Genomic DNA, 205,486 nt, shown 5'->3' on the forward strand with positions numbered 1-205,486 from the left:
TATGTTCGGGTTTGTTTCTGAAATCATTCATAACAGCATGCAAATAAAAATCCTGTAAGTGTAGAAAAATAGCAATTTTCATTTATGGACATCATACTATTGTGCTTTTTACCTTTTACACTTTTATAAAATTATGTCTTTATATCATGTACTGTATTAAAAATCAATATATTAATAGCAAGTGATTAATGTGTGACAACAATCAGCATATTTGAAGCATCAGTGAGCACAATGTACCTTGCTCTTAATTTCCTAAGAGATGATTTGTCAAGAGTAATAAATGTGTCAGACGAATAGATGGTCAGAGTTTGAGGTGGTTTCCGTATTAGAAAGTCATGAACAGGCTTAAGTCTGGACCATGAATAAATCACATGTTAAAAAATAGAGATACATGTTTTTTTTTTCCCACCATTATTCTTTTAAATGAAAAATAATTTAGTAATGAAAAGTTGCATAAATGGTATATAAAGGTTGTGTTTTTGAGTCCTTCCATGGAACTTTCTTTCAGGTGAATATGCTTCTTGGTCTTTGACACAACATCCTTGGATCCATAGTTTGTTTCTTTTTCGCTTAGCATTTTATAAAATGTATTACTTTTAATATTAATTGGCCACGACAATACCTGCATATAATAATATACTGTACACATAGACTAATTTCTGTGAACCTCAAGGTATTGCTGCACTTTTATATATATGAATAAACTGTCAGTGGTAATAACTAAAGAACTATTAAATATATAAAAATCATTCATCAGTCATCAATCATCCTTTTTCAACAAGACAGAAATTCTTACACTAGGACAACATGCAGCTAAAATTAAACTGTTTGATTGCATAATATCTCTGGACAGCTGTGGTTTGATTATTGACTTTTTCATTTAATACTTATGTAATAGTGCTAGAAAGGCCTCTTTCACCACTGCAACCACAAGAAAATAAATAATAATAAATAACGTCACTACACAATACAGAAAAATTACTTCAGGCTATTTGTTGGTACCTAAATTGGAGAAGACTACAGCATGAAGAAGAGCTTTCTCTTACAGAGCCCTAAAGTTATAAAATATCTTTTTGAATTAGTGTTAGGAGTTATTTCAGGAGTCTCACACACACACAGTCTCAGAATTCTAATCAAAGTTTTCATATTTTTAGTCAAGCATTTCGTAAATAGTTTTTTTTAATTTTTTATAAAGGAACAGACCTAGAAAGTTCATGGCATGGGTTTTGATTGCTGTCAGATGCCTACTATCATAGCTTCAGTTCTAAAAATTGATTTGTTACAAGTAGGAACAATAGGCAAGTACAAGGGTCTAAATGACATTGCCAAATTTAAATGACTAGACATCTGATCTAATTTTGATTGCTGGCAACAGCAAAATATCTTCCCAATATGCTGTGTTTAAGACCTACCTAAGGTGGTCCAAGCAAGGACAATCAGAGAACAAGTGACAGGGTAGTGGGCACCAATGGCTCATTAATGTGCATGGGAATTAAAGACCTCCTGTAGCACAAATTGCTGAAAGATTTGGTGGATATGATAAAAAAAGGTATCAGAACATAGTGCATCAACCCTCTGCTGCGTATGGGGCTGTGTAGCCTCAAGCTGGTCAGAGTGCCTATGCTGACCCTTGTCCACTGCTGAAATCACCTACAAAGGGCATGTGAACATAAAAATCTAGACCATAGAGCAACGGAAGAAGGTGACATAATCAGATGAAGTGTGTATCACATACTTGGAGAAGACTATATTAATGAAAATAAATGTTAATGAGCAGAAAGTCAGCATCCTCTGCACATGCATGAGGGTCCAAAAAAGAAATCTGCATTTCCCAAACCATTCAAATCCAGGTGAAAGGTTTTAGTTTAAATCACACAACATTGACACGCCTTTCCTAAAAAATTGTTAATAAGTCACATAAAGATCATCTTTAATTGTTAATTTTGAAATATATATTTCCACTATAGTGTTTTTCTGTCTACACTAAAACTATTGCAAATTATTATTGCTTCTAAATATGATTTATTATATTATGTAGCCTTTCATAAATAAAACCATTAAATATAATTCAATCATATTCCAGTGATGTACATTACAGCCCTGTAATACTTTTTATACATTGTCATTCGAACCACAAAACAAATGTGAATGAAGCAGAATTGATTGGTGCCTGGGTCGTTTTTCATTGGTTCAGCCAGATGGTATGAGAGTGACACCGATATGATGTTATCAGTAAACACTGCCCACTGTTTTGATCTTCCCTCTAAGCTAGTTTTATATAATGTTATCCTCAATTGGACTTGCCAATCACTTCAGCTTTTGTTACTATTTAAGAGATTGCAAATAAATCTATAGTTTTCAATAAACAATAATGATTTTACAATTTATGTATTTCTAATGCATTTGTATATTGAAACTCCCCTAATGCCTACTATCCCTGTTATAACTTTCATTTGTAGAATTGCTATAAAATGCAAATGTTAATGACAAAATCAATGTCTTAAAAGTGACTGCATCACATAAAAATGAATGAAATTGTGTAAAATGTCATTGGTACAAGGTCTGCAAATGAACATGCAGCTTGGCAGAGAGGATGATTGTGTGCATGACCTCATAAGGTGCTAATAGTTCAATCCCTTTCATTTTATTCACTGATAACAGAGCTCAGGTCAGTTTACCACAAGCTGCTCTTCGTACTGCTAAACTTTAACAAGCTGTACTGTCATCCCAGGAATTATTTACTGGTTATAGTACTTGTTGGTACTTGCTGTTTAACTTGTAAAAACATTGCAGTTAATTGTCTACAGTGCTTTGTTTGTATCTGTTTTTTTTTGTTTTGTTTTGTTTTGTTGCATTAATGCATTGACTTAACTTCCAGTGTGTAATGGTATCTATTCTAAAAATGTAGAAGACAGTTTATTTTTTATTTTTCAAGATTATTTCATTACAACTGTCAAAAGAAAATGGCTTAATTATGCAGCAAGTGAAAAGTCAGTTCTCAATTTTGATATGTTGGAAGCAGGGAAAATTAGTACATGTGGATCTTATTAATCTTATTGGCTTTAGCAGAAACCACATTTTGATTGCTAGAGGACTAAGTCATGGTATCTCCAAAACAACAGGTCTCGTAGGGTGTTCCCAGTATGCAATAGGTGGACAAAAGATAGGGTTATGAATGCCTGAGGTTCACTGAACCCAGAGAAGAACTCAGTGGCAGGCCATGCATTTCACACCTAGGCCTTCAGAGGTGTCCTACCTTAATCAATCCTCCTCTTAACACCATCATTATTCTATAGAAACCATCAATATTATACAACCCCAATTCCAAAAAAGTTTGGATGCTGTGCAAAATTTAAATGCACAGGGCTATGTTTACCACTGTGTAGCATCACATCTTCTGTTTGTATACATCTGAGAACTGAGAAGGCCAGTTGCTGAATTTTTGTGAGAGGAATGTTGTCCCATATATGTATGATACAGGATTCTAATTGCTTATCAGTTCTGGGTGCCCTTTGTTGTAATTTACATTTCATGATGTGCCAAAAGTTTTCAAATGGTGAAAGGTCTAGATTGAAGACCAGTTCAGCACCCAGACTCTTCTAATACAAAGTCATGTTATTGTAATACATGCAGTATGCAGTATGCAGTTAGCGTTGTCTTGCTCAAAAATGCAAAAAAGTCTTTTTCTGGATGGAAACATTTGTTGCTTTAAAACCTGCATATACAGTACCATTCAGCATTGATGGAGCCTTTCAAATGTGTAAGCCGCCCATTCCACAGGCACTATGCACACCGATACCATCAGAGATGCGTTTTTTTTTTTTTTTTTTTACTGAATTCTGATATAAAGTCAGATGATCCCTTTCATATTTAGGTGGTATCAATGGTTTTCAAAAATAAATAAAAATGTAGATTTTGTCTTACCACTGAAATGTTTTCCACACGGCTTCAATAGATTTTAAATAAGCTATGGCCTAGAGAGGATAGCAGTGTTTCTGGATCATGTTCACATATGGCTTCTTCTTTGAATCTTAGCGCTTTAACCTGTATTTGTAGATGTCATAGCAAACTGTGTTCACAGACAATCATTTCTGAAGTTGTTAATAAGCCCATTCTGAAAAATTCCAATACAGAATCAGGACTGTTTTAAATGCAGTGACACCTGAGTGCCTAAAGATCACGGGCAACTAATATTGATTTTTACCCTTGTCCCTTGTGCACAGAGATGTCTTCAGATTCTTTGAAATTGTTATGATTATGCACTGTAAATAGTGAGATGGGACATTCAACTGTTTTCAAATGTTATTAAATCTGTCAAAAAGATGGTATATATTATGCAGCAAGTGAAAAGTCAAGTCTGAAAGTTGACATGTTGGAAGCAGGAAAATAGAGCAAGCGTGGTTCTTATGTATCTTAGTGGCTTTAGTAGAAAACTAATTTTGTTCACTAGAGGACTGAGTCACAGAAAAACATCACCAAAACAGCAGGTCTCATATTTCCAGTATCCACTATACAGTAAGTAAAATAAGTGAACAAAAGACAGGGTTATAGGTGCCCAAGGCTTACTGAACCCACAAAAGAACTCAATGGCAACCCATACATTTCACACCTAGGCATTCAGTGGTGTCCTACCTGAGTAAATCCACATCTTAATACCATTATTATGGCAACATATCTATAAAAACCATCGATATTTTACAACCCCATTTGCAAAAAAACTTAAACGCTGGACAAAATGTAAAAAAATAACAATTCTATGAATTTCAAATCTCATAAATTTACATTTTATTCCCCCCAAAAAAACTCACATATCAAATGTTTAAACTTATATATACCATTTTAAGAAAAAGTAAGGTAATTCTGAATTTGATAGCAGCAACATGTCTCAAAAAAGTTGGGAAAAGGCCATGTTTACCACTGTTTAGCATAGCGTCTTCTGTCTGTATACATCTGGGAACTGATAAGACCAGTAGCTAAAGTTTTGTGAGAGGAATGTTGTCTGGCATTGGTGTTTTATACAGGATATCTAGCTGCTTAACAGTTCTGGGTGTCCTTTTATTTTTTATTTAATGATTTGCCAAATGTTTTTAAATGGTGAAAGGTCTAGACTCCAGGCAGGCCAGTTCACCACCCAGACTCTTTTAAATGATCAAGGCCTTCCCTAAAAAAGACGTTTTATGGATGAAAGCGTTTGTTGCTCTGAAACCTGTATATACAATGTTCATCATTGATGGAGCCTTTCCGAATGTGCAAGCTGCACATTTCACAGGCACTAATGGACTCCTATGCCATCAAAGATTTGGCTTTTTTCGAGTGCTAATAACAAGCCAGATGGTCCCTCTCCTCTTTGGTGTTGATGGTACACTTTACACAAGCTTTCTTGCAGTGAGGTTGGCAGTGTTTCTGAATCATGTTTACGGATCATGTGCCGCCTTCTTTGCATGATAAACATTTAACCTGCATTTTTGGATGAGATCGCAAAATATATTCACAATCAATGATCCAATGCAGTGACTTTAACTAGAGAATCATAACTGTTTTAAATGCAGCACCAACTGAGACCCCAAATATCACATCTTGTCCCTTGTGCACAGATTTTCTTTAAAATTTTAATTACAGTATGTACTGTAAATGATGAGATATTCAACTGTTTTGCTGAGGAACATTATTCTGAAATGTTCCACAATTTATAGACACAGTCTTTCACAGATTGGTGAATCTCTGCACATCTTTTACTCAATTTTAATCAATTTCTTCTTTTCTGTAAGCCACTGTGAAATGTTAAAAACAGCTATTAAATCCAAACAAATATATTTGAACCTGTGCAGTTTGCTACAGATGCAGTTTGCAAGCTCTGACTAGTGCACTCTCTGACCATCCAATTGAACGACTGTAAATGTTATTATATGCCTGCTAGATGACCAGAGTTGATAACTCAAAATCTGTATGGTTAAAGCAACAGCTTCAAGCAACATAGAGTTTACCCTATAAGAACCCGCAGTGCTGACTGTGAAGGGTTTACTGCAGATACCCTGGCAACATGTGATGTGATGGCTGAAATCTGATTGGATAGAAACTCTAACCAAACATAGTAAGGAAGTTAGGAATTTTTCCAAAAAGTTAGGAATTAGAGCAAGAGAGAGAAATGCTATGAAATGAGGAGAATAGGCTATTTGAATTTTAAGCCAGGAAAGAAGGCCCGTGTTCCTTCATCGGGCATGTGAGCATCAAAATGGTCGATGCAGAAATTAAAGATGGTGGCCTGGTCTAATTAATCACATTAAATGGTATGACTTGTGGATGACTGGGTACATGCGCATCACTTAGTTTGCAAAAAAGATGGCACCATACAGGATGCAATATGGTGAGATCGCAAGCTAGCAAAGGCAGTGTTTTGCTATGGACAATGTTCTGTTGCTTTCTGTTCTGAAATCCAGGGGTCTGGCTTTCATGTGGATGTGCCTTTGGCACGTACCACCTACCTAACATTGTTGCAGACCAAGTATATTCTCTTTCAACAGGATGACATACCCTGCAACACTGCCAAATATGTTCAGGAATGATATGACTAACATTACAAAGAGCAGAAGGGGGTTGATTTGACCTAGGTTTCAATCCGATTGAGCATCTGTGGGATGTGTTGGACAGACAAGTCCTAACTATTGAAACCCCACCTCACAACTTACAGGAAAGAAACACCTTCTTGTTTGGTCTATTTTTCAACAGTCAAAGCAAATTTGCTGCCATAAGGAGAACCTACACAATATTTGGCAGGTTTTTTTTAAAGCTTTAGTCTGATAATACATTTATTGTCAAACCTTGCAACTAAAAAATAATTTCCCTTAAATGGAAACTAATTTATTTAATTATGTCCACCTACGATTTTATTTTCCACTGTATGATGTTCAATGAGCTTGTTGTGTTGATCGCCAGCAGAGGGTGTGCACTCTCCACCAGTTAACAAACAAATTAATCCATTTATTTAGTGGGCCTGGTACCTTTTATCAATAAGCATGACCAAGGACCTGCTGCTTTCACAGAATGGGTTTTTTTGACTGATATGGGACATGGCTTACTACAGAAAATCTATCAGTCTGTCTTTATTATTATTATAATTGTTATGTTATTATTGTTATTATTATTATTATTATTATTATAATTAGCGCCTACTTTTATACCAAAGACTGTTGAAAGAACATTTACTTATAATCTTATACTTCGGTGCTCATGTTAGTTCTCACTCTCCAGTGTTCTGTATTGTTGAAAGATTTATGATCAAACTCTTGATGTCACCCAAATGAGGATGGGTTCCCCTTTTGAGTCTGGTTCCTCTCAAGGTTTCTTCCTCATTACATCTAAGGGAGTTTTTCCTTGCCACAGTCGCCATGGCTGCTCATCAGGGATAAATACACACCATTCACCTTGACTGTTGATTTCTGTAAAGCTGCTTTGAGACAATGTCTGTTGTGAAAAGCGCTATACAAATAAACTTGACTTGACTTATAATTAGTAGTAGTAGTAGTAGTAGTAGTAGTAGTAGTAGTAGTAGTAGTAGTAATTAAACAACTAGATAGCTAAATGGTTTGGGGACTTTTTTGTGTTGTTATGTAATTATAAACCATGAAATTAGATGGGATTTATAAAGTAAAGACTATGTAGTTTACCAAGTTTACAACTACAAGAAACAAGAAATTATTGAAATTGAACTTCAAAGGACATGACAGTTATCATTTCTATTTATCTATATAAAGATATATAAGATATAAAATCATGTGAAAATTAAAGTACACCATCTATTTAAATTATATGGTCCGGACATATAAATCATCTGGGCCGCTGCATGTCAAGAATTAGTTAAACACTACCTCAGATGAACAATAACACATGACAAAATAACATAATTTCATTATTCAGCTTACAAAAATAAAGCCAAATTGGAAAAGCCATGTGTGAAAAACTAAATACACTTTTACTGCTTCCATAGGATTTAAGAGGTTTATTAAAGGCCAGGTAATGCTAATCCAGCATTTTTATTTACGGACCTACATACAAGAGTAGTAATGATGTCCATGTCCTATTGAATTAATTATTAGGAGAGGTGCTAATATGGGTGTTGATAAAAAAAAAAAGAAATCAACTGGAATAGAGTAAACTAAAGTCGCTCCAGTCAGATAAGGATGCCGGTGTATGCAAATGGATTAATTAAAACTGGGTGGCTGTAGAAAGTGTGTGAGTTTGAGAAAGTGTTTCCCATAACATCTAGGTTTATTCTGGAAATTGGAAGTTTGTGGTTTTGCTTTGATATGGCAGTATTAAACTTGTGTGTAAAGGTAGAAAAATTCTAATGTAAATGGATATTAAAGGGGTATATTTTTTATTTATATTTTATTTTTATATCCTTCTTTTTAAAAATCGAAACAGTTTGTTTTACGAAAGTTTTATGTATGTTCTATTTTTTGTTCACGTTTGGACTTTTGCTTTAATGTTTGTTGTTTTCTTGTTTTGTGACTCCTTATGAATTGTATTCATTTATCATTTCATTATTTATAATAGTGTGTGTGTGTGTGTGTGTGTGTGTGTGTGTGTGTGTGTGTGTGTGTGTGTGTGTGTGTGTGTGAGTGTGTGTGTCTTTTTCAGTCTGTATATCTCGGTTTTTTATTTCTGTGTGTGCGTATCTATTAATGTCTCTCACTTTTTTGTCTATGTCTCTCACTCGCTATCTTTCTCTGTGTATATAGTCTCTCTCTCTCTCTTTCTCTCTCTTTGTGTGTATGCATCTCTCTCTCTCTCTCTCTCTCCCTCCCTCCCGCTCTCTCTCTCTCTTTCTCACTCTCTCTCTCTCCTTGTGTGTATGCATCTCTCTCTCTCTCTCTCTCTCTCTCTCTCTCTCTCTCTCTCTCTCTCTCTCTCTCTCTCTCTCTCTCTCAGAAAGAGCCTATCCCACAAACTCCAGCTAACGCAACGTGACTGTAGTAGGCAGATACACACACTTCAACTTGAACAGTAGTACAGACACACACTCTCCATCTCACACCGGCGACGACTTACTTTTTTCTTTTCTATTTTTAAACCTGTACACTGTACAACTGACTTCAAAGTTTCACCGAAGAGCAAATTTGCGGAAACAAAACTCGGACGGAGGATTCGGCGTTTCCATGCGGATTGTATGTGCTTATACGATTGTACGGCAGTCAGTGACCAGGTGTGTGTGATCCTCAGGCGGAAGACTCACTCGGTCCCGTCCAGCCAGGAGGAGGAGCTGCACCTCCGGCTCCAGCATACGGGAAGGTATTTGTCTGTAAGAGACTGAAAGCTGACCAAAAGTTTGTTGGCTTGGATGCAGTTGATGTCGCTCAATTCTGGGAGAAAAAAACAACAAACCTGAATTTCTTTGAGAGTTACATCTGTGTCAAGATTACACTCTTTGATTACACAGACTATATATATTTCTACTCTTTTTACTACTATCACTATTACTACCAGTATTATTACTATTACTACTACTACTTCAAGTATTATTACAATTACTACTACAATTATTATTATAACCACTACCAATATTAGTATTATTATACTTTTTTTAATGCATAGAATGGGAGTCTACAGTAAGAGGGTACTTGTGGGTGTGTGGCCTTGCTGTCCTGCATCAGATTTCAGGTAGCTCCCAGCCAACACACCATGCAACCCCGCATAGCATGTGTCTGTGCCAGGGGAAGTCTGCTGAGTAAAGCACGCAGAGAGAGGGCAAAACATCCAGAGAGACTTCCACACACACCCCTGACTCGTCCTGAAGCACACACACACACTTGCATACTCCCACTGACTGAGAAATACTTCCATACACGCTGACCCACAAAATAGGGCATGGGAAACTCCTCTCAGAAGGCAGGGGAGGAGGAAAAGGGAAAAGAAAAAGAAAAGGAAAAAGAGAGTGACCGCGAGGAGGACATTGAGGAAGAGGAAAAAGCAAGATTAAAAGAACAGGAAGGGCCACAGAAGCTGCCCGCGTGTTTTAATGACTTGATCTCAAGCAGTGATCCCGTGCTGGATCTGAGCCATTTTAGTTTGCGATACCTCCCGAAGCAAGTCGTGAGCCTGGAGCACTTGGAGAAACTGTACGTGTCTGCGAATCGTTTCCGCAATTTGCCTGACAGCATTGCTCAGCTGCAAGGCCTGCGCACTCTTGCACTCGACTTAAACAAACTGGACGACGTCCCGCTGGGTGTGTGCCAGCTGACCAACCTCACCCGCCTATACCTTGGCAGCAATCGACTCATGAGCCTGCCACCAGATTTCAGAAACCTGCAAAACCTACGTTGTCTCTGGATGGATGGTAACTACTTTCAGCACTTTCCCAAGGAGCTGTATGAGCTTCCTAACCTGCGCTCACTGCAGATGGGTGACAACAAACTGAAAAAGCTGCCTTCCGATTTTTGCCGCATGGAAGCTCTGCGCACCCTCTGGCTCTATGGCAACCGCTTCAACGAGTTCCCACGTGTTCTTCTGAAGATGGAGCACTTGGAGGTTCTGGATTTGGATTTGAATCGCATCGCAGAGTTCCCTAGTCTTCTGCAGCTCCCATCACTTCGACTTTTTTCCTATGACCACAATCCTGTGAAGTTTCCTCCACCTTTTGGAGAGGATGTTTTGGTTGTTGGGGAAGGGGCTGCAGATGCCTTGGAGGTAAGGCAGTTAAAAAAAGAAAAAAAGGAGCAAAAACAAAGAGAAGCTGAGGCGGCAGCCGCAGCTGCGGCCGCACCCGTAGAGACAAAGCCAACCAAACAAGGAATACTAAAGAAACTCAGAATGAGCAAGTCTTTTACAGAAAGTGATGTAGCAGCATCAGCTGAAGGGGATGTGACATTACAGGGCAATGAAGAAGAGGTGGCGTCTATAAGACACACTGTGGTATTTGAACAGGGGGAGCTTGAACATGAGGGTGAGGGGTATGATGATCATGGAAGAGTTAGAGTATGAGCAAGCCGACGTACGCTACGAGTACAAAGTGTAGGTAGCCTGAGCAAGGAAGACGAGGGTAATAATTGATAGATTTCTCTCCTTTAGCCACAACTAGCATCTTACAATGCTAGAATACTCTAGCATTTTACAACATAATGTCCATTTACAATATTAGAAACCTATGCAAATTTCCCTGTACTGAGATAAGAGTTGAGAACCAATACTGGAAACTTGAGAGTTTTAAGAGCAGTTGCTATTTTTTCTCAATAAACCTTTAAAATATGCAATTACTGCACTTTTAATACCCACTTATCCCCATAAACAAACACAGTAAACCATTGTTCCATTCCTGCTGGCGCTTCTTCTTCAAAATGTTCATATTAAGATATTATAAACATCGCTAAATCTCTAACTCTGCAGTTACAAATTGAATGGAGGGGTTTGTCTGGAGTAATTTATTTATATAATGTTTGTGTTTTATTATATAAGATCATATAACACCCACCTGCTTGCCAGTGTATTTTGCAGTTCTATTTCCCAAATCTTAAAACAGTCAGTGTCATGTAGTAAACCATGCATTTTTTTGCCATTGAGATCTCAGATGTAAGCAACAAAACCCCCCAAAACATCCTATTTTTAATGGCCATTAAATCACAAAACAAGGGGTAATTAAAAGCTTACTTGTGTATTTTACATATTGTAACTATATGCATCATATGTTACTATCTAGCTTGCAAAGATGTATCGCCGAATGACAAACTTTATGTCAACAGATTATTTTCACAATCAAACGTTTTGTTAAACTGTTGTTTAACAGCGGTTAGATAATAAACCGGTGCAAAAAGAGTAAAACATAAATTTCTCAGTGAGCCTTGATAGGCAGTATGGTATTAAGCTCACAATTCTTCTAAGACCTGCAGAGGCAAATACAAGGTGTTTCTTTGACTATAGTCGATATGAAAAACAAATAACACCAAGCTATTCTGCTATGGTCAGCTCTGCTGATGGTGTTGAGTCCTCAGTATCAAGTATAATCTATGCAACAGCAGTCCACTGGGAGCTACACAAAAGACAGACAAATTATAAAGTCGGAGGCAATAGCAAAGGCTCAGGCCTAGAGCAGATTCTCTGGCCTAACAATAAGGATGTGAGGGACCTGAAAGAAATTGGTGTAGTTTTATACAATCGCTGGAGCAATACAGTCACTAATAATTCATGACATTCGCCTTTGTCTAAGACTTTCCACATGTACGCGCAATCAGGGCAACTAACATAAACGTTCCCATAAAAAAGGCGAGTCACCGTCTGAAAAGATGAATTGCACAGATTTTGTGGTGAGCTGAATATTTCCAAATACATTCGAGTGCAGAATTCTTGAACTTCTACCAAAAAAATGCTTTAGCAGATAATCTAAAAGCCTTTAGACCAACGTTTCAAATAAAATGGGTTTCTGTTATCTCAGTACAAGGACAAATTAAAAGTCTACAGGATGTGGTAAATAGAGATTAAATGAGTTAAAAAAAAAAAAAAAAAAAAAAAGGAAAGCTTCTGTGAGAAAAAAAAAGTGAAACAATTGCAATACAGGACTCTCAAATTAAGATTTTGCAATTAATTTATTATCATATCATTATCATAACCTGTGAAGTCCAATGTACACAGTGCAGATGTAATAAACCGAGGCTACGTCCACATTGGATTGATTTGAAAACGCATCTTTTTTCCCTGTATGTTTAGTTTTTACATTTCTTACTGAAACTTTTTTTTTTGTCTAGCAAAGATGGAGCATTTTTTTTATAATGCTCTCCCAACTGGATATTCAATAACAATGAAGTATGTTTTTTTAGTCAAGACAAACAAGAGGGTGGACAATGTTGTGTAGTTGTTGTTGTGCCTGCTATTAATTCTAATAGCATTTAAGTTTAATGTCAAATTGTACAACCTTCAGATTGCATTTTTTGTAAAGAAAATGGAAAATTAATTTAAAGAGACGTAAAGTAAAAAGATGGCTGAAGGAAATGCTGCTGGCCAAAGCTTCTTTACATGTATGTCCATGCCTGGTGTAGGGATGTAAGCTTTTTTTTTTTTTTTTTTTTTTTTTTAGACATTTTGTTGTGGATAAGCAGTATTTAGAAAACGTTTGAAGACGTGTAGATGGTGAGCTTTTGACAACCAAAATGCACTTTTCAGATCTATCTGGATTCATGTGGACATAGCCCTGAAACTGCAGCTTTATACATAATAAAGACCAATGTGTGTGTGTGTGTGTGTGTGTGTGAGTGTGTACCTGCGTTTGTGTTTGTGGCGTGTGTGTGCAAATGAGTGGGTTAACGAGAGAGGGTGTAATTCTACTCTTAACCGGGTGTACTGTATCTGGAATTGGATATTGCGATTGCTGTGATGTCTGTTGCTGAAACGAAATCTCTCATTAAATAATCATTGGGAAAATGTTTTTGAATCATTTATGCACGGCTGGGAGAAAGACCTGGCATTTGAATAGACTTATAATACACACACAATTCAAGCAAAGGCAAGTGCTGCTTTTTAAAATAAAACTGAAGCTGTAGAGCTTCAAGAAGATCACAGAGAATAATGGACAGGTGCTGGCCAAACAAATGCAATTGTTGCTAAACTTTGTGGCAGCAGCCAGAGTTTCGGTGAGGATGACGTGTGAAAACCAGAAAAGGTTGTGAAGGGGATGAGAGAAGGGTGAAGAATACAGGGGGACACTTCTCCTTAAAAGGTCAGAGTTAGAAGCAAATTTTTAAACATAAGGACGAGATGGGGAGGGGAGCAATCAAACGAGAAATATAGAGGTCAGCTGTCATTAGGGGTGTCCTCTAGTTCTCATTTTCTTCAGATGTCTTCATTCTTTTCTTTCCCTACTTGTCAAGTTACACTCCTTTACAACCCTTCCTTCGACCTCCTTCTGTTTAACTTGGTGGAAAAGTGGGGCAGGTTAGTGTGGGCTAAAAAGATATTAAATTTTATTTCCCTCTCTCCCTTTGTAAAATGAAGTTCAGTTTTTTATATTTTTTGAAAAAATAAAAACAGGCAAATCTCACTTATTGTTTCCCGTCACACACAAGGATTTTTTTTCCCGCAAATGTACTAAAAAAGGGTTTAAAACGAAAAGAAGACACTGAGAAGAATACTGATACGGATGACTATAAGAAATATACAAGCAATATGTTCATATAGGGATCAAAGGTTTTGCTACAGTAAGTTCTTCGATTTTTCTTTTTTCATGAAAACTAAATCTTAAAACGTGCTTGAATACACAGTAGCATTGTAAAGCAAGCTTTTGCTACATATTATGCTGTTCAATTTATGCAAACTCCACTTATGTGCTACTTTTACGTGTTACACTTTGAGCTGAAGTGTGCTTAATTGTGCTTAATTGTGGTTAAGTGCTCTACTGTATGTGCTACTGCTTCTCGATTGCCTTATTTCACTCTCTTGTTCTCTGACCAAATGTAAGAGGAACCATCTGTTAAAGCATTTTGGTGATTTCTGAGTCATAATAATTATTGCATGAGGTATTTCGAGCTGAAGGTTTTTTTCTTGTTCCAGTTCAAAAGCGAAACCTGCTAGCCAGTGGTGGACAGTAATAAATGGAAGTATTATTAGTTTCTGTACTTTAGTAGCTTTTCCGCATATTTGTACTTCGAAGTATTTCCATTTGGGAAGATTACTTTAATTTTACTACATTTCAAAGTCAAATATCATACTTTTTACTTAACTATATTTTCTGAAATATGTTCCTTTGTATTTAGGAGTGGGAAAAAACACCAATCAGGGTAGAGCACCAACTCAGTTTTCAACAAGTTTTGATTGCCGCTTGGTGGTATCGACTTAGCATGAACACACAGTTCAGTGTCAGTTCAACAGCAAGCAGAACATTTTGCAAATAATAAATGATGGAAGAAACTCCTGACTCTAACTTGCTACAACGCTCGTGGCCTTATTTACGTAATGTTTTTGAAGTAGTAGTAAAAGAGGTTTTGGGCTCATAATAATTTTAATAGATATCAACCAGTGTTTGACTCATTAATACTGTATCATTCTATTAATAGATTGTTGTGCTTTAATCTTTTTACACTGAGTTGATGAAGCAAGAGTCTTGTGACAAAAATGATAATAGGACATTATAACCATAATAAATCATAGTACTTTGGATACTTAAGTACAGTTAAAGGCAAATACTTTTGTACTTTTATTCAAGTAAAAGCTTAAAGGGAGCACTTCTACTTTTACTGAAGTAATATTTTGCCTAGTGCATCTAGGCAAAAAGGTTGTGAAATTCATCCACCACTGCTAATACCTGTGTCTTTGTTAAAAAGTTCATTATCATACATTTTAAAATGCTTTATACTTTTCACATTTACATTACAGTGAAATTTTTTGTCATATATCACTGGGAAGTGGCAGCTTGGCAATACTGGGGCTTAAATCTTCAACCTTCGAATCAGTATCCCACAGCTTCAACCACTGAGCTAGCACTTCCCTAGTAGCTTGTTTGCTAATAATATAAGCTAAGCTCAGTAGCTCATAAAGGACTTCGTTAGCAAGAATCTGACGCTGCTCTATACCAGTTTAGTTACAAAGTGGTAAGTTTCAATGCCGTAAAATTCTCTGATCTTTGCAAATACTGATTGGCCAGAAGTAAGCATCATACCCACTCCAAAATTATGTCCACTAGGTTTCATATCCAACCTTTATGAAGCTTTCTTTTTGCTAAATGGTATTGTTATGCTGGAATAGATGTGGGGCCTTTGAGTTTTATTAAGGGGAAATTGACAGCAAAACATGACATTCTATACAAATGTGTGCTTTAAACATTGTGGGGAGGAACCACTCATGGATGTGAAGTTCAGGTGTGGCTGTATAATATAGTGTAGCTATAGAAAGGATGAACTGTGGTGCAAAAAGACTAACAAAAGAGTATATTTAAAATACACAATACAATACAATACAAAGACACTGTGTCTGAAATACACTAAGGACTTCATGGTGACGTCCACCTCTTTGACAACCTTTTTCCACTGAGAGAATTTGGCATATAGCTCTGGCTATGTTGGACTGTTTTAAATGTAGGTTTGCAGAGTTGTTGCAAGCTATGACATAAAGCAGGCATGCACTGTGCACTAAGCTTCTGCACTGAATCATGTAGAATACTAGACCCTAGTTTATACTACCTTCATTCTCTTTGGGTTAGAGACATACCTTTCTAACGTGAGCAACAGATTTGAATGTACACCACATACTGTAAAGCATTCCCATTTCTGCTTTTATAGAAGTGTTATGACAGTATATATATAATTTTTATTTTTGTTTCCTACAGTATTTGTGCAAATATTTTGTGGCACTCTAGGACTATATATGGTCCATTCCCAAGGGTAGGTCTTGGTTAGCAAACATGGCTTCTCTGTGCATTTCAACATTCTCACAAGATTTTCTTTGTTTTGAAAAACATTGGTTGTAGTTTATTTGTTCTGAAGATGATGGAATTTGTACAATGTTGCAGGACGGTTTTCCGTGATCCTTTACCAACTTGGAGTGATTGATTTAATGCTGGGATATTTTGCTTTATTAGACTAAGCTACACTAGGATTCCATCTTTGTATGTCAGAAAGATTAGAAAGAAAGTGGAATGCTCTTGTTAACTCTTTGCTGTTCTCCATATTTAGCAAGGTCAGTAAATATGTTTGGATTCCCTGGATGTGTGGAGCATCTCAAACGCTATTGGCTGCTTGTAGAAGTCCATCAGGGTGTGTAAGCACTTCAACATACAGTAACATAATTCTGATTTTCTGTTTCAGTGGAAAATGCGTCCACATGCAGAGTTTAAATTGCATTTATGGGCCCGGGCTGTAACTATATCACAGATAGAATTTAAATTAAAAAGATTACACACAGTTAAGTAATTCTACGCCTCAGTCTATCCATAAATATTATCTTTTATTTTTATTTTTTGCCTTTTTCCTGCTTTCATAGAAAGAAAGAAAGAAAGAAAGAAAGAAAGAAAGAAAGAAAGAAAGAAAGAAAGAAAGAAAGAAAGAAAGAAAGAAAGAAAGAAGAAAATCAGACACACACACACTCTCTCTCGCACACACACACACCCACACATTTTTAAATGCAGTATTAGTCTTCTCAGCCAGTGTGGTGGTGTGGTTGCCAAAACTATGAAGAGAATTGTGAACGAGACAATATTTCATTTGAGTGATTAGCTCTCCATTTATTGTTTGGATGATTAAATATCCACAAAGATTAAACCTGTGAGGAAATGAAGAAGAAAAAGAAAAGTTAAACTACAATTAAAATGTTTTAAATCGATATTTAAATTTTTATCCATAGAAAAATGCAATGTGAGTGGATGAAAAACGGAAAACGGACATTATGACTCTTCCTTAACACCAAGCCTTGAGCAACCCCTATATATATATATATATATATATATATATATATATATATATATATATATATATATATATATATATATATATATATATATATATATATTCTTTTTTTTTTTCTCCAAACTGTTACCACAATGTTGGAGGCACACAATTGTATAGGATGTCTTTGGATGTGATAGCATTGCATTTTCCCCTTCACTTTAACTAGGAGACCCAAACCTGTTTGAGCATGTTAATACCCCTGTGCACAAAGCCAGCTTCATGAAGATATGCTTTACAAAAGCATTCTAATACATCCCAAAGGTGTTTCAAAATGCTGACTGCAACCCAGGCCTCCTCACCTCAGTGTTGTGCTAGTTACTAAAAAAATAGTAACTAGTTACAGTTACTTTCTACTTCATTCATAAAGTAACTCAATTACTTTGTTGATTACTTACACCAAAAAGTAATGCGTTACTGTTAAAAGTAACTTTTTAATTACTTTTTTAAAAGAACCTTCTTTAATGTTCCCATTAATGCCCTTTTATGCGTTATGGTCTATACAAACACAAAATTGACTTAAACACAAAGTAATTTTTAAACACTATTTTATTGAAGTCAGACCTGCACAAACTGAATATATCACAAGGATTTCTGAAATAAATAACAAAACAAGCTGAATAATATATTTACAATCAAAAACTAAAGTGGCTTCTGCATCATAAAAGCTGTTGTGTTGAGCTCTTAAAATGTTCCTTTCACAGCTTACGTATGAAAACTATCAACAATGTACAACAGAACACCGGGTTAGCTTCTATAGCTTCTAGCTTCGTCGAGGCATGAAGTTTCCGGAGGTGCTGCTATCGCAGTAGATACGACCTTCAAACCAGGAAGACACAGCTTACATTTGACTAAAATGTTTTTGTATTTACACTCAACTAAAGTGAAATAATGAGCATATTTCCACTTTGAGAAACTCGTCTTGCTCTCGCCTTGACTCGCCATTACTGCCGCACAGACCTGAATAAACGGAAACACGCCCAAAGTGCGTCTTCGTGTGTACAGTGGTTCATCCACCAATCCTACAATGCGTCTCTGCTGTAAACAGGTTAGACTGTAGGCTACACTTCAGCCAAAATTAATTTATTCAAAAAAGTAACGGGTAAAGCACAATACGGTAACGGAGTTACTTTATTTAAAAAGTAACGCGTTACAGTATTAGTTACTGTCAAAAGTAACTTTGTTACAGTAACGCCCAACACTGCCTACATCAGTACCTGACTTTAACCAAAACCGTTTTTGAAAACCCAAAGTAAAAAAAAACAAACAAACAGAGAGTGGAGGTTTCTTTAACAGTCAATGGGGACTAAATGTGGAATGGGATGTTAAAAACTCTTATATCAATCTTATGGTCAGGTTTCCACAAACATTTTTTCATATATTCTATGTGGTTCAAATTCAAACAAATTTGAGATCCACTTGTGACTGACTTGTGGGGGTTTGAGCACAATTTTGGGGAAACCCTATGCTTGTTGCTGCTCTGGGAAATCTGTTGATTAGTTGTGACAGTAAAAAAAAAAAGTTTCAGATTCAAAGAAGCCATTTATGTAATCCACTGCACAACTCTAAGTGGGGTTTTAAACAGATAGTAATAATAATAATAATAATAATAATAAAAAGAAGATAAAAATAAACACAAAGCCTCTTTTGTATAAAGAAAACAGTCAGATTAAAATCTCCGGACCGTTAAGCTTATTTCTATACATATTTGGCAGTTTAATTAAATGTTTTTTTTTTTTTTTTTAATATGTAGTTGAAATATGTGAAATTATTTGTGAATAGAATACGATTTATTTTTCTTATTTCAAGCCTGAAAGTACTGAAAGTAGAACATAAAGAAAATTAAACATTAGTTTAATAGTAGTAGTCGTGCAACCCCTTATGCTTGTGTGTGTGTGTGTGTGTGTGTGTGTGTGTGTGTGTGTGTGTGTGTGTGTGTGTGTGTGCGTGCGTACATGCATACAGTTTCCTAAAAAATTTACTTCATATGACATGGATTATTATTATTAACAAACTTTTGAGCGCTACAGTATGAACGATATTGATGTGTGGGTGTTTGTAGGATTGATACCTGTCTGTTTCTCGCCCACTGTCTCTGCGTTTGTGGATCCTTTGTCTATTTTAGCTGGCTTTATTCACATTGAAACCTTACTGGTTGCAAATCCTGCATGTAGACCATCAAGCTCATATTCTATACACCACAAGTCTACTCATGTCTAAAATAGTTTGCACAAATATTTATATAATATCTATAAACGCTAGAATAAACAGACAAGTTTGTTTAAAGTTGAAAATGCAGAGATTTTGACAGGGCACACACAGTGCAGACTCACTTGGTGGGGTAGTCTAATAGGAACTGCAGCACGTCATATGGTGCATCTGACATGGTCTTGAGAATGGGGGTGTTGAGGATAAAAAGTGAGCCTTCCTGAAAGAGAACAGAGCTCACTGGCCTACACTGCCCAGCATCGATAACAAATTTTAACTGCACCATGTCTCCACAGAGACTGCTCCTCTCTAACATAGGGTCATGTCTGCCATTGCTAATTGCTATGCTATAACTTAGTCACTGCCTACAATGTGATTACAGCAGATTGGATTCAAGTGGCTGAAAAATCATGGCCTGCTAAAAAGAAACCAGATTTTGATGATGACTTTCAGCACTCTCACTTATCATAAAAAACATAAGTCTCTCATGCAATACTGCAGAGTTTAAGCCAAAGTCAAAGCATTCTTGGATTTTTAACAATGTCATAGTCCACAAAAACTTGTCTAATTAATTTAAAGAAATTTTAACAAAGACCATTTCCTGAAAAATTCTAATCAGCAAAAACCTAAAACAATTAACCAGGCAACTCAAAGCTGGACATACAGGTAACAGTCTCCTATAAGAGCCTTTGTATTGCATCTTTGTCCAATCAGCACGTCAAACAGTCAATCAACTACAACAATCCAGCACATACTGTATAAACATATATAAAATGTGCTGTAACTCTTCAAACAATTAACTTGGATGCATGTAAGGACTCTTGAGCTTTTTTTTTTATTATTAGTATTGACTCTAATACACTTTGGTAGACAATAGGTACAACTATAATTTGCCAACATCCAAATATTCGTAGACCTGATTGTATGAGTCCAGAACTTAAACATTATAGAGATGGTAAACATGTAGTGCAATGTATATCCAACAAGAATTGCTCTGCATGGAATATGAATGCAGAAAGCATTCTAGCAAGAATCAAATCTGTAAGAAAGATTTGGATGCTGTGAGAAGGCGAGGTTAGAAGGTACTGATTGACAAGCATCCACTTTTACAGTTATTAACAAAATAACTGCTTATTGTGCATTAAAACTGGCAGATAAACTGTATATTTGGTGTGCCGTTTGTTGATGTTAATATTGTTGAATTAATACTGCATTAATATTAAATAAGAAAAACAACACAGCATATGATTTAGCCAGGTGTGTCCAGATTTCTGAAAATTACTCTAACAATAAATAGGTCCCCTGGTGGTCTAGTGGTTAAGATGCAGCGCTCCCACCGCTGCGACCCGGGTTCGATTCCCGGTCAGGGAACCATCCCCAGCCACTCTTAGTGCCGGTCCCAAGCCCGGATAAATTGGGGAGGGTTGCGTTAGGAAGGGCATCCAGCGTAAAACATGTGCCAAATCAAACGTGCGGAGGATCCGCTGTGGCGACCCCTAACGGGAGAAGCCGAAAAGAAACTTTTACTCTAACAAATAAATAATAGAATATACTAAAGCAGTCTCTGTATTTGTCATTTAAATGTATTTATTTATTAATCACAAATTTATTGTAACCACACCATTATATGAGCCATAAAGCACCATAAAGGAATATGACTTGGTTTTAGGAACAGTCTTATTGCCCAGGTTGAACTAAACCTTCACACTCTCGATCTTTATAACGGGTGCATGATACTAGAGACTGGATCATCTGGATCATCTTACCTCTAGCATCTACAGGTAGTAATTCAAAGCTAATGGCCTTAGGATATCATTTGGAAGATGTTTTCCACTGCTGAATTGAATAAAAAAAGGCCCTTGGAAACGTCTGGATGATTATGCATGCCTCGTCATCTTGACCTACTAACATTTGACACGATAATCTCAATGCCAGTCAAACCTTCCTTCCAGTAGCTTTCTCAGCAGTCTTGCCTGTCTGAGGCTGTGAGGACACACAGATAATCCTGTGGACAGAAAACAGCTTTCAATTGCAGACTAACCTCATTACCAATCCCTTAATGGAGTAAAGGAGGATAAATTTAGGAGGGAAATTTGACTTATTGGGAAAGCAATGAGATGGGATGAATATAGATAAGTGTTGCTCTCACGGGGCATGCCAGTGGTTCCTGAAAGTCTCTGGTAAATACAGTCTCTCAAGGAGCATGAGTGACCAGTTTTGGCAACACTCTATTGCCTTGTTACACAAACACACATGGCGCCTGAACAGGCAATTTACACTGTGCAATTATTATATAGTATTTTAAGTCTAAGTAATAAATTAGGCAAAGAAAATGTAGGGCTGAAGTCCATTCTTGTCACGTTGCTCTGCATCTGCCGAGCTTCTCCCTTACATACAGAAAAAGGTAAGTAGGTATGTAACATGACATGACAAGAGCATGGCACAGCCAGATACAATGCAGTTTGAAAGGAACTCAACAGTGAGGTGTTTGTTGCTCTGACTCTGCAACACTTTGATCCGACACAATGATGCTAACATGCAGCTTTTATGTATTTTTTTATTGACAAAAAACATTGGATTCAGACACCTGGAAGTTAACTGGATAGTTGGATTCTGTTAAGTAATTCTTGTACAGCTGTGCATCACAAATAGAGTACAATAAATGTGGATTTCGGAAAACTAGAAAAAGTTTAATATAAGCATGATGTCTATTAAATGATTTTTGTTTCATCCAATTATCTATCACTATCTGAAAGAAGAATCATAAAAATCTACAGAATACTGTTACTGTATCATGTAAAAATACAATATGTGGGGTACAGAACAGGAACAACTCTTTTATTTAACACTATTGCCACAGCTACACCTGACTGTCATTTCTGAGACACCTCCTAAAATGAAAAGCAGTAAGAATGAAATTATAGTGAATTGTAGTCTTTAGGCAGAAGTTTTTTTTTTCCAGTTTATTTCCCTCAGAAAATCCACTATCCACTTTTGTGTTCACAATCTGATGCTTATGGCACACTGCTGGCACAAAAACTTGACAGTCATGATATAGCATTCATTACATTTTTTATTTATTCATTCATCCATCCACTCATTTATTCATTTAATGTAAGTACATTCTCCTTGTCGGAGTTGCAGTGGATCTGAGAAGAAATCCTGGATATGTAGCTGGGCATGATTACCAGCGATTTTACAGCACCATGCAAACATATTACTCACCCAAGGGGCAACTTAGAGTCACCAATTCACCTCATGGCACGAGGACATGCGAAGCATCACATAGGCTGTAACCTGATCTCAGGATCCAAATGAGTATCATATGTCTTTATTTTTCTATGTTCAATAGATCAACCTAAGTCTTTATTTTACCTGAGTGTGTGAGCCTCTAAGGGACATAACTACAACTATACTCTGTCTAGAATTATTTGAATCTCTATATGAAAGAAAAAGAAAGAAAATTATAGACAAAGTAAATGTGAGCTGTATTACCAGTGATCCAGTTGGCCAGGTAGAGATTCGAGACTTGATTCTCCTGATTCTTCACTGAGGTCATTGAGGTCTTCATGGAGTGTGTGTGAAGCTGCAGTTAGTGATATGTTATATATATATGTGCTATACAGCCATAGTGATGACCAAAGTGATGTCCTTCTTTACCTGACAGAAAGAGAAACATTTGAAAAAATCAAGGTGTTCCAGACAAATGAGGGAATTACAATCAGTTTACATATAGGCAGAAATTATTAGAAAATATTGCAATAAAAATGCCATCCAATAATTCTAAACTAAAAAATAATGTATTAAAAGCACTGTGTGTCTTATCCTTATAAAGAAAATGAAAAAAAAAAAAGAAAAAAAAAAAGGAAATCTGAATGTGGACAAAAAAAGATGAAAGGTGTGGAAGGTTTTGCTTCTCCTATCTCCATAGTCCTGTTGGTAGCAGGTGTAGAAACAATATCTATAAAACAATAAGCCTGCAATACATAACACAATACACTCACACACGTAACACAAACACACTCATAACCAGGGCTGGACATTGCAAGTGTCTTTTTACACTATTACTATGATTTTATTTGGTGTATTTATTCAATTTAATATTTTTTTTTTTGTATAGCACTTTTAACAATGAACATTGTCTCAAAGCAGCTTTACACAGATAATGTGGTGATAAAAATGAATAAGATGTTCTTAATAAGTGTAAGTTTGTACCTGATGAGCAAGCAAGTGGCGACTGTGTCAAAAACAAACTCCCTGAGATGGCATAAGGAAGAAACCTTGAGGCTAACCAGACTCAAGAGGGAGCCCATCCTCATCTGTGTTGCACCAAATGTCCATTTATTACAGATAAACAATGTTGCAGGGCGCAGTGATTGTGATCAGAAGCAAACTGTACTCCTAAGTCAGTGTAGCGGACTGTTGACATCAACAACAGTCCATATTTATCCTCAAAGCTCCCGTTCTTACTCCGTAATTTCATGGATCCCCAGGGCATTGATGAGAAACCGTCCCCAGCTGCACAGAGTGGCCCCCAATCGAAGAGAACACTATCCAGAGGCAGGCCAGGATGAAGTGGGCAGATCTTAAGAGGGAAGAGGGGCACGAACAGTGGTTACTGGAACCTCAGGAGCATGTTTAACTTGACAAAGAAAGAGAGAGAGAGAGAGAGAGAGAGAGAGAGAGAGAGAGAGGAGGGGTGACAGGAAGAAAAGGATATGGATTATTATGTGTATTTTCTTATTTCATATATCCAATGACTGTACACTATACATTAATCAAATTTGCTCAGATAATTGTCCAGTCATTTCAGTTTAGCTCTCAAATTAAATCTTTCAAAATTATCAAAAATTGAGCCAAATCTACACACTGCTATCTGAGTGCTCTATATATGGATGTATTGAATGTAGAAAATCCCCAAGACTGCAGTGGCCCTGCCTCATTAAAATATATTAATATTCTAAAACAGTGGTCCCCAACCCCCGGGCCACGGACCGGGTCAATTGGTACCGGGCCACAGAGAAAGAATACATTAACTTACATTATTTCCGTTTTATTTATGATCTGATTCTGAACAATGTTTTATTTTGGAAATTTATCGGATTCTTTCCGCCACATCTGTCTATGACTCACTCTTGATGCATGTCAAGATGCTTGCCTTGGTCACAGGTCTTACCTCCATCCGCTACCTTCTTAAAGGGGCTGCTCCGGCTGCTAACACATATTACATTACCGCTAAATTGAAACCCCCAAGCTAGCAAAATGTACAAAAACAACACAGTGGATTCACATTAATTATTATACCGTATTTTTCGGACTATAAGCACCTATTTTTTTCCCACATTTTAAACCCCGCGGCTTAAACAACGTAGCGGCTTATTTATGAACGGAAACGAAAAAAACACACCTCACCTGTGTTCTGAGCTGCACGGCTTTGGAATAAAAAACTTCCATCGGGTGATTTTTAAATGCAGGACGAGCCCAAAAGATAAACTCGAGAGAAAAAGTTGTGAAATGAAGGAGGAAGACAGTAAACAATGACTTACTTGGTCGGCTACTGATTAGATACAAGCCGTTGTAACGCGTTGAGTCTGGGTCATGGGATAGCCGAACTCCAGTTGCAACAGAAAACTCGTGTTTTGTTTTTTTTCTTGGCAACAGCGTTACGGTTTAGTCAAAGAAACTTAGAAATCAGCATCAGAAAATAATAAGGACATAATCCTCAGTCTTACACACACGCTGTAATACCGGAAGAAAGCAGTGGCATGCTATTCCCAAAATACCGCTGTGCTCCTAATGGAAGCGCAACATATTTCACCCGTTACACCGTGTGTAACGTGTCTTTCGTTAAATCCTGTTTGTAAATCCATATTTGTAAAATTCAGTGTAAAATACCAGTTTTTATGCCGGTGGTATAATTTAATTTTGTTGTATTTATCCACCACACCTTAAAGGCTGGTCCGTCAAAAAAATATTGTCTGACATTAAACCGGTCCATGGCGCAAAAAAGGTTGGGGACCGCTGTCCTAAAAAAAACCAGCAAAGAATGAAGAATGAAACTCATGACTTTATATTGAAAACGAGATATGTTTAGCTAAAATGCTAAGCAAAGCTAACATGAACTAGTTATAATTAACTTATATATCATGTTTTGCCAACATATAAAGCCTACATGACTAGCAAGTCAAATGCTAAAGAATGGTAAATATTGTTATCTTACATATAGCCTCAATGACTAGCAGGTCAAATGCTAAAGAATGGTAAATATTGTAATCATATATTGAACAATGTTTTCAGAGAAAATTATGTACAATCCAAATTCCCAAAGTTGGGACATTGAATAAAATGTAAATAAAAACAGAATGCAATGATGAAACTGAGGAAATTTACCGTTTTATGAAAAAGTAAGGCAATTCTGGATTTGATCGCTGCAACAGGTCTGAAAAATTTGGAAGAGGGCTATTGTTTACAAATGTGTAGCATCCTCTATTCCTTTAACAGTCTGTTAACATCTAGTGAACTGAGGAAACCGGTTGCTGTAACGTTGGGGTGGAAAGTTGGAAGTTACAGGATTTTTGTTGCCCAACAGTCCTGTGACTTCTTTGTCTTTTTTTGTTTCATGATGCGGCAAATGTTTTCCATTGATGAAAAGTCTGGACTGCTGGCATGCCAGCTCCTGACTTTTCTGCTGTAAAGCCATTTCGTTTTTTTATTTATTTATGCATATACTAAACAGGCATAACCAATTATAACATTATGACTGTTATGACCGAGTGAATAACACTGAATATCTTTTCATCATGGCACCTGTTAGTATATGTTGCTCTGAAGTATATGTTGCTTTAAAACCTGTATATACCTTTTAGCATTTATGGTGCCTTTTCAGATGTGCAAGCTCTCCAATCCATAGGCATTAATGCAACCCCATGCCATTAGAAATGCAGTCTTTTGAACTAAGCATTGATAATAAGCCGAATGCTCCCTCTCCTCTTTAGTCCAGAGGATGCAGTGTTCTTCGGCATCCATCCGTCTTTGAGAGACGATGGTGTAGCTTCCAGTTTGGGTGTCCTATCTGCACCTTCGCGAGTGGCTGAAAAGTCCGATCCTGGAGTGACAGTCTCTGATGCACTTGCTGCAGGTGAATGCCAATGCTTGTTTAGGCTGTTGTTGGTTTGCCTTCCTCCTGGCTCTCTTTGCGGCGAGGTTTGTGTTTCTCACCTCCTCGGCTTTTTGAGCGCCCTGTCTGACAGCAAGACGCCAGGCGGGGTGGTCGTCAGCACAGCTCTCCCAGTTGTTAACATTGATGTTGGCCGTCTTCATGTCCTTTTTGCAGACATCTTTGTATCGCAGATGTGGCCATCCGGTCAGTCGTGCACCTTCTGCTAGCTCACCGTACAGTAGGTCCTTGGGTATGCGGCCTGGGTCCATTCTCCTAACATCGCCGAGCCAGCGAAGGCGCCTCTCGCTAAGAATGGAGAACATGCTGTTCATGCCGGTGCGTTCCAGAACCTCTGTGTTGGGTACTTTGTCCTGCCACTGGATACCCAGAATGCGCTGCAGGCATCTCAGGTGGAAGCTGTTGAGTTTCCTCTCGTGACTCGCATAGGCGGTCCATGCTTCGCTGCTGTAGAGGAGTGTGCTGAGCACGCAGGCCTGGTAGACGCGCAGTTTGGTCTTCTCAGTGAGGTTATGGTTGTTCCAAACCCTCTGCTTCAGTCTGGCCATAACTGCTGATGCTTTGGCAATCTGGCCATTCACATCAGTATCAACGGAGAGCGAGTTAGAGATGGTGGACCCAAGGTATGTGTAGTTCTCAACTACTTCCAAGTTGTACCCCTCGATGGCAACGGTGGGAGGGGAGTCTGCATCCTGCACCATTACGTTAGTCTTCTTCAGACTGATGGTCAGTCAAACTCCTTGCAGGCGTGGGAGAGGCGACATACCAGTTTCTGCAGTCCATCTTCCATGTGTGATGTCAAGGTTCCATCGTCGGCGAAGAGGAATTCACGGATGAGGACCTCTGTGACTTTGGTCTTAGCACGGAGACGGGCGATGTTGAACAGCTTGCCGTCAGTCCTGGTGTGGATGTACATGCCCTCGCTGTAGTCCTTGAAGGCTTACTGGGGGAGCATGGAGAAGAAGATGGCAAAACGTGTTGGCGCAAGGACACAGCCTTGCTTCACTCCGCTGCTGACTGGGAAGGCCTCCGATGTTGCGCTGTTGAAGCACACTGTGCTGTGCATGTTCTCGTGGAATGATCTTATGATAGCCAGCAGTCGTGGGGGGCAGCCGATCTTATGCAGGAGCCTGAAGAGTCCACAACGGCTGACCAGGTCAAACGCCTTGGTCAGGTCTATGAAGGCAATGTAGAGGGGCATCTGCTGCTCACGACACTTCTCCTGCAGCTGTCGTAGTGAGAAGATCATGTCTACAGTTGACTGGCCGGCTCGGAAACCACACTGGGACTCTGGGTAGACGCGGGAGGCTAGGGTCTGCAAGCGTGCCAGGGCGACGCGGGCGAAAGCCTTTCCAACTATGCTGAGGAGAGATATGCCTCGGTAGTTGTTGCAGTCACTGGGGTCCCCTTTGTTCTTGTACAAAGTGACAATGTTTGCATCTCGCATGTCCTGGGGGATGTGTCCTTGTCCCCAGCAGAGGCTGTTGAGTTTGTGCAGGGGTTGGAGTAGTGCTGGTTTCCCGATCTTAAGGACTTCAGGTGGGATGCCGTCACTCCCAGGGGCCTTCCCACAAGCGAGGCAGTCGATAGCTTTTCTGAGCTCTTCCAGGGTGGGTGGTGTGTCTAGTTCCTCCATGACGGGCAGGTCTGGGATGGCGTCTAAGGCGGTGTCGGTGACGACGTTTTGGGTTGCATACAGCTCAAGATAGTGCTCAACCCAGCGCTGCAGCTGTTTTCCATGGTCTTTCATGACTTCGCCAGTCTTGGACTTGAGTGGGACGATCTTGGAGGTGGGTGGGCCTGTTGCCTTCTTGATACCCTTGTACATGCCCCTTGCATCCCCGGTTTCGGCAGCTATCTGTATACTGGTGCAGAGGTTCAGCCAGTAGGTGATAGCGCAGTGGCGAGCGGTTTGCTGTGCATTTTTCCTGGCAGTCCTGAGGGCTTGTAATGTACCAGGGCTAGACGCAGCCTCTTTGAGCCTCTTTGCCTCAGTCACAGGCTTCATTTCCTCCCACTTGGCCTCATACCAGTCGGTGTTTTTGCTCTCCTTCTTCCTGTAGGCAGTAATGGCTGAGTTGTACACAGCATTTCGGAGGTGGGACCACTTTGAGTCGATGGTGTCATCAGGTGTCTCTTTGGTGAGAGCCTCATGAAGCTTGCAGATGAACTGCTGTGTCTTTTCTGGGCTGCTTGTACAGTAGGTGTTGATGCGTGGGCGACCCTTCTTCTTGGCATGTTGCAGTTTCTTGAGTATTATTCGTACCTTGCTGGCCACAAGGGAGTGGTCCGTGTTGCAGCCGGCACTGTGGTAGCTGCGGATGAGAAGGACGCTGGCTAGTTCCACACGCCTGGTGATGACGAGATCCAACTGGTGCCAGTGGCGGGAACGAGGGTGTCTCCATGACACCTGGTGGATCTCCTTGCATTTGAAGAAGGTGTTAGTCACACATAGGCTGTGGGAGCAGCACATCTCCAGCAGTCGCTGACCATTCTCATTGAGAATGGTTTGGGGCATACAGGCTGAGGATGTTGGCTGGGCCTGATGATGTTGACAGCCAGAGAGCAAGGATCCTCTTAGCGCCTGATGATGGAGGCTCAATGAAGGTGACGAGTGTGTTCTTTACAATGAAGCCGACATCGTGCTGCCTAGGTTCGTCCGAGGGCTTTTCTTGCAAGAAGAAAGTGTAATTGGCTTCCCCGATGGTGCCGCTATCAGCCAGTCGGGTCTCTTGAAGACAGGCAATATCGACATTCAGTCGGTTTCCCTTGTCAATGACGGCAGTCTTTCGTGCGTCATTGACCTGTTGCAGGTCAGTGGTAAATCCAGGACACATGGTCCTGATGTTCCAGCTTGCAAAACGAAGAGCTGGAGTCTTCTTTTTTCTTCTCTGAATCTTGCCTGGTGCAGAGTTTGTAGCCTGCTTGTCGAGATGGTTCTCTAAGCTCCTCGCACCCAGTGAAGCAAGCAGGCTATGGCGGGACAGCACTTTATTGACTGGGGGCTGCCCAGCTTGAGGCGGGCGGTAGCTGTCCAGAGAGACACGGCGATCTCTCCCACCGTCGAAAGCAGCCCCTGGCGCCAAGCTCTACGTCAATCGAGCTACGGCTTAGAACCGGTAGACTGCTGCTTCCCTTGTTGTGCCGATGCCTTAAGACGACGCTGGAGTGTCCTCTCCAGTGGAGCTACAAAGCAGCTTGGTTGATATGATTTGCAAATCATTGCATTCTGCTTTTATTTACATTTTTGTCAGAATTTTGGCCTGCAGTTATAAAAGAAAATTTATTTTCCAATAGTATTAGATTAGATAGATAAATACGTCTCTTATGATAACACAATGTTAATTGAATTCAACTGTTAAAAACTGTTGTAATCTTACTTTTTATCCATTTGATAATTGAGTTAAAATTGACAATTTTTTTCCTTTTAACTGATTTTGGATTTAATAAAGCAAATATCTATATTTCTATAGTCAAATTTTAGTCTAACATACGCCATTACATACATTTGTGTAACAATGTAGCAATATTGAGCACAGACTGATTTTAAACCAACTGTTCTGGTAGAAAATGAAAAAGTTATTATTATTGATTATTATGATATGATATGGTATTTAATTAATTTAATGAGTGAAATATTTCAAGCTTGGCATATCTGTAGTAATACAGTTTGGTTACTGCTGTAATGTTTTCATAATTATTATACCAGACATCATTACAGCACAATAAAAACAAGTTACCTGGTGGCGTGTGAACCTGCATGCGCAAAGAACAACCCAGCAATACACCGGTAGGTCAGGTCAGGTGATCTCAGGCACTGTAAGCCTATTAATAATATAAAATAAAATATGTAGAACGAAAGGTAAATCAGGTCAAGACGAAAAAACACAGCTTCATTCATTTATTTATTTGTTTGTTAGTTTGTTAATCGTTGACTGGTGCCTAATAGATAGATAGATAGATAGATAGATAGATAGATAGATAGATAGATAGATAGATAGATAGATAGATAGATAGATAGATAGATAGATAGATAGATAGATAGATAGATAGATAGATAGATAGATAGATAGATAGATAGATAGATAGATAGATGGGGAAAGTTTCGAGTTGCTTTTTACATTACAACTATTATTTTCTTATCTAATTGTGCTTAATGTTTTAGCTGTGTCATTTTCATTTAATACCATGAGATGGCGATGTTGTTCCGTTAAACGACTGAGCCCCCACGGTTTGTTGCTTGTCCTCCGTCCATCCTGCTTCTCCAATTTATTTTAATGAATCATTTTAAGAGATCAAATGAAATTAGTCTATCAGTTGATTTCTTAAATTTTGCAAAGTTCTTAGAGAGGAACCCTGACTTGAACCCTATTAAACATCTCTGGAGAGACCTCAAGGTGGCTGTCCACTGTCTGTCCCTATCCAGCTCGACCCAGCTTGAAAGGATTTGCCATGAAGAATGGATTGCTGCATCATCCCCAAAAATAATGAGGCTGTAATTGTTGCCAAAAGTGTTGAGTGATGAGTAAAGGGTCTGAATATTTATGTACATGTTATATTTTAGTTTTTATATTTTATTTAATCAAATTTACAGACATTTCTAGAATTCTGTTTCTACTTTGTCATTATTAATTTGAATTACTGTAGTATCAAGGTGCAACAAAACAAAACTGAAAAAGGTGAAGGGGGTCTCAATACATATATATCCAATGTGCAATTTGTATAGATTTACTGTCTACTGTCTAGCAGTATAGATTTACTGTCTTCTAAAAATAACTCAACATACAGCCTTAATTATATGTTATCTAGCTCTGCCTTAATCCTCCTAGGCAAGATATTTACCAGAGTTGCACAGGTTGTTGCTGGGATCCTCTTCCACTCCTCCATATTGACATCACGGAGCTGCTGGATGTTAGAAACATGGCGCTTTTCCTCCTTCCGCTCGAGGATGCCCCACAGTTGTTTTTGGGGTCGTTATTATGTTGAAAAACCGCCGTTTGGCCCAGTTTCTGAATGGAGGGCATTATGTTCTGCTTTAGAATGTCACAGTACATGTTGGAATTCAGGTTTCCCTCAATGAACTGCAGCTCCCCAGCAGCTCCAATAAGCAGCACTCATGCAACCCCAGACACGATACTACCACCACCATGCTTGACTGTAGGCAAGACACAATTTTCTTGATCAGTGAGTTGCCAACTATGCTAGACACCATCTGAGCCAAACAAGTTAGTAAGTTAGCAATCTTAGTCTCATCAGAGCACAGGACATGGTTCCAGTAATGCATGCTCTTGGACAGATTGTCTACAGAAAACCGTTTGAGGTATTTTTCTTTTTTTAAGCCAGCTTCTGCACCTGATGCACAGCACAAGTGCTATCAACTTTAATAGACCCTTGCAAGGCCTGTTCCTAATGGAAAACCTCTGTATGACCATGGCCACTGTACTGTAACTCAGTTTCAGGGTGTTACCAATCTTCTTATAGTCTAGGTCATCTTTGTGGAGAGCAATAATTCTTATTCTCAAATACTCACAAAGTTCTTTGCTATGAGGTACCATGTTAAACATTCAGTGGTCAGTATGAGAGAATTGGAACTGCTCTAAAACAAGATACACAAATTTGTATGATCCTGTCAAGCAGACAAAAACATGAACATGATGAATAAGACGTGGCTTTGCATGGTTAAACAACGTACAGCTGTTTTCAGATGTACTCACTTTTGTTGCCAGCTATTTTGGCAATTATGGCTGTATGTTGAGTTATTTTTAGAGGACAGTAAATCTGTACTGTTTTACAAGCTGCCCATTGACTACGCTAAAATATATCATTATAAGTTTCATTTCTACAGTATTGTCCCTTGTGAAGATACACTAAAATGGTTGCTGAAATGTGAGGGGTGTACTCACTTTTGTTAGATAATACATATATAAAGTATATATATGTAAAATATATGTAATTATTATATTTTTTTAAGGCTAAACATCAACTGTCAAACAGTAGGACAGATTTAAGGAGAAAAGTATAAAGAAAAGGAGCTGCTTATCATCTGTAAAGCATTATGGCATGGGTATGTGTGAGCTGACCCTTATGTCTGACTTGATGAATGATTGTGAATAGCATCAGCAGACTAAATTAATCAAATCCTAGTAAATAATGTACCACCTTCAAACACAACAAAGTAATAAAGCACCTAAGGATGTTTTCAGGTCAGGAGCTTAATACGGGAATGTTCCAGACAAGCCGACCACAAATCCTGAATCCCAAGCAGAAACTGAAAATGCTTGCATTACTGAAAAGAAAATTGCACAATATTATGGAAATATACCCAGTGTCTGGTAAGGTTTATGAGTCAGAGACTTAGGACTGTCATCAGCTGAAGAAGATTAGCTTCTAAGCACTAAAGGTGGCAATTTAATGTGAGTTATTGTACTTTTGCTTCCTGTCCTTGCTAAAAATAATACATTGGAACCCATTAGAGAAATTCTCTAATAAATAGATTCTAATTCCAATACTATTACAAACAAACCATAACAAACCATCAGGTGTTAACCATTGAAATTATGACTAAATGGGTTTTTATTTTGTCATTACCATCAAACCAAAGAAACTTTGCAGATATTTTGCAGACATATGTTTAAATTGTGATGTCATAATCATGATTGGTCACTATAGATGTCTAGATACCATCACATTGCTAAAGATGTTCTATTGGTCCTTAATCATATCCAAAAGGCTTAACACCCACCAAAGTAAGGGAAAAACCGAAAATAAATACCATTAGAGAGCATTACAGTTTCAATTTAAACAAATACAGTTTCCATTATATAACCATCAAAACCATTGTACATTATCTGAGGATTAATTAATTGATTAATTAATTAATTGTTTGATATATCAATTAATTCTTTAATTTATTTATATTTCTGTAAAACTGGACTGTGTAGAATAGTTGTGATTATACTATAGAGTCAATCTGTATATAAAAACCTGGTATTTCCCACCTAAGTCTTAATTTCATGTAACAGTAAGAGAAAAACAAAACAGAAGCTGTGCTGTTGTGCAGTTACCTAATGACTGAACTCAGTATGTCAGTATTGTGGCAATGTATATGCCGCACATGCGGTTTATTGGTTAGCACATCTGGTTAAAATAAAACCCTGCAGCGAATCATTACAGTGGCCCATGCTGTCTCTTTTTGCCATTGACTCTCTAGCCCACACATTACTCTACTCTCACCTTTACTGTCAGTGGCTCTTCTTAAGCGAGTGGCAGACCTCCTCCTGCCTCCTGTAGAGAGACCTGTCAGTGTCACACCTCTCACCATTCTTCAAAATATTGAACGGGATGTATATTGGCTTGGCTGTTCTGGTGGATCATGCTATTAATTAGAGTACTCAAACAGCACACACATTTATACACATGATTTACTTTTACCAGAGTTTAGTGCTACTTGTTCACATACGCAAATAGATAGATAGATAGATAGATAGATAGATAGATAGATAGATAGATAGATAGATAGATAGATAGATAGATAGATAGATAGATAGATAGATAGATAGATAGATAGATAGATAGATAGATAGATAGATAGATAGATAGATAGAGTGAGGAAAATAAGTATTTGAACACCCTGCTATTTTGCAAGTTCTCCCACTTAGAAATCATGGAGGGGTCTGAAATTGTCATCGTAGGTGCATGTCCACTGTGAGAGACATAATCTAAAAAAAAACATCCAGAAATCACAATATATGATTTTTAAACTATTTATTTGTATGATACAGCTGCAAATAAGTATTTGAACACCTGTCCATCAGCTAGAATTCTGACCCTCAATGACCTGTTAGTCTGCCTTTAAAATGTCCACCTCCACTACATTTATTATCCTAAATTAGATGCACCTGTTTGTCGTTAGCTGCATAAAGACACCTGTCCACCCCATACAATCAGTAATAATTCAACTACTAACATGGCCAAGACCAAAGAGCTGTCCAAAGACACTAGAGACAAAATTGTACACCTCCACAAGGCTGGAAAGGGCTACGGGGAAATTGCCAAGCAGCTTGGTGAAAAAAGGTCCACTGTTGGAGCAATCATTAGAAAATGGAAGAAGCTAAACATGACTGTCAGTCTCCCTCGGACTGGGGCTCCATGCAAGATCTCACCTCGTGGGGTCTTAATGATCCTAAGGAAGGTGAGAAATCAGCGCAGAACTACACGGGAGGAGCTGGTCAATGACCTGAAAAGAGCTGGGACCACCGTTTCCAAGGTTACTGTTGGTAATACACCAAGACGTCATGGTTCGAAATCATGCATGGCACGGAAGGTTCCCCTGCTTAAACCAGCACATGTCCAGGCACGTCTTAAGTTGCCAATGGCCATTTGGATGATCCAGAGGAGTCATGGGAGAAAGTCATGTGGTCAGATGAGACCAAAATAGAACATTTGGGTCATAATTCCACTAAACGTGTTTGGAGGAAGAAGATTGATGAGTACCATCCCAAGAACACCATCCCTACTGTGAAGCATGGGGGTGGTAGCATCATGCTTTGGGTGTTTTTCTGCACATGGCACAGGGCAACTGCACTGTATTAAGGAGAGGATGACCGGGGCCATGTATTGTGAGATTTTGGGGAACAACCTCCTTCCCTCAGTTAGAGCATTGAAGATGGGTCGAGGCTGGGTCTTCCAACATGACAATGACCCGAAGCACACAGCCAGGATAACCAAGGAGTGGCTCTGTAAGAACCATATCAAGGTTCTGGCATGGCCTAGCCAGTCTCCAGACCTAAACCCAATAGAGAATCTTTGGAGGGAGCTCAAACTCCGTGTTTCTCAGCGACAGGCCAGAAACCTGACTGATCTAGAGAAGATCTGTGTGGAGGAGTGGGCCAAAATCCCTCCTGCAGTGTGTGCAAACCTGGTAAAAAACTACAGGAAACGTTTGACCTCTGTAATTGCAAACAAAGGCTACTGTACCAAATATTAACATTGACTTTCTCAGGTGTTCAAATACTTATTTGCAGCTGTATCATACAAATAAATAGTTAAAAAATCATACATTGTGATTTCTGGATTTTTTTTTTTAGATTATGTCTCTCACAGTGGACATGCACCTACGATGACAATTTCAGACCCCTCCATGATTACTAAGTGGGAGAACTTGCAAAATAGCAGGGTGTTCAAATATTTATTTTCCTCACTGTAGATAGATAGAGTAGCTCACAAAAGTAAGTACACCTTACCTTTCTGCAACCATTTTAGTATATTTTATCAAGGGACAATACTATAAAAATTTAACTTGTATAGCTGCACATTACTGTCCTCTAAAAATAACTCAACATCAACATACAGCCATTATTCTCTAAACTAAAAGAAGATCGGTAACACCCTGAAACTGAGTTACAGTACAGTGGCCAAGGTCATACAGAGGTTTTACAAGATAGGTTCCACTCGGAACAGGCCTCAAGGGTCCACCAAAGAAGTTGAGTCTGTTCTGTGCATCAGATGTAGACGCTGGCTTCTAAAACAGATGCATGAGTGCTGCTAGCATTGCTTTAGAGATTGCAGAAGTGGAAGGTCTGCTTGTCAGTGCTCAGACCATACAGTGCACACTGCAACAAGTCAGTTTACATGGCCATCGTCCCAGAAGGAATTTGCGACGCCCTGGTAAGGAGGTCTGCTTGTCAGTGCTCAGACCATACAGTGCACACTGCAACAAGTCAGTTTACATGGCCATCGTCCCAGAAGGAATTTGCGACGCCCTGGTAAGGAGTATCAAGAAAATTGTGTCTTGCCTAAGCATGGTGGTGGTAGCATCATGGTCTAGGGCTGCATGAGTGCTGCTGATACTGGGGAGTATGTCAAACATGTACTGTGACCAGAGGTGGCAAAAGTACACACATCCATTACTTAAGTAGAAGTACAGATACTCATGTTTTAAAATACTCGGGTAAAAGTTGAAGTACTGTTTATACCTTTTTACCTAAGTGAAAGTAAAGAAGTCTTGGCTCTCACATGTACTTAAGTAAAAAGTAGTTATTACTTCTACCTGTTTTAGCTGTTAACTGGACCTCACATCATATTAATAATAGATAGATAGATAGATAGATAGATAGATAGATAGATAGATAGATAGATAGATAGATAGATAGATAGATAGATAGATAGATAGATAGATAGATAGATAGATAGATAGATAGATAGATAGATAGATAGATAGATAGAGTGAGGAAAATAAGTATTTGAACACCCTGCTATTTTGCAAGTTCTCCCACTTAGAAATCATGGAGGGGTCTGAAATTGTCATCGTAGGTGCATGTCCACTGTGAGAGACATAATCTAAAAAAAAACATCCAGAAATCACAATATATGATTTTTAAACTATTTATTTGTATGATACAGCTGCAAATAAGTATTTGAACACCTGTCCATCAGCTAGAATTCTGACCCTCAATGACCTGTTAGTCTGCCTTTAAAATGTCCACCTCCACTACATTTATTATCCTAAATTAGATGCACCTGTTTGTCGTTAGCTGCATAAAGACACCTGTCCACCCCATACAATCAGTAATAATTCAACTACTAACATGGCCAAGACCAAAGAGCTGTCCAAAGACACTAGAGACAAAATTGTACACCTCCACAAGGCTGGAAAGGGCTACGGGGAAATTGCCAAGCAGCTTGGTGAAAAAAGGTCCACTGTTGGAGCAATCATTAGAAAATGGAAGAAGCTAAACATGACTGTCAGTCTCCCTCGGACTGGGGCTCCATGCAAGATCTCACCTCGTGGGGTCTTAATGATCCTAAGGAAGGTGAGAAATCAGCGCAGAACTACACGGGAGGAGCTGGTCAATGACCTGAAAAGAGCTGGGACCACCGTTTCCAAGGTTACTGTTGGTAATACACCAAGACGTCATGGTTCGAAATCATGCATGGCACGGAAGGTTCCCCTGCTTAAACCAGCACATGTCCAGGCACGTCTTAAGTTGCCAATGGCCATTTGGATGATCCAGAGGAGTCATGGGAGAAAGTCATGTGGTCAGATGAGACCAAAATAGAACATTTGGGTCATAATTCCACTAAACGTGTTTGGAGGAAGAAGATTGATGAGTACCATCCCAAGAACACCATCCCTACTGTGAAGCATGGGGGTGGTAGCATCATGCTTTGGGTGTTTTTCTGCACATGGCACAGGGCAACTGCACTGTATTAAGGAGAGGATGACCGGGGCCATGTATTGTGAGATTTTGGGGAACAACCTCCTTCCCTCAGTTAGAGCATTGAAGATGGGTCGAGGCTGGGTCTTCCAACATGACAATGACCCGAAGCACACAGCCAGGATAACCAAGGAGTGGCTCTGTAAGAACCATATCAAGGTTCTGGCATGGCCTAGCCAGTCTCCAGACCTAAACCCAATAGAGAATCTTTGGAGGGAGCTCAAACTCCGTGTTTCTCAGCGACAGGCCAGAAACCTGACTGATCTAGAGAAGATCTGTGTGGAGGAGTGGGCCAAAATCCCTCCTGCAGTGTGTGCAAACCTGGTAAAAAACTACAGGAAACGTTTGACCTCTGTAATTGCAAACAAAGGCTCCTGTACCAAATATTAACATTGACTTTCTCAGGTGTTCAAATACTTATTTGCAGCTGTATCATACAAATAAATAGTTAAAAAATCATACATTGTGATTTCTGGATTTTTTTTTTTAGATTATGTCTCTCACAGTGGACATGCACCTACGATGACAATTTCAGACCCCTCCATGATTACTAAGTGGGAGAACTTGCAAAATAGCAGGGTGTTCAAATATTTATTTTCCTCACTGTAGATAGATAGAGTAGCTCACAAAAGTAAGTACACCTTACCTTTCTGCAACCATTTTAGTATATTTTATCAAGGGACAATACTATAAAAATTTAACTTGTATAGCTGCACATTACTGTCCTCTAAAAATAACTCAACATCAACATACAGCCATTATTCTCTAAACTAAAAGAAGATCGGTAACACCCTGAAACTGAGTTACAGTACAGTGGCCAAGGTCATACAGAGGTTTTACAAGATAGGTTCCACTCGGAACAGGCCTCAAGGGTCCACCAAAGAAGTTGAGTCTGTTCTGTGCATCAGATGTAGACGCTGGCTTCTAAAACAGATGCATGAGTGCTGCTAGCATTGCTTTAGAGATTGCAGAAGTGGAAGGTCTGCTTGTCAGTGCTCAGACCATACAGTGCACACTGCAACAAGTCAGTTTACATGGCCATCGTCCCAGAAGGAATTTGCGATGCCCTGGTAAGGAGGTCTGCTTGTCAGTGCTCAGACCATACAGTGCACACTGCAACAAGTCAGTTTACATGGCCATCGTCCCAGAAGGAATTTGCGACGCCTTGGTAAGGAGTTTCAAGAAAATTGTGTCTTGCCTAAGCATGGTGGTGGTAGCATCATGGTCTAGGGCTGCATGAGTGCTGCTGATACTGGGGAGTATGTCAAACATGTACTGTGACCAGAGGTGGCAAAAGTACACACATCCATTACTTAAGTAGAAGTACAGATACTCATGTTTTAAAATACTCGGGTAAAAGTTGAAGTACTGTTTATACCTTTTTACCTAAGTGAAAGTAAAGAAGTCTTGGCTCTCACATGTACTTAAGTAAAAAGTAGTTATTACTTCTACCTGTTTTAGCTGTTAACTGGACCTCACATCATATTAATAATAGATAGATAGATAGATAGATAGATAGATAGATAGATAGATAGATAGATAGATAGATAGATAGATAGATAGATAGATAGATAGATAGATAGATAGATAGATAGATAGGCGTAAATTTCATTTAACAGTAGGGGGGACAATAAATATAAAATTTCTCATGAGCAATTTTTGAAGGGGGACACAAATAATACAGTCAAATTGTACTTATAAAGACACAGTGTCCCCACAGTGAAAAACTTTGCTTTTATTATTGTAGCATGGAGACTGTGTCATTATGGTTATTTTAAGTTTAAGTTTTTTTCAGGTTCAATGACAAAGCAAAACAAGGAATTAAAAAACAACTTTTAACATTTTATTTAAAATTAATTAAGACAAGAACAGAATAGAATTTGATTATACAAACAAATACAGTGGGGTCAGTTCGGATGTAGCACAGTGCTCATTTAGTAAATGCACAAATAAACAATATGCTAATTAGGTTAACATTATACCAAGTCATCCCAAATGAAACACTGCATGGGAAACGGCTTTGGCGTGTTAGTGTCTGTGCACTATGCTACAAGCTATTGTAAACAAGCTAACGTTCACTAGATAAGTCATATTTTAAGCACTAATAGAGCAGATTCATGGAAAATTACATCGCTAATCAGCATTTTTGCCGCAACTAATTTATGAATGAGTCTGCATCAACTACATTAATGAGAATCTAAATGTTTCTAAATGCATTTTTGCGGGGTTTTTTCCTACTTACACAATTATTTAGGTATACATAGATATATTGTTTACAATAAAGAGTGCGATATTTTTAGACAATCCTCGGATGGGGGGGACATGTCCCATCCGTTCCCCCCCTGGATTTACGCCCATGTTGTTACCTAATGAATGTATTCAGGCTGAGGAGCCACATACAGAACGCAAGCAGAGAAAAGATGATGATGATCATGAATGTGTCTGTTCTCAGTCATGTTTACATCACTGACTCTCTCTGTCTCATCCCCAAACTTCTTACTGCCTTCTGCCTGCTGATTCTTATCTTCGTAAAAAATGAGAGTCAGGACTTTATACACCAGCTGATTGAAAAAGACGCGCAGTAACAGGAAATCGGTTGTTCGGCTGAAATCAGCGCGAAGTGAAAATAAAAATATATATTTCACCAAATCAGTGAATTAAAACTAAAGTAACGAGCCGGTTTTGAAAATGTAAGAAGTAAAAAGTACAGATATTTGTGTAAAAATTTAATGAGTCAAAGTAAAAAGTTGTCTGAAAAATAAATAGTGGAGTAAAGTACTGATACCAGAAAAATCTACTTAAGTACAGTAACGAAGTATTTGTACTCCGTTACTTCCCACCTCTGACTGTGACATTCTGAAGCATAACATGATGCCATCCCTTCAGAAACTGGGCACAAGACGGTTGGTGTTGGGTATTGAACTTACAACCTTTTAGAGCAGAAGTTCAACATATTAACCACTGAACTACCACTTCCCCTATTAATGTACCTAATCTGTATACTGGCTTATACTGAGGCTTTGATAGCAATTAGTGGACTAGAGGCAATACATTTATTTTTAAAAACCTAAATATTTAAAGTTAAACCTCCTTAACCCACATTATTGTCAGTGCCCAGGGTTCCTTCATTCCAAAAGCTTCTGGATTTGCCTGATGAAAAGAGCAATTATTTGCTGTCAGCAACATAATATAAGGATTGACTGGATCAGATCATTGCAACCAAGATGTTATTTTGTATTTATTTCATTATTGATATTTTAATTATTTAATTATTAATTTTATTATTTCATATTTATTAGTTTGACAGTGTTTTAAAAAAACTTGTGAACAGTGTGTGTGTGTGTGTGTGTGCGTGTGTGTGTGTGTGTGTGTGTGCGTGCAGCAATTATTGTTTCAAGAAATAATTACATTTCATGAAGAAGAAGGAACAACACAAACCACAGAAACAGCCTTGTAGTATGTATTGTCCAGATTGCCCCTTTGAGTAAGTAGTGCAGACCCCACTACTGGAGTCTCTATAGTGTCTTCTGTTTCCATGACATCACAGTTTCTTTAGACCTGGAGAAAGTTTTGCTAATAGCACCACTGTTGGCCTCAGGGGCATTCACTAATCCTAGCAACAGATAGATATTTCTGTAAGTTCCTCTCTAGCTTAAGATGGAAAGAAACCATTATTAGTCATTTTTAGTAGCTCTATCTTTTAGACTTTGGACTTCTTGTCAGAAGGTCATGAGTTAAAATCCTAGCATTAAGATGCCACTGCTGGGACCTTGTGCAAAGCTCTTACCCCTCAACTGCCAGGATAAGTGCATCTGCCAGAAATACAAAAATAATTATAGAGCTTTCCCTCTGACAAATTTCTGAAGATACAGTAAGTGTGTAACTGTTGTGTCAATTACCTTAACAGTATATATCCTTTTATTCATTCATCCATCCATTTTCTCCCGCTTATCCGTAATTTGGGGCGTGGGGGCAGCAGTCTAAGCAGGCCCCCGCCTTCGACTGCTGCCCAATCCTCACAGCACCGTCCCTTACGGTCCCTCCTGCAGGTGGTGAGCCCACGGGAAGGCAGCCCCACGGACGTCACGGACCTTGATATTTCCCTTGTAAGGGACCCCCGGAGCATAGAGGGTTAAGGGCCTTGCTCAAGGGCCCACGAGTGCCAGCTTGGCGATACCGGGGCTTGAACCCCAGACCTTCCGATTGGCAACCCTGCGCCTTAACCGCTGGAGCCACCACTCCCCCCAGTATATATCCATTTTAACAAAATAATACACTGCTAATGCTTATTTCCTAACTTGACCAGAAAATGGTGTATTGAGGTCCGGCTGACATTAATTGAAAGTGACAGAGGTTACTAAACATGCACCCTGTAGCGGTCCCTTCTTTCATTGTCTTTTTTTTCCCTGCAGGATTTAAACCAAAAATTACTCTCCCTGGCACCTCAAAAAGCAATGAAGTCCACTGACTTGCTAAAAATGCTTTGACAAGAAAAATTTGCATCACACAGCCCTGGCTGTCTCTTGGGGAAAAAAACGTAAGGTTTCAGGAACTGCGATTCCTAGGAGAGGAATGTTGTTCAGAGAGAATGCCATGGAGAGTTTCCACATGCTGCTGTAGGGGAGCAGGAGGGCAGAGCGAAGGTCTGCAGGGCTTTAAATAACCAACAACCTAAATAATTCAAATAACAAGTTCTCTTATGCTGCTGGGCTTAAAACAAAATTAGTGTGTGTGTGTGTGTGTGTGTATGTGTGTGTGTGTGTGTGTGTGTGTGTGTGTTTGTGTGTGTGTGTGTGTGTTTGAGCTTTAGTTTGGGTGCACTTCTGTCATAGCAAATCAATCATCCCGTGTCTGTCTTTTTGCCCACAGCCAGTTAGATCTAATAAAGCAGCTAAATCACATCTGTCCCCTGATCTTGTATTGTTTCTCTTTCTCGATGTATCTCCTATATGCTTTTCTTCCACTATTTATCTTTGTTTACTTCAAATCCTCACTGCTGTCAACTAAGATTTTTTTGTATTATTTTACAGATCAAAACATTTCTAATATATACTGTACATATAGGAATTTAAGCATCTTTGACCTCTTAACTAGGACTTTCTACTCATAAACCTGGACAGTCTCCTCAATCCCCAGGCTCTGCAATTGCCATTATATCAACATGGCCTCCCATAGTGGAAACTAACATAGAGAATATTGTGCAATCTTAAGCATAGCTAGCTGAATAGCTTGGTAATTACAATTCTTCCACAAAGCCGGGTAGTCAAAAGTAAAATTATTAATTATAATTCTAATTTATGATAAAAGTTCAGACATTTATGGTAAGCAATCAGTTAATGTAGCATTACTAGTTTGGTGTATGTGGACAATTCAGACCAAAGGTCCTGATAAATGGTTCCTATCAAATGACTCATTGGAAAAAAAGTTTTTTATTTTTTATTTTATTTTAAATGGTCTTAACAACAATTTACTGGTCGGGAAATGAGCAAAAATGACCAAAGGGGGGAAAATAAATAAATAAATAAATAAATAAATAAATAAATAAATAATAATAATGAAAAAAAAATATATAATATATATATATATATATATATATATATATATATATATATATATATATATATATATATATATATATATATATATATATATATATATATATATATATATGTTACCTTTACTATTGGCACCTGTTTCCTTATCAGTATAAAAAGTATAAAAAAGTATAAAAGACACCTGTCCACAACCTCAAACAGTCAGACTCCAAACTCCACTATGGCCAAGACCGTAGAGCTGTCAAAATTTTAGACCTGCACCAGGCTGGGAAGACTGAATCTGCAATAGATAAGCAGCTTGGTGTAAAGAAATCAACTGTGGGAGCAATTATTAGAAAATGGAAGACATACAAGACCACTGATAATCTCCCTCGATCTGGGGCTCCACTCAAGACCAAACGGGGGGACCTAGTGAATGACCTGCAGAGAGCTGGGACCAAAGTAACAAAGGCTACCATCAGTAACACACTACGCGCGGGACTCAAATCCTGCAGTGCCAGATGTGTCCCCCTGCTTAAGCCAGTACATGTCCGGGGCCATCTGAAGTTTGCTAGACAGCATTTGGATGATCCAGAAGAGGATCGGGAGAATGTCATATGGTCAGATGAAACCAAAATAGAACTTCTTGGTAAAAACCCAACTTGTCGTGTTTGGAGGAGAAAGAATACTGAGTTGCATCCAAAGAACACCATACCTACTGTGAAGCATGGGGGTGGAAACATCATGCTTTGGGGCTGTTTTTCTGAAAATCCGTGTTGTCCAGTGACAGCCCCAAAACATCGCTGCTTTAGAGGAGATCTGCATGGAGGAATGGGTCAAACTACCAGCAACAGTGTGTAAAAACCTTGTGGATACTTACAGAAAACGTTTGATTTCTGTCATTGCCAACAAAGGGTATATAACAAAGTATTGAGATTAACTTTTGTTATTGACTTAATACTTATTTTCCACTTATTTATTTAATTTAATTTTTTTTATCAACAGTTATTCACGGATAGAACAGTCACTGTTGTTCCAGTTGTTGAGGTGCTGAATTTTACATCAAACAATTTTATCTATTGATTTTGTGCACCAAAAAACCTATATAAGTAAATTTCCCTCTTTCCAGCCTTTTTCCATAGAGTTCACTGCAGCATGAGTAAATGAGTAAATGGTGGCACTGGACCTTTCAGAAGTGTTGTTTTATTCTTGCTCATTTTCTGTTTGAAGATTTGTTGTTAAGACCATTGGAAGCTTAATATTTTGCCAAGTCGAGCTTGGCCCAATTTTTTTCTTTGCCCTGGGGTCTATATTTGCAACATATAGCAGATGTTGCTCATCCAGAGAGACTTACAGAGGCGAATTATAGTATCCATTAAAAATATATGCCCATGATGGTGTAAATAGGTCAGGGCTTATACTTGAACACTACCCTTATCCTTATTTAAAAAGAGTAAAACAACAAAATTCTGTGTTTTTAATTATTAAAACAGTGCTTATCTATGTGCTTAGCAAAGACTTAGGTCTTCACTTTTTTAGATGTCAAGGGATGTCTTGTTCCTGGAATCTTGCAAAAAGTGTTTCTTTCATGCTAATCTTCCAAACAATTGGTTTTGTTGAGGTGGCCTTTAGAGTGTATTTCAAAACCTTAAACTTAATTAATACTTTAATAGAGATCTTCGAGGTCCTTCTTTCCCTCAAGTAGTATGCTCACGTGCCCTGTTTCGGCAAAAATTTTCCAGACTTTTTTATATCAAGACCTTGATTTGGTCTATTTTTAAATCCATAACCACAACAACAATGTCTAGGTTTTTTCTTTTTTTTTTTTTTTTTCCACATGGTAATCCAAACCACAATCATATTTAACCTTCACACATCCTAAAACTTTTGAAAGTGCAAGACCACTTTTGAAGCTGACTCTACTCCAGTTTATCTTTCGATTCTTTTTTCAAACCGAACCACTTTCATTCTCATGCAAATCTTCACTTTTCTTCTCATCTTTCACCTTTTCCTATTCCACTCAACATATCTGTTTCCCCTCTGTCCTGATGGCATACTGCCAGAGTCTACGCTTCTGTCCAAATTTTTTGCAATTGTAGACTCCTCCTGCCGTTTCTCTGGACTGCAATGCTATAATGTCAAAACACTGAGGATGCAGGTTGCAGGATCCAAGATTCTGGCTGATGAAAAAAACAGAGTGTAGATTTCATGGCAGGCTTTAGTTTGAAAGATTAGATTTTAATAATGCTAATGAATCGAATAAAAGTGTGTGAGAGGAGTGTGTAGTGCTGAAAAAAGAGAACTTGAGATTGCAGAGAGAGAGAAGGCAGGAGGGGAGTAAAGGTGTGTACAATGTGAGTCTATTAATAGAGCAATGTGATGTAAGCTGGGGCTCCTGTCGCGCTGGGTGGATTCAGCCGTCTGCTGTGGCACAGGAAAGGACAACAGCACAGTCCTTGTCTACAGGAACCTGGCTCAGTGTGCCTCTGAGTGCATGTGTATCTGTGTGTGTGTGTGTGTGTGTGTGTGTGTGTGTGTGTGTGTGTGTGTGTGTGTGTGTGTGTGTGTGTCAGGCTTTAGATCAGGCTTCGCTCGCTTGCCTACATTGTTTTCTTGCATGGCTGTTTTAACATTGATTTCCATTGTTCTGTTTTCCTTTTTGTCTCATAGACCAGGTTGGGCTAGACAGGTACTGCACCTGCTGTTGTGTCATTTTCTATTTTAATACACACAGGCACTTGCAGACACACTTTGTATCTAACAAATGCAAACTATTTGCTCCACTGTAACAAATGAATGTGCCATGCTGAAATTAACATGCTCACACTTAATACTGACCGAGCGTGACCAATCGCTTTAAATGCATTACTTTGGCAGAGTGTATTGTATAATCATTGCACTGGTTTGCAAATGGTTGCAAAACTCGCTCTCAAATTGATATGTGCCTTAAATATCAATCATCATTTGGAGCCCCGTTTTAGCCCATCCACACTGAAGTGTGTATGTGTGTCAGTTCAATATTCACATCCAGCCATGCATTTTGAGTAAATAATTTAGCAGGCATTTTCATTAGATGACTAAGTGCAAAGGACATGTCAAAGCTGGAAGATGTTTGTACAAATTATTATTTTATTTATTTTTTTTTTTATAGATTTTTTATCATAGAACATAGTAAGAGCTCAGCTCCATAGCTCCACCCACCCCACACACCCACACACACAGAGGGGTGGGGGGCAGACAAGAAAAACATATCAACCCATTAAATCACAGTCCGCTCGGCCAAAAAACAGGAGAGGCAGAAAAAAAGAAAGGAAACGCTTAACTTTTAGGGCATCTGGGCAGAGCTTAAAGACACCTCAATCTTGTACCCCACTCCTGAACACATGCACACACATACACACATATAAACATAAACACAGATTTTAGTCAGCGTTATGAATGACAGCAGAGCAGTTGGTCTTAGTTATAAGGCATGAGTGTGACTTTTCACTTCTATGACATTTTTCCTCTCACATTATATGACAGCCGTTCAATAGTTTCTTTTTTTGTGTGGAATGTTTGAAGATATAAAACGCTGGAATGAGTACGGAGTGGTGTAAGAGTAGTGAGGTGTCCAGACAGCATCTTCAACCCAGAACTTAGCTGACATTCTGTAAAAACATTGCACACACTCATGCGCACACACACACCCACATACACTTACTCACTTACAGAGACAGCTCTATATCTAAACACAACTAAACATAGCCAGACACTGGGATGTGGGAGGTTTTTTTTTTCAGATCAGAGAAAGGAAAGATGGCCCGGATTTAAATTTAAAACTTTATAAGCATGTGATGTTGACATAAGGCCAGCAGCTAACCATTTCCTACCCCTGATCAAAGGTGGGTTATTTTCTTTCTTTCTTTAACATTGTGTCACAACTGTGTTTGACGTTTCCGTTTTGTCTTGCCACTGTATTATGTTTGTTTTATTCCTATGGATATTTATGGGTTAATTTCAATAAACAGGAAGACAGAAGACGGAAGAGAAACACCAACTTGTGCTGCACTTCTTTCACATCTAAACATCTAATACACGATTCAACAAAGACACGAAAGCTTCTATAGCGCTACCACAGACTAGCCGACGGATTAAGTTTTCAGACGAATGGACGTCACGCAAACAAACTCCCACAATTCCTCTCTGCGTTACCGTGCACTCTCCTGGGCGCCTGAACCTCGCTGTGTTCATCAACAAACGAACAACTAACAAATAAACAACCCATACAAAGTATTAACAGGAAACAACATAGACTTTTTAAGATGCCACATGGTAATTTATAAAAAATAATAACAATCAAACAAATAAAGAAAAACAAAAACAGTTAAGAAACCATGGCATCGCAAGAATCTCCAGAAAGCATGATCTTAGTAAATTCCTTTAGAATGGTTCTACACGGTTGACTTGATTAACTCTACCAAATATATATATATATATATATATATATATATATATATATATATATATATATATATATATATATATATATATATATATATATATAGTATGCAGCTAAAATCTATACAGTACTCATTTTTTATATATTTATACTTTTTTACACTATACAAAGTTTGGCAAAAAATAAAAGATACAGTAATAAATCCATTAAGATTGTACACATATTGAGTGCTGACACATTGAGCACTCTTCATTGAAAGCCGGCTTGGTTTGAGACAAAACTCAGAGCGAGCACAAGAGAAGGAGAGAGATGATCAATCTGATGCTTCCCAGAATAATGAACTAATATTCACCGTATTATAAAAATCTTTTTTTTTCTTTCAGTCTAAGGAAAAAGCATTTTTGTAACTTTATAGTCGTTTCCAGACTATAATCACTTGAACTACATCAGAACTTTTTTCTGTTGTGGAACCAAAGTGATGGAATGAACTTTCCCAAAATGTCTTCTTCCTATTTTCCAATATGTCTTCTTCAAACGATGGGTGAAGACCTACATCTTCCTGAAACATTCAAACTAGCACAAATTTTCCCTGTTTATTATGTATTCAAAAAAGGGTGCTATAATTCTGCCCTACAAAGTTTCAGAGTGCAGAAATGCAAGTTGGCTTTGAAATGACAAAAGCAAGCGAAGTCACCAGTAGTCTGGAGTTTATTTGATGGAGATTATTTTGGATTCCAAATTTGCACTGGTATTTGCTATCGGTTGTTATTTTCTGAAAATATAATAATCACGAAAAATGATGTAGAGAAAAGAGTAATGTATAAACGTGTGACACTGGTTTGCGCAAATTATATTCATACTGAGCTACATCATATGCCAAACAGAAGGGGTTTAATGTACACACACTATATGTGTATGTATCACTATGTAAGGGTGGGTGTGTGTGTGTGTGTGTGTGTCAGCCTACAAATTATCTCCAAACAAACACCTGCCGGAGTAAATATAAAGATGTGACATTTAATACTCACAATAATGTCATTAATGCTGTTCCACTTAAATAGAGGAATGAGGGGTAATTTAAAGGTGTTTAATTTAATTACATTTTATGCGTTCCACCACAGATCGTGCCTCTCTTGCTCTCGCATCTCTGCTCGGTCGTTTCCTCACCAAACACTTCCTTCAATGAAAATACAGTGGACATCAAATGCCCTTATTCAAGAAGGGTGTATTATCATCATCATCATTATCATATTTCTAAACCACCAATCATATATTTAGTTATTACAAGTGAAAAATTATAACATCTTAACAACCACAGAGTTCGTCATTTGTCAGCTATTTACAGGAAGAAAAAAAAAAAGTACAATTCAAAACGTAATATCTGGGACTTTATTATGCCCCGCTTTTTCCAGTTACTTTTATAAAGGAACAAACTCAACGTTAGAACACCTAATCTATCACACGTACACGATTATACACAGATCGACAGTAATGTAAACTGAAAAGGAAAAGAAAAAAACAGCAATTATTACTTTTTGTAGTCAGTTACGTTAAGAATAATGTGCACAGAAACCCTGACTGGGAGTGGCCAAGCCGGTACGAGGACCAGCGCTATAAACAATCAAAAGGAGAGCAGATGGAGGCTGGGACCAGAACAACACACACTGAGAAAGCCAGAGTGAGAGAAAGAAAGTAAGAGAGCAAGAAAGAGACAGAAAAAGGAAAAGATTAAGAATGATTAGTTCCCCTGAACACCTGACAGAGCAAGCTTCCTGGCTGACTGAAGCCCTCCCACCAATGCACTCTATTAACCTGTCTCTCAAGCGACACTGGATTACTGTGCTGATCTCCAGAGACACCAAGCTGCAAGATGAGCCCTGTCCAGTGGAAGCAAACGATTGATAAGTGCTATAAACTGATAAAAAATAAATAAATAAATAAATTATATATACATATATATACATATATATATATACATATATATACATATATATATATATATATATATATATATATATAAAATGCATTGTATGTATCTGATGCTAGTCGCTGTGTGTGTGTGTGTGTGTGTGTGTGTGTGTGTGTGTGTGTGTATGTGTGTGTGTGTGTGTGTCCCTTTTGCACAATAATCTGCAAATCGCACCCCAAACTGTGCTGACCTTTACTTCTAATAAAGCTCGAACTACATGACCACAACCAGGCCAGAAAAGAGAAGGAAAAAGTGGAGACAGGTGTGGGCCATATGGAGAAAGAGATTTATCTCTTCTCAAGTGTATGCCTTTCTCTAACTCCTTATCATGACCTGAATTTGATGCCTTGACAGCTTTTCCACTGTCAGCAGAGCAGGAAGTGCTGAAACACTGAAACATGTCTAAATTGATATGTTTAACATTTTTCATGTAATAAAAGGGTCTCAAATTTTTTGCTTTTCTTGTCAACAGATTAGGAACATTTGCAGCTTGAAATTTGCAAACGTCTATAAATAGTCTAAATGATCTTGTATTGGTTATATAGTAATATATAATATATAAGATTCACTTCCCATCATTCAAGATATTACTTTATCATAACTAAGATTCTGCATTGTATTACACTTGAAAAAAAAGTATTAAAATCTATTTACCTTGGAGCACAGTGTTGTGACATGAATGTATAATTTTTCTTGTCTTGTTTCCCTGACACAAAGACAGATTTTGTTCATGCTTGGTAGTACAAGTGAAGAAAAATAAGAGTACCATCGACTTGATCTGATGTACTACATGGACAAAAGTAATGGGACACCGCTCTTATCCAGCCATATGTGACCCTTCCACAATCTTTTAGAAAGGAAATTGTATTTTTGTGTTGTCTAATTGTATTTGTTTATATTAATGTGAAAATCTCTGCGATAAAATAAACTTGGAACAATTAATAGCAAGATTCTGAAGTTTGGACAGTAGTGCAAAGTCGAGCCTACTCCGTATCACCAAGCAGCTCAATATGATGCAATCAAGTGAAATGTAGAGAAACTGCCTCACAACTCAGATGGTCTCTGTCTCACTTCGTTCATCTTCTCTCGTCTCGTCTCGTCTGTTCTGTTCATCTCGTGCTCTGCGTCCTGTCTGCACAACGCTTGCAAACACAAATCGCAAGACTAAAATCAAATTAATCAGGAACACCATAATAAGAACACATCTTTCTTTAAAAAAATATAATCATGGTGTTTGTGCGAGGGTTTACTATATTAGCTCGGATTGCCATCCTGCCTTCGAACCAGAAGCCTCATAAAGAGAGCGTAAAGCATTGTGACACCTTTTGTACTCTGACTGTCACAATCGCACACAACACCTACACACAAACACACACATACACACAAAACACTATACTAAATTTTTTTTGTACAGAAATCTAAAGAAGGCTTGGCAGTAACATTTATTTAGTAAAGATCTAGAGCTCAATACAGGCAGTATTGAATGAGGTTGCACATATCGGTACACAGGCAGTGTTTAATGAGCACACTAAGTGGCAGTGTTTATTTACCTATAGTACACATACAACCAAGCAGATCCGGGCAGTGTTTACACAATTTAACACCATGAAAAAAAATCGAAGTGAAAAGTGAAAACAACAATACAATATCTGAAATACGAACTCTGTATTCTGCTCTAGACAGGAAGCTTCTTTGCTTCTAAATCCTTTTATTATTATTAATGTAAAACAAGGAACAATGCTTATACCAAGTGAAGCTTTTACTCATTTACTAATTGTTCACAAAGCAAAAGCAACAAAGGGTGGAGCTCCCATTAAGCCACAAAAGCAAGCACTCAATGTGGAGCACTCCATAGATATGGATTGCCATTAAGTGTGAATGGGTGTAATGGTGGATTGATTAGAGCTCAGGTTTCTTCCCCAAGAATACTGAATGATCGGAAAAGCAGCATGAACTCACGAGTGCTATCCTGACTACCCAACAACCCCTCAGAGACCCACATACATGGAAAAACTTTACACATTTCCTTACACATCAACACAACGACAGCCTGATTGAGGGTCTTTATATGAGTAATCCAATGCACACCACAAAATTAAACTAAGCATAGCAATTATACCGCCTCATAATAAATATGGATACATATTTAAACAATTGTGCACTAATACCTAAATTAAGGCTTACTGAAGTAGTGTGAATAACGACTGCATTCATTAACATGTTAGAAGATATATGTATTAAATGTGTTTGCTGAATACAAAATGTAGCACTAGATGACATTTTAAAAGGCAGTGACTAAAACTGTTAATGATTTAATGCATTAAACATAGCAAAGCAGTCTAAAATTAAAGTATCCTGGGCCCTTGACACAAAAAACATTTACTAGTACTGTTCAAGGGCTTGAAACAAATGAATATAGAGATCCATATCTTAGATTAAATGATTTTTTTCTGATTATTATTGTGCCTTTTTACATTCAAAAAGGACGATTGTAAATTACAAAAGCCATCCAATGATATTTGTGTAGGCAGCTGCATATTCTAAATGATATATGAAATTAAAAATTATGCAAATTTTATTCATATGCTTTCTTATGGAGGATGTGCGATTGAAAACTGTTCTGTAGTTAGACGAATATAAAAAAAATTTATTTCTTTTTGGAATCCATGGACACCACATACTCCAGACTAAAGAGTAAACGGGTGCTATTCAGTGATGTTAAACATGGCCCAATCCCAACTTTTTTGACACCTGTTGCAGTCATCAAATACAAATTCAACTTGTTTTTTCTTAAAATAGTATATAATCTCAGTTTATACATTTGCTGTTTATTATTTGACTGTTTATTATATTGAATGCTGTAGATTACGGATTTATGAAATTTGCAAATCATTGCATTTTGATTTTATTTACTTTTTACACAGTGTCCCAACTTTTTTGGAATTGGGGTTGTATATTATATTACACACATAATCATAATACATATTACATATACAATATTTATGCATGAATTCATAAGACAAATGTTTTAGCAATAGCTAACTCTTCATTAGATTGGGTTAGCACATACCGTAACTCATCACTAGTTTATATTTAAATAAGAATTCATCCAGGTGTGAGTGCATGATTATTCATGTCTTGCTTAAATATGCCTTGTGGTCCTAGATCTTTTTTATTTAGAATAGCTAAATTTACAATTGTTATCTTAAGGCACATTATTCAGTAACTGGAATAAATCATTCGGTGATTACAGTCAAATTCTCACCAACAAATCAGAGATTAAGTTAAATATTTTCCAGGTCAGTTTGTGATATAACTTCACCCCGACTAAATTCACAAGATGCACCGAATTCCAAATTCCAAAAAATCCTTTTTATCCCTTTTGATTTTTCTGCACAGTTGCTAGTTTTAGCTGTCTTTTTACGCTTCCTTGAGTAGAAACAGGGTTTTCATTTATAAATCTATTCCAGACTGCTGAGCTCTTACATCAAAATTTCTTTAATCCTGCTGGGGCTTAGAAAATTACCAAGCTAACTCTGATGTTACAGTTTGACTAAGCGCCCTAGTACACAAAAGCAACATCAATCTAGCTTTAAAAATGGTGAGGATATAGACTGAGAGCCTTAATTGTACTGCCATTGTAACAGTGTATACTCTGTTCTGAGTTTGTTTTAAATGTATTTTTCACAATCATACTTAAACTTTGTGATTTATTAAAACTATTTACAGTTTTGTTATTGCTTATCACTCCAAACTGAATTGAATATAATTTCTTCACTCTTTTCTTATTTATTACTAGCAGCTTATTCGATATTGCTGTTTTAATGATCACGTCTGTACATTCAGCTACTATTCCCAATCAGAATATCCTGTAATATGTGGAAAACCAAAGAAATGATTCAAAATAGATTAAGTTACGACTGTTTTTAGCAGACATGGATCTTTTATCATTTAGTTTAAAGCCTGATGCTAGCATGTGTCCCAACAAAGATGTGATTCTACATACAGGTTTCTATAAAGCTGCTCTGAAGGCAACGTTTTGGTTTTATTGTGCCCATTGAAAAAAAACGTATTTTAATTCTTCAGAACAAAAAGGCACAACCGTTTACCGTCATGCACCAACTTGTCTATCCAACACCTTAGTAACTTTTAATTTGTATAACTAAATTTAGGAAGTGGTGTCAGTAACTGCTATTTTTGTTCTCCGGTTACAGAGAATTTACAGCCTGAAACCAAGAAGACAGATACTGAATGTACAGCAGTTAGTGAGAAAAAGCCAGCTTTGGATTTTAGTATTAGAACCATCTAGAGATGTACCATCTGGATCCCACTTCATGAACATTTCAGACATTGGACTTTGAGGATAAACAACCTCTTAATCAATACTCAAAATATAACATTCTACATTTTTTGTTTCTCCGTCATTGAACATTTAAAGGCTCTGGCATGGAGGAGTTGGTGTCAAATCTAAAATAAACTTGAGCTAATTTATTGCATAGGAGCACCTGGTTTCACAACTCCAACCGACTGTATAAGACTGTAGAAAGAACATTACTCATAATCACACAATCCGGTGCTCATGATATTTCACACTCTCCAGTGTTTGTACTGTTTTTATGATTTATAATCACACTCTTGGTGTCACCCAAATGATGGTGGGTTCCACTTTTGTGTCTGGTTCCACTCATGATTTCTTCCTCATTCCATCTGAGGGAGTTTATTCTTGCTACAGTCGCCTCATGCGTGCTCATCTGGGATAAATGCACATAGTAGTTTTTTTTTCCAAAAAATGTTGTTCTATAATTACATTCTTTAAAGCTGCTTTAAGACAATGTCCATTGTGAAAAGTGCTTAGAAAAAAATAATCAAAAATAATTAAATTCAATTTAAGTCTATTTCTAAGGCGAATGGAACTTGCATGCATTGCATACTCTATGTACTCTACACAAATGTTCTCAAAACTTTTGCATCCAGGTATACCTTTAGGTTTAATATGCTGGTAAAATAATAATAATAATAATAATAATAATAATAATAATAATAATAATAATAATAATAATGTCCTAGTTATTGAAACTAAAGAGCACAAATTTCTGATCACAGAACACATTAGGTCCAAGTTATGTAAGTTTTTGAGCTGCTGAGACTTTGATTAAGTCTTCTTGTGACCAGGCTATTTGTCATAAAGGCGAATATTTTGAAAGCAAATAAATAATAATTTAATTTAATAATGGTGTGCTGTGATTTAGATCTAACTAACACACCCTCTCAGCCTAAATAAGATGTGGCATATTTAAAACATACAAAACAAGCATCAACAGTGAAATCCATGATTTGAAGGCCTTTATGTAAGCAATGGCTCAATGGATAGAAATCAGGACTGTCTTACAGCAGACTAGAGAGACTTTGAGTGTATGAGTGAGAGGAAGAGAGAAAAAGAGAGAGAGAGAGATAGACAGAGGGACAAAGGGAAAGAATGGTCACTCATTTGTCAGTGCTGTACTGTCTGGCTTAGCCTCCATGTATTGCTACAACCATCTTGAGTTACCTCCCCCTTAAAATACAGAAATAAAGCATTACTGTTAAACATTTATTATTATATTTATTGTCATTATTACACTGCCATATAGTGCAGGTTAACTCCATTTCTCAAAAAGACAGAAAGAGAAAATAGGATAACCTTGCATATCGGCTGCTATTTCACATCAATGATATCACACACACACACACACACACACACACACACACACACACACACACACACACCCGCACACCCGCACACCCCCACCCACCCACCCATACACACACACCCACCCATACACACACATCGAGTCAGGTAAAGGCAGTACTAGGGCAAAACATTTTTTATCTCAAAGTTTCCTGCAGAGACGTATCCCCGTCGGCATGTAAAGAAAAAAAATATATAAAAGAAAAACCAGAGGAACAGAGCAGACTGCATTACAGACGCCCTGACAGGGCTCACAGCCCACTTCTTACTTCTCACAGCAAGTTTGGAAGAACATTTTGTTTTAATTCAATTGTCTATTTTTATGGCAAAGATTACTATCTTTTTTCTTTCCTTCTAAATGACTGTATATTTCTTTATAAATGTTCCAGAACACCTGGAAGAGTTGACCTCGAAAGTTAGTGGTCCTTACTTCAGTTCACCAAGGTTAATATTTTTTTTTTTTTAGCTACAACACGTCACCTACGGCGCCCCCGACGAAAAAGTGTCGCAGAAAAGGGGGAAATTTTTCACTACCATTGTTTTGGTGATAAGGAGATCATGAAACAAAAAAAGCCATGGAGAAAGACAAAGCAGGTCACATTGAAAGGTAAGTAAAAAGAGGAAAGGTGCAGGAGAAAGAAAAACAATGTAATATGCAAATAAAGGGCATGGTAAAAGGAATGGTGAATAGTGATGATAAAATATATAAAGAAATGCTATTATGTTTATCTGACTATCTGCCATTTACCCCTTGTGGATTCAATTAGCTTGAATTTTCTTCTGTGTGTAACACTGAAAAAGCACAAAAGATGGCCAGCGGTGGTCAGGAACGAAAATCGGCAGGGAATTTGTTTATGAAGTGCCAACATTTGTCTAAAAATAATATTACTGACTGAGCATCAACCAAGCTATATTAGATTCAAAGTGTAATGCCACATAATAGACAAAATTAGCTATGAAAACACAAAAGGTTGCATAAAAATGGCAATTAAAAATGAATTTTCGAATATAATATAACAATTCAAAAACATAACACTCCTGCACACTTTCTTCTTTGTTGGACAAAGCAATGGCTTGCTCCTCCTTTGTTTTTCTTAAGTACCACCTTCTGTAACAAATCTATTCAGTTTATTCTTTTGTATATTGCATTCATTTCTACAATAAAATATTGGCTTTACTGACATTTCATGAAGGTGAAAGAGTTACAAATAGAGCCCAGCTTTCTTATAATAAGCATGGTTGTTTACTGCAGTTTTACAGGACCATCGCACCCTGACTAATTTTGCTAGCTAGTCATATTCTGTTAGCAAACATTCCCTTTAAGTAGCTTAGAGAATGTTCTGAGGTAAAAAATAAATAAATAATAAAAATAAATAAATAAATAAATGAAGGGCTGGCCCACACAACGGAACATGAAGCAGCCCACTGGGAAAAGTTTTACTCCCCGATGGTCAGTCCGCCGCTGAAGACAGCTAATAAATGAGCTCTCAAGAGTCTCCAATGGCGCTCACCTGGATTTAATGAGAGAGTAAAGACTGGCCAAAAAAGAACAGGAGAGAGAACGGAAAGGATAAAGAGGCCAAAATAGAGTGGGAAGCGGACAGATGTAATTGACCTTTAGGGAAATTTGTTAATAAAATTTTTTATATTTTATACTATAAATAAACTTAAAGTGTACTGAGAGGGAATACTGGTAACACATCACATTAAAGTTTGCATATAGCAGAGTTTTCAAATGGCTTCCTTTAATTTTGTTCTGTTTTTTTTTTATTAATGAAGAATGTCAAGAATTAATATTGGCCTACGGTTATGAAAAGGGGGAGCTACTTTATCTAATTTAATGATTATGATCGCTTTATATGCAGACCTTAACCAAACATGTTACCAAAATTACAGCAGAGAACAAACAGGGCTGCAAGAAAAGATACGTGTGTGTGATGAAACTAATGAAATTAAGAGAAAAAGCATAAAGGTAGATAAGGAAAAGGGAAAAAAAGACCGGGGGCCACACAAGGGCAGAGGCTAATAGTTATAAGGTTTGAGAGTGGATGGCTAAAAGTACCCGTGTTTTGCAGCCAGGCATCAAGTCAGTCTTGTGCATAAAGATGGGGTATGGGCTCAAGGGTCAAAGGTTAGAGATTATAGGGTCAGGACAGGTGGGACCAGGTTATCAGGCTTTGAGGGCATGCCACTGTGCCACGTTGGTGCGTGGCCTGCTCAGCATGTCTTTCCAATGCTTCACTTCTGCTGGACCGCTCTTCCATGACAGATAGATCTGACCCAGGAAAAAAAAACACACACGCACACAATTTTGAGAGTTCGCTTGTGGATTTCTCTGCCAATTTTACATTCAAAGGATGGAACACACCGAAATTTGCATTGTGTATTCTGTTACAATTTTACTCAAACATTTTAACAGAGAAATAACTGTTACAGAGCACTAAATGCAAAAGTCAGTAGCTCTCCACAGCAGCAGGTGGGAGTAGCCTGTATTAGATATCAAGAGTGAAGGTTTTTTGTCACAAACGTAGTTATATACAGAACACCACTTGCAGTGAAATGTAAACCTAAATGGCTGCTTAGAAAATTGTGCATTAAATATAAGATTTCATAAACAAAAACAAAGAAAGGATAGTAGGAGCAGTCATGACGACATTTTAAACTTTACATTTGTATTTATTATATTTTTATATATTTATATTTCGTGTTGGACAGTACAAAAGTATTCGCTCAAAAAATGTCATTCTCTGTATGAATGTGTGTAGAAATTTTTTTTTTAATATAAAATAAAAAAATATATTAAATTAAGATAAAGTGGTAGTAAAAAATACTGTATAATAATATATAAAAATAATAATATTCATTAACCAATTTACTTTGAAATTAAACTAAATGGCAAAATTGTATGCAACCTACTGGCATAAGTATCAATATATGAAGCTCTCCATAATTCTGGGAAATATTTAGCAATATGCTTAATGTGAAAAGCGAGAGAGTGCAGTGCGAAGACAATATGGCCACTTGTTTGACATTGAACATTAAATTACTGAGGCGGCAGTTAATCACTCAACCTGAGCCCACCTACTAACTGGCCCTGGCCATTTAGAAAATTTGAAAATCTAAAAGTGTATTGAATTTCTTCATTAAGCATGTAGAAATTGATTTATCTGTTCATATGTTTTATGACCAAGGTTGCCAGATGTTGTGGCAAAAGCAAACCAATAAAAAAAGATTTTTCTGAGTAATTTCTTTCCATCCCGGACTAAATTGTCTTAAATTATTACTGATATTTTCATTAATAAATATCTAAGGCATGCAGCATGAATGCAAATATATTTTTATAGTACTACATACTCTTACAGAAGTACTTTAAAAGCTTTATCACTAAATACATCCTGATACTGGACCACAGACTAAGAACTCCATATAGTACTTTCCTTATCTGCATGCTTCAAAATATTAATGTGTGTTTAAAATGCCAAAAACAAAACAGAGCCCCTCTACCTCACAGCACTGTACCACCCTTTTTTGCTCATTTTACATATTGTTTTACTAGTTGGACACAAGCAAGCACAACAGTTTTAAAATCAATCTCTTTACAAACAGATGCTTAAAATATTTGGTATATAACAGAGGTCTAATAGTTATCATTACTGCAACATAGTTCAAAAACATAATTTATTAAGTTCTGACAATATGAAACATTTGGTTGATGTTAGCTTGATTTTTAAGATTTTTAATGGTTATGATAAAAGCAAATCATGTGTAAAAATTTTTTTACACTGCCATTCTTATTATTAGTCGTGTTATTTTATGTTTATGCGTGATAACTTATTGTGTTTTGATTTTTAGGTGGCCTTTTTAAAATCTTCAAGGGGCAACAGATGAAAATTAGCCATTCGGTCTAACTTTGAATTAATTTACAATGGCTCTGGCTATTTAAATTACAAAACTATCACATTTTCTCTATCCTCTAGCACTGCTCGACTGGTCCCACCATCTCTCAGAGTAGAAGCTTCAAGGGGACATGCTCACGGGTCCAAGGTCACAGCACATGCTTCAAGACTCCTCTCTATTCTGGCAACTAAGTGGTGAAATGAAATTTAGGCCATGTCCACTAATACAATTTCATTTAAAAACGCATTTGTTTTGTGATGGCCTTTTCTCGATGTAGCCGCAAAGTTCTAAAAAGTCGGAAGGTAAACAAACAGCAGGCGGAAATGACAAGTCGAAGCGTCTTTTGTTTTGTTCATGCGAAATAAAGGGACGTAATTGCTTCAGCCAACTTTTGGGAAATGATTCAAAGTGAAAGTGTTTCTGGACGAAAACATCGTTTTCAAATTTATCAGGCTTAGTGTAGATGTAGCCCGAGTCTCTAGCCATCCTCTAAAGCTGTCTAAAGACCTACTTTCTTCATCAGTACTTCAGATTGCACTTCTACTATAATACAATTTAAATATTACAAGTTAATATCCTTTTATATTAAGAAACTTGCATTTCAAACTATATTCTCTCTCAACAGAGATTCAGACTGATGGCATTCTTAATCTGTGTCCCAGTGAACCAATATCAAAGTACATTTATTAATTCATTTAACAAGATAAACACTAATTTAAGTACAATCGCTGTGAGTTTTAAAAGTACCTTGCCGATGACATCGTTACGGCTCAGCCGGTCCTTATCCATGACGGTGATGATGATGGTGGTTTCTCGGAGCACGTGTGCAGGGATGTCGAAGGGGAAGGACTCATTAAAGATAGGATTCAGGCAGCGCTTAATGGTAACCGTCTTTTTCTTCTCCACGCGCTTGTCTTTGTGCATCAGCCACACCTTCACATAGGGATCTGCATGATCAGTGAATAAAAAAGTGCTCTGAATCTTCATAGGAATATAAAGCACACATCCGGCGCACATGTGGAGCTTCTGCTACAAATATGGTTTTGTTTTTTGTTATTATTAGATTTCCACTTTCCTAATGAACAGGTAAAGTTTTCTAAAAAAAGAATGCTGTAGCTGAGTGTCAGTGTAGAGGACAAAAGAGGAAAGCAGACTGGTTTGCTGTCAGTGTTTCATGCTGTGTGATCTATAAAGTGTGCATGAGACTGCAGATGAGTTTTAAAGTAACACTAAGGGCTGCAGGATTGAATTGAGATGAAAAGAAGCAAGACAATCAGGCATAATAATGAGGACCAGACGTGGATCGAAAACAAAAGAAGAAAAGGAAAAAAATCTGTGCATGTTTGTTACTTTAATACTGGGTATTGGTTTACCTGATGTGCCTCCGATGTCCATGGCTTTAAGGTTGCGTGCTTTTATAATGTTGACAGTGATGGTATTAGCCGTAGGATTATAACACAGAGACACAAGCAGATCTCCTCGACTCCCCTAAAAGTCAAACACACACATATATCCACCTTATTAATAATCTCCATTTAAGTCAAATCTCGCAGGCTTTTATTTTCATTACAACTATATACAGTGCAGGAACAAGGTGCTACATAATCTAACTACACCTTCAATGTTTAAGTTCACAAACAAGAATCCTGTCTAAAAATTTATCTACAGCTGTTCTTGTCAGCACTTTTACTCAATTCCTAATTCCCATTTTTAGTCCATACACTACATATCTGAACAAATGTATTGGGACAACTGGCTTTTCCAGCCATATGTGTTCCACAAAGTAGGAGACACCCAATTGTACAGGGTGTCTCTGAATGTGATAGCATTTTTCCTTCACGTAAACTAAGAGACCCAAACCTCTTCCATCATGACAATGCCCCAATGACATGACAGTAAAAAAAGACAGCACATTGATGATGTGGTGATATAGTTTGATTGGAAGATCATAAGTAGTCTGCTATAGAGCTCTTCACTTAATAAAGAGCTCTATATATTTATCAATATTAGATTCCATGTCAAGTCACTCACACTGCCGTCACTGCATGGCTTCAGGTCCTTCCAGAAAGTCTGGTGTTGGCCCAGCTCCACCTTGTTAAGTGGGATAGACACCTCTCCAATAGGGTCATTCCTGCTGAAGCGGTCATAATCCAGCACCTGCATGTAAAGCGTACGCTCTCGCACCTTCTCATATGGGAACCCTGGACACACACATAGAACTAAATGTGTTACTCTGATATCCAAAGTCACAATTTAGCCAAATAAAGCCAGTGCCACTTTGATGACAAAATATATACTTTGAAATTGTCAAGAAGACCAGCAAAGCTTTTGTTTGGGAACTTGGCAAAAAGAAAAGTTAAGTGCAAAAGTTGGCATCCCCATGGTATTTTAGGCAAAAAATAAATACCAGGATATTAAAAATAAAATATTTGTGCATTTACATAACCCATAGCAATGCGAGGCAAAACTGTTCGGTGGAAGCAACTTTTTCCATGACCTCAATCTCCAGAATAGGTTGTGTGTGATATCTTGAGTTAGAACAGATAGAATAAACTTACAAATAAAAGAAAGCAAAAGTAGGATATGAAAAACAGAACATGTTCTAAAGGCAGAGGGAAGCATACTGTACAAAGTAATTACAAAAGATTTATTATCATCGAGCGAAGAAGTTAAAAATGTATTTCTTCTACTAATATTTATAGTTTCTTTGGCAAGTCTGGTGTAACAGAGGGTGAAGCTGGTTATCTATCTCCTGGTACTATATACAGTGCCTGGCCATTTAAAGAATGAATACACAAATCCATATCCATATCCCCTTTACAGACCAGACTGGAAGATGCCTTATAGTTATTTTTATGTTTAGTCTCAAAATATTCTATATTTAAGGATTAAAGTTAGTCAGATGGAGGCCTGTTTCCTTTTTCTTAGTGCCTTTTTCTGTGTGCTTTTTTCATTGCCTACTAAGTAATATGTGTATCTCACCAGACTCTAACACACAGCCAAATTAACAGAGCATGAAAATCACTCAAGTGCAGCATAGGATGACATGTTTGAACTTCAGTCACCAATGTTCCAACTAAAAATCATTGCAATTTATTATGATACGGTCCAACAATCCCAGTTTTACAAATAGAGCAGTTTTCCTGCTACATTTCAAGTCATATATAATAAATATGGCTTTCCAGGAGCAGCATATTGTAGGGCCAATGCTTTAACAACCCATAAGGTGCATCTGAATAAATGAGATGAAGGAAAAAATAAGATCAAGTCGCGCAGAATAAGGATTGTCTGCCTAGTTCAATCAAATGTCTGTCACGAAACCTCATAGCTGCAGGTGGGACTGTTCAGAAAAGCCAAAATTAAGAGATAATTAAGACTGTAAATAATAATCTGCCAATAAAACTTGCCAATAAAGTACTGCAAATGTTCAACACTGAACAACATTTAAACAGTTGTGCTGGCTAGATAATCTAACTTTAATTTTGCAAATGCAGCCATAAATCCAGCTTGCAGTACATTTTGTTGCTTCAACTGCTGAGCCTTCAACACTCCTTCATTTCACTCAGTTCATCAGACCCTCCAGCGGCAACCAGTGAGTGCTTAAATTGGGCCTCAAATTTAAGAGACACAGGAACTGAAACTACATCAAGGTCTATCTTTGTATGCAGGATAGCTTCACTAAACTCCCCAAGCTCTGCCTTTCATTATGCTTTTGCATTGTTGCTAACAGCTCTTGCATTTATCCCTTGCCCCCTGCCAAGGCCTCTGATCTGTGTTTCAATGGAGTGAAGACCTTCTTCCTTTTTCCTTAGAACTGAGCCTCCGAGACTGTCTGTTTCTGGTTCTGCCCTGACGATGCAGCAGAGGAGATATTCTAGAGTTTAGATTTTCTAGAGCTCTGCTAATGTCTTTGCTCCTCACTTCAGTTCTTGCTTAGCAAACAAGCAAAAGTTTAGAAAGAAACCACTCTGGAAGTTGTGCATTCTAGTGTTGCAGCTGATTATGTGCTTTGTAAGTTGAAATGTAGTAAAAACATGCTGTTTAGCAAAGTATATATACATTTGTGAATATTTAAAATGGATTTTTACAAAGCTCAGTCTTAAGAGCAGATGCTTTTCAGTTCCCAAGTTAAATAAGTGAGAGAGGAGGTCAAAAGAGAGAAAGAATGAAAGGATGATTGTTTATCGCAGCTATAACTTGTGTGAACAGGAACGTCTCCAGGTTATGTATAAAATCATGTTTCCCAGAGGAAACAAGCGTCAAAACTCTGCGTCAAAAACACAATCTTGTTCCACGTTGTCCACGCTCAAAACCACGTGTATTATCAGTCCAATGGAAAGTGTTGCTTCTGAAAAGGGGGGGTCAAGGAAACAAGACACTGGGTCTCTATGCCACACTGCCTGCATGGAAATGACAGGCTGCAATGGCAGACACGTAAACCTTCAGGGTGGAACGAGCCAACCTTTTGACAAACTGTTCTTGAAGGAATTCCAGCACTGAACCAACTGGGCAGTTGACTGGATCTAAGTGGTGTTGTTCACACCATGCAGTGAACAGGCGCCACCTCACGGCATACAACGTCCTCGTGAGCTCTGGATCGAAGAATTGTCTCTACCCTGAGGTGCCACAGCTCTGGGTGGGGGTGTATTATTATACCCCCTGCCTGAGATAGAAGATGCCTCCTGAGAGGGATCTGCCAGGGAGGGTGTTCAAGAAGGGCTACCAAGTTCGCAAACCATGGCCTGACTGGCCACCGCCACCAGGAGGAGGCAGACTCTGTGCAACACATGGTGACCTACAAGGTCTTAGAGGAAAAGCCTCAGAGCTTGAAAAAGCTCATGGCTAGCATCTCTAGGCAATTGATGTGCCACGTCTGATGGGGCCTTCCCAGTGACAATAAGCGGGTGGCCACTCATGACCATTTTCCACCCTGTGAGGGACGCATCTGTCGTAAGCATTATGCAATGCCCAGGAACTCAGGAGTCAGGAACCTGGGATCTCTCCACACATCTAAGGCACCTAGGGCATCCTTCAGATCTATGGTCAAAAACCATTCCTCTGACCTGATTTGGGACACAACCTGCTTTACGGTCAGCAGCTTGAACCTGAGTCTCACAGTGAGCAGTTCAGCTGATGCAGATCCAGTATTGGAAACAACCCCCCACCCCTGGTGCAGCTCTAGGGGCTTCCTGAAAACCCCTACATCCGCTACGGGGCCAGGTGTAGAGCGAGGAGGGTGTTTGCTGGAGCTGGCTGTGCCAAGAAGCACAGAGAGTGGCAGGTTTAACGTACAGGCTCCCTGAATGTGCTGGGGCAGGGAGGGCACTGTATAGTGAGGTGCACGATGCCCCTTCCCAGCAGGGTCCCCAAGTGGACCTATGTCAGGACCCTTTGCCCGAAGCGGTTCAATTGAAAATGACTGTCCTCAGACTCATCATTTCCTGGGGCTTTGGCCTTGAGCTTCGGACTGGATCCCTCTTGCTGCGCCCACCGAGCAGCCCCATGGAAGGAATCGCTGGAACGACGCTGACTGCTTTTTGGCCTCCTGAAACCTGCTGATGACTGCATTAACAGTGTTGCCGAACAGGCCAGTCTGCACTAGCGGAGCATCCAGGAGAACAGCCCTATCCCTATCGGAAAGATCCGACAGGGTGAGTTAAATATATCTTTCAGTCAAGACGAGGGTGGCCATGGACCAGCCAATGGCCTTAGCAGTCTTTTTGGTAGCCGGAAAGGGCTAGGTCAGTAGCACAGCGGTGCTCACGGACTTGCTGACCACCTGAGACATCTCCCACATATAGCTCCCTCAGCAGATCAGCACAGCCATGGTGTGCAGACCCTCTGAAGCATAAGCCTTGCCCACCAGCGCCTAGGTTGGCAGCTCTGGGGCTTTAAGAGATAATGCAGCACCCGGGGAGAGATAGCTAGCAAGCGTCTCTTCACTCCGAGGCATCGCCCCATAACACAGACCCCCCCCCCCCCCCCCCATCAGAGGAAGAAAGGAGAAGCTGAGCACTCTTCTCGCGAAGGGATGAAACTGCCAAAAGACATGCTTCCGAACCATGCGATCAGGTGCTAAACCTAGCAGGTGAGAGAGGCAAAAGGGATGAGCCTGTCTCCAACCGCTCTTCGAGGTACACCTGTAAACCCCAGGTCCTTGAACGCCACTTTGCCTTGGCAAGCTGGGCCAAAACCACGAGAAGCGGAAACACCCTCCTCAAAGAGTGCTCTCTGGGAGCGGAGCATTTGCATTGTCATTGCTCTCAGACAAGCAACACATAGCTTGTGCATATCCACTGTGAGATATAGCAGGGGCAAGGAGGAATGCAGGGACGAAAGTAATGCTTCGTCTTATTGGTCGCTGTAAAGAAAAAAACATTTTCCTTACCTTACCGGACAAACACACACAAAGCACGTCCTGAACAACAGAAGCTAGCACTGGTTTCAGTCCATGTGCTTTTATGCTTCCTGGTCATGATGTCACCCCGCCTTTCTATTGGACTGATTTTACATTTGATTCAGAGCGTGGAATACGCGGAAGCGTTCCCAAAGCATTTTTGACGCAGCTCAGGTTCCTGGAGGAGAACTAAGTTGTTTCTTAGATGGTGGAGTCCCTGCAACATTAAATTAACCATAAACTTCTAAAATTAATGATGTGCAATTCATTTTAAAAAAGGCAGTGCCTGTCAAAAGTTTGGGCGTTTCTTTTGTTTATTTGCAACGAAGTGAAACCTCATAAAAATTTACTTTGACAAAATAAATATAAAAATGTATAGAAGTTAAACTTGAATTTCATCGAAAAATCCTTCCTTAGTATGAATAACAGCTTTACACACTCTTGGCATCCGGACAGTTTGTTTCTCCAAACATATGGATAACAATCCAACCTACTGGTTGCTCTCTAAATATCTTTTACAGAGCTTGGAAATATGCTTTGGATCACGGTCTTGTTGTACGTTGAAGTCGGTTCCAACTAGCATTGAAGTATGGAATGGCAGCCATGCTGATTCAGTATTTCTTTCACACAGAATAAGTCTACAACCTTCCCTTCCCCAAAACAACCCCAAACCATTAGGCTTCCACCCCCATGTTTGAGAGTGGGGGTGAGGCAATCTTCCCACATCTTCTCTCCTGTTCTCTGTCTTACATAAGTTCTACTGTTGAAGCCAGCCTGTGAACTCATCTGTCCACAGAACTTTCTTCCAGAATGTTATTCACTTTCCAATTTTGGTATGTTTCTGCCTTTTACCTAATTTGTTGCTTTGAAACGATTGGAACATGTATGTGTTTAAAAACCATTAAAGACTAGGTTTTTTCCAAACTTTTGACCGACTCTGTATAAACAATGTTATCATTGGCAAACTGGAATATGTTGAGAAGGACACTCTAGAATGAGCTATTCTAAAATAATGTGTTATTTTTTACTTACTGGTACACCACTTATACTGGTATAGTTTTCTCAAAAAAAAAATGTATTCCATATTAGGTAGTGTTCAGAGACCCAACAAAAACCGTATAATCCATAAACAAGTCATTTTTTAATGGTCTTTCCCAGTGCAGAAACACACGGAAATGACTGAACCAAATCTGACAAACCTTCAAACAGGAAGGTCTCATTCCAGTGAGGATTAAGGTTCTTCCTCTTAACTTTGGTCTCCAGTTTGTGCTTTTTGTCAGGCAGAAGGTAGATTTTCACAAATGGGTCAGAAGTGCCAGAGAAATCTTTAGCAGGCAGGTCTTGACCTTTTAGGATTTTGACTGTGAGGGTGGAGTCCTGGAAGCTGTAGCCAACACTGAACTGAATTCTTCCCAGCTTCTCACTGATTGGACCTTCATGATCCTCATCAGAGCCGGGAGACAACTGAAGCGAGAAAAAAAAAAACCAACCCACACAACACACACAAATGCACACAGTCATTTATGTAATCAGAGATGCACAGTAAACAGTAATTACGTCAGTTAGGATAGATTGCTTTGAGACAAACACTGTGCAATTAAGGTGTACATGAACTTAGAAGCTGTTCTCAATTGTAAAGCAGCAATGGTAATATCTGTGACTTTGGTATTGGTCAACCACACACACACACACACATACACACAAGGGATGTGCATCTCCATATATGAAGCCTATCAATCTACATATAAAATATTAGTCGCAAATTATTGGTCACTTTCTATATACAAAAAATATGGCATATCTTCTAATAATTATCTATAAATAAATAGTTTTTTACCAATGCAAATATGTTAAAAAATTATGCATCGTGATACAAATGCCAACTTGTATCCGATGCACACGTTTTTAAATCAATGCATCACATTGGTCATATAAGAATAACATATAAGAAAGACAAGATCACCAATAAAAAGTCATGGGTTCATGTGAACAACCTTCACCCTATCATGTAAATGTCTTACCATCACCATGTCTCCAGTGAGCGAGTTAGCAAGGTCAGAGACGGACGAGTGTCCATCAGCATCTGGTGGCTGACCCTTAGGACTGTTTGCTGGCTTATTACCCATATTCCTACTGCAAAGAGACAGGTAGAAATAAAGAAAAGGAGATGGAAAAAGACAAAGAGACAAAGTCACTTTCCATAGAAGGAGATATCTTTCCTCAACCAAGAATCCCACCTTTTTTTTTTGTTGCTCCAAACGTTCATTCACCAAACAAACACAATATAGAAATGGCGATTTATGACCGAAATCCTTTAAAAGAAGATATAATAGGCAATATTTTCTCTTCGAGCTACACACAATTCAGACAGCACGCATGTAATGGACATCTCAACAAGATTACGTTCGGCAAAAAAACAAACAGAAATACAACAATGCAGAAATACAAATAATGAGTGAAATTTAAATCCAAAATACTGCAAATAAAAATGAACCAAATTGCAGCAAGCACCTTCGTTACTGTACATCCTTACACTCACAGACAACCATAAAAGAAGAAAGCATGATCAAAATTATAATGCATTGTAATTAACAAGAAAACATATTCTTTTTTTTTTTACCACAAACAGGCATTTAACAGAATCCAATCATGAAAAAAGACACATCATCAGATATACAAACAGATTAAAGACTTAACAGTCAAATGGGTTAATTTGGACCATGAGTAAATCAAGGGGACACAGAAGGCCGACAGATGTCACACTGATGTACGGACAGCAAACTACAAAGAGATGAAACCTGTCAAACAGTAAGAATGCATTATTCTCTTACAGCAGGTGTGAAACTGCTAGAATAATTCGGATAAAATCCGAGTGGACACTTTCTTACAGGCAAGGGATAAACCAAAGTAGAACAATCACTTACAGAGCAGTCTTACTGAAACTATTGAGCAGAGCCAAACCCTGCAAAAAAAATACTCTAATGAAATGAAAATGAGAAAGAGAGACAGACAGACAGAGAGACCATGAGACTGTTAGAGAGAGCACATTTAAAACAAATGGACAGACAAGAGACAGTGAGAGACGATAGTAATGGGGTGTGTTTGGTAACAGTGAAAGAGAGCGACGGGTAGAGATGCAGGGTGAACGAGTGACAGAAGGAGTGATCACAGGAAGGAAAAAAAAGCAATAGCAACAAAACAATGGGTGGACATTTCAGACAGCAACTGCAGGAAAGAGATAGACATGAAAAAAAAGAGAGAGAGAAAGTTCTTTGTCAGAAAAGAGATGCAGCATATTGTTACAATGATTTCAGACTACAGAGTCAAATGAAACCAGGAGGGTGAGAGAGAGAGAGAGAGAGAGAGAGAGAGAGAGAGAGAGAGAGAGAGAGAGAGAAGAGAGAGAGAGAGAGAGAGAGAGAGAGAGAGAGAGAGAGGACTACATCAGGGCTGAGTTATTATAAAAGTGGAGCTGTAAGAGAGAAACGAGCAAGAGCGAGAGAAGGAAGGAGAGCAAGAAGCCTGGAAAACACAAGAAATGCTTAATCCGGTCAGTCAGATAAAGAGAAAAAAGAACGAAGTAAAGATAGAAACAACAAATAATCAAAAAGAAAAGTAAACGAAACACAGAACATTAAGCAAAACAGAGTGTGTGCTGGAAAACAGATAAGAGCAGAAGGAGAGAGAAACAAGATTGGAGATTAGTTCGACAAAGAAAACAAAAAATTTTTTCTTTTTTTTCTTTTCTTTTTTTTTTTTCTTAGATTAGAAAGAGCTGAAACAAGATTGATAGAGCAAGAGTAAAATCGAAATGCAAACACAGAAGAAAACAATAAGAAAGCTATAGAGAAAGAGTGAAGTCTGGAAGAAACAAATCAGTACGGTAAAAACAAATAGAAAACCTCAAAGCCACTGAATAGAGACAAACACAGAGTTGGGCGGACGAACGGACTGACGCACAGGCAAAGGTTGGGATGTCGCACTCAGGGGATGATGTTTGTCTTTAGAATGGTGGGGAGAGAGGAAGCGAGAAATGGAAAAAATATAGTGTAAATTTAATTGTTCAGATCAGGTGATTAGAATTCATCCGAGTCACTAGAACCCCAACAGTCTAAAGAGATTAGGGCAGAGCCTAAGTCCAGACTCAGCACACTGGGGTGCTGGGACTCAAGCAGCTTAATCAGGGTGAGTTTCGGCAGTAGAAACTCGTACGGTGTCTGTCTGTCAACTCGTTTTGAACTTTTTTAAAGTTGGATAGAAAATAGAGCAGGATTCGCTTTGGTTCATGAATTCGCTTATTAAATCGATGAAGACACACAGACATAGCTATACAGCAAAAAAAAGACAGGCCGAGACAGAAACATTTCGATAACACTGAAAAATACATACACACAAATTAGACAGACAAACGGACCAGACAATAAACACACAAAGACTGGCAGAACAGCCTGGGGAAAGGGAGACGATAAAATGCTCATCTAGCAGATGCCAGGTAATATTTGGCATTTTATGTTAATTCAGGAGTAATTGGTTAAATTTTATAATTGAAATCTGCACAGTATGGCGGATTGGATAATCAGCTGCTAAGCAGTTAGGTGATTTGTTAATTGGTTAGTCTATTAGATTTTTTTCCACTGACACAGAGCTGAGTGAAATCCGATGAGAGAAAGGTAAGTGGTAACAGGTGTAAATGGGGAAAAAAGGGATTTAAAAAAAAAAAAGCGCAGCGCGAGTACTTCTTGTGAGCTACACTCAAAACTAAAGGTTGAAACAAAACAGAAGGGAACAAACGTGAGAAACCGAGATCCCTCCCTTCTTGTTATTTCACTTCCTCACACCTATTCCGTCATATTGACTGGGAGGTGACGGAGCACATCTTCACTGCGAGGGCTGAAATAATTCATTGTGCCCGAGGTCTTGTTCCCAGTAAAGGTTGCTATTGTCTAGGAGAGGGGTTTCAGACTCCAGTGCCTCATGGGCTGAATCGTGTTTTGTTCCAATGAAGAAATGATGTTATAAGAGAGTAAAACACAGGCTAAATATAGTCCCTGTATATAAGTGCTGATGTGTGTAAAGTGCACAAATTTAAAACGCACTTGTGACTATAACTATAGGCTGAAAAGCAAAGGAAAAGCACAATATTTCTGAGGAAAAAATATAACAAATAAGCGATAATGTATTATAATAAAAAAGTAATAAATAAAAAAAAGAGAACAAAGAGAAAGGAGGGATTTAAGAAAAATAAATTACTATAAAAAAATGTCATGAGAGGTAATATAACTTTCATTCAAAGCTGGTTATGATCAAACCCCTAGGAATGATTATGTGTTTGGAAATGATTCCAGATGAATGTATTCATGAATAAATCTTTGAAACAGCTGAGCAGCTAGGGGCATGAAGAGCCAGCAGTAGGGGGCAGAATGATCTCAAATTCCCCAGAACACTTCTGTTCATCCCATCACTCCCAGCTCAAAAGTAGGCTGTTGGCATAGCAACCAATGGGTAGAGTGGAGTGTACGTGAGCGAGTGTGTGTGATAGGAAAGGATGAGTGTGTGCTGTGTGTGTAGAGGGTTGTTTTCGGAGGATGTTGGGCGAAGAGGCAGACAAACAGTTATAGCACAAACACAGAAGACGAGAAGAGGATATATGACAGGTACAGGTGAGAGCCTCGGTAATACACAAAGACACACAGACAGACACACAAACTTAAACATAGAGTACATAGACACACATGGACAAGGGAACACACAATTAGAGGCAGGCAGCTGGGCCATTTGTTGTTCACCGTGACCTGTTATACTATCCTGCTGTTACCTGCCCAGTGGGCTGCATGTAGCCCCCCGCACCGACACAGCCGAGAGGAAAAGTGGGCACAACAGCCTTGGCTGCAGGGCTGCAAAGAGATGCGAGAGACACAGCCATCCCTCCCTTGTTCCCTCCCTCTGTCCCTCCCTAACTCCATCCCTTCATCTGCTTTCTAGATCCATATAATAAGCCTATGGCAGTATTACAGTGCAAGCACTCCCACTCTCCTGTTTATGCCACACACTAACTACCATTGACCAAGTCATCTCTCTCTTGCACTCTCTCTCACACACACACTACATATGTGCACTAAATATTTATTACACACTAAGGGAACAATATTCAAGGCTCTTAGGAGTAGAGAGAGAATATGAGAGGCTATTACATAACCAACCCACTCCAGTGTGTATGTTTAGTGAAGATGTGTGAGTAAAATAAGTGGCCATTAATGACATGATAGCACACCTCAAATGTGTGTACACTTGGCACACACAGCTTTTACACTTGCGGTATACACACAAATGCACACACAGGCGTGAAAAGTGAAAATGAACTATAAACACGATGAACTATAGCAAAACCACAAATTATGCAAACCTATTAAACATTAGATAAACAGCTGAAGGCAGCACAACTATCTGCAACATTATCGCCATTGACACGCATCCTGACTGTAATCGTTCAAAGAAGCTTAATTGTGACGCTCATTGTGCCGCTTTTTTTTAACCTACCGTAATTTCCGGACTATAAAGCTCACCCAAATATAAGCCGCACCCACTGAACTTTACAAAGATTTTTATTTTAAACATAAATAAGCCGCACTTGTCTATAAGCTGTCTACACTGAAACTAATGAACTTTACACAGGCTTTAATAAAAGACATTACACGGTGTAACGGGTGAAATATGTTGTGGCTCTGTTAAGAGCAGACCGGCATTTTGGGAATAGCCCGCCGCCGCATTTTCCCGGTATTACTGCTGTTGCCAAGAAAAATTTAAAAGCACGCGTTTTGGAAACCTGTCTGTGCTTATATGATTTCTGTTACAACTGGAGTTAGTGAGCTCTCCCATGACCCAGACTCAATGCGTTACAACGACTTGTATCTAAACAGTAGCCTACCAAGAAAGTCATTGTTCACTGTCTTCCTCCTTTCTTTCACAACTATTTCTCTCGAGAGTTTATCTTTTGGCATCGTCGTGCGTTTAAAAATCACCATCGGTGAAGCTTTTCTCCCGATGCCGTGCAGCTCAGAACACAGGAGTCCGAGACAGTCCTAGTGAGCGGCAGGTCAAACGTCAAAGGGACCTCATCCATATTAATGATGTGGTGCGGCCCGATTCAGTGGGAGCGCATCTGATTTAATATAAAGAGTTTTATTGGTTCACCTGAACCCGTTCGCAATTTCATTGGTCTAATGTTTTGGTGCTCAGTTTTTTGGCTTAAAGCTTGTGAAACCGGGAAAAACCCAGGAAAAATCAATAAATAAGCCGCCTTATTGTTTAAGCCGCGGGGTTCGAAGCGTGGGAAAAAAGTAGCGGCTTATAGTTCGGAAAATACGGGTCTCGGCTAGCTAACAAAGCTAACAACAAGCAGGGCAGAAGTTAACAAGAAGTATGGGGATGAAACAGAGGGAGGCAGCAATGTAAACATGATCGGCTGATCATCATCTTTTCTCTGCTTGTGTTCTATATGGTGGTTGTTCAGTCTGGATAAATTCATTAGGTAACAAAGTGTAATATTCTTTTGTATTAATATATTAATATAATGTAAGGTCCAGTTACCAGGATAACACTAAAACAGCTAGTAGCAAAGGCTACTTTTTACTTAAGTACAAGTTTGAGCCCATACTTCTTTATAGATCTGTATTTAATATATATATATATATATATATATATATATATATATATATATATATATATATATATATATATATATATATGTATATCTGTCTGTCTGTCTGTCCATTAAACTTAGTATTTAATTGATTAAAAATATGAATAAATAAAAATCTTAAATAAAAAAATAAAAAAACTAATTTTAAATCAGTTCCTCTAAGTTCTATTATAAGTTTATTCCGAATGATTAAGCGACAGGTGACAGTTTATTATAGTGTCATCATTATCAGTTGTTCATTTGAATTAAGAAAAGGTTCATGGCAACTGCAATCTTAAACCAACGTGGAAGACTTTTTTAACATTAATTACTGTACAGACCAAATCCATTATCATGGTTTGTAAGTTTAGCTATACAGTACATATTAGTATAGTAACTTCTTGAATCTACAGATTTTATTTGGAACCATCTTTAACAGCAGCAAATCATCTCCAATTAAAAGCATGTCACTTTTTAAGCACTGAAGTATTGCTTTACCACCTGCATATGGGATTTACATTCCTAATACTGATTACCTCTGTTGATTTGCTGTCGCAGCCTGTAACATGCCTCACAGAGTTATGGCTGTACTTAGTGGTCAAAATTTAGAACATGTGCTAATTGACATCCATGGTAACAGGTTTGCTCTATAAGTAATGACTGGGTTGCCAGATAAGGCTAAAGCAAATAATCTAAAATGAATCTAACTTTAACAAAATGTTTAAAAGTCTGTTTTACTGCAATAGATTAGAATTAATTTTGTTGAAAAATGGTGGTAGCTCACTGGTAATCCAGCACCCCCAAGCTGCCACTGCTGAGCCCTCGAGCAAGGCTCTTAACCCTTAGCTGTTTAGTTGTATAAATGGAATAATTGTAAGTCGCTCTGGATAAGGGCATCTGTCATAATGCTGTTAATGTGAAGTAGAAATAGAAATAGAATATGCCAGCTTGTTTGGGTTCTCTTGGAGCGAAGAGAGGGTGCAAAACAAGGCTCAAAAGCCTAACAGTGGCAGGTTGATAGCACAGGGGCTTGAACCTCCAACCTGCTGATCAATAACCCACTGACTCTAGCTTTAAACCATCACAGAATTACTGCAAGCAAAAATAAAGGCAGTGTGTTTGTGACCTACAGAAATGTTACACATTTAAGAAATCAAAGTAAAGGCTTTTTGCAAAAAAGAGTTTTTTTGAGATGTAATTAGGCTGGAAATGTTGCTGAAACCGATCAACCCTATTAAACTGTTATGGAACACAGTTAATGGTACAGCAAAAAACACACAAAATAAGATAAAATAGGGTAAAATAATAAATATTATGGGATAGTGGCCTATGAAATAAGTCAAATCACTGTGTTTGATAAGATGGTGTTATTAATGTCTGTCTGCCACATTTACACATTTATTAATTTGGCAGATTTATTTGGCAGGTACCCATATCAAAAGTAAAATATAATTATCCCATTTTTACAAGTGAGCAGTTGAGGGTTAAAGGCCTTGCTTATGAGCTCAGCAATAGCAGCTTGGTGGTGCTAGGAATAAATTTACTTTTTTTTTTTATCAGAAGTCAGAACCACTAAGCTACTATGGTAGATATATACAAAAGATATATGGTCACACGCTGCTTCTGACTGGGGTGAATGCAAAACAGAAAAAAAAATGTAAATGAAAAATCCTTTTAATCAGATAAAAATTTTACACACATCCCAATTACAACACTGGAGGAAAAGCACAGACAGTACTGAACTACGCTTCTCAATGGATCCTTGGTGGAAGATACACTTAGAATAGTATAGACTAGCTTTATTTGTCACATATACATTACAGACCAGTATAATTATTATTATTATTATTTATTTTATTTTTTATTTTTTTTACATACAGCACAGAGGATTAACGGCCTTGCTCAAGGGACAAAGATGGGCAACTTGGCAATACTGGGGCTTGAACTCCCGACCTTCCTGTCAGTCATCCGGCACCTTAACCACCAGAGGTGTGAATAATAAACATGCAGTTGCATAAAGCATCAATATTTGTCCATGACTAGAGTATTAAAAAAATCGAAAGTATTAATTCAAGGTACAGTTAGAACAGCACGATTAAATATTTGAATATATTGACAGCCCTAATATTAATATGACGTAGGGTCCAGTTACCAGCATGACACTAAAACAAATAGTAGTAATGGCTACTTTTTACTTAAGTACATGTCAGAGCCCAAACTTCTTTACTTTAACTTGAGCAAAAAAGTATAGTCAGTACTTCAACTTTTACCTGAGTATTTTTTAAACAAACATGAGTACCTGTTCTTCTACTTAAGTGAAGGATGTGTGTACTTCTTTCAACCACTGAGTTACCACTCCCCTTAAAATACATGTGATGGAAGCCTTTATGCTTTAGAAATTTAATGAAGGGATTAAAGAAAGGAGCAGTCTGGTGCATGTGAAGCAGGACTGAGCAACACACTGTTATTAAACTTTAGTCACTTAGTCACCATAAAGCATGAAAGTGATTCTAAACAATTTAGTGAACTAAATATATTTATTTAATGTATATTTTTATTAGGTATAACAGCTGTAAGGTTGAGAGAGAGGTGGCTTTCTTGTTTTTGCTCTCAAATAAAACTGTACTAAAAAATAAATGTAGAGGTAGATAGGACATTGCTCAGTGGAGATAGGGGCAAAAAATATGTTCTCAAGGGACAATACTATAGAAATTTAAATTGTTAAAAAAAAAACCTCTGTATGATCTTGGTCACTGTACTGTAATCTTAAATCCTCAGAAAATTCTTTGACATGAGGTACCATGTTGAACATTCAATGGTCAGTATGAAAGAACTGTTCTCAAAGCACCAAATTTTATCTGCTCTAATAAAAGATACCGGTACACACATTTGTATGGTCATGTCAAGCAGACAAAAACATGAACATGATGAATAGGACATGTGTCTTTGCATGGTTAAATGACGTATAACTGTTATCACTTAGGGTTTATTTACTTTTGTTTCAAGCTATTTTGACAATAATGGTTGTATGTTGAGTTATTTTACAGAGGACACTAAATATGTACTGCTATACAAGCTGCACAGTGACTAAAATATATCCAGGATTCATTTCTATTGTATTGTCCCTTGAGAAGATATACCAAAATGGTTGCTGAAATGTAAAGGGTGTACTCACTTTTGTGAGTTCACCTACCCCGCAAAGAGGATCACTTACACCTATCAAGCAAACCTTAAGCTGAATTGTTTGCTCCAGAAAGAGGGAGTGAAACTAAGTGCCCTATAAAATTGAACAGCCTTTTACTTCACAGGCAGCAGAACAAAAATGACCAATGAACCATAACAAACCATTTGAGATCCTTGTATGTGTCTGTGTGTGTGCAAAGGAGAGTGAGAGCATGTCTTTTATTCCCAGTGAGGATTATTTCTAAATAGCCCCGTCCAACATTTACCCTTCTTGATGTGAGGTGGAATCTCAGAAGGCTGTTGAGCTAACTGTGTGGCAGGGAATCTGACATCCTCATGCACCCACACTGAAGGATAAGCAAACATCCAATGTACATTATGTACATGCAGTCTCTTGCATGCTTATTTAATACATTCTGTCATCCTACAACCTGAAATGAAATGGAATTTAATAATATATATTGAATTGTGAAGGCTTACATATTACTTTACTGACACACAAAGGTCAACTAGACTTCCTGGATCAATACAATTAACATTGGCTGAAATTACATATGCAAGTCCTATGGGATATGTTCCTTCATCAGCTTTGTATATCCAGACTTGATAGTCTGACCCATTCTTCTTGCCAAAATTATTTTGAACCCTAAATATTTTCTTAATTCCTGCTGATAAAATAAATCACCAGAACATGATACTACTACCACCATGCTTCACTACAAGAATGGTGTTCTGAGCTTGACAAGCAGCTTTAAGGTTCTGGTGTATATAGTGCTTTGGCAGTGTAATAACTGTCTGATTATCTCAGAGAATCTTGTTTTAAATGGTATTATCCAGCATGTAATTTCAAAATGTTTTTATTTCCTTCTATCTTAACTGTGTATCTCTCCAGCTACTTCGAAGTTATCATTGGGACCTTTTTCTTTTAATTACTGTTTTATATTGGTTACACTCATCTCAATAATTCTGTGTTCATATTTAATGATACACCAAACAGTAAAATTCATAGTAGTTCAATGGATAAAGGTCTTTAGTTGAGTTTAGAAGGTCTGGGATTTTAAATACCAGGACTGTTGGGCAACCAATTGAGCTGCTAAACATTAAACCTTGAACTTTTTAACTATGTGCATTGTATATAGAAATATACATATTCTATGGTCATGTGTCTGTATATTATATATATATATATATATATATATATATATATATATATATATATATATATATATATATATATATATATATATATATATATATTTGTATTTATTTAAAGACACCTGACCAAAACATTTGTATATGTTTCTTGAACATTTCCACATTTACTCCTTATTTGCTGTTATAATAACCTCCACTCTTTTGCAAAGATGTTCCAGTATATATTTGAGTGTGGTTGTGGAGATTTGTGCTCATTCAGCCACTATTACTTTAATAAAGCACAAAGCCAGCTGCATGGAGATAAGGTGTACATGGGTTGGAGTGAAGGTTATATAACTGCAAATGTAGACTAAATGTGGAATTGGATGTTAAAAAAAACACTTGCAAATAATATGCTTGGGTATTCACATGCGTTTCTCCATATAGTGTACAGTATATAAAATAACCGCATATACAGCAATGCCAACATTTATTCATTCAAGTACCCTTTTATACCAGAGCCATACTCAAATCCTTAACTTTATTCCTTTAAAAGTATTTAGGTTACACAAATGATCACAGCTTTTTTCCTTCTTTTTTTGTTCTCAATAAAAAAAAAAAGTGTAATTAACTATATACATTCAACAATGCAACACAGCAAAAAATGATAATACTACAACTTTTTTATGTAAATTATGTGACAAAACTGCTGTGTCATGCCTAATCAAGTATTTTTTGTGCACATTTCAAAATGCATGTGATTCATTTATGAAGTCTGGGGTATTTGAGGTTCTGTCCTTGAGGTTCTGTCCTGCAGTACATTACTCTACATGTAATTCTGCGCAAAATCAATAAATGTAATCATGTAAAGCATTACTTAATCCTACTCAGGCTACTGAGAATACTGATCCCCTTAATCTTACATGAGCACTGGCTGGAAAAGACATGCTGTGTGTGTGTGTGTGTGTGTGTGTGTGTGTGTGTGTGTGTGTGTGTGTGTGTGTGTGTGTGTGTGTGTGTGTGTGTGTGTGTGTGTGTGTGTGTGTGTGTGTGTGTGTGTGTGTGTTCCCTACTGAAGCCATTCAATCTAAATGCCACCATCACAGTGGGTGCTTCTGGGCCAGATTCCTTTTAGTCCTGACCAAGTCAAATACTAAAAAAAAACGTTTTATGTATATGCGTGAATTATTATTATTATTTTAATAAGCAGATTATTGTTCTCTATTGCTACGATATGGACAATTATTTCACTTATTTTAATATGAGTTCTCGCTCTCTCACTCCTAGTGGTTTAATGTCTAATTCTTTAGATTCTTTAAAGTTCTTTAAAAAAACCTGAGCCTATGTTGCAAAATTAATACAAGCCACAGCACATAACATCAGACACATTCGTCATAACTATCAAGTTATTAGATATGGAACAATTTCAAAGCTATGTACAAAATTGTGTGTGCACGTGTGTACATTTGGCCTTTTGTGAGACCAAACATCCTCACAATGACACCACAGTTTCAAATGTCTTCATAAAAAAAATAAAATAAATGTGTAGCGCTTTTGTTTCAGGGTAGGGTTAGGCTTAATTGCAGGCATAGCATTGATTGGCTACAGCAACTATATCAACAGAAGGTCTGCAGAAAACTATTTCTGTGTGTGGTGTGTGTCTATGTGTGTGTGTGTGTGTGCGTGTGTGTGCGTGTGTGCACGCATATGGGATATAATGCATCATCTTCTCTGATCCTGTCTGTTAGCTGATAAAACTGCTTCACATTAAACATGCTATTTCACACCATATTAGCCAAACTGTGATATTCTAATGCAGAACGGCTACCAGATTATCCAAACGCTCTGGGTGATTATTAGAATAGCAGCGGCAACCAGCTCAGCGGTTTGTGTCGATTGTAAAAAAAAATTTCCATAAAGTAGAGCGTTTCATTGCAGCTTTCCCTAGATTTGCAAGGCAGCACTTTTTTAGCATAAGCATCATGTGTCTGTGAAAGCATGTAATCTATGGTCCTTATATTCTCCCTGCTTTTGTCGATTTTGTCCAGTGAGAATGGGATGAAACTTACAGAACTTATAAGTTCGTAGAAGACAATGAAAGTGCTGTGTGGATTTAATATTGATGGTGTTCTCTTGTCATCCTAAGTGCACAAGGTTACAAGAAGACCATCAACGTCCGGAGTGGATCAGTAAATCACACGTGAGTTCAGGTGACGTAAAAAGCTCTTCTGAGAGAGAGAAACCTGTGTGTTATTCTTACGCATACACACTAATGCCAGTCTCTTAATGCACTCTCTTTTGGCAAATTGCCTGTATGCTGTAAATCATCAAAGCTGAGCTATTCTAGCTGTTAGGGCTGAGAAAAGAGATGAGGATTATTCACAAGCACACCAAATAAAACAACTAAACCATATAATACAAACACTCCAAAGAACGATTTAAGTACTTTGCAGGCAAAACGGGCTGTCAGTCAGTTTTATACTAATACGAAACATCGGCTCAGTGTCTAGCACATGTGCAGGTTTTTGTTTTTCTGTTGTTGTCTAGGCTACCGTAAAATGCTTTATTTATAGATGAATGTTTATGTAAGTGGCTGGCATGCTGCTGAATAATGAGACCTCTCGCTGAGTCCTCAGTTTAAATGCACACATACGTGCCTGAACACCTTCAGCACACACACACACACACACACACACACACACACACACACACACACACACACACACACACACACACACTACCACTAACCAGAACCGGGGAGGAAGTAGGGGTAAAAATAATGAGCAAAAGAATAAAAGAGAGCATGCAAGAGAAACCAAGTCCAGTCATACCAGGAGAGAGGAGATAAAAGTGTTGTAGAGTAAGGAAAAACAAATTAGTCGAGGGGAAAAAAAGAGTCGATTTGCTCAGGATGAATGCTAAAAAGCATGACAGCTTTTTAAGTGTGCCTTTGTGAAAAACAAAGCCGAGTCCCTCAGTGGCAGAGCTGTGGCCCACACAGCAACCGGTGGCGTGTGTGAAGCCCCATGTGCCTCAGGTGAAGATCTTATTAGAATGATTAATGAGCTCGCTATTAACGACACAGAGCCGTACACCATCTTTAAAAATTATGCAGTCACCTAGACGCTAGACTTTTTACTTGTTTCACTGTAATTAAGTTTCCTTTCTCACAGGTTAGCTGTGCAAAAAAAAAAAAAAAAAAAAAAACACAGAAAGACTAAAATATCTGACATATTTAAAAGAGTGTAGTGTAAATAGTATTACAGATCAATCATTTTAATTAAACATGCTAAATTGTGCTTTCTTCCTGTAAATGTTCTGTGTTATGCAAATTTCCGGTTTGTACTTAGGGGCTAGTTTCATGGGCAAAAATAAATGGCTTTTATTATTAAAACATTTTATTGTTAAATTATTATGTATATAACAGTATATTATATATCTTTATATTTAACAGTAAGATCTTTTTAATAAGCATGTGATCTTCCATGACTTTGATTCAAATTTACCTTTTGTACTGCACCTTTAAAAATCTTTTTTAATCTTTCATTTTTTGCTGTAGTAATGGCTATGATACTTTGGCTCTTATATAGTATCATATAGTATAGTATTTAGGTAGATAGGTCATATCTACCTAAAGAGTGAGTTGCAGCAATGCTTTGCTACTTTGTCTCAAAAACAATATGATTCAGAAGCTTCAACTTTCATGCTAATATCACCGTTAATGCTATCATGCTATGTAGAGCTCTGACTAGCCGAGCTGAGTTTCTGCTTCTACTCAGAAGCTCTCTTTAATATGATATTTAAACATCAATGCAAATTCTGAGTAAGAAAAAGATCTGGTGCTCTTTCTGTTTTTTTTTTTGTTGTTGTTGTTTTTGTAGGAAACAGTAAGGTGGCCGAGAAGTGCAAAATCAGCAAAAAAATTAACAAAGGCAAAAACAAAATAACAAATCCGAAAACAAATGAACAAATCCAAAAACAAAATAACAAATCCGCAAACACTTTGACAAATCCGAAAACACAACGACAATCCAGACAAATCGGAAAAGGTAGGTATAGTTTGCAAATGAAACACTTACCGATCATTGGACAAGACACCTGTCATTTAAGATATACAGGAAGTACAACAGTTTCTCCTTGCTTGCCAATGTTTACTTCTGTTATTTTCTTATATTTAATGGTGCACTAAACAAAATAAAAAAATAGTTTTAAGTAAACAGAGAACTTTACAAATGTACAAAAAACAAAGTTATGAGATTTCATACCTGTATATCTTGAATGACAGGTGTCTTGTCCAATGATCGCTAAGTGTTCCATTCACAAACTATACCTACCTTTTCTGGTTTGTCTGAATTGTCGTTGTGTTTTCGGATTTGTTAATGTGTTTGCGGATTTGTTATTTTGTTTTCCGATTTGTTCATTTGTTCCGGATTTGTTATTTTGTTTTTGCCTTTGTTTATTTGTTTTTGCATTTGTTATTTTGTTTTCGGATTTGTTAGTGTTTTCTTATTTGTGGAACCCTACCTTTTTCCATTTTTCAAAAAAAAAAAAGTTTTTTAGCAATGTGTCAGCGTCCTGTGATGTCAGAGTGATGCAAAACTATTAAGTGCTCACTGAGAAAATGTAACATTCGCCACCAGCCATAAAGAAAAAAAAAAATGAAAATCAGCCCAAAGATTCCAAGTGCACATCAAATATTTTTGAATAAAAACTTGTGTATCAATGAGGGTATTTGCTTTAAAGCTTCTGTCCTTTCTTCAGAAAGTTAGAGCAGCATGAGCTCTTGCAGAAGTTAAAAAGTAAAGTCCATTTGCACTCATTCGTTCCAAATTCATAATGAAAAAAAGAAAAAACAGCTTGAGGAGCAAAATCTTCTCACACAGCATCTAGTTTTAGCAGTGAATTTACTTCAATCTTAGGCTCATTTACAAGACCGCACAAGAAGCCAGAAACCACATCTGCTTAAACGTATGCCAGACAGACAATTATTGAAAAACAAAATCATTATGAAAATGTCATTATCTTTATCAGTATGAACACTTTAAATTGTAAGAGATTGATTTGATCGGATGCTTCTCTCGGATATTGAATTTGTTTATTTGTCACTATTTCAGGTTACATCCTGTACCATTGAATACAAAAAATACCAAGAATAGAAAGTGTATCCTCCCTTTTGTAATCTTGTTCCTTGTTTTTGCCTTTTACATCCTCACCTTCTACTTTCAGCAATGTGCAGTTTCCCAGATTATGGTACATGTAGCACCCTTAATCTTGCAGAAAGCCAATGATTTCATGCAATACAGTGTGGGTTGGTTAAGTACATGTAAAAGCCTCTCTATTGGCAAAAAAAATGACTATTCAAATTGTATCCTATATGCTATGTATAAAATAAATAATACATGTAGTGTGTTTCTTATTGTACAATTTGCTATTTGCTCTTGCACACCCACACACACTCCAGCATTTAAATACATAAACTACACAATACTTTCACATTCTTATTGATTCATTCAAAAAAAGAAAAAGAAAAAAGGGCCCATCATGCAGACATGCACGTGTACATACTCACATGCACTCACATGTACATAAGCAAGCCAGTACCTCTTGTCGGCAGGGTTTTCTTGACTGGGCGCTACCTCCTGTAGGTCAGGTAGATTGGCAAAATCATCCTGCTCAGCCAATCCGATCGCCAGAGACATAACCACCATCTTCCCTTCCCTTTACCACAGGCAAATGTGAGAGGATAGGGAAAATAGTAGAGAGAAGAATTTTTGGAAAGAAACAAGGAAATATAAAGAGTAAGAACAGACAATGTAAAAAGAAGCAGCACGATCACCAGCAAAACAGCAGGGCCTGAGATTCCCATAGTGCATCAAGCTTCAAAAATAACAGCACAATATCTCTTTCGTGGAATTTTGAAGCCCCAATAAAACAAAACTACGATGCTGGTACTCTGGAAGCTTCCTGTATATAGATATGAAGCTCTGTCTGGATATTGCATCCCATCCTTCAATGGTCTTTAATGGATGTTTTGGTGTAAACAAACAAAAACTGGTTTCAATGAGTTTCTTCACAAAGGGCCCCATTACACATGCACACACTCAGGTTTATTCAATATCTGGCCCTTTAGGAATCGCATTCCCCTTGTTTTATCACCACCACTCTATCTCTTTATTGCTGTCTCCTTCTCTCTCGTCTATCTCGTCCATCCATCCCTTCTCCCTGCAGAGTGCAGATTTAATTGTGCCTCATTAGGAAGATCTGGACTAATTGTTTCTATTTGAGAGTCAGGCCAGACCAAGGTGCCTAGGGTGTACCACTGCTTTCTAGGCCATCGCCTTTTCTATCCTGGTTTTTCCTTTTCTTCTTTCGCTCATCCTTTTTTTCGATCTGTAATGTCATTCCATTTTCTCCTAACCGCCCTCTTGTCTGAGCTCGCCCTCTTCAAAATCCCTCCAGCCTCACCTATTTCAACAGCTTTTCCACTTTTTCTCCCCCCCCTTCCATTATCTGCGTCTATAACTCGCTCACTCTCTGCTTTCTGATCGTAAAAACCACTCACCTCCCAAACATTTAAGCCTGCCATATGACATTTATCCTTCGCTTCTTTCTCTCTCTCACTCACCCTCGAAATTGCATTCTGTCTTTCTGAAAAAAAAAAAGCATCTGTCTGTTTCAATGTCTTGCTCATGCTCTCCTGGGCATCTCTGACACTCACTGCCTATTTTTACCTTCCATATCATAATGCCCTTAAAAAAGTGACAGGTTCCCTAGCAGGACCCGAGGAACACATCATACAATCGCACAAAAACACCCCATGCAGACACACGCACACACACTAAGGCTGGCACACAAAGTGTAGACAAAACAGCGTTTGGGAGTTTCTAGTCTCAGTACAGATAGACAGATTCTTCTAATAGGCTGTTAACAATGCCAACACTTCACATTGATTACAGAGCAGGAACCCTCAATAAACCTTGTTTGTCTCGTTCTCGCTCTGTCTCTGTCTCGCTCTGTGTCAGTTTCCAAAACAGGTTGTGAATGCGAGTCTCCTCCTTGTTTGGACAGCTACTCTTGACTGTGGGTAGGGAAGAATTGTAAAATAAATGAGCTGCTCTCTTTCCGACGTCCTGTGCTTGAAATGCCACCTACACATAATGCACATGATCAATCTTCTGTCTCTGAGCAATTGTTGTCATATATAGATTGTCAGCAGCATTCTATTAATAGACAACAGAGCAATAATTGCTGTCAGCCTTTCACATTTAGTTCCCTACCTTTACCATTATTTAAAATGTGCAACTAATAAAGTATGTATAATCAAAAGTATATAAAGGTGGATGCATTTCACTGCAGATTCTAATATTTCTCCTCGCTCCCCTGCTCCACTCCCCCCATCCTGCAGTTACTATCTATTGTGAGTGTAATGAGGCTGCAAACAGAAGATCAATGTGTCAGGCTTAACGTGAGTCTGCAGCCAGGAGCTTAACCCGTGCACCTGACCTGCCACAGACAATGTTATACACGCACGTAAACAAAATGCACACACACAAACAGTAATACATAAAGGCATATACACATAGCATTCATATAATTAAATCCACCTGCCTAATATCTCTCTTATGCCTCCAAAACAGCTGTACCAATCAAAACCTGGTGTCTTAATGGTTAAGACTTGTTTGTCCAGCATATCCAACTGATCATCGAAAGGGTTGAGATTTAAAGAATTTGGTTCCTCAAAAACTTGGACCATTTTTGCAGAGAGCTGTGGATATTTTTTCCAGCAGAACATTGCTCAGAGCATTACACTGCCTCCCCCAGCTTGCCTTCTTTTTAAGGTGCATCCTGGTTCCATCCCTTTCACAGGTGAGCGATGCAAAGGCCAGCTGCCCACATAATGAAAAGGAAATGTGATTCATTAGATCAGATAAGTTCTGATGGTTATGTGCCTACTGCAGAATCTTGACAAGGGTTCAGCAGTGGCACTCTAGTCTGTGGCAACACGCCCATAACCCTAACTATTTACCCTGTTTACCAGTTTTCTTTCCTTGGACCTGTTTTTAAAGGTACTAACCACTGCATAACCATCCCACATAACCTGGTATTTTGGAGATCCTCTGACCCATTAATTTAGCCATCAAAATTTGCACATTGTCAAAGCCTTTATATGTGCTCATTTCTCCTGGCCATTTGCTTGCTGTTTAATAGATCCTAACGTTTGTCAATTTCAAATGTAGTGGTATTATCAATGTTATATATATATAGAGGACCAAGGGACCAAGCCTTTAAGGCTGCCACATTCAGGGTCGAGTGAGCTCTGACCCCAAATGGAGCAGGGAGACCAGAGGACCCATAAGAAGACACAATTGCATCAATAATCCACCTGCTGAGCGTCTGCTTATGAGCAGGAAGGCCTCTCCTCGGAGGGCCATAGCAGATAAACAGTTGTTACGACTTACTTCAGGGACTCTTATGGTGGGCATAACAGTCCATCATTCGGACCGGGCACAGCCGGTTCAACCTCTCCTGGTCGGGGGTCAAGAATGGAGGAGGGTTGAATGTCTGGGGCCTGACAGGTCGTGGGACGACCGAGGGCACCTTGGGGATGTAACCCACTCTAGGGTGTAGAAGGGCACTGGTCATACTTGGAGTAAACTCCAGGAAAGAGGGGGCCACAGGGAGAGCCTGCAAATCACCCAGGCTCCTCAGAGAGCAGATGGCCAGCATGAAAGCGGTCTTGATGGACAAGTGCCTCCACAAAGTCTGGCCAAAGGCTCGACGGGGGGCTCGGATAGAGCCTCCAACACTACGGCCAGGTCCCACCCAGGCACTCTTGGACGCACCGGGGGCCTCAGCCTCCAGGTGCCACAAAAAAAACGAGTCAGGAGTGGGTCTCTGCCCAGTGAATGCCCAGACACGGGGGGCGTGATACGCCGAAATGGCGGATGTGTAGACTTTAATGGTGGACGGAGCCAACCCTTTTGTAAACTGCTCCTGCAGAAACTCCAGCACTGAACCAACTTTGCAGTGGACTTGGACTTGGACCAATTGGTGCCCAGAAGCACCACGCATTGAACAGATCTCCATCTCGCGGCATACGACCTCCTTGTGGAGGGAGCTCTGGATTGAAGAATGTCTCTACCACCTCGGTGGAGAGACCTGAGCCTCTAAACTGTGCCCCTTTAGGGCAGAGGAATTTCCCATGAAGGCTGCTTAAGGAGGGCCACCAGGTCCGTGAACCACGGACGGCCTGGTGGGCCTGGTGGATGTAGAGAGAACCATAGGGGACAGTGCGACGGTACTTGTGCTGTGCCGAATTTCTCCAAATCTGTTCCACCACCTGAGGGTCTTGACAGGTTGTCTGCTTCTTTGTTCAAACAGCCTGTTATATAAGCTGCTCTGAAGGAGCTTCCCCAGGGCCCACAGGAGGATCTGGCATGCCAGCCTGTACAGGGGGCACGAACGCAGACCCCCCCTGGTGGTTGATATACAAGACCACCAAGGTGCTGTCCGAGCGGACCAACACATTATGGCCTCTGAGGTCCGGGAGGAAGTGCTTTAAAGCCAGAAGCACGGCCAGCATTTCTAGGCAATTAATGTGCCACCTCAGATGGACACTGTCCCACAGACCTTGTGCAGTAGGAAACTGGGATCTCTCAATGCATCTAAGGCATGTAGGCACCACCGTGTGACCTTGATCGTGCGGAGGGGATTGCCCTTCTGAGAGAACGGCACTGGACGCTGCTGCCATGAGCCCAAACAGTCTCTGCCCTTCTCTGACTTTCCTGACCGCCGTGAGGATGGGCGCTATGCGGGCAGAGGAAAACTGCGCACACATAGTCGCCGAATCCCAAATGATGCAGAGATAGGTGGTTCTCTGTGACGGAGAAAGCACATTCTTCCCGGTATTCAGTCGAAACCCCAGCTCCTTCATGTGGGTGGGAACAGCGGATCTCAGAAAACTCTGCCCAAAGTATCTCCCAGATCCAGCTCCCGCAGCAGGTTGGCCTGCTAAAGCGTAAGCCTTACCCACTAGTGCTGAGGTAATGCACAGGGGCTTGGTGGATAATGTTGGGGGTTTAAGGGAAGATGCCACACCCGTGGAGAGATAACATGCTAGCATCTCTTCAACCCATGGCATGACAGTATAGCCATAATCCCTAAACCCTGAGACGTTGGAATAAACTGCAGTCTTGGGGCTAAAGGGGCGGGATGAGAAAGGGACCTGGACACCTTGATGTGCAGGTCAGAAAAAATGGCAAGCCCCGACACGGTGGCTGTGATGCCGGGATAAGCTTGCCCGAGGGAGGGGTTTTATGCTCACGGGCCGGCCAAACTATATCGAGCTTCTGAATGGCGCATGTCACAACCTCCAGGAGCTCCTCGCTATCAGGTTCATACTTTTGCTTTTATTAAAGGTATTACAATTAAATAAAAAAGAAACAGATTTCATCTGATGAGCCTGCACAATGTTACTGTTATATTTTTGAAGTCCAATAAAGTCCATATTAAAATATGATTGTACATGTATCTTTAATTATTATAAGTATTGTTTTGTGTTTTTTGACAATTATTTTAAAGGTATCCTGATTATTAACACTCTTTGTAATTAATTTGACCATGTCATAATTGTTGACTTTTTCGAATTCTCACCTATATTGTAAACAAAAGTAAACATATGGCCATGTGTAAGAATATCATGAGTAATTATATTACATTAAAAAAATTAATTTGATTGTGTTTATAAACTAATATTAACATCCAGGTTTAAAACCTTTTTAAGACATGACTAATCATCAAAAAAACTAATAGGATGCAGCTGATTTTAGTAAAATATTTATATTCATTAGTTCATTAAATACCTCGATATGTTCATTAAAGTCTAGAACATAAAACACTAATAAAAACACACACACACACACACACACACACACACACACACACACAAAGAACTCTAAGACTCTCTTTTTTCTAATGTTTAAATACATCATGAGTGCTCTTTAAAAAAAACTCTGACATATCCATCAAACAAGTGCAATGATGCCCAAGAGGCTGTGGCAAGATATTGCACCTCATTTCAAGCCAATGCAGCAGAACATGTCACATTGCACTAGAGGTGGTGCGCTCTCCTGTTAACACTTAATGAAGAAAACAGTGTTGTTCACATATGAATAAACGCGTTAATACTTTTAAAATCGACCTAGGTAATGAAAAACAATTTACCTAGCAGTGTGTGAAGGCACTTGCTCATTTATCCCATCCTTGTGCTATTTAAATATTCAGCGCAAATTACAGCCTGGCTCTGGCATACTGCCCTCATTCCAAACAAATATCCATAATAATTCAATTAACTACATGTCCCAACATGACCATATGTTGGGGGAAAAAAACAGCAAAAAAGAAGGATGCAAACGTGTTTGTTTGAAGTTAAATCTATTGAGATGCCTGCAAGTGTCATGTAATACATCTTTTTCATGAAACATCTTATTTATTTTAATTTAGGTTAGACATGTTTTTTTTTTGGGTTTTTTTTTTCAACAGATTTTTCAGCCTGTCTATGTTTTTTAAGCCATCGAATAAATAATATATACTGACCAGGAATTATGACAACATTATGAATAGTAAAGTGAATCACACTGATTATCTCTTCATTATGGCACCTGTTAGTGGGTGGGATATATTATTAGGCAGCAAGTAAACATTTTGTCCTAAAAGTTGATGTGTTAGAAGCAGGAAAAATGTGCAAGCGTAAGGATTTGAGCGAGTTTAACAAGGGCCAAATTGTGATGTCTAGAGGACTGTTTCAGAGCATCTCCAAAACTGCAGCTTTCGTGGGGTGTTTTCTGGTCTGCAGTGGTCAGTATCTATCAGAAGTGGTCCAAGGTAGAAACAGTGGTGACCCAGTGACAGGGCCATGGGTGGCCAAGGCACAATGATGCATGTGGGGAGCGAAGTTTGGTTCGTGTGGATTCAACACCCGATCTACTGTATCTGAAATTGCTGAAGAAGTTAATGTTGTTAATGCTGGATGGTCAGGACTGTTTTGGCAGCAAAAGGGTGACCAACACAATATTAGGCAGGTGGTTATAATGTTATACCTGATCAGTGGCCATAAAGTTCTATGTTTATTTTAAATATAAAAAAAAAAAAGGCTGGTTCATTTATTTGAGACTAAAATACTATAATATTTAGCATATACTTCTGGACAAAAGCAAAAAATGGTGAAATATTAAACTTTTAAAAGTGAAAAAATTCTATAAAACATGCACGTGTCAACATTTTCTTTTTTTTACTTTTTTTTGTTTGCTGTAGAATTTAGAGAAAAGCGAGAAACACTGAAATTCATTTATATCATTACATCATTAGAAACTACTTGGACAAAACACTGGGATACCTGACTCTTCCAGCCAAATGTGTTTTTTCCCCAAATTGCTGCCACATTGTTGGAGCCACAGAATCTTATAGGTCGTTTTTGGATGTGGTAGGATGACATTTTCTCTTGAATCAAGAGAAATCTGTTCCAGCATGACAACGCTCTTGTGCAAAAAGACAGCTTAATGAAGATATGGTTTGGATGGTTGCAGCCTGTGCAAATTTGTGCTTATTTAGCCACATGGGCATTTAGTAAAGTCAGGCACTGGTGTAGGGTGAGGAGACCCGAGATGCACACAACGTTCCAATTAATTCCAAAAGTGTTCTATAGGGTTTAAGTCAGAACCCTATACCAGGCCACTCAAGATCTTCCACTCATGTAAACTATATCTCCATGGAGCTGACATTGTGCCCAGAGCTGAGACAGGTTTGTATCTCCTAATTCAGACAATGGGAAAATGTAATGCTATCTTATACAATGGTGTCCCTCCAAATCTGTGGTAACAATTTAAAGAAGAACCACATATGCCTGGAAAAGTCAGATGTCCCAAAACTTTAGTACATTTCATATTGAATTATATAATTTGGTTTATTATAATTTTACTTATATGCAGTAGGCAAATGTCCTACAGTAACACTGTCTTGTAGTGTGCAAGATAGGACTCATCACATACACATATCACGCCAGAGAGACTAAAAAAATGAGAGCAATATTCCAGCATATAAAAACCATATACAAAGTTATGTCTTCACGGTAAAGATTAATGTTGACCAGACATGCAGGGGTTATGAAGGATGGGAGCAATATTCAACAGGTCAAAAATACAGCTTCATGCACATCCCAAGAGTCAGACAGATGGAGAGACAGCCACACTCCCAGTCTTAGAGGTAAGAACGAGAGAAAGCATAGCAAGCTCAATGTCATAAAAATGTCCTAGTGTAGGAGTGAAAATCAGGGTTTTGCATTCCGTATTTTCAGTAATGTGCTTTCCACATGTATCGGAAGTGAGCTGAAATCAGGAATGGACCCAGACCTTGAGCTTTTTTCATCTCCATGCTGCCTGCTACATTCGGCTTTGTAGCATTCACAACTGGACAGACAATATTATCTCAGGAACCCATGCATGCTTAAGAAAGAATTTCAGAGCTTTAAGGTAGATTGTAACTGAAAGGCAATGTGTTTTTTAGTTAGTTCTAGTTAAGTGACTCACAGGAAAGACTTGACATCCAGGCCACGGTTCTTGATCTGGCTCATCATGTAGTCCCAGCTGCCCGGGTTCCCCCTCAAGACCCGGCTCCCTGTGCCTCCTGACCTATAGCGGGAAGCTCCGCCCCCTGCTGTACTCCCTACAGTACCTCGAGTTCCAGTTCCTCCATGTTGAGCCGTAGATGTTGCTCCTCCCCCTCCACCCGGCCCTGTCCCTCCACCCCCTCCTCCAGGTTGAGAATGGAGCTGATTCAAGCTTTGTGAGATGGCTGAACGGGAACTAAGGCCTGAGGCTGGAGGTTGGATGAGGGGCTGTTGGAGGCTTTGCTGCCTGAGCAAAGTCCTGGGGCGGGGTGTGGCACCCGCCAAGGGGATATGCTCCAGAGATGAGAGGGCAGGGTCTGTGAAACTAGGTGGGCAAAGCAGAAGGGAGGGGAGAGAGCGAGAAGAGGAAGGGCGAGTGCGACACAGTGATAGGCGGGGCAAGAGCAGCAGAGATGGAGGGACCAGCATAAAGGGGCGGGATGAAGAAGAGGAGGATGAAGAGCCATGTTGGGAGTCAGGGGATGAAGTGGAGGAACCGTGTGAAATGTGGGATTGAGAGGGGGAGCATGGAGAAAGAGGGGAAGTGAGATTGAACAAAAAGTTGTTTGAATCCGGATGAAGCAGAGAAAGCGAGCCAGAGGAGGAGAGAAAAGAAGTAAAAGGGAAGAAGGTAGAGAGGTTGGAGGAGAAGTTGAAAGCCAGATGAGGGCAGAAAGGAACAGCAAGCGATGATAAGGAGGACAAAGGAATGAACTCGTCAGGTTGAGAGGAGGCAGAGGAAGTTTGAGGAGATGCAGGGTGTGAGTGAGAGCGAGGAGAGGGAGGAGAGAGGAGGAGAAGAAGGCAGAATGAAAGGACCATCAGGCCAAGGCAGTAGGCACCGTAACACAGGTAGCAGAAGAGGTTACAGCCACCTTGGTCAGCATGAGCTGACAGGTGTGTGTAACTGTGCATGTGTGTGTGTCCGTTCCCGGGCCGATTCGGACCACCTTGAGCAGACAGCGAGCGGTGCGAGTGCAAGTGTGCATGACTGTGTGTATGTCCCTGCAAAGTGTGTGCAGCCTGCTTTCGCGGTATCCAAGGCTGAACGGCACGTGGAGTATGTCGCATCTGGCCTGAGCGAGCATGCCGAGGCGTGTGTGGCACCAAGCGGCCACTGCTGGTTCTTCCAGGTGACTGCTTTTTGGCTTGATGAGGAACGCCCATATTTTCTTCTTCTCTTTTCTTCTCCCTTTCAGTCTCTACACAATAAATCCAGACATCTTCTGCTGTCTTTGTTCTATTACTTAACCGCACTCAGTCACTTACTCTTTCATCGGACCCATTCTTATATACGACCGCAGTCCTCAAAAACCATACACCGACCAATCGTCTTTCTTATCTCTCTTTTGGAGAAACGTCACTCTTTTTAACTCACCTCCCCCTGTCACTAACTCTGTCTCTTATTAGCCTTATTTTCGGTCTGTTCTTCATCAGCAGGCTTTCAGGAACTGTGTCAAACTTATTGGAGCACAATCACAAACTTTAGTCGAGCACCTAAAAGCTGACAAGCAACAACCACTGGCACTGATAGAGGCCGAACAGTCTGCAGCACACCAAACTGCTGGACAGCTGAGGGTCCAGCTGCATCCAGCAGATAATATACAATGTTTTTCTTTTTACATAAACATTCTATAACAGTAGACTACTGGCCTGTCAGAAATTACTTGCAAGTAGTGACACAATGGTTTGCAATACAAGAGCTGTTGAGAGAGTGGGAAGAAAAAAGACAGACAGACATAAAGAAAGGGAGAGAATTTTTGAGAGAGAGCGAGAGCGAGAGAGAGAGCGAGAGAGAGAGAGAGAGAGAGAGAGAGAGAGAGAGAGAGAGAGAGAGAGAGAGAGAGAGACACACACACAAAGAGTCAAAGAGACATAGAGAGAGAGTGAGAGAGAAAAGAAAAATGGGGTGTGAGACACAAACACAAGAGACAGACACATATAGCTGCCTGGAAATAGAATCCAATTACAAAGTGAAGAGGGTGGAGAGAGGGGGAAGGATAAAAGAAAAGAGAGAAAGAGTGAACAGAGGAGGGGAGAAGTGTGCACGTACAGTAAGACCAGAGGAAAGTGCGATGGAGAGAAGGCATGAAGGAGAGAGCTGGGGTGCCAGAAGAGAGGAGGTGCGAGATGGGGTGAGAAACGAACTTAAATTAAGCACCTGGTGTGCGACATCTACAGCTCAGACGTCATCCATTGCAAGTCTAAACATAACCAAGACAGAAATTCTCCCTCTCTCTCTCTCTCTCTCTCTTTCTCATACACACACACACACACACTCTCTCTCACTGTCTCCGGCTACTGCTGCTGTTCAATACGCTTCTCAACAATCCAAACCAAACATTTAATCATCACTGCATTCTACAAGGTTCAACTAATTTTCCTATTTCGTCCTCACCCACAGCAAATTCTATCGCCTTGTCTCAATCTACTGCATATGCAATATAGGTGTGATTAGCAATTATTGCCCTTATAATAATAAATAATAAATATTTATAAAAATAATAATAAAAAAATATATATACTGTATATATATTCCCTATTGGAAAAAAAACATATTACAGAACATTATAAATGTCTTAAGAAAATTACTAATGCTGATTATCAATTGCAAAAAAAAATATATATCCAGCAAAAATATCTTGAATATAGTGAAAATATCTATAGTAAAATATATCTAATGGTTACTATTATAAGATTACATAAACCCAATATAGCACTACTATATAGTATAAAATTGTATATAAAAATTGGTATAAAATCTATATATTTATATATTTATATGAATATAAAAGTATTGTTGGCTTTTTCAACTTTTAGTTGTTAGTCCTTACATCATTAACTCGTTTTTCATTCATTCTTGCTCAATTGTTTTGTGTTTTGAGTTAATAAAGATGCATTATTGCTGCTAATTATGCAATCAATACTCATTTTCTCAGCAGATGTTTGCTCAACAGATAGTCTAGTTTTGCAAGTCGCAATGTAAAACAAACTGTGAATAAACGTTTGACAAGCATCCATTTAGAGCTTTATTAAGGTGTGTGTGTGTGTTTGTGTGTGTTTGTGTTTGTGTGTGTGTGTGTGGGGGGGGTGCATTGTTGTTTATTAAAGGGTTATTATAAACTTCTAATAAACATTTTTTATATTTTTATAATAAAATGTCAAAACAGTGATATTTGAAGTTTAGGTTATACACCTAATTAACCCGGCCATTGGGGTTGCACAAGCCAGTGCACTCTTAGTGCCGGTCCCAAGCCCAGATAAATGGGGGGGGGGGGGGGTGTTTGCATTAGAAAGGCCATCCAACATAAACCGTGGCAAATTAATTATGCGGATAACAAACCGAAATTCCATTCTGGATCGGTCGAGGCCCGGATTACGAATGACCGCCACAGGTACAGTTTTGTTAGCCAACAGGCTACCAGTGGAAATTCGGCTACTGTTGGCCAATGGAGGAGAATGAAAGGGGGAAGATGTCTACAGAGACAGCAGGGAAAGGAGAAGTGTAAAAGAGTGGAGGTTGGGGTGGGCACTTCAAATGTTGGTACTATGACTGGTAAAGGGAGAGAGTTAGCTGATATGATGGTTCAGAGAACTGTAGACATGTTGCATGTCCAAGAGACCAAGTAGAAAGGGAGTAAGACCAGGAACATTGGGGGTGGATTTAAACTGTTTTACCATAGTGTGGATGGAAAGAGAAATGTTGTTGGGGTGAAGGTAAGAGTTTAGTGGAATTGAAGAGAGTTTCTGATAGGGTAATGAACGTGAAGCTGTAAGTTGAAGGGGTGATGATAAATGTCATCAGTGCCTATGCTCTGAAAATTCTGGAGTGAGTTAGATTAAGTGGTAGATAGTGTACCTAGGAAAGAACGATTGGTGATTGGGGCAGATTTCAATGGCCATGTTGGTGAAGAAAACAGAGGTGATGAGTATGGGTATGTATGGCCTTTTGGAGAGGAATGTGGAAGGGCTGATAGTGATAAATTTTGCAAAAAGAATGGAAATGGCAGAGAGATAAGAAAAGTAGGCAGGAGTACATGGAGATACAGCAGCAGAGGAAGAGGGATGTGGCAAAAGCTAAGGAAAAGGCATATGAGGAGCTGTATGAGAAGTTGGATGAGGAACTATGGAAGGGGAAAAAGATTTGTACCGATTGGCCAGGCAGGGGGACTGAGCTCGGAAGGATGTTCTGCAAGGTAGAGCAATAAAGAATGCAGATTTGTTGACTAGTGACGAGAGTGTGTTAAGAAGATGGAGGGAGTACTTTGAGAAGCTGATGAATGATGAAAATTAGAGAGAGAAAAAGTTGGATGATGTGGAGATAGTGAAGCAGGAAGTGAATAGGATTAGTAAGGAGGAAGTAAGTGCAGCTATTAAAAGTTAGAAGGATGAAAAAGCGTTGATATGTTTATGAGAGATGTCAGTGGTGTTTTTAACCAGATTGTTCAACAAGTTTCTGGAAGGTGAGAGTAAGCCTGAGGAATAGAGAAAGAGTGTGCTGGTACCGGTTTTTAAGAATAAGGGAGATGTGCAGACCTGCAGTAACTACAGGGGAATAAAGTTATGGGAAAGAGTATTGGAAGCCAGGCTGAGAGAAGAGGTGACCATCTGTGAGCAACAGTATGGTTTCATGCCGAGAAAGAGCACTACAGGCGCATTATTTGCTTTGAGAACATGGATGGAGAAGTATAGAGAATGTCAGAAGGAGTGTGTTTTTGGATTTAGAGACAGCATGAGGAAGTGGTGCAGGACATGTATGAGGACAGTGTGAAAGCAGTGAAGTGTGCAGTAGGAATGACAGACTGGTTTAAGGTGAAGGTGGGACTGCATCAAGGATCAGCTCTGAGCCCTTTTCTGTTTGCAGTGGTGATGGACAGGTTGATGGACGAGGTCAGACAAAAGTCTCAATGGACTATGATGTTTGTGGATGTTATTATGATTTGTGGTGAGAGTAGGGAGCAGGTTGAGCAGAGCCTGGAAATAAGGGGAATGAAAGTCAGTAGAAGTAAGACAGAGTACATGTGTGTGAATGAGAGGGAGGGGGTCAGGTACCTGGGATCAACAGTGCAAAGTAATGGAAAGTGTGTAAGAGAAATGAAGAAAAGAGTGCAGGCAGGGTGGAGTGGGTGGAGAAGAGTGGCAGGAGTGATTTGTGATAGAAGAGTATCTGGAAGAGTGAAATGTTAAGGATTGTGGTGAGACCTGCGATGTTGTATGGTTTAGAGAAAGTGGCGCTGGCTAAAAGACAGAAGGCGGAGCTGGAGGTGGTTTAGGATTAGAAATTACAGATTGCGATCCGCTGTCAGGACCGTTAACCGGAGCAGCCTAAAGAATAATAAGAAGGCTACACATATACAGTGAGGAAAAATAGGTATTTAAACACCCTGCTATTTTGCAAGTTCTCCCACTTAGAAATCATGGAGGGAAAATCCAGAAATCACAATATATGATTTTTAAACTATTTATTTGTATGATACAGCTGCAAATAAGTATTTGAACACCTATCAGCTAGAATTCTGACCCTTAAAGACCTGTTAGTCCTGTCCACCTGTTTGATGCACCTGTTTGAGGTCGTTAGCTGCATAAAGACACTTGTCCACCCCATACAATCAGTAAGAATCCAACTACTAACATGGCCAAGACCAAAGAGCTGTCCAAAGACACTAGAAACAAAATTGTACACCTCCACAAGGCTGGAAAGGGCTACGGGGAAATTGCCAAGCAGCTTGCTGAAAAAAGGTCAACTATTAGAAAATCATTAGCAATCATTAGAAAATGGAAGAAGCTAAACATGACTGTCAATCTCCCTCGGACTGGAGCTCCATGCCAGATCTCACCTCATGGGGTCTCAATGATCCTAAGGAAGGTGAGAAATTAGCCCAGAACTACACAGGAGGAGCTGGTCAATGACCTGAAAAGAGCTGGGACCACCATTTTCAAGATTACTGTTGGTAATACACTAAGACGTCATGGTTTGAAATCATGCATGGCACGGAAGGTTCCCCTGTTTAAACCAGCACATGTCCAGGCACGTCTTAAGTTTGCCAATGACCATTCGGATGATCCAGAGGAGTCATGGGAGAAAGTCATGTGGTCAGATGAGACCAAAATAGAACTTTTGGGTCATAATTCCATTAAACGTTTTTGGAGGAAGAAGAATGATGAGTACAATCCCAAGAACACCATCCCTACTGTGAAGCATGAGGGTGGTAGCATCATGCTTTGGGGGTGTTTTTCTGCACATGGGACAGGGCGACTGCACTGTATTAAGGAGAGGATGACCGGGGCCATGTATTGTGAGATTTTGGGGAACAACCTCCTTCCCTCAGTTAGAGCATTGAAGATGGGTCGAGGCTGGGTCTTCCAACATGACAATGACCCGAAGCATACAGCCAGGATAACCAAGGAGTGGCTCTGTAAGAAGCATATCAAGGTTCTGGCGTGGCCTAGCCAGTCTCTAGACCTAAACCCAATACAGAATCTTTGGAGGGAGCTCAAACTCCGTGTTTCTCAGCAACAGGCCAGAAACCTGACTGATCTATAGAAGATCTGTGTGGAGGAGTGGGCCAAAATCCCTCCTGCAGTGTGTGCAAACCTGGTGAAAAAGTACAGGAAATGTTTGACCTCTGCAAACAAAGGCTACTGTACCAAATATTAACATTGACTTTCTCAGGTGTTCAAATACTTATTTGCAGCTGTATCATACAAATAAATAGTTAAAAAATCATACATTGTGATTTCTGGATTTTTTTTTTTAGATTATGTCTCTCACAGTGGACATGCACCTACGATGACAATTTCAGACCCCTCCATGATTTCTAAGTGGGAGAACTTGCAAAATAGCAGTGTGTTCCAATACTTATTTTCCTCACTGTAACTCTACAGTTGTTTTAAATTCCAGGAAAAAAAATTATCTCCCGTGTGTCTTATTCTAGCTTATTGCTAGAGTTGTAAGTACAGGTAGTCCCTGACTTACGATGGAGATGTGTTCTAATGACCCAATGTAATTTGTAAATATCGTAATTTGTAAATACCTTGCCTAAACTACCCAGGAGTCTTAAAGAATTGTGATTAGTACAAAGCAGTATACTGTATTTTGTTATTAATTTAGCAAATGACTATACATAATTTAGCAAATTAGAGCAATTAACAGTATTGTACTGTTGTATTGTATCTATGTATATGTCAGCAGGCACATGGACGAGTGGCAGTAGAGCATACACTGCTACATTTGCCTGCCACACAAAACATAAAATAATTTTAACATTTTGTTGTATCGTTTTTTGTCATCTTGAGATCAAAATCCTATGTCAAAACCATCGTAACTCTTGTCCGGGTTATTCTCAGTGGAACCAGAGACTATAATGGGAAATGTTGGTTGTAAAATGGATATACACCCAGATTGGGGTTCCAGTTCATACTGTACTTATATTCACACACAAGGGCAAATTTGGAGACTTTAATTCACCTAACAGCATTTTGAAAGGTTAATGCAAATAAATTTTAAAGGCACAAATTTTAATAACATTAAATAAATTGAATCTAATCTAATCTAATCTAATCTAATCTAATCTAATCTAATCTAATCTAATCTAATCTAATCAGGCAGTGCACATTTCTGTTTCACCATATTTATTCCAAATAAAAATAAATAAATTAAATGGTTATTTTATATTTTATATATTTGACAAATATATATATATATATATATATATATATATATATATATATATATATATATATATATATATATATATATATATATATATATATTTTTTTTTTTTTTTTTTTTTTTTTTTTTTAAATATATTTTTTTGTACAGGAAACAATATTGTTAATCACATATGTTATAGATGCAGTTTGATAGAAAATAAATGAAAACAAATTTAATACTAATAAAACTAATGAACCTTCACTATTTATATATTTATAATAAAAAAATCACAATAGGCAAAAAAAAAGTCTCCCTGCACCGGTTTGTGGAACTGTTTAAAAAGTTATTAAAGCAAGACAAGCAAACAGCAAACCAGTCAAGAGCTCCGCTTTCGACGACTAATGGCAGTCAGGTGAAAGATCAGAAAGGCTAAATTGTGCTCCTCTGAAACAAGGATAATATAATAAGTAGGCCATTATAAGATCTGAGGTGGTGGCAGGTGGGGACGGGATTTAGAATAGTTGTAATCACAGTGTTTTGTTACATTACTGCCTGATATTGAGCTTCTAGTATATATTAGTGTGTGTGTGTGTGTGTGTGTGTGTGTGTGTGTGTGTGTGTGTGTGTGGTGAAGTGAGTCATTGTGGTAATGCGTCTTCTATTATTAGTGCACCGCAGCCCGAATCGTCCATTTAACACGGACCCACACACAGGCATGTTCCCCATAAAACCCGTTTCAAATACACACTCAATTTTTTTTTCTCTTTCTCTCTCTCTTTCTCTCTGTCTTGCTTTCTCTCTCTCTCACACACACACACACACACACACACACACACACACACACACACACACACACACACACACTCAACACACCGAACTAATCAACAGTGTATGTGGCTCTGAGCTACCTGGTTCGGTCCACCCATCCATGCCCTTTGGCACTCTTTCTTCACTGTTTCTTTTCTCTTTTTTTCCCCGTGATTAAATGAAAGCTACAAAGTCTATCTTTGTACTCACCATTTTTCATCCTCACCCCTTAACCTCCCTCTGTTAAACTATACTCTCCCGAATCCCATTTATTCTGCACTCCTTCTCTACCCCATCCCAAGCTCCCCCATCCTCCCATCCAGCAGCTTCAATCTCTTTCTTTCTTTTCGACTCACTTGCCGCTTTTCAGGTCCTCGGACTGTGTGCGTCCGTGCGCCATCTGCCACCTGCTGGCTTTATTGGTTCCCATCATCATGCTCTTCACGCTGTCGCTACGTGAGGGGCCCCCGCCATCCCCCCCACGACCACCAAGAGACCCCTTCTGCCCCCCAGAGACTGAGCCACTGGGGATGACGTTTGTAGGGTGGAAAAGGAAATGGTGAGAAAGATCACAGATACATAGTGAAAGAACAGTAAAACAGAGAAAGGAAACGGTGATATAACGGTTGCATTAAAAAAAAAATCCTTAAAGGTGAAAAAATTATCTACCATCTACTCAGTGGTTGAAAGTTCATATGTGCAAACAGGTGGTGATGGAAAACAGTGCATGCGGTAGGTGTCGAGTAGGATAAACAGGTTTATTTATTTTTTTATATCCAGCACTGATTATGCAGTGTGTTCTGAAAGCCTGGCAGCACTTTGCTTACAGCACTATGGGCTTAATGTTAATTATCTCTGGATTTATATTTTTTCTTGCTGTCCATTTGAGAACCTTATTTCTCTGGGTTCAAGCTTTCTTTTGAGAGCTCTTTGTTATTGTGAATGTGTCAGCATAACGAACAGGGAAATGAATACCACCTCAGGCTCTCTGGTTATAAAGCTTGGGCTGGCAAGAGTGAGAATCTGCTAGGAGTCAAGGCTATCAGTGAAATTGTCAGAAAGCACAGGCTACCGTCACTAGAGGGCATTACTGAGTCTGATGTCATCGGCTCTAAAATCCAATGCTGCCGTGTGATGCATGTGATGCTCTCACTAATGCACCATTGTGGTGTGTACTTGGCTTCTGCGAACGTTACAGGAATCGCATACATGACAAATGGGATGATGGAAAACCTAGCACTACAGCACCCCCTGGTGTTTGGTGTTCCGTTTGAACACCACATCAATCTTTGTGTCAAAGCACATCTGAATAAAATCCTAATAAAAACATATTTTATTACACATGCTTTAAGGTGAACATCTGCAATCGGTTATTAGTCATACATCGATTGTTAGGCACCATGATGGGTACCGATGTCATAAACAGCACGGAAACGACTCGACATCTCGCCACAAAACAGCAGCAGCACTATAATAGCAATTACAAATACGAGGTTATGAACAACAAACGAGAGTGGCAGCTGCAGAGCAGAGCAAAATCAGCTCAAAGCAATCGTTTTACTTTCACTTGTCTTCGCGTGTAAAGTGAAAAAAAAAAACACCACCAGTCACCAGGGTGATCTTAAGAGCATTATGTGGGCCTAAGTTTGCATCAAAAACTATAATGAATGATAAATAAAGAGCTGTATAAACCTGCCATTGAATGATATCGCAAAATTAGGATGAGGAAAAAAACAAAAAAAAAACAGCCTTGAACAGCTGCCAAATTCAATCTGACATGTCAACGCCATTTTGAGGGATCTTTAAAATATTTTGTCTGTACTAAGAGTTCAGCAATTTGCTGGCAAAATGAATCACATTTTGCTCGAATCTGCAGCTCTCACGCCATTGTCCAGATTCTCTCCACACCTTTTTAATCCAACCAGCTCCAGATTCTCCAGGGCCTTCTAAGAAAGACCACTTATGTACTGTAACAGTCCAATTAATAAAAGGGCACGTTAAGCTGAAGAGACAGGATTGCTCCCACATCAGTCATGGTTCCTTTATTTTCGTTCCTGACAGAGCTCTCTCCATCTGAAAACCTTGCTTGCTTGTTAGATCTAAAAAGCCACTGAGTAGCTTTTGACAGGCAGGTGCTATAGAAGTGCGCTCCGTAATGCCAGTGCAGCTAAAAGCTCCCGCTGGCATAGCCAGCTGTTTAGGAACTGAATAGAAACTGGACTGAATTAAGCGGGTCCTGGTTCACCTCCTCATCCACAAGCTGGAGTGGAGGTGAAAGGTGGGAGTGAACAAGGACTGCACTTATAAGCGACACATTTTGATTGACCAGGAACCAGGAACTAGCTAGCTAGGTCAAAACCACAAAACACAGAGTATGAAGGGGTAAACAAGAAAATGGCAAATAGGAACAGTTGCTAACTAAACACAAGCGAGACCACAAGTATTTATAGACACACACTCTCTCACCCTTACACACACTGCACACACCCCGAACAAGACAAAGGTGAGGGAACGAGGCCAGGAAAGTGGCCATGGCAGAGCCAGAGCAGGAGAGGAGGAGCTGTGACACACCATTACCACATCACAACTTCACGGCAACGGTCAACCCTCAGCAGGATATATCGAGGGAAGGAAAGGAAAGGGAAGGGAAAACATAACAGAAAAAAATAAACAGACAGCGTGCTAGTAGCTTTGACAATCTAAACTCATACATCAGAGGGTTGTCCGTCTCCATGGTAACACCCCATGGGGGCGAGGAGAGGGGCGTAGGCTAGAGTTTACGGGCCAGGGAAGCATGGCAGGGCTGTAGGGAGCAAGGGGCAGTTCCACACAGCTCCTCTCCTGTCATCGTCTGAGCAAATTATTATGATGCATCACTAACCTGCAGGCTTCACGAGGGCACCCCTGCGCACTGAATTACAGAGCCGCGTTCTATGACGGCGGATGGAGAGGAGACTGAACGGCGTGACGTTAAGTAAAAATAAAGTTAGAATGGGTGCGAGGCCAGGAACAAGCATGATGATCAGAGTTCAGGGCTGGATTTCCGCCCATCATGCAGAATGCAGCTAAGTGTTCATTCGCTCTTTACACGCCGTGCATTACAAACTTCGGGCTTACTACAGACGTCCGATCCAAATGGAATTCTAATGAAGCAAAAATGTCTCTTTTTTTCCAAAATGTTGGCCCCGTTTACATGTGGCAAAGATGCAAAATGTATACGCAGGCAATTTCCCAGACAAGACGCGAACCCTCAGATAGCACACGCCAGTGAAAATGTGAGAACTCTGTTTGCTAATTGAGAAAAATCAAGAGCATTTTTTTTCCATTCACCCTTGACTATAATGTGCTATTTAATCCTGATAAGTGTTGTAAGACAGCACCCCTTTCGTGAAGAGAGCGAGCAGATGAAATAAATCATCACCATGTAATAAGCAGATTCAGCTCACTTCACACAACATTCCTCTAGTGATTAATCGACATAACCTATTTTTGGAGCGTCATGCCGCTGTGGAGCACATGACTGACTGCAAAAAAAAAAAAAAAAAAAAAAAAGGATATGAAATTCCTCTAAAAGTATGAAAAGGAAAAGATAAAGCGTACACAATGACAGGGAACCAAAGTAGCATAGTCCCAAAGTCTTCCCAATTAGCAAACAAGCTGCCTCGAAACGTATTTTGCGATGTCGGCCGGATGTGTGTGTGTGTGTGCTATCTGGGTCACATTAGATGCATTTACATGTTGTTTTTTAAATGCATGCACATCGGTGCGAGCGGATTTCACCTTTTTTTTTTCTCTTTTTTTTCTGTGGCGTTATGCAAACAAGTACTCACCAAGGCCACATGAACATCGTCAGTTCCTCAGGTGAGACCTCTTCGTCAGTAAAAGTACTTCGTTTGGCTGGACTGCATTTACACCAAACTGAAATCTAAACACAGCACGAGGCGCTCAGGCTGCTCCATGACATTCTCTATGGGCATTTACAGCTTATCCGAAAGAAAACATACACACTACGAATACAGATTGCCAGCTGTAAAAGGGGTCATAGCCTTTTGGAAATCTGTTTTTGCATTTCCTTAGCATTGAGCATGAACATGTAATGTGCACTGTATATATAAATATAATTATATATTTTCCTATACTTTGTTTTGTCTAAGTCTGCCTCCTTATCTGCACTCTACAGCCTTGCCTGGTTGGCAGGGGTTATAAAAGGTTGGGATAGTTAGGGTGGGGTCTGTTGGGTAAGGGTTGGGTCTCTTACCAGCCTGGACAGAGACTCACTTGAGCGTGAGGCGAGGGTCTCCGTAAGGGGCATAGGGAGAAATGTTTAGTACAAACTCCTTGGGCGGGTAGGAGCTCCACCGCTGCTGCTCTGAATTGCTGTCATTGTTATTCCAAAAGTCTCTGTCTAGATCACTAAAGGCCAGAAAGAGACACACACATCCATGAGACACAGCATATCCATTCATCGGTCATCCATCTAAACCATCCGTCCATCAATTAGCTGTACTGCAGCCAGGGCTCTAATACAACCACCGAATCATGTTTTTAACAAAAGAGAGCATTTAAAGACGTGCAAATCTGAAGTCGATAACAGAGTAGCTGGGGGGGAAAAAAACACAAAATGTACATGTATGAGACAGAAAAAGGAAACATTCATTTACAGATTCTGGAAATTGGATGCAGTCAAAGAAATCGAAGGAAAAGTGAGAGAAACAAATGCATTATATAATTACAGATCATTACTACAGATTGTACACACATACGATAATAATACATCAAAAAAATTTACACATTTTACTCTGCTTAGGAGGGAAAAGAGTGTTAGTAAAGAAAAAAAAAAACACAGAACGAACAATTGCTACAAATGACTCTCATGGAGATTCACAGTCTGCATGGTCATAGCTGCACTGCACATGAAGTAAAAAATATGAGGGAGAAAAAAGGAAAAAACAGCTCACAAAGAGAACAAGTATGCACCAACAAGAGCAAACAAAATAAACCCATTAAGTATAACTGCTTTGAAACATAACCTCATGAAATGCACTAGGATCAAGGGGGAAAAAAGACATTTGAACACCAGCACCGCCTGCAAACAGATAAAGCTGGATGTGCTCTTATTATTATCAGCATGATTATAATTATTATTCTAAGAGCACAGCTGCATTAAAGAGGCGAGTGAACTGCATTTTGAGTCACAAGTGAGAGTTCATACGAGCTCCCTAGGAACATGGAAAAAAAAAAAGGGAAGCTGCGATTGACTTCACCAGCCTGCACCGATAACAACAGCTGTGCAACAACACGATGCATCCACCCCACTTAACTCTCACTTATAGCCAGCACTTATGTCTGCCAAGCACCTCTTTCACACACACACACACACAAAGCAAAACCGTCTATTTAAAAGAGATAAATTTACTGCGTCTGCCGCTCCCACACACACTTAAGCATTGGAGATGCTATCAGTCAAGGAAGCCGGAATTAGGCATAATGGAAAATAATTTTTTGAATAAAGAGAATGCTGAAACATTTTTTCAATCTAAGCAAATCATATCATAAAATCGGCTTGCGGCAGATGAAATGCAACATTTTAATGTAACACAAAAAAGGGGATCGTGTATATTGAAGAAAAAATAAGTCATTCACAGTTGCAAGGGAATAAAGAACAGGAATTAGGAACATTTCATGGTGCTAGTCATATGACTATCAGCAGAGCTCATTAGCCGCCTTGGCATCAGACTTACCAAGTCGTGTGATCTAGTGTTAGAGATAGAGAGCGAGATGGAGAGAGAAAGAGAGCGAGGAATGGAATGAAAGAAAGAAAAGGAGGTTAATTGTGTGAGATACTCTCCACCTACTTGATGGCTTTCTTCTCTCCTCTGCCTCGTGCGGAGTCTGGAGTGCTCACAGCCTCGACCCCTGGTTTATTTCTCTTTCCCTAGACACAGAGAGAGATAGAGAGAGCAAGAGACAGGGTGAGGATCTCAGTATGAGATAATAACGAGATAAAATCTCCAAATTAATCCATGAAACAAAACTCTGGAGTGCATTTACAAGGTCTGCATATAAGCCATTAAAATCTTTACTGTGCTCCTACTGCACCCTGTCTGCATCTCCCTCCCCCAGCTCAAGTCTGATAGCCAACATCACACTACATCATCAGCTGTAATTACTGTATATATCCTATTTAATTCTAACACCTTACTGGTGTGTCACTGTGCCGTGCCTTTGGCAAAAAAGGAAAAAAAACCCAGAAACGACACTTCACCTCATTTCAACATCCTAAAAAACCTTCTTACATCTCGCACTTTCTGTGTCCCCATGTTTTATAGATTTACATTTGAGACGTGCGACTTCTCAGATACCGAGCACTGAGCATAGACCAATTAAAACAGCAAGCACATGCGAGAAGATTTCACACATCATGTTTACAGTTGCTTTCGCTGTAGTACTAACGATGGCTGTGTGCCTCCTGCTAAAAGTTTCGTCCTGACTCTTTGTACTTGCTGCTGGTGATTTGGAAGCTGTTGTTTTTGTGTGTATACTCGCATAGAAAAAAATATGGCCTGACGATGTTCTTGTTTGTTATTTCATATAAAGTTTTAAGTGAACAAGTGTTTGTACACCAAATTTTTTCAGCCAGTTGCCCAAACTGTTATCAGAAAGCTGAAGGCACACGATTGTATAGGGTGTCTTTGGATCCAGAAGCATTAGGTTTTCCCTTCACTTGAACTAGGAGACCCGAACCTGTTCCAGCATGACAATGCCCCTGTGCACAAAGCAAACTTAATAAAGATATGCTCTGTATGGGTCAGAGTGAAAGGTCTCCTTTTATAGAGATTTTACCTCAATCCTACTGAACACCTTTAGGATGAATTTGGCCCCTGACAGCGCCCGGGTCTCCTCACCTCACCTACATTAGTACTTGACTTTACTAACACCCTTGTGGCTAAATGAGCATAAATCTCCACAAGCACACTCCAAAATCTACTGAAATATCTTTCCAGAAGAGTGAAGGGAATTATAAAAACTAATTTGGCCTAATGGGGAATGCAATGCTCAAAAAGCACATACCATGCTTATGACTAGGTGTCCAAAAACGTTCGTCAATATAGTGTATATTGTAATGCATGTGCATGATCACTTCCTGGTCTGAAGTCAGTTAATAAATCTTTTTCCATTACCAGCCACCTGCTCATTAATTATCAGTAAATCAGGTAGCAGCATGGCAAAACCCGAAGGTGGGCAGACAGCTTCAGTTAATGTTCACATCAAAGATAGGAACAGAATCAAAACATTGCACTCTCAATGGATTTAACAGTGGCATGGTTGTTGGGTTTAGAAATACAGTAATAATCTTAAGAGTAAACACACAAGAGAAGAACGGTCTGAGAAGAATAGCCAAGATTATAAAAAATCTACTAACTCAAATATTCACTCGTTACAAGTGTGGTGAGCAGAAATGCATCTCAGAATAAATTACAATTTGGGGTGGATGGGCTAGAAACAGCAGAGCACAATGGGGTCAAAACCTACCCACCAAGAACGTTAATTTGAGTACAATTTCATTAAAACGGAGCAGTTGAAACGATTATGTGAAGTGAAACACCAAAGGCAAGCAAATTCAGATGTTTGGACAGGTTGGACAATGAAACAGAAACACCTGATTTTAGACCACAATACTATATTTGTATGGTGTAGGGCCCCCTTTTGTGGCCAATTCAACATTAATTCATCTTGGGAATGACAGTTTTAAGTGGCCAGGCTACTACATAACGCTGGTAAAGTAAACCTTTTTCTGGCTCCACCAATATTCAAGATCATGGAAGATGTTCAACTCCATTTTAATGTTCATCAGACCATGCTGTCACAAGTCTGCTGTGCATATTGGTGCATTATCTTCCTGATAATCCTTCGGGGTACAATGTTTGAACAATAGCATCCTCCATATGGTCATCCAGTATGGTTCGCTATTTCCTGGCAGTAGCTGTACTACCTGTGCCCATCTAGCATTAGTATATGCGAGCTATGGAATTTCATAATATTGTAGCCTAAAACGCAGCTTTGCTTCACTCTCGGCAAACAACAGTCATTAGGTTTTTAAGAGTTTTTTTAACACCGTAACTGTCCCTGGATTCATTAGAGAACAATGCTCTTCATATGGGGCACAATAAGATTTCTGCCCATGGCCCCATTAAAACAGACAAATGGCATTTGCACAAGCGAACAAAGGTTTGCTAATAGCAGCCCAACCATGAATACTGACCCTGTTGAACCCTGCAAAATTCTGTCAAAGTGTATTTAATTCTGCAATAAGTTAGGTAACTGTTTTTCTTTAGATACAATCCAGGGTATTACCCAGACATTCCTTTCAGATAGCATCCATTTACATCGACAGATGTGGTTTGTCCTTTGTGGTGGAATGCTGACATTACGCAGGACATGCTGCCCTGGTCACAGATGCACCAACAATATATATCTGTTAACCTTTGCTATATCTCCTATTATGTTCTGTGGATTGCAGTATTTAATGTACAACTCTAACTTCTGGAATAACTGCCACCTGGCCACCTCTGGCAATCATATTGGCCAGTTTTTCAGTTTCTTCGTCGCACCTCTGTATCTGCAAAGTCTAATGCATTTCTGCTAACATAATAGGGTAACAATAATATTAAATTATCTTTAAATATGTATGTGAATATATGTGATCACCATGGGAACAATACACTGATCAGGCATAACATCATGACATTACAATGTTATAACTGGTGAATAACACTATCTCGTCATCATGGCACATGTTAGTGGACGGGATAAATTAGGCAGCAAATTAACATTTTGTCCTTAAAGTGATGTGTTAGAAGCAGGAAAAATGGACAAGTGTAAGGATTTAAGAGAATTTGACAAGAGCCAATTATTGATGGCTAGACGACAGTGATGGCCATGGCGACAGGGTCATGGGCGGCCAAGTTTTATTGATGCACGTGAGAAGTAAAGGCTGGCCAGTGTGGTCCAATTCAACAGACAAGCTACTGTAATTCTTTCAGGTGCGACCATTAGGGGTCGCCACAGCGGATCATCAGTCTAAACACTACTCTGTCTTCTACATCTGCCTCTTTCAAACCAACTACCTGCATGTTCTCCTTCAACACATCCATTAACCTTGTTTTTGGCCTTCAGCTTCCTGGCGGCTCTATCCTCAGCATTCTCCTACTGATATACCCCATGTCCCTTCTCTGCACATGTCCAAACCATCTCAATCAGGCCTTATTCACCTTGTCCCCAAAATGTCCTACCTGCGCTGTCTCTCTAAAAAGCTACTGTAATTCACGTTGCTAAAGAAGCTAATGCTGTTAATGCTCGACGGGTCAGGACTGTTTTGGCAGCAAAAGGAGGACCAACACAATATTAGGCAGGTGGTCATAATGTTATGCCTGGTCGGTGTACATCACCATTGTTAAAAAAAAATGTCACACAAATATGCAACAAATCCTGTCCTGTACACAGCATGATGTACACTGCTTAGTAATTAGCAGACGGTGTGAGATCTCACCCATGGCCTCTGGGACTGTGGTAATCTGGCTCAGTAGGACTATCTGTCCTGTTCCCTGAGCCAGTCCAGAGCTAGAGGACAGCAGAGTGTATGAATGGCTTGGCTGGCTTTTGCTTCTCTGTGGCCGAGAGCGTTTCGCAGCAAGGGGCAGGTTACGGTTATGCTTGTACAAATAGAGCTCTGTGATTGGTGAAGCTTCGATGCTGCAGGAATCTCCAACAGCAAGGACACAAGCAGTGAATCAGCTTGCATGGGTATGTATGTATGCATGCATGTTGAGGAACGACAGTACTCAAGGCTATTAATAGAGTCACTTTACTTTGTATGTCAGTCAGGACTTACTGCGCCTGCATGCATATACTTACAGGAGCAGAACAGTGTGTGAGGGTAAAAATGGAGCAGACAGGACGGAAGAAGTCAGAACACATGCTTACAGAGGTAATTCACTGCAATCACATAGAGTACATAGGGATCATTTCATTTACAAATGTGGTTCTAAGAAAAACTAAATCTCTGCTTTTGTTCCATACATTTCTTTTAAATGTAAACAGGAGAGATTTTGTAGATACACACCACTAATGTGTGAATTCAGCAACAATTTCCACATACTGTTACTTCCACTACACAAGCTAGCACTGTGTCCCAAATCGCATACTTAAACACCATTCAAGACTGTAATCATGTACTAAAACTAGCTAGAGTTCCTATTCTAGTTAGCAGCTTTCAAAACTATCAAAGTATAACATGAACATTAGGTCAAATTAATTTGTTTTTTATGAGATGCAGCTCATGATATCCCTAACGATGGCAGTGAATAGGTTTACCAAAAGAGAGAGCTTGTCAATGTGTGCAATAAATCACTAATCATTTGACATTATGCTTGAGATGTGAATGTCATATTTAATCCTTCTGATGTACACAAGATAAGAACAGTGTGTGAGTGTGTACAATGGCAGTCATGCTTTAGGAATAAACTAGGCTCTTGGACTTCGCGGCAGAGTGTATGGCACTACCCTGCTGTGGATTTTTTTCTTATAACACTTTTCAGTATAGACTAGTAAATCAGTACAAGCAATATTCCTGGTTTTGTTTTTCCTTTTTATATTTACATTTATGGCATTTGGCAGACGCCCTTCTCCAGAGCGACTTACAGTTATCCCAGTTATACAGCTGAGCAGTTAAGGGTTAAGGCCCCCCAGCAGTGGCAGCTTGGTAGTGCTGGGATTGAAACCAACGACCTTCTGATCAGAAGCTACCACTTTTTTGTCACTTAAATTTCACATACATGCTATAAACTTATATCGAGGCATGGTGTAACAGAAAATTCATAATCCAAAAAAGTTTGGAAACCCCCGATGTGCAAGGTCTGGCCAGTTGTGAGTAATGCAACAGTAATGCAACAAAGCTCTTTACATGCATAACCATAGGAGTCTTAACCAGACTTTGGGGTTGATAGCTAAAAATCAGAAAAGCAGTTCAACAGTGACATTTGAATTCATCTCGGTATAACTAGGTATGTCTCGGCTTTTTGTTGCGAAAAGAACAGCATGTATATTACATTAAGGAACCCTTTTAAACAAATAAATAAATAAATAAGCAGTGACAAATCATGAGGACGTGGACAGAAATGGCAGTTAGAACATGAAATGCCAAACACTGGTGAGTCAGATGCAGCTAAATAGGACATCATACATGCACCCTGACCTAAAACAAAAAGAACACACATATAATTGAGCAACAGTAATACGTATTACAACAGTAATATATAAGAAACTAAACACAACAGGGTCCTGAGATAATTTTTTCCTCTAACTGCATGATGTATTCTGTTACAAACACATTTAAATTATAGAAAGAAAGGCAAATTATATATTTAATCCTTTCCTGGTTCTGTTTCACGTTGTGTATCACAGAATAACCGCTACAGTGTGAAAAGTTATACCCACACAAGACTCTTATTTTGAAAAAAAGAGTGCAAAGGTTTAATCCGAAAGAATTTTCAGTGTTGGATACAACATTTACATTTTGGCAACCCTTGGCAGACTTACAATAGGCAACTTACAATGATCTCATTTGTACAACTGGTCAGTTGAGGTATTGTTCAAGGGCTCAGGAGTGGCAGCTTAGTGGTGAGTTATTTGAACTCACAACCTTCTAATCAGATGTCCAAAATCTTAACCACTGCACTCCCCCTTCCCCAGATACAACATACTGAAGATACAGCTTTATTTCTGACTATTGTATAAAGCTAAATCCAGAGACACGTTCAAAAAGCGCCATATATGCACCCCTGAGTTTCGCCATGTTGAGATGTTACAATAGAAATGAGAATGTATTAGAGCAAGTGCAATCAAATAAATCTGTAATCTGCCTTCCGGCTGTCAAAGCTGCTTTTTATGAAGATGAACTAAATCCTTGTTAAAAAAAAGTAAGACCAACTAGATACAGGCTAAAAAAGTACATAAGCACTTACAGTAACGATTGCAAAACTGCAAATTCCTGGTATTTTTTTTTTGCAGAAAAAGTCTGTGAGGAAAAAGCCTCCTCAGGATTATTAGAGCAGAGCCACTAGAGCAAGGTCATAAACGGAGGCTCTGTCCATATTAAATGGAGTGATACGAGCAGCATCGATGGGGTTTGAAAAAGAGAAATATTGCGTGTCCCTCGTCCATGCGAGCAATTCCGGCTGAGAGCACCAGGCTGTTCGTCAATTATCATACCTGGGTGAATACCAGAAAGATCAGACTCATTAAGCTCTCGTATTGCTTGGCTCATTCTTTTTGACTCTCCAAAAAAAAAAAAAAGTACACAACGGTCCCATACTACATTAAACTCATAATGGAATACAGCAAAAAAAAAAAAAAAAAAAACTGTTTCCGTTATTGCTCCAGTTGTGTTCAACTGTGCTCGGGAAAATGCCATGATGCTGTATGTAATTTCCAGCCAGAGGCATAAACCGTGTTCAACAGCACAAAAAAAAATTTTACTTGGTTAATATAGACGTCTTGTATATAGACATTTTTTTTTAATATATAGACATTTTGTCCAAACACACAGGTATAATAAGACTTATTAATGGTGTATGGGCTTTTTGGCATTCCAGCAAGTAAAACCAGTGTATAATTTAAACATACAGCATAGAAAAAAATTATAGAAATATGTCAAATTTGTAACAAGATGCAGATTATACCTTGTTTTATTAGCCTAAGACATTGTAATTTGTACAATGTAATGTGCCCTCATAATAAAACTCACATCAAATATTGTCTATTAGGTATGCATAAAGAGGCTTAATCACAAACTGTCTACATACACACACACACACACACACACACACACACACACACACACACACACACACACACACACACACACACACACACACAGAGACTCTACTTACAAACTGTGGGTTCTTGGAATGGAGAGCAGTGTTGCTTTGTGACAGGCCAAAACAAGCTATCAAGGGCAACTCATCTATCATTCAACAGCGTAATACATTTTTAGAAAGATGAGATATAGGGGAGAAGGGAAAAGAGAGAGAGAGAAAAAGAGGGAGGGGAGAGAGAACAGAGAGCATGACTGGAAATAAAAAAAGGAGGGAATTTAGAGTAAGTGCAATACATAGAAGAGAGAGAGAGAATGAGAGAGATAGAGATAGAGATAGAGAGAGATGGGAACAAAAAAGAACCAGTAAGAATCTTCTTACTGGTTTAGGTATGTGTAAGCAAATGACAGAAAATGAAAGATGCAATGATAATTCATATGAGCAATTCATGAAATAATAAGCTCTACATGCATGAACACACACACACACACACACGCAAACACACACACAGACCTAACCAAACAACAGTCTACTCTTTTAACAGGGTTCTCTACTCCCAATGAAAAAAACATGACTTTTAGTCGAATTCTCAAGGGGACACTGCTGTCAGGCATAAATCTCTTCATTTATTCCATCTCTTTTTTTTGCTTTATCTACTCTCTGGTGTGCTCTCTCGCTCATCTCCCACTTTCTAATCCTATTCATCTCTCTTCAGAGTCAGCTTCAAAGTATTTTGCCCTTCTCCTTTGTTTTTTTTGTTGTTGTTTTTTAAACTCAGCCTGTGTGTCCATCTATCTGTCTGACTTTGACTTTCTCACTCACTCATTGAGTGTCCTCCATCCTTCACCCCTCTCTATCTCATAGCCTGATTGCCCACACATCTGTGTCTCGCCCTTTATCTTGCTCACTCTGTCTCTGTCTCGGTCTCTCTCCTACACACACACACACACACACACACACACACCAATGAAATACAAACAAATGAAATGCATGAAAAGCATTAATGAAGGTGAATTGAATGATTACTAACAGTTAAAAAGCACTTACAACTTCAGCCACAACACTATCCACTGATAAATAGAATAGAATAGAATAGAATAGAATAGAATAGAATAGAATAGAATAGAATAGAATAGAATAGTAGTTATTAATATAATGAATGGCAACAGTGACAAGAAAGCAGTGATAGAAATATACAAAACAGTCTCACGGCTTTTCGTGATATAGTCAGCTATTGATTCGTGTTCATGGACACGAATTTCCCTCTTTTTTTTCGTATCACTCAGCACAACTGCCCCATCTGGCTTTGTCTCTATAGCAACGAAGGCAGAGGTTCATGGGTAATGCTGACAGAAATGCCAAAGGTAAGCCTTTGTCCCAGTTTTGTCAGAGAATCAGGCAGAAAATATACAGTTAGGGTTAGGTTTAGGGTTATACTGTAATGAATGTGTGTGTTTTTAATTCTCCTTAATTAGCCAGGAGAATATATTTACTGCATTTTGACTGAAAGGAACCACTGATGATAGTTTATAATAGCGAGTAGCTTACCGAATATAAAGCAATAAAAACAAGGCTTAAATGTTGAGTAATTGTGTTTGAAGATTGAAAAATCAATAACAAACAAGAAAAAAACAGAACAGCAACTGTGGTATCCAGTGCTAAAAAGCAAACTTTGGCAGAGGCAACAAAAATACTTCCTATTGAAATACATTACATAGAAAGTCGTCCTCAGTAACACGAAAAAATAAAGGAAATTTGTGTGTATAAACATGAATCAATAGATTACATTTCGTGACTATATCACAAAATGCTGGAAGACTGGGCTGAACTATATGGCAAGATACAAGACAAAAAGACAGTGAGTAAGACATGGAAACAATGAGAGAAGGAGAGACAGCAAAAGAGACTGAGAGGGGCTAAGAGACAGTGAGAAACAGTGACAAAGACAGAGAGATGGCGAGAGAAATCGAAATGACAAGAAAGACAGAGAAATAACAAGACTGAGACAGAGAGAGAGAGAGCAAAGAAAATTAAGAGACAGAAATAGAGAGGACAAGCAAAAGAGCCAAAGAGGCAGTATAAGGGGAAGAGACACAGCCAGCAAGAGAGACAGATAGAGACTTAGTTAGATGGCATAAGACTAAGAGACAGAGAGGCAGCAAGGGTTATATTTATATTAAGTTTGTAATCTTGCGTACCAGTGTAGATTTATTAATTGCTAGAGACTCAAAGCACTTTTGTACGTTGCTCTGGGTAAGAGCGTCTGCTAAATGGCGCAAATGCAAATGTAAATGTAAGGGAATAGAATAATGAGAGACAGAGAGGCAGCAAAATATATATTGGGAGACATAGAAAAAGAGGCAAGGAGACAGTGAGGGAGACAGACATACAGCCAAAGAAACTAAAGGAACAGAGAAACAAAGAAAGAAAAAGAGATGCATACAGTACATTGCCTATACACACACAGTATTAAATTGAATCATAGACTGATCAGGCATACCATTATGAGCAGTGAAGTGAATCACACTTATCTTCTCTTCATCATGGCACCTGTTAGGCACAATATTAGGCAGGTGCCCATAATGTTATGCCTGATATTTGCCAGTGTACAGTATGTAAATATTTACGTGTTAGTATAACAAATATAATGCATGCATTTTCATCATCAACTTTAATTTTATTTGCTGAACTGCATTAAACTCAAATTACCAATATTGACACAGTTCTTTGACCTCACACCCATTTGCTCATTATTCTATCCTCCACTAGTTTTCCTCTCGGAAGGACATGCTGTTTACGTATGCATGGTAGAGCTGCTGAGATGCATCTGGGCTGAGAGCAGAAGATAACATAAAAGACAGAGAACCATGTCATGCTGCTGTTACATCCTCTGAAGCACTTTGCGTTCAAGAGCTTTGTGTTAGTGGCAGTGGTCTAAAGGATCAGACTTGAAACTTCCAAAGTGCTTAGCCTGGGATCAAACTGAGGATCTCAATCATGTTGTGTTTTTTAGTGTGGAACTTTAATCTACTGACCTTGATCCAGTCCCCACCTTGAAGACACACAGTCCCTAAAATCCTCCACTGCTACTTTTAAATGATCTAAGCAATTGCTTTACAAATAATCATGTAAAGTGAACTATGTTATGTTAAGTTGAGGTTTAAGGGCCTCAATCATGGGGCCCAGCAGTGGCATCTTAGTGGCGCTGGGATTCGAACTCATCACCCTCCTATCAGAAGTCTTAACTACTGAGTTTCCTCTTTTATCTGCTATCTATCTTCTATATGCTTTTCACAAATGGTCTACAATATGGTAGAGTATGTAGCGACTGTAGAATGTCTTAAGGTAGTTTATACTATACTACTTAGTAAAGTAGCATAGATTCAGACGTAGCAAAAAAATAAATAAATGAAAGAAAGAAAGAAAAAAAAAATGTTTACAGGGATATTCATCAACCTTCTAAAAAACATTTTCATGTTTTATTTTTTTTCCCTCCAATCACCAAATTGGAGAACAACTTTATTACATAACCACCTTTGCCATGGGGAGGGATTTTCAAGCCAACAGTTCCCACAAAGTTGGAGGCACAGAACTGTATAGGATGTCTTTGGATGCGGTAACATTACGTTACATCTTCCATTCACTTAACTAGGATATCTAAACCTGTTCTAGCATGACAATGCCCCGGAAATCCGGCCAACAGCAAAGCACGACATCACCGGCAGGGTAACTTCACGACCAGGACGCTACAAAATGCGCATGCAGTGGAGCCGACGCTAGCTTCTGTTTGTTCAGGTAAGTGCTTTGCGTGTAAATCTGTGCAGACATGAGCTTTAAAGGCAAGCAGTATTTACGACTGTGTGTTCTTTCTTGCCCCCGCTTTATTCCGAGGGGGGGATACACACAGCCGATGTGTCATTTTCTTAGGAGAGAAGCATCACTCTGCTCGCAGAGATCACTCTTCGAGGAGAGTGCTCTCCCTCGTGGCTCAGGCCCCGCTCTTGCCGAGGCAAAGCATGCCGATTGTCGTGGGGTTCGCAAGCGGATCTGACAGAAGTCATGGAGACAGGCACATCCCTTTCTCCCGCCTCACCGGATATTCCCGACAGGGACAGGGTTTTCCTGCTAAATGCCCTGATGGCTCCTCCTGGCTTGTTTGGCGACGCCATAGGTGTGGTCGTTGACAACTTCCAGGAGGCCAAGAAACAGTCTGCGGCATTCCAGCTCTATCTCCCTCGGTGCTCTCAAGGGGTTGCTCGGCAGGCCCAGCCCCAGCCCGCAAAGCCCAAGGAGTTGGCGGACCTAAGGGTCGTCCTCTCCAGCATGCGGGCTTAGGCGCGCAGGCCCTGACAACCAGAGAGCCTCAACCTTAGGAGGGTGGTGTACACTGTCCCTCCTTTAGCGGCACCAGAAGGTCAGGCTGTTAACCCTGCCACAGGATGTGCTTCAGGGCACAGCCACCTCTAACAGCTGTCTCCCTCCTAAATCTCCTTGCACCACTCACTTATGAGGCTTTTTGAAAATGTTTTTCTTCCTCAACAATCAAATTATACATATTTTTTGCCTACCTACTCTTAACTTATTCTTAAATCAGTTGCTCTGTACTACAAGAATATACACATACATATCTGCCTGAAACTAACAAAAAAAACTAACAGCAACCCAGAGGGAATATGAGGTGCACTCTAGGAAAAATAAAATCACTAACACACACAATTCACAAAAATGTCAGCTGATAATAGTAATAAACAGTATACTAACTATATATAGTTACTGCTTCAAAATTAGAGCTGGCCATGTTAGAACTTTTAAATGTCTTGTTGGTGATAAGTCACTACTGAATTTTCAGAATTGGTAGCAAATTGTCTAGTTGGAAATTTTATCAGGAGTGAGTATATACACAAACACTAGCATGATGTATATTAAGATCATGATGTATAATAGGATCAATATTTCTGATCTTGTTCTCAGTTAACTCATAGAGGTCTTTTTTAGATCCTGCAGATAATCTGACATCGATTGAAAATTATTCCTATTATAATTATCTCTATATAATGGCAATACTCTCATTATATTAGAAAATCAACTTTATCTAAACTACATTTATGATTCAATATATGTACTTTTTACTCCACTATATTTTAATTGTCATTGACTGTTACCAAATACATTTTTTGAACAAGCTTTTGAATAAATAATTTTATTGAATTCAATAAAAAATATTGCCCCCTCTGAGACTGAGTGGTACAGCAAATCAAAGTCAGCTCTTAATATTTGGTTTTACTTTATCTCAAAATATTTACATTATTTTTATTTGTCAATTGAATACTAATGGTTTTTCTACTTTGTGCCATGATACTGTAGAGGTTAACACATGACAACCGGCTAAATGTGGCATAAAATCAACCGTTGCAGGTAACTCTGTCAAATCACTAGCCAATTTACTGGCCTATTTATATTCTATGAATGAACTTTACTCACTTCGCTGGGGAAGTTCGTGTAAGTCAAACCTGCACAAATTTAGCACTAATACTCAACCTGTTAGTAATGATATCAAATAAAAAAAAAAATAGCAGCATCTGCAGACATCTTGAACTTACCCATCGCTATGCAACAATTAATTACACACTGCTAAATTTGCATTGCAGCATTAGTGTAGACAAAACATACTGTAATGTTTTGTCTACACATACATACATACATAATGTGGCAATACTTGCCTGGCACTACTAACCCCGGTGCAAATACTGTATTAAAGTCTCCACAAGCAACTAAGGAGGGAAGAGGTACTGGGTGACTGTCTTTTTTAATAATATAAAAGATTATGTAGTGTGTGTATATATATATATATATATATATATATATATATATATATATATATATATATATATATATATATATATATATATTACACACCAGTGTGCATACATAATATACACAACCGCGGGGTGACGTAATGACCAGGAAGCTATAAAAAGCACATGGAGTGAAGCCAGGGCTATCTTCTGAAAAGGGAAGGAAAAGCCGCAGGGATGCCGGCAGTGTAGTATGGAGACGCAGCGTCTCGTTCCTTTAGGGAATCATGGTTACATACATAACCTGGAGACGTACCTAACTAAGGGTACCTTGGGAATATACCCTGATCTAAGGTAAAGAAAGGCACTGGCCATGCCTCGAGTAAACTCCAGGAATGAGGGGGCCGCAGAGGGGGCCTAAAGACCCCCCACCCCAAATTGCCAGAAGGACCCCAGTTTTAACTGTGAGAAACCCCCAAGGCACCTCGGCCAACGGCTCAAAAAAAGGCCTCCAATAAAACGGCCAAGTCCCACAAGTCCCTTAGGGGCCACAACCACAGTCTCCACAGCTTCGGGTACACATGGACTATTGTGCCCCCTGCCTGAGTGAGAAGATCTCCTCTGAGAGAAATCCCCAGGGAGGATGTTCGAGAAGGTCCATGAACCATGGCTTGCCTGGCCGGACGTACTCTGTAATGGCATACTCTATCCAGAACTCCCGGGAGCAGCGCGACAAGAGGAAAGGCGTACAGGCGAAGCATTTGCCACATCTGTGCCATGGCATCTAGCCCTAGAGGGGCTGAGGGATTGAGGGAGAACCAGAGGGGACAGTGTGATGTCTCTTGACTCACAAACAGGTCCACTTGAGCTCTGTAAAATTTCTCCCAGATCTGCTCCACCACTTGGGGGTGGAGTCACCATTCCCTGGGCCTCAGCATTTGCCTCAAGAGGGCATCTTGTTTAGATAATACGCTGGGATATACGCTGCCCTCAAGGAAAGCAGCTTGCCCTGGGCCCAGCATCTCTAGGCAATTAGTGTGCCACAGCAGATAGGGCCCTCCCCAAAGACCTTGGGCAGAGCGACCACTCATGACTCACTGCTCAGCCCATGGGGACAGCATTCATCATAAGTGTTACTCGATGCCTGGGAACTATCGGCACAGGGCCCTGAGACAGAAGCCCAGGAGCTTTCCACACATCTAAGGCACATAGGGCTTGCCGAGAGAACCCTAGGGTCATGAGCCACCACTAAAGGGGTCTCGTGTGCAGGAGGCCAAGTGGAACCACATTGGACGCTGCTGCCATCAGCCCCAGCAGTCTCTGGAACTGCTTGACAGTGAATGACTGGACCTCTTTTACTCCCATGACAGCCGTAAGGATGGAATCCCACACTATGCCTAAGTAAGTGGTTCTTTGCATTAGAGAAAGCACACTTTTTTGTGTTCAGCCGTAACTCCAATTCCTTCATGTGAGCGAGAATGACATCTCGATGCCAGACTGCTAATTGCTCTGATTGAGCTAGGATCAACCAATTTTCTATATAGTTTAGAATGCGGACACCCTGAAGTCTCACAGGGACCAGGGCCGCATCCACACACTAGCAAACCTGTAAACTGCAAACTTCCTGCGAGATGGAAGGATGGATACATGAAAGTATGCATCCTTTAGATCTACTGTGACAAACTAGTCTTGAACCTGAGTCTCAATATTGAGTCATTCAGACTCCAGTATAGGACGCAACCCACTGTCCTTTTTGGGAACTATAAAGTACTGGCTGAAGAACCCGGACTCCCTGGCTGATGGAGGGACAAACTTGATGGCCTCCTTCCTCAGGAAATTGTCTACTTCTGTTCCATGACCAGAGACTGCTAAGTCCCACCAGGGAGGGACGCACCCTGTTAAACCGGGGCAGACAAGGCCCGAACTGAAGCATATATCCTCGGTCTACAGTACGCAGAACCCATTGAGACACGTCTGGCAGAGCTCTAGTGAGCCTAGAGCCGAAGCTACGCCCTGGTGCAGCTCTATGGGCCTTCTGAGAGGTGGTTAGTCCTCCAGGTCTGCTACGGCACCAGGCGGAAACTGAGGAGGGCACTCGCTGGAGCGAGTGTGCTAGGGTGGGGTGGGCACCGTATAATAAAGTGCACAGCGCCCCTGCCTGGCGAAATTCTCAGAATATCCTATGTCAGGATTCTTGGCTCTTATTGAAAATGACGGTTCTTAGATCTGCAATTTTTCAGGACTTCAGTCCCGACATTGAGAGGTTTCCAGCAGAACGGCCCCATCTTTAGGCACCAACCTGTAACCGCTCTCCTTTAGTCCAACAATGTTGAAGTATAGTGATAGGGACTAAAGAGGTGAGCTGAAAAAGACTGGACATCTCAGTGAGCAGGTCTGGAAAGAATGGTGTAGGTTGTGACACCGGTTGCAGAAAGCGATTGTCAAGCTTGCTAGATAGGCAAGCTTTCTGCTGATCGCCCGGCCAGTCTATATCTAGCTTGGATATGGCACGAGTCACCACCTCAAGTAGCTCCTTGTAACAGATGGGTTCGCAGAACATGTCCCCTCCTTCCTTGGAGGAAAAGAGGCAGAGCAGAATGCAAAAGGCAACCGGCGAAAGGCATGCTTCCGAAGCTAGCGAGAGAGTGCTGGGCCCGGCAGGTGAGGAAGGAGAAACAGAAAAGCCCGTCTCCATCTGCGACCAACGGGAACTAGCCGACCCCCGCCTTAGCGAGAGTGGGGCCAGAACCATGCGGAGCGGGGCACACTCCTCAAAGAGTGCACACAATGAGTGGAGCGTTCACGTAGACATGCGAGCGCAATCTGTGCAGTCAGCTCTTTCGAGAACCGAGTTAGTGTGCTACGCTTCCAAGCAAACAATACAGCATGAAAGAGTGTTTTCTCTTGCTGCTTTCTTTAATTTTCTCTTTTTTTTTTCGGACATTTACCACTTACGCAAAACCATAAAGACAAACACACATAGAGCACTTCCTTGAAAAAACTGAAGCTAGCGCGGACTTTACTCTATGTGCATTTTATAGCTTCCTGGTAGTGACATCATTGGACGGATTACACATGTGATTTAGGACTATAAAAATTTGGATCTGAACTGGCTAGTGAGTGAAAACGTTCATTTTAAACTTATTATAATTATTATATATAATTATAATTCAAATGTCTTTTCTGACTAAAAGACATCATGGTGGAGTCCCCAATGTATTTAAATTACATATAAGCAGCAGAAAATGGCACATTTGGGAAGGTATGTCTGAATAGGGTGGGTGGTGTTGGTGCGGTAGGTGGTGTGAGGATAGGTTGGATATTTGGTAGGGGTTTGGAAGAGGGGGGTGTGTGGGTCACTGTGATAATTTGTAAGGGCAGCCTTACAGAAAATGTCAGGTTTTTATAAATTAGGGGTATCAGAATTTTTTCTGAGAAACAGAACATTTTCCGACTTGGCTTTTCACAGCTAATAAAGCACTTTTGTCCAAAATGTTCACTGCCTCCATTTTTCTTATAGCGGCTTCTCTTAAGATTTTACCGTTTGTGCATTGTAAGGTCAGTAAAAAATTTGAGGGGAAAAAATTATAAGCTTGTAATTGTTCTTGACAGACATATTGGCTCCTAATTCACTGAAAAGCCAAGCTTTGTACAATAATCACCCAAATCTTCACTGCTTATTAATGATAAGATGTGTGTGTGTGTGTGTGTGTGTGTGTGTGTGTGTGTGTGTGTGTGTGTGTGTGTGTGTGTGTGTGTGTTGTCTACTGGGGATGATTTGTGACTCCTGGGTAACCACGCACCATTTCTCCTCTATTAGAAAGTGGTTCTGGAGCAATTCTCTTCATCACCCACTGGCTTCATTAAAGGCTGCCTGTAGTACTGACTCTCATATCCAACACTGGCACCCAGAACCGGAGGTTCCCTCCAATCACCAGGATGCAATTATCACCACTTTCTAATGCTCTCTCTCTCACACACATTCAGAGAGAGAGAGAGAGAGAGAGAGAGAGAGAGAGAGAGAGAGAGAGAGAGAGAGAGAGAGAGAGAGAGAGAGAGAGAGAGAGAGAGAGAGAGAGAGAGAGAGAGAGAGAGAGAGAGAGAGAGAGGCATGCATGGTGTGTCCTTCTCACCAGACTTCATTAAGGATTTAATTCTAGTCTGTACGACACCCTGACACTCAGCAATGGCGCATGCAAAGTCCAACTGAGTCAGATGGATAAAGTGTTGGACAGAGAGAGATAGAAAGAGAGAGTGAGGAAGTAGTTTCCACCTGGAGACCTGAAAGATATTTAGCACTTTAGGCATCTTATTAATCCTTTCTGAGAACAGATCGAACAATTTTACCAATTTTAAGTTAATAAATCCAATGCACTTATGATGATGAAGATTTTCTGGATACTACACAATAATGCCTGGTATTTGTATCTAATTCAATGCTCTCATTGCAAATACTGCATACAGCTGAAAAAAGGCTCAGGACTTCCAGGAGCCACAGGACTACATTACTTATCATTCCCTGCATGTCACATTCACACCTATTCACACGATATTGACAGCATGTGTATCAGTCTCACCTTTCACAACAGTCTTTGTTGCATGTTCATCTTTCCACATTTATGTTCTTGCTCCTGCTTAAGTTATCTTATTCACACTATTGGCATCCAGACAATTAGTTTCTCCAAACGTTCTGCTGAAATACTTTGTTATGCCTCTTGCAAAACTTACCAAACATGTTCTTCACTATTAGAAAATTTATTTCTGAGTATGTGATCCAGTTCATCCCAGAGAAGTTTAATAGGATTAAGATGCAATGACAGGGCAAGTCATTCCTTGATAGTTACTGTAACACTCCAGCCGACTGTTTACTCTGTAACTAATGCTTACAGAGATTAGACTTACGCTTCAGGTCATAGTCTTGTTGTATTGTTAGGTTGTTTTCAATTAACCACAGTTCTGACGTATTGGTATGTGTTGAAGCATGGAATAGTGGCCATATAATCAGTTTACCTTTCACCTGGAATAAGTTGCCAACCTTCCCTGCTCCAAAACAACTAAGAACCATTAAGCTTCTACCTCCATGTTTGACTGTGGGTATGAGGCAGTCTGTTAACATTTCTCCTTCTTCTGTTAGAGACAAAAATGTCTATCTACAGAACTTTTAAGAGTTATTCACTGTCCAATTCTTGTGTGTTTTTACCTTTTACCCAGTTTGTTGTATAGAAACAAAAGAAACATGCATTTGTCTCAAAAACCATAAAATGAATAGGTTTTTCCAAACATCTGACAGGCTCTGTACATGCATTGGCATACATACAATATTATATGTATAGTATATGTGTATACAGTAATGTTTACATGACACTTGGTCAAAATTATTGTTTCCCTTGTTTCTGTTTTCAAGTTTTCAAATTCAAATTTGTTTCTGTTTCTGTTTGACCTAACGAAGACTTTAGGTCAAGGGGAATGAGCATGTGTGCCGTGCCGGGTTTTAAAAGAGTGGGCGAGGGAGTAATAATGTTACCAGCTGTGGCAATGGCAAAACTTTAGCAGGATGGCGGATTTGAGAAGATTCTACAGTAATACGCACTGAACAGCAGGGAAAAAAACTTCACCAAATCACATTTCACTGAATTAATTTCAGAAACTGAATGTCCTGCACTTTTATTTTATTTAAATACTTTACTTTTCTCAGCATCATTAATGTTAATAAAGTGATTTATGTATAGTTTTAGGGGGTTCCCTGGTGGTCTAGTGGTTAGGATGCGGCGCTTTTACCGCTGCGGCCCGGGTTCGATCCCTGGTGAGGGACCCAACCCCAGCCATTAGGGTTGCACAAGCCTTAGTGCCGGTACCAAGCCTGGATAAATGGGGAGGGTTGCGTTAGGAAGGGCATCCAGCGTAAAAACATGTGCCAAATCAAACATGTGGATGATCTGCTGTGGCAACCCCTAATGGGAGAAGCCGAAAGAAAGTTATGTATGGTTTTAGAGTGTCTTTGGCTCTTATTCGTCTTTAACAAATTTTCCTTTTTGTTTCTGCCAAGAAAAAAAACAAAGATTTTATTTCACAGTATCTCACAAAAGTGTCTACACCCCTCACATTTTTTCAATCATTCTAGTATATTTTCTCAAGGGACAATACTATAGAAATGAAACTTGAATATATTTTACTCTAAAATTACTCTAATTAGAGATTACTCTAAAATATATCCAAGTCTCATTTCTATAGTATTGTCCCTTGAGATCTACTAAAATTGTTGATGAAATGTGTATTCTCTTTTGTGAGATGCTGTGTGTGTGTGTGAAAACTATAGTGTGCACATCATGACTAATATATTAGTGTCTCTAGGGCTGTATGATATATAACGCCTACAATAATATCATAATTAATGTTTTAATGATGTGCGATTTGACGAGTATCTCAAAAACCCAAACAAGACACACCTACTGAGTGCACGCATACATTCATACATACGTATACACGTAATGAAGTCTAGGAGTTTATACAAACGCGTGTTTCTTCAGTGCATGTTTCAAAATTCAAGATATAGGGCAGAAAATGTGTACATTTTAAATAGTTAATCAATAATCACTCCTTTTTTCTTCCAAAAATCAGCTATTAAAAAATATTTTATAAAATGTATATTATAATATTATAAAATACTGATTTTAACTAGCCAAAATGTCTTATTATTCTAATCGACTGATTAAATGTAAGAATTTGACTCAAATGATGTAGTCTTTTAGAAAAAATGACTTTATAAAGGTAAAAAAAAAAAAAATGTCCATAAAAGTTAAAAAGCAATTGAAACTTTTTGAACAAGATCCCTGTTACCACCACACAAAATATGAAGAATATCAAAACATTTAGGTGTCAGCGGCCCACCGTGGGCCTTAAAGTGTCAGCATAATAACACACTCAGCAAAATGTCTAATTTTCAAAATCAATTAAATCCAAAAAGATATTGAGCTATAATTTTGCACACAAGTTTTACTCCACGCTTTAGTTTAATAACTATTTACAATTTAAATATTTTTTTCCCAGCTTCTCTGTAAAGATTCCCTCAGCCAAGTATAATAAATGTAAAATATCAGCTTATCTTAGATCTCTCCAACTTTAGATATTGATCCACTCTGTCTCAGGACTGCTCTTGCAGAAAAGCCCCATGAAGCTCAATAATAAACTTTAAACACAGCCTGATGTCACGCAAGCAAATATTTTTCTGCTCCTTAGGTTGCATCAGACACCGAGTCATGAATCAAAACAAAAATAGCTTCCAGGCAGCTACATGTAATATTTTGCTCATGAAATACATGAACGCACACGTGTATCCGGTATCACATCATGCATGTGATAATCAGGAGATTATCACTTATTTGAATCATGTCCTGATGTGTCTGAGTGATGGTAATCATGTTTTGTGCTTGTGTAGAACGGGACATGGTTTGTAAATAAATTGAGGAACGGTACAAGCCAACCCATTTATGTGAAGAAAAAAAGCTCTGGCTTGCATGTTCCACTTGATCCGCCTAACGGGCAGCCGCCTTATTTTAATCAATCACATTTCATACCACCTAATTAACAGTGATGGAGGCTGAACAGAGAGTGAGCAAACACTACCCACACACACACACATGTGCAAAGTAACACACACATGCGCGCATGGGCACAAAGGCACATACCAAGATCTTGTTGACTGCAACTGTGTGTGTGTGTGTGTGTGTATGTGTGTGTATGTGTGTGTGTGTGTGCGTGCGTGCGTGCGTGTGCGCGCGCGCATGCAGGGATGGGCAGTATTTCTGATACATGTACTGTATATCAAATATAAAATATGAGTTTGTAAAATGTCTGCATGATGACATCATAAAAATGCGGCCTCTGTTTGGTGCCTACTCAGTAGTTTGCCCAGAATTGTTAAGATTAGAACATATAAATTGATCCATATGGAAAAAGGTGGTCAAGTTAGAAATTAGTTTCTATAAATACAGGTGCCATCAGTTGTCTTTTTATGAATGACTTGTTTGTCATTGAGTCATTGTTGCTGAGGCAAAGTAGGCTCAGTTTACCAAACACCAAGTAACTAAATTAGGATACAATTATGAGTCATTCACAAACTGTTAAACATCAAACTCTTGGTTACTTTAAAACTTACCTTCATCTGGGAGATCACAGTGATATGTATGTGAATATTTGATCTGTTAACTGGTTGCATATGTCAGATTTATTGCATGACTCTGCCAGAGAAAAGCTGTTGCTAGCAAATATCAATTACTTAATCAACTGAGTCAGTGTAATAATGAAGAAACTGATCAAATAGGCCAATTGATGGAAAGTTTGTCAAGAAATGTTCATTCTCCTTTGTAAAATGATTTCAGAGTAGAGGCTAAAAGAGGAGTTGTGGTATTGAATCAGGATGTCTGGTGTGGTAGAGAAGCATGCGAGGGTGGTGCAGGACATGTTTGAGTACAGTGTGACAGCAGTGAAGTGTGCAGTAAGAACGAGAGACTGGATCAAGGTGAAGGTTGGATTGCATCAAAGATTGGCTCTGAGCCCTTTCCTGTTTGCAGTGGTGATAGACAGGTTGATGGACGAGGTCAGACAGGAGTCTTCGTGAACTACGATGTTGCGGATGATATTGTTATTTGTGGTGAGAGTAGGGAGCAGGTTTAGAAGAGCCTGGAGGGGTGGAGGTACATGCTCCACCCCTCCAGGAAGAGAAGGGGTGGAGCATGTACCTCCACCCCTACTCCACCCCTCCAGGAAGAGAAGGGGAATGAAAGACAGTAAAAGTAAGACAGAGTACATGTGTGTGAATGAGAGGGAGGGCAGTGGAGTGGTGCGGTGGCAGGGAGAAGAGGTGGAGAAGGTGGAGGAGTTTAGGTAGTTGGGGTCAACAGTGCAAAGTAATGGAGAGTGTGTTAGAGAAGTGAAGAAAAGTGTCCAGGCAGGGCAGAGTGGGTGGAGAAGAGTGGCAGGAGGATTTGTGATAGAAGGGTATCTGAAAAAGTGAACGGGAAAGTTTATAGGACTGTGGTGAGACCTGTGACGTTGTATAGATTAGAGATAGTGGGATTGATTAAAAGACAGGAGGTGGAGCTGGAGGTAGCAGAGCTGAAGATACTGAGATTTTCGTTGGGAGTGACGAGGATGGACAGGATTAGAAACAAGTTTATTAGTGGGACCGCACATGTAGGACGTTTTGGAGACAAGGTGAGGGAGGCACGATTGAGATGGTTTGGACATGTGCAAAGGAGGGACATGTGGTAAATCGGTAGGAAAATACTAAGTATTGAGCCGAGGAGGAAAAAAGGAAGGCCAAGAAGGAGGTTTATGGATGTGGTGAAGAAAGACATGCAGGTAGTCTTTCTCAGGTTTGAAAGAGGCAGATTTAGAGAACAGAGGGGGTATGGAGACGGATGATATGGTGTGTGTGTGTGTGTGTGTGTGTGTGTGTGTGTGTGTATGTACGTTCTATAAGAGTCTGGGCTTTTACTCAAGTGCAGCTGCACCATTATACACGTGATGAGCCAAATTTTGTTATATAAGCCATGGACTGCATTACAACTCCAAGCTTTTCAATGTAATCTATAGTGACAGTGCTCGCCTGTGAAGGCAAGAGCCTCAGTGTGTGTGTGTGTGTGTGTGTGTGTGTGTGTGTGTGTGTAAGTTTGTGTGGGTATTTGCGATTCTTGTGGTTTGTAAGAAAGGAAGAAACTCTATATGCAGTGACAAATAACATATGTTTAACAAAACACTAGCAATGACATGTTTAAGACCACCATCACCACACCATTTGTCTTGGTGTGGATGTAAGATAATAGTCCACTAGTGTAGTGGTCCCCAACCCACGGGCCGTAGGTCAATTGGTACCGGGCCACACAGAAAAAATTTATAACTTACATTATTTCCGTTTTATTAATTATCTGATTCTGAACAATGTTTTATTTAGGAAAATTACCAGATTCTCTCCACCACATCTGTCTATGACTCACTCTTGATGCATGTCAAGATGCCTCGGTCACATGTCTTACCTCCATCCTCTACCTTCTTAAAAGGGCTGCTCCGGCTGATAACACAATACATTGCCGCTAAAATGAAACCCCCAAGCTAGCAAAATGAACAAAAAAACAACACAGTGGATTCACGTTTATTATTATATTTAGAAAATACCAGTTTTTATGCCGGTTATCATTTTATTTTGTTGTATTTATCCACCACACCTTAAAGGCCGGTCCGTGAAAAAATTGTCCGACATAAATCCGGTACATGGCGCAAAAAAGGGGACCACTGCACTAGTGTACCACGCACTGGTGTCAAAGCTTCTGGCTGATTGCTGGAAATTTCCATGGGGCACCAAAAATATAAAACTACTTTTACATTTCAATAGTGAATACTTTCTGCATTCTAATCCATTCAGATAGTTCAGTATTATTAGTACTAATATCTAATATTAGACCTATTATTGATAATGAGATGAAAGACGAGAGCTAGAAAGAAAATTGAGCTAAAAGAGGTAGAAGAGCTGGAGAGCAGCAGTGTCAGTGGGTTTATCTAATGGGTGCAAAAATGTAATTGGAAGCTAATTTGATCATTAAAACCTGGGTGTAGATTCTGGTGTGGTCACTGCGTGAGTGTGTGTGTGTGTGTGTGTGTGTGTGTGTGTGTGTGTGTGTGTGTGTGTGTGTAAAACTCACCAGCTTGCGTTGACACCAACCACAGACGCCACACAGAGCCACGAGCCAAACAGCACACACTGTTACTGCCAATGACACCAGGAACACACTCAGTGCCACTGGGCCTGTGAATCGCACACACACACACACACACACACACACACACACACACACACACACACACAGATCGTAAATAGTTGGCAGAAGGAGAAAAAAAACAGTCTTAGAAAGTTTCTACTTCTAATATGCTAAAAGTGGCCAGGATAATGTTAATTAAAAGTTCAACCTTAATTCCAAAAAAAGTTGGGAAAACTGAGGTAACCAGTTGCAGAGAAGTTTTCAGAGAGGAATTTTGTCGCGTTTATGCCTTAACAGTCCTTTTATCATATATTTTATTTCATGTTGTGGCAAATGTTTCCAACTGGTGTCACACCTCTGGACTGCAGGCAGGCCAGTTTAGCACCTGGACTCTTCTACTACAAAGCCATGTTGTAATAAATGCAGTAAATGGTTTAGCATAGCTGGAAATGTAAGATCTTTTGTCTGGATAGAAGCATTTGTTGCTCTAAAATCGGTATATACATTTCACCATTGGTTTGAACCTTTCCAGATGTGCAAGCTGCCCATTCCATAGTCACTAATGTAACGCATGTCATCAGAGATGCAGGTCTTTGCTGATAATGATCCAGATAATCTCTCTTCTCTTTAGTCTAGTACATGACATCTATGGTTTCCATTAAGAATTTAAAATTTCGAATCATCCGACCACAGAACATTTTACCACTTTGCGTCATTACAAATTTAAATGAGCTCTAGTCCATTGAAGATGCTAGCGTTTCTGGATCATGTATCACATATGGCCTCTTCCTTGCATGATAGAGCTTTAACATGCATTTGTGAATGACATGACAAACTGTGTTCACAGACAAAGATATCTGGATGTTTCAATGAACCTATGCAGTTGCAGTTTATTGCAGATTGGTCAACAAATCTTTACTTACTTATGTTTTACTTCTGAGAGACTCTGCCTCTATTAGATACAATATTTATACTCAATCATGTTACTGACCTGTTGCTAATAACCAAATTAGATGCAAAATCTTTCTCTAGCTGTTTATTTTATTACATACTTCTCTAGCCTTTTGTTTTCAAATCCTATGAAATTTCCTCAGTTAAAAATTTTAACACATTTTACACATTTGTACATTACAATGAACAATAATAAAATAAAACAAACCTATTTGCCCTTATATGTACAGTATAATACGTTTTTATTTCTCAGCTCCAAGTGCTGTTTCTCAATTTTCTTACTACGCCTTTTTTATTCCATTGACTTCCATTTACACACATGCGAATGCTGCAGACAGAAAACGCAAGTTTAACACTTGGGTTTCACGTTTTGTGTGAGTTGCGAACTTTCATCAATGTGAACAAACCTTCACATTGCAAACTTGCAAAATGTGCTGTAGCTCACGTGTCTGCCTCACACTGACACATGCGTGAACTCTTTGCTGCAAGCAGAGTAGTACAGCATGCAATTAAAGCCCAGGACATCCGGAAGCAAGCATAAAAGCAGCGGTGATGTGGAGGGGACTGTTAAGAAGTGCAAAGCAATTACCACAGAAACAAAATAAATATAATTGAGAGATTGGACTGAGGCGAAAAGTAGGTAAACATTGCTTGTTCTTTTAATGTGAATCGTTTAACCATTGGCACAATTCTAAAGAACATTTATGATATCATGAAACATGTGAAGTGTACTGTGTCAATGAGGTGAACAATAATATTAAGTCATCGATAACATCGGAGTAAAAATATATGTTATTTACAGTATATTTGTGTTTGTTTTGTTGCATTACCTTGTATATTTTATAGCCTCATACAACCACGATGTGCCTGTGGCCATCAAACTATATAACTCCTCCCTCTAAGTGTTAAAGAGCCGGTTTACGATATATATAAAGAAATGTTTTAGATTTTCCTAACACACTTATACATAACTTATAAGCAGGCATAACTTTATGACTAATTACAGGTGAAGTAAATACAAATGATTATCTCTTCATCATGACTCCTGTTAGTTGGTGGGATATATTAGGCATCAAGTAAACACTTTGTGCTCAAAGTTGATGTGTTAGAAGCAGGAACAATGGGCAAGTGTAAGGATTAGAGCGAGTTTGACAAGGGCCAAATTGTAATGTCTAGACAACTGGGTCAGAGGATCTCCAAAACTGCAGCTCTTGTGGGGTTTCCCGGTCTGCAGTGGTCTAAGCACAGAACAGTGGTAAAACGGTGACAGGGTCAAGGGACGACTAAGGCACAATGATGCAAGTGTCAAGTGAAGGCTGGCCTGTGTGGTCCGATCCAACAGACGGGCTTCTGTAGCTAAAACTGCTGAAGAAAAAGCTGTTAATTCTCTAAGGTTTAGGACTGTTTTGACAGCAAAAGTGGGACCAACACAATATTAGGCAGGTTGTCATAATGTTATGCCTAATAATTGGCCATAAAGTTATGCCTGATCTGTGTATAATGTTAATATCTTGGGCAAATATGTGCAATAATTTCAGTGCAATAATAATTATTGTGCAATAAATTTACAATAACTATCGTTGTAGTATGACTTTTCTGCCATCTGTTTCACTGCTGCTACAAATTTCCATTTTATGCTGCTACACTTTTCTTTTTACTTATATAACTCATAATGTTATCAATAAGGATATTTATTTAAATGTTCTTTTTTTAATATTTTTAATTTTACTGTGAGCAACTGCAACCCAACTATTTTCCTAAAAGATCAATAAAGTATTCTGATTGATTTTGATTTGTGTCAAAAGTGTATAAATCTCACTTTTTTGGACTTACTAACAAAATTTACTTACATCGGGGACATAAAGGAGAGAAAGAAAATACACAAAGAGCAGGAAGAATGAGTGAACTGAGTGGAAAATGACACTCAAACAATAAGATCTGTTGAGAATGTCAACAGATCCACTCCAATTGCAGAGTGCAAATGTCTGTTATCTTTAGCTTGATGTACACATTATTATTATTATCATTATTATTATTATTATTATTATTATTATTATTATTATTATTCTACACTATTATTTGACTGTTTTTATGGCAAATATAGACAGTCACTCTCGTTGCACTCATACACACACACACACACACACACACACACACACACACACACACACACACACACACTCTCAAACACAGGTCTTGTAAGCGGAGGCTAAAGCTGGCTGTGATCGTGTCAGATGGCAGGCAGGCCGGTTTGGAGAGCGCAGGCTGTTAGGATCAGCTCAAATAATGAGTGTGTTCTATCTTGCTGTTCTCCCAATAGTGTGAGCGTGTGCACACACGCACATTATAGTTATACGGTGTGTTTGTTTATATATATATATATATATATATATATATATATATATATATATATATATATATATAAAAACAAACACACCGTATAACTGACAAAACTAAGAAAAAAGAAGGAGACACAAAGTGATAGAGAGAGAAAGAGTGGGTGAGACTGGAAAAAAACTCGAAAGAAAAAGGTGACAGTGAGAGAGACAGGGCCTGACAAATTCTGATTAATGAATACATGTGTAGGCTGAAGGTAGGAGCTGCACAAAGAGTCAGAGATGAGATGATAGGCTTATAAAGGTGTGAGATTTATTTCTATACTAAGCCTGGAAGGAACCTATAATGACTATAATGATCTACTGAACTTGTGCAAACATGTGTGTGCGTGTCTGTGTCCATGCAGAGCATTAGTACTCCTTTGATGTCTTATCTATACGATAAAAGAGCTGGACTGTAGATTTATGAAGAAGAGTCTAAGTGGGGCAGGGTGTGTGTGTGTGTCTGTGTGTGTGTCTGTGTGTGTGTGTGTGTGTGAGAGAGAGAGAGAGAGAGAGAGAGAGAGAGAGAGAGAGAGAGAGAGAGAGAGAGAGAGAGAGAGAGAGAGAGAGAGAGAGAGAGAGAGAAGGTGTCCAGAGAGACAAAAAGGTGTAAAAAAAAAGGTGTAAAATTGGCTTCTACAAACCTGAGCTACCCAATTTGTCTTTTGCAGTTTAAGATATTTAATGCCACTGAACTGTACAAGCAAAGTGTGTGTGTGTGTGTGTGTGTGTGTGTGTGTGTGTGTGTGTGTGTGTGTGTGTGTGTGTGTGGTAATACAGAACATTATTACACCTTTGCTGCTTTAGTTAAGCCTTGAAAGAGCTACATTTGAGTTTTATGAGCAAGCGAGAGAGCGAGAATAGATTTTGTCTGTCTGGACAAAGGACAATATTGTGAACAATATAAAGAAATTTATCCAAAGAAACAAAAACCTGTAAAACTAGCTTTAAAACAAGTTACACGGTTTGTGTCTTGAGCAGTTTAAAACATTTAATGCCACTGGACTTGTACAAGTAGACAAGTGTTCATACAGAAAATTATTACTCATTTGCTGCTTTAGCTAAGCCTTGAACAAGCTGGATTTTAGGTTTATAAGGGAAAGTAAGACAAAGACAAATAGATTGAAAAACTGTGTGAGAGAGAAAGGGCTCCATTATCTCCCACATCCAGAGAGACAAAAGATTGTACAATCGGTTTCTCCAAACTTGAGCGCCTTAATCTGTGTCCATTAAGGTTTCAGACATTTAATGCCATTGCACTTCAAGAAGGCGTTTTTTTCCAGCACATTTTATCTCTATTACCTTTAGTCCTGCAAGCATCATATCTTATATCTACCAACAAGAGAATAAATATCTTTCCCCCAAAATGCACACCTGCATTTAACTCACACACTGGTTTCTGCAACACAACACTGCCAGACCTTTATAGTGTGTATGTGTGTGTTTTTTAAATATAAACTCACTTAACAACTTGGCCTATCAAGGCCTATCAGCTGTGGTAAAACAACAGGCTTTCAAATGTTCAGCAGATTGTTGTCATATATACGAGTCTGGGAAAAGATCCAACTCGGCTGCTCGCACCAGAAAACATCGCACATCATCTCCACCCAGGATGCAACTGGAGGTTATGTTTTACTTCGCTTTCTAACACTGAACTCTAAAGCCAGAATGCCAGAAGCGTAGAAAGATAGAAAAACTGGTGTTGTTCTCTTCAGGCCATATTTCACACATAATCAGCTGTTTCTCATGAGCAAACTCATCTACACTATTTTTTTATTTTTTTTTAACTAGAACAAAGACTGTAAGGCAGACAGACTGCTGTCTCCTGTCAGCAAACAAACGGTGAAGGTCAGGGCTTCCAGACACACTACATGTATTTTTTAACTGCTGCTAATGCTGAGTAACAAGGCAGCATATAAAATCTTGTGAAATCGCTATCTGCCCTCTACCACATACACTACAGTATATTCAGAAATGTTTATTTTTAGATTTTTTTTTTTTATTTTAAATTTTTTAATTTTTTTAAGACCCCGCAGACCCCCTGTCCACAAGCACACTCCAAAATCTGATTGAACATCTCCCCAGAAAAGTAAAGAGTTAGGTGGAATGGGATGTTTAAAAAGTACAAACGAATCTTGTATGTGCTCAAGTGTTCACAATTTATCCATATATTGTACATAAACTGTCTAGATTTGTCTAGTGGCATTGTGATTGACAGAAGAGACAATATGTTACTTAGTATTTTCTTTTCTTTTTTTTTTGCATCATTATAATATTTTCCACAGTAAACTTAAAACTAAAATGTATTACAGACAGCCAGGAGGATAAACTGGTGTGGAAAAAGGCTAATAACTGTTGTTGGACTTATCCCACTCACTCACCTGTACATGATGTACACATAAAATACACAAACACTGCTGACAAGAGACTCCCTGGGACTTAGTGAGAAAGCTCTAAAGACAAGAAGCCAGCTGAGTGCTGTTATCGTGCTTTTGTGTGTGTGTGTGTGTGTGTGTGTGTGTGTGTGTGTGTGTGTGTGTGTGTGCGTTGTCTAAAAGACAGAGACAGATAGATTGTGTTTTACCTAAACAAGACCACAGGGCATCAAGCACCAATCAATCAACACAGTCGGTTTCATCTAAGCCATGCTGCACCACAGTGGCTATGATCTTTTCACCCCTCCACACACACACACACACACACACACACACACACACACACACACACACACACACACACACACACACACACACCACATGTCTCAATCTTTTCTCAAAGGTGGTGCATGAAATAAAGTGTCAGTATAATGGGTCTTGCCCCCACAAAGAGGAGAGAGTAAAGGTAAATGACAGAGGAAAATCTGCTTTTGTGCCCAAGAGACAAGCAGATGGAAACATCACGATGAGATCTAAATGAGGCAAACTGTCCCTGGTGGTGACACACACACACACACACACACACACACACACACACACACACACACACACACACACACACACACACACACACACACACACACACACACACACACTCTCTTTCTCTCTCTCACTTTCATAAACCTATTCAGAACTCTTATTTGTCAAGTTTGTTCTACAACAGCGGTATTATTTTATATGGACACAGTTTTGCAGTTGTTTAAGGTTTTAGAATACGTCTGCTCAGAGTACATAAATGAATTTCATTTGCTCTAAATGCTGTCAGAATGTTACCCATTTTATGTAAACTATACAGAGGTGGCAAAAGTACACACATTTCATTTAAGTAGAAGTACAGATATCCATGTTTTAAAATACTCTAGTAAAAGTACTGACTATGAAGTATATGTACTGACTATACTTTTTTACTTGAGTTAAAGTTAAGAAGTTTGGGCTCTGACAAAAGTAGCCATTACTACTACATGTTTTAGTGTCACGCTGGTAACTGGACCTCACATCGTATTAATTATGTTTGTCAATCGATTTAAATATTTAATCGTGATTAATCACATGATTGTCATGAGTCAACTCATGATTAATCACAACTTTATTGCACATTTTTATCTTTTCAAAATTTACCTCAAATTTATCATTTTTGACGTTTAACACACTTATTAACAAGCGCATGGAAAAATATTGATGCTTTATGCAAATGTATGTTTATAAATAGAGAAACCAAATTCAGCATAGAGCATGATGAAAAAATAGTGTAAACGTTTCAAACTAATTATGTTGTTTTAAATTACTTAAATCATTAGGACACCGAAGGGAGCCTTTGCCATGTTTCCACACGAACGGTTAATGAGGTGAGAAACTGTACCTCATCTAACGTTCGTACAGATTACATAAAAGTAGAAATGTTTAGCTTTCTATTTATATATTTATTACGTCTGTGAGGAAAGTATTCCCTGAGATTCAAGTTGTTTTATTAATGTGTCTGTGAAGCGAGATGGCAGAGAGCGCCCCCTGTCTGTTTTCTTTATTTTTACAAAGGCACAGCGTTTTGTTGTTATTATGAATGTATAGATTAAAAATAGATACTTCACAGATTTGAATTATGTATTGCTCTTATCTGTACGATCAAAAAAATGTACGTTTGTTTCGGTGTCATGTGGAAAAAATGCCACAAAATGCGCCGGCACGTTTGTCGACCCCAGAGGGTTAATTTTGTGCATCATGGAGGATATTGCTGCTAATTTGAGACTTGCTGCATCAGCAAAATAAAAGTTTACTGATTACATTATATTTTTCGGTGGAGCTTTTTTTAATTTATATGAGTCAATTGAGGACATCGACAATAAACTTGTTTTTATTTTGCCTTTTTTACATTTATTTATATTTTTAATAAAAATGAATAAACAGAAATGCGCACTGCAATAATCACGCGATAATAAAATCGGTTCCGTAAAATGAATCTGCAATAACACGTGGTTAACGAGTTAATTTTGACAGCCCTAATCAATATATTAATACAAAACTAATTTCAAATTTTGTTAACTGATGAATGTATCCAGACTGAACATCCACCATATACTGGAGAACGCAATCAGACAAAAGATGATGATCAGGTGATCAGGAATGCCTACATCTGTGGTGTGGGTGAGCCAGGATATTATACACCAGTGGTAGATTGAGAAAGCTGTGCAGTTACAGGAAACAGGTTGATGGGCTAAAAACGTTTGCGCAATGAGAAGAAAAATATTGACGTTTCAATACATTGATTTACTAACTAAAGTAACAAGCCTGGTTTGAAGTAGAAAGTACAGATATTTATGTAAAAATGTAATGATTAAAAGTAAAAAGATCATACAAGTCCGAAAAATAAATAGTGAAGTAAAGTACTTATACCAGAAAAATCTGTGCAAATACTTAGTTACTTCTCAGCTCTGAAACTGTGCAAACAGTTTTCACAAATGAAGCGCTCTTTAATACACCAAAGTGATTTTGAAGTACAGTACATGAGGTCTCTCTCTCTCTCTCTCTCTCTCTCTTTCACATGCTCTGCGAGATATCATAAAGCTATTCCCATCACAAAAAGGCTATAATGTTATAACTGAAATGGTCCTTTCATTTAAAATAAGTTCTTAGGGCCTGCATCTGGTTCAGAGTGCTTGCTCTGGGCACAGGCCAACTTCAGAAGCGTAATTACAGGAAGCCAGAAGAAGTCTAACAACTACAATCACGCTCGGGTTCAGGTGCGTAGCTCTCTGTGTCACTGACGACTTCTCACAGTAAATGATGCTTCTGCCAATAAGAGACGAGAAACACTAAAACCGTGTTTTTTTTACTCTTGAGGAGTTTATTGTATCAATACCAACAGATAAAGCTCACGGATCGAACATGTGCTCAGTTTTATTTTCAAATCTTCTAGAGTAAAAATTATAAATGTCCCAAAGTATAATCAGATTTTTATATGAAAGCACTATCACCCTGCGTTCACATTATGTACGTGTATTATTCTATGTTCATGCATACAGTGATTTTGCCGCTAAAAAAACTGGTTGCCGCAGTAATTTCTATTCGTGGAAATAAGCAAATAATTTTTTTACAACAAATTAGGAGAGAGATCTCGGCCGCTCGACTGTCTTCCCCACTACCATTGGTGGTCATTGCATCAAAATCACCTTTGCATCTATCAACTTCGTATTGTCGCTGGACACGCCCACATCGCTGTCGCTCAGGTTGCCAGCTCTCGTTAAAAAACTAATAGCCTCTGGTCGCTTTGTCAGTGTTAGCATAATTTGACACCGAGACTATAGTTTCATCTTATGTGTGTGTGTGTGTGTGTGTGTGTGTGTGTATATATATATATATATATATATATATATATATATATATATATATATATACACACATACATACATACATATACACGTACATACATACATACACGCATCTATCTATCTGTCTGTCTGTCTGTCTGTCTGCCTGCCTGTCTGTCTGTCTGTCTGTCTTTCTGTCTGTCTGTCTGTCTGTCTGTCTGTCTGTCTGTTGCGAATAATACAAGTTTATTTGAAATACATTTATAGAAATAAACTGCATACTGTGGTATATCCTGTGCTATAGACTACACTGGATTATATTGGGCTACCACTCTTTCTTGTCTCCACTAATAACACTATTCTATACGTGCTCAAGAGATACCAAGAAGCAAGTTGCCGGTTAACACTCGAATCAAGTATGTATTAAATAAATAGATTACACAATTCCTGAAAAAAGAGTTAGCCTTTATTTACATTTATGACTCTTCTGAGATTTGATTGCCAGTGTACTTTATCCGCTCAAAACCCTGAGGGTCTGGAAACCAAGCTGGGAAAGATCACCTGCCTTCCTGCCTGTGCGTGATCATGACCGTGTGTAGCTAATTAGTCTGGCTTTATTAGCAGCAGTGTGAGGAGTTTAGTGAGCTGCCATGGCAGACGGCCTCGCAGGGATGCACTTGACATGCTGAGGGCAGCACTTCAGATGCAAGACGTGTCCGTGTGCAAGTCTGAGTGGAAATGTATTTGAAAAGCCTTTGTTACATCTTCATACAGATGCTAAAGGGATGCTGACACTGCCCTAAAACCTGTCACTAATGAAATCTACACACGGTGTTTAAACCCTGCTTGCCACACTAACACATTCTCTATAGATGATGACCTTCTGGTGGTACGTGTGACTTCAAACCTACAACCTACAAGTGCTTGCTGTAATCTGAAAACGTGCAGTGCATCATAAGACGAACAAATCAATACCCTGCAATGATGTGACAGTTTAGGTTTGGACTGAGCCACTGAGGTGACATTGTAGGGTTTTTTTTTTGTGCCCATCATGTTCCTGGAAAGTCATGCATAATACATATGACATCCGGCATATATTCACAGTGCTTCACTTTTTCCACATTTTATGTTACAGCCTTTTTACAAAATGGATTAAATTCATTATTTTTTCTTAAAATTTAAGAAGAAGGAGGATCATAGGGTGACGTATGAGAGTGGAGGAAGGTGCACACAGGTGGACTTTGTTCTATGTAGGAGATGCAACCTAAAGTAGATTCGAGACTGTAAGTTGTTGGCAGGGGACAGTGTAGCTAGACAGCATCGACTGGTGGTCTGTAGGATGGTTGTGGAGGTGAAGAAGAAGAGGAGGAGAGTGAGGACTGAAAGAAGAAGATGGTGGAGACTGAAGAAGGAAGACTGTAGTATGAGATTCAGGGATGAAGTTAGACAGGGGCTCGGTGGTGGTGGTAAAGAGGTGCTGGATGATTGGGCAACTACTGCAGAAGTAATAAGGGAGACAGCTAGAAATGTACTTTGTGTGACATCTGGAAAGAGAGAGGACGACAAAGCGACATGGTAATAGAAGAAAGGAAAGAGAAAAGGATTTATACCGATTGGCCAGGCAGAGGGACCGAGCTGGGAAGGATGTGCTGTAAAAGATGCAGATGGAAGTGTGTTGACTAGTCCGGAGAGTGTGTTAAGAAGATAGGGGGAGTATTTTGACCAGCTGATGAATGAGGAAAATGAGAGAGAAAAGGTTGGATGATGTGGAGATGGTGAAGCAGGAAGTGGATAGGATTAGTAAGGAGGAAGTGAGAGCAGCAAGCAGGAGGAAGAGTGGAAAGTCGGTTGGACCAGATGACATACCGGTAGAAGCATGGAGATGTTTAGGAGAGATGGCAGTTTAGTTTTTAACCAGATTGTTTAACAAGATTTTGGAAGGTGAGAAGATGCCTGAGGAATGGAGAAAAAGTGTGCTGGTACCGATCTTTAAGAACAAGGGAGATCTGCAGACCTGCAGTAACTACAGGGGAATAAAGTTGGTCAGTCACACCATAAAGTTATGGGGAAGAGTAGTGGAAGCCAGGCTAAGAAAAGAGGCGACCATTTGTGAGCAACAGTTTGGTTTCATGCCGAGGAAGAGCACCACACACGCATTATTTGCTTTGAGAATGTTGATGGAGAAGTATAGAGAAGATCAGAAGGAGTTGCATTGTGTGTGTGTGGATTTAGAGAAAGCATATGACAGGGTGTGGCAGAGAAGTATGTGAGGGTTGTGCAGGACATGTATGAGGACAGTGTGTCAGCAGTGAAGTGTGCAGTAGGAACAACAGTCTGGTTCAAGGTGGAGGTTGGATTGCATCAAGGATCGGGTCTGAGCCTTTTCTTGTTGGCAGTAGTGATGGACAGGTTGACAGACGAGGTCAGACAGGAGTATCCATGGACTATGATGTTTGCAAATGATATTGTGATTTGTGATGAAAGTAGGGAGCAGGTTAAGAAGAGCCTGGAGAGGTGGAGGTACACACTGGAGTGAAGGGGAATGAAAGTCAGTAGGAGTAAGACAGAGTACATGTGTGTTAATGAGAGGTAGGGCAGTGGAGTGGAGTGGTGCGGTTGCAGGGAGAAGAGGTGATGAAGGTGGATGAGTTTAGGTACCTGGGGTGAACTGTGTAATGAAGAGTGGAGGAGGTGGAACTGGAGGTGGCAGAGCTAAAGATTTTCATTGGGAGTGATGAGGATGGACAGGATTAGAAACGGGTTTATTAGAGGGACAGTGCATGTAGGACATTTTGGGGACAAAGTATGAGAGGCCCAATTGAGATGGTTGGACATGTGCAGAGGAGGGACATGGGGTATATTGGTAGGAGAATGCTGAGAAGCCACCTGGAAGGAGGAGAAGAGGAAGACCAAAGAGGATGTTTATAGATTTGGTGAAGGAAGACATGCAGGTAGTGTTTTAAAAGAGGCAGATGTAGAGGACAGAGTAGTATGGAAACAGATGATCCACTGTTGTGACCCCTAATGAGAGCAGCCGAAAAAAGAAAAATAAATTTTATCTCAAAATTCTACAAACAATACCCAATAATGACAACAAGAAAGAAGTTTGTTTAAAATCTTTGCAAATAAATAAAAAAAATAAATAAATAAAAATCACATTTACATTTACATTAGTATTCACAGGCTTTGCCATGACACTCAAAGTTGAGCTCTGATGCATCCTGTTTCCACTGATCATCCTTGGGATGTTTCTACAACTTGATTGGAGTCCACCTGTGGTAAATTCAGTTGATTGGACATTCTTTAGAAAGGCACACACCTGTACACATAAGGTCTCACAGTTAACAGTTGTGAGGAAGGGTACAGAAAAATTTCTGCAGCATTGAAGGTCCCAATGAGCACAGTGGCCTCCATCAACCGTAAATGGAAGAAGTTTGGAACAACCGAACAGAGTGGTGGCAAAATCATGCTGTGGGGATGTTTTTCAGCAGCAGGAACTGGGAGACTAGTCAGGATCGAGGGAAAGATGAATGCAGCAATTTACAGAGACATTTCTTGAAGAAAACCTGCTTCAGAGCACTCTGGACCTCAGACTGTGGTGACAGTTTACCTTCAAACTGGACAACAACAATAAGCACACAGCCAAGTTAACAAAGGAGTGACGACTCTGTGAATGTCCTTGAGTGGCCCAGCCAGAGCCCAGACCAAATTGAACCTCTTTGAAAATGGCTGTGTACCGACCAACACTCCCTATCCAACCTGATAGATTTTGAGCGATTCTGCAAAAGAGAAATAAGAAAAACTGCCCCAAAATAGTTGTGCCAAGCTTGTAGCATAATTTTCAAAAAGACTTGAGGCTGTAATTGGTGCCAAAGGTGCTTCAACAAAGTATTGAGCAAAGGCTGTGAATGCTTATGTACATGTGATTTTTTGTTTTTGTTTTTTATTTTCAAATTTCAAACAAACTTATTTCACATTGATATTATGGGCTATTGTTTGTATTATTTGGATGAAAATAATTAATTTAACTAATTTTGGAATAATGCTGTAACATTACAAAATTTTTAAAAAAGTGAAGCGCTGTGAATACTTACCAGATGTACTGTAAAAGTTATACAATCTCTGAAGCACTGCCGAAGATCCTGATATGTCTTTATACATCATTCCAAGATTGTTGTAACGTGTTATATTATTACTCCCACTCTTTTATTAATTATTCATATTCATCAAATAGCTGCCACATAGAAAAAAAAATTTGTGGCCACATGACAGATCTTGAAAAATATAACTTGTCTCCGCTACATCTGCTACTTGTTCATTTTCATATGTTATGTCTCCAGCCCATCTGATGGCATTTGACAACTCTGCTGAATGGACATCTAGGGGAAGTTCATTCCACCACCTCGGTGAAAGAACAAAGACGAGCCTTGAAGTATACTTACCTCTCATTCTGAGAGAAGTTGGAACCAGTCGAGCAGTGCTGGAGGATCTTAGACAGCGTGGTGCAGTGCGAGGTGTGATGAGGTCTCTGAGATAAGATGGTGCTGGTCCATTTTTGGCCTTGTAGGCAAGCATCAGTGTTTTGAATTTGATACGTGCAGCTACTGGAAACCAGTGAAGGGAGCGCAGCAGTGGGGTGGTGTAGGAGAACTTGGGCAGATTGAACACAAGTCTTGCAGCTGCATTTTGGTAATTTGTGTTCAGAGGAAGACCTGCCAGCAGAGAGTTGCAGTAGTCCAGTCTCGAAATGACAAGAAACTGAAACAAGCACTGGAGCAGAATGTGTATACAGAAATGGTCGAATCCTTTGGATGTTGTAGAGAAGAAATCGACAAGAACGAGCCACATTAGCACATTAGAAGAAGGACAGTCGATTGTACATAGTTCACACAAGATTGCGAGCAGTGGCTGAACGGGAGAGCAGAAGTAATGAGTTATTCAGAGATCCTGACCTGGAAATGAATAACCAGGGATGACCAGCAGTTCTGTTTTGATGAGGTTGAGTTTTAATTGATGAGCACTCATCCATGAAGTTATGTCTTTCAAGCATGCCGAGATCCAAGAGGAAGCTGTGGTATCTGAAGGGGGGAAAGAAACATTGAGCCACCACTTTCTTCCTGTTACCTAAAAAAAATTGCTTTTATTCTGCCTTCTCAATTATATGCCAAATTCAACAAACTGATTAATAAGTAGAAAATACTGACATGAATTTCAGCTTTTAACAACAGTGTGCACTCGAGCTAAAACAAGCTCTGCAAGTTTGTGTAGAACCTGATGATGCATGCCAAATCTGGTGAAGTAAGGACCAAACACATGCTTCATTAGAGGAGATAAGACACTGGGAACATCGGAACTTCTGTACAAAAGGGGATAACTGAGTTTCATAGATTTGCTTGAAATGAAAACAGTGACCTGGTGTCATAATGTCGAAATGGTGTACAATCTTAAATATTCAGTTAATACAACGTAACACTATAGCATTATTTGTATTATTTGTTTTGCACTGTGCATAGGACTGTGATGGCGTTCTAATTTATGAATGTTCATCCTCCAGATTTGACTGTGAGAAAGAAATGCGTTCCGTGCCAACAGCACGCCGGTTGCCAACTGCAAATGTACACCTGTTCTCAGCTCCTAATGGGAGAAAATTTGTTTTAAAAACTAAATACTGTATGATCCAAGCAGATTGAGTTCAGGGTTGTTCAAGGACCAAGTCTTGGCTCTGATGATTATTTCTAAATAATAGCCTCAAGGTCCCTGTTATTAAGAAACATGTGTATACCTGCACATTTATCCAGTTATCCAATCATCCAGGAGATAAAATTCACATCAGACTTTTAAAAAGAGGAAAAGTGTGAACTCTGTGAATTTAACCACGGCATGATAGTTTTTACCAGATGCACTGTTTAAGGATTTCAGAAACTGATAATCTCATAGGATTTTAACATACTTCAACCTTTAGAGTTTACACATAATGGTTTAAGAACAAAAAGAAGCACCCACCCCTAAAACATAAGCGAACGTTGATAAGCGAGATCAGAGGAGAATGACTACACTGATCTGAGGAAGTCTAGGGTAAGTCTAATAAGCACTCTTTGCAAAAATGCTAAACAGAAAAGCATCCCAGAAAGGTGGCTAGGCTACTGTTTTAGGCCAAAGAGCGAATTACATTTACAGCTGAGCCGTTAAGGGCCTTGCTTGTGAGCCAACAGTGGAAGTTTGATTTGGTGGTGCTGGGATTTAAACTTATAATCTTCGGGTCCAAAGTCCAATGCCTTAACTACTGAGCTACCCCTTCCATGTGAAAACAAAAGCTACAGTTTCCATAAGCCACTGCACCATGTCATGTGATTTCTGCACCTGATTCATATAAAATAATTAACACTCTCATTTGTCCTCTGTGGTTGTCCTTCATGTTTCTGCTCAGGTTAGAATTTTTGTTTAGTTTATTTTGTGCGTTTGTTTTCCTGTCTTTCTATAAATTTTCACTTGAAGTAAATCTCAACAATTGCATCCACCCTTCACTTTGTTACATGACACTTTCAAACTCGTAATTTTCCTCTAATGGGAAATACATTTGACCGTATTAAAGATATTTTCACTTGATAGGATGGACTGCACAGATGACAGGTGAGGTGGTGGTTATTCTTAAAATATATATATATTTTTAAAGTCAGTTTTTATTGGTGGCCCCAGACACACTGGTTGGTGTGTGAATGAGACGGTATATTAGGTGTGTTACCGCAGGCAGCATCATATGAGAAAAGGTTTCCGTGTAGTAGGCAATAAGACGTGTGTATGTGTATGTGTGTCCAGCAAGATCGCAAATGCCACACACTTAGACAAATGTACACACTGGCCTCTATGTAGCCATTTCTGTGATTTTACAAAGACAAAAACTCTTTTTTTTTTCTACTTTTTCCTCTACTTCCTCCTCTAATAAGACACCTATTTTCATCTGTCCTGCTAAATCACTCATCCTGAAAATGAAAGGGATGATACACAGAGACAGAAATAGAAAAAGCTAAATTGAAAGTGTGTACTTTTGTGTCTAAGGTATTAAAAGATGCTGTCACCAGAAGATGGAAAATTCATCTTCTGCCTAAATATATCTATGGGTATATTTCCACACCAATGGAAAAAGATCTCATCTTTGGAATGTACACCTGTGGGCATAGGTCCTATGCCCAATTCGAGCTCATGTTTTGCCAATAACCGGCTTTTTAAACCACTTCTTACAACTCGTTATTTTTTTTTTTCCGGGGCTTGGCACACAGTACATGAGGTCCCAGGTGTGGCGCAGATGTGCACTGTAACAGCATCTCAGCTCAGGCGCCTCATGAAAATACTGTTACTGAGCTTGAGGACCAGAAATAATGTTGCTAAACAAAAATAAACTCCATGCCTACACACAGACACACAATAATGTGAGCAAAGCCTCTTCGGAGAGAATTACGAAACAAGAACGCTGAAGCGTGCAATGTATTATACAGGTACAATAAAATTATTAAGATGCATAAAAGCCTAAGTGCATTAAGACAGAATTGCTCAGTAAAATAGATCTCCATCAGAAGCTCGTAGTGATCTTAAAGCACTAAGAAAAATGTTTTATAACAATTTCTTATTGGCAGATTATTTACCACCAGTCACAACAAAACAACAGTGAATGGTTTTAGCTAAAATTGTGAATATGGGGGGTTTTGGGGGGGGGCATTTGTGCATTTTCCTTTCACTGTCCATAATATCCTTAATAAGTTGCCATTTATTTTGTAAATGGATTACAATTTTACCATAATAGGCATAATAGGTAAGTAATAGACATATAATATATATGTGAAAAAAGGCATAAAATGTAAGATGAGGAAAAGATGATACAAGTGCAGTAAGATAGTCTTTAATAATATCGAGCAGACAAACCCAGAAAAAACATCCAAATTCTGAATTATTGTAGAAGCCGAGGTCAGGCGATTAGCAAGCAGTAATAAATGAGACTAAACAATGGAAATTAGAAAAAAGGTTGGCAATGCAAGACAAAACAGAAACAAATGGCTTGGTAAATTCATTGGAACTTTGCAGTTTTCTAATAAAACCAGAATCCTTTATTGCGTGTGTGTAATAGAGAATATTAAAAAGTAGATTTGAAATACAATCACAAGTATGCAGACATTTTCACAGGAAAACCATCCTCTCTTCAACTATGCCAGAATGAAAGAATATCCTTTTAGACATACAGCATGCTCTCTCACTCATTGCTAATGTGTGCAGAGTAACACACGTATGTAATTATTATTTACAAATAAACCCCTAAAACACATATTTACCCACATTCTACTTTATTAGATATGAAATATTATTGCTGATGTTTTTTTATTTGGTGTTAAGAGTTCTACTGGACTTTACACATTGGTAATGCAATCACCTCTAACACACACTCACACACTTACAGCATATATTATTATTTTATACGGCCCATAACAGAATTCATTTTATATTGAGATTGACATTATTTCTTTGCGCTGTACTGAGCAAAAGTAATAGTCACCTGATAAAAAAACAAAACGATTTACCTACAAGGCGTTTCTATTTCTCATTTTCACAATCACATCAATGGCTTTAATATCAGCTGAGAACAAAACCTATATGTCTATATACATAACCAGCCAAACCTGACAGGTGACATGAATACCAATGACACCTTTGAAGGAGTAAGATATATTAGGCAGAAAGTAAACATTCAATTCTTGTAGTTGATGTGTTAGAAGAAGGAAAAATGGGGATGTGTAAGCATCAGCGTGACTTTGACAAGGGCTGTAATGGATTCACAACTGGGTCAGAGCATTTCCAAAACACAAGGTCTTGTGAGGTTACTCCAGGTATTCATTAGTTAGTACCTACCAAAATTGGTTCAACCTTTATTAAGACATAAGTGTCACAATATTCACCTTGACTGTTGATTTCTGTAAAGCTGCTTTGAGACAATGTCTGTTGTGAAAAGCGCTATAGAAATAAACTTGACTTGACTTGATTTCCATGACCATATTCAAGTTTGAATCTGAATCTCATAATTCATCATCATACTGTCTTCTATCTATACAAAATCTTGATTGGTCTTCCAATTTCACTTTTGTCCCAAAGAAATTATACACACACTTTAAACCTGATTCTATTTAATATTTTTTCAACTTGCTCTATTCCAACTACTCTTCATTCATTCATCCATCATGAGCTGAAATAACTTGTTACTGTCTCACAGGAAGTCACAAACTGCATGAACATGTTGTAGGTCTTAAACAGTGAAGTTTTTCCCCAGTCACGTAATAAAATATCAGAAATTAGGTTTCTTTGTAAAGCTGCGTCTCTGGTTGTGTTAATCTTTTGCTTGTGCACTTTCAGTTCCCTCATTTTGCTTGAATTCCTCCCAGTTATTCCTTTCTTTGCTCCCACCAGTCCTTTATTAACCCCCCCTCTCCCCCTAACTTCACTTGCAGATATTGCACACCATTGCATTAGAAATCTTTGCTTGTTTCTCCTCTTTCCGTCACTCATCGGTGGACTTAGATGGAAAAAAACATCACATCACAGCGTGCGGAGAGGAAAACCAGACACATAATCGAGCAGCACCGAGTGAAGATTGCATTAACGCTAATAGTATCGAGGGGTGATTTGTCAAACAGGAAAAAACCTGTACGTGAATATGTGTCATGAGACCACGCTGCCTCCAGCCAGCACCGTGATCACATTTGAGATCCTTTGGAAGACAGATTCAATTTGGTTCCGAAGCAAATAACATTGTTACTGTTTCCTGAATGCTACACTTCTAAGATCTTTTGCTTTGCTAACAATTACATGTGCAGTGTGTTTCCTGTTGTGGCAACAAAGTCAGAGCGAAAATCAAGCTACCAAACCATCTAAGCCATAATCGGTAATCTTTCCTCTCATGTTTGGTAGAAGATAATGTGGGACAAATGCAAGCTCTTACACACTGTGGGATAGTTTTTACCCTCAGGCATTTTGAAGTGTATTATTGTGTTATACACCTCAATTTTGCACATTTTACTGTACATAATAAAAAAAGAACGAAAATATAACAAGACGTAACAAGGGAACCATAACCTGAGCATGAAGATGAGGACTGTGGAAAACAATCACAGGTAGACAAACATGAGACAAAGCATGCTGTGAAGGTGAAGCTATATATAAGTGCTAATTAACAGTGAATGTGAATCAGGTGCAGAGATCATGTGATGTTACAAAGGAGGGTGCAGGGGCCGACTAAAACATAATGGCACTGTTGTTGTCAGACAGACAGACAGACAGACAGACAGACAGACAGACAGACAGACAGACAGACAGACAGACAGACAGACAGACAGATAGATAGATAGATAGATCAGGCATAACATTATGACTACCTGCCTAATATTGTATTGGCCAAAACAGTTCTGACCCATTGAGCATTAACATCATTAACTTCTTCAGTTGGATAAATATTGACCACTGCAAACTGGGAACATCCCACAGGAACTGCAGTTTGGAAGATGCTCGGACCCAGTTGTCTAGTCATAACAATTTGGTCCTTAGCAAATTTCCTTAAATACGTATGACTGCCCATTTTTCCTGCTTTTAACACATCACCTTTGAGGACAAAATGTTCACTTGCTGCCTAATGTATCCCACCTACTAATAGGTGGCATGATGAGATGATCAGTGTTATTCACTTCACTGCTCATAATGTTATGCCTCATTGGTGTAGATAGATATACTTGACTGATGTTTTCAGTCAACCACTGCACCCTCATGTGTCATGTCACATGACCTCTGACCTGATTCACAGTCAGCATTAATTATCATTCAGGTAGACAGATATGATTCTGTAAAAGGCACAAGATGATTTTCACCAACTGGAAAAGAAAACTGAAAAATATAAAAACTGCTAAATATAACAAAAGATTGCACAAATAATTAACACCAACAGCTTCATTATTGGTAGAGATATGGCCGGACGCAGACATTTCGCGAACACACAATCTTTAATAAATATTTCATAAAATCTATGCAAATAAATGTAATCTTATAGGACTAAAATATTTTCATATCTATTTAAACAACCAAAATTGTAGAGGCAAAATTCTTGAAAAAAAAAAAAAACTAAAAAACTATTTGTTATCCATTTAGTCAGTTTTGTGCTGCAAATATTAGTGACAGCTTTAACTTGTCAGTACTCTCAAATCACACGTCTGGTTGTTGCAAGCTAAAAAACTTCTAAGCATTACTTAGCCAGGCACCAATAAGGATCCCCCGGAGTTACTGTACATCACTTGAAAGTCTAGGCAAAGAACGCATCAGGTATTTAATCCATAGCAATAACTGGGTGTTTCCTTTCTAAGTAAAAATCCTCAGCAGTTTCTTCAGACAAAAATGGTAATGTTCTGAAATGCTAGCTAAGAAGCTACAAAGCAGCAGACTTTCTTTATGAGAAAGTCCTCAGAGCAAAATGTTTAGCAGACTCTTCAGGCACATTTTTGTTTGATCATTAATCACACAGAGAAGATAGAGGGTGGTGAAGGAACAGCTTCTAATAGCTTTTATGACAAGAACTGTGACAAGTGTCATACTGTAGATGTTCCACAACATTATACATAATGTAATATATAAAAAATATGTTTTGTTTAAAAACAATTTTAGTTTTGGCAACCTGCTGTGTTCTAAAGTAAATGAAAGACTTTGAGACATGCAGTTTGTCAGGATTCCGGACATAAACTATGTTTCTCGTGAGCCAGTGCTCTCTCACTGCCACGTCACATGACGTTCCGAACCCGCTTCGAGAATTTTTCCATACATAAAAAGCACTTGTGTATATATACTCATGGTTTACCGCATTCTTTGTCTTTGAGTATGTAGTGTTGATTCATGCGCCACAATTAGGTTATGATGTTCAGTGTTCAGTTTAATTTCCATTTGTTTGTACATTAAAAACGTTCAGCACTTGCATCTCTACAGTTCTGCACAGTACCCTCTACAGTTATTGAAAAATACAAGATGGGTTTTAAAAGGTTCTGCGACTGGCTTCATTTACTAGAAGTACTTTATTTATCTATGTTTACACACTATCATCTTCAAAATAGTCCTCTTGCACAGCAATACAGTGCTCCCAGTGTTCCTGTCACTTCTGTAATGTGTCCTGGAAGTCTTCATTTCGAAGCGTGTCAAGCATCTTCTGCGATTTACACTGGATCTTCACAATGGTTTCTGATCATCATCACTGTACCCCGCAACATCGTATATCTGCTTCAAATGCACATTCGGTGCAACCCAGATGAGGATAGGTTCCCTCTTGAGTCTGGTTCCTCTCAAGGTTTCTTCCTTATGCCATTTCGGGGAGTTTTTCCTTGCCACAGTTGCTCATCAGGGACAAACTTACTTACAAAGAACATATTTACTTTTAATCACCACATTATCTGTGTAAAGCTGCTTTGAGACAATGTTCATTGTTAAAAGCGCTATACAAATAAAAATGAATTGAATTGAATTGATGGTGTTAAACCTCTCCTTGAACTGCCACCTTAACGTGGTGGAGGGGTTTGAGTACTCGAATGACCCTAGGAGCTATGTTGTCCGGGGCTATATGCCCCTGGTAGGGTCTCCCAAGGCAAACAGGTCCTGGGCGACGGGTCAGACTAAGAGCGGTTCAAAACCCCTTATGAGAGATACTACATCAGGGACCGTGACGTCGCCCGGTATGGCGCAGCCGGGGCCCCACCCTGGAGCCAGGCCCGGGGTTGGGGCTCGTATGCGAGCGCCTGGTGGCCGGGCCTTCCCCCACAGGGTCCGGCCGGGCTCAGCCCGAAGGAGCGACGTGGGGCCGCCTTCCAGTGGGCTCACCACCTGCAGGAGGGACCGTAAGGGGCCGGTGCTAAGAGGATCAGGCAGCAGTCGAAGGTGGAGGCCTCGACAACCCGATCCCTGGACACGGAAGCTAGCTCTAGGGACGTGGAATGTCACCTCGCTGGCGGGGAAGGAGCCTGAGATTGTGCGTGAGGTTGAGAGGTTCCGACTAGAGATAGTCGGGATCACCTCTACGCACGGCCTGGGCTCTGGAACCACACTCCTCGAGAGAGGATGGACTCTTTACAACTCTGGAGCTGCCCATGGTGAAAGGCGTCGGGCTGGTGTGGGTTTGCTTATAGCCCCCCAGCTCAGCCGCCATGTGTTGGAGTTTACCCCGGTGAACGAGAGGGTCGTTTCCCTGCGCCTACGGGTCGGGGATAGGTCTCTCACTGTCGTGTGTGCCTACGGGCCAAACGGCAGTATAGAGTACCCGGCCTTCTTGGGGTCTCTGGGAGGGGTGCTGGACAGTGCTCCGACTGGGGACTCCGTCGTTCTACTAGGAGACTTCAATGCACACGTGGGCAGCGACAGTGACACCTGGAGGGGCGTGATTGGGAGGAACGGCCCCCTGATCTGAACCCGAGCGGTGTTCAGTTATTGGACTTCTGTGCTAGTTACAGTTTGTCCATAACGAACACCATGTTCAAGCATAAGGGTGTCCATCAGTACACGTGGCACCAGGACACCCTAGGCCGCAGGTCGATGATCGACTTTGTGGTCGTTTCATCTGACCTGCGGCCGTATGTCTTGGACACTCGGGTAAAGAGAGGGGCGGAGCTGTCAACTGATCACCACCTGGTGGTGAGTTGGATCCGATGGCGGGGGAGGAAGCTGGACAGACTCGGCAGACCCAAGCGTACTGTGAGGGTCTGCTGGGAACGTTTGGCCGAGCCTCCTGTCAGAGAGATCTTCAACTCCCACCTCCGGCGGAGCTTTGACCAGATCCCGAGGGAGGCCGGAGATATTGAGTCCGAGTGGACCATGTTCTCCACCTCCATTGTCGAAGCGGCCGCTCGGAGCTGTGGCAGTAAGGTCTCCGGTGCCTGTCGAGGCGGCAATCCCCGAACCCGGTGGTGGAAACCGGAAGTAAGGGATGCCGTCAAGCTGAAGAAGGAGTCCTACCTGGCCTGGTTGGCTTGTGGGACTCCTGAGGCAGCTGACGGGTACCGGCAGGCCAAGTGAACTGCAGCCCGGGTGGTTATCGAGGCAAAAACTCGGGCCTGGGAGGAGCTCGGTGAGGCCATGGAGAAGGACTATCGGCTGGCCTCGAAGAGATTTTGGCAAACCGTCCGGCGCCTCAGGAGGGGAAAGCAGTGCCCCACCAATGCTGTTTACAGTAGAGGTGGGGAGCTGTTGACCTCAACTGGGGATGTCGTTGGACGGTGGAAGGAATACTTCGAGGATCTCCTCAATCCCGCCGTCACATCTTCCATTGAGGAAGCAGAGGCTGAGGGCTCAGAGGCGGACTCGTCCATCACCCAAGCTGAAGTCACCGAGGTAGTAAAGAAACTCCTCGGTGGCAGGGCACCGGGGGTGGATGAGATCCGCCCTGAGTACCTCAAGTCTCTGGATGTTGTGGGGCTGTCTTGGCTGACACGCCTCTGCAGCATCGCGTGGCGGTCGGGGACAGTGCCTCTGGAATGGCAGACCGGGGTGGTGGTCCCTCTTTTTAAGAAGGGGGACCGGAGGGTGTGTTCCAACTATAGGGGGATCACACTTCTCAGCCTACCTGGGAAAGTCTATGCCAGGGTACTGGAGAGGAGAATACGGCCGATAGTAGAACCTCGGATTCAGGAGGAACAATGTGGTTTTCGTCCAGGCCGTGGAACACTGGACCAGCTCTATACCCTCTACAGGGTGCTGGAGGGTTCATGGGAGTTTGCCCAACCAGTCCACATGTGCTTTGTGGATTTGGAAAAGGCATTCGACTGTGTCCCTCGCGGCGGCCTGTGGAGGGTGCTCCAGGAGTATGGGGTCGGGGGCCCTTTACTAAGGGCTGTCCGGTCCCTGTATGACCGAAGCAGGAGCTTGGTTCGCATTGCCGGCAGTAAGTCAGACTTGTTCCCGGTGCATGTTGGACTCCGGCAGGGCTGCCCTTTGTCACCGGTTCTGTTCATAATTTTTATGGACAGAATTTCTAGGCGCAGCCAGGGGTCGGAGGGTGTCCGGTTTGGTGACGACACGATTTCGTCTTTGCTCTTTGCAGATGATGTTGTCGTGTTGGCTTCATCAGACCAGGACCTTCAGCATGCACTGGGACGGTTTGCAGCCGAGTGTGAAGCGGCTGGGATGAGAATCAGCACCTCCAAATCCGAGGCCATGGTCCTCAGTCGGAAAAGGGTGGCTTGCCCACTTCAGGTTGGTGGGGAGTTCCTGCCGCAAGTGGAGGAGTTTAAGTATCTTGGGGTTTTGTTCACGAGTGAGGGAAGGGTGGAACGGGAGATTGACAGACGGATCGGTGCAGCTTCTGCAGTAATGCGGTCGATGTACCGGTCTGTCGTGGTGAAGAAGGAGCTGAGCCGCAAGGCGAAACTTTCGATTTACCGGTCAATCTACGTTCCTACTCTCACCTATGGTCATGAGCTCTGGGTCATGACCGAAAGGACAAGATCCCGGATACAGGCGGCCGAAATGTGCTTCCTCCGCAGGGTGGCTGGGCGATCCCTTAGAGATAGGGTGAGAAGCTTAGTCACTCGGGGGGAGCTCGGAGTAGATCCGCTGCTCCTCCACATCGAGAGGGGTCAGCTGAGGTGGCTCGGGCATCTGTTCCGGATGCCTCCTGGACGCCTTCCTGGGAAGGTGTTCCGGGCGCGTCCCACTGGGAGGAGACCCCGGGGAAGACCTAGGACACGCTGAAGAGACTATGTCTCCCGGCTGGCCTGGGAACGCCTTGGTGTCCCCCCGGAAGAGCTGGAAGAAGTGTCTAGGGAGAGGGAAGTCTGGGCATCTTTGCTTAGACTGCTGCCCCCGCGACCCGGCATCGGATAAGCGGGAGAAGATGGATGGATGGATGGATGGATGGATGATGGTGTTAAAACAGCAACCGTCGCACTAGATCTCCATCTTAGGGAAGAGGGTGAAGTCTGCAAGACGAAATCTGGTAAGTAAGGTGGGTATGGAAGTAAGACTATGGGATTGTTCTCCAATGATCCTCATGCACAAGTTGCTGGATGGTTTCAACAATTTTTAGTGGTTGAACAAGTTCTTCCTGATCTCTATTCATCTTTCAGTGATTTTCTTCCATTTTTGAAGCACACGTGCCACCAAAACACCTCGAATGTCAAACGTATGTCATGTCAAACATTTCTGTGGTAGATTTGCCCAGTTTCACGCAGTTCACGTTTGCTCTTTGTTCTAAATTGTTGTCCATCAAATAATCGCAGATGTGATAATGCACATGCTCAGAAAGGAACCACTTAATCGCAAAACTTTCTGATTCCACCTACGTTATCGACTTTGGTATACCACGACAGTCATTTATTCTTTTTGTACAACAAGCATGCTTTATCATATTCACATTATACATTACTATACAGGTTAAAGTAAAGCTTCTACATACAAAAAATGTTCTACGTGCTCAATTGTTCTGCAGTATCTGTAATAGAGTCATTATCAGCTCGGTACTGTGATAAAGATATGATGCGCGCACACACACACACACACACACACACACACACACACACACACACACACACACACACACACACATATTGATAACCACTCGATCGCCTGGAAACAAGAAACAGTTACTGTCGTTATGTGTAGTGACAGCTCAATCAGAACTTGAGCTCTTCATATTGTCCTTATTTAACTAAATAAAAAAACACAATTATCCCAGGAGTAATTAAAGGAACTGAGACAGCCAATGACAGGTCAATCGAACAGTTCAACATTTTAATGAAAATGAAAATACTCACTGTAGACTCTCATATGCCTGCATTTCCGCAGGCTTTTTTTAGGCTTTTGTGGCCTAAAAGACTGCTTGATGTTGAACATGGAAACATTTGCACTCCCACGTTTTCCAGATGACCCTTCAATGTCAAATAAAAGGCTGTCACCATATGTGGGTCTGGAATCCTATTTGCTCTTAAAAGTGTGACATTTTAAGGCCTGTGTCCTAGATTCTCCCACCACATACACACACACACACACACACAGTGGCCGCAGCTTAAGCCAGCCAGACTTCTCTTGCCATAAACAAATTACTGAAGATTTATGAGCACCTGGAGACCCCCCAACCTCCCCCCCCCCCCCTTCTCTGTCTCACTTCCCTTCTCTTTGCACTCCTCCTTGTTTCTTTTCAGCACTCTGTTTTATCTCTACCTCTCTTTTAGTATCCTTTTGCCCTTTACCTCAAATTAAAAGTGTCTCTGTAAAGAGCAGGTTTACAGCTGTCCTCCGTAAAAACCTCAAAGGTGACTTGTACCCTCATCCCAGAGATAAAATATCGAATGGAGTGTGGCCTGGACTCACCAGCCCGTCCCTGGACTCCATAAAACAAGTGCACCGCAACAGACAGTTTTATAGTCACTTATCATAAGATTACATACTACCCATGGGTCAAAAACCTGGAATGCATGCTTAAAACATATCCTAAATGTATGCACCTCTCAACATAAGTTTATCACTCACTTAGCAAAGATCCCCCTGCAATCAGGCTGGCTCTTTTCTCTGTCTCCGTCCTTGGCACTATCAGTTGTCTAAAGCCATTTAAGCAAGCGATAGCACCAATAAAATCCGATTTGCTTCTCGCAGTATAACTGCTCACTGAAAACAAGCCTGTGATTTATTTCTCAGTAACTGCACCCTGAAGCAAATTATTTCCTGCATTTAGAAACTCAGGCTTTTGCTAACGTTCAGGCGTTTGCTAACGTTCCGGTGAAAATCTAATTCAAGTTGGTCTGTGAAAAGGTCCTACGGTGAAAGCTCAGGTCTTAAAGACAGACCAGAAATTAGTTTTAATCATCATATAAAATTGTTTCAAACAAATTCCATTTAATGTCAAGAAAACAGGTTAAGGAATAGAAAGAAAGAACTGGATAGCAGACAATTGAATTATATAGGATAAAAAATAAATAAAACAGACTAGGCTTCCGTATCCAGTGGGATGTTTTAGGCTCTCATAAAGAAGAAAAAAAAAGGAAATTGCACTTATATACGAGTGAGCAGACCGTCTGAAAGATCTGCTTTTGTGCCTTCTTTCGTTTCTTCTCTTGCTCTTTTTCCCCAAGAATCATGCTTGAAAGGGCAGTATGAAAAGGAAGATAATCATAACCCTGGGGTTTTACTCATAATTGGTTGCTTGTGTGTTTGTTCCCTGGTTCTTTATGCATAATATCAGCAGATTGATGCATTCGTTTAGAGAGAAAACAATCACTGTCAAAAGATATATACCTTAAAAAAACTATTTTATGTTGGTTGGGGAAAATAGATCTCTCATAGTTGTTAGTACAGAAGAAGATAAAGGCTTGGTGTGCTTTACTGTAATAAATATACCACTAAGCTTGCCGCAGTTATTGTAGTAATATATACTGAAACTATACTATATACTAATATATCTAATATACAGCAACAGAAAATGCTAATTAGAAATCCTTGGACTTTTGGCATGCTAACAAAATGACAGCGATAATCGATGCAGTCCTTTCCATCTTTTTTTTCCTTCCTTTTCTTTCAGACGTTTGGTTATTAACCAAAAATCTCATGATATTTAGGAAGGAAAATTCCAGAAAAAAAGTCAGCAACGGGTTTAAAAATAGCAGCACTCGAAAACACACACACACACACACACACACTCTGGTAGAGATACTCACATCTGTTTGCATTTGGTTCAAAATTAGTATTAGAATGATTTAGAACATGTTATAATAGAAACTTTCCACATTTATGCTCTACCTGACAGGATTATGGAAATAAATTATGTTTCCTATCAGCCACTGCATTTTTCCCATTCACAATCATTAGCAATTGTACATAGCTTTAGCATTTACTGCATTTGCAAATAATTTATGGAATTTTCTGGCAGAGACTCTTATCCAGAGCAGCTGAGGGTTAAGGGCCTTGCTCAACGGCAGCTTGGTAGTGCTGGGATTTGAACTCATGTCCTTCCTATCTGCAGTCCAACATCTTCACCACTGAGTTTTCACTTCTTTACTGCACTCTTTGTCTTTCCAATGACATCATTCCATGTTTTTCCACGTTCATATCATGGCTTGGATTTCTTTCTTTGCTTTTGGTGTTTCGTTTTCATTGCACATGCTCCCTCGTTACGTGACCCATAATGTTTTAATTTCTTTACAAAACAGTATGAAGACCTTATTTTTACTCAAATATGAAGCTATTTTATTATAGCTATTACAGTCATCATTCATAGTTCAGACTTGCACAAAGAGGCAACATAAAGCAATACTCAAGGTGCAGCTTGCAATTAAAAAATAAAACAAACACCAGCTTAAACCACAAGCAAACATTTAACCTGTCAACTCAATAAAAAAGTGAGTGACTTGCTTACGTCTATTCTCTGAGAAAACAGTACAAATGACGCAGCCTGTGTTTCTTTGAAGAATCCTCGTAACAGCCTGTAATAACGGTGCACAGTCACATGTCTTATGTGCCTTACAGCTATACAGTATGCTAAGCTACATGTCCTATACCGCCTGAGTAAGATGTAATCAGTAACGTGTATCACTCTTGTATTGTGTCCTGTAAGCATACAATAGCACACAAACCGACCTGTGCGTATTGTCTGCCGTGACCTTTTTAGGCAAGGCCAGGTCCGCACCAGAGAGCTATCTGGGATGAGTTACAATGCCGTCCCTAAGCTATCTGGATCAGATAATGGTGCTTCATATTCAGAGCTGAGACGCCAGGGGAGAGGAGACGGGAGGCAAAAGAGGCGAGAGAGAGAAAGCTGTAAATAACTCATTCATTAGGAAAGCGGCTGAACTGATATGAGATGCAAGCTCGCTGGAGAATATTTATTAGCTGAAAACACACTGCGAAAAGCACACACGTACACACGCATATGGCTCACACACTTACATACCATTATAGAGGTACATCAGAAAAACACAGCAGCATTGAGCACATGTATAATACGTGGAAAGAAATTCAAGCTTAAAAATGGCAAGTCAACAGATTTATTAATAATCATTAAATGTGTCACAAAGTGATTGGATTTACAAAATATTCATCATGGAAATAAGGTGAATGAGTGTTCACACTTCACTCTTCACAGCCAGAAATCTATTAAGAATAAAGCAAGATTTGTATGTTTGATATGGATATTCATACAATCAAATAATATTTACACTCCTACATTATATGAACTACTATACTATATGGCGAATGTACTAGGACTCCTGACTTTTTCTTTCAAACTAAATGTAGTTCTTCACAAAACTGTTACCACAAACCACAGAACTTTATTATATGTTGTATAGAAGTGGTAGCATTAAATGTCCCATTCAATCGAAGTAGGAGACCCAAACCTGTTCCAGCATGACCCGTTTCCACAAAGCCAGCTTCATACGAATATGCTTAACATGGGTCAGAGAGGAAGATCTTGAGTGGCCTACTATAGAGCTCTGACCTCAACCCTATTGAACACCTTTGGGATGAATTGGAATGCTGACTGCACCCCATGATTTCTTACCTCACCTACATCAGTGCCTGACTTAACTCCAAAACATAGTGGAAGATTTTCCCAGAAGAGTGGAGGTAGGAAACGTGGACTACTGGGTTACTGATCAGAAGGCCAAAGGTTCTAGTCCCATTATTGCAAAACTACCACTCTTGGGCAATTGAGCAAGGCCCTTAATCCACGGGTGCTGAATTGTGACTGACCCTGTGGTCTGACCCCAGCTTCCTACCATTGCTGGAATATGCAAAGTAAGATTTTGTTTTTACATACAAATCTTATTGTCATGTATCTACAAGCCTTTGTCCATATATAGTGTACATTCACCATACTGGTAACCAAACCTAAGAATATGGTCCTTGTCAAGGTCTCTTAGACCCTTACCCATTTTTTCTCCTTCCAATACGTCAACTTTCAACTTTAATGCCGATTATCCTTCTTCCAATACAAGAACTAACTGTTCAATTGCTGCTGAACAGATCCCATCCTTTGACAGGTGCAATTTATCGAAATAATCGATACCATCCCTTCACCTTTCAGTTTAAATATGTACGGAGAATAAATTAAGATACAGATTGAACATGTGTTCCAAATGCATTCGCAGCAGAAGTGCTAGCGAAGATAAGATGCTATGCTGCATAAAGCTGTGAATGTAAAAATTATGTGATGCATAATGTTTTTTAACGCTGAGTTTTAGCTGTTAATGATGTGCTAGTGACATAGTGAGAGCTCTTACATTCATGCTGAGCATTTTTTTAAGTCGTGGCGAGCACTGTCGACTGCTCCTGCTTTTTCTGTGCAGTGATTCGCGTCACTGAGAATCCTGCCGTGTTTGGCTTCAGGGGTTGAGCCTGGCTTTACTGCTCGCCACCCTTCCATTCACTCAGCTTAGAGCACAAGGTCATGCAAACCCCCACGTGGTTCGGTGAAGCTCTTCAACAGGCTTAGCTTTTGAATCCGTGCCCAGATTGAGCAGCGAGAGGCCTGCAAACATGGCCTGCTCACTGACACATGAGCGACTGAGAAAAAAAAGCGTAACAATAGCCATCGTTGCGCTTCAGCTACACCGGTTAGCACACGCATGCCAGGCTGCAGAATGCCACACATATTTGAGAGGCATTCGATGATTGTTCGCCGTCTCCCACTGGGCCCTCATGATTCCCGTAGATTGACTGTATATCCTTCCCTGCAATCACACCTCTTGCATTAATTTGACGTGCATAAAATGAAAGGATAACAAAGAAATGCTATCTTTTTTAGCTCAGACATCTAAAGTTACAACAGTGTTTTGAATTGTTAAAAACTGCTCCAACAATACTAAATAATTATGTTTGAGAAAAAGTACATATCCCACAGATTAACAAACAATTAAACATCTCTATGGTCTAATGTTACCAACGAAAAATATAATATGGGAATTAAAATAAACCCATGTTCTGAATTACAATATGAATTTTATAATTAAAAATAAATGTATAATTATATATTATGCCGGTTATGTCGCCGGCGTAGGGGACGCCAAAAAGTGTCGAGATAACCGATGATCGAGATAAACGAAAACCAATATGGCGGCAATATATTAACATGCTTGAAATTTCTTTATGTACATGATGTGCGTTAATAAATGAGAATGTACATGCACGTGTTTTTTGAGGGTTTTTTACACAACAGCGTTGCCACGATTTGTTTGATGAAGGCATGCTATAAAAATGTACATACATGTTTGTTTACACCAAAAGGCATATGTACACCAACTAACAGCAGAGATTTACCAGTATACAATACAAACCACCGTTGATTCTCAAAACAAACCTTTATAATATTCTCCAACATTGCAAACACAAAATCGCTCACAAAATCACAAAAAATGTGCAGGTTGTAGTTTACAAAAAGCTAACCAGTGTCAACATTAAATTCTTGAGTCATTTCACACACAGCTCTGAAAAGTATCCTACACTTCCAACATAGCATCTGTAAGGCTTGATTTTTCCGCCACTTTTGCGAGTTCTTCTGCGGCTGCACAGTGCCGTCTCACTACCGTATTTTTGAGTATATAAGATGCACCCTGGGTGAGGGGTATGTAAAACTTTCTATAACACGTCTTATATACGCAAAAATACGGTAGTGAGATGGTGACGTGGCAAAAGCCAGCGATTGGTCATGCGGATCGAGATAAACGACGTTAAGTGGCAAATTTGCCCCCTCTTGTGCTCGAGATATTAGGGTTCGTCTACATAAAAGAATCGACATAACCGATTAAAAAATGCTAAGACAAAGCGAGAATTTGGCGGTTCCACTTCAAAAACGTCGACTTAATAGGGTTGGCGAGTTAACCGAGGTCGAGATAAGTGGGTTCGACTGTATATATATATATATATAGATAGATAGATAGATAGATAGATAGATAGATAGATAGATAGATAGATAGATAGATAGATAGATAGATAGATAGATAGATAGATAGATAGATAGATAGATGCACACAATTGTATTGATTTTTTTGCCTCAATCCGATGTATTATTCTGCCTCTGTAGTTCATTAGCTTTAAGATTTAACATATTGTGACATGCTTTTCTCCTTATTGTCGATGTAACAAGTTGTTATTTGAGTTACTACTGTATATAAATATATATGACTTTTTCAGCCATATGTGGTTCTTTTGCAAACTGTTTACACAAAGTTGCAGGTACACAGTATAGAATGTCTTTGAAACTTATGGCCAGGTGTTATATGATGTACCTACTGGGATGAATGTGTACTGGGAACAAATCCCCACCTCTTTGAACCCAGTCCACTTAGAAGTCGGAAGAAGAGAGCATTTACCAGACCAGCTGAACTATAATGCGGTTAATATGTAATAATAGCTATGAGCAGGTAATGTAATTTTGTGTAAGCTAATAATCTGTGTCTGTAACAGTGCCATTTTTCACAGGGCGTGACAGGCACAGTAGTTTAGTTGTTGGATAAGTCCTGTATCCTCTGTATCTGCATGTTCTTCCCATGTTTGGGCACTTTCCTCTGTGTACTCTGGTTTTCTCCCACAGTCCAAAGACATTTTTTGTAGGTTAATGGGTGTTTTCAAGTTATCTGTAGTGTGTAAATTGTATGCATGATTGTGTCCTGTCCAGGGTGTTTCCTGTCTTGTGCCCCGAGTTAACTGGGATAGGATAGAGAGGGGGAGAGAGAGAGAGAGAGAGAGAGAGAGAGAGAGAGAGAGAGAGAGAGAGAGAGAGATACAATTATTATTAAATAATTATCTATCCCCCCCCCCCCCCCCCCCCCCCGAGGTACCCGTAGCGAGTGCTCCTGTCCCTTTCTTCTCTTTGGATCTGCCAGATTAATCCCGGCACCTTAAATCTGGATGGAGTTTTCTTCAATTGGAGAGACACTCAGCTGCAGCTGAGAATGGTTCCACATGAACAGCCTAAAGATCCATGAAGTTACTGAGCAACTAAAGAACTCTGAGGATGGATTTGGACTGTAATTAATATCAATAGTTTGCTACAATGGCTCAGGACTGCAGTTTGCATGAACAGTTCCGCATTTAAGCACCTCAACAAATATGGAATTATAATGAATGGACATTGTGTCATCAAGATCAGGATGGATTCCCTGGAGAGATCATACCTTGGTGGTTAAGGAATTAGATTTTGAATCTAAAAGTCATGAGTTCAAATCCCAGTAACACCAAGCTGCCACTCCTGGGCCCCTGAGCAAAGCCCTTAGCTGTTAACTGGAGTGAAACAGAGAAAATGCAAGACGCTCTGAATAATAGTGTCTGCCACATGCCGTAAATGTAAATGGTTTACTCTGAGGGTCACTTTTTCAAACCATCTCAGGAAGTCACTTGTTTGATGATTAGAGATAAACTTATTGGCACTGACCTTCTGACTTCATTGAATTTATGGCTCAATGGCTTAACATATCTATATAAAAATATTCACATGCTATGAACCGTTTATATATGCTATACGCTATATTTACTATATTTACTACTGCATATACTATATGCAGTCTAATCCAATAAAAATTTAATGTATCTAAATAAACGAAAATTAATGGCTTTTATATACAGTTCCAGATTGTATGAGCAAAAAAATAGGGCAGCTGTCTTTATTTAGCCTGAGATTCTACCTTAAACCACAGCCGTATAAAAAAAAAAAAAAATGAAAACCAGCAGCCAGTGAGCCGATCTATCCTGCCCACAGTCGCATGTCATCATCCAAACCATCCATACCTCCATCTGTTCTCATCATCTCTCCATCACTCTGCTATCCTCTCTCAGCCATACTGACAGCATCTCACGTCTGAATCGCAGCTCCCCGAATCTCAACGACACCACTTTCTCTCCACATTTTCAGGCTTTGCCATCTGTCTCGCAGTCATCTTCAACTCAACTCTTTTTTCTTTATTCCGTCATGTTATTTCATATAATGAACTGGCTGTCTTTTCTTCCTGCTCTCTCCCACTCACTCTTTCTGTTCCCCTCTCTTACGTACACACGCTTGTGCATAAGCCGCACTACCGATTTACAGTGTTTGGAAATACACATTAGGCATCAGGTGGCTATAAACAGAGTGTAATGAGTAGAAAGTGGCAAATGGAGAGCAGAGGAGCATGGGAATTGTGGACGCCTTAGAAGCACTGGTGGGAAAAGAGGAACAGCTGACTGGAAACCGCCAGTCTTTCTGTCTTCCTTTTTGCTCTCTGACACACACACACACACACACACACACACATAGTCCTTCATCTTCACTAAAACCAAAATAACTATCTCTAATAGCAAATAAGAGCCTGAACACGGCTTTGGGAAATGCAAATGCGAGATTAAATATTAAACAGCATTATTACTGTTGTTCTGAATATTTCATGGCACCAGAGAGCATAAAAACATTAAGTGAAGCCAAATGTGGTGTTACTTGCAAGTTTGGTGTGATCCTTATGATGTTATTATGTATAGGTGCACACTATAGGACCTTTGTGCACTTCTCAGCCAACATGTAACACGGATGCACTGTCAATAAAAACAGCAGGACATCTGTTTTGACCATACCAGGTGTACGGAAATATTAGTGACAGAGCGATGGGCTCTAAGAAACTCTGAACACCACAGCATGAATGAGTCAGCACTTTCGCTTAGAAAAAAAGAACAGTGCACAGATTTGGCACATCATTTCCTTTCTACATGAATCACACACACATACATGATTTATATAGAAAGTGCAGGTGCATTTGCAGCATCTGCATTTGCAGCATCTGCATATGATACAGACTCTGGTGTTCATTTAATAGAGCTCGTCACCAGTACTGCACCCCTGGGTTTACACTCACATCAGCTGCTGGACTTCTTGTTCTCAGGAAAAAAAACAGAGGGAATATCTTAATGGAATATCTCTTGTATTTCTTGCTTCTCCTCCTCATTTAATCATGATCACACAGTTCAGTGTCTTTACATTTTATGTAATTTAAAAATATTTAATAATCCTTATTTAATTTCTTTCTTCCTGTCACTCCTCTACTCTCCTTCTCTCCTTCACTCTGTCCCTCTCTCTCTCTCCTGAGGTACCAGTGGCCAGTCTTCCTGTCTATTCCTGTCTATATCTGTCTATTTCATCTTTTCGGATCTGCCTGATTAATCCCGGCACCTTATCTCTGGATGTAGTTCTCTTCAATTGGAGAGACACTCTGTGCAGCTGAGGATGGTTCCACATGAACAGCCCAAAGACCCATGAAGTTACTGAGCAACTCAAGAACGTCTCTAGGTTACGTATCTAACCCTGGTTCCCTTAGGGGAAGAGATTATGCATCAACAAAGCTTTGGGAACGCTTCCGTGTGACCATGATTTAAATCACGTGTGTAATCTAGGTCATAGGAGTGCCACCATGGTCAAGGCTGTAGAAAAGTCAGCAGGGTGGATTGCAAATGTCTTGGAGAGATACCCCAGGGGACAAGGCCTCCGAGTTCAGTGCGCTCTGACCCCGAAGGGGACCAGAGAACTAATAAGAGGAGCGGAAAGCATCTAAAATCCATCTACTGAGGGTCTGCTTTTTGGCAGGAAACCCCTTTTTATATGGACCATACCAGACAAACAGCTGATCCGACCTTCTCCACAAGGCAGTTCTGTGGATGTATGCATCCAGTGCTCGCACCAGGCACACCTGGTTAAGCTTCTCCTGGTCTGGGGCCTGAAAAGGAGGAGGATAGAATGCTTAGAGTACAACTGGTCACAGGACAACCGAGTGCACCTTGGGAACATACCCTGGTCTAGGGTAGAGAAAAGCACTGGCCATGCCTGAAGAAAAGTCCAGAAGAGAGGGGGCCACAGAAAGAGCCTGAAAAGCCCCAACCCTCTTTAAAGAGGAGATGGCCAGTATGAACACAGTCTTGATTGTGAGAAATTTCAAGGGCACCTCGGACAAGGGCTTGAAGGGAGGCTCAAATAGGGCCTCAAGGACAACGGCCAGGTCCCATAAGGCACTCTGGGTCGCACTCGGAAACGTGCAATAGTGAACATATAAGCCACAATAGCGGACACGTAAACCTTTAAGGTGGAAGAGACAACCTTTTATTGAACTGTCCTTAAAGGAATTCCAGCACTGGACGAACCAAGCAGTTAACTGCATCTAACTGATGGTTCTGACACCATATAGTGAACAAACACCATTTCTCCCTATACGACCTCCGGTTACCAGGAGGAGAGGAGCTACCAAGAGGAGATGGATTTCATCCCAGCGAACTCTCTGAAGAACTCCAGGGAGCAGTGGGAACAGTAGGAAAAGCATACAGGCCCCAAGAAAGCAGAAAGGGAGGTAACGCCTAAACGCTGGCGATTGCTTCTTTGCCTCCTGGAACCTGTCAACAACCGTATTCATGCCCGTCCCCAAACAGGCCAGTGGGGACAAAAGGGGCATTTAAAAAAAAAATTCTGTCCCTATCAGGAAGGTCTGACAGGGTAAGTCAGCGGTGCCTCTCTGTGGCTACTAGCAGTCTCCTTGGTGGACCTGAGAGCTAGGTCTGTGGCAAAAAAAACTTAACGCACGGACATTATCAGCCCCCGTAATAGCTCATCATAGCCCTCATTCAGCTCCCATAGCAGGTCAGTCCGCATGGGCATGTAGCAGCAATAAGAGCAGCCGGCTCCCTTGAGAGCTGACTGAGCATGCCCTGCTCCTAAGAAAGTGAAAGCTAGGAGGATGGGTCCCTTTTTGAGTCTGGGGAGGTCGTAGCTTGGTGGTTAAACAATTGCACTTCAAATCTAAAGGTCATGAGTTCAAATCCCAGCCACATCAAGCGGCCACATCTGGTCTCCTAAGCAAGGCCCTTAACCCCATAGATGCTCAGTTGTGTAAATAAATGTAATTCGCTTTGGATATGGGTATCTGCCAAATGTAAAATGGCTTCATCTTAAGTTTTTTTCTCATACCATCGACAGGGAGCCACTGTTCGGGGATAAACTTCGGCACTAAACTTCCGACTTCATAACCGCTTCATCTCTCTAAAGCTGCTACTGTATGTCTATTGTTAAAAGTGCTATGCAAATAAAACTGTTGAAATATATCATCTATATTAGTTTAACGACCTGAAACTAATTGTTTTCACCCATTTATATCCTGCGCTATAAATTTTATGGACAACCCATTAGCATAAGGGAGCTGAGAAATCTGATCACTTGTTTTATATGAACAAAGGATTTTCAGCTTTTTAGCTTTTATTCCCGTAAAACATCATTCCATTTATGGCATTTTGCCAGAAGCCCTTATCCAGAGCAGCTTACAATTATTTCACATTTTTATAAAAGTAGTTAAGAGTTAAGGGCCTTGTTAAGGTAAGGGCCAGCAGTGGCAGCTTGGTGGTGCTGGGATTTATACTCACAAACTGTTGATCGAGTCCAACATCTTAACAAGCATCTTTGCCCAGAAAAAGACTTTATACTGTTTAATGTCTAATAGTTTGTTAGTTTGGAGATGGTATGAGGATGAAACCTCATGACTCAAAAAGGAATTCATCCTCAGCTGAGTGGCACCAAAGTCCTTCTGAATTGAATGAATGAAGGAACGGAGCACAGATTTACTGGTATGCTGTATTATTGGCGTATCTTGTACAGTATCGTTTCTGAAACGTGTGACAAATTTTTTGAATAAAAATTTAGTTTATTCTTACAGCTAAGCATGTTATACCTCACCTCATAGAGTGCTGCACTGTATTTTAAAACATGGCACAGTGGCTTTGCAATCCTTATCACTCACTCTAGACTTGAGCATTTTATTGCAATTCCTCTTTTGACCTGATTTCGCTAACAGACATGCAATTCAATCAGGAATATATCATGAGCTATTTTACCTGAATAAAACCTACACAATGCTGTGCTATAACTATAGACCAGGTGCCACCTGCTGCTTTCACAACTGACAATCATTATATTGTTGTTCTTCCATTAAACTTATTCATTCATCCCTAGATCAACACAGAAAGACAGATGCATGCATTTTCTTGACCCCATAAAGGAATAAATGCACAGGATACATGATATTCTCCATGCTTTATACTCAGAGCTGCTTTAAAAAAAAATGATAGCTAAAACAATAAATCAATAAAAGCATGCTTTACTTACTTTTTTCATCTCTTTGACAGATGGTTGGCATTTAGATTCTGGCGGAACAATCAATAGTAGTATAACATGTCGACTGTATAGTACTTAATAAATAGCTTAATAATAACCCAGCGTACCAATTCATATCCTTTTTATAAAAGATTTTCTGAAAATAATTGTAAGCACATTAGTTCGGAGTCATGTGCAATGAAACTTAAACAGCTTAACTGAAATCTTTACATCAAAAATGTGGATTTATTATGCATCTGATGCAGTCATACTCTCATTTTAATCACACACACACACACACACACACACGCGCACACACACACACACACACACACACACACACGCACATGCAAAGACACCCGCTAAGCTGATAATTATAATATTTATGTGAGATGCCTAAACCCTAAATGATTATTAAATATGAGGCTATATGCAAATGGGTAGCATCAATGATCAGTGTTCAGTGTTCAGATGACCACATAAAGTAAATCACCTTTCCTTCTGTTAACTGTTCTTTGTGTATATGTGTGTGTGTATATATATATAAATATATATATATATATATATATATATATATATATATATATATATATATATATATATATATATATATAACCCAGCCATTAGGGGGGCACAAGCCAGTGTACTCTTAGTGCCGGTCCCAAGCCCGGGTAAATGGGGAGGGTTGCGTTAGTAAGGGCATCCAGCGTAAAACATGTGCCAAATCAAATATGCGGATCACAAATGAGAATTTCATACCGGATCTGTCGAGGCCCGGGTTAACAACGACCGCCACAGGTATCGTTAGCCGACAAGGTACCGGTGGAAATTGGGCTACTGTTGGCCAAAGGAGGAGAAGGAGAGGAGGAAGGCGTCTACAGAGACGGCAGGAAAAGGAGCAGTGTAGGAGAGTAGAGGTTCGGGTTGGTACTTTAAATGTTGGTACTATGACGGGTAAAGGGAGAGAGATAGCTGATATGATGGAGAGGAGAAAGGTAGATGTGTTGTGTGTTCAGGAGACCAAGTGGAAAGGGAGTAAGGCCAGGAACATTGGAGGTGGGTTTAAACTGTTTTATCATGGTGTGGATGGGAAGAGAAATGGTGTAGGGGTGATTCTGAAGGAAGCGTACAGTAAGAGTGTAGTGGCGGTGAAGAGAGTTTCTGATAGGGTGATGATCGTGAAGGTGGAAGTTGAAGGGATGATGATAAATGTCATCAGTGCCTATGCTCCACAAGTTGGCTGTGAGATGAAGGAGAAAGAAAGATTCTGGAGTGAATTAGATGAAGTGGTAGATGGTGTACCTAGGAAAGAACGATTGGTGATTGGGGCAGACTTTAATGGGCATGTAGGTAAAGGGAACAGAGGTGATGAGGAGGTGATGGGTAGGTATGGTTTTAAGGAGAGGAATGTGGAAGGGCAGATGGTGGTAGATTTTGCTAAAAGGATGGAAATGGCAGTGGTGAACACGTATTTTAAGAAGAAGGAGGATCATAGGGAGACGTATAAGAGTGGAGGAAGGTGCACACAGGTGGATTATCTTCTGTGTAGGAGATGCAACCTGAAGGAGATTGGAGACTGTAAGGTGTTGGCGGGGGACAGTGTAGCTAGACAGCATCGGATGGTGGTCTGTAGGATGGTTTTGGAGGCGAAGAAGAAGAGGAGGAAAGAAAGGTTTGAAAGAAGAATAAGATGGTGGAAACTGAAGGAGGAAGAGTGTAGTGTGAGGTTCAGGGAAGAGGTCAGACAGGGGCTTGGTGGTGGTGAAGAGGTGCCGGATGATTGGGCAACTACTGCAGGAGTGATGAGGGAGGCAGCTAGAAAAGTACTTGGTGTGACATCTGGAAATAGAAAGCAAGACAAGGAGACGTGGTGGTGGAATGAGGAAGTGCAGGAGAGCATTAGGGGAAAGAGGTTGGCAAAACAGAAGTGGGATCGACCGAGTGATGAGAAAAGTAGGCAGGAGTACAAGGAGATGCGGCAGCAGGTTAAAAGGGATGTGGCGAAAGCCAAGGAAAAGGCATATGAGGAACTGTATAAGAGGTTGGACACTAAGGAAGGAGAAAAGGATTTATACCGATTGGCCAAGCAGAGGGACCGAGCTGGGAAGGATGTACTGCAAGTTAGAGCAATAAAGGATGGAGAGGGAAATGTGTTGACTAGTGAGGAGAGTGTGTTGAGAAGATGGAGGGAGTATTTTGAGCAGCTGATGAATGAGGAAAATCAGAGAGAGAGAAGGTTGGAGGATGTGGAGTTGGTGAAGCAGGATGTAGATAGGATTAGTAAGGAGGAAGTGAGAGCAGCGATTAAAAGGATGAAGAATGGAAAGTCGGTTGGACCAGATGACATACCGGTAGAAGCGTGGAGATGTTTAGGAGAGATGGCAGTGGAGTTTTTAACCAGATTGTTTAACAGGATTCTGGAAGGGGAGAGGATGCCTGAGGAATGGGGAAGGAGTGTGCTGGTACCGATCTTTAAGCATAAGGGAGATGTGCAGACCTGCAGTAACTACAGGGGAATTAAGTTGATCAGTCACACCATAAAGTTATGGGAAAGAGTAGTGGAAGCCAGGCTGAGAGAAGAGGTGACCATCTGTGAGCAACAGTATGGTTTCATGCCGAGGAAGAGCACCACAGATGCCTTATTTGCTTTGAGGATGTTGATGGAGAAGTATAGAGAAGGACAGAAGGAGCTGCATTGTGTATTTGTGGATTTAGAGAAAGCGTACGACAGGGTGCCGAGAGAGGAGTTGTGGTATTGTATGAGGAAGTCAGGTGTGTCAGAGAAGTATGTGAGGGTGGTGCAGGACATGTATGAGGACAGTGTGACGGCAGTAAAATGTGCAGTAGGTACGACAGACTGGTTCAGGGTGAAGGTTGGACTGCATCAAGGATCGGCCCTGAGCCCTTTCCTGTTTGCAGTGGTGATGGACAGGTTGACGGACGAGGTCAGACAGGAGTCTCCCTGGACTATGATGTTTGCAGATGATATTGTGATTTGTGGTTAGAGTAGAGAGCAGGTTAAGAAGAGCCTGGAGAGGTGGAGATATGCGCTGGAGAGAAGGGGAATGAAAGTCAGTAGGAGTAAGGTGGAGGAGTTCAGGTACCTGGGGTCAACAGTGCAAAGTAATGGAGAGTGTGTTAGGGAAGTAAAGAAAAGAGTGCAGGCAGGGTGGAGTGGGTGGAGAAGAGTGACAGGAGTGATTTGTGATAGAAGAGTATCTGCAAGAATGAAAGGGAAAGTTTATAGGACTGTGGTGAGACCTGCGATGTTGTATGGATTAGAGACAGTGGCATTGAGTAAAAGACAGGAGGTGGAGCTGGAGGTAGCAGAGCTGAAGATGTTGAGGTTTTCGTTGGGAGTGACGAGGATGGACAAGATTAGAAATGAGTTTATTAGAGGGACAGCACATGTAGGATGTTTTGGTGACAAGGTGAGGGAGGCGAGATTGAGATGGTTTGGACATGTGCAGAGAAGGGACATGAATTATATTGGTAGAAAAATGCTGAAGATGGAGCCACCAGGTAGGAGGAAAAGAGGAAGGCCAAGGAGGAGGTTCATGGATGTGGTGAGGGAAGACATGCAGGTAGTTGGTGTAAAAGAGGCAGATATAGAGGACAGGGTGGTATGGAGACGGATGATCCGCTGTGGCGACCCCTAATGGGAGCAGCCGAAAGAAGAAGAAGAAGAAGAAGATATATATATATATATATACACACAAACAAACCATCATAATGATGCCACCACTATAGAAACCATCAATATTATATAGAAACACAGTCTAACAGAGCGCTGAATTACAGACAGGTATCTCATACAGTTAGAATGAAGGGAATTACTAAAACAGGAAACCCAAGGAACACAATTCAACAAGTCTCCTTTAACTGCAGCCACAGCTGCACTGCCCATGTACATCATCTCTAGCAGAAGCATCAATATTCACCTCATTAAAAGACCCAGGGTTTTCCGTACATTTATTGCGCAGTTTTTCCGTGCATTACGGTTTACCTGTGGCTTTGATTTTAAGGCTATTGTGTGTTTTTGTGCAAATAATACAGGAAGAAAAATGTTAAAGTAAAAATAATTCAAGAAAAAGTTTTACTAATGTTTTGAACTGTTATGCATGACCTTTTCTCAAGACGTCCAGGTTTTCTACGTAAATACACAAATATATATTAGATTTTAAGTTTGCATCAGATGAGGGTTGCAAGCTCTGATTAGTGCTCTCTCTGACCAGCCAATCAAAGGACGTGAAACTGCTGACATGATTGAATGCCTTCTAAAGGGCCTCAGTGGGTCCAGCTTGCATTCTAAAGAGAATAGGCTGTCGTGAAATTAAGAGAATAAACTATTGGAAAAAATTTATACATGTTCATGGACAAAAGTATATTAAACTTTAGTCAGTGATTATGAAGAAAGCCTAGTTGAAAACTGCTGTAAATGTGAAAGACTGAAATAGAAAACAGTGAGTGTAGTAGAAGTAAGCAAACACATTTTCTAATATTTACAGTACCCTTCTATTTGTTCATCGTATTCCCTCCCTAGTATGCTGACGTTTGCACATACTCTGCTTTTTTGGTGGGGCTTGACAGAGTGTGACTCACTGACCCAAAAGTAATAACCATGTCAATGGTAGCAGTGTGTTATGGGACTTCAGTTATTCAGTTATTAAGCCCCTCATTAAAAAACCTAATCTGGATCCAAACACGCTATCGAATTACAGACCAATTTCAAATCTCCCATTTATGTCTAAGATTTTAGAAAAGATTGTCGCTGCCCAGTTATGTAACCACTTGCAGGAGAACAATATCTTTGAAGAGTTTCAGTCAGGTTTTAGGCCCCATCATAGCACAGAAACTGCTCTAGTTAAAGTCACTAATGACCTGTTTTTAGCTTCAGACCAAGGCTACATCTCCCTATTAGTTTTACTAGATCTTAGTGCTGCGTTCGACACTATAGATCATGATCTTCTCCTCGATCGCTTACAGAATTACATCGGTATTCAGGGACAGGCATTAAGCTGGTTTAAATCCTACCTGTCCAATCGTTACCATTTCGTAGATTTAAATGGAGAGCTATCCAGGATAATGCTAGTAAATTATGGCGTGCCACAAGGGTCAGTTCTAGGACCCCTGCTTTTCACAATATACATGCTTCCATTAGGAAATATTATTAGAAGGCATGGAATTAGCTTCCATTGTTATGCTGATGATACCCAGCTATATATTTCATCCAAACCAGGCGATACAGCTCAATTAGCTCGCATAACTGAGTGTGTTGAAGAAATAAGAGATTGGATGACCCATAACTTTCTGCTATTAAATTCTGATAAAACGGAGATTTTGCTCATCGGCCCAAAAAATAGTACACAGAAGCTCCAGCATCTCAGCCTGCATTTAGACGGTTGTTCTGTAACTACTAGTTCAACGGTAAAAGACCTGGGAGTTATTTAAGACAGCAACTTATCTTTTAAAAATCACATCAATCAAGTTACAAAAACAGCCTTCTTTCACCTTAGAAATATTTCTAAGCTAAGAAATATGTTATCTATATCTGATGCAGAGAAGCTCGTCCATGCGTTTATGACCTCTAGAATAGACTACTGTAATGCATTACTAGGTGGATGTCCTGCATCATTAATAAACAAGCTTAAGTTAGTTCAGAATGCCGCAGCAAGAGTTCTTACTAGGTCAAGAAAATACGATCATATAACCCCAATCTTATCGTCCCTACATTGGCTTCCTATTAAGTTTCGAATAGACTACAAACTACTGCTACTCACTTATAAAACACTAAATGGTTTGGCTCCCATGTATCTATCCAGTCTTTTAACACGCTACAATCCGTCACGCTCCCTGAGATCTCAATACTCTGGGCTTCTAGTAATTCCTAGAATAGCAAAGTCCACTAAAGGTGGTAGAGCATTTTCACATTTAGCTCCTAAACTCTGGAATAGTCTTCCTGACAGTGTTCGGGGTTCAGACACACTCTCCCAGTTTAAGTGTAGATTAAAAACATCTTTTTAGCAAAGCCTACACATAACACACATCACACACATCACATCACAACCTTGTGCTCCAGAATATATGATTACATGCACATTATCAACTTGTGCTGTTAATATCATGAACAGCAGCTACGCTAATTCCTCTCCACTGCTTCTCTTTCTCTCCCCATCCTGAGGCATCCTGAGGTTTGGCCAGCTCCAGTCACGTCCCACCTCGTGAAGATTATGGACCTATGGATGATCATGGAGAAGTAGATGCCGAGTGTTTAAAGGCCCTGGCATGGAGAAGCTGATGCTGGATCTATGATGATCACAAATTGTTCTGTATTGTTGAAAGATTTATGACCAAACTCTTGATGTCACCCATATGAGGATGGGTTCCCCTTTGAGTCTGGTTCCTCTCAAGGTTTCTTCCTCATATCATCTAAGGGAGTTTTTCCTTGCCACTGTTGCCACGGCTGCTCATCAGGGACAAACGCACACCATTCACCTTCACTGTTGTTTTCTGTAAAGCTGCTTTGAGACAATGTCTGTTGTGAAAAGCGCTATACAAATAAACTTGACTTGACTTGACTTGGTTTGGAGAAGAGCGATTGACCGATAATCACAGGGAAGTGTGTGGTTTACATACACAAAGATTAAGTAATATGGTTTAGAAGGATATATGAATGAGAATATTTTAATATAGAAAAAATATTTATCAATGTACCATTTGATAAAACTGAATCTTATTTCAATTTGTTTTTTATCAGAGGCAAGGCTGTTTGATTACAGAAATAAGAGTCAGATATAAAGTCTAGTGATTAAAGAAATAAAAGAGTTGCTTGTTCGCAATCATTTTCTCCATTCTCCATTCAAACACATGGATTTGAACTGTGTTGTCCATTTTCTCACATACTGCTACTGTTGTGCAAACGGAGCACAGGATAAGTTATTTGTACTTAACACTTTGTGTCAACCTTTGCTTAAGACTAAAGCAAACAGATATACTGTAAATATGTACAAAAACTTTCTAAACATGTCTGGGCTAGCATAACATAAACTGTGTCTAAAATATGTAATTTGTTGAAAGAACAATACCATGAAGCTACTATTGATTTTTATAACAACAGATTGCATTAACATTTAAGATGGTTTATCTGATGAAAAAATTAAGATGGGGAGCATATATCATAGGATTAAATGTATATTAGTTAACCAGATAAAGCTTCCCTCCATTGTGAACATGTATAGGTCTGTCGAGTCCGAAGCTTTGGATTCCACTCCCAATTTCTGGAACCAAGAAATTTGTTCATTTTGGGATCAACTCTCAGTTATAGTCTATAAAAAAAGCTAATGTTTACTCCATGTATTCCTATATGACCATAAGCTGTTTTTAATATGCACATAATTACAGCAAGATGCTGTAAAAGCTGCCACCTTATAGCTCCAGGGTCCCTGGATAGATCAAATGTAGGAGTTACTGTCTGAGTGTTTCTTCCCATGTTCTAAATGTCCTTATGTGATTCCTCTAAGTTCCCCAGTTTGCTTCCACCACATGGCAGTAGGTGGTGGAAATACAATAAACTTCCCCACGGGTGTAAATGTGTTATATTTAAATATAGTGTCCTGTGATGGAATTGAGACCAATTCAAGTTATATTACCACCTCACATCTGATGTTTGCAGGATATATTCGAGATCGACTGGAACCAGGGAATGTGGTTACTTAATGTGAGTGGTTTTAGTGCTTGTCTGTCAATATCCTTTATATACTCCATGTGCCAGCTTTTGATTCTAGTAATATTATCGTAAACACTCTGGCACACTGACCTCTCTGCAGCCACATACACAGCAAGCTGTAATGCACTATGTTCTAAGACCTTTATTATAACCAGCATAAACCTTTTAGAATTTGGTGCCACAACAGCGTTGGGATCAGACCAGATAAGCTAGCCTTTGCTCACCATTTGCATCAAGGAGCTTTCTGATGTTCATCATGTCAGCGGTTCAACAAATGTCCTTCCTTGGGCCACTTTAGGTAGGTATTACCCACTGAACACTAGGAGCACACCACAATACCTGGTGTTTTGGAAAGGTCCCAGTTGTCTAGACATCACAATTTGGCCTTTGTCAAAATTACACATATTCTTATGCTTGCCCATTTTTCCTTCTTACAACACATAGACTTTGAGAAATGACTATTACCTACACTATATTGACAAATGTGTCAGGAAACCACACTTTTCTAACTATACTTGGTTTATCTTCAAACTGTTATACCAAGTTCGAGGCACACAATTGTATAGGATGGCTTTTATTGCATTTTCCCCCCACTTGGACGAGGAGACGCAAACCTGTTCCAACATGACAATGCCCCTGTGCACAAAGCCAGCTCCATTAAAATGTGGTTTGGAGTGGAAGATCTTGAGTGGCATGCTCTAGAATGGGACTAAATGCAGATGATGTTCAAAGAGCACCTGGTCAGGAGTCCACAAACTTTTGTCTAGCATGCGAGTTCAGATCCATGGTTGCTATTTCTGTAGGCCATGAAGCAGTCATATTTGTAGAACTCTTGGGAGTTGTATTGTTCCACTGAGTATATTATTAATTGTTAGCAGCTTCTTCTGTTTTCACAAAACCAGAAAGTTTTACCTTTGACAGTTACAAGCCACTGACAATACAGACTTACCTCTAATAAATACATGCCTCTTTACAAAACTTCAGAGAATTCAGCTGCACTGTGGTGCACATTTTAAGGCAACAGTTTGAGGAGCTCATGTACTATACCTGATCACATAAAGGTATATAAATGCCTTTTAAGATGAATTCGGTTTTAGAGGTTTCTACACAAGCATGCGCTAGCCACTAAAGAATAAAGGAACAACTGGAATTAAAACACAAGTATCAACTGCGCATTGTCAAGCTTCCCCTGATGAGCCACTTGTAGATAGACGACTCTTTACTGCTTAAGTGTTTAAAAACTATCAACACAGAAACGCAGTTATGGCAGATGGAATGGACTTGGAGCATCAGACCATCAGAGCATTTTTTTTCACGTCTGGTGTGTGTGTGTGTGTGTGTGTGTGTGTGTGTGTGTGTGTGTGTGTGTGTGCATACGTGTCCAATAGAAAATAATGAGAGAAGATCTGGAACAGAGCTGTCCAACTGAGAAGGATCAAGAGTAAGAACAAAGGACAGCATTCAAATGTGTGTGTGTGTGTGTGTGTGTGTGTGTGTGTGTGTGTGTGTGTGTGTGTGTAGAGGGACTGAAAGTAGGATGTGGGTAGAGAGCAAATGAGTCTGTCTGATGTTTGAGCTGTCTCTCAGGGAGGGATCTGCTCTATTTGGGCCGTGTGTGTGTGTCTGCACAGCCGAGGCCCTATCTCTGCATCTAACCCCTCCCTGTACACAAGCACCATTTTGTCATCTTATTTCTAGACAGCCTATGTACTCATGGTGTTGCCATTCACTGGTGTCTACTGTATAAACTCTATAGACGTGTCTAGAGACATGATGTTGCTCTGCGCTGGTGGCAATATTCGTTTGTGTACTGTTGGCAGAAAAGCAAAGGATCTCTATCAGCGATATGTTGCTCTACACAGACGTGTTTATGTTTGTACGCGTCCATGCGCATCCTGACAACCATATGCACGGCTTCAGGCTTCGCTGTCAGCCCTTCAAGCCTCTTTCTGCCGGGTACCCTGTCTTATCCTTCCCTTCTCTTCTCCCAGAATCATTCGTTATCCTGCAGCTCTGTCCACTAGTGGGCAGCACAGTTCACAAATCACTCAAACAATTAGCTATCGTCAAAAGGTGTCATAAAATGTTTTGCACTCCAGGCTATTAAAAAAGTTTCATATTGTGCTACACAAAAGACACTTAGAGAAAGCGTAGGACATGGCTTCACCAGCATTTGCCCAGAAGACAGAACTAATTAAAAGCAATGGTAGAAAATGCATGTGGACCTTGCATACAAGCAGTAAAAAGTCTCAGTATCTTCTAAAACCTGTAAAAATTAATAACCGTTACTAATTGTTAAAATCGATTGCTGTGGTGAAGGAAAAACCCATCTCTCCTCCTCAGCGGATTTAGAAGTAAATGCCCGTGAAAGTAATTATCCAAACTGCAGGCATCAAAATTCAAGCTGTCACAAGCTCAATATAGACAAGTCGGACTTGGATATGTAAAGCAGGACGTGCTTCACGGCCTGATCAAAACTACTAAATATATGACAAGTGTACCTTCTTTGTCTGGGTGTGAGCATCTGAGCAGCAATGCTGGAGGTGAGAAATGAAAAAGAGAGCTCTTTAAAAGAATTCCAGAACATTTAATGAATATCCACAAGGAGTGAGTAATAGACTGGTATTATCAAAGACAAAGTTCAAGCATGAAAAGAATAACAGGGTCTTATATATATATATATATATATATATATATATATATATATATATATATATATATATATATATATATATAACCTAATATATATATAGGTTATATACAGCATAAAGTTATTCTTTTTGTCGTACCTAAAATTTCCATGAAAATTAAGCTGGGTATTCTTCTTCAGAATTTTGTGTCAACAATGGCGTTTTAGTGCCACGTTACTAAAACATCTTAAATCAGAATTTTCATGGAATTGATTTGGTTAAATCATACTTAAGGTTAGGATTTAACAATAAGGATTTTCTTGGTCTTTGGGCACATCAGCATAAAGTTATTAGTCTGACAAACATTTAGGAAATGCCTCTTTTGTACAATGGTGACCAGTGGACGACTATAAGGATTAATAGTTACATCTGCATGCTATTCGAGGAGGATATGTGGTTTCCCAAGAGTATCTTCTTCAACTGCACACAATGAAATAAAATAACTCTGCAGTATAAATCCTGTTGATGCTAAAGCCAACAGAGCAAACCTGGCTGCGCCACACTGTAACCAATAATGGACAGCTGTCAACTTATATATAAGCAAGAGAAGGTGGGTAAAAGGAATGTTTTACGTTGTCCCTGTGATGCATCATAAGCAGTGGTTAGAAAATATGTGCTTGGCTTTCTTGACGTACCTCAGAGGAAGCATGTGTTAGCCTTTACCCGCCCTTGTTGGTACGTGTCACATGACAGAAATAGAAATTAGGCCATGATATTGCAAAAATGTTCAGTTCAATGATAGTTTTAAGTAATGTCTACAAAAATCTAATTATATAAAACATATTTAAACAATTCGGTACAATATTTTATCATCAATAAACCAAACTGTTACTAAAAATACTAAATTATTTTGAACACTATTTCACAATATCCACAACATTAGAGAAAAGTGTAGTATGACACCACAATATTGATATCATATGATCATACAGCCTTCATGCTAGTTAATTGATTATTACCAAGAAAAGAAATAGAGAGAAAGAAAGAGAGAAAAGAAGAGGGGGAGTGAGAGTGCAATCTAGCATCTGAGATGGCACTCATTCAGTACAATCTGTCTGTCTTGGCAGATTCTTTCTATCTCGATGACACACACACATACACACCGTTTAAACACCAGCAATCACCGCTGCACAAACTCTTTCACAGTCACTCTGTACATTACTGCTATGACTCTGTGTGTTTTGTGATCCAGGTCTGATGAAAATGTCCTTGCGGTCAGATGCAGCACACGGCCAAGAAGCTGAATTACATCCAAACGCTTTGTTACTTACACACACAGACTGATCAACCAGAGATATACCAGCAGTTGACAGAAAACCACCATTGTTAACATTGTACAAAACGCACGTGAATCTATTCTTTAACACGGAAGTTCAATTGCATTAATAAACACATGAAATCAATCGCTGTGTGTTAGGGTAGCTTCTCAATAAAGCACTACATTTAAATATATACATTCTTTTACAGTTATGGAATTTGACTTCAAATTAGCACTGTTGTACAACAACTAGCATTAGCAGCATGGTGATGCTGGGATTTGAGCGCACACCTTTTCAGATCAAAAGTTTGACATACATATAGAAATATACATGTTTTCTGTTCATCAGTAATAGTGATATTTATCAAGTAAACCGACCAGCCACGTTTACTGAAGTGCATTACATGATAAGGAAGATCAAACTTAGCATCATTAAGTTTGAGAAGCAAACAACTTAAAAGAAAGTAACAAGTATAAGAGAGAGAGAGAGAGAGAGAGAGAGAGAGAGAGAGAGAGAGAGAGAGAGAGAGAGAGAGAGAGAGAGAGAGAGGGAGATAGAGAGAGTTTGGTATACCAGCAGTTAAGTATATTCATTACCACTAAAGTTTTATAAGAAAATGTTGCTTTATTTAAAACATAGCCAAACACATTTAAAAAACAATTGTATACTAAAAAAGTATACAAAAATATAAAAAAATTTAAGCTTTTTCTAGACATTTGTCTTTATTTCAAGCAAGTATATTGTTTAAGCAATGAGCTTATGTCCCAGAGGAAGCAAAATGATCAGCTAAGGATGATGGGATTTGTTATAAAAAAAAATCCACTCTTCTGGAAAGATGTCCCACTAGATTTCAAAGTGTGCTTATAAAGATTTGTGCTCATTCAGCCACAGTCACATTCAGAGTTCTATGGCAAGAGATCTTCCACTCCAATCCATGTAAACTATCTCCATAGAGCTGTCTTTGTGCATAGAAGCATTGTCATGCTGGAACAGGTTTGGGTCTCCTAGTTAAAGAGAAGAAAAAAATGTATACTACCACATTCAAAGACATTCTATACAATTCTATACCTCCAACTTTGTAGTAACCGTTTGGAGAAGGACCACATTTGGCTAAAACTGTGTCCTAATAGTTTTGTTTATATAGTGTAAATCTGCCAAAAATTCTGGGCTACAGTTAAACTATTTGTGCTGTCTATCTGATGCCATGCACCGCTTTACAATCTTTGTGGTGCCTGGTGAGAACTTTGTGGTAACAAAGCAGTGATCAACTATTAGTTGCTAATTTCAACGCATAGAAATAGAAGTTACGTCTTTAATGTTACTCCACTTGTAGATGGGTGACAAATGAAACCTGAAAAAAATCAACCTTAAGTGTCTTATAGGTGAAGAACCACAATAAGGTGCCTGAATAGCTTCAGTGTCCTTTGCAGTGTCTCTGGAAATTTAGTTTCAATGATCAACATCAATCTTCCAAAAGACATTCCCTCAATGGTGTTTTGATGATGGTGGTAGAGCATGCTGTGATTCAACATTTGATTCCAAAATCTCTGTTATTTGATCAAGATGAGATCTGGCTAAAGGATATCGTTTACATAATGTTATTTTCTAGAAAACCATTCAGTGGGATAAATGCATGCCCAGTGTGTGAGACCTTTCCCCTCAAAGGGAAGATGTACACCCAAAACCATGCCAGCACCACACCAGCTGTCCTTCACAGCCAGTTTCTGTTTATCTACCAGCTCTATGTACAATTACTTACAACCTTAAGTAGCTAAAAGGGAACTGCCTTTTCATTTTTGCATATGACCCTGGTTAATGTCTTATGTGATTCTAGTGGTCTTGTTACTAGTCACACTGTACAACATGATCCAAATAAATTCCTCGTCGTATTCTATAACAGGCTGTACAAGACCCAGTACCCTATTGTGAGGCAGATACATCATCCATCACACTGTCGAGCCGCACACGATTTAGCCGAATTTCTTTAGTATAAGTCATGTCTTCCTGTCAGTGCCAACATTACTGGATCATGATAATTCTACATTAATGATTCCTCATGCTCAGTCTACATCATTTTAACTAGCACATTAGATATTTGCACAAATGTATATTTTGTATAAGCAATAAAATCCCATTTTTAGAAGAAAAAAATCCTTACTTTCAATGTTTTCATGTAAATCATACAAATTTTTCATCAAATTTGGCCAAACACATATTCTGTATATTTAAGTTGTGAAATATTATTGATGTTAATGATCAATAGTAAACAGATTTACTTTAAATGTCCGTCATACACAGGTGATGAACTAGTGCAGAACGACAACCCTGACACAGAAAGGAAAATGAACCAGATGCTTCATTAATTCACTATATGAAATATTTTCCATTCAGCAACTTATTCAATGTGAATTATTTTTGGTTTTCTGTATTTTGTGTAAATACAGTACATACCTTGAAAGGTGTTTGAGTAAAGACAAAAAAGGAACAGAATGTCGCCAGACACACCTCACAAACACACAGCTCTTTTTTCTTTACAATGTCTCATGAGAAGCTCTTTGTTCACGGGGGAGGAAACTGATTAAAACGTTTCCTATTTGTCTTTCCGTGGCTATTCACGCTAATATGACAAAACCTTGATGGGTTTTGTCGACCGAGCGACGATGCTCCTGGGTTAAGCAGTTGCACTTCCAAAGACTTTCATTACGGTGTGATTTCTGGTTCGCCATGCTGCTTAGGTGCTTGTTTGTGAAGTTTGTGAAAGCATGTGATTTAAACCCTTTATATGAGAAGCATGTGAGTGAATTCCACGTCTCTGAGAGCAGCTCATCTAACACAGAACAGCATTTGTAATCGCATTTTTAAACCAAAAGTAAAAGTAGTATACTGAGGTGCTTTCACCTCAAAAAAAGTATTACAAGCAACACATTGCTGTGAGTGACAAAAAATTGCCCTTTATTTTGCTTATTTTAAGTACGTTTTATCTTTACAAGCCTGATACACTATATAGACAAAAGTATTAGGACTCCTGACTTTTCTAGATGCCATATTTGTTTCTTCCCCAAACTGTTTTTACAGAGTTGGAGGCATACAGTTGTATTGGATGTTGTTGGATGCAGTAGCGTTCAATTTTCCCTTCACTTGAACTAGGAGACCCAATCCTGTTCCCATATTACAATGCTCCTGTGCACAAAACCAGTTTCATGAAGATATGCTTTATATGATTGGAGTGGAAGATCTTGAATGGCCTGCTATAGAGCACTGACCTCAGTCCTATAAAAACACCTTTGGGATGAAGGGGAATGCTGACTGCACCCCAGGCCTCCTACATCAGTACCTGAATTTACTAACACCCTTGTGGCTGAATATGCACAAAAAAAAAAAAAAAAAAAAAAAAACGTGTACATGGGATATGTAAAAAGCACAAACTTACCACTAGCATTAGCAGCTAGCATTGTTCTGCACAATGCACACGTGAATGATTTAAACTTAGCACTAAGAAGGGACACACACACACACACACACACACACACACACACACACACACACACACACACACACACACACACACACTAGAATGCCATTAAGGTAAATGTAAATAGAACACTGAGTTTACAGTCTTCTGGAAAAATATACATTACTTATTACAGTTAGCTGGCTTGTTGCTAGCAAAAAGGAAAATGATGGCATTCATGTTTTTTCCTCTTTGTAGCTTGAATGCACAAAGGTCGAAAACTTTGACCTCCATCTTTTGAGGTAAAAATGAAAGCAGCATTTTTAGTATATAAAGCTGTTGCTTAAAATCGATAGAGAGATAGATGGATGAATGGGTCTGTCTCTCTTTCATCCTACTTTTGCATTCTTTATAAGGGAACTGAGTTTTTCTCTCTCTCTCTCTCTCTCTCTCTCTCTCTCTCTCTCGCTCTCTGTGTGTTTGTCTTTCTCTCAGTCTATTTATCTCTCTGTCTTTCACTTTGTCTCTGTCTGTCTGTCTCTCTCTCTCGCTTTCTCTTTCACACACACTCTCTCACACACACACACACCCTTCTCCTCTGTGTGACCTTTCAATCATGCCAGCATGTCCTCTCTAACATACACTTACTTCTGTCACACTTGCGCTATCTTTCACACACACACACACACACACACTCACACACTCACACACTCACACACTCACACACTCACACACTCACACACACACACACACACACACACTCACACTGTGTGACTGCTTAAAGATACTCCTGTCAGGAAGGACAGATGACAGTGAAAGGACCAGGAAGTCAAAAACATCATTGTACATCATTGAGCCAAAGCCAGAGCCTGTGCACACACAAATAAACACACAATTATGTTTCTGGGTTTGGCGTCTCATGGTCAGATGGAACGCTGAATTAGGCTTCACATTAAAGCTTAATTGAAATTTTCCATTCTTTATTAATGGCATCATGTCATTTAGATTCTATTGTTGATAGTTTCAGGCTTTCGAAAATGCTAACCATGGTTTACAAAATGATGGCTAGAGAATTCACTTTGTCTCCAACTATATATTTGTATATATAAACTGCAAAACATCACTAGATCTTGCTTCTGATTTACACGGTTTATAAAATGTCATTACTACATCTGGGTAATAAAATGTATACTTATCTTATGGTCATCATCTCAGGTACCAAATCTGAAAAAGTGTTTGGCACTAGTGGCTTATCTTCTTCCTTGACACCTGACTTACAGAACAAATCTGAATTATTCTAATAGATATGTGCATATTTGTGGGATTTACTTGACCATAGATTTCCTATATATGTTTTTTTGGATTGTATTATCGTAATGGTGATGGAGTTAAATATTTCATGACCTGAGTTTAATTTCTAGAAAAATATGAACATGCAAAACATAAAGGTATGTGAAAGTTATGTGCAAAGGCTCAATGAAAGCTGGGTTGAACACCTGTGTTAAACTATTAGGCAGTGTCAGATTTTTGTAATGAAAGCAAAGTGATGAGCGAAGCTATTTGATTTATTTGTTTCAGACGCTTACCGTGCGGTCATGCACAGAGCACTACGCTCTCATTACTGTTACAGCTGAGAGTAGAGTTGTGTCAAAACACTTAACCACACACACACACACACACACTTGTGCACATGCACTCACACACACATACACAAAGGCAGGTAGTTATGCACAAAGGCTGTAATTAGCTCTTGTAGCAGACTAAAGCAATAATCACTCACGCTACTTTCGATCTCTGGCTTCTCTCTCGACCTCTCTCTTTAATCGCATCTAAGACCTATAAATGAAGTCGATGTCTCCTAACCCTAGTACACCTCGGATACATGCGGGGGTCACCTGTTTCGAGACTCAGACAAAAGCAAAGACGACAGCTGCGCTGCTCCTTTGTCCCTCACGGGACCCCATTCATGCTGCAACCTCGTTTCAGCAGCTTTGCACTGTATTTCTCTCTCTGCTTTTATCATCATCATTTAGCTGTAATGGGTTTGTAATCTTGTCATTACACCCCACACACATACACACACACCCACACATACACTCCCCTGTCTCCATCGGCAATTTAAATTCCCTCTGACTACACAGCCGTGTACTAAGCTACCACAGCAATTTGCTATTAGACACACTTTAAATGCAGACAGGAAGTAGGCAAACATCACCTCCTATGAGAGTCAAGAATGACAGCTTTGACATTTAGCATATTAAACCTTCAAAGTGAAGCGTGAGCCCCCCATTTTAAAGATTTCTACATAGATAGGGAGTAATAAAGTACAAATACTTCGTGACTGTACTTAAGTAAATTTTTCAGTTGTCAGTTTTCCGACATCTTTTTAATTTCACTCATTACATTTTTTTTTAAGTGTAGTCAGTACACTAACTTCACCAAAATCTTTTAAAACATGCATATTTGTACTTGAGTGAAGGATGTGTGTACTTTTGCCATCTCTGGATTTCTTTAAAGCAAAAAAAAGAAATAGAAACGCTGTTTGAAAAGCTCTGAAATGCAAATTACCGTAATTTCCGGACTATAAAGCGCACCCATATATACACTGAATTTTACAAATATTTTTATTTTGAACATTAATAAGCCCCACCTGTCTATATACCGCAGTGTCTACAATAAAACTAATTAACTTTACACAGGCTTTAAAGAAAGACATGTTACACACGGTGTAACGGGTGAAATATGTTGCGCTTCCTTTAGGAGCATAGCGGTATTTTGGGAATATCCTGGCACTGAATTTTTCCGGTATTACTGCATGTGTTCAAGACAAGGATTATGTCCTTATTATTTTCTGATGCTCATTTCTAATTTTCTTTGACTAACCCGTAACGCTGTTGCCAAGAAAAATAAAAAAGCACGAGTTTTGGAAACCTGTCTGTGCTTATATGATTTCTGTTGCAATTGGAGTTAGCGAGCTCTCCCTTCACCCAGACTCAACACGTTACAACGGCTTGTATCTAAACAGAAGCCTACCAAGAAAGTCATTGTTCACTGTCTTCCTCCTTCCTTTCACAACTATTTCTCTCGGGAGTTTATCTTTTGGCATCGTCGTGCGTTTAAAAGAAACATTTATTCTCCCGATGCCGTGCAGCTCAGAACACAGGTGAGGTGCGTTTTTTCCGTTTCTGTTCGGAAATTTCATTAGTCTAATATGTCGCTCAGTTTTTTGGCTTGAAGTTTGTGAAACCAAGAAAAACCCAGGAAAAATTCAGAAAAAAATTGCGGCTTATAGTCCGAAAAATACGGTAACTACATTCTTCAAGGATATGTATATGCACTGTGATGGACGCAATGATGCCAAAATGTGCTTTGGTTACTCAAAACGAATGAATGTATAAAAGGATATAGACATTATATGGTTTTAAAAGGGAACATGTTGCATGACAGACACTGACAATTCGATCTTAATGCCTCAGACTACTGCTTTCTTCTGAGAATTGGTTCAGTAAGATCATTTGAAGCTTCCGGACTCTTTTGTTGAAAGAGAAATATTGAGTCAGGCGAGAAAAGAATAGAGCCGTGTAACAGTCATGTAATTTTACGGTCAGCTATGTGTCAGAGTTTCGGGTCAGAATGGTGAAAAAATGTGTCATTCCCACGCTCTATACGCATGGAAGAGGTCCAAGTGCACTGTGATTGGCAAGTGCCAGAGCCAAACAGGGATAAGAGGAAGTGCATAAATGGATAATCAACAAGGGAGGAAGAACGATTCAGGATTAATGGCATTCAGTTAAACATCTTTGGATGCTGATTTGTCCTTGTTGCCAGCTGTTCATTAATGAACTAAACTGTTCATAAACACAAACTGTTGGTCGTCTTCTCTGCATTTTTGCATTTGATCTATTACTTTTTTTATAACAGTGATTGTTTTTTATAGTGTGGTAGCACTACCTGATAACCTTATGTTTTGAACTGTTTTGGCTGACCTTTCCTCACGATGTCCAGCTTTTCTTGAAAAGTTGGTATTGTAAATGTCCTTGTAAGTATACTCATCAGCCATTGTATAATGAAAAAACAGCTATGAAGTCTACACGAATATCTGAGCTTGTGCTGTTTGCTACAGATGCGGTGTGCAAGCTCTGACTAGTGCACTCTCTGACCATCCAATCAAATCAAAGGACGTGAAACAACAGCTACAAGCAACATACAGTTACAAAAAACACAGGTGCTGATCCTGCTGCCTTATGTCAGATATGGATAGAAACTCCAACGTTAACAGGCACTCCGTGGCACGGCTCCAAGAGAAAAGAAAAGCTATGGAACGAAGGGAATAGATTATTGGGAATCATTTTATATATATTTATGGACAAATATATATTAGATAGCAAATCAGTGATTCTGTTGGACCACTGCATAAATCGTAAGTACTGACTCAATGTATTTTCCCTTAAAATCTTTTTTTTTTCACATGTCCAAAAGGTGCAAAATTATGTTTTATTCTAGCATTCATTTAAATTCAATTATAATCTGTCAGGTCAAATCCCATTTTTCAGGCATTCACTTACTGCTCTTTATGTCAAGTTTTATTTACTATCAATAATAAATAAAGTCTATTTAGCATTACTGCCATCATGCTATGTGCTCGCATCATGCTTTGTGCTCGAAGTGTCACTAGGTTTATGTAATAATAATAAATCCCCAGCTTGTAAGCGGGTGATATTTCTTTGTCAGCCACAAGAGCTGTTCTACAGTTTAACCCTACATAGGTTAAAAAAAGCTACAGAAAGCATGATTTGAAAACAAAAACAGAAGTACTGTATCTCTGCGGCTCAATGCAAACATGTTCCAGGAAATACACAGTGTTTGCATGTATGGCAGCTTAAAGCCAGTTTGAATCCTGAGCTTGGGTTACTGCCTTAAACGGGTTTCTAAATGGGTCTGAGTTTTTCTCTGGGCTCTCTGGTTTCCTCCCACTTTTTAAAAAACATGGCAATAAGTGGACTGAAGATTCTAATCTGCCCCTAGGTATGAATAGATGTCTGAATGTGAATATGGTACCTTGCAATGTACTGGCATCCCATCCAGGATAATTTTTTTTCTTTGCGCCCGGAATCAGGATAAAGCAATTTTCTTAAGATGGATGGAGTTAATTACTGTTCACCAAAGTTAAAATGCCGCAGGGGTACTTTCTCTCACATTGGCAAACAACACTGACTCTCCATATGCATAAAAGGGGGTCAAATATGAATACTTCAAGGTTTTATTTCTTCTCCCTTTGCATTTGTGGCTACTTCATCCATCCTTAATTCTTTGCATCCTTCATTTCACCTTCATTTTTTATTACCGTAAGTGTTCATATGTGGCGTCTCCTTCCTGCCCTTTTGCAATGCATTAAGCCTAAATCTATACAAAGTTTTGCATTTAAAATACTCTCAACCTATTTTTACAGAAACCTTATTTTCATCACTTTCTACTATTTAAAAATCAACGCTCTGGCACAAGCATACAGCTCACTGCACAGTACCATATCAAATTTTTTATTTGAATGGTCTATAGGTCACGTTCTGTAACAATGCATTTTTATCAAACACACTAAATAGCAGTCAATATACTATGAAAGTGAGACTGATATGTAAATAATTGCATCTTTTGCTATTTAATTGTACCTTTAATTTTCTCATGAAATGCTGCCCACTACATTAATAAACTGTACTTTTCATGACATTATGTTTAGACTTGACATGACACATAAAACACAATTGGTTTTGTAAATCAAATGGTAACACAGTAGAGTAGCGTGGGCATTTGGAAAACATGTAAAGCCTCTGTGTTCTCAGTAGTTAGAAAAAATATTACATGGTAAAAACTTTCCATGTTATTAAAGATTACCTACATTAATACACCACACAACTATGCGACTTGCAATTCAGCATTTGCAGAAAAATAGGAGAAATTAGACACATTTTATTAGTCTGAAAAGTCACATTATATCTTATGAAAACATGAACCATTTTAAAAACAGTTTTTTGGCAAAATCCAAAATGGAGGAAGATCTAAATAAGTAGAAATTGACTTCATAGGGTCAGTTGAATCGGCTTTTAAATTTTGGTCGCATGGCACAAAAGTTATGTCCATAAAGGTACTTACAAATGGGCTCAAATTTGACCCAATAGTAGTGCTAAAGAGTTTACAGCACTTTATCAAATTTGTTTAGACTGTTCCCCATACCATCCCCATCCAGTGTGCCAAATTTCACAACTTTTTACCAGATTGTGTGCCATAGACCAAAAAGTCGTAGCATAACAATAGGCTGCCTACACACCTTAAGTGCTCAGCCTTCAAATTTTTCATTACATTGAGGTGAGTTTTGGTAATTATGTCAATGCAGAATGTGGCATACAAAGCAAATGAGTTAAAGTTTGATACATTGCTAAGCAACTGAAGCTCAATTCAGCCCACTAATATTCTGTGTATAGAAGGTGTACCTAGGCTAGATGCATACATATTTTCCTTTAAGACTGGCTAAAAATTGTATGCTCGTTGCAAGTTAACACTACATTCGGCAAGTGAAAAACATGAAAATACGTCATATTTTTTATAGGGTTTATCAGTGTGTCCAAATGTACATTCTGTACTTCGCATCTGTCCCATTTGTTTTCCTGCATGCCTGAATAATCATTTGGGAGTTTAACAGAAAGAACACTTGCAAGCTGAATGACAAAACTTCTATACTGAGCACAGAAGCACAATGCATGTATAGTAGGACAACTGTGCTTCCAACTTTGTAGTGATGATTGAATATGCAGTACATATCTGTGGAACAACGACTATGAAAAAAACATGGTCTGCCTATGTGCAACATCCATTTGCTAAGAAAAAGCACAAAAAAAAGAGGAAAAGGCTTCGATAGCGAGCTGGCTAGGAGAACCTAAAAAAAAAAAAAAGACAGGAACAGTATGTACTGTGAGCACTAAAAGCAGAGCCAGATGTCATGCATTGAACAGAGTTCACTACCAATATAGCCATCTAATATTTATAATGATTAAATGCCTTAAGTTTAGGATCAATTTATTATGCCTGTGAATCATTTTATAAGAGTAAAGCTGGATATACCAGAGCTTAAAATCAATGTCTCTCCTCAGTTATCTCTCGTATAATAGCTTTCTGCAGGTTTCCAATTACTGTGACAAGTAAGCCTGGCTTTTAGGTAATATCCGCTAGTTTAAAGTGCCGATGAGAAAGAAGTCCCGGATTTCTACTTGGTCATTATAGTTTGCACATTTGTATTGATTATTGACAGTATGGGTAGTCCAAAGTGACACTCAATGTTTCAGGGTTTTAATGCTTCTCTTCTGTCTAACATCCGGCACATTTCATTAGTCTTTTTTTCTTTACTCCCTTTACCCTAAGCCTTCCACAACACACCGACACCACCGTGATGAACAGGACTTAATGAATAATACATGAACTGTCAATCAATGCGTTTCTCTCATCTCCTCTGCTCCAGCCCTGAACGGACACACACACACACACATCTACACACACACACAAGCACAATCCCACAAACTTTAACATTCTGCATCATTCTGAACCACTGCATCCACATTCTTTCCCAAATATTATAATGTCAACACACACCAGTCCACATGTTCCATGCATCACATTACACACTTGGGAAAGTAATTAATAATTGAAATTGACAGTCCCTACATCATGTGCTGTGTATAGATATATTGAAGTATCTGTGTGTTTAGTCATTTAACATAAATTAATAGGTTTTCCTATTAATATTTGACATTTTCATTAGTCCCTGAATTTGAAGAATCTACGATCATATAAACTTGTTAGGAGAAACAAATAATAGGATTTGACTGGATATTATTCAAGTGGGTTGAAGTGACTACTTACTCGTGGGCTCTTTTTTCTCCTTTTGTATTTATACATTGTGTTGTGTTGTGTATATACTATATACGGTATTATGTCTATTATTTTATATATTTGCACATTTCTTTTTCTTTGGCTGCTGTCATATTTCCCCACTGTGGGACAAATAAAGGTATATCATATCTTATCTTAAGTAGTTGTTAGATAAAGGCCTCTCTCTTATCATAAAGATTTCTAAGTTCCCTAACTTCATTTTATGTGCCACCTACATCTGCAGCTGGGACTGTCCAAAGACTGAAAGCTTAAAAAGTTAATTTTATCCAAATCAACATTGTCTTTAGTGTTATATCCTTATTCCTTATTATAGGTGTTATAGGTGTAAGTTTCATAATGTCTAATGATATAAAAAGCATGCTTAAAATGAGCAACACTTAATATATTAAAAAAAATATATATATGTATGAATTATTGAAATATTGCATCTCTATTCAAATGTAGTGTCGGTCTGATTAAAATATAAAGGATTCAGAGAATTCAAATGAACATTTCTTATGTTGCTATGCAACCAAATCTTGTGGCAGAGCATTTGTATTTAACATACAGATGGAGCTGCAAATAAGGAACCTGCAATGTCTTTTCTGTGAGATTGGGCTGGAAGGTGTTGAATAATTTTCTATAAAAGCAGCTCAAGAAATACAGTAAGGCTACAAGTACTATATAATACAAGTAACACTATATAGCAAAAGTAATGGAATACCTGACATTTCCATACATACATGTTTTCCCCAAACTATTCCTACAAGGTGGGAGGCACACCATTGTATAGAATGTCTTTGGATGTGGTAGCATTACATTTTTTCTTAACTTGAACTAGAAGACCCAAACCTGTTCCAGCAGGACAATGCACAAAGCCATCTCCAGGGTTAAAGATCTTGAGTGCTCTAGAGTTCTGACCTGAACACATTTGGGATGAACTGGAACACTGACCTCATCCTAGGCCTCCTCATATCACCTACATCAGTACCTGACTTTTCAAATGGTCTTGTGGCTGAATGAACACAAATCTCCACAAACACACTCCATAATCTAGTGGAACATCTTCCCAGAAAAATTAAGGAAATGGGGAGTAAATGTGGAATGGAATTTTCAAAAAGCACATATGAATCAAAGGGTCCGGAATCTGCAAACTTTGGTCTAAATAGTTTTATCTTTTGTCTAAATAAGATGTCAGAATAATTTTCTGTAAAGAAAGTTTATCGGTTTATAGAAGGAATCTCAAGTGTCAGTACTTTGTACCAGTAAGAATTGAAGCTGTAACTTTAAACGGAGCATGAAATAAAAATTTAGCTGCAAATTCAGCATGGTCTCCAACAGTTAAAAGGGATTTTAGGTGTTCAACAGGAGTTAGCAACCTAACTGGAGATAATAATGAATGAATAAAAAAAGCATTAAGCCAGCTGCTTGAAGGTGAGCTAAAACACTATAAATACACAAAACACTTATACTGATTAAACTGTTATTCATAAAAGCTGGCACTTATTTTTTTGTAAAGAATAAAAACTATATTCAATCAAGTCAGTACTTCATTCCTTCTGTAAAACCATTTATACTATTTTAAGATATGTACATATTTTTTTTATATTTATGGCATTTGGCAGACCCTTTTATCCAGAGCAACTTACAATTAAGCTGTTGATGGTAAAGGGCGTTGCTCAAGGACACAGCAGTGGTAGTTTAGTGGTGCTGGGATTTAAATTCATGACTTTCGGATCCAAGGTCCAATGCCTTAACCACTAAACTACCACATCTTTACAGACCTGTTATATATCACTGGTAACTAGTAACATTACTAATTCTCACCAGAATTGAGTGCTCTAAATGGGAAAACTGATAGGAATGCTTATTCTGAATTTACTGTGTAATTTTATTTGCTCACAAGAATTCATACTGAGAGGAAGGTCTAATGAGGGGGCATCAAGGGGTGTCTATAAAATGACTGACCTAACTTTCCAACTTTTTCACGGTTCCCTGAGCCACAACATATACAAATATTTAAATGTTATTTAAACAACAAAATTACAAAAACAGACGATACAGACATAAGGACATTCTAGTTCCAAATGTCCCCCTTTCCAGGCTCTCAGTGTCATGACATTTTCTTACTAATTTCAAGAAAGAAAGAATCAAATAGAATGGTGAGAAAAATGACCATTTATAGCTGTTATAACACAAGTGATAACAGGAGATAAAGTGTTTTCCAGATGTTCCATTATAATAAACATAATTATAATTGGACATGAGTTATGGTGTGTCCTTCTTGAATAAATTAAATCTTGTAAATATAATAGTAGGTGAAGAACAAAACAAAGACACTGCAAGACAAGCTTTTAACAATGACTTCAGGATGATAGGATCAGGATGATAGGAGGTCAGAGAGGAGCATAAGGAGGTTAGCAGTCTCGTGACAGTTTTCCACACTGAATGGGAAATGTGCATCGTCTGTATTTCATGTTGAAATATCTGTATTAAATACACATGGGAACAATCAGGAAAATCAATAGCCAAACAAAAGTATAAGGAAATAAATAATATAAAAATATATCCTATTTTGTAATTCTTGGATCTCTCTCTCTCTCTCTCTCTCTCTCTCTCTCTCTCTCTCTCTCTCTTTTATATATATATATATATATATATATATATATATATATAGAGAGAGAGAGAGAGAGAGAGAGAGAGAGAGAGAGAGAGAGAGAGAGAGAGAGAGAGAGAGAGAGAGAGAGAGAGAGAGAGAGAAAGAGAGAGAGAGGGGGAGGTTATGGTTATGGTTCAATGCATATTAATTTATCTATTATACTTTACTATACTATAATTTTAATGCTTCTCTGTCTCCTTCTCTCTCTTTTAAAAGTATAGTATCATACAGTTTAATAGATAGATTAATATGCATTTAAATCTGAACCTTAGCTGTCAGAAAAGGTTGAGCACTTTTTCTCTGTCAAGTGATCATCTGTCACCATGCCCTTGAACTAATTTAATTCTTGAAGGTGTGAAAAAAGGTTTGACTTTATAAACTATTTGACCTGAAGGAACCTAATGTCTTTAAAAACTGTTCTTGTCACCTGCTAGTCTAATAACCTTTGACATCATTTTCCAACGCAATCTCCTCTGAGCAAACCAAATTAACCCTAACAAGGCACATATTTTTGCGCGGATTAAGGTGGATCCTGGGTGATCCGATTATAAGTGGACAGCATGGAGTACATGGGTGAATAAGGTCCTGTGTGTCTTGAGGCACTCTGTGATCTGACCACTTAAACTACCTTATGAGGGTGTATAGGACACGTGACCATATCACATTTGGAATATGAACATAAAAGTACCTCAATGTACACAAGCATTCAAGGACCTGTAACTGCATCCTCGCCATAGTATTAAGACTGCTTAGAAATTAGGCTGAAGATTACGCGAACCCCACTACTAGGCTAAAAGACAAAGGGGATGCTCTAACAGTGCAGATGAATGTTGCTGCTTTTTGTAGCATCTCTCACATTCCCATTCTTCATTCTCGCAGTTAACACCCTTTCTCCAGTGGAAATGATGCATGAAATCCAATCACAAGTGGCCCTCGGAGACGATTTCAGAATGCCAGGTGTAAACTTCAGCTGTCCACATGAGATCAGATCCCTCCAGATGTCAGGTGTAAACAGGAGTGAAGAGACTTGGATTAAAGGCTGCAGTTTTAAATGAGGTACGCAAGGCTGCATGGTGGATACAATGGAAAGCATTGTATCCATTGTATGTCACAATGCTTTCCTGTGCATTGTGACATACAATGCACAGGAAAGTTGCATCCACCATGCAAGGCTGCATGGTGGATGCACCAGAAAATTGCATCCACCATGCAGCCTTGCGTGGTGGATACAATGGAAAGCATTGTGTCTTAAAGCTCCAGTTACACTCTGAGTTTTGTTTGTTCTCTCCGTGTTTATGCAAGGTTCCTCTGTGTTCCTCTAAAAAAAAAAATGTCGGCTATGCTTTTATCCGGGCCTGTGTGTCCTGCAGCTCGATCTGCCACAGGTATTTTTGTTATGGCTGTAAAGCACTGGGCCGATTCTTTTAAACGCAACTTACTTACCCAGATCTGTCTGTAGAGTCTGGGCTACTTCTAGCTAGGACTTGACTTATTTCATCGATGATAATATTTAACATAAATTTGACCTAATTCCCTGATAGTCTTAGATCATTTGTTAGTTCTGGCTTGATTGATTCGGGTTCAGATCAGGGCAGTGAGTCTTCAGGCATCCGACAAATGAAAAAAAATAAACAGCAAACGAAATGGGGCCGAAGGGAAAACCTTTGCAAACTGGGGCGAGTGGAATTGTGTATGCACTTCACTAAAGATGTGTTCACACCTCATCACTGCCACCACTATGAAGTGATGACCGAGAATGAGTAAACGAATGCAAAGGTGCAAGCTCTCATTAGAGCTTGTCTCATTAGACTAACATTATTATAAGAAATGAATAAAAAGAACGCAGTAAGTCTCCTAATAATAATCCTAATCATCATCCTCGACTTTACTACCCATTTGAAAGCTTGATATGAGCCCCCCCCCCCATTTGATCAGCAATAACCTGGACGGAACCAAAAGGGAAATAAGGTCTTTTATGCGCGTGGTTCACGTGATTCGATCCACCGATTCCTCGTGCGCCGTAATCCCGCCCACGAGCGACGGAGCCGCGCGACACACACACACACACACGCAATCTAGCGCCCGATCGCTCCACCTTGAGACGCGCCGCGAATTCAGAACGAGACAGGAAGCAGTGGGTGCGCGCCTCGAGCGCCTTCAGCATCGGTGCAATCACACCGGAGTGAGTCGAGTACACTAGTGTTGAACTGTAATTGGCTATTTAGTGGGCAAATGGGTAACCCAAAACGAAATGGTCTTGCAGAATTTGTGCGCGTGTTTTTTCCAGCACCGGATGCACCCGTGCATCTTGATCCGTGCAGCGCTCCTTCCTGGTTATCACTGATACACTACACAGAGGCATTACCTCACCCTGGAAAAAAAAAAGGTGGCATGAAGCAAAGCATTACTGTACTCTCTTTTTGCATGGCGCACCGCGGGTCTGTTTGCTTACACACGCTCACGCATTTACGCACACATACGCCCGCAATCGGTGCTGAGCAGCAGGTGTTGCTTGTCTAACCAGCAGCTTTGGCTCCTAATTACCAGTTCGTCCTCCAATTAGCCGTGTCTCATTTCCGACAATATTAATAATAATACCCATAATCATAATATTAATTATAATAATCAGCACCATTATCATCATTCTGTCCTAACAGTCCCTGGAGCGTGCGGTTCCCTCGGGGGGAGACACCGTCCTAGCCCCGTGATTGCTTTGACCTTGTGTTTCCATGTCCTCTCCAGCCAGTGTTTCGAACCAGCCAACAAGTAGCTTCTCCATGTTCTCCGTTCACTGCTTATGCAAGAAGTCACCTTGGGCTGGATCCAGTGGCACTTGGTTCAGGTGGCAAACCGGGCAGCGCACAGTCAATGTCAATGGAAAACTATATCCTGAGGGGGACACGGTTGACGCTCTAATGTCCCCTCCTGTCTCTCGGTCTCTCTCTCTCTCTCTCTCTCTCTCTCTCACACACACACACACACACACACTCACAGGTGCTTAGCAGTCAACCCCTATCCAATCTAATACTCTCAGGGACGGATGCTGTATGAGACTCATCCAGGGATGCGTCCGAGCCGCACTTACCTTTGTTATGCTCCTCTTCTCGGTTCAGATACATGATTCGCCCTTCGACGCTGGAGACGTTTTTACGTTGGCTAATTGTACTCCTCCGGTGGGGAAAAAAAAACTCTCGCTTCCGCGTCTTTCTCTTCCTCTCCCTCTCTTACACACACAAACTCTTTCGCTCTCCGTCTCTCCCTCTCTCTTTTTTGGTGTGTAGTATCTTGTTGCTCGGCGAGAGGACGCGCAACGGAGTCCTCCCAGAATTACGCACGGCCAGGTAGTCAGTCTCTCTCTCTCTCTCTCTCTCTCTCTCACACACACTCTCTTCCTCATTCTCTCTTGCTCACCCTCTCTTTCTTTTCCCCCACTCTCTCCCTCTATTCATGCACACAGAAACCAGAAGAAAGACAGATTTCCGCACTCGGACTCTCCAAATCTTTTATCATTATTCCCATTAAAAACCTTTGCCATCATTTACTGGAGGTTTACTAAGCCCGTGAAAAGATCAACCTGGAAATGTTTTTTTGACACTGTGTGTGTGTGTGTTAGACAAGATCCTGCTAAATATAAAAAAAAAAGCTGACTAATGGCTCTGCGCTTTGCGCTCGCGCACACACGCACACACACACTTTTTCAGGTGATGGCGAACACGTGGGACACTAATTGAAGGGGTGTTGTCTCTTAACTAACCTCCAAAAACCGAGCAATTAGAGACCGCGCAAGTCTCCCGGATGAAGGTCCTGTTAGGAAACGGTTTTTTGTTGTTTTTGTTCGTGCAGGTGGATCCCACGTGATTCTGCGTTGATCACACGCACACGCTCTGCACTTTGTCATGGAGAAATAGTGAGAAATAGAGAGAGATTTGTGCGTGCTGTTCACGTTTGTGGCAGGAGATCAGAAGTTTTACGCGTCAAAGTGGTGACGTCTAGCGGATTGTGCTCGCCATTGCAATCGGCGTCAGTATTAATCCGTGCGTCCCCCCCACAAACACACACACACACACACACTCGCTCTCTCTGTCATCGATCCCTGAGATGGATCCAGTAGAGCTTAGAATAAAATATCATCATCTTCTCTCAGGACAGAGAAAGAGGTTCAAATTCCATCAATGCATTTCTATTGTTAAGGTTAGCAGCATTCAAGGGTAACCTTGGTGTGGCATAGTGGTGCCTCAAACATCCCAGGTTGTTCGTTCAGTCCTGAGCTTAGGTACAGTCTTTTTTCGGTGCATGTTCTCCCCATTGGCTTCATCTGGGTCCACAGTGCTCAATAGGGTGTGTGCACCTCATCCCATGTGAATTCTCATGCCTCTTGATTGATTGATAGATTAGGATTCACTGTGAAAGTAAAATAACTTCCACAGCTGAGAAACGGATTGTTAACCTACAACCAAAGCAATACCTTCAAATCTATGTCTTGAAAAGATCCAATAGAAAAAAGTGTCTTTTAGACCTGTAGTTTAGCAAAGCGAAGGTCATAATTTTTTAAGCACATTTAACAGCATTAGATTGTTATATACATATATTAAAAACAATCACATATTCTGTTTATACCAATAATACTATACTATAGAAAGTATTGGGACAGCCATATGGGGTTCTTTCCAAAACTCTATAGGATAACATAAATCTTTAGTTCACTTAAACTAGGAAACCCAAAACTGTTCTATCATGACAATGCCCTCATGCACAAATCCAGATCAATGAAGATATTGTTTATTCGGGTTGGAACACCTTGAATGGCCTGGTATAGAGGTTCTGACCTCAATCATTTGGGATCATTTGGAACCCTGACTTCACCCCGGGCATTCCTTTTAGGAAGGACCTGACTGAGGGAAGGTAAACTCTTCAAAGCCTAATCCTGAACCGATGATAAAATCATCAGGTGTGTTTTTACAGGTAATCGCGAAACTGACTGCTGGATTCAGTGGCTTTTAAGATTATGATACAGTATCTCTCAGTTGCGGCAATGCCAAGCCAGATGAGGCAGCAATAAAATAAATGGCCGTAGATAGTGATTGCAAGGTAACAAAGTTTGCGAGCATGCAATCTCATCGCAAAGTGTCTCTCTTGGCTGTAGAGCTTTCCATTAAGAGATGTAGAGATTGTGGCATAGTGGCATGTCTTTTACTGAACATGCAGCCAGGTGGGTTTGATGTCTGCTAAAACCAATGGCTAAACTAATAGCTCAAGCAGCTGCTTTTTTGCACGACAAACTTGTAAATGGAAATCCACTAGTACAATGATGTAAAACTTACTTCAATGTGGTGCTTTTATACAGATTTCTGGTGGGCAAATTATTGTCTATGAAGCAGACATAGTTGCAGATTTTTCTTTTTGGTTCCAAAAAAGGCTTTCATTGTTGTTCCTTTTGGACTCACAACTAAATTATAATAAAAACCTTAATTTAAAAACTGGCCAACACTTTTTCACACCACTGTATATATTACATTCTGTATTGTCTGTGCGTAGTTTCTCAGTGATATTAAATACAAGGAACAAGAATGCAGAGGCTTGAAATTATCTCTCACATCTCTATAAATATTTCCATCGCTATCTTCTCCTGCTAAAAAAAAACAGATTTTCATTGATTTAGTGACCTATATGCACACCAGCACTACCACTCTCGGTCTTGCCCCCCTACCTCACCACTGTATGCTTCAGTGATCTCCCCTCTGTCTTCAGCTTTTTATCACATCGCCTCTATTTTTTCCCTCCACATTCAGCCCCACTTATCTGGCCCATGTTGTCTCCTTTATTCCCCTTTTCTCTCTATCTCTCTCTTCTTTTTCTCTGTAGCCTGAGTGGAAGAGTGGCTAATAATAGTTCGGGCTTAGAGTGGCCAAGAGACACAAGGAAGGAAATGTTCAATGTATGACTGCAAACACACACACACACTCACACACACACACACACACACACACACACACACACACACTACTAAAAGAGTGTGCCATTCTCATCAAGGACAGCACAATGACACAGCAACTTAATAGAGATGTAATATTTTTGACATGACGCAAGACAGCTCATCGGGTTCAGTTCATATTTCATTGGAAGCAAATCATATTCTGACCAGCATTGAGGTCCTTCTGACCCTGACTGAGATGCCAGCTGCGAGATGCTACCATGACATTCTGTGTTGCGTTCTAGTTCTGAATATCACCTCGTACTCGAGAAATTTCCAGATTTGTAATGAATTATATCGAAATGCTTTAGTGAGCCAGTTCTAGAAGAGTGTATGAAACCTGACCATGTAATAAGACCTGAATTCAATAAGCACTCGCAGGCTGTCTCTCTAACAGCATATATGCAAGGGTGAGCTTCTGTTCTTTCTTATTCCTGACAAATGTAAACTATTGCTAATTACTAGTGTTTTTTTCTAATGAGTAAAACAGTGACTTTGTCATTTTTTTCCCCAGGAGCTCGCAATGGCTGATTTATAGCATATTCTGCTGAAATTGATTCTTCATTAATCAGAGTTATTGCTATTCTGTGGGACCATTTGAAATCTTAAATTAAAAAAATGTTTCATTGCTTTTCAAGAGAATATAGAATTCTGCCTGCCACTAATGTCTCTTATGTCCCATTCCAGGTTTATCCTTCTTTGCTGTTACAATAAGCTTGCCTTTCTAACCAGAGCTGAAGTGTTCTGGTGCCAGGACAGATCCTCAAAGATGTGGACTCCCAAGAACTTAAAGGTGGCGACTATACTTCAGTTCCATTGATGTAGACTGGGAAATGTCTCCTGCTGTTAGATTTCTAAAAGTCCACAATGAGCTCTTTGATCTTCATGGCATTGCGGGTCAGGTTGTTGGTGACACACCACGCTGCCAGGCTTTGGATCTCTTTCTTGTATTTGGCGTTTCGTCATTTTTTTACTGATCTGGCCGACCACGGTGGCGTCATCTGCATATTTGATTAAGATGTTGGAGTTATGCAAAGAAGCGCAGTCATGGGTGAATAGTAGTAGAAGAGTAGTGGGCTCAGAACACAGCCATGTGGGATGCCAGTGTTCAGAATGAGGGTCGAGGACACCTGTTTCCCAACCTATTAGACTTAGGTCTGTTGGTGAGAAAGTCCAGAATTTGTTGGTGAATTATCTTTAACGGTATTAAATGTATTCAACCATTTTTATCCACACAGACTGCTCAGGTGCTTGTTCAGTCTCATCTGTCTACATCATACTCAAAACACTGATGCTTGCCTACAAAGCCAAAAATGGATTTTGAAAGACAAGTGAAACCCTACCTTTTCCTGAAACACTTTTTTCCCTGTTTGTTTTGTCTTTGTTTATATTAAATGCGGGTTAGGGTGCTATAAAAAATTTCTCTTAACAGACTTTAGGCTGATGGTATCTTAAGTTTGTAATCTAGCTAACTAGTGTTGAATTATTCATTGATAAAGACTTAAATCACTTTTGTACGTTGCTCTAGATAAGGGCGTCTGCTAAATGCTGTAAATGTAATTAAAAAACGGAAGTCACTAAACAGTATTCTAATAATATAATACTACATTACAGTATATACATTGTATAGATTATATATCAACAGATAGATTTATGTAACACTCCACCCCTGGTTTGAACCTGCCATATTCTCCCCTAAATACCTTTTGATGATTTGCATTAACAAAAATGTATATAAACATATTAAATAAATGTGTTTATATGAATTTATATAAATGTATTTCAATGTATCATTATAAATGTCGCTATATTAAAAGAAAAGCTTTTCAAAATTTTATTAAGACGTTGCACAATATTGCTTAATCATTTTTTTTAAGTTACTTATTTTAAAGTCACTTATAGGCCTTAATCTATCCTTATTTAGATCAAGCCTAACACTGTTGTTGGCCCACACCCTACCCTTCTTTAGGTCTGTAGACCACACCCAACACAGCTGTAGACCATGCCCTACTCTGCTGTGATTGGTGAAATAAAATGACTAAACAATTACCAATTTCTATTCTACCAATTTACAAAATTAGTAGAATTATATAATAATAATTATATATTCGTATATATATATATATATATATATATATATATATATATATATATATATACTAATATATATATATATATATATATATATATATATATATATATATATATATATATATATATATATATATATATATATTAGTAAACCATATAAAATGATGACTTTGTCTTTTATACTTTTACACAATTACTGTATGGAAAGGCATCAAATAGTGTTGATCATTTTTGTTGATTGGTTCCCAGCTCTAGACACAGGATTGTTCATGGTTCATCGTTTCTCAATTGTCATTTACCGTGTTTATTATTTATGGCTTTAGACTGAATTGGCAATGTGACCTATTTCAGCGGGTGCTGTAAAACTTACTGGGATGGAAACGAACCAATATGGCAGCGTAATATGGTTGTAATATTCCATCACGCTGGAGTGCCATCTTGTGGAAAAGCACTGCACAGATACACATGCACACGCCATGACCTTGACTCACTGTGCATACTTGGACTGTAGTATATCCCATTTCCAGTTACATGATAAAAGGATCTTTTGACCAAAAAGCTTAATTAAAAAAAACCAAAAAACAGTCAGACAAAAGATTCATGACAAAACCCATTTTATTGAACAACCATCTGACAAAGGAATGCAACACTTTTTTTAACTCTCCTTGTTTTGCACAGAAAATGGAAAGGATTGCGTATTTCATACTCATTGCATTGGAATCAGTTTCCTCACGGCATTAGGAGGAGAAAAAGAGGGCAGTCAGATCTGCATGTTTCATTGCACTATTCCTCTTGGAAGAAGAAGGTCAACTAGGTATTAGGAGTTTCGCGTGCTGTTCTTTACAGCCTAGAACTGAATCAGGAAAAATCTGCATTACACAGTAAAGCTGCAGATAGCTGACGGGTGTCTCCTCCTGTTTATAGTGTCTTTTAACTTATTGCATATAAAGTTAGCTGGTTATTATATAGTCTATCCAATAATTACTCACACTCACATCGTATGAATACAAATTTCAAATACCTGACATCTAAAGTACTACAAGGGAATCTTCAACATTGGTCCTAATATTCAAATGTACGGTCTCAGGTTTTAAGGTTTTAAGGTTATAAGGTTAAAAATACGTAATGGACCGCAATACAATATTTATAGACTACACAATTGTGTGACTTAAAAAAAAGATATCGAACTGATATCACACTACAGTCATTTAGGTATTTATTTAACATTACAGGGATTATATTAGAGATTCTTAACCCCAATGTACAGTTGAGAACTACTGGACTATACATTACAAGAGGTTACCTATATGTGAGTGTGTGTGGACGCAAGTATAGAGCTTGTGCCTAATCATTCTTTGTGCTTATTTTGCAATTATAAATCACCTTGTTTTTTGGTGTTTAAGACCTCCATCTTTTCTACCTCTCCATCCAGGACAAAGGGAATGTAGGACAGATTGGAGAGTCAGTGAGGGAACGGAGGGAAGGAATATAAAAAAAAAAAATTAAACATTACAATAAAGTGATAGTCACATCCACGCCTACGTAAACGCTCACACCACCACACCCACCATACACGATCCGCACAGAATACACGAATAAGTTTCACAATCAGTTCACAACTGATAAAACAATCAGACATTGTCACAATTACATCCAGTAGAGATTTTTTAAAAAACTCTTGGTACAATTATTAAAAGATTTACAGAATTAAAAACACTATTAATCACATGACATTGAAAATTGAAACACAAATTAGATTCGAGAAATAAAAATAAATCACAGTTTTGTAAAGGAATCAAATCACAAAAGAGCTGTTCGGAATGAGCGCGGGAAATAAAAGAGGAAGAAGATGCACAAGGCAAACATGGAGAGCAAGGTCAGAGTGTCAGTGAGACACATTCACAAAGCCTTTAGAGCAACAATGAACACTGAACATAACAAAAAAAAAAACGATGTAAAGCTCAAACTGCAAAGACACAGATGACACGGCATTATACGTAGAAGAACCATGTAAACAATCTTCTGCAGCTGTCTCAAATTTGGGCTGTCTGACCCAAAAACTGTAGTGTAAATAAATATCTGCACCATGGTATTAAATAACACGAAGTATCTAAAGGTTTGATTAACACCATGCCGGCAGTGAATCAGGAGCAGGAGCAGATTCACATAAAACGATTTCTGCTTCCCGGTACATCCTGATTCACCGCATTAAAGACCTCAGCATAAATGGCTTATTCCTGTCGAGCATGCTAACGCTAAACGGCTAATCTCCAGAGAGGTAGGCTGGCAGCAGGCCTCAGGAGCATTTTGGAATGGGGATTTTGGTCAGGGTTTGTGCTGGCAGCCATAAAACCTGCCAAGAGGCCTTTCTGACTACAAATGCTCATAGTTTTTTTACATATATATATATATATATATATATATATATATATATATATATATATACAGGTAGTGCCTGAGTTACGATGAACCGGCCTACGATTTTTTTATCTTTCGATAAAAAGCGATACAACAATATTGTAAAAAAAAAATAGTTTTACATCGCAGGCAAATGTAGCAGTGTATATGCAGTACAATACGTTGGGACACTGCCAGTATGCATGCATCTCCCACCTTGTGAGATGACTTACTCTCGGTTTTTTTGCTGTGTTTTTGTTGTTTGAAAGCCCAATTTTTGTTCTTGTGTTTCTCCTTTTTATTGGTGTAGCTGGACACTGAAAGAGAGTGCAGTGATTTGTCTTATCAGCTACAGGTGTGCTTCCAAATGCTCATTACATCCGGCTTCAACCTCCACTCGCAAACTGGAGCTCATCCACGTGCCTGCTGCGACATACATATAGACTATAGTAACGTTTATTTATTACGTTAAATGTAAATTGTTGTTTCGCTAAATTATTTACTGCAATGTGTTCAATTAGCAACAAATTAACGTAAAGTACCCTATACTGATCACCATTCTTTAAGACTTCAAGGTAGGCTAGACCATGTCGCGACTTCATATTTTCAAGTTACAATGGGGTTGTGGGAACGCATCTCCATCGTAAGTCAGGGACTTCCAGTATAAATAGACTAAGCTCTGTGCACTCATTCTCCTCCAAATACCATTACTCATTCAGAACTTTCTCTCAAAAATAAGAATTGCACCAACTGTGGCAGTTACTTCCTTGTAAATTTCACATGGGCAGCTTTACAGATCTAATGCTCCTGGATTCCAATGCCGAAAAAAAAAAAAAAATTCATAATAATAAAGGGAAGTGTGCAAAGTAAGCCGTCATGTACACAACAATACACACACACACACACACACACAAAATCAAAAATATATTCTGCGCATAATTAATAAACACTTGATAGACAATCAATACAAATATATATATATATATATATATATATATATATATATATATATATATATATATATATATATATATATATATATTTATTTATGTGTGTGTGTGTGTGTGTGTTTATGAATGATATATAGTAGGGAATCTTGATAAATATGATTTCACTCCCAGCAGATATATATATATATATATATATATATATATATATATATATATATATACAGTATATATATATATATATATATATATATATATATAATATATATATATATATATATATATATATATATATATATATATATAGTTTTTTTATTATTCTATTTTGGAACATCACTCAGCATGTGCTTTTGCCCTTTCACTACACAGCATTGAAAAAGACATCATATGATTAGCGATCGCTCTTCAAAGTCACCTTCATCTCTCCCCAGCCAATGAGAGGCTCACTGTATACACGCATTGCATTGGGGTGCTTTATGAGGGGGGGGGGAAATGATATTAATAAATGGAATTACTTCATTTTAGTTTTTAGTTAAGAAATTGGAAATAATAAAATCGGAGTAGCCTTGTACGAGAGTTTGCGGAAAGCAAACTGGGCAATTATTTCACAATGCCGTCATCATATTGCTAATCTATTGTCCAAATAAGTGTCTTATACCT

The 205,486-nt window shown here is 39.4% G+C and overlaps 3 protein-coding genes across 4 annotated transcripts; 1 reads left to right on the plus strand and 2 right to left on the minus strand.

Annotated features, from left to right (window-relative positions):
* Positions 1–8,947: 8,947 nt before the first annotated feature.
* lrrc10b (leucine rich repeat containing 10B) lies at positions 8,948–13,404 on the plus strand. The gene is given in 2 exon segments (XM_083546694.1): positions 8,948–10,961; positions 10,963–13,404. Coding segments are annotated over 2 exon segments (1,146 nt in total). The 5' UTR covers positions 8,948–9,864; the 3' UTR covers positions 11,012–13,404.
* A 6,339-nt stretch (positions 13,405–19,743) lies between these two features.
* Positions 19,744–23,181, minus strand: saxo4 (stabilizer of axonemal microtubules 4; the record flags this gene model as incomplete). Its single annotated transcript, XM_083547473.1, is given in 5 exon segments — positions 19,744–19,964; positions 21,596–21,605; positions 21,772–21,816; positions 21,820–21,857; positions 23,118–23,181. Coding segments are annotated over 5 exon segments (378 nt in total).
* Positions 23,182–50,603: 27,422 nt separating this feature from the next.
* syt7a (synaptotagmin VIIa) lies at positions 50,604–197,062 on the minus strand. Of its 2 annotated transcripts, XM_083546319.1 has the most exons (15): positions 196,506–197,062; positions 129,468–129,571; positions 105,956–106,035; positions 104,379–104,513; positions 100,457–100,624; positions 91,560–91,964; positions 83,578–83,694; positions 68,003–68,114; positions 67,181–67,445; positions 61,616–61,785; positions 60,958–61,072; positions 60,332–60,531; positions 57,750–57,962; positions 53,531–57,222; positions 50,604–53,338 (listed from the first exon to the last, which is right to left on the minus strand). In XM_083546319.1, the coding sequence occupies exons 1-13, from the start codon at positions 196,537–196,539 to the stop codon at positions 57,858–57,860; spliced, it is 2,010 nt and encodes a 669-aa protein (XP_083402445.1). In that variant the 5' UTR covers positions 196,540–197,062; the 3' UTR covers positions 50,604–53,338; positions 53,531–57,222; positions 57,750–57,857. The 2 variants fall into 2 exon arrangements, with proteins under 2 accessions (XP_083402445.1, XP_083402446.1); XM_083546320.1 differs by lacking the exons at positions 53,531–57,222; positions 104,379–104,513 and having other exon boundaries at positions 50,604–51,101.
* Positions 197,063–205,486: the final 8,424 nt, after the last annotated feature.

The sequence above is a fragment of the Silurus aristotelis genome, assembly GCF_946808225.1.
Source record: "Silurus aristotelis genome assembly, chromosome: 7".
In the NCBI taxonomy this organism is placed as follows: Eukaryota; Metazoa; Chordata; class Actinopteri; order Siluriformes; family Siluridae; genus Silurus; species Silurus aristotelis.

Coding starts and splice junctions, on each gene's coding strand:
- syt7a (XM_083546319.1), bottom strand. CDS start 196,539: ATGTATCTGAACCGAGAAGAGGAGCATAACAAAG. Junction 104,514..105,955: donor GGAGAGAAGAAAGCCATCAA/GTAGGTGGAGAG, acceptor TCTGGCCTTTAG/TGATCTAGACAGAGACTTTT. Junction 57,963..60,331: donor GTAACGATGTCATCGGCAAG/GTACTTTTAAAA, acceptor TTCCTGGGTCAG/ATCTATCTGTCATGGAAGAG.